Genomic DNA, 222,822 nt, shown 5'->3' on the forward strand with positions numbered 1-222,822 from the left:
GGGCGTGTAAATCGTGGCGCGTGCACAGAATACCGGTTCCCCTGACCTTGTCCTCTGACCACAAGGCAGCGCAATTAGAAAATTAACCATAAGGGGACACCCCGTCGTCTGGGCAGAGTGCCCAGCGCAGCACAGGAGGGCACTGATACCCCAAGTCCCTGTGACGGCAGGAAAACCACCCCCCCACCCCCGCCCATGCTTCCGAATGCAGAGCCCCTGGTGAGAACCACAGCCCTCAGCGCTCAGGATGAAGTCACATCCTGATGTGACCTCAGGCCCCACGTGACATGCCTGCGCGGCCACCGCCCTCGCCTCCCACTCGCCCCCACCGTGCACACGTCAGCCGCACACGTCGTCCCCACCTCGTCTTCCTTCGACCCGGGCGGCTCCTCCTTACGGATCAGATGTGAGAACCCGTCCCCCTGGAGCGCTCCCCTGACCCCCACCATCCGGGGCTCCACGCCCTTTGCCTCCGCTCCTCCAGCAGAACCCTTGCCCCCCGTGTGGCGGTGGCCTGTCCGCCGGCAGGTGCGTCCGACTTCACGTGACTCTCTAGTGGCCACGGCACGACCACGGCTACCCCGATGCCTCGCGCGAGATGCGGCGCCCGACTGGCGCTCAACGGATCTAGCCCTTGTGGAACTGCCTTGTGCGTTAGAGAGCGTGCCGCGTTCCCGGAGCCCAGTGCGGAGGGGAAGGTGGGACGGGACAGCCCCCGGAGGGTCTGGGACACTGAGAGAAAATGAAGTAGCCCCGCCAGAGGTGATTCACTCACCGATGCCCGTCTTCCGGGATCTGCCTCTTTCGCCTTGCACGACGCACAGGGCGGTTTTCCTTCTGTGCCCCCACCCACCCACCCCACCCCCGTTCCACTCACGGTGCTTCGGTCCTGCTTGAAGCCCACGTGGCCTCCCGCCTGAACCTGCAAGAGCCTCTCGAGCATCGGCCTCCCCACTTCCAGTCTTGAACCAGACACACAGGCGAGGACCTCACTCCCGGCTTAAAGGCCCCCCAGAGGCTACCGTTGCCTGTACTAATCTCAGCTGTGGCTCCTGCAGCCAAGGCCCTACTGGGCCAGCGGGAGTCACGCCCTCCCTGGGCGCCCAGCCCCCTCCTCAGGCGTCACACCTGCCCTCCTGGGCGCCCCGCTGCCAAGGCTGGCCGCTTTGTCCCCTGAAGACACCGAACTCGGGGCAGAAGCTCTCGTTTATTTTGTGTCCCTAGTTCTTCACATAAGAGACGCTCAGCAGAAGGCGGTCGGCCCGAGGACCAGCCAGGAGGAGGCCTGGGGCACTGGGGGGGACCTACACTTGCTCCCGCCAGTGTCTGGCTTCCTCCTGGATGTGCCCTAACAGCATCTCTCTATCTGTTGTCCGTCTCCCCTTGGCCCTCTGTCCACCCGGCCCTCCAATGCTCCCCTTGGAAGGTCCCGGTCACGGAGCCTCAGGCCCCCTCCCCTCCTGTCGGTCCTGCCCACCCCCTTCCCCCCCTGGCCGCCTCCTCTCACCCCTGCAGGCACTGCCCCCCAGGAATTCAACCTTCCTCAGGCGCCTCCTGCCTGCAGGCTCCCAAAGCAAGGCCCACTGAGGCTCCCCCTTAGCGCTAGCTCCAGATGGAGGCTGCGACAGGCCCTGCACAAGGACTCTACCTTGGGGGCACTCCCCTCCCGGCCCTGGGCTCAAATCCACACACCTCTTCCCCCTCCCCCCGCCCCGCCCAAGGCTCCAGTGTGTCTTTCCTCCCCCAGGGGTGCAGGCCTGCCCCACACTCCTTCTTAGTCCCCTCTGACAGGCCTTGCCCACCCTGTCCTGAGGCGGTCCCAGGGCACGGTGGCCCGACGTCCTCCCAGTGGCCCCTCATGGACCTCAGCACTGCCCACCGGCTGGCCCCACTCCCCACACCACCTCCACCTCCATCCGGCTCCCACAGGCGAACAGCAGCTGCTGCCTCGAGCACTTCCCAGGCCCTCACCCGCCTGGCCTGGCGCGGCACAGACTCCAAACCACCCTGCCCTGCCCCCTGCCTACACCCCTGTGCTCCCACCGCAGCCTCCCTCGCTGAGGGCGCCTCCTCATCCCTGCCCACACCGTCCAGCCCCACAGTCCTCTCCCAGTCCCTCCGTGTGCGGTGCTGCCTCCTGCCTCAGGACCTTTGCTCTGCTTCCTCATCCCCCGCCCTCGGAGGCAACACCGCCTCCGAGGCCCTATGGCCCACTCTGCCCATCTTTCCCCATCACCCCATTCCCCTGCACGACCCTCGCCCTCAGTGCCGGGCACCCCTCCAGTCTCGCCCACACGGTGTGCCTAGGGCTTCGAGCGCACGTGCACGCAGCTGGGACGCGTCGGACGCCGCTGCGAACGGACAGAGAAACAGCCCGGCCGGGGTGGGGGGGAGGGGGTGGCCGGAGCCAGACCACAGGGGACGAATCAGTGGCCTGGCGCGGTCACTGGCCGCCCCCAGTCCCCACCCTCAGCGACAGGGGGCAGAAGCCCAGGGAAGACGGTGTCCCTGCGCACGAGTGCGACCAGTGAGGACACACAGACACCCCCACGACCTACCGGGGTGTTTACTGGAAGGCCCGCCCGCGGTGGGGGCGCGGGGGGCGGGGCCTGCCGGTTATCGGGAAACCAGCTGGGAAGTTGCGACAGGCGGGGTCGGGCGTGGCCCGGCGGGTGTCTGGCACGCGTCTACGCGGCCGGGTCTGCTCGGCTGGGTGCAGCGTTTGCTTTCCACTTCCACCTAACGTTTCTGGTGGGCAAAATGCACGCCAACGAACGGGACCGGCCGCGTGTATGGGCCGCACGGAAACAGTGCACGTTTGCAATAAGCACCGAAGCAAAACCCTCCGTGTTTGTGTCGGGTTCGCTCTGAGGACGAGACACCCCCACTCCCCTGCGGCCGGAAACGTGTAGCGCACTATTCCCCAAACTGAGGCTCGGGGACCCAGACAGGCTGAAGGGGGGGTGGGGGCCCTAGGGCCCCCGTCTGAGGGACATGGGCCTCAGGCCCCTTCCTCCGGCAGCACTGGGGCGTGGGGACCCCGGAGGGAGCCTCCGAAGCCGTAATCGGGGCCAGGTGCCGGGCGCCACGTGCAAGCCTGACCTCGCAGTGACCTTCACATATCATCGAACCGGAAGACAAACTGGAGGGTGGGTGCGATCAGCCCAGCCTGCGGTGACCGCACATTCCCACGGCCACCGGCCAGCAGAAGGCGAGCTGGGCCTAAAACCAGGCCCTCTGTGGCTCACCACTTCCCTCTGTGTTCTTGGAGGTTCCTGATAAGAATTCCTTCGGAAAGGTCCGTTGCGAGTGTGCTGAGGGCTGGGCAGAGGCCGACTCCTCATCCCTCGCCCCTGCCGCCCCCACCAGGAGCAGGTCGGCCCTGGCTGCGGGGCCGGCAGAGGCACCACTCAGACCCCGGTCCTTTGCAGGGGAGGCTCATGTGGCACGTTGAGTGGACACAGCCCGCAGGAGGTGGGTGAGGGGTGGGGAAGCTCTGGGGGAGGGGCCTAAAGCCCAAGAGGTGCCGTGGGGGGTGCAGGCGGTGGAGGTGCCCCAGACGAGGGCTGGCGGAGAGGCTGGACTTCTGGAGGCCGAGAGGGTGGAGGACGCAGCAGAGACAGGCGGGGCCCGGGCTCGTGCCGCCTGAGGGTTCGTGAGAGAAAGTGCTGGTCGTGGACTCAGGGACACGATACAGGCTGCTGCACCTTGGGGCTCACCGGGGTCTCAGAAGGGCACTAGGGGGAAGAGAGGCATCGTTACCCCATTGGACAGATGGAGGAGGCGAGGCGCAGGGAGGAGACACAGTGAAGCCAGAGGCAGAGCCTGCAAGAGGGGGGCGGCTCGCAAGCCGAGGTCTGAAGAAGGAGGAAGAATCAAGGAGGGTCAGGGCTCGGGGGGGAGGCGGCTGGGAGGCCCACCCCTGGGGCCCAGGGTCCGGAACCCCGCCGCCCGCCTGCAGCAGCCCCGGCCCTGGGCGCCCCTAGCCTGCAGGCCGCCCGGGCTCTCCCCTCCTGGCGCCTTCCGAACAAAGCTCTTTGTAGCTAACGAGCTCCAGAGACCGACAGAGGCCTCCTGGTCTCCGCTGGCCCCTCGGCCCTTCCTGAGGAGCGACCGAATGGACCCGTGGGGTTGGTGACCAAGTGACACTCACAGAAGAAGACGCTGCCTCTAGCCAAGGCCTGGAGAGACCTTCCCCTGAGGCACCCCTTCCCAGCTCCGGCTGGTCGGGCCCTGCCTGGATGAGCGGGGCCATCGCAGTCCTAAGGGGACAACGTCAGGAGGGGACAACCGGTCCCTCAGAAACCTAGGGGCACATCCTCAGACACTCAGCAGGCCAGTTAGCGCCTGCCTTGTTTCTTCTGCCAGCATATCTTCTCCAGCTTCATGGGGAGAATGCTTCTAGGAAAAACAAAATTTAAGGGTTGAATAAAAACTGTATTCACACATTTGCTGAGCCCCTACCATGTGCCAGGGCCTGTGCTGGACTCTAGAATGCAGAGTGGAGACCGTACGGCGGGGCTTTTGTCCTCTCCTGGGACACCACCCTGGGTCTTCCCTCTGAACAGAGCCGAGGGCCAGTGGGGGGTCAGAAAGACCCCCTCCCCTGGCAGCTGTGGGAGACACACACGCGTACATACACACACACACACACACACACACACACACACGCTGCCTGAGCAGGGGTGAGGCTGGAGGCAGGAAGAGCAGGTCAAAGAGCAGGCTCCAAGACCTGCACCAAGCCCCAGCCCCAACCGCTGGGAAAGGTGGGAAGACCCGACTGGCCTTGGGGATCCGGGCGCCCCGGGGAAGGTCTGGACCAGGCACCGGACATGGAGGGCTGTGCACCGGTGTCCCCACCTGGAGGACGGAGACTGTTACAACACTGCCCGGCACACGGTAAGCACCCAAACCGAGCTGGCCACGGCCCTTTCACTGTTTGAAGTGAAGGAGAGGGAAAGGGAGGGAGGAGTCGCGGCTGGCATCCAGGAGGGCACTGCACTCGAGTGCCAGCTGGATCTGTGGGAGCACAGACTGGGCAGATTCCTCCCAGGAGCTCCTTGTGGGCCACAGGGTGGGACCCCAAGGCTGTAAGGGGCCCAGCAGGCAGCACGGAAATGATCACCCAGCCAGGATTGCTAGGACGCTAGGGCCACGGGCAGCACGGTTCCTTCCCTGGGACCGTCTCCCACAAGCCCAGAACGGCACGCCGCAGCTCGCAGCTCGCCCGCCCGTGGGGACGGAGGTGGGAGGGTGTGGACAGAGGGCTCAGGTTAAAGGTCCCTGTTCTGTAGCAACTTTTTGCCTTGAGAAGATGGCTTTTACGAGGAAACTGACAAAGAGTCCCAAGCCAAGAAGGGAGCAAAGATCCCCTGAGGCCTCGCCAAGCTGCTGTGCTGAGCGGAATCTCAGGAGGCAAATTTGAATGGGGACAAACTGTGCAAAGCCAGTGACCCGAGACCAGCAGTGGAGACGCCTGACTCAGCACCAGTGGGGACACTGGAGGTGTGTGTGAAGTGAATTCCTAATGCGCCGTGAGGGATGCAGAGCAAACCCCGCGGGAAGCCGGGAAGCCGGGAAGCCGGGAGCTTCCTGCCAGTCCTTCGGGAAGGGTCAGGGAGAAGGCGGGGAGGGCAGCCCACTCCCTCTCGCTCCCGTCACGCCATCCAAGTTGCTGTGGGTAAAGCTTTGGCCGAAGCCCTCGCTCTTTGCAGACTTTTGCTACTTCGTCCCAAACTCAAGCCGGCGAGGTTTGGGCACAGAAGGACAGTTGTACACAGGACAAAACAATGACAAGATAAGCGAACTGGAAGGAAGGGAGATAAGAGTGGAGGGACAGAGACCAGAGGGGGCCTGGGCTGTCCGCACGGGACGGGCCGCCGGCCGCGGCGCGGTGCCCGGAGACCCGGTGGGGGGGCGGCGGTCTGCCCCGGCCCCAGGCTGCACGGTGGGAAGGGGAAGGATAATAGAACAATCCCGGTGTTATTTTAGCTCCAGGGGTACAATATAGTGATTCACTAAACCCCCAAGTTCTAACACAATGCCCGCCACACAGTAGGTGCTCAATATACCGTTTTCGGAGGGAAAAAGCACTGTGTAAAGGAAAGTATCAGTCGGATTCCTCAGATGTTAAGAGATTTAAGGAATGGGCTCGTGCAGTTGTGGGGACTGGCAAGTCCCAAATCTGTAGAGGAGGCCAGCGGGCTGGAAACTGAGGCAGCCGTGTGGGAGAGCAGCGAGGCAGGATTCCTTCCTCCCTGGAAAACCTGGGCTCCTGAGGTTTCCTGCTCCTGAGGCCTTCGGCTGCTTAGATGAGGCCCACCCACATCAAATCAACTGATTGTAGGTGCCAGTCACTTTACAAGATATTTTCACAGCAATATCTACACCAGTGTTCGACCAGACACCTGGGCACCGTAGCTCAGCCCCACTGACCCGTCAACGGAACCGCCCCAGCTGCATCAACCCAAGGAGAGGCCAACAGCCAGGCAAGACTGGATGGTGGAAGGCGAGTGGGAAAGCCATGAGAAGCTCACTTCCCCACACTGTGAACAGCAGAGGCTGACGACACCCCTCCCCCCACCAGGTGAAAGGGGCCACAGTGACGCAGCCGCGATGACTGTCCAGGGTGTGGGAGGAGGGTGGGGGCAGGCCCCCATTGTGAGGCCCAGGTAGAATGCTCAACTCAGGCTGACTCCGAACCAGTCCTCACCCCCACCTCCGGCTTAGACCTGGGCCTCACTGCCCTCTCCGCCTGGGTGGACACCCCAGGACACCGCCTCACTTGACTCCCAAGGTCAGACCCCCCAAGATTTCTGAGCAGGCGGTTCTTAAAAAGGGAGCACGGGGGCGCCTGGGTGGCTCAGTCGGTTGGGCAGCCGACTTCGGCTCAGGTCACGATCTCGCGGTCCGTGAGTTCGAGCCCCGCGTCGGGCTCTGGGCTGATGGCTCAGAGCCTGGAGCCTGCTTCCATTCTGTGTCTCCCTCTCTCTCTGCCCCTCCCCCGTTCATGCTCTGTCTCTCTCTGTCTCAAAAATAAATAAACATTAAAAAAAATTTAAAAAAAAAAAAGAAAGGGAACATGACAGGGACTCCCAGGCCTGAATTCACGAAACCTGACGACCTGCCGAAGAACACAGTCTTGGGTCTTGAACTCACGCGGGTGCCGTGGGGGGAAGGGTGGGGCCCCTAGTCACCAGAAGCGGAGACTCCAAGCTATAGGGAGCCAGGAGCGTGGACAAGGGAGCCCCCGGGCCAGCAGTCAGAGACAGGCTTTGAGCACCTGGGTTGGAAGAAAGTATGGCCACTGTCCAGGGGCCCAAGGTACAATGTCCTGGAGAGAGGCCAACAGGCTAGCTCCAGGTGTGCCCAGCGTCCCAAGGAAAGGGTGCCCTAGCCAGGAAGACGGGTGATGAGTTTCCACTCCACAGAAGGTCACTGGTTACCCACCTGCAGTGCACCTAGGCCCTCTGCTGGGTGCTGGGGAGCTACAGCATGCCCACGTCACCGTAAAGTGAGCCCAACAGCACCAGCAGCCAAGTGCACAGAGCCAGGTAAGCGCTGTATTGGAGGCGCGGCTGCAGGGAAGCCTAGAGGGCAGAGATGAGCTCGCTGGGGTGACAGGACGCTTGAGGGAGCAGGCCCCTGCAGACACAGGAGGGGTCGGTGCATCCCAGCCGAGGCAGGACCTGTGCACAGGCCTGGAGCACGGAGGGCTGAGCCTGGCAGAGCGGAGAGGGCCGGGAGCGGGGCACAGCCTCTGACCTCACAATACCCAGGGCCCACTGGGCCAGCCTTGCCTCTGGCAAACCCTGGTGCCCTCCTCCCGCCCGGGCGAGGCCCGGGGCCCTGGGCAGTCTCCAGGTGCAGAGCCCCGACTCGGGCTGCACCCATCCCGTTGCCCCGGGGCATGTCTCTACTCGCCAATTATGAGGGGCTCCGGCATCAGATCGAGAGGCTGGTGAGGGAGAACGAGGAGCTAAAGAAGCTGGTGCGGCTCATTCGGGAGAATCACGAGCTCAAGTCGGCGATCAAGACGCAGGCGGGCGGCCTGGGCATCAGCGGCTTCAGCACCGGGTTCGGCCAGATGGCGGCCACTCCTCAACACCAGGGAAACTGTAAGAGACTGGGGCGGGGAGGGGGTCTCTGGGAGTGCTGGAGACAGGGCACGGAGAGTAACGAGCGGGTGGGACGGTGGCCCCACCAGGGGAGGACACGGGACCATCGGGACGGAGGGCAGAGCTGGGCACCAATTCCTGCACCCTGATGGGAGGAGGCCCCGCTCACCCCCCTCCTCTAGGCTGACCGTCCAAGCAGCCCCAAAGGCTGCGAATTTCCCAGCTGTGGGATCCAAATGTGCCGCGCTCCTGGGTCTAGTGTGTCGCTTGCCCTCCTTAGCACCCCCCAGGGCCCTGCGCCTAGAGATGGCCACTGACAGACAGCCCAGATCCAGGAGCCAGGGACAGAAACCAGGACCGAAGCTGAGGTCTGGGAGTCATTAGCGTGTGGCAGAGCCCTGGGGCTGGAGAAGATGTAGGGTGAGACGGAAGAGGCAAAGCACTAGCGGGCATTTGCAGAAAAAGTGGTGATCGGCAGGCTGGGGCCTCGGGAGCAGGGACTGAGCCAGGAGGGGGCTGGGAGGCCACGCGGCTGAGTGTGGTGATAGGGGCAGGGAGGGGCTGGGGACAGAAAGCTGTGGGCAGAAACTGGCTGGCACTGAAGATAACGGAGGGGGAATTTCTGGGGGTGGCAAGGCCCCAGGGTGAGGCAATAGGAGTCGGCGGCTGGCAGTGTGCTGTGAAGGTTACACAGGGCGAGCCGGCGATAAAACCCCGCGGCGGTCACACCGCAGCCGTGCCCTCCCGACAGGGTCCTCCCTGTGCCAGAGAAGGCCCTGCGCCCCGCCCTCCCGCTGGCCCCTTCGTCCCCAGTCGGGCCCAGAATGGTCTTCCTCCCCGAGAGGAGGACTCTGCCCATCCTGGGGCCCCTGCAGCTCGGCCGTGGGCCACAACACTCAGCCGCTCCGGGAAGGTCACAGGTGGCTTCCTAAGTGCCACATCCTTCTAAACCTCTGCATGCAATTTGGGACCGATGACCCCCCTCTTTCTGGGTTTACCCTGGGCAGCGTCACCCACCCCCTGCTCCGGGCGAGCCCGGGCCCCGCGCTCCACCGCCAGCCAGCCCAGCACGGGCCCCCATCCTCCACGGGGCTGGAGGCCCCTGCACACAGTCGTGCAGGCCCAGCAACTCCCTGGCACTCGGCTCACTCCCAACCACACGTTTCTGATTGAGAACTTGGCCTTTCCACTGGGATGCTAAGCCCTCCCAGGTCTGTGCTCCTGCCCTGAGGGTCCCACGCCAGGCCCTTACTCTTGGAAGCTGCCTCCCTCTGGTCCCCACACACCGGCTTCCCTGCTCTTGAACCACACTGTTCATCCGCGCGGCCTTCACCCCCCTCACTGGCCACAAGAGCACAGGCCTCTCCTCGGAAAGGCTTTATTGTAACGACTGAGACAATGCGTCGGCAAAAATAAAGACGCGGGGAGATACAAAATAAATCTCAAAGCTTCACAAAAGAAGTAAGTCTTCTCCTTTTGGGCTTGATTCTTAACAGAATCCTTGGGCCACGTTGGTTCCTCCCCCTCCTGAGGGGCCCGGCTTAGGGGGTTAGGAAAGGCTTTCTGGAGGGGGTGAGCCCACGGTGGTGGGAAGGCATTAGCGGGCGAGCAGCAGCTCCTGCAAACGCCAGGACCAGGGGGCAGCAGGGACGCGGGACCCGTCGGTGAGGCTGACGCCCAGGCTGTGTGTGGGTGAACGTACTGGGTGCGTGGGGGGGGGGGTGGGGGGGTGACTAAGTGTGTTTGTACTGTGTGAGAATCGTGTGATTATATCTGTGAGTGTCCTGTGAGTGTCCGTGTGGTTGTATCTGTGTGTGTGAAATCCGTGTGGTTGTATCCGTGACTGTGTGGGGTATTATCAGGGCCAGTGACACTGAGCGGTACGGCTAAAGAGGTCAGCAGAGGTCAGATCAGTGGGGACACAGGCTGGTTCCTAAGGGCAGAGAGCAGGGCCCGGTGGTTGTGGCGGAGTGAGCGAGCTCCTGCTGCGGAAGGGTCCCTCCAGCTGCTGTGGGGACGGGATTCGGAGGAGACGAGAGCGAGGCCAGGCCGCGCCGGCTGACGCTGAGGCCCTTGCAGCCCTGCGGGTGGCAGACCGCGGCCCGAACTAGGGGCGGAGAGAGACTGACTCAAGCTAACTGCTTGGATGTGCAGGACGGACAAGGGAGTCCAGAAGGTGTCTCCGTTCGGGCAGAGGTGGTGGGGTGCCTGGCAGCGTGACCTCCTGAGACTGCGGGACTCTCCGTCCCCGCACCCAGCCAAGGAGGATCCCTGTGGTGGCCTCGGAGGAACTTTCTCTTTCTCGGGCCACTTCCTGCTTCTGCCTGCTCCTTGTGACTCACCTTCCTCGTGGAGTCAGGCTTTCACTCTTGATTGCCTCTTGTGAACTCAACCTCCAGTTCCTCTTTCCGGGCTCGCCCTTGCACTCTGTGTACGCTCAGGCCCGCGGTGCGGGGCTCAGGCCCATCCCCGCGGGAGAGGCAGCCCGGGCTGTGCCTGTGCTCGAGCGGCGCAGGGCTACCCCCGGCTGGGAAGACGCCTGCGTGGAGCCACCAGTCCTGAAGCTCCGGCAGACGTCAGGGCTGGAGGGAGAAGGTTCAGGAGTATTGACCACTGAAGCCGCAGGAGGGCTGAGGCCACCTGAGAGGGGCGAGCGCAGCCAGTGCACGAGAGAAGCGGGGAGGCGAGGGAAACCTCAGAGTGTGATGTCACAGAAGCCAAGGCACGGCTTCGAGGGGGCAGAGTGTCAACAGAATAAAGGCCGAAGAGTCCAGGGCCTCCGCTGACCTGGTGTGAACGAGCTCGGTTAGACTCGACCTCCACCACAGGTGCTAGCGGCCCAGGCCGTGAGGTGAAGAGTGAGGAGTGACGGAGAAAGCGGCACAGTAGGCGGCTGACGCTCCGTTCCCGAAGCGCGGCTGGGGGCAGGCAGGAGCTGCTCGGAGGAAGCCAGGCTCCTCCAGATGGCCGAGACCTGACCTTGTCCCTCTGCGGCGGGAAGGAGCCAGGAGAGGCGCTGGGAGGTGCCCCTACGGAGGGGAGGGAGGGCAGGAGGCTGAGGAAACCGGAACCATGGCTTCCATTCTCCCTGGAAAAATGACACCGTGGGAGCCGAAGATGAGGAAGGTGTGACACCGTGGATGCGGCGGGAGCTGAGAGTGGGACCTGGGGGGGTCCGTCTGGCTGTGCAGGGAGCTCGGATGGTGCCACCCGCCTTGGACCCCTTGGACCCCTTGGACCGTAAAGGCGGCAAGCCACCAACTTGCTCAGCAGCGTTTGTTTGGGGCTCTGGAGGCGGGGGAGGCGGCAGGGACGCAGGCAGGCGGAGCAAGGCCGGGTTTGGGCACCTCACAGAGGGAAACGGAGGCCAGCTGAGCTGTGGGACGCGGAGGCAACGAAGACGCCCGTGTGCTGGAGATCCGAGAGGCTCCAAGCCGGGTGCCAAGAGTTCTGAGCGGGGCAGAAGGCACTCCTGCACGCTCAGTGTGGGTAACCAGAGCAGGTGGAATGAACTTCACAGGGAAGAACAGGTGCCACGAGGTTCAGGCCTTGGCCCTGGAAGCGCGGCAGGTGGGAGGTGGAGTCAGGATGGGATTTGGGCTCCAGGAGCCCTGCCCTGGGATGTCCCAGCAGATGGAAGACGGACGGGAAATCAGGCCTGTTGGAGTAGGGAGGAAACGAGGGCCAAACTGAGTGCACAAGGGACCACAACAGTGGCTGTCGGGACAGGCCAGCTGGGGGGCAGGGCTCCGCTGCTCTCCGGGCCGGGACCTCCCCCACCCGGACTCCTCTACCCAGGCCCACTCTGTTCCCAGCCCCTGCTGCCCTCTGTCCATCCTCGTGGGAGCTTCAGGCAGGTGGAAGTTTTCTGCCGCGGGGTGCGGCCTACTTCCTTTTTACCACCCCTGCTCCCCACCACCTCCCCCACCCCTTTGCTGCCCCCAAACCAGGGGCTTCCCTCCCCTCCAAGTCTGTCCATCCTCTCGGGGCCTTCTCCATACTCCCCACCTCCCCAGGACCCGTCCCTCCTGCATCAGAATCCCAGCCACCCTCCTCAAATCTTCTCACACCCCTCAGGATCAGGATCAACTCCCCCTCAGGACCATGGTCTCCGGGATACAAACTCCCACCTGGCTCCTAACCCTACCCTGACCCGCCCTCTACCTCCCATCCCAGGATCTGACTCTAAGCACCCTAGGCCTATCCTCCCGGGACCCACCCCCCCTGGGGACCGTCCTCCTCTTAGGATCCGTCCTCCTCCTGGACACCCCTCCCGGCCATCGAGACCCATCCCCCCACCAGGCCCCCAGGACTAGACCCCCACTCAGGGCCAGCCCTCTCTCCCAGGCCCTGTCATCATCCCCTTTGGCTCTTTCCCCCCTTCCTGTCGCCCCAGCACTCTTGGAACCCTCAGCTAAAGCCACTGACCACTCTCCCCTCTGTGGCCCAACTTCCCTCTCCATTTTCCCCGGGTCAAACACTGCAGCTGTGATGCTCTGGCCCCGCCTCCACGCAGATCCTCCTCCCAGGGATCTGGCCCCGCCCCGTGAGGGCCCCGCCGGTGCTCTGGACCCGCCTCGTGTCGGCCCCGCCCAGTGCCCTGGCCCCGCCTCGTGACGGCCCCGCCCCATGAGGGCTCCGCCCAGTGTTCTGGCTCCACCTCATGACGGCCCCGCCCCTTTCGGGTCCTGCCCGGTGAGGGCCTGCCCAGGGCTCTAGCCCCGCCTCATGACAGCCCCGCCCAGTGCTCTGGCCCCGCCTCGTGACTGCCCCGCCCCATGAGGGCCCTCGGGCCTCGCCTCGTTTTGGCCCCGTGAGGATCTCGCTCCTGTGAGGGCCTGCCCAGTGCTCTGAACCCCAGTGAGGGCCCCGTCCCCTGCCGTGGGAGAACCCGGTTTTTGTGGAGACCGGCGACTGCCTCCCTCAGGGGGGCGGGGTGGAGGCCAGAGGACCCTGGGCGGGATGCCCGGCCAGGGTCTACCCCTGGGCCTTGCTGACCTGGGGACCCCAATGGGGCCTCGGAGGGAAGCGAGGGACTGCCCTAGAGGAGCAGGTTGGGGGGATCAGAGTTCAGTCAAGCAATTTATTTATTTAAAAAAATTTTTGAGTTTATTTACTTTTGAGAAAGAAAGACAGTTTTTTGGGGGGGGGGGGGCACAGAGAGAGAATCTCCAGCAGACTCCTCACTTTAAGGCAGAGCCCAACTCAGGGCTCAAGCCCGTGAACTGTGAGGTCATGACCTGAGCTGAAATCAAGAGCCCAAAGCTTAACAGACTGAGCCACCCAGGTGTCCCAGTTAAGCACTTTAAAACGTTGTAAGCTGCATTTGCAAATCTAAGACATTTGCTTATCGTTTTAACATTAATCTTCCGATGTAACGAGCAAACCTTCTTAGACCCTAGATAATTCTTACGTATAAAATAAACTATAAACACGGTGAATCTAAAACTCTTTGAGGCTCTAATACTGTACCTAAGCCTAGGAAGATTTCAACTTGCAAATCTAAATCAATTAAATACAAATTAGGAAAAGATTAAAACAATCACAAGTACATTTTGCATTAGGATGCAAAGCTATGGGACTGAAATCTCCTAAATTTTTATGTAGATTCCAGGCAGCCCCTGCTGTGCGATCCGAGCGCCAGGTGTACGCCACGTGATCAACCCTCCCACGCACCACCTGGTGCTCACCCCACCTGCGACCCTTCACCCCCCACCCCTCCCCTCCCGCAGCGGTGGGTTCTCTGTACTGAAGAGTCTGTTTCTTGGTTTGCCTCTCGCTCCCTTGTTTTTTGAGGCTTTCATCTTTTTGTTTCTTAAATTCCATATGTGAGTGAAATCTTTCTCTGATTTATTTCGCTGACACTAATACCCTCCAGCTCCATCCGCGTCCTTGCAAACGGCAAGATTGCCTTCCTCTTCGTGGCTGAGTAACGTTCCCTTGTGTATTTACACTACATCTTTTTCCCTCAGATCCAGGATTAGGGTCTGGTTTAGGGCCACAATAAGGGGTAGGCTGTTTTGTTTGTTTGTTGTTTTAGGGCCAGGGTGAGGGTGTGGGCCTCTTTTCCTGCCGTTTAGAGACCTCTCCAGAGAATAAAACCGCAGACTTCGGTGGGGGTGAGAATAAACAAGGCAGTCATCCACCAAGCTGAGGCGAAGAGGGGATTTGTTGCTCTCTAAGTGGATTTTCTATTGGCCCTTCTCTTTTTATCTCTATCTTCACACCCATCTTCAGAAATACTATACATTCTTTTTTGTTGTTGGTTTTGGTTTTGATCTGCACTCCCGTTAGTTAACACAGCGGGTCGGATCAGCTTCAGGTGTAGGATATAATGACTCAGCACCTCCATACGCCGCCCAGTGCACCCAGAGCACCCAGTGCTGATCCCAAGTGCACTGCTTCACCCATCCCCCACCCCCCCACCCCCCGAGGCCAGCAATATAACAACTTTATTGAGATACAATTCGCATACCATACAATTTGCCCACTTAAAAGTGTGTGATCCAGCAGATTTTTGTATACTCAAGGTGTGTACAAAGCACCACAATTTGAGAACGCTTCCGTCAGCCCAAGAAGAAACCTGTCAGCTAGCTGTTACTGCCTACCCCTTCAAAACTCTCAGCAACCATTTATCTACTTTCTGTTTTTATGAATTTGCCTATTCTGGATCTTTTTAAAAAGTTTTTTTAATGTTTATTTATTTTTGAGACAGAGAGAGACAGAGCATGAGTGGGGGAGGGACAGAGAGAGAGGGAGACACAGAATCGGAAGCAGGCTCCAGGCTCCGAGCTGTCGGCACAGAGCCCGACGCGGGGCTTGAACCCACAGACCGCGAGATCGTGACCTGAGCCGAAGTCGGACGCTTAACCGACTGCGCCACCCAGGCACCCCTGGATATTTCTTATAAATGAATCACACATACGTGGCTTTTGGGTCAGGTTTCTCTCACTGAGCATAATGTTTTCAAGGTTTATCCATGTTGTGGCATAAATCAGTACTTTTAGTTGGGATTGTGGTTTTTTTGTTGTTTCAGGGATGAATAATATTCCATTAAGGCTACGCAACATTTTGTTTATTCGTCAGTTGATGGACTTTTGGATTGTTTCCTCTTTTGGGGTACCATGGATCACACTGCTGTAAACATCCATATATGAGTTTCTGTGTGGATTTATGTTTCCATTTCTCTGGGGTATATATCTAAGAGTAGCATTGCTCGGTCATATGGTAACTCTATGTTTAACTGTTCGAGAAACTGCCAGATCGTCTCCCAAAGTGGCTGCACTATTTTTCATTCGCACCAGCAATGTATGAGTGTTCCAATTTCTCTATATCCTTGCCAATACTTATTATCTGATTTTTTAATTATAGCCATCCTAGAGTGTGAAGTGGTTTTGATTTGCATTTCCCTGGTGCGTAATAATGCTGAACATCTTTTCTGTGCTTATTGGCCATTTGTATATCATCTTTGAGAAATGTCTGTTCATGTCCTTTGCCCGTTTTTAAGTTGGGCCATTTATCTTTTTATTACTGACTTGTAAGAGTTCTTTCTAAATCCAAGTCCCTTACCAAATATGTGACCTGCAAGTGTTTTCTCCCATTCCGTGGTTGTCTTTTTTACCTTCTCGAAGGTGTCTTTTGAAGCAGAAGCTTTTAATTTGGATGACGTCCATCTCATCTATTGCTTCTTTCGTTGCTCACGCTTTTGGGATCACTTTTAAGACTCCATGGCCAAATCCAAGGTCATGGAAATTTACCCCTGTGTCTTCTTTTTTTTTTTTAAGTGTATTTATTTTGTTTTGAGAGAGGGAGAGAGCACGAGTGGGGGAGGGTCAGAGAGAGAGAGGAGACAGCGAGAATCCCAAGCAGACTCTCCACTGAGAGTGCAGAACCCAATGTGGGGCTCGAACCCACAAACCATGAGGTCGTGACCTGAAGTTGGATGTTCAACCAACTGAGCCGCCCAAGCACTCCTGCCCCTGTGTTTCCTTCTAAGAATTTTACAGTTTTAGCTCTTACAGTGAAGCCTTGATCCATTTAACTTTTGTATATGATAGGAGGTAAGCGTCCAACTTCATTCTTTCACACGTGGGTTCCAGTTGTCCCAGCCCCATTTTTTGAAAAGATTATTCTTTCCCTATTGAATTGTCTTGGCCTCTTCATCAAAAACGAGACCACAGATACATGGGTTTATTTCTGGACTCCCTATTCTATTCCATTTATCTATATGTCCCTCCTTATGCCAGAGTCACAGAATCTTGATTACTGTACCAAGTTTTGAAATCTGAAACTGAGTCCTCAACTAACTTGCTTCCTTCCTTCGCTTCTTTCTTCTCTCTCTGTTTTTTTTTGTTTTGTTTTGTTTTGTTTTTTTAAGGTAGTGTAAAGAGAGTGAAGTGCAGGCTAAGCAGTGATTGTAACAATGAGTTCTCTTTTTTAAAATGTGGCTTTGGCCGTTCTGGGTCCCTTGCAATTCCTTGTGAATTTAAGGTTCAGCTCGGCCGTCTCTACAAAGAAGTCAGTTTGCATCCTGACGGAGATTGCACTGAATCTGAAGATAAACATGGAGAGCACTGCTAGCAACAATATTAATATTGTTACTTCCAATATAAATTAATATAAATTGGCTTCCAGTGTGTGAACGTGGGACGTTTTTCTGTGTATTTAGATCTTCTTTAATTTCTTTCAAAAATGCTTGTAGTTTGGGGCGTCTGGGGGGCTCAGTCAGTTAAGCGTCCGACTTCACCTCAGGTCATGATCTCACAGTTCACGGGTTCAAACCCTGCATCGGGCTCTGTGCCGACAGCTCGGAGCCTGGAGCCTGCTTCCGATTCTGTGTCTCCCTCTCTCTCTGCCCCTCCCCTACTTGTGCTCTCTCTCTCTCAAAAAAAAACAACAAACTTTTTTAAAAATGTAGTTTTCAGACAATATGCTTTGCGTTTCTTTTTTTTTTCCTTTATTCATTTTTGAGAAACAGAGACAGAGTGCGAGTGGCGGTGGGGGGGGGGGGGGGGGGAGCAGAGAGAGAGGGAGACACAGAATGCGAAGCAGGCGTCAGGCTCCGAGCTGTCAGCACAGAGCCTGATGCTGGGCTCGAACCCACAGACCGTGAGATCATGACCTGAGCCGAAGTCAGATGCTTAACCAACCGAGCCACCCAGGGGCCCTACATTTCTTTTGTTAAATTTATTTCTAAATATTTTATTCTTTTGATGCTGGTTTTTATTTTTGAAATATTCATTGCAAATGTTTGGAAATACAGTTGACTTTTGTAGACCCTGATGAATCTGGCTCTCTGTATCCTGAGGACCACACAACCCTCGTTCGGATAGTGACATGCTATCTGATTGAATTTTGGATCTTGTATGGCTCTCTCGGTGGCCACAGTTTCTCTGGTCATTCTGTGGACACTTCCTTCCGTGGTCCGATTAAGCTCTCGGTGGCTGAAGGCACAGATAGATCTCAGTTCCTATCCTGACCAATTTCTTTTTCATCACCCAGTTTCATCTCCACTCGCATACACATCATTTTCTTCTTCTTTATGGAACACTTGCTGTGGCCCACGCACTGTTCTAGGAGGAGGGACACAGTGGCCCACAGACCCACCCCTGCCCTTACGAGGCGTCCGTTCTAATGGGGGGAGACGGGTCAAACTGTAAGTCAATGTAGAGCATCCACAGCCTCTCAGGAGGAAATTGCGCAGGAGAAAGGAACGGGACGGCTGGGGTGAGGGGACTGGTGATTTCCGGTGGAGGACCTCACCGGGGAGGTCACGAATGACGAATGGCGAATGACGGCATGGGTGGAGCGCGGGGCCGCCACGCAGCGGGGCGAGCGCTCCAGGCCGAGGAAGCAGTCAGCGCACAGACGGAGGCCTGCGTGTGCCCGGAGCGCTCCCGGAGCAGAAAGGAGCCCCAGGGGCAGAAGCAGAGTGTGCAAGGGGGAGACGGGGAGAACTGAGGTCAGAGAGGTGACAGGCCAGATCATGGAGGGCCCCGCATGATCTAGCACTAAAAACAAGATGGTGAGCTGATGGGCACTTTAACTGGTACACACTGGCAGACGTTGGAGGGCGAAAGCTGGCATCAGGAGACCAGCCGGGAGGTTCCTGCGACAGTCTGGCCGGGCACCATTGGTATGGACCAGGGCGAGGCCGTGCAGGGGTGCGCGTGCACGACTCAGGGCCCACGAGCAGGTGCGGCAAGCAGGCCGGAGGCGGGGTGTGCCTGATGACGAGTGTTGGGGCTGACTGCACCGTCTGGGGTCCAGCCTGAGGAGCCAGCGGGGCATGGAGCCGGTCCCCGGTGCCCACGACACATGGGCTCGCCGAGGACGAGCGGACTCGGGGAGCCCGAGGCGCCCCCGGGAAGGCAGATGAGGCGGGGCCGGCAGCGCCTGGAGGAAACCAGGTCACCGGGAGCCTGATGCCAAACCAAGACGGGGTTTCACGGAGGAGGAGCGCTCCGCTGTGTGAGCACCACCCACGAGGAAGGTGGGGCCCGAGAACCGGCGGCGGGTTCTGCAGTGTGGGGCCGCCGCTGCCCTCAGTGAGTGTCCGGGTGGAAGGAGGGAGAAAGCCTGGCCGGAGAGGGTGTGGGAGGAAGAGGAGAAAATGGAGGGAGATGACGCGTGGGGACGTCTTAGAGGGACACGGAGGAGAGACGTGGGGGGCCAGCCACGTGGGAACCTGATCCCCAGGTCTGCGGGGGGGCCTGGTTGCGCTGGGGGGGCACCACTGGACGCTCCTGCGGTTCCCGACTGTGCGGTTCCTCTCTCACATCATCCGGACCCTCAGAGGAGACAGCCCAGCAGGACAGACGCCCCGGGTCCCGCCTGTGTCCCTGCTTCCTCCTGACGTCCTCGTCCTCGGCTCCTTGAGGCCCTCCCCTAACCTGCGCCCCGCTGCCCTTGCCTTTCGGGCTCTTCCTCCCCACGGCTCCTTCTCTTTGGCCCACGCTTTCATTGTCCCTTTGATCCTAAAGCAAAAATCCCCAAAAAGCCAAAACCAGAAATCATAAAAGAACCAGCCGACTGGTTGACCGGATTGTGCAATTTTAATGTATTCGTTTGGAAAACACAAGTAACAAAACTTGAAACAAAAGTAAAGTGACCGGACCTTCTGCCACACGGTCCCCGGGCAGACGTCTGAGCCACAGCCCAGGGACTTCCGGGGGGAATGCCACAATGTTTCTGAGGGGTCTTAAAGAAGGTAGATTTAGCAGTGTGCGTTAAGGACCTCTAGGATGTCTACTTTAAGGGGGAAGAATCGATAAGAAGGACTTTTGTAGTATAACCTCAGCATCACTCACCGTCAGGGAGATGCCCGAACCACAAGGAGCCAGCACCTCACAGTCAGAACGAAATCAACGACACCGGAAGCCACAGGCGTGGGCGAGGATGTGGAGGAAGCGGAATCCTTTCGCCCTGCTGGTGGGAATGCAAACCGGTGCGGCCGCTCTGGAGAGCAGCATGGGGGGGGGTCCTCAAAACGTTGAAAACAGAGCTACCCTTCAACCCAGCAATTGCACTACTAGGTATTTACCCAAAGGACACAAAAATACAGATTCGATGCCCCAGTGTTTGTGGCAGCACTTTCAACAATAGCCAAGTTATGGAAAAAGCCCAAGTGTCCGTCGACTGATGAATGGATGACGAAGACGTGTGTATACACACGACGGACTATTACTCAGCCAAGAACAGAACGAAATCTTGCCCATTTGCAGTAACACGGACGAAGCTAGAGAGTAGCGTTCTAAGCAAGATAAGTCTGTCAGAGAAAGACAATGTGATTTCACTGACATGCGGAATTGAAGAAAAAAACCGAACGAGCAAATGGGGGGGAAGAAAGAAAGAAAGAGAGAAACAGAGAGGCAAAGCGAGAAACAGACTGTGAACTCCAGAGAAGACACTGCAGGTCACCAGAGGGGAGGGGAGTGGGGGCGGGTGAGCTAGGTGGGGGGGGATAAAGGGGTGCACTTGTGATGTATGGAAGGGATGGTTTTCTATGTTATTTTCCAAAATCTAATATTACACTGTTTGTTAAGTGACTGGAATTGAAATTGAAAACTTAATAAACAAAAAAGATTTAGGTAGTAGAATTAGTTGTCATTGGGAAAATTGGAGTCAATTTGGTACCCATCGATCGAGGAGGCTCCACATGGTGGCAGGTGGGGGAGCTGGGAACCGCAGCGGCCACGGAGCAGCGTCCTCAGGGAAGGGTGCCGCTGGGAGGCCGCGTGGGGGCCCAGCCGGACGACAAGTGGACGGAAGGACACGGGCGACAGAGAAGGCCCAGGAGCAAAGAACGGACTTTACAGTTTTAAGTGATTGAAGGAGAATCAGAGGAATACTATTTCTGGACACGCGGAAAGCACCCAAAACTCAAACATCAGCGTCTCTGAATAAAGTTTTACTGGTACAGACCCACCGTATTTGTTTCCGTGACGTCTGGGGCCACGCTGGCACCACAGCCCCCAAGGTGATTGGTCACAAGAGAGACCGGACGCAAAACTGGCCGTATTCACCACCAGCCCTTAATAGACAAGGTCCGCCTACCCCTGATCTATAAACTCGCGGAGAGAGTCTTCAAGGCAACGCGGAGCTTTTCATCACGCCTAACGGCAGGATGACAGGACTGCGACGGTTTCTAATCTTTCTTTGGACTTTTCCGTAGCTCCATTCTTTCTCGGTAGTGAGCGAGCGCGTGACGCCTAACGACAACCGCCTAACTGGCAGTTTTCACACTGCGCCCTCCCCCAGCTTCCGTGCCCCCAGGGGTCTTCTCCCCCCAAGCAGTGGTCATTCAAGGGCTCGCTCCTCAGGAACCCAAGGGAAATGGGCTGTCTGCCCCCCCACCCCGCCCAGGGATCCAGGAGTATGAAGCAGCCGTGTCTGGGCCAGCCCGCCCTCTTGAACCTGCATTCGCTATTCCCGGGGACACTGCGGGCAGGCACGGACGAGCCACCGTCGGTGCCGCTGAGGCTCTGTGCCTGTCCCAGCTCTGGCCTCCCTGAGCGTCCCACACCTGGTGCAGCTCTGCTGTCCCCACAAGGACAGTGGTCAGGAGGCCCGGGCCCACTGCTCCCCACCAGGGAACGGATGGGTCCGCTTGGCCACCTGGGGGACCACCGCCAGGAGACCCTCCTCAGTGAGGGCTCAGTAGCTCAGTGCAGTGGGCACATGGAGGGCTGGGCGGCTGTGGAAGGGCCCTGTGACTTGGGGGGGGGGGGCAGGTGTGCAGAGAAGTGAGCCCAGAGGGACAAGGCTGCCTCAGAGGACGGAGAAGAAGCGGGCCAGACCCTCCGGTGGGATCTGCCGAGTCGCCCCACAGACCCCGTCGGCGGGGGAGGGTCATTGTCCGGCCACCCAAGAGACAGGTGCAGAGCTGGTCAGCTCGTCAGAGGCAGGCAGGCACCCGGGCCCTCCCCCAGTGGGCCCGCCGGGGTCTCAGTGCTTTCTCTGTGTCCCCTAGGTGTCTTCCTGCCCCCGTCCCCGGCAGCAGCACACGAGCCCGTCCTGGAAGAAGTGGGCGTTGTGGCTCTGGCACCCCTGGCCGACATGCTAAACAGCCCGCAGCCCGGCCCCACGGCAGGCCCCATCGTGAGCCCCCTGACGGGCCCCCTCAGCACCTTGCTGCCCGGTCTAGGGCCCATGTCACAGAGCGGCCTGTTCTCCAGCATCCTGACCGGCCCCCTGACTCCGAGCAGCCCCCTGGCCAGGCCCCTGGCAGTGGCCCCAGGAGGCACACTGGGCAGCTCCATGGGCACGGTCTCCACCGGCCCTCTGACTCCGAGCAGCACCCTGGCCGGCCTCATGGCAGTGTCCCCAAGAGGCACACTGGGAAGCTCCATGGGCCTGCCCTCCACCGGTCCCCCGACTCCGAGCAGCCCCCTGGCCGGGCCCCTGGCAGTGGCCCCAGGAGGCATACTGGGCAGCTCCATGGGCACGGCCTCCACCGGCCCCCTGACCCCGAGCAGCCCCCTGATGGCACCTACGACAGGCACAGTGGCCATCTCTCTGAGCAGCCCTCTGCTCACCTCCACAGCTGCCCCTCTAGGTGTTTCTCAGAACCTTGTGGCCAACCCCGTGAGCAATCTGGTGCTGCCGGAGGCCCAGAGGGTGCGGCTGACAGAGCCGTTCCGAGGATGCCCATCTGGACCCCCTCCCTCCGCTGGAGCAGGGCCTGCTGGCACCACCAAAGGTACCCGGTGCAGGGGGAGGGACAGGAGGGCACCCCCAGCCCCCGCCAGGCCGGTCCTGGGTCCTGACTTGCTCTGACCCTCCTTCTCTCCTCTCTGCCCCACAACGTCACTAGTCCCAATGTCCACTGAGCACCCACAGCCGACCCAGGACCCGGAGCCTCTCGGCGTGACATTTGTGGGCGTGCCCTTGCACACCTCTACCCCCATGGAGACCAAGGGCGCAGCTGGCCCCGGGACGGCCTTCTCCTTCAGCACCTCGGACGCCCGGGCCCAGCCCGGTGCCCCCCAGGGACAAGCAGTTCCTGCCCCTGTCCCCGTCGCCCCTACTGCTGCCCCCCAAGCTACCACCGGCTACGCCTCCCCCGGCACCACCCACGTTGCCCAGTGCCCACCCCCGTCCCCCACCCGGGCACACCACCCCCCCACCCAGCCCTCATCCACCCCCCACTCCCCTCCTCGAAATCCGCATTCCCCACCTCGCACCTCGTCCTCCCCGGCTTCAGTCAACGACCCCCGGGGTCCACGCGGCACAGAAACATCTCGGAAAAGCATGGCAGAGTTGGAACGGAAGCTGGCCCACAGGAAGATCAGCAGGTTTCCCGACAGCCCCCGAGGTCTGTGACACAAGTGCAGCAACACCAGTTGGGCGGGGCCTCCCCCGCTGCCCCTGTGGCCCTCCCTGGCCCCGGCCTGGGCTGGGCCGAGGACCACTCCCTCCACCCCCTGTTGTCCTCAGAGTCGAGGCAGCTGGCCTGGGAGCGGCTGGTGGGGGAGATCGCCTTCCAGCTGGACCGCAGGATCCTGTCCAGTATCTTCCCCGAGCGCGTGCGCCTGTACGGCTTCACCGTCTCCAACATCCCAGAGAAGATCATCCAGGTGCCCGGTGCCCGGTTCCCCCTCACCACCAGAGGCCCTGTCCCTGTCACCCGTTAGGGTTGGGGAGGGGGGGTGCGGGCCTTGGAGGAGCCGCTGGGGGGGCCCTGCGCGCCAGCCTGGCCAAGCCCATCAGAGTCCGCGGGCACCCTGTGGTGGAGGAGGCATGGCGTTCAGCCCCAGTGGCCAAAAGGTGTCCAGGGCGCCTGGCAGCGGGAGCCTGTGGGCCTAGCCACGTGGCCTCCCCAGGGGACAGTGCAGGGCAGGGTCCTGAGCACGGTCACGTCTGCACTGCCCCCCTTTGCCACTGCAGTGGCTTCCAGATGGCCAGCCCTCATTCCCAGGGGCCCTTCCCCCACTAACAGAGCTGATGCCTACCCCCCCCCCACCTCCCCACCGCTGCTGGTGCCCTCTAGGGTCACTGAGGTGGCACAGGGTAGACAGGTCCCAGAACCTCTGAGCAGCTGGTGGCCTCATGACCAGGGACCTCAGGCCCAGGCTCATTCCAGTACATTCTTAGCACGCCATCCACTGAGCCTGCTTCCTGTGAGGGACACGGCACACAGGGCTTCTCTGGGCACGCCTACCTTGCCACCGAGTGTGGGAAGCTTGGTGTTCAGCCCCAGTGGCCAAAAGGTGTCCAGGGCACTGGGAGCCTTGGAAGACACTGGGAGGGGAGCCGTCACGGGGTGTGGGCTGTGCCTGGCTGGATGCCCAGAGGAGGCTGTCCAGAACGATCGATCGCCTGTGCCTCCTCTCCCACCAGCGCACCAACTCTGGCTGGGCCCCCATGCCGGGGGACGGGAGAGGCGAGCCTTTGGGGCTTTCCTTGGGAAACAGGCCTCTGTTCCTGGCCACTTTCTCTCCAGCGTTTTTATCTGTAGACTATAGACCTGGTGTGTGATTGGCAGGAATAGCTCAGGGCTACCGTGGGCTCATCTGAGTCCCAGTTTGAGCTCGCCTTTTCCTTTGGTGTGTGTCTCCTTTGGTTTGGTTTTTAATTTTAATGTGGTCAGAATGATCTACCTTTCCCTTTGTTTGTACTTTTCACGACTCCCTTAAAGCTAGAGCGGTAGAGGGCTGGGCCCAGCCCTGAATCCATGTCGCTTACCCCCCCACCCCCCACCCAGCCCCAGGTGTGTGGGCTCTCCAACCGCCGCTCTGACTGTCCCCAGCCCATGCTGTCCTCCTTGGTGCAGTGACAGAGCCCGGCACCTGTCTTCTTCCAGATTGTTTCAGCTCCTCTGGGCCTCTCGCTCAGTGTGAATTTTAGGAGCACCCGTCAAGCTCCAGGAAAAACCTCATTCAAGTATTTGGTTCTGCATCACTTCCCAGATTGAACAGGGGGACGTTTCACATCTTTACGGTGTCGGTTGTTCGGATACCTCTGCCATTTCTGCTGCCCATGTCAGTGGGGCCCACCGTGGTCACGTTTGGTCTGAGGGTCCTTGATGCACAGCCAGGACCCCCGCCGCCAAGGCTGGGTCTCAAGTGCAGACTGGCCATGGCTAGTTAGAAACTGGCAAACGACACGGGCGTAAGCACAATATTTACGTCTCTACAGTGTTGCAGCTGATATCCAGTTGGCAAAGATGACATTGGATTACAATGTCTGGTTTAAAGTGTGGTAGAACTTTCCCACTGTTTGAAACCCACCTTTAGACGGAAGGTGATAAAGACGTATCACCGTTGACACGGGACTCTGCCCTGAGTCCGCTGTGCGAGCCCTCTGGTCCCCGGCCCCTCTCCACTTAGCGGGAGCCGGCATTTCTGCCCAGGACTCCACAGTCACAGCACCAGCTGGTAACTCCTAGAGGAGAGGCAGGAAGATGAGGGCGGGATGTACCGAAGGCACTTTTCTCCGGCGTCTGAGGAAGTCAAGGAGCTCGGTGCCCCCTGGGCCAGTGCTTGTGGGGGAGGGGCTGCGGCTGGCACCAAACACTCATTCCGTCCCCAGTCCCGGAGCCATTGGCCCCATTCACATTCCATCAGCAATGACCAGTGCTGCCAGGGTCCTACACTTGTGCCCAAGCTCCTGAGAAGCGCCCTGCCGAGCCCACCCGCACAGACGTTGTCTTCGGGGTCTGACACCCCCCCAGCTGGCCCGCCGCAGGGTGACCCTGTCTGGTTCCACCCGAGGAGCACGAACGCTCTCAAGGCCATCCATCCTGCCTGCTGGCCTGGCCCATTTGTTGATTCCTATCAGGATCCAATTCCACTTTGCCTAGACTTTTATTTCCTTTCCTGAAAACATCTTGTTTTTCTGCGCGTTGAACTCCAGTGTTGGTCGTTGTTAGAATCCCTAAATTCTATCCAGACCCACCACCCCTGGTCAAACCTGATGTCCGAACCTGGCTCGTTTGCTTCACGGATGCTGGATAGTTTGACGACTGACAAGTTTCAATAGAGCCCCGTTGCCGAATGAGGACTTGTTGACTGTTTTCAATGAATCTGGTCATCTGTTTTATAAGTTCACGGTCAGCTGTGCCATCTTTTAAACTCAACTAAAAGTTGTTCTGGTGCCCAGACCTGTCACCTCTTCTCCCCAGCTGCAAATATCTTCTGCTCCAGGTGGGGGTGGGGTGCTCCAAGTACCTTCCTTTCAGCTTGCAATCACAGCAGACCTGAGCCCAGCACCCGTTTGAGGGTCACGGAGGCACCTCATGGCTGTGTCCAGCCGGGTCCTGGGCCCCCTAGTGCTCTCTGGAGCCCCACGCACTGGCCTGCTGACAACAGTTGTGGTGTTTGCATAATGGTTTGTTTCCAGCTACCACGCCAAACTCTTGTTCTGGTTCTAATAGCCTGTATATCATCTTGGCTTTTCTATGTAGACGGTCATATTGTACAGTGTTTACAAGAAGCAGATAATACAGCAACCTCATCCTGTTTCTGGCTTGACTGCAAACACACACGTCAAGTCTGTCCATTAAGTACAATGTGTGTCCAGGCTTTTTGCCAAATCTTCTTCAGTCACAGTTCTTGGTTGCAGATAACAGAATCAACACTAGCTGATGTAAACAGAAAGAGGTTTATTATACATGTTTAGGTGAGGACACAAAACTGGGCACAGAAGTTGGTATGGCTGCCCCTGAAGAACCAGGGTCATAGCCACTGCACTCTCGGGGACCCCTGCTCCCCCTGGGCACCACCGTCTCCCAGCATCCACATCCGCCTGCAAGTTCCACTCACGGGCCCTGCTGGGCAGAAGCCCAGGTCGCAGAGGTCGCTAAGCCACAGGCGAGTCTGGAAAAGGCTTTCAGCTTCAGAAAAGCACTAGAAGCACTAGAACGGAAGCCTGATGAGGCAGCTTCAGCCCCTGCCACATCAGGTTAAGTTTTTCCTCTTCCTCATTCATTGACACCTTTGGGGGGTTTTCTTAATCATGAATACTTTTATGAATGTATTTTCTGCCTTTCATTGAAAAGATCACACGAGTTTTCCCTCCCTCCCTTTTAACATTTCGGAAGGACACATGAGAAGGTATTCTGATCATAAACCGCACTGTATCCTGGTGTTTTTGTTTTTGAGAGAGGGGGAGAAAGAGGGCGCGCGATCAGGTGTGGGAGGGGCAGCGGGGGGCGGGGGGGAGACACAGAATCCAAAACAGGATCCAGGCTCTGAGCTAACGTGGGGCTTGAACTCATGAGCCGTGAGATCAGGACCTGAGCCGAAGTCCCACGCTTAACCAGCTGAGCCCCCCAGGCGCCCCACCCTCGTGTTTTTAACGCCTCCAGATGCCGTCTGCGGTTATTTACGACTTCTGCAGCTTCGCTACTTATCTCGCGAACACGCCGAGCTGCCGTGACAGAAAGAAGGGGCGTCAGGAAGCCGCGTGTCCCTCTCCCCGTGGGGCCGCGGCCGCTGCCCACCCCCTGGCGCGCGTCTGGGCCCCGGGTCCCGGACTCCGCCCAGGGGGCGGGGCTGACGGTCCCAGTCTCACCCCATTGGCCCGGTCTCGGTGACGTCAGGCCTTGCGGCCGTCGCGGACGCGGGGTCGCAGGTGGGAGTTTCCCTCCGCAGGGGAGGGCGGGGCTTCGGTGCGCTCGCGGGGTTTTCTTGCTGATCCTCTGTTGATCCTTAGGATTCCTTTTCCTCGGTTCAGCTCTTTCTTTCCTTCTGCTTCCTTTTGGTTTGCTTTATTCCTCCTTCTGGGGCTGAGCACTTAAGTCATTTTATTTTACACAGCCTGTGTTTGGAAATACGTGTGGGGCAAGGCAGTTCGCTCTATATTTAACCAGTGGTGCAGCAGGTGGACCCGCCCGGCCCGGTGGCCTCCCACCCACGGGCGGGGGCTTCTCAGGTGTAAGGATTTCACAAGCTGCTTTGGATTTTCTCTCTAACCCAAGAGTCAGGATGCACGCTCCAGTCTCCGCCCTCTGAGGGACGTGCGGCCGCCTCTTGAGCGTTGCTTTCTAACGGGAACAAGGGCTGAACCTTTGCCGCCGTTTCCCTTAGCACTGAACACGTGTTCGGCGTCGTTTCCAGAATGGAAAGACTGGGTGGTGAACACATGTGCTCAGTTTCTTGCAGGTGCGTGCGTATTTGGTAGCACCTGTTCTCTCCTCCACATCTGGTCCGGCACCAGGTCCTCTGCTGAGTCTCCCTCTAAAGATGTTTCCCATGTATACGCCTGCGTCTACATTCACCTAGGCCCTGGACTAAACTGCTAGCACCTTACTATCCTTCCCCTCCATCTCTTCACTCCTATTATGGAGCATTCAGTGCATACCAAGTTTATATCAGACGGTCTCTGCGCTCCAGGAGCTCGCCCACTCCTGGGGAGGTCTTCAATAAATAAGAAAAGCCATAAATATGTATGCTACAGGTCCAGGGGGTGACACATGCTACGGGGGGGGGGGGGGCAGGAGAGTTGAGGCTGGGAGCTAGGCACTGAGATGGCTTTGCTGCCTCCTCCCCGCCTGTATATACCCTGGCCTCATCCTGGCCAACTATGTCACCCCTCCTCCATTCCTTTGAAACACAATTCTGCTCAACGTGAGAGCCCACTGATGTGTCCCCTGGAGCCGGGACCGCCTCAAGGGGGTGCACACCGGTACAGATGCTGTGCTCAGCACCCCCTAGAGACATTTCCTTTACTCTTCAAAGCAGCTGTCAGGTGGTTTGCTTTCCTCCGTGTCAGAGCAGGGGAGGCTCAGACCCAGTGTGGGGACAGAAGCGGTCCCTGAACCCGGCCCTCCCTGTGGGCCCCTCTCCTTGCTCTGTGCTCTGCCTCCTGGTACCTTCCAAGCCACGCATGCTGTTCCTTGTCCTGGAAGTTTCTTTCCTCCTGAGATCCTCGTCCCTCAGACCTCAGCCCAGCACCCTCTTCCCTCCAGAGTCCCCTCCCCGCGGCAACACTCACAGTAGCGTCCCTCTCCTTGGCGCTGTCATCACCATAAACTCAGAGGGCTTTGCTCACACTTGAATCCCATCACCTGGTATGGTGCCCTGCACAGGGGAGGGCTGCGAATTATCTGCAGGACAGAGCCCTCCCCCTCTCTTGCTTCGGTGCCCGCTGCTCCCTCGCTTCCGTGGAGTGCTTGTCCGCCCTCACTTGCCTCACCTGTGCTCCTCTCTCAAGAGGTCACCTCCTCGGGGCGGCCGCAGCCTTGCGTCTCAGTGTAAGTGTGCCCACACTGCTCTTCCCCGTCCAGTACCCTGGCAGGGTGGGCGCAGGGTGCCCACCCCTGACTTCTGCTCCTGTCTGGAGCTCCACGCGCCACATCTGGCACACAGCAGGAGCTCAGCCACAGCCCGGGAGTGAGCATATAATGGGTTCTGATGTCCTCGGGGGCTGGGGCTTAAAGCTACCCACTCACTGTGCTCTGCGCCGTCCAGCGGCCCCACTCGTCACCCACAGATGGTGGCTGAACTCCTGCAGCCTGCCTGACGGCACAGGAGCAGGTGAAAGGAGGGAGAAGGCTCAGGGGCCGGGAGGAGCCTAGAGGCAGGGAGATGAGCTTACTCCAGTGACCGTGCAGCGGGGGTGCTGAGCACAGGGCTCCAGGTACGTCTGCCAGCGGTCAGGCGTCACTTTGGCTGAGCCGAGCCAGGAGTCCCGTGCTCTATTCACAAGACCACCTGGGGAGGAAAGGACAGGGGACATTCTCGGAGAAAGTGACGCCTCAGCAGCTCGTCCCAGCAGGTTAGGAACCAGCAGGTGGGCATCCAGGAATGGTTGGAAGGGGATGAGCAGGGCCAGAGTGGGGACCTTGCAGGTCAGCCTGGCCCCAAGAGGTGGGACGTGTAGGAGGGCCTCAGGCAAGAGACCCCATCTACTTCAGACCTGACATTCTGTGGGCCTGGGGGCAGCTGCACGTGTGACAGAGACGTAATGCGCAGGACTCGGTGAAAATGAAAATACAGGGCTCTCTGTTCAAAACCTATCAAGAACTTCAAGATGGCTACAGCAGGACTCGAAGCTGAGCGTGGGCCCTTCTGAGCCGGGGCCCTGAGTGAATGTCCAGGTCACGTGCCCGAGGGGCAACGGCCGGAGTGGGGAGGAGGGGCCGCTCTCCTGGCGAGATGCCGCGGGATGCAGTCACTGCCCGGCAGGAAGGCACAGGCAGGGAAGAAGCGGGTGGAGACCCACCGGGTCGCTGCCAGTCCCCAGACCTCTCTCCCAGGGCCTCCAGGACACCTCCCTCCAGCACATCGCCACAGCCACACCCCTCAGCCGCACCTGCCCCTCTCTTGCCTTTGTGGCGGTGGGAGCAGGAGGGGCCCTGACGGCCGCTCTCCCCTCAGGCCTCCCTGAACCCCGGCGACCACAAGCTGGATGAAGAGCTGTGCCAGACGCTCACGCAGCGCTACGTGAGCATCATGAACCGGCTGCAGAGCCTGGGCTACGACGGGCGGGTGCACCCGGCGCTCACCGAGCAGCTGGTGAACGCCTACGGGATCCTGCGTGAGAGGCCAGAGCTGGCCGCGTCCGAGGGCGGCTCCTACACCGTGGACTTCCTGCAGCGCGTGCTGGTGGAGACCGTGCACCCCAGCATGCTCACCGACGCCCTGCTGCTGCTCTCCTGCCTCAACCAGCTGGCGCATGACGATGGCAAGCCTATGTTCATCTGGTGATGCCGGCTCCTGCCAGCCAGGCCCGCTCTGCCCCGCTCCTCGGTGCCAGGCCATTAAAGCTTCCCACACACGCTAGCCGCTGGGCCCCGGGCCAGAACTCCTGGGGGTGCTGCCTCCGCCGGGGTGGCCCACCAGCACCTCCTCCCCCCGCACCCCTTCAACCCCGCTTGCCCTGGGGCTCCAGGCCCACCCCGGGGTCCTCGGAGAGAGCCCCGAGACCAAAGCTTGGCAGCTGTCCGTTGAGGGGGGTGGTGTTCAAAGGTCCCCAGCCGCCGCCGGCCTGCGGGTGAGAGCAGCGGGAGCCCCTGAGACTCGGGGGGGGGGGGGGGGGAGAGCAGGAAGCAAGGAGGAGCCGACCCGGCAGGGAAGGGCCGTGGCTGTGCCAGCAGCATTAGCGCTGTACAGAGAGCTAAAGCCTGGGTGCAGAGTGGAAGGCAGAAGACAAGGATGCGGACGTGGGAACCCTTCCCTCTGTCCTAGGCCAGGAAGGGGGCGGTGGGAGAGGGGGCAGGGAGGGCTCCTGGACCCTCACTAAGGGCAAGAGGACATTAGATGCACGGGACCCCGGAGAAAGTAGACTCACCCGAATCCTAGCGAGGGGCAGCCCAGGGAGATGTGGCGATTCCTCAGGCTCCACAGGGTTCCGAGCCTCAGAGCCGGAGCCGGCAGAACCCACCTGCTGCAGGGGCAGGGGCAGGGGCAGGGGCAGAGCGCAGGCAGAATGGGAAAGCCCAAGGGAGCAGCAGAGGGCAGGGGGCGTGTAAAATGGAACTCCACCAGGGGTAACCTGCAGACTAAGGGGAGGGGCCTGTGGATAGTGCAGGAAACTGAGGACTGGAGGCCAGGATGGGGGTCCTTGCCAGGGTGTGCATGAGAGATGGGCAGTGGGGTAAAGCCCACAGAGTGGCCTCTGGCCCACGAGAGGTAAAGGAGAGGACCTGCCCGAGGAAGGGAAGGAGGCTGGAGCTGCGATAGGAGGCAAAGGGTGGGCTGAGGAGGTGGGAGTGAGGACCCCAGGCGAGGAGGCTCCTGGAACACCGGTGCTTGCCAGCCAGAGCGCTCTGAGGGAACAGAAGAGTCCCAAGGTTCAACCAGAGGCGTCGTATCAGCAACCAGCAAGGAAGGCAGGGAGGGAGAGGGTTGTGGGGTGTGCTAGGGCCTTCTGGCCCGGGAGCTCCCTGCCCTCTCCACTCCCAGGCCTGCTACTTCAGGGGATCCAGCCAGACCCCCGCGGAAAGGCAGGGAAGGACTCCACATAGAGAAGTGTGAGATCTAGAGACGGAAATCTCCTAGCTCTGTCTGCCGACAAGGCCTAGCAGCAAGACACAACTGTCGCGGTGAACACGCCCAGCACCAGATCTTCGTTTCTAAAGGGGATCAGGGATTCCTGGAGAATTGGGGGTGGGGGTGGGGGGCAGAAGTCCCTCCTCCTCCCTGGCAGCAGTCGTGAATGGCTGCCCAGATCCAAACTCCTGGGCAATTTAAGACCCAACCAGGAGAGCGGTGGGCTGTGGTTCACGGCTCAAATGATTCAGATGCGGGCCCAACCAGGGCCCGGCAGCACCTGACAGAGAGCGGGGCAGCAGGGTCCTGGGAACCAAGGAAGCAGGTACAAGAGGGCCCCCGGATGGGGAGCTGATTTCCATGTGGCTCACTTGTCCTGAGGTTGCGGCGGCGCAAATCCGCACCAAAGGCCCCTCACCTCCCGATTGGAAGCTCCTCGGGGTAGGGTCACGGAGCGGTCTGTCACCACGGGGGACAGGCCTCTTAGGGCAGCTCTGCGGGGCTCTCACTGGGTGGCAGATCAGGGCGTTCTGAGTCCGTCCCTCCTCTGGAGCTGTGTCTTTGAACTCACTTGCGGGACACCTGAACCCCGGGAGACGGGTGGGGCTGGGGTAGACCCCGAAGTCAGGGCCGCTGGAGGGCGCCGGCAATTCCGCGCGGACTTGCGGGCCGGCGGAGGGAGCTGGACGCAGCACGCACCGCACTGCCTCCACCGGCGCTGCGCCCGCCTGCACTAAAGAGGGTCGCTCTCCGTTTGCTGTAGGCTGCACCCCAATCCCCGCTCGCGTCGGGCAGGTCTGGGGGCTCTCCCGGTGGCGTACAGGGGAGGGCGGGGCAGAGTGGGGCGAGGAGGATCTGGGGGCGGGGCTGCGAAACCAGGGTCTCTTTCGCTTTCCCTTTTGTTCCCTCCAACGGCCGCCCAGACTCCGCGCGGGAGAGGAGAGCGCGGCTTCCCGGGCGCGCCGGTTGCCGCCTGCGCCCGCGCCCCGGCGATCCCGGGGCACAGCACCTACGCCGTTCCGCGCACAGGTGGCGCCACGTAACCTTGACCCCCGTGACACCCCCGCAGCTCCCGCGGACGCACGCTGGCCGCGACTGGGTCGCAGGGGCGCCGCGAGGCGGAGGAGCCCCGCACATCATGCAGACCCTTCCGGACTGGCCCCCAGCGTCCGGGGCCCCACGGCCCTCTCCCTTCCCGCACCCGGGACTGCACGCCCTCCACCGCCTGGCTCGAGCCCTGCTCTTCCCGGCTTACTGGGCCCTGGACCGGCTGCTGGGCTGCTGCGCGCCGACCGCGCGCCCGAGCGGCCTGCGGCGGCTGAAAGCCGCTGCCGGCGCTGGGGCCGCGCTGCTGCTGCTGCTGCTGGTCGGCCTGCCCCTGGCCCTGCTCGGGCTGCCGCTCTGGCTGCTCCTGCAGACCTGGCGCCGCCCCTTCTGCTACCAGCCCCCGCCGCAGTGCTGGGAGCCCCCAGCGCCCTGGCGCCCCCCGGCCGAGCCCGCGCGCTGCTTCAGCTTCCTCAGCGCCAACCTGTGCCTGCTCCCCGACGGGCTGGCGCGCTTCAGCAACTTGAAGCACAGCCAGCGGCGGGCCGAGGCTGTGGGCGCCGCGCTGCTCGCCGGCCTGCGGCCCTCGCGCTATGGGGCCACTGGCAGCAGTCCGCCGGGGCCGGGGGCGCCCTGCGGAGTGCTGACAGCCGAGGTGCCGGCAGGTCTGGAATTCGTGTGCCTGCAGGAGGTGTTCGACCTGCGCTCGGCGCACCGCCTCGTGAGCCGCCTAGCGCCCAGTCTGGGCCCGGTGCTGCACGACGTGGGCTCGTGTGGCCTGCAGCCCGGGCCGCACCTCAAGCTGCTCGGCAGCGGGCTGCTGCTGGCCTCGCGCTACCCGCTGCTGCGCGCCGCCTTCCGGTCCTTCCCCCACGCACGTCGCGAGGACGCGCTGGCCTCCAAGGGACTGCTTTCGGCACAGGTACCTGCCCAACCGCCGCGGCGCCTCCTGGCGGGGAGAGGGCTGGCGTGGGCTCGAACTGGCGACGGTTGCTGGGGCCCTCCGTGGTGTTGCAGGCGCAGGTGGGCATCCTGGACGGGCGCCGCGTCGTGGGCTTCCTGCACTGCACGCACTTGCATGCGCCGAGTGGTGAGCCCGAGGACGGGATCGTCGGCGCGTGGGCAGGCCGTCTGGCCTCTCCGCGCCCCCGACCGTTGGTTCACTGCCCGCGGCACCGCGAGCCCCGGGGAGGGGGGGGGGCGGGGAGCGCGACCCCGCTGAGCCTTCCGTTTCCCGCCCTCGCAGAGGACGGGCCCTTGCGCTGTAAACAGCTGACGCTCCTACTGGACTGGATCGAGCAGTTTGAAGCCGAGAGCCGCGAGAGTGGCGAGGCCGTGGCCTTCAGCGTGCTCCTGGGCGACCTAAACTTCGACAACTGCTCCTCAGGTGAGGGCAGGCTGCGGCGGGGCGGGGGCGGGGCGGCCTGGCCCCGCCCACCACGCGCTGATCTCGCCCCGCAGACCACGCGCAGGAGCAGGAGCACCAGCTCTTCAGCCACTTCCGGGACCCCTGCCGTCTGGGCACGCGCCGGGATCAGCCCTGGGCTCTGGGTACGGGGGCAACCGGGTGGGGAGCCCACCTGGGTGCGGTTCGAGGGCCGCGGCTGCCGCTGACACCGCCCTCCGCCCCACGTCCCCCAGGCACAATACTGAGCACCTCCACCCTCCGCCACTCGGTGGCCTGCTCCCCGGAGATGTTAAGGAGGTGAGTGGCGACCTGGGGGTCAGACGCCGCCCGGAACGCCGGGGAGTCCTGGCCTTGGTGACACCACCCCTCCTCAGGGCCCTGGAGCAGGAGGAAGGGCGCCGCCGCTACCTGGCGGGCCCTCTGGGCGGAGGCCGCCGGGCTGAGCCCTGGCGGGGCCGGCGCCTGGACTACATCATGTACCGGGGAGCGGTCGGAGGCCCGCTGAGCCCAGTAAGTGCCAGAATTCAGGGCGCTGGGCCGGCTGCAGCTAGGGCGACTCCTCAGTCTGACTCCCGCCCCCAGGAGGTGGAACAGGTGACGTTCAGCACCGCCCTGGCGGGGCTCACAGACCACCTGGCCGTGGGACTTCGCCTCCGAGTTTCCGTGCCCTCCTGACGCAGGCTCGCAGGCGACAGTTGGAAAGACGGACGCGGACGCAGAGCGTGAGCCTGGCCGGCTGCCGCGGGAACGCGGCGACTTCGCTGTTTATTGTGGGGGCCCTCCCTCACACCGCCTCCTGGGCTCTGCGGTACTCGTAGACGCTGCCGCGCTCAGAGAAGGCTGGGGGCTGCGGGGGCGACCCCGGCGGTGGGGCGGGGTCCTCCGGGTCCCCGTAGCCGCCCCCGCCTGGTGTGTGGAGGCAGAACACGTCCTGTGGAGCAGAGGGACAGGCTCACTGCGGGCGTGGACGCCCCCAACCCTGCCTCTCGCTGCAGTCCCATCCCCACCGGGGCAGCGCATTCATGGCGGCCGGCCTGGCCCACGGAGGCCCACTGCGCGCCCTCTCCTTCGGAAACCAAATTAAATTCAGACGCTGGTTATTTTTGCAACTCTGCTCACCCTCTGTGGAAAGGGGGCCGCTGGAGGGCGGACGGGAATGAGGAAGGACAGATGTCAATCCTTACCCCGGGGAACACGGGCACCGACGTCTTCCCGCCCAGATTCACCGTCCGGCCGTCCTTGCGAATCAGCAGGTTTAGGCCCCGGGCTCCGGGCTCGCCCCCTGCGGGAAGAGGCCAAGTGAGGCTGGCCCGGAAGGCAAGGAAGGGAGGGGCAGAGGCGGCGGGCGGGCAGAGGGAACGACTCCGTGCAAGAGGCAAGGAAGGGAGAGAGGAGGGGGGGGCAGAGGGGAGGACACCGTGCAGGAGTGGGTGGGTGGGGCGGGAGTCGGGGATCCAGGGACGCTGCCGCTCACCGTGGAGGCCGTATGGCCGGAAGGCGCGACGCTCGGTCAGCACGGACAGCAGCGCCTCCTCGCGGAAGAGCAGCTCGCGGACGACGCCGTCGCCGCCTCGGAAGCGCCCGCGGCCCCCGGACCCCTGCCTCAGCTCGAAGCGGCGCAGGATGACTGGGTACCTGCGCGGGCCAGGGGGTTCAGAACGGTCCACCCGGGCTCGGGCTCCTGCTCCCCGCCCCGGCCGCGCCCGCACCACTCACCTGCTCTCCAGGATCTCGGGGTCGGTGATGCGCGTGTTGGTCATGTGGCTGTGCACGCCGCTGCGCCCGTGCCAGCCGGGGCCCGCGCCCGCGCCGCCCGCCACCGTCTCGTAGTAGCCCATGTGGGCGTTGCCCAGGGTCACGTTGTTCATGCAGCCCTGGCAGGGGCGAACGGCATTTGCGCTAGGCTGGAGGCATCCGAGACCCTCCCCGACCGCGGCCCCAAGCGTGCCCACCCACCCGCCACACCTGGGAGGCGGCGCAGGCCCCAAAGGCCCCCAGGATGACGTCCACCACGCGCTGCGACGTGAGCACGTTGCCACCCACCACGGCCGCTTCGGGGGACGGATCCAGAATGCAGCCTCTGGGAATCACGACGCGCACTGGCGCCAGGCAGCCCTGAGGTGGGGGGCGGGGGAGGGCGGCTCTCAGGGCGATTGGGAAATAAACGTCGCCCTACCCCCGCGCTCCTAGACCAGTCCGGTGTTGGGCCGACCCCGCCCCCAGGCTCGCTCAGGGACACCGCACTCGCCGCGCACCTGGTTGAGCGGGATGTCGCGGCCCACCAGGCACCGCAGGCAGTAGATGAGGGCGGACAGCGTGATGGCCCGAGGAGCGTTGAGGTTGCCGATCACCTCAGGCCCCGTGCCGCTGAAGTCAAACACTGCGCTGCCCTGCCCACGGGGTGGGGGTGGGGGAGAGAGGTGGGTCAGCAGCAGCCCCGCGGCCACGCGTCGGGTGCCCACGGCCCCGTTGCTGCGGCCTGACCTGACTCAGGTTGATCTGCACGCGGAGCCGGATGGGGGAACCATCATCCATGTGGTCCTCTGCTGACACCTCCAGGGGCAGGCCTCGGGCCTGCCGGGAGGTTCCGAAGGCCCGCAGCATATCTCGCACAGCCAGCTCCGCGTTCGCCTGGCAGACAGGACGTTCAGCGGCAGCCACGCCGCCTTCCAGGTGGGCGGGGCCTGCCCACCTCCCCGCCTGGCCGCCAGGGGGCAGGTACAGAGCTGCCCCCTGCTCCTGCGCCCTAGGCCCACCTGAATGTGGCCCATGTAGGCCTGCACCACATCCAGGCCGTACTGCCCGATGAGCTCTCCCACCAGCTGGATGCCCTTCTGGTTGGCGGCCACCTGGGCGCGGAGGTCTGACAGGTTGTCGTGCAAGTTCCTCGTGCCGCTGCAGCCGGGAATCTTGCCTGGGGCCTGCAGGGCCTCAGTTACCGCTGCACGGATGGGGTCACCGCTGAGCCACCCTCCACCGGGTCGGATGGGGGGCTGCGCTGCCCAGTGCCCTGATCCATACCTACTCCTCCTCTGCTGGGCACTATGGGGAGTTCCCCATGTTGGCCCTTCCCTGGCCCCTCACAACCCTGCTGACACCCACCCCCGGCACCCCCAAACCCACAGCCTCCTGCCATCTGCTCAACCTTCTTCCCCAAACCCAGCCCCCCAGGGCACCCTAGGCTTTTCCTGTGACCTCACAGGAACTGGAGGTGCCTGAGGAGGAGCAGGGGGGTCCTCTTACCTTTAACTCCTTCTGCCCCACTCCCTCCTGCCTTTTCTGGGCTTCCCTCCCCACTCCCAGGAGAAGAAACACTTCCCCTGACCCGCCCCAACTCATACTGCCCTCAGTCCGATGGCCCTCACTGACCCCCTCTCAACCACTTTGCAAGAGCATCAGCTAGCTCTCTGGGCCTCCTGCCCCACCTCCAAACAAATTTGAACCAGGCCTCCGCCCCCTGGCGAGCCCCAGAGACCCAGGCAAGGACTCTCTCCCTAACTCTCTCCCTTACAGTATTCTCTGAGGCTCCCTGGCCACTGCGTCTTCTGTCACCTGCCTGCACATATCCCTCCCATGATCCCTGCCCCCTGCCCTCTGCTCCCACCACACACACTGACCAAGGGAATGACCAGGCCTGGGTCACTCTCTTTGTGTCCTCCACCCACGGCAGCCTGTGGCTCTGTCACCCCCCCCCCCCATGCTGCCTCCTCTCACTCCCAGATGCCTGCCTGGGCTCCTAGACACCTGCAGCCTCAGACCAGCTGTTTTCACTGCCCCTGTCCCTGGGCTTCTGTCCCAACTTCACTGCTCTGTGCCGACTCAGTGACACGGCCTCCCTCCACCTCTGGCTGTCTGAACTTGACTTCTCATCTTCATCCCTAGATCCCATCAAATACCAACCTTGATGTCCAAAACAGTTGTCCCTACCTACCTCCACTTCTGCCCTGCTTGAGGGTCAGTATCATTCAGCACAGCTGCAGCCGCCCCCTACCCCACTCCCCACTCCAAGCCTTCAACCCCCCATCTACTCTGCACATGGGCTGGGGGCTTTCATGGTGTAGGGCAGACCAGTGCAGGCCCAGGAAAGTTCTCCGCGAGTCTGCAGGCCCTGGCCCCCGTCCTCACTGCTCTGTAGCCCACAGACCCAGTGGAAACACAAGGCAGACACCACCGTGAGCAGCTGCTGACCTTGAAACAGCCCCTCTCCCTCCTGTGCCCAGTCCTGTGACTGTCCCGGCCAGCTCCCCACCCCCAAAACCATTGAGCCTTCCTGGGCCCAGAAGGAGTTCACCTCAGTGCCTCCGATCATCTCTGAAAGATGATCTGCTACCACTCTGGGGTCGCTACGCGGCTTCCCCAGCCTCAAGGCAGGCCTCCGCCACTCACTCGCTGCCACAGCGCCCCAATCGGCCTGGTCCACTGAACCCTCCCCCGACCTGGAGGTCACTCCAAGCCCACTCCCACTCACCCTCCTCTTGGAAGACTCCTCCCTGGACGAGTTTGAAAGACAGAAAGACGGCGCCCTCCTGCTGCAGTGTGGTGGAGTGGGGAGGCATGGAGCCCGGCGTGATGCCCCCAATGTCCGCATGGTGCCCACGGCTTGCCACGTAGAACACAGGCCGAGTCTGACCCGGCCAAAATACCTGGGGGTGGAGAGCGACCGTGAGCTGTGCTAGCAGCCCGCGCCACCCCCACCCCCGGAGACACCCAGGCAGCGGCCTTCACCGGGGTGATGACGGTCAGGTCTGGCAGGTGGCTGCCCCCAGCGCTCGGGTGGTTGCTCAGCAGCACGTCACCAGGGTGGAGGTCGGCCCCCAGGTGCTGGATCTGAGACCAGAAGACACTTGTGGAGGCGGCAGGGGCGGAGGCGAGGGGTGGGGTCAGGGAGGCCGAGAGGTGGGCCGCCGAACCTGGAACTGTACGGTCTCCTGCATGGCGCCCAGGTGCACGGGGATGTGGGGGGCGTTGGACACCAGCCCCCCATCGGGCCCGAAGAGGGCACAGGAGAAGTCCAGACGCTCCTTGATGTTGGTGGAGATGGCTGTGCGCTGCAGGATGCGGCCCATCTGCTCTGGGGGCACAGAATGAGCGGGCACCCGCTGGCCCCGCCCCGCCCGCGGCACGGCCCCGCCCCGCCCGCCCACCCGTGCGGCACAGCCCCGCCCCGCCCCGCCCCACCCGCGGCGCAGCCCCGCCCCGCCCGCCCGCCGGCGCGACACGCCCCTAGAGGACGAAGAGGCAGGACTGCTGCCTTCTGACACCCAGACCCAGGACCCGAAGGCGGTGGTGGCCCGGCGGACACAGCGAGACTGCAGGCGGGCCCCGTGTCTTGCCTGTGTGAGAGGTGCCCCCCCCTTCCTCTCCATCCCTGCTCAGGGCCTCACCAAGAACCCGGTTCCCCACGTCAACTCTCCACCTTGCCTAGCACAGCAGGAAATCGGTGCTGAGGCACAGGACTCGGGGCGAGCAAGCCCCAGCCGACCCTGCGTAGAAGGGCTCACCGGGCCGAGCCTCTTTCCGTCCACAGACAGGATGGCGATCTCAGGCCCCATGACTGCTGGCGGCAGTTAGGTGCTCCCACTGCCCAAGGCCGGCTGGTGCGGTGGGGCTGGCCGTCCCAGGGCGGCCCTGTCGCCGGCGGGGACTCCACTTCTGCCCCTTCCCCGGGTCACACTTTGTCTCTCTCTGCACGGCCTGCCAGCCACATGCCTGCACTACCTCTGCCCAGGGAGCAGGGCCGTGGGGACCCGGCAGCCACTCACCAGCAATGCTCATGAAGCGGTGAGAGAAGATGGACAGGTGGATGGGGTCAAGCTGGGCGCCCACCAGGCTCGGGACTTCAGCCCCCACAGAGATGCGGATGTCCCCGGTATCAGTCACCTCTGCCTGGCAGCCTGGCTCCACCAGGATGGTGCTGAAGGCAGGGGCGCAAGAGGCTGGGGGCGCCGAGCCAGACCCCCCTCCCGTCCCAAATAGGGACCCCACGTCCCCAGGCTGCGGGACACCCAACCATAATGGGACGCCAGAGTCCTTTCTGTTCCTGTAGCCTCGGGCCGGAGAGCCCCTGACAGGGCCCCTGAGCTCACCCAGGCCCCGGCAACTGTACCCACCATGGCCCCACCCTGGCCAGGCTTCAGCCCACCTGTTGCTGTCGATGATGAGGCAGGGCCCCTGAAGCTTGTGCCCATAGGCCAGCTCTCCCAGCAGGTACACAGGGGTCTCCTGGTAGCCCCCCTCAAAGTAGCACTGGGTCATCTGAGGAGGGCGTGGGATGAGTGAGGTTCCTAGGTGCAGCCCCTCCCTGCCTCTCCCCCTCCACACCCGTCCCCTTGTCCCTGCGGGTGCGGGTGGGCAGGCCGAGGCAGAGCCACCCACCTTGTCTATGCGGGGAGGCCCAGTCTGAGCTCTGGGAACATCCTCGAGGCGAAGGCCGCTGCGGCCAGTGCCCCTCACACGCACGTCGTCCACCACCACCGGCCGCTCGGGGATGACGAAGCCAAACTCTCTCATGTACCTGCACGTCCGCCGGCCCCGAGAAAACGATCAGGGCCGGGCCGGTAGGCCACCCGCCAGGGCTCCCGGGACGCAGAGCTCGCATACCTCTCCACAAAGGCGGCCCCAAAGTCGCCAGCACGGGGCGAGCGGGCAGCGGCCGGGTGCCGGTGGGCAGACACCATGAGGGCACAGTCTGTGCCCTGATAGCGCAGATGCAGGAAGCTCTCGGTGCTGATCTGGGACCTGCAGCAGCGGGGCGGGCGGGCCACTCACACACGGTGCCCCGGGGACTCCCGTCCCGCGTCCGCCAGCCCTCCCGGACCGCGCCACCCGGCACGTCGGGCAGGAAGGCCAACTAGGGGGTGGCTGGGATGCTGCCAGCCCCCTGCCTGGCCCAGCTCCCCCCTCCACTGCCCCCTGTGAGTCCCACCTGGGAAAGCCCTGGGCCCGCAGGGCGTCCACACACTGCTCCTCCAGGCGGCTCAGCCTCTGGTCCAGCTGCACAAAGGTCTCAGGTGCGTAGGGCAAGGAACACGGCTCCTGCGCCTCGTGCACCACGTCCGCCAGGGCCAGCCCCAGCGCTGACAGCAGCCCGCTGTGCCTACGTAGACGGGGGGCCTCGGCTACGTGGGGGTGCCTCCCAAAGCCAGCCCCCCACCCCCGGCAGGCGCACCACTCCCAGACGTACCTGTGAACGTGCACAGTGTCCATGCCCAGGGCTCGGGCAATGGCGCACGCGTGCTGCCCGCCAGCTCCCCCAAAGCAAGCCAGCACGTGGGCCGAGGGGTCGTGGCCTCTTGCCTGGGAAGCCAGAGGGGGTCGGTGGCGCGCCCTGCCCCTGTCTGGCCCCCCACCCCTCACCCTGATGGGGTTGCCTGAGTGGGAGGTGAGGGGGTGGGGGGCAGGGCAGGCGAAGGCGAGGGCAAAGGCGGGCATACCTGCGTGAGTGCGCGGATGGGCCGGCACATGGCCTCGTTGGCCACACGCACGAACCCCATGGCTACCTCCTCCAGGCTCAGCGGGGAGGCCGGGCAAGGCCCGTTGGTCAGGAAGCTGTTGACCTCAGCGGCCACAGCCTCCAGGGCCTTTCGGGAGGCCTCAGAGGACAGTGGCTGGTCCTCTCCCGGCCCAAAAATGCAGGGGAAGGAGGCAGGCAGTAGGCGACCCAGAACCAGATTGGCATCCGTCACCGTCACGGGGCCCCCTGGGAGGTGTGCAGGGTGTGGGGGTTGGGGGCTGGGCAGCAGGGTCAGGGCTGAAGGGCGGCGGGGTGGGGGCGGGGGGGCGGAGGTAGGCCTGGGCAGCGTGGGAAGGGGCCTGGCGGGGCAGGTACCAGCTCTTACCCTTGCGGTAGCAGGCAGGGCCAGGATGGGCTCCTGCAGACTCAGGCCCCACCACAAAGAGGCCGGACCTTTGGGGCAGGGAGGACGGGACTTAGAGGTGGGTTGGGAGGCTAGGGCTGGGGGCGGGGGGCAGGGGAGTGCCCAACCCAGGTGCAGGGGCTGACCTGAAGAAGAGGCGGGAGCCCCCACCAGCTGCCACTGTGTTGATGTCCAGCTGAGGGGCCTGGAGGGTGACACCAGCCGTGCTGGCCTCAAAGACATGCTCAAACTCCCCAGCGTAGCGGCTCACGTCGGTGGATGTGCCTGGAGGAGAGAGAGGTGGGAGGAGTCACCGCACAGACCTGGACGCCCAGCATTGCTCAGCCCCGGGGCTGGGGCCGCGGTGGAGACTCCTCCTGACCCCACCCGTCCGGCCTCCGTACCTCCCATGTCAAAGCCGATGACGGGCTGGCCGCCTTCCACCCGGTAGGTGGTGGCTGAGTAGCCAACCACACCCCCAGCAGGGCCAGAGAGCACAGCCCGGGAGCCGCTGAAGGACTCCATGGGCGCCAGGCCACCATCGGAGCGCATGAACAGCACCTGCACGTCCTGTGGGAGAGCGGCAGCCAGTAAGGGGCCGGGCAGGCAGGGGTGGGGCGGGCGGAGCGGGCCGGCAGGGGGCCTCACCTTGAGCTGGCCCTGGAAGCCACGGCGGAAACCCTGCACGTAACGCTGGATGGTGGGGGTAAGGTAGGCGTCGGCACAGGCCGTGTGCCCCCGAGGCACGATGCGCACCATGGGCATGGTGTCCGAGGACAGTGACACGTGGGTGAAGCCCAGCTCCCGGGCCAGTGCGCCCACCTGCTGCTCATGCTGGGCCCACCTGTAATGACGACCCCACGGCGCTTCGCCTCTTGCCCACGGCCTCCGGCCCACCGCCCAGAGCCCCGGCCAAGCCACGCTCACGTGTAGGAGTGCATGAGCACCACGGCCAGGCTGCGGACACCTCGGGACAGGAGTCCCTCCAGCTTCCCACGAAGAGCCCCAAGGTCCACAGGCTGCTGCACCTCCAACAGGTCCCCCGTGCGGCCTGCCAGGAGGCCCGTTACATCCGTCAAAGGCCCGCCCTGCTGCCCCCGTGCCCCCAGCCCTGAGGCACCCGCACCTTTGACAGGTGTCCCTGCACCTGGCTCCCCGCGATACAGCACCACGCGCTCGTCCACCTCCAGCACCTCTTCGTACAGCACCTCAGGCATGGGCACGGCCTGGGGACAGGCAGAGGCTCAGAGGACACCCAGGCCCGAGGGTCCTTGCTGGGGTCCTGCGCGGGTGGGGCAGTGCGGGCGAGGGGATGTGTCCCGGCAGTCCAGTCCACAGGCCCAGGAGACACAGACGGGGCCAGCCCCAGCAAGGCCCCCCCACCCCCAAGGAGTGGCTCTCCGCCCCCAGGCACCTGAGTGCAGCCGACTGCCACCCCCGCAAGGGCAGCTCCCTGGAGGAGCCCAGCAGTAGGGGTGGGGGTAGGGGAGTGGGAGAGTGGGGGTGGCTCCTACCCCTCATCCCGAACAGTATGTCTTGGGGTGCTCCACACCCAGGATCCAGGACAGGGCATGGTGACAGACAGGAGCAAGACATTGTGACCACTCTGAGGGCTTGGGGGACAGAGTGCCTGCTAGGAGTGTCTGGAACCTTCTCTCCGCCTATAAGCTGCCAGCCTGGGGCCAACACTGACCCTTCCAAGGGCTGCCCTCCCGAGGGGCCACGGCATCCCTGGGAAACCATGAGCTGCACGACGCAGCCACCAGCTGGAGTGGGTGCGCTCACCAGGTCAAAGAGGTCCTCTCGGGCCTGGGTGCCCACGTGCAGCAGGTCTCGGAAGCCACGCGTCACCAGCAGCGCCACCCGCTCCCCCCGCCGCTCCAGCAACGCGTTGGTGGCCACCGTGGTGCCCATGCGGATGCTGGCAATGCGGCTGGTGTCCAGCGGCTGGTCCCGCGGCAACAGCACGCCTCCTTCCTGGGAACCACAGGGTCAGTGTCAGGCCCCGGTCCCAGGTCCCTCCCCAGCCCGCCCCTCTGCCCTGCCCTGGCCACCTGCTCCAGGATGCGGCGGATGCCCTCAGTAGGGGCGTCTGCATAGTTGGCGGGGTCCTCTGAGAGCAGCTTCAAGACCCTCACTTGCCCCCCGGGGCACTGGGCAAAGACATCTGTGAAGGTGCCTCCACGGTCGATGGCGAAGTGGAAACGCCCCTCGGGGCTGCCCATGGTGACAGGGCTGGAGTCCAACACTGACTCTTCAGCCGGCAGTCCTGGGAGAACTGGACGGAGACAGCAGATCAGGCGACAGGCCGGGGGTCACCCGCGGCTTGGGAGCCTTGGGCAGAGCCGGGCTGAGGAAAGCAAGGGGGGGGGGGGGGGGTCGGAGGAGGCGCCCGGGGCCGAGCGCGGGGCTGCAGGCCCAGCTCAGAGCGCCGCCTGAGGCGCGGCCGCAGCCGGGCAGGTGGGGGCGCCAGACCTAACGCCCCTCGTTACCCGGTTCTCAGGGCCCCGGCTTGTGTCGCAAATCCCCGGACCCGCCAGAGGCGGAGGCGCCCCGGGGAGCCCACGGGCTGGTGGGTCTGGGCTCCTATAGCACGAGGAGGCACGGGGGCTGGGGGCAGGTGACTTCCCCAGTCGCTCGACCTTGGGGCCCAGGCCGAGTGGGACAGGGGGCACGGGGCGGGGCCGGCGCCGGGGAGGGGGCGGGGCTCGCGGCCGGGGGCGGGGAGGCGGGGAGAAGCGGGGCGCTGGAGGGTCCGGGTGCGGGGCCCACCTGGCGGGTCGGCTCCCAGGCGCTCCCGGTCCGCTCGGGCCGCGCTCCCTCCCGGCCCTGCCCGCCGCAACCCCCCCTCCCCCCGCCCGGAAGCGGGGCCCGCCCCCCGCCCGACCGGTCCCGCCGCCCACGGCCCTCCGGGTTGCGTCAGGCTCGGCTCGCCGGGAGCCGCCTCCCTCCTCCGCCGGGAGCCACGCCGGGGGACCGCGGGGCGCGGGGCCGAGCTGGGCCGAGGGCGGCTCCGTGCTGGCGCGTCCCCGGCCGCCGGCCACCTCGGTTCAGCCGGCCACTCGAGGTGCCCCGGGGAAGGCGGAGCAGGCCACCCTCCGAAGAAGTAAGAGCCCAGACGAGCTCGGACTGCACCCTGGCTCGGGGCAGTCACGCCGTGAGGGACGGGGCTGGGGAGGGGGGTCGTGGAGGGGCCGCGGGCAAGGGCCCCTCCGCAGCCGTCAACCCCGCTGCTGCCCGCCCAGGGCCAGCCTTGCCACAGCCCAGGCTGGGCGCCCCGGGACCCTCACAACATCAGGGCCGATGTCCCAGAAGCCGTGGCCGGTGCCCTGACGATGAGGCGAAGCGTGCCCCACCCTGGCCTGTCTCCCCACGGGCAGAAGGTGTCCAGGCTCGGAGTGGACACCAACCGTGCAGGGCCGGGAGCAGGCCGTTTAGAGCTCCCAGGGGGCAATAGTGGGGATGGGGCGAGGGGGGAGACCCAAGCAGAGGGAACAGCGGGTGAAGGGGGCTTCACCCAAGGTGCCAGGCCAGATGGCCAGACAGGCAGGGGCACCCACCCACGCGCCCCAGACTTCCCCCTCCCCTGGGAGCCTTATTGGCGCTGGAGGCCTGCTTGGTCCCTGGAGGTGAGAGCGAGGTGGGACGGCACCCCGGGCAGCAGCGGGGGCTCCCTTCTGACCAGCGCCTCTGCGGCCTCTGTGCACGTGGTGGGGGGTGAGGGGTTTGGAAAGAACTGCACCAAGAAAGACACAAGAGACTCAGCGACTCAGGGCAGTGGCAGTGTCTGTGGCCTCCGACCCCACCTCACGCCTTCTGACGGTGGCCCGTGGCCTCTCCCACCAGCGCAGGCTCCGTCGGTCTCTCCCCACCTCCAGCCCTGCTTGGACCTAGGACTTGAGCTGCCCTGCGCGCGCGCCGTGGAGGATGGGCTGTGACCGTGCCCAGATGACTGTGCCCCCGGCGGCAGGTGCCAGCCAAGGTACTGACCCCAGACCCCCACCCCCTTGACCTCCCTGTCACCTTCCCCATCCCTCACGTCCAGCTGGATGCCTAGACCGTCACTGTGGCCACCGCACAGGAACTTCTACCCTCACCGGCTCTGAGCTAACCACGAGATGGCGGTCGGCGGCCCCACTCCAGGCAGGACCCCCGCCTGCAGCCCCCACCGTGTCTCCATTCACTCCTCCACAGCAGGTGCATCCAGCCCACTCTCCCCCATCACTGGGTGACTGTCCCACCTGCCCGTCTCCGCCAACTCCCCCACGTGGCGTCTTCGTCCTGATGCTCAGCTGAGAGTCCATCTGGAGAGGCTTCCAACAACCCAGCCACACCACCACCCCTGGGGTGCGTACTCAGCCAGGCTGCCTGTGGTCTCAGCCAGGCCTCCTCACTGCATCAGCCTGGCCGCCCCCACGCCCGTCTTCAGCCCACGGCTGGTGACCCTCAGCGCCCAACCGTGTCTTGTAGAGGCCCCGCCCCACGCCCCTCCAGCAGCACCGCAAGCGCTCTGCTCCTCAGGGTGCACGTCCGTGGAAGGGCCCCCTGCCACCTCCACTAGCCTCCAGGCTCACAAATCACATCAGGCAAGACCAGAGAAGCCCCCTGAGCCGCCCCAGTGCCCAGGCCTCTGGCCTCCCTGTGCGTCCACCCGTTCCCCACTTCTGTCTCTGGGAAGCCCCTTCTGCATGGGGTCCTGACCCGCCTCACCGACTCCCTCCTGCCAGCCTCCTTTACCGCATCTTCTTGACGCGTGTGTCCTGAGACGTTCCCCTCTGCTCTGCCCTGAACTGTGTCCTGCCTAACTTCCTGTACTGAAGCCTACCGGACCTTAGGGGGGTGACAAAGTCATGAGGATGGGTCCCAATGATGGCATTAGTGCCCTTATAACAAGAGACGGAAGGGGTTGTCTCCAGAATGTGAGGACACAGCCGGACAGTGGCCAACTCTCAGCCAGCAATAGAGCCTCGCCAAGAATCGTGCCGGCGCCCTGATCTCCGACTTCCAGCCTCCAGAACTGTGGGAAGTGGATTGTTGAAGTCGTCAGCCTGTGGTGTTTTCATGGAGCAGCCCACACTCCCTGAACCGCCTCTCCAGAGACCATTCTCTGCCTGTTAACACCTCCGGGCCCTCAGAAGCAGGGACGGGACACTGTGCCAGGACTGACATGGCCCACACGCTCCCTGGCCACTTGTATCTCCCGGTGGATCTGCACAGCCAGAGGCTTCCGGGAAGCGTGGTGCCTGTCCCCATGAGAGCTGGGGTCCCCTCAGCCTGCCCGTGCCAGGGGGAGCGCCCCAGTTGCACTGCTCAAACCCTAGGAACTGCCTTCAAGTGCCAATTTCCCACCAGCACGCCCAACCCGCCCAAGTATATCCAGAGCCCCCGGCACTGTTCACTCCCCCTTCCAGCCAAGCCTGTGATTTCTCACCAGGAGAACGACCCCGACCTAGAAGACCCTCCTGGTCCTCATCTGCTCTCCACTCCACCAACGCTGGCCTCAGCACTGTGCCTCAACACACTCGACCCGCTGCCACCTCAGGGCCTTTGCACGGACCATTCCCTCAGCTCTACCCCAGCCTTGTGGCTCCTTCACTTTGGTCCAGTCCTGCTCCAATGTCACTTTCTCGGAGATGTTACTTTCTCCCCGCTGCCTTCCTAAAGAGGCCCCGGCCCCCGTATCACTCCTCAGCACCTTCCGCACCTGACGAGCCATCGCCCCACGGGAGCAGGGACCCCCCCGCCCCCCCACCCCTGCCGCTTTCCCCTGTCTTGGCATAAGCTTGAATGAGTGAAGCCTCGTGGGCATCTGAGAAGAGCCCCCGTGGGCCCTGGCGCTCCTCACCTCTTTCGGCATCCTTGAACTTGATGGTTCTGCGCCGGGGCAGCCGGGGGCTGGTGGCCACCTCGGCCAGGAGCCCGGAGCCGCAGAAGCCCAGGCCTCTGCCCCGGGTCTGGAGCACCAGCTTCAGCTCCTGGTTCTCCTGGATGAGCTGCACAAGCCGTCGCAACTCTTCATTCTCCTGGGCCAGCCGCTGGATCTCCCGCCGCAGACCCTCGTAGCTGCTGAGCGGGGACATGCCCGGCAGCAGGGGGGGCAGCTGCCAGCAGCTGTCGCCTGGCCAGGAGTAGCGGACCCCGTCATTGTGAGGTCAGCGGCCGCCCCTGCCCCCGGGCCTCAGCTGCATTCCGGGTGTCAGAGCCAAGGCCCCTTGAGCAGGGCACACCTGACCTCTGACCTCTGCTCCCTGAGGACCAAATGACTAGAGGAGCCCAGACCTGCCGAGAGCCTGGAGTCCTTCTGGGATGCCCCTCTTGGAGGACGGAAGCTTCTTTATGCCAGCCTGGCACGGAGGTGCTGCAGGGAGTGGGAGTAAAAGACCCAGGCCTCCCCATCCCCCATCTGGCTGCCCACTGGCCCCCAGCTGCAGCATCCCCCCCTGCCCGTGCCAGCTCACGGGGCTGGGCGACGGCTCGGTCCCCGAGGTGGCCACACAGCCAGCAGGACATCTCAAGGGGCCAGGACAGTGGCTGTTTGAGCTGCCCCGTGGGAGGGGCGCCTCTGGCCTAGAAATAGCAGGAGCTGCACAGCGAGGGGGTGGGGGTGGTGGGTCAGGGTCCGGGGGACGTGGCTAAGTCGGCAAGTGCATCGGGACGGGGCTGGAGGCACAGAGATGGGGCAGGGATGGCAGGGGGCAGCTGTGTCAGGTGGAGGGCAGGCCGCCCGGAAAGTATGCTATACCCCGCAGGCCCCATGGCACGCTCCCCCACCTGCAGGCCCCAAGGCACGCCCCCGCCGCAGGGGAACCACCCCAAAGAGTAACCACCCAGCTTACATTTTAGAGCACATGAAGGACTTCCTTCTTTCATGCGATGTGCCCTCTGCCGGCACAGCTCTCTGCCTCCGCTGTCATTGTCTGTCCTTTCCTTGTATTATGATTGGCGTTTACTTCGCCATCATCTCCTGCCTGCTGACCCCCTCAGCACAGTTGCCACTTGTAGACCCGAAGTCCTCCTGGGATTTGCACGCCCTTCCCCGGCTGCTTCAGTGTGGCCTGGCCAGCTCCGGGGGTCTTCACAGAGCAGACTGCAGGGGAGGCTGATAGCAGTGCCCCAGGGGACGGGGTGGGACCCGTGCTCAATCTCAAAGGAAATGGTGACAATTTTAATAGTTCCTATAACTAGGAAGTGTCCTGATTCTGACCATGATGGAGTAGAGTATTTCCGAAAGGACTAGAGATCTTACCTCAAGGGCGTGACAGGCTCAGGGCAGTCGCGGCCGGGACTGGTCCGTGAGCAGAATACTAAGGCCCCCAAGGTCACGGGCCCTGCATAATCCCGGAATAAAATGGATTTTACCCCATGATTCGGTTATTTATGTGGCACAGCTGAGGAATAAAGGGAGATTACCTTGGATGAGACTCACTGAATCAGGTGGGTCCTTAAAAGAATAGGTCTCTTCCTGGTGAAGGAGATTCCATGCCCGGGAGAGTCCCCACTGCTGAGGGGGCCCCGTGGCAAGGAGTGTGGGTGGCCTCTAGGAGCTGGCATATCACAGTCACAACACTAAAAGACCAAGAGAAAACCTCCAAAGTCACAGGATTAAAATGACTCCTCACAGATGAAAACAACAATAAGATGAACACCCAACTCCCCATCAGAAACAACAGAGGCAGGAAACCAGCTGACATACTCCAAGTTCCGGAAAGAATGACTCGAGCAAGAATCCTAGATTCTGGAAAATGATCTTTTGGAAATTAAGGTAAAATAGAAAGAGTCCAAGATAAACAAAGACCGAGAATTTGCTGCTAGAAGACCTATCTTACGAGGAATACTAAAGAAAGTTCTTCACAACATGGACACGTGGAAGATCCTGAAGTCATCTCCTTCCAAGGACACAACAAATTGACAACTACAAGTGGAGAAATGTCTTCTGAAAAAGCCCGGGAAGCTGGATGAACAAAGCCTCCACAACAAAGGATTAAATGGCAGCATTGAAACAGGTAGAGGAGGGGCACCTGGGTGGCTCAGTCAGTTAAGCATCTGACTCTTGATATTGGCTCAGGTCGTGATCTCGCGGTTCTTGGGTTTGAGTCCCCTGTTGGGCTCTGTGCTGACAGCTCAGAGCCTAGAGCCTGCTTCAGATTCTGTGTCTCCCTCTCTCTCAGCCCCTTCCCTACTCACACTTTGTCTCTCTGTGTCTCTCAAAAATAAACATTGAAAAAAATGAAAAAAAGAAAAGAAAACCTCACACACAGACTGACTCACCCCAGGACCCAGTGCAAAAACACCAGCTTGAAAAGCACGTAGACCATATATGAATGAGACCCATTTACTAATCCTAAATTTTTTTTTCAGAGAGGAAGGAACTTGTTTGTTGAGACTCTGTCCAGAGACAGAGCTACCACAGGCACCATTTTTGTGATCTGATTCTAACTCGTTAGCACCAGAGAGCACAGATCGCTGAGGGTCCTGCCCACCCACCACCACCATGACCACTCCACAGCGGGGCCAGGTGAGAGCCCCGCCCACCTCTAAGCCACAGTGTGACCCCACCATAGCAGGTGGGCTCCGGTCACTCACAGAGAGGACGCTGCTTGAGCACCTGGCTCTGGTGGCCAGAGGGGATAGTGTTTCTGAATCCCACAGGACATCTTCTACACAAAGCCACTCCTTCAAGACCGGGGAAGGCAGCTGATTTGCCTAATACGTGCAAACAAATACAGAGAGTCAAGTAAGATGAGGAGACAGAGGAATATGTTCCCAATGAGTGAACAAGGCAAAACGTTATCTGTTAAATGAAACAGATAAGCAACCTGATCTCAAAGTAATGGTCACAAAGATGCTCAGCAAACTCAGGAGAAGAATGGGTGAGACAGCGCAAACTTCAACACAAAGATAAAAAATACACCACAGTACAAAAGAGAAGTCACAGAAAGAAGAATACAACAACTAAACTGAAAAATATACTAGAGGGGCTCAACAGAAGACTGTATGAAGCAGAAGAATGGAACAGTGAGCCGGAAGATAAAACAATGGAACCCAGACACCGCAGCAAAAAGAAAAAAGATTTTTAAAAAGTGAAGATAACTTGAGGGAACTTGGGGACAACACCAAGCAAAATAACATTTGTGTTATGAGGATCCCAGAAGAAGAGAAAAAGAGATCCAGGAAACTTATCTGCAGAAATAAGAAATACTAATCTCAAACCTTCCCCAACCTGGGGAAGGAAACAGACATCCAGGCCTAGGAATCCCAGAAAGTTCCAAATAAGGTGAACCTGAAGAGATCCACACCAAGGCACACTATAATCAAAGGGGTAGAGGTTAAAGAGGGAATCTTAAAAGCAGCAAGAAAAAGCAACTTGTTACTTATAAGGGAAACCCCATAAGGCTCTCAGCAGATTTTTCAGCAAAAACATTGCAGGTCAGAAGGGAGTGACATGACATATTCAAAGTGCTGAAAGGAGAGAACGTCCAGCCAAGCATTCTCTCTCCAGCAAGGTTATCATTCAGAATTGAAGGGACGAGTAAGAGTTTTTCAGATAAGGGGCACCTGGGTGGCTCAGTCGGTTAAGCATCGGACTCTTGATTTGGGCTCCGGTCATGATCTCACAGTTTGTGAAACGGACCCCACATTGGCCTCTGAGCTGACAGCGTGGAGCCTGCTTGGGGTTCTCTCTGTTCCTCTCTCTCTCTCTGCCTCTCCCCTACTTGTGCTCTCTCTCTCTCTCTCTCTCTCAAAATAAATAAACTTTAAGAGTTTCCCAGATAAGGAAAAACTAAGGGAGTTCATCACCACTAAACTGGACTTATGATAATCTTTTTAAGTTTATTTATTTATTTTGAGAGAAAGAGAGGGGGAGGGGTGGAGAGAGAGAATCCCCAGCAGGCTCTGCACTGTCAGCACAGAGCCCGATATGGGGCTTGAACCCAGAACCATGAAATCATGACCTGAGTTGAAAACATGAGTCGGATGCTCAACTAACTGAGCCACCCGTGAGCCCCTAGACGTATGATAAATGTTAAAGGGAGTGCTTAAAACTGAAAAGAAATAGCACTAATTAATAATAAGAAAACATATGAAAGTAAAAATCTCACTGGAAATGTACATGTATAGTAAAGATACTGGATCAATCACTTATAAAGCAAGTATGAAGGTTAAAAGACGAAAGTAATCAGGAATAAAACTACAATAATTAGTTAAGGGATACAAAAAATAGAAAAGATGTAAAATGTGACATCAAAAATACAAAACATGGGGGCACCTGGCTGGTTCAGTCCATAGAGCATGTGACTCTTGACTTTGGGGTTGTAAGTTCAAGCCCCATGGTGGGTATAGAGATTACTTAAAAATAAAACTTGGGGACACTTGGGTGGCTCAGCTGGTTGAGCATCCAAGTTCGGCTCAGGCCATGATCTCATGGTTTGTGGGTTTGAGCCCCACATCTGGCTTTTTCCTGACAGCACAGAGTCTGCTTTAGATTCTCTGTCTTCCTCTCTCTCTGCCCCTTCGCCGCTCACATGTTCTCTCTCTGTGTCTCTCAAAAATAAAAATAAACATTAAAAATGTTTAAAAATAGGGACACCTGGGTGGCAACTCTCAATCTTGGGGTTATAAGTTTGAGCCCCACATTGGGTATAGAGATTACTGAAAATCTTTTTAAAAAATCAAACAACATGCAACTGAACAAACAATGGGTCATCAAATAAGTCAATGAAGATATAAAAAAAAAAACCACCTAGAGACAAATGAAAACAGAGATGTAACATGTCAGGGGCACATGGGTGGCTCAGTCAGTTAAGCATCTGACTTCGGCTCAGGTCATCATCTCACATTTCGTGGGTTCAAGCCCCGCATTGGGCTCCATGCTGACAGTGTGCAGCCTGCTTGGGATTCTCTCTCCCTCCCTCTCTCTCTCTGCCCCTCCCTAACTCGCACTTTCTCTCTCTCTCAAAATAAATAAACTTGAAAAAAAATGTAACATGCCAAAAATCTATGGATACAGCAAAATCAGTTCTAAGAGGGAAGTTCATAGCAGCACAGGGCTACCTCAAGAAGAAAAATCTCAAACAAACAATCTAACTTTACACCTAAAAGAACTAGAAAAAGAACAAGCAAAGCCTAAAGTTAGTGGAAGGAAGGAAATAATAAAGATAAGAGCAGAAATAAATAAAGACTAAAAAGAGAATAGAAAAGATTAATGGTTCTTTGAAAAGATAAAAACCTACAAACCTTTAGCTAGACTAACCAAGAAAAAAAAAAAGATAGAGGGATCAAATAAAGACAGGCAGAAAGAGAAGTTACAATTGATACCACAGAAATACAAAGAATCGTAAGAAACTACTATGAACAATTAAATGTCAACAAATTGGACAACCTAGAAGAAATAGGTAAACTCTTAGAAACATACAATTTTCTAAGACTGAATCAGGAAGAAACAGAAAATCTGGATATACTTATTTCTAGTAAGGAGATTGAATCAGTAATCAGAAACCTCCCAACAAACAAAAGTCCAAGACTAGATGTTTTTGCTGGTGAATTCTTCCACACCACGCCCCCAACTGGTGAATTCTATCAAACATACAAAAAAAATTTTAATACCTATCCTTCTCAAACTCTTCCAAAGAATTGAAGAAGAGAGAACATTTTGAAACTCCTTTTACAAGGCTAGCATTACCCTGATACCAAAAACAGACAAGGACACAACAACAAAAAAGAAAATTACAGGCCAGTATATTTTTATAATCATAGATACAATAATCCTCAACAAAATATCAACAAACTGAATTAAACACTACATTACAAGGATCATACACCATGATTAAGTAGGATTTATTTATTTGTTCAACATCCACAAATCAATCAACATGATAGACTACATTGACAAAAGGAAGAAGAAAATTCATATGATCATCTCAATAGATGTGAAAAATGCATTTGGCAAAATTCAACATCCACTTATGATCAAAATTCTCAACAAATTGGGTATAGTGGGAACATCAACATCATAAAGGCCATATATGAAAAGCCCATGGCTAACATCATACTCACCCGTGAAAAACTGAAAGCCTTCCCTCTAAGATCAGGAACAAGACAAGAATGTCCACTCTTACCACATTTATTCAATACAGTATTGGAAATCCCAGCCATAACAATAAGGCAGGATAAGTAAATAAAAAGCATCTAAATTGGAAATAAAGAGGTAAAAATGTCATTATTTGAACATGATGTAATACTATATAGAAAACTCTAAATTCTCCACCAAAAACCTATTAGAACTAATCAACACATTCAATAAGGTTGTAGGATACAAACTCAATTTACAGAAATCTGTGACATTTCTTTTTTGTGTGTGGTATTTCTATATACCAATAATTACCTATAAAAAATGTAAATTAAGAAAGCAATCCTACTTACAATTGCATCAAAAAGAATAAAATACCGGGGCGCCTGGGTGGCGCAGTCGGTTAAGCGTCCGACTTCAGCCAGGTCAAGATCTTGTGGTCCGTGAGTTCGAGCCCTGCGTCGGGCTCTGGGCTGATGGCTCGGAGCCTGGAGCCTGTTTCCAATTCTGTGTCTCCCTCTCTCTCTGCCCCTCCCCCGTTCATGCTCTGTCTCTCTCTGTCCCAAAAATAAATAAACGTTGAAAAAAAAATTTTTTTTTTAAAAAAAGAATAAAATACCTAGAAATAAGTTTAACCAAGGAAGTGAAATCTGAACACTGAAGACTATGAGACACTGATGACAGAAAATTGAAAACAGCACAAAGAAGTGGAAAGATATCCCATGATCATGGACTGGAAGAATTACTATTGTTAAAATGTCCATACCATCCAAAGCAATCTACAATTTCAATGTAATCTCTATCAAAATTCCAATGACATTTTTCACAGAACTAGAATAAATAATTCTAAAATTTGTAGGAACCACCAAAAAAATCCCAAATAGCCAAAACAATCCTGAAAAAGAACAAAGCCAAAGGTATCATGCTTTCTGACTTCAAACTATACTACAAAGCTATAGTAATCAAAACAGCATGGTATTGGAATAAAAACAGACACACAGATCAATGAAAAACTGAGAGCCCAGAAATAAACCCACACACATATAAACAATTAATATGAAGAAGCCAAGAACATACAATGGAGAAAGGACGATCTCTTCAATAAATGGTGCTGGGAAAACTGGACAGCTGCATGTAAAGGAATGAAACTTGACTACTATCTTACACTACACACAAAATTAACTCAAAATGAACTAAAGGCTTGAGTATAAGACCTGAAACCATAAAATTCCTAGGCGAAAACATAGGCAGTCAGCTCCTTGACACTGGTCTTAGCAATATATTTGTGGATCTGACTCCAAAGAAAGGGAAACAAAAAGCAAACATAAACAAATGGGAAACTAAAAATCTTCTGCACCGCAAAGGAAACCAGAACCAGAAAGAAAAGGTAGCGACTGAACAGAAGATACTTGCAGGTCCTACATCTAATAAGGGCTTAATATTCAAAATATAAAGAACTCATAAAAAGTAAGGAACTCATACAACTCAACAATTTAAAAAACAACCTGATTTAAAAATGGGCAGAGGATCTGAATAGATATTTTCCCAAAGACAAACAGGTGGCCGACGGACACATGAAAAGACGTCCAACATCGCTAATTATTAGGGAAGTGCAAACCAAAACCACGATGAGACGGACACCGCCTCTCACCTGTTAGAATGGCTAGAAATCACAAGTGTTGGCCAGGATGTGGGGAAAAAGACAACGCTCGCGCACTGTTGGTGGGAGTGGAAATTGGTGTAGACACTGTGGAAAACAGTATGGAAGTTCCTCAAAAAATTAAGAGTAGAATTGCCGCATGACCCAGCCATTCCACTTCTGGACGCTCTTCTGAAGAGAACAAAAACAATAATTCAAAAAAGATATCTGCACCCTTATGTGCATAGCAGCATTGCTTACAGTCATCAAGATATAGAAACAACCCAAGTGTCCATCAGTGGATGAATGGATAAAGAGGATGTTACACACACACACACACACACACACACACACACCTCATAGAATATTACTCAGCCAGAAAAAAAGAATAAAATCTTGCCATTTTTTGATAACATGGATGGACTTGAGGGTATTATGCCACAGGGCATAAGTTGGGCAGAGAAAGAAAAATATATGATTTTACTCCTGTGGAATCTGAACGAACAAAGCAAAACATAAATTCATAGATACAGAGAACAGACTGATGGTTGGGGGGGCGGGGCAAAATGTGTGAATGGATCGATTGTATGGTGATATTGGTCATCTTCTGGTGGTGGTCACTTTGTAGTGTATACAGATGTCGAATATAAGATCGTATGCCTGAAATTTCTGTATAATGTTATCTATCCATTTTACCTCAAACTTAACAAAAAGACAATTCTTCAAGCTGAAAGGAAGTCACATGAGATGGTCATTGAAGTCCAGTGCCTCGATGCGACCGCGGCGCCAAGACTCCTGGCTTGGAGAGCTATGAATTAACACACTGATGTTGTGCCCAGCCGTTGCACTTGAGGCAACGGCAAAGGCGCACGGCCTCTCTCGGTGGAGGGAATCCGGGACCTGTGGCCCAGGCGGGGCTGCCGCACACTCTCCTCCGACAGACGCGGGGCCCCGAGGCTGAATCTCGCGCGGCCCCTCTGGCGCAGAAGCAGCCCCTCCCACCTACCGAGGAGCCCGGGGGTGTCCGCACCCGGGGGTAGACGGCGGCGAAACACGGGCTGCCACGGGAGGTACACACACCGCCCTCCCTGGAAGAAACGAGACCCGGTTATCAGCCCCTGGAGTCTGGACTGGGCCTTGGGCCTTACTTTGCCCAGAAGAATGCGGTAGAAGTGACAGCACGCCTGCATCAGCCCTTGACCTTGAGAGGCCCGGCAGGGGCAGGACTTCCAGGAGGGCTGTGGGACCCGCTTACTCCGGATTTTGACCAAAGGGCCAACGGCATTAATCGTAGGAGGTCTGGTAAGTGTTGATGAGAGGAGCAGAATGCGTGGCATTTGAGCCAGAACCTCGTCCCTCCCAAGCCCTGTTCCCAACCATGAAAGTTCCATCCTGACAGGGTTTAGCCAAGAACGTGGGGACTCCCCTCCCCCCGGCGCCCAGCCCTGCGTGAGAGGGTCCACACTGGGCAGGACAAGCTGAGGCTACCATCCCCCTAACACACGCTCGTAGACCAGGGGCATTTCCTCTGTCCCGCCCCCAGTTCCCCCAGACCCCGCCCAGGACTGACTTTCTTTGGGTGCCGAGTGTGGTGCCGTAGGAGTCAATGTTGAGATCTTCGTGCTGAAAAGTTATGAAAAGGCTCCAGCAAATGACCACAAACTCTAAGGCTTAAAACGACACACATTTATTCTCTTACAGTTCTGGAGGCCAGAAGCTCCAGACGAGTGCTATGGGTTAAAATCGAGGTGCTTGCGGGAATGGTTCCTTCTGGAGGGCCCCGGGGGGGGGGGGGGGGGGGCATTCGTTCCATGCTGTGCGCTTGGGGCTACATCGCTCCAGTCTCTGTCTCCACACTTTGCCTTCTCTTCTTTGGTGACCAGACTAAAGGGGATGCTCGCGATGACACTGAGGGCCCGCCTGGATAATCCCCGACAATCTTGCCATCTCAAGATCCTCAACTTAATTTTACCTGCAAGATTCCTTTTGCCACATGAGGTAACACTCATAGCTTTGGGGGACTGGGGCCTCGGAGGGTATCCCTCAGCCTAGTACACCGGCTGGACACGAGGCGTCCTCCAGCCGCACGCTGATCCATCGGCCGTGGATGGCACCTCACTGGCGGGGGGTCGCTTAAGCGCAATCTTTGCCCGGTTGGTGGCTGAACCCCAAGCTGTCCTGACCCACATGTGACTTCTAGGAAGCCAGGCTTCAGTATAAGACCCGGGTGATGGGGATCTGAGTAGTGGCATCATAGGCTGCGCACTGTGGAGGAATAGACTTCACGGAACTGTCCAGACTAGACATGAAAACTAACAAAATAATAATAAACGAAGCCACTGGACAAATAAACTAACAAAACAGCAAGATCAACAATGATTAACCAATCATAATCCAGAGTCACTATAATGGCTCGTCTAAAATGTCCGGTTTTCAGGGCGCCTGGGTGGCTCGGTTGGTTAAGTATCTGATTCTTGATCCGGGCTCAGGTCATGATCTCACAATTCATGAGTTCGAGCCCCGCGTCAGGCTCCGTGCGGACAGCGCGGAAAGTGCTTAGAATTCTGTCTCTCTTTCCCTCTCTCTCTCTCTCTCTCTCTGCCCCTACCCCACATGTGCTCTCTGTCCCTCTCTCTCTCTCTCTCAAAATAAATAAATAAGCTTAAAAAAAATTTTAAGTGTCCAGTTTTCAACAGAAAATCATGAACTGTGCAAAGGAACAGGATAGTGTGGTAGTTGCCCGGGAGAGATAGGTAACACTAATTGCTTTTTGAAGCCCAGATTTTGCACTTAGAAAAAGACATCACAGCTTTGCTTAGGCAAATGTCCGTGAGTGGAGTGGCCGGGGGTCAGCGGGTGTTTCTGCACCGCTTTCACTGCTGCTGCTAAACACCCCACCCGTGCAGCAGTGACCCGTGACCCTGGAGCCTCCCACCCAGAGTCCCTCTGCTGGCACCTCCCTCCTGGCTCGCCCAGGCTCGCCCTACCTCCCACTGGCTGGCGCTGCACGCTAGGGACCCAAGTTAGAGCTGATGGCCTGGGGCAACGAGCTCACGACCCTGGACTCACCTGTCTCCCCAAGTTCCCCTTCAGTCTAATGGGAAAGTGACAGCCCGTTGAGGGTCCTGCACACTCCCGGCTGACTATTAGCCCCTCTGAGGGTGGGACACTGTCGGGACGCGTCTGTGCTGTCCTCGGTGTCAGGGTTTCTGGCTGTGCCTTTCCCCGCGGAGGCTGCTGTGCAATGGCGGCCAACAGCAGCCTCCCCGGTAGTGTGTGCAGCCTACTGACTGCACGGGTGGCCCTAAGGGACCGCGGAGACAGCGCTTCCAGTGGAGATTGATGTCTGATCACATGCTTTCTCCAATCTAGGCTGCAGACAGGTATGCGGGGTGTCTCTGGAAAGCCCCAGGGCACAGTGGCCGGCGGTGCGCACTGGCCAAGTCGTCGTGTCCATCCGTACCAAGCTGCGGAACAAGGGGCCTGTGACGGAGGCCCCGCGCAGGGCCAAGTTCAAGTTCCCTGGCCGCCAGGAGATCCACGTCTCCAAGAAGTGGGGCTTTACTGAGTTTAATGCGGACGAATCTGAAGACATGGTGGCTGAAAAGCCGTTCATCCCAGATGGCTATGGGGTCAAATACATCCCTCGTCACGGCCCCTTGGACAAATGGCGGGCTCTGAACTCACGAGAACTTCAGACTGCCTGTCCCCATTCATGCCCACCAATAAATCCTGCTTCCTGCCTGAATAAACAAAAAGCAAACCGAAAAAAAAACCCCAAAAAGCATAAGGGAAACGTGTTAGAGAAATATTTCGGGAAGACAATTCACGACATTATGTTGATCTTCTTTGTTTTGTGATGTTTGTGCTTTTGGTGAACTCTAAAAATTTACGTTACGTGTTAGGGTTTCTCTTGTCACTCTGTTCACTTAATTTCGCGTATATGATTTTGTCTTCTATTTGTTGAAAACAGCACTATGCAGGAAAGAGTTAACACGGCGGGGCTGAGACGGCTCTCCTTCGGAAGATGTGCTCACAGGGTTAGCTGGTGTCTGGGAGCTTCAGTTTCCGGAAGGTTCCTGCCGTTCCCTAAGAGTGGCCCATTGAGCCTAAACTCAACAAATAAATATGGCTTATGGGGAACTCCTGACTTCCTCCTAGGCATTAGGAATCGGGGTTTGTGCCAGGCAGAGGGCGCCAACATGACCAGCCCCCTGTGAACACCCTGGGTGCTGAGTCTCCGGTGAGCATCCCAGTGGACAGCCTTCCACACATGCTGTCACCGTCTGCTGCTGTGGAAATTGGGAGTGTGTCCTGCGGGGTCTCTGGGAGAGGGTTCTGGAAGCTGTGCTTGTTTCCCTGATTTTGCCACATGTTCCTTTGCTGATGCTGATTACCACCCGTTCTCTGGAATAAAGCTCAGCCACAAGTTCAACAGTCTGTGCCAAATTCTACAAGTCCTCCAAGCAAATCACTGAATCCAGGAGTGGTCCGGAATTCCCGACACAGCTCCCAAATTTGTACAAGTGTGAGGCCCCCCAAACCTGGATCTACCTGTGTTTACAACACAGGGTCAGAGAATCCAGGGGGGCAGGAATGGCCCCCTAAACTGGAGACGCTGCCAGGCTGGAAGCAGGGGTGGAGGGGAGGCTTCCACCGAAGGACAAGGGTTCCACTGATCTGGAGGGAAGAGCCATCACCCAGCCACTTTGAGCTCGGGGCTCTGCAGGCCAGGACCAACATTATTCTGATTGTCCTGGGTGTGCAACTGGGGCAGGACACATGCGGGGACCCCTGTAGGGTTTCCACCTGTGTCAATGGACAACTACTGCAATCTTGACTCTTGACCCAGCAAGGACGGGGACAATCCGAGCTCAAACCGCTGAGAGCAAAAGGCTGGATCAAACCACCAGTAACCAGCTGGACCCGGCCGAAGAACTGACGGCAGGGAGACTGTGGGTGGGGGGTTGCGGAGGACGGTGGCCATCATAGCCTTAGACCAGGGACAGTGGCAGGGCCGTGGCCGACTCACAGCTTTTGTGCTGTACTCAGCTCAGAGACCACCACCTCGGAGGGGACGCTGTGCTTGCAGGACTTGGGCTCCTGCTATTACACTGTGTCCATTCTGCCCGCTTTTCTCGGGACATGACGTTAATCCTGCTTCTATTGAGGGGCAGGGTCCGTGTCCCTCCCCTTGAGCCTGGGCAAGACCTTTGTGACCACCTTGACCCATGCAGTCTGGTGGGAATAACACTATGTGACTTCTGGGGCTAGGTCTTAAAACACCACGTGTCCACCTTGTCTTTTGAGGTCACCGTAGAACCCAGGCGCCATGCTTCCAGGAAGCATGGGGTGCATGGAGAGGCTGTGGGTAGGTATGCTGTCTCACAGGCCCAGATGAGGCCCTGGCCAACAGCCAGCAACAACCACGAGAGATGTGAGACAGGAAGCCCTCAAGACCACACCTGTCAGTGTCCACGGTGACCACAGGCAGGAAAGATCCCCAGTGCAAACCACCTAGATGAGCCCGGGCAATCCTCTGGATTGCAAGGTCTGATAATATAATTTTTTGTTATTTGAAGTCACTAAGGTTATGCAGCAAGAGATAAACAGACAGGCAAACTCCACGCAACCCCTTTTGGAAAGGGTGAGGGTATCTTCATCCTCAGAGGAAAAAGGTGGCCCGTTTTCCGGCTTTGCGGGAGCTGGATGTAAACGGAGGGCATGCTGGGAGCCGGGCCTGTGCACCTTCCTCCTAGCACCTCCTCTCAGTGTGTGGCAACCCTTTCGGCTCATCTTCCCACTTTCCAAGTTGGAGCACGGGCTCTGGCTTCCTAAGCACTGTAGAGGAGCTGAGTCATGCCGCTGGAAGGGGGGACACAAGCCTCCTGCTGGGGACCTTGACCACTGGGAAACAGAGACACCTGGAGCAGGAGGTACCTGGGGAGGAAAACCCCTCATATCTCCCCCCTATAGACACACTGGCAGTTCCCTCCTGTGGGATTGCCACCAGGTGCTGGAATACACCAAGTCAGGATAGGGGAAAGAGAGGTGAAGTCAGCAACACTCAGGACTGGCAAGGATTATGTAAAAATGTAACAGTTACTCTTGGTGGGAAGAGAGGGGGAAAAAGGAACGCTCACGTTTACTCTTCATTCAGAGAATCCGCATTGTGGGATTCTATCCCCATTGCCTAAGCCCCTCGACAGGCACCCACTGCCCACGTGGGGCAGTAGCGGGGATACATCCTGGCAATCAAAAATTAATGAGAGTTCCACAAGATTGCGTGGATTTCATAAGGTGTTGAGTGAAAAACAGACAAGTGCATATAAGATTCCCACTAAATAGTAATAACCACCATAGATCCAAATGCTACATGACTGTACAACGGCGCGTATCTGTGCTTGATTCACATGTGATCACATTTGAGTGTGGAGAAAAACCTGGAAAGAACTATTTATTACGGTAAGGAAGAGGGTGTGGGGGCAGAGGGGATGCGGACAGAAAGAACTCGGCCAACATGGGAAAGAAAATCTTAAACGCTCTATCAAAGGAGTATGAGCATGTGTGTGTACCGTACAGATTATGTGTCAATTTTTTTTAATGTACAAATGTAAACCCTAAACGGCAAGAAAACGCAAAGCGTGTCTCGGCTTGGGAGAACGCATGCCTTTACGGCTGCGGAAGAGCAAGAAAATCGGCGCTGGCGGGACGCCGCATCCTGCAGCAGGCGCTGCGCTCTCCCGCCCAACCCCCGCGGAGCCTCCGCGGCCAGGGACTAGCAGGCAGGGCGCAGGCGCGGTCCCCGAAGGTGGGGTGGAGGAGTGGCCGGGCGCGGCAGGTCCCGGCCCTCTGGGACCTGGTGTAGGCGCGTGCGGGAAAGTCCGGGGAGGTCGGGGGGGGAGGGTTAAAACCGCCCCCGCGACAAACCCGAAGGGGCGCGGCCGGGGGATCCTTCTCCCTGCCGGTCTCCACCTCTGGCAGCCGTGGGACAGCGCCCCAAAACGCCCGCGGGCGCAGCGCTCTTGCCCGCGGTCAGCACCGCCCAAGACTCCCGCGGCCGGAAGTAGGGCAAGCGGGGCCGCACGGCACCCTCGTACCCCGAGGCCGGAAGTGGGGCATTCGGCCGCCGGAAAGCGCAGGCCGCCGGGAGGTCGGAAGTGAGGGTCAGAGCCGCCGGGAACTGTAGTTTTGCGGGAGGCGGAAGCGTGGCTAGCGGCCGGGCGACATGGCGGGCCTGGAGCTGCTGTCGGATCAGGGCTACCGGGTAGACGGACGGCGCGCCGGGGAGCTGCGCAAGATCCAGGCGCGGATGGGCGTGTTCGCGCAGGCCGACGGCTCGGCCTACATCGAGCAAGGCAACACCAAGGCGCTGGCGGTGGTCTACGGGCCGCACGAGGCGAGTGGGCGTGCGCGAGCTGGGCGGGGTGCGCGGGGCCTCTAGGCTGAGCTGAAGATGCCGAGGCGACAGCCGGCGCGCGCCGCGTCCACCCAGCCCATCTTCAGGGCCGCCGCCGCTCGCTCGGCTCCAGAGCCAAAGTCCTGGCAGCGTGGTGCACCGTGGTCCCCGCCTTTCTCACCGGCCTCTCTCCCCTCCGCCCTGCCCTCCTCTTTGCTCTTCCTCAAAGCGCCCCGCGCTCTCCCGCGTTCGCGTCCTCTCTCTGCTCTCTACTCTGACGTCATCCCCCGGGTGACGCCTCCCCAGACCGCCTTCCTCACGTGGCAAGCCCCCTCCCCTACAACCACACACTTCCCTGCCTTTCGGTAATCGGTCACTTCAGACGGCAGTCTAACTCCGTGAGGACAGGGACTTTATTTTTATTTTTTAAAACATTTCTTTTAACGTTTATTTATTTTTGAGACAGAGAGACAGAGCATGGGGGGGAAGGGGCAGAGAGAGAGGGAGACAGAATGGGAAGCAGGCTCCAGGCTCTGAGCCATGAGCCCAGAGCCGGACGCGGGGCTCGAACTCACGGACCGCGAGATCGTGACCTGAGCTGAAGTCGGACGCTTAACCGACTGAGCCACCCAGGCGCCCCGAAGGGACTTTAAATAAAATCCTGATTTTTTATTGCCTTGTCTCCGTTGCTGGAGAAGGGAAGACCACTGGGGTGGAAACAAACACGGCACATCTGCAGAGTGGAAAGGCTGCTGGTGGGAGGTGGGGGATTGCTCAAAGTGAGATTGAGGGCTTTCTAGGAAGGTGAGAACTCACCGCTTCGCAGACCAGGGAAAGTATTTATGATTTTGTGTCACACGTGATGGGGAAGCTTTGGGAAGGCAGTACCATATGTGAGCGTGTAGAGGAGACAAAGTCAGACTTGATACTTGTGAATATACCGGCCCTGGCTACAAATGGAGAATGGGCTGGGAGGGGATGAGGTGAGGATGGAAACGGGGAGACCTGAGGGGGGGATGATGGCTTAGAGATGGGCCAAGTGGCCCTCCTGTGGGGCGTTTGAAGGTAAAGTAGCTGTGTTGTTGAGATGTTGGAAGAAGGAGGAGGGGTGGGAAGGAGCCTGAGGTCCGGGGCCTGAGCTAGAGGAAGGTGTAGTGCGAGCTGGCAGGAGTGAGGCTGGCTCATGTGTCCTTCCTCCCCCAGATCCGGGGCTCCCGGGCACGAGCCCTGCCTGACAGGGCCCTGGTGAACTGTCAGTATAGTTCCGCGACCTTCAGTACAGGCGAACGCAAGCGGCGACCACATGGGGACCGTAAGTCTTGTGAGATGGGCCTGCAGCTGCGTCAGACCTTCGAGGCGGCCATCCTTACACAGCTGCACCCACGCTCCCAGATCGATATCTATGTGCAGGTGAGCAGGCAGCAGCTATCCGCCTGGGGAGGGAGAGGGATGGGGTGGGGGTTGGGAGTCCGCGGTCAAGAGCCTGATACACTGATGCCGCTGGTGGGCGCGGTTCCTGCAGGTGCTGCAGGCCGACGGTGGGACCTACGCAGCTTGCGTGAATGCAGCCACGCTGGCAGTGCTGGACGCCGGGATACCCATGCGGGACTTCGTGTGCGCCTGCTCGGCTGGCTTTGTGGACAGCACGGCCCTGGCGGACCTCAGCCACGTGGAGGAGGCAGCTGGTGGCCCCCAGCTTGCCCTGGCCCTGCTGCCAGCCTCAGGCCAGCTTGCACTGCTTGAAATGGACGCCAGGCTGCACGAAGACCACCTGGAGCAGGTGCTGGAGGCTGCTGCCCGGGCTGCCCGTGACGTGCACACCCTGCTGGACCGTGTGGTTCGGCAGCATGTACGGGAGGCCTCCATTTTGCTAGGGGACTGAGCGTCTGGCCCCCCGGGCCCGGAATAAAACTCACACACAGTGCGCTGTACTTTGATCACCCCATAGCACTTCCACACCCTCCCAGCCTGGCTTGGTACTTGCTCCGGGGGTGGGGGGGTGGGGGGGAAAAGGGACCATCTCCCACACATGAAATACATACTTCCTGCAACCTCAAGATTCAAACCCTGAAGAAGAAGGTGGGGGGAGTGTGTCCGTGGATGAAGAGCAATTGTGCCAGGCAGGGTTCAAGGCAGCTGAGCATGGCCTGTAATGGCCAAGCCAATAGACTCTGGAGTCTGTTTTCACACCTGCACATCCGAGGCCCTGAGTTCAACAAGGGCTGAGGGAGAATTCAAACTGGCTCTGGGAACCCACCACGGAGATGTGGGGGCCGTGTCTCACATCGTCTTGACTATGGCTTGGACTGAATGGCCCCTTTCAACCTAGGAGCCCTTTGGGCCTACTTAGTCTCAGGCTCCAAAAGCACAATAGATACATGTTGTCTAACGGGGTCTTCTCTACACACACACACACACACACACACACACACACACGCATGTGCACACCTGCCTGAGCGCTGAACACCAGCCCCTGCAGCTCTCCCCCAGGGGCTGCTTCTCCCCTAATGTCTCTGGCATCTCTTGATCTGAACAGGAATGCCCCCCACTTTCTCCTCCACATGTCCCAACTCCTTTGAAACCCATTTTGGCCAACGGTACTATCTGCACCTTCCTCCCTGTGGTCATCTGGCCCTGATGACCTCGGTGCTGGACTCACGCTGATTTCACTTCTGCGTTCACCGCCATTTTTGACCGACATCCACAGAAACAAATCAGCCAATGCCTTGGCTTCGTGGTCCACGGAAGCCCTCTTCCTGTCTACCCACCCCAGACATTCGGACCTGTCAGTGCCAGCAGCCTCCGTGCTCTGCGGTTTTCCTCCCTCCCGCCCTATTCATCCCCTCTCTGGTTCTCCAAATCGGAGCTTTCTCGCTACCCCCGGCCAGCAGCCAGCGGTCTCCACTGCTTTGCTCTCCCGTGGTATACACCTGCTACTTCCCCTGGAGACCGCTCTCCGGCCCGCCCGAGTACCGCTTCCGTTCCGCGCATGCGCGGGGGCGCGTTGGCCTTCGGGAGCGGAAGTGCGTGCGGGCGCGCCGGTTCCCGTCGGGCAGGCGCGAGGCGCCGGGCCCCGGGGCTGTAGCCGGCCGGGGGAGCGCGGTCCCGGAGCCGCCCCTCCCCGCCATGGGCCTCCTGTCGGACCCGGTGCGCCGGCGCGCCCTCGCCCGCCTCGTGCTGCGCCTCAACGCGCCGCTCTGGTAAGGGCGGGGCCCTGGGAACCCGGCGCTGCGGCCGCCGGTGGCCCCTCCGGCTGCTAGCGCCAGTCGCGTCGTTCCCGCCGGCATCGCTCGGGGCAGCAGGCCCGGGGCTCAGCTCTCCCGTCCGATGTCCCGGGTCCCCGGACTCCAGGGCCAGGTCCCTCACACACGCCCCCGCCACCCCAGGTGCAGAGGTGGAGGTCACGGGCCGCGGTGTCAGAACCCCCTAACGCTCCGGCCGTCTCCTCCGTCCCCTCTCCCTGCAGCGTGCTGAGCTACGTGGCGGGGATCGCCTGGTTCCTGGCGCTGGCTTTTCCGCCCCTGACCCAGCGCACATACATGTCGGAGAACGCCATGGGCTCCACCATGGTGGAGGAGCAGTTTGCGGGCGGAGAGCGTGCCCGAGGCTTCGCCCGAGACTTCGCTGCCCACCGCAGGAAGACGGGGTGAGCGGTAGAGCTGTGGGTCTGGGGAAAACAGTGGTGGTCAAAGTCAGGGAGCTCTTAAAGGTTCTCTTTGTGCCTCCAGGGCTCTGCCAGTGGCCTGGCTGGAGCGGACGATGCGGTCAGTGGGGCTGGAGGTCTACACGCAGAGTTTCTCCCGGAAACTGCCCTTTCCTGATGAGACCCGCGAGCGCTATGTACTGTGGGGGAGAGGATGTGTCTGGGACCAAAAAAGACCTTGAGAGGGTGGCTTGGGACTGGGAAGCTCAGTGGTGCCAGGTCCTGGGGCCCAGGAAATTCCTAACGGGCATCCTAGGGCGAAAAGGGGAGAGGCTTCAGCACTCTAGGGTGGGGTGGTGCTGAGGCTTCCCCGCCAATACTGCATACAGATGGTGGCCGGTACCAACGTGTATGGCATCCTGCGGGCCCCACGCGCCGCCAGCACCGAATCCCTGGTGCTCACTGTACCCTGCGGCCCCGACTCTACCAACAGCCAGGCTGTGGGGCTGCTGCTGGCGCTTGCTGCCCACTTTCGGGGTGAGGCTCGGGCTACTGCTGGCAGGGGAGGGTTCGGCCTCTGTACCAGGCCTTGCTGACCAGCTTCTGGTCCTCAGGGCAGATTTACTGGGCCAAAGACATCATCTTCCTGGTGACAGAGCAAGACCTTCTGGGCACTGAGGCTTGGCTTGAGGCCTACCACGACACCAACGTCACCGGTGGGTGCTCTTGCCCTGCCCCGCCCCTCTCTCAGGGCCACTGTACGCACCAGCCCTCCGTTGGCACCTCACTCACCTGCTCCTACAGGCATGCAGTCGTCCCCTCTGCAGGGCCGGGCTGGGGCCATCCAGGCAGCCCTGGCCCTGGAGCTCAGTAGCGACGTGGTCACTAGCCTCGATGTGGCCGTGGAGGGGCTCAACGGGCAGCTGCCCAATCTCGATCTGCTCAACCTCTTCCAGACTTTCTGTCAGAAAGGGGGACTGCTGTGTACTCTGCAGGGCAAGGTAAGGGGGCCGCCTGCCTGGGCGGCCTGGGACCTGTGTGGGGGTCATCTGACCTCGTCCCCAAACCCTCTAAGCTGCAGCCCCAGGACTGGACATCGGTAGACGGGCCGCTGCAGGGTCTGCAGACACTCCTGCTCATGACTCTGCAGCAGGCCTCTGGCCGCCCCCATGGCGCTCACGGCCTCTTCCTGCGCTACCGTGTGGAGGCCCTGACCATACGTGGCATCAATAGCTTCCGACAGTATAAGTATGACTTAGCGGCAGTGGGCAAGTAAGTGGCTTCTGGTGCTCCCCCCTTCCTTGCTTAGGGGGGCGAGGGGGGGCTGGGGGGTCCGGCTGGCCCTGACGCTGCCCCACGCCGGCAGGGCCCTAGAGGGCATGTTCCGCAAGCTCAACCACCTTCTGGAGCGCCTGCACCAGTCCTTCTTCTTCTACGTGCTCCCCGCGCTCTCGCGCTTCGTCTCCATCGGCCTCTACATGCCCGCCGCTGGCTTTTTGCTCTCGGTCCTCGGTCTCAAGATATCCTCCGACGGGCGGCCAGCCTCGGGTCCCCTCCACTCTAGGCTGGGAGAGCCCGTGGTCCTTGGAGTGGGGGAGTGGGATGGGCCCTGGGGCCCCCGCCGGGCAGATCCCATCACAGCTCTTGTCAGGGTCCTTGACTAGACCACGCTCTGGAACTGTGGATGCAGTTGCACGAGGCCGGAGCGGGCCCTCAGGAGGCTGGGGGCGCCTCTGGACCTGGTCCTCCCCTCCCTCCAGCACAGGTGATGGCCCCCCACTCCTGCTGGGGAGGGCTCCTGGGGTTCCGGTGATTGGTACTGCTGCCACTCAGTCTCCACTGGTGGGGTGTTGGTGAGGATCCTTGGGGCCCCCCCGGCCCTAGGGCCCAGGTCCCAAGTGTCCATGTGCCCTTGCAGAGCGTGGGGCTGGCCTCGCTTGTGGCTCCCGTGCTGATCTCACAGGCCATGGGCCTGGCCCTCTACGTCCTGCCAGTGCTGGGCCAACACGTGGCTACCCAGCACTTCCCCGTGGCCGAGGCCGAGGCCGTGGTGCTGACGCTGCTGGCCATCTATGCGGCCGGCCTGGCCCTTCCACACAGCACCCACCGGTGAGCAGCCGGGCCGGCCGGGCGGGGACAGAGGGTACCCTGGACACACGGGCAGCTGCCTCTGAGCCCCTTGTCTTGCAGGGTGATGAGCGCACAGGCCCCAGACAGAGGCTGGATGGCACTGAAGCTAGTGGCTCTCATCTACCTGGCACTACAGTTGGCCTGCGTTGCCCTCACCAATTTCTCGCTGGGCTTCCTGCTGGCTGCCACCATGGTGCCCGCTGCCGCGCTCACCCACCCCTGCGGGCCCCGGTAGGTGCCGGTCAGCCCCCGTCCCAGAACTCCACACCAGGTGCCCTGCCCCCAACCCGGGGCCTGTGCTCCTCACCACAGAGCCCCGCCCGACCCTGCCTCTCCCCCCAGGCCGCTGTTTGCCGCCCTGCTGGTGCTGACGAGCCCCGCGGCCACTCTCCTGGGGTGCTTGTTCCTCTGGCGGGAGCTGCAGGAGGCCCCGCTGTCGCTGGCCGAAGGCTGGCAGCTCTTCCTGGCGGCGCTGGCGCAGGGCGTGCTGGACCACCACACCTACGGCGCCCTGCTCTTTCCGCTCTTGGCTCTGGGCCTCTATCCCTGCTGGCTGCTCTTCTGGAACGTGCTCTTCTGGAAGTGACGTCTGGCTGTCCTGTGGTACAGACCGGGGTGGGGACTCCCCAAGCACCCGGTGTTCTCTTTTCGGGAAATAAACAGGTGTTTTGTTTTCAGCTGCTGTTAGGGCTCGTGGCCCACTGTCTGCTGTCCTTTTGGAGCTCCTAGGCACGTGGATAAAAAGCTGTGTCTGAGGGCCTGGCATTCCCACATACCTCCTTCCTGGAGGGCACTGCCCTGGCCCACTTGCTGCTGGCAGGAATGAGGGCCCCAGCCGGCACATCAGCCTCCAAGGAGAGCCTCGGATGGACACTGGGCTTGGCATCTGGAAATGGCACGTGTAGACCCTGCCCTGGCCCCAGCCCCACGAGCATTATGGGAGCTCCCTGCGTATCACAGTGGGAGGCAGGGTGCCGGGTAGGAGGAAACGCTGTGGGGGGTATGGCTTGGGGCCTGATGGGATCTGAAGTGCCCAGAGACCACACTGCTCCGTCTTCAGCACTGGAGTTGAAAGCGCAAAAGGGCTTGAGCCGGAGCCCTGCAGAAAAGCCCTGGGGCATGGGGAATGGCACCCGCCAAGGCCCGGGAGTGGCCCCGCCCAGCTTCCCTGGAGCCAACTGGCCCAGGCCCGCCACCCGTGAGAGGCGGGGCCGAGGTGGAGCGGTAGAGCCCCACCCTGCATCGCCTAGGAGCAGGCGGGCCACATACCGAGACCCCTGAAAGGAACTGGAACGTCTAGTGTCCATTCTGGAGGGGAGAAAAGCAAAATATTGCTCTTCAGGGTCACATCAGGTCAAGGGGCAACTCCTCGAGGGCCAAGGCACCCCTGCCAGCACCTGATGTGGCGGCTAGACCCGTCAGCCTCCTACCGGCCTCAGTGTGGAAGGAAGGCAGAGCTGCCCCGCCTGGGGAGTCCGCTCAGGACCCGTGGCCCTTCGGTGTCACACCCAGAACGGTGGGTCTGGGAGGAAGCTCTAGCCCCCAGACCCAACCCTCTGTGGGTCACTGCTGGCTCTCTGCTGAGAGGGCCACGTGCTCTTTGTCCAGCATTGTTGGGGGTGGGGGTGCAGCATGGGCGTTGGAAACCCCACTGGGGCCAGCAGCCTGTCTTTGCCCACTGTTCCCAAGTCCGGCCGGAACCTCTGGTCCCTTCAATGTTGAACAAACTGTTCTGCCACGCCTCCCCCGGGGCTGGGAAGAGACTTGCAGCCCCCAGCCTCCCAGCGTGCCTCCCAGGCTGGCTTCTGTCAACCCTGTGCTCGGATAAGTCACAGGACAAGAGTCCTCCTGTCTTCTAAGATGCACAGAAACCTCTGTTTTGCCTTGGTCTGTTGTCTCTCTCTTTGTGAGCTAGTATCCCTTCCAAAGGATTCCAGAATCCCTCCCAAGCCTTTTCCCCAGGCTTTGGCCTTGATCAGTCACTTAAAGCACAAATCATGAAAATCTATTAAATCAGGGAACACACAAGTGGGGGCAGAAGCACAGAGATCATCTCAACTGTATTCTGAACTTGTGCAGAACTCTTTGTACAAAAACTTCTGAGACCATGGGAATGACAGAGTTGGTTTGTCAGGAAAGCAGGATTTCTATTCCGATTTTCAGCAATGTCACTTGTACAATACATTTCTTAAAACTAGCAAATGTTAGGCTGTGGAAATGTAGGTCAGGGGTATAGCGGTGAGTATAGGTCATACATAAACGCTCTACTTGATGGGGTGGTAGGGCCTGTACCTTGAACCCGGTATCTGTTCTCTGGAGTCCTACAGCCCAATTTTGAATCCTGTGCTTTGAGGTGTGGCCACGTGACTGTGCTGTGGCCAGCAGGATAAACACAAGCTTCCTGGGTGAACACCAAGCAAAGACCTCACCCAGAGAGACTGGCCCTCTGAGCCCCATCCTTTCTCTTGCCCACAGGGATGTGGAACTGATGGTTGGAACGTGAATTGTGTCTAGGACATGAGGTCCAGCCCGTGTTGAGAATGGATGGAGAGGAGCAGGGACTCCCTGGGCTTCACACAGCCCTGGGTTGCTAAACTGGGCTTCATCTACTAGAAAGGGAAACAGACTTGTACCGTGTGTAAGCCACTGTCATTTGGAGTTTTCTGACACTCAGATCTAGTTCCAACCAATACAAGAGGGACCATTGCTGAGCCCAGCTCACGTGAGGACTCAGAGTGGAGGGTGTCCGCTGGGTGAATTTGGGAGTATTTCACTATTGTGTTGATAATCACTACTTAATAGTATATACTCCTTTGTTGCTTGCTTTCTAGGCCCCAGAACAGAAGTGTCATGGGGGGCAGGAACACTGTCTTAATTTCCTGCTACTTTTCCAGCTCAGGGCCAGATACACAGTAGAATGTTCATCTGTATTTGTTGAATGAAGGGAAATCAGAGGGAGACGACCTGGAGGTCCAGAAGGAGGCTCCAGGGGGCAGACCTGACAGCTTCCGCAGGGGCTAGAGGATCGCCTGTGCTGGGAGGTGGGGTGAGCACAGGAAGGTGAGGTGAAGGCCCCAGCCGGCAGGCCACCCTCCACCCACTTAACACCCGGCAGCCTCCCCACAACCGGGCTCCGTGCGGATGCTCTACTTGGCCCTGGGACGCCTCTAGCAACTCACCTCGGTGTCCCAGACTTCCTGTGCTCTTCTCAAGCCATTTGCCTGGTTACCCCCACTCCCCCCGAGGCTCCAATGTAGACAACTTGGGGACCGCTCTGGACACCATTATCCAAAACTGCTTCTGCAAGCCCCAGCTGCCTTCATACCCCCACTCAGGTCCTGTCTCCTGCTTCCTGCCAGGCCCCAGTGTGTCACCTCTGCCTCCTGAATGTGTGATGGTCACCTCTAAGTCACAGTATTCAACCTGAACACCTCCCACCCCACATACACCTTCTCCCCTAGCACGCTCGCCCAGGCCTGGACCCAGGGTCAACCTAGTCTCTCTTCAGGGGATGCCCATCACCCCCAGGATAGAACCAAACTCCCCACCTTGGTCTCCAAGGCCTGTGCTTGCTCCTTTTCGACATTGTCCTTGCCCCCAAAAACAACCTGTACCCTACTTCTCTCCTTCCAGCCCCTGACACCATTAATCTACTTTCTAATTCCAGATTTGCCTAATCTGCACTTTAATATGAATGCCCTCATACATATGTGTCACCACTTCCTTTTTATGGCCAAATAATGTTCCACGTAATGGACATGCCACACTCTACCCATTTATCAGTTGATGGACATTTGGATTATTTCCTCTTTTTGGCTGTTATGAACAATGTGCCTATCAACAGTCATGAACAAGTTTTTGTGTGGACATATGTTTTCTCTTGGGCATACACCTAGAAGTGGAATTCGGAGCTCTAAATTTTCTTCTTAGCACTGCTTTTGATACATCCCGTATGTTTGGTTTTTATTCACCTCATTTTCTAATTTTTCCTGTGATTTCTTTAACTGGTTATTTAGCAGTATGTTAGGGGAGCTTGAGTGGCTCAGTTGGTTGAGTATTCGACTTTGGCTCAGGTCATGATCTCACAGTCTGTAGGTATGAGCCCCACATCAGGCTCACTGCTCTCAGTGCAGAGCCCTCTTTGGATCCTCTGTCCCCACCCCACCCCCTCAAAAATAAATAAAACATTAAAAGTAATATGTAACTTTCACATATTTATGAATTCCCCAAATTTCTGTTATTGACTTTTAATTTCATTCAGTTGTGGTGAGAAAACGTATTTTGTATGATTTTACTACTTTTAGATTTACTGGGTAGCTCAGTTGGTTAAGCGCCTGATCTTGATTTAGGCTCAGGTCATAATCTCAGGCTTCCTAACATGAAGTCCTGTGTCGGGCTCTGTGCTGACACAGGGGAGCCTGCTTGGGATTCTCTCTCTCCCTCCCTCTCTGCCCCTTCCCTGCTCATTCTCTCTCTCTCTCTCTCTCTCTCTCAAAATAAATAAACATTAAAGAATTAGTGAGACTGGTTTTATTTTCTAACATATGGTCTGTCCTGAAGAATGTTTCATATGCACTTGAGAAGAAGATGTACTCTTCTGCTGGAAGAGTGGTTCATTGATGTTTAAGTCTAGTCAGCATTGTTCAGTTTTTCAACTCTTCTTTCTTTGCTGAGCTTCTGTCTAGTTCTATCAATTACTGAAAGTGGAATATTGAAGTCTCCAATTATTATTGTTAAATTGCCTACTTCTCCTTTCCATTCTGTCAACTTTTGCTTCGTGTATTTCGGGGCGCTGTTAGGCAAACATATCTATACAATTGTTAGGTCTTCTTGGGGCGCCTGGGTGGCGCAGTCCGTTAAGCGTCCGACTTCACCTCAGGTCACGATCTCGCGGTCCGTGAGTTCGAGCCCCGCGTCGGGCTCTGGGCTGATGCCTCAGAGCCTGGAGCCTGTTTCCGATTCTGTGTCTCCCTCTCTCTCTGCCCCTCCCCCGTTCATGCTCTGTCTCTCTCTGTCTCAAAAATAAATAAACGTTAAAAAAAAATTAAAAAAAAAAACAATTGTTAGGTCTTCTTGAGGAGTTGGTCCTTTTTTCATTATGAAATGTCCTTCTTTAATTCTAGTATCAATTTTTGTCTTAAAGTCTATACTATTTGATATTAGTATAGCCACTCCAGGTCTCTTTTGATTACTGTTGGTATGGTATATCTTTTTCCACATTTTTACTTTCTACTTGTGTCTTTGATTCTAAAGTTTGTTTCTTGGGGTGCCTGGGTGGCTCAGTTGGTTAAGCATCTGACTCTTGATTTCAGCTCAGGTCTTGATCTCACAGTCATGAGTTCAAGCCCCGCACTGGGCTCTGTGCTGGGCACAAAGCCTACTTAAAATAATAATAACAATAAATAATAGAGTTTGTTTCTTACAGGGGTGCCTGGGTGGCTCAGTCAGTTAAGCATCCAACTCTTGATTTCAGCTCAGGACATGATTTCATGTTCATGAGATCGAGCCCCGAGTCCAGCTCCATGCTGACAGCATGGAGCCTGCTCAGGATTCTCTCTCTCCCTCTTTCTCTACCCCTCCTGCTCCAGTGCATGCGTATGTGCACACTCTCTCTTAAATTAAAAAGAAATAGGGGCGTCTGGGTGGCGCAGTCGGTTAAGCGTCCGACTTCAGCCAGGTCACGATCTTGCGCTCCGTGAGTTCGAGCCCCGCGTCGGGCTCTGGGCTGATGGCTCGGAGCCTGGAGCCTGTTTCCGATTCTGTGTCTCCCTCTCTCTCTGCCCCTCCCCCGTTCATGCTCTGTCTCTCTCTGTCCCAAAAATAAAAATAAACGTTGAAAAAAAAAAAGAAGAAAAAAAAAAGAAATAAAGGTTGTTTCTTACAGACACCATAGAGTTGTGTGTGTGTGTGTGTATAAAATCCATTATGACAATCTCTGCCTTGAAATTGGAGACTTTAATCCATTTACATTTATTATTTTTTTAAGATTGTATTTTTAGGTAAACTCTACACCCAGGGTGGGTCTCCAACCCTCAATCCCAAGATCAAGAGTCGCATACTGCCACCAACTGAGCCTCCCAGGTGCCCCTGGTAGGTTTACTCTTTCAGCACTTGGAATATGTCATTCTACTGCCTTTTGACCTCCATGGTTTCTGATGTGAAATAGGTAATTTTATTGGGGATCACTTGTATGTGATGAATCACTTCTCTTTTGCTGCTCTCAAGAGTCTTTTTCTTTGGCTTTCAACAATTTATGATGTGTCTAAGTATGGATCCTTTTTAGTTTATCCTACTTAGAGTTCACTGAACTTCCTAGATGTGCAGATTCATGTTTTTCATCAAATTTAGGAACTTTTCAGGCATTATTTTTTCAGATATTCTTTCTGCCCCTTTCTCTTCTCTGTTCCTGAGAATTATGCATAGGTTGGTATGCTTACTGGTGTCCTACGGGCCTTTCATTTTTAATGTTGTGATTTTAGAAATCAGATGCCAGGTTTTGTTGTTGCTGCTTGTAGTAGTTGAACTCGTGTAGTGGTTTTTCTGAACTTGTTCTGTCTAGTCTGTAATGTCACGTGTAGCCACTAAAGTTCCTATGCTCAGCTGATGATCGGACAGAGATTTTCTTAAATGCCTAAAATCCATAAACTTCCCAGTCTTTCCCAAATAGCTCTGTGTACTTGTTGGGGCATATGCCTTTCAGCACTAAAGCCCCCTGTTTGCAACTGTCTGAGGCTCCACTTCCCTTTGTGCAGAGCCTCAAGGCCAGCCAGAGGTAAGCATTTGATGCTTTTTCAGGTCTTTCATGAGCCTGTGCACACCCTATTTATGTTTGTGACCTTCTATATTCCAGAAATATGTAGGGCTTTTGAACATCCCTGTGGACACTGTATTCCCCAGCTCTTCCTTTTAAGCTTTTTGGTTACTCTATTATCAGGTGCAGCTGTTATCCATTGCCCCTTTGCAGCTTTGAAATTACAACGTGCCTGCAACTGCCTTCAGCAAACATCCTCAGGGCATAGACCATTGGCCCTAGGCAAGCTGAGCGAGCTTTGTAAGAGGGGTCTTCCAGGGAGCCCTCAGACAAGTTAAATCATGGCAATTATTTGCAAGGAAGGTGTTCTGCTCCCTCTACAGGATTATGTCTCCCTGCTCCATTCTACCAGGAATGTGGGCTGTAATTTCCAGGTTACCACTGGGCTGGAGAGTAGCCTTAACCAGAACACCGCAAAACTCACTGTTCTTACCGAGATTCAGTTTTCCTCAATAAACACTGTCGGGATGCTGCACTCCTTTGATTAACTTCCAGAGTTCTGAAAAAGTTGACTCCAACAACTTCTGCTAGTCTTTTCCTTGCTTTTATAGGGGGAAGGGGATGCAGATTTTCCGAGATCCTTACTCCTCCATTCTCAATGAAGGCCGACCGTAATTTTTTGAGGGACCCTTGGCTGTCATAGTCACGGCTCCTGCATCTGACAGTTTCTGGGTAATAATAAGTGCCTAATAAATCCTTGTCAAACCCCTGCTCAGCCTGGAGAACCGCCACCACAACCCACGCGTGTGGGCCGGGCCGGGTGGGGGACAGCAGCCCGGAGGCCCCAGCCTTCCGGCACTGCTCACGCTCCACCGGAGTGGGGACCCTGACCGGGGCGAAAGAGACCGCGGCAGTGGGCCGCGAGACCCCCACCCCACCTTGCTGATTGGCCCCGGCAGGCCGCCCCTTCGCTCTGGGGGTCTGTAGGCGCTGCGACACGGATGGCCACCGCGCCAGGTCTGGAAATATTGCTGGACGAAAGCGAGCGATGGCCTCGAAGATGCCGTGGACGCCGGACTGAGGGGCCCGAGCGTAAAGGACTAAGCACCGCCGAGGCCGGAAGAACCGCGTCCGGGCAGCGGACAGGCCGAGACAGCAGGTGCCGCCCGCAGGAAGACACCACGGGTTCCCACCCTACTTCCGGTTTCCACGACTACCTGACGGACAGGCCCCGGCCCGCCCCTGCCCTCCCAGGCTCTCGCGACGTTTGGGCTCCCGTGGCGCCGCAGGGGCCGACGGGAGCAGCGGCCGCGCTGAAGAGGGCCGACATGGCGGCGGCGGCGGCTTCGCTTCGCGGGGCGGTGCTGGGCCCGCGGGGCGCGGGGCTGCCGGGCGCGCGGGCCCGGAGTTTGCTGTGCGGCGCGCGGCCCTGCCAGCTCCCGCTGCGGACGCCACAGGTGAGCGCTGGCCGCGGCCCCGGCCGCCGTGTGGCCCCGCAGCCCCTGAAGGTCACGGCGGGGAGGCTCTGGGCGCGGGCCCGGCAGCGAGGGAGCGGCCTCCGCCACCCGGCGCCCCCGCCGGACCCCCGCCGCCTGCCGATATGGGGCGCCGCGAAGCAGGACCGGGCGCCCACTCCCCCGACCAGCGGAGGCGCCGGGTACCGAGCGTGGGGGGCGGCGGGGCGGGCTCGCTGCCGGCTCGGGGCCGGGGGCTTTCTCCGGGGGGCGCGCCCAGGCCCGCTCCCGCTCCGGCCTTCCAGACGGCCTGCGTCCTGAAGTGACCTCAGCCTGACCTCGGACCGCGGCTTGTGACCTTGGCCTGCCCCGGCACCCTTGCTTTACATCGACCTCATCCCCAGCCCCGGATCCAAAACCGTGCCTTGCGCCCCCTCCTCGGGGCCGAATCACGGTCGAGGAGCCGGCAGTGGGCTGGAGCGGGGTGGGCAGTGGTGCTCCGCAGGAGCTGGCGGGTGCGGGTGGATGGGTGGGGAGAGGCAGGCGCTGAGAGTCAGATCCCCAGGTAGGGCCGGGTGGTGTTCTGGCAGGCGCTGAGCGGGGCTCTTGCAGGCAGTGTCCTTGTCGTCGAAGGCCGGTCTGTCCCGGGGCCGGAAAGTGATGCTCTCAGCGTTGGGCATGCTGGCGGCAGGGGGTGCAGGGCTAGCCGTGGCTCTGCATTCGGCCGTGAGCGCCAGTGACCTGGAGCTGCACCCCCCCAGCTATCCGTGGTCCCACCGTGGCTTCCTGTCTTCCCTGGACCACACCAGGTGTGCTGCCGGCTGACTGGGGTGGTTTCTGGGCGGTCTGGTGGGGCGGAGGCCCTGGCGCCCCTAACCCTATCCCTTTCTTTAGTATCCGGAGGGGTTTCCAGGTGTATAAGCAGGTGTGCTCCTCCTGCCACAGCATGGACTACGTGGCCTACCGCCACCTGGTGGGTGTCTGCTACACAGAAGATGAAGCTAAGGCGCTCGCAGAAGAGGTGTGGGCCTGGGGATGAGGAGGACCCCGGGGATTGGGGCTCCGGCTGCGGTGGACGGCAGGGCTGTGACGGGGCTCTTGGTGGCAGGTGGAGGTTCAGGACGGCCCCAACGAGGATGGGGAGATGTTCATGCGGCCAGGGAAGCTGTCTGACTACTTCCCCAAGCCCTACCCCAACCCTGAGGCCGCTCGAGCAGCCAACAACGGAGCACTGCCCCCTGACCTCAGCTACATCGTGCGAGCTAGGTACGCTGGCTGCCTGCAGGGCGGTGTGGGGAGGGGGCAGGAAAGTCCACCTCGTGCCAGGGCTGAGGAGGCATGGATCTGGTCCCAGGCACGGTGGTGAGGACTACGTCTTCTCCCTGCTAACCGGCTACTGCGAGCCTCCCACCGGTGTGTCATTGCGAGAAGGTCTCTATTTCAACCCCTACTTTCCCGGCCAGGCCATCGGCATGGCTCCTCCCATCTACACTGAGGTCTTGGAGTATGACGATGGTGAGCAGCCCCCACCCTGGGGGCGGACAAGCCGGGTCTTCCTTTTCCCACTGCCAGGGATGCTTTCTGTGTCATGCACAGAAAGAGGTCGTGCACTCTTCTTGGCTCCAGCACCGAGCCAGCTTACGGGCAACCTTCGCAACCCCGTCTAGCCCAGGCCCCTGCGTGCTGGGGGGAGGGGGGGGGTCCCATTGGTTTTGAAGCCTTGGTCTGGACCCCATCTCAGCTGCATGGAGGAGATTGCTCTAGGGCTGTACCAGGTTGGGGAGGGACCCCCAAGGGCAGCCCTTAACACTTATTCTTGGCTCAGGCACCCCAGCTACCATGTCCCAGGTAGCCAAGGATGTGTGTACCTTCCTGCGCTGGGCATCCGAGCCAGAGCATGACCATCGCAAACGCATGGGGCTCAAGGTGAAATGGCCGGGCGTGGGAGAGGGGCTGGGAAATGGGCTGGGGTCCTTTCTGCCTCCTCCTTCTGAGCCTGCCTCATCCCCAGATGTTGATGATGATGGGCTTGCTATTGCCTCTGGTCTATGCCATGAAGCGGCATAAGTGGTCAGTCCTGAAGAGCCGGAAGCTGGCATATCGGCCACCCAAGTGACCCTGCCCAACGTCTGCTTGCCGTCTTGCCTGAACAGGCCCGCAAGCCAAGGAGCCACCCTGGACCTGTTCAGGCCTCAGCTGGCCCGCTTGGCCAAGCTCCTCTTTCCTTGGGACAAGAGGGAAAGGGGCAAGAGACCAGGTTCTAGCTCCAGATCCTTCAGCCCCCATCATGGAAATAAATTAAGTTTCTCAACACATGTTTGAGCTATTGTGTGATGGGAGCACACGTTTGCAGGGGACTCTGGGACTAAGACCTTTGCTCTCGAGCTGTCAGGGTTGTCCCATGCAGTGTAACCGACGCTGCCGTGTACAGGCTGGGGACTGGGAGGTGGCAGGCAGCACTGGAGGTGGGGAAGGGAGGCAGCCGGCGGCAGTGCTAAGGAGGCAGAGCTAGGCAGAGGCCACCCAGAGTGTGCTCCTGATCTCTTGGCCGGACAACCAGAGGGGGCAGGGTAGAGGTGTTCTGGGACAGCACCTCCTGGCAACCCACAGGGCGGCTGGGGTGAGTCTGGGTCAGGCAAAGGATTAGGCTGTGAGGGCGAGGGGAGGGTAGCGGTGGCAGCACTCGGGTCCTAGCTTCTGAGCTTTTCTTGTCCCCAGGAGGGAACGTGAGGGGCATCCTGGCTGGAATAGCCTAAGACTGGTGGCCACTGGGAAGGGCAAGAGCCAGGGGGAAGCAAGGAGAGGGTGTGCCTGAGGGTTTCCGGGTGGACAACAGGAGGCACGGCCAGGTGTCAGGGAGGGGGCTCTGTGTGCCCTTGGGTTCTGGGAAGAGATCTCAGCCCCATGTGTTTCCAGGATCTCTGGGATCTGGAGGCTAAGTATAGTCACCTGGGCCTGGTTGGGTTGTCCCACCAGCTGACGACCAGGCCCTGCCTCTGCCAAGTTGAGTCCCAAGGGGGCGATGCCCACGCTCCGTCCTCCCAGCAGATCGATCCGCACAAAGGCACAGGGAAGGGGTACTCAGCTGGCTCAGGAGTGCCTTTAATGACTCCAGATTGTGGCCCCTCCACAACCCTGGCTTGACCCCTAGCAAGCAGTCAGCAAAGGTCTCCTGAGAGTTTTAGGAGGGGGTCCAGGGACCTTGAGCCTGGAGGGACAGGGCCATCCTCTCTCCTTGTGACCTGGGGGTGAGGGAAAGATAAGTCATTCTGCTTGTCCTAGCCCCCTGCCCATCCCCCTCCCTTCCTCAGCCTCTGGTACCTTTGCCAGCGGGGTGGAAACTGCAGGAAGGGGGTCCCAAGTGCAGGGCTTCTGGGTGCTGCACATCTCACAGCCGGGTCGGCTGGGAGCATTGATGAACGTGCAGGAAGGGCAGGACCAGCCAGGCTGTGGAGGTGGGGAAATCGTTGCTGCTTACCCTTTCCTTCTGAAGCCCAGAGAATCCCCGGCCCAGGGTGCCCAGTCCCTCACCTACCTGAAGGGGGCTGGGGAGGCTGGAGGTGGCTGGCAGAGGAGCTCTGGGCTGCCCCAGTGACTGAGGAAACAGGCGACTTAGTTCCCCATCCATCTTCTGGGGACACGGAGGGCTGCGTCCTGTGGAAGAGGAGGTGGGGCTCAGGGGCGTGTCGGGCTGCGCCTCCCCTCCTCATCCCATCCACACCAAGGACTGACCTGGGGCTTCTCGCGGGGCTGAGAGCAGGTAGAGGAAAGCGGGGTCCCCATCCCGCTGGACCCCGTAGGAAGCGAGGCTGCACTCGGGCACACACAGGCGCCGCCCAATGACCCAGCGCTGCACAGCTGGTGGGAAGCCAAACTCTGAGAACACCTGGGGCCGGAGCATCGAGGCAGCGTCACTCGAAGGCCCCTTGCCCCGCACAGGGCTCCCCCCGACCCCATGCTTACCTGCTCCTGGAGGGTCGCAATGGTGCAGTGGGGGTGAACGTGCAGCGAGACGTGGGCAGAGGACGCGGCGTCCTCAACTGTCACCTGTAGCCTAGGCCAGAGTATAGGTCAGGAGGGAGGACGGGGACCCGGGAGGGCTAGGATGGCAGGGTAAAGAAGACCTCACCTGATGGGGCCAGGAGGGAAGCAGGCCTCCTGGAGCTGGACACTCAGAGCCACATGATGTCGGGCCAGGGTGGCCGCTGCTTGGGCTGCCCCCTTCTCGTCCCCACCCTCGATGGCTTGGGCCAGGCGCCCCACCAGCTCTTCTGCAGGGAGAGACAAAAAGCCATCAGGGCTGAGCACAGACTGCTGCTTCCAACCCCCTCCAGCCACCTGCCTTTACCTTTCTCCATCAAGTCTCCAGGGCTCCAGCAAAGATCCACCTTGGGTTGTGGGGCCCGGAGTGTGGGCACTCCAGGGGGACTGGGCGGGGAAACAGGGCACATTTCTAGGCCCAGGGCTTGGGGCAGGCTGCCTAGGAGGGAAGATGAGGGCTGGGCTGGGGTCTCCTGTGACTCGGCCCCCAAGCCTCGTTACTCACCCAGGCCTCTGCTGACCAGGTGTCCGGGACTTTGGCCACCTCCTAGCTCACAGCCCATTCCCTGGCGTTTGGCCACACATTAAGCCAGGCCTCCCCCCACCCGATCCTGGCCCTCAAAACCCCCTGAAAGGTTCCTACCAACTCCTCTCAGAGCTGAAGCTGCACTTGGCTTTTCCTTGCTCTGGAATGCTTCTGCATGCTTCTACTGTGTAGCCTCACCTATGCCCCTCCTCCAAAGAAGCCAGGCCACTTCCCTTGGCCTCTACATGCCCTCTAAGCCAGCCAGGGATGCTCCCTTGGCCTCACTGCGGAACCAAAACAGGTCCTCAGAAGCCTGCCCCTTCTTGCTCACCAGGAGGCCTGCAATCAGGTAGTCTCTTGGTGCCCTCAGGGACACCCCTCCTCTCAACTGGCTCTACCACCAGCACAGAACACCTCGGGCTGCTCCCATCCCCAACAAACCCCCTGGGCCACTGCCTGGCGGGGCACCTGTGTCTCCCCTTACCTTCCTCCTGAGGCCCAGCCTACCTGTCCTGCAGCTCCTGTGACGACCTCAGGCCCTCAGTGTTCTGAGCTATCTGCCCACTGTGGTGAACAGGACCCCTGAGCACCCAGGACCAGGCCTGGCCCAGCCCTGACCTAGTCCCAAAGATCACACACACATACACACACAATACACACACTTGCCTCAGGACTTTGGTGCCTGCTGCTTCCTGGCCACGTGCGTGTGATCACACGAGGACCTTCAAGTTTCATTCAACCATCACCTTAATGAGACTTTCCCTGCCACCCAATTTTAAATTGCAAACCCCTCCCGGGGCACCTGGGTGGCTCTGTTGGTTAAGCACCTGACTCTCGATTTCGGCTCAGGACACAATCTCACAGGTTCGCGAGTTTGATCCCTGTGTTGGGCTCTGTGCTAACAGTGTGGAGCCTGCTTGGGATTCTGTCTGTCTTTCTCTCTCTCAAATAAATAAACTTAAAAAAAAAAAAAAAGATGTGTGTAAATTGCAAACTCCTCTCTTCTATTCTTCCACCACCTGAGAATTTTACTTGTTTTCCAACTTAAATGTTTTGACGCACAAGGTTCCACTAGTACCAAGTATACATAGTGATTCCAGAAGCCTGTATGCTATGCTGTGTGCACCACAAGTCTATGCTTACTAATGTTATATGTTCTCCTCTCTGGAAATTCAAGTCCCAAGAGGGCAGGAAGTCCAAGTCTCATTCATGCTAAGTCTCCAAGGCCTAACATGCTCAGCACAGAGCGGTGCCAGGATACACATCTGATGAACGGACGGACGAAGGACGTCTTTCTCCTTCTGCAAGTGCTGTGTCGTCCGGGCCTCTCTTACGTTGCATAGTAAGGTTCTTCTTTTCCCTCTGGCAGATCTTCTGACACATCTGCGGGCCCTTTCCTTTCCTTTCCTTTTTCCTTTCCTTGCTGCATTATCTACCCGTCAGACCCTCTCTTGCTTCTCTCTCCTGGTGACCTGGGTTGAACTTTTCTACTGCCAATCTTTACCTCTCCAGAGCCCCACTCCAGCCCAGATCCACCTGGTTCTTCTCCCCACAGATGTGTAAGAACCTAGCCACCTCCATTCCCTTCCACGTAGGTCCTTTGTCCGGGAGTTCCATAGTACCTTGTTTCTCCAGCTTTCTTTCTCAACCATGAATTCTTCCATTTAAAAGCCATGAAATCCGGCCAATTCCATCTCCTAAGCATCTCTGAAAACACCCTTCTCTCCAGCCCTATCTGCTACACCACCCCCACACAAAGGGAGGTCTCAACCAGTCTTTTACTTTTTTTTTTCAATGTTTGTTTTTGAGAGCGAGAAAGAGAAAGTGCGCACGCACGCGGGGGGGGGGGGGGGGAGGGAGGGAGGGGGAGAGAGAGAGAGAGAGACGGACAGACAGACACAAAATCCAAAGCAGGCTCCAGGCTCCGAGCTGTCAGCACAGAGCCCAATGCAGGGCTGGAACCCACGGACGTTGAGATCAGACCTGAGCCGAAGTCAGACACTTAACCGACAGGCGCCCCTCAACCAGTCTTCAGTAGCTCGAATCTGAACCTGTCACTCTCCACTGAGTACATTTCCATGCTCCTGATGCACTCCTCACCCAGACCCTGAGGGCCTGCCTGCTGGGCCTCCACATCTGTCTGCTACTCCAGGCTCCAGCTTCTCAAGCTTTCCAGCCTGTTCTCCTTTTCTCCACCTTCTCCCTCCTGGGAGCCTTCCCAGGACCCAAAAGGGGGTACGGTGGGCCCCGCTTTCCCCACTCCTTCCCCCATCCAGGCCTGGGGGGCTTGGGCTACTTTCGTTCTCTCCCAGCACTCGCAGTGCCCGGCCAGCCGAAAGGAGTCTTCGCTCCAGAGCACTAACCATTCTGTCCCTCCATGGTGGCACCTCGGACTAGAGCTGCCCACCGCTGAGCTTCCTGAGGGTTGAGGAAGTGCAGGCTGAGGGTCCCAGGCCCTCCTGGTGGGGGCTGCAGCTCATGCTGGCTGGGACCTCGGACCGTGTAGGAAACTGACTCCAAGGGCCACTCCAAACTGACCTGAGGAAGGGGAGAGTGCGGGCTCAGTGCCTCCCGCCAGCACACCCTGCATGATGACCAAAGGAGCACGACGTAACATTTACAGGCCACGTGCCCCGTCCTAAGACCCTTACTCCTATCACCTTAGGAAGCCCTCACAGAACTCCTATAAAGATAGGTAGCGGAGCATTTACCCCCACTTTACAGGCGAGGAAACGGCAACAAGGGAAAGAGAACTGCTCAAGGGCACAAAGCTGTCTAGCGGAGGGGACTGGCCCAGGGCCCCGCGCCCCCGCCGCCCCCACTCACCGCGCCGGGTCCCGAGCCCAGCAGCTCCAGCCGGAAACGCCCGGGCCGCTCGGGGTCCGCGCTCAGCTGCAGCCTGCGCAGCTGTGCCTCGGCGTCCGGCCCCGCGCCCAGCGGCCTCACCGCGGCGTGCACAGCCAGGAGCACCGCGGCCGAGTCCGGGTCCGAGGCCGCCGCTGCGCCACCCGCAGGCGGCGCCATCTCCCGTCCGGCCCCGGCCCCGACCCCCAAGCCCGCTTCCGTGGGCTCGGGCCCCTGAGCGCCTCCGCCGACCGGAAACTGGGGCCGCGAGCCTGGGGTTCCGGCCGTGGCCAGAGCGTCGGGGCCCGGCTCTGACCCTCCTGTCTTACCCAGGATGGACACGACCTAGAGGCTCGGCGGGCGGGGGCTGCAGCCGAACGGTCCGCGTCTACCCCCCCGCGCCGGCCCGGCGCTAGACGCTATTCCCAGGCTCCTTCCGAGCCGCAGGTTGCCCGGCGGGCGGGCCCCGCGTTGGTCCGCCAGCCACTCCTGGGAAGGCGGGCTGACACCAGGGGCGGGATGAGCGAGGAGGCGCAGCCAATGAGCGCCAGGAAGGGAGGTGGGATCGCACGGCCTCGAAGAGTGACGGACAGGCAGGGCAGCCAGTAGACGTGGACGGTAGGAGTGAACGGCGGGAGACGCCCCCAATGGCTAGCCGAGCTCTCGATCCCGGCGGCTGGACCAGGCCATTCAGGGGCGGGGGGCCGGGCCTTGCGGACGCTTGTTGTTGTCCGGCCCGGGGAGGCAGAGGTCGCTCGCTCGGTCCTTTGCTCTCTCGGGCCTTCTGTGGCGGTCGGCGGGCAGGTCGGTCGCGATAGTCGGTCGCCTTCCAGGGGCGAGGCTATGTCGCGGTGGCAGCCCGGCAGGGCCGGCAGGGCCGGGAGTAACGGGACGTCGTCGCGGAGCTTCTTCCCCCGGATACAGTGCGGCCCGAACGGAGGCCGCGGCGCCGCCCTCCGGTCCTGAGGAGCCCGAGCTGCCCGGAGCCCGCACCGCCTCCTTACCCGCGCCGAAGTCAACCGGCCAGACCCGGCCCGGCCACACTGGGCGCTGCGCAAGCAGGTAGGTGTCCGCTCTGTGACCGGCGCCGTGTCGGGGCCTTCAGAACTCCAGCCCCCAGCGGTCTTCGCGCCGGCGAGCGTGCGCGCGTGCGCGAGTCCCGGGGCGCACTGCCTCCTGGGATTTGTAGTTCTCCGCGACTAGGCTGGGGTTTCCCTTAGCCCGGCGGAGAGGCGGGTGCGGCCAGGCTGACGCTGGAGCGCTAGCGGCCGGCCCACCGGCCCTTCGGGGGTCTTGGTGCCTGCCTCTGTTCCGTGGCGTCACTAATTTACGAAGAAATTAGGCGCGGGGAAGAACGGAGGAAGCCTATGGCTCTCCTCTTTACCTGGATAGAGAGCCTGTAGAACAGGGAAGAGCGCTGCGCCCAGGTGACCGCAGGGCCCCAGCCCCAGCCCCAGCCCCAGGTGTCCTGGATCCTAACCCGGTGCGGGTTATTAGCCTAGCTGAGGAGCTTGGCCGGAGGGGTGCTGCAGGAGTCCCGCACTTTTGGGCGCTCACAGTGACCCTCACCCCTAACGGGGGAGGAGGCTCTTCTGTCGCGGTGGGCAGTGTCCAGGGAGATAAACCAGAGGCCCCAGCATGAGCAAGATCCTTGGTGCGCCCCCAGGTATGGGGACGGGGAGAGGGTTGGCCGAGCCAGAGCCTCAGCTCACCACTCTCAGGTAACAGGATCTAGTCCGCCTCGCCTACCGGCGCGGAGGGCTTAGGAGTAAGCCGCAGGAGGGACCCGGCTTGTTTCCAGCGGCTCCACTTACCCGGTTGGGAGGCCAGAGGCTGAGCCCCAGGGGCCAGATACTCATGGACCGGTCTCCCACCCTCAGGCAGCACTAGCCCCTCTGAGCGCAGGACCCCCTCCCCAAGGACATGAAGCTGTTGGAGAACTCGAGCTTCGAAGCCATCAACTCGCAGCTGACAGTGGAGACTGGAGACGCCCACATCATTGGCAGGTGAGGTGGGGGGTTGTGTAGGCTGGTGTCTCAGAGACCCTTGAGTGGAACCTGACGGGTGGCATGCTCCGTGGTCCCACGTGCCCCTTGCAGGATCGAGAGCTACTCGTGTAAGATGGCGGGAGACGACAAGCACATGTTTAAGCAGTTCTGCCAGGAGGGCCAGCCCCACGTGCTGGAGGCGCTGTCTCCACCCCAGACGTCGGGCCTCAGCCCCAGCAGGTAAGCTGCCGCAGAGCGTGCCTGCTGTGGGCTGTGGGGTTCAGGGCAGTGCTGGGCTGATGCTTCTCTCCCCGCAGACTGAGCAAGAGCCAAGGTGGTGAGGATGAGGGCCCGCTGAGCGACAAGTGCAGCCGCAAGACGCTCTTCTACCTGATTGCCACGCTCAACGAGTCCTTCCGGCCTGACTATGACTTCAGCACAGCCCGAAGCCATGAGTTCAGCAGGGAACCCAGCCTCAGCTGGGTGAGGGTCAGGTGGGGGGAGGGACCCGCAGCCCCACAGCTGTCTCGACCGTCCTTCCGACTTATAGTGGCCCCCTGGGTTCTGCCCAGTTCATGCCTCCCGTTCTGCGTCCTAGCCAGTCCCAACCGTGACCATCCTAGGTGGTGAACGCAGTCAACTGCAGCCTGTTTTCGGCCGTACGGGAGGACTTCAAGGCCCTGAAGCCGCAGCTCTGGAACGCAGTAGATGAGGAGATCTGCCTGTCCGAGTGTGACATCTACAGGTGGGCCGGCATTCCTGCAGGAGGGCCGTGGGTGTGTGTGGCACTTGGGCCTTCATGCCACTTCTTGCCCCACGCTCTGCAGTTACAACCCGGATTTGGACTCAGACCCCTTTGGGGAGGATGGCAGCCTCTGGTCCTTCAACTACTTCTTCTACAACAAGCGGCTGAAGCGGGTCGTGTTCTTCAGCTGCCGGTCCATCAGGTGGGCGCCCGGCCGCCTCCTTTCCCTTAGCCCCTGCTTTCTCACACGCCACTTCCCCAGCTGTACCCACCCCGCTCCTGACTTTGTCCTCCCTGGGGTCAGCAACGGGTCAGGGACAGGCAGTCCTAAGACCCGTTCCCACACCTCCCCCAGCGGATCCACGTATACTCCCTCGGAGGCCGGCAACGAGCTAGACATGGAGCTGGGCGAGGAGGAGGAGGAAGAGGAGGAGGAGGAAGAAGAGAGCGGAAGTGGAGGCAGTGAGGGCGGACCCGAGGAGACCAGCGCCATGGAGGAGGACAGGTGTGTGACGGTGGCTGTGGCCTGGCTCTCTGTAGCCAGGGGTCGATAGCACAGAGTGGGTGCCTCTCTGCCTGACCTCCTGGGAGTTGGCTCTGGAAGCTCACTGTGTGCCGTCTTCTGCCCAGGGTCCCGGTGATCTGTATGTGAGGACGAGGAGCAGAGGCCCCAGCTTCGTTCAGCTTCAGCCAGTGCCTGGAACCCTCACCTGAGGGTGCCCCAAGGCCTCCCCAGCTGGTGGTCATCCCCGGGGCTTGCCAAGGCTGCAGCGCCGCCCGAGGCCACGCCCACCTAGCCCTTTGGCTCCCGCCTGCAGACGTCTGCTCACCCCCACGGGCTCCAGCTGCCCATGTTGTGGTCGGGCTGGACAGCACAGGGCCTGGTGGGAAGAGCCACTGCCCTGCCCCGACGAACTGACACAGGCAGGGACAGCTGGACTACAGAGTTTATTTTTGTATTTCGTGCCGGATCAGGCCTGGGCCTGCACACTCCAGCCCAAAGGGCCCGAGACCCAGTAAGCGGGCCCCTGCGGTCACCACGCCGGGCTTGGCCAGCCCCTGACGCCCACCTGTACCACCCTCCCCCCGTACCCTGCCCGTTGGGCAGCGTGCACTGAGTGTCACTTTGCTGCAGCTGGTTTGTTTCCAATAAAAAATTTCTGTGATTTAGTGGGGACCTGGGCTCCGTGCTGCGTGTGGGGCGGGGTCTGCGTCAAGGGCGGGGCTACTGCCTCCGGTATCCTAGCAACGGTCCTAGGGGCTGTTGAGCGGCCCGGACCTGCAGAGGCCAAAATGGAGACCGGAGTGTCAGATGTCAGCAACCCCTTTTCAGTAGAAGGTGACAGCCTGATCCTGGATCTCGACTTGTATGATGCCGACAGCTATGACGTCCCGGATCCAGGGCTGCTCAAGGAGAAGGATGGTGAGGTGGCCTGGCCTCGCCGCCCCAGACCCCCACGTGACAGGCCTCACTCAGGCACCGGTTCTGTCTGCCGCGACACAGCACTCCGTGGGGAGTCCCCTAACCTGGCGAGGCACTCGGGAGGGCCCCTGGCTGCCTACAGCCTCCAGAGTTTGGGGCCCAAGACCACACACCGACAGTGTTTCCACTGCTGACCCTCAGAGTCGTTTTCGGAGCCAGTCCCGGGGCTTTTTACCGGCAGCTTGCGGTGGCAGAACACGACCCCGCGCGTCCGTGCCCGCCAGCTATGGCTGCTCCTGCGTACAGGCCTCCGTGACTTCGTGGAAAAGGTGGGGCTTGCCTGTGGCACCTGCCTCGAGGCCTCTTTTCTGGCCCATTTCTTCCCCCCGCCGTCCCTAGGACGCCCCCAGCCCGGATCCCCTTGGCTCCCCTAGGCAGGGGCACTACCTCTCCTCCAGCACCCCCCCTCCCCCAGCTGAATGCAGGCCTGCTCGCCCCGGCCCGCAGGAAAAGAGAGCCGAGCTGTGCGTGGGCCGCTTGACACACGGGCTGGAGCCGCTGCGCCACCTGACGGTGGCAGCTGGGCTGCGCTCAGTGGCGCAGGACCCAGCGGGCAGACGCTTCGTGGTGCTGGATGGTGCGGGCCGCCTGCACCTGCACAGAGAAGACGGCTGGGCTTACGAGAAGCTGTGTGCCCCAGCAGTGCTCACGGGGCTGGTGGTGGTGCCGGGCCCTCTGGGTGCTGTGGGCCGCTTCGTGGGCTGGGGCCCCGAGGGGCTGGCCATACTAAGGGCTGACCTCAGCCTGCTGTGGCTGAGCAAGCCAGGGGTGGGCAGGGTGCCGGGCCACCAGCCCGTCTGCTGTCTGCCGGTGCCCAGCCTGGGGCTGTTGCTGGTGGCAGAGGAAGGCGGCAGCCTGGTGCTCTGGAAGTTCCGTTCGGGAGGCCGCTGTCTGGTGCCGTGTGGGTCACCTCTGCAGCTGCCACCAAGCCCTGCAGGTGCAGTCACCCGTTTGGTTCTCGGGCCCTTGCCCTCCCACCAAGCCCCATGCTGCTTCGCGGCCTGTGGCTCGGCTGTGCTCACCTTTGCTCTGGACAGCTGGGCTCTCGTAGACGTGCGCCGGGACCTGCATAAAACGTGAGGGGTGCCTAGGGACCGGGAGGAAGGTGGGGTGAGAGAGGACGGGTGAATCCAGGAGGGAAAACAAGTCATGGAGGGGCGCCGGGGCTCACACGCCAGGGGGTGCTGAGTCTGCGGAGGCCTCTCTTCCCCTTCAGCACCATCTCGGACCTGGCCTACTGCAAGGAGGTAGAGGCCATGGTGACGGCTTCTCGAGACAGCACAGTGAAGGTGTGGGAGGCCGACTGGCAGGTCCGGATGGTGTTCGTGGGCCACACAGGTGCGCCATACCACTTAGGCTCTTGAGGCCCGTTCTCTCTCCACCCTGTGTAAGAGCTCCAGCGGTCGGGAGTCTCCGTCAGGCCTTCCCCGAGCTTCTCTGCACCGGCTGCATCCCGGGCCGCCTGCTCCCCTTCCCTGATCCCCTGGTGCCCCTCCCACAGGCCCAGTGACAGCTGTGGCCGTGCTGCCAAACACCGCCCTAGTCCTGTCAGCCTCGCAGGATGGGACGCTGCGCACGTGGGACCTGCAGGCGTCAGCACAGGTGGGCGAGGTGGCGCTGAGCAGCCGGGGCCGAGGGGTGCCATCTGGGCACGTGAACCGCCTGCTGGCGCCCGCTGGCCCCGGCTGGCCAGTGCTCTCTTTGAGCGCGAGCAGCGTGGAGCTGTGGCTCCTTCGCGAGCTCTACTCGCCGTTGGCGCAGCTGTCAGCGCCGGTGCTCCACCTGCAGAGCGCGCCCGCGCTGCCCGCGCCCGCGCACCCGCCGCTGCCCATGCGCCTTGTGTGCGCATGCGCCGATGGCTCGGTCTACCTCGTGTCGGTCGCCACCGGGCTCACGGTGAGCGCGCTGCTGCTCGAACCGGAGGACGGCGCAGCCTCGCTGCTTTATTGCCTACCGCGCGAAGCACTGTGGCTGCTGACACGCGCCGGACACCTGGTGTGTGCCAACGCTGCACGATGCCCCATGCGCGTGCTAAACCGGGTGTGCCCGCCCCCTGCCCCTGCGCCCAGGCCCTGCTGCCTGCACCTATACAGCCACCTCACAGACCCCAGCAGCGCATTCGCCAGCTGGCAGATCGTACGCCAGCACGGGGGCGAGCTGTGCCTCAGTGACCTGGCCCGACCCCGGAAGGACAAAAACCGGTGGGTGCCGGAGCCGCCCACGTGGGGCAAGGTGACGGTGCCCGCGCCGACTGGCTAATGTCATGCGTAGGTACCTGCCCGTGGTGGGGCACACGGATGGCACCCTATCGGTCCTTGAGTGGCGCTGGTCGAAGCCCGTCTTCCAAACCGAGGCACACAGCCCGGGCCCCGTCACCGCCATTGCATCTACTTGGAACTGCATTGTGTCCTCTGGTCAGCATCTCTCCTCCCCCCAGGGGGCTGGCCTGGGAACCCCTTCCCTCCCCAGACAAAGGCGAAGTCCTGCCTCCCACCTGAGCAGGCGGAGACTTGACCGTGAAGATGTGGCGTGTCTTCCCCTATGCTGAGGAGAGCCTCTGCCTGCTGCGAACCTTCTCTTGCTGCCACCCGGCGACGGTGCTCTGCGCTCTGGGGAAGCGGGTGACTGTGGGCTTTGAGGACCCAGACAGCGCCACCTACGGCCTGGTGCAGTTTGGCCTGGGCAACAGCCTCCGCTACGATCACCGGCCCCAGGACGACCCCACGGACCACATCACTGGTGAGGGGCCAGGCCAAAAATAAAGCCCAGGCCATCCTCTGGCCCTGGTCCCTCACGCTGAGCCCTGGTCCCTCAGGCCTGTGTTGCTGTCCCACACTCAAGCTGTATGCCTGTTCCAGCCTGGACTGCACCATCCGCATCTGGACAGCCGAGAATCGCCTGCTGAGGTGGGTTGGGGCTGGGAAGGGGGGGGGGGCGGGTTGGGGAGCCTGTCGGCAGCCAGCAGGGCTCCCCTACCTCTGCCCCCAGCAGAGCCCAGAGGCTGGACAGGGGAAAGGGGGCTTGCCCCTGCTAGTGTCTCAGTTTCCTCCTCTGGAGCAGGGCTGGATTCTCACCCTGGCCACTCCCTCCAGGCTCCTGCGGCTGAATGGCGCCCCTCAGGCCCTGACCTTCTGCAGCGACAGTGGGGACCTGGTGCTGGCTCTGGGCTCCCGACTCTGCCTGGTGTCCCATAGGCTCTACCTGCCCACATCTTACCTGGTTAAGGTATGCAGTGGGCACAGGATTCCTGGGCAGAGTGAGGCTGTTGTGGGCAGACAGGCCCCCCCAGGCCAGAGCTGTAGGTTTCTTTCTCCTGTTCAGAAGCTATGCCGGAAGGTCCCTGATGTGGTGGATGACCCTCCCCTGCCACTGACCACCCAGGAGTCGCTGACCTCAGCCCAGCTGCAGAGGCTCGCCAGCCTACGTGGGGTGGCCAGTCTTAGGTCTGCTGGCCCAGCTGAACTGTTCTAGAGGCCCCTGCCTAGCTCCCCCGAGTCAGGGCCTGGCTGCCTGCACCCAGCTCGGGGACCCAGAGCTCCCAGGCCACTTAGACTACCCCAACCTGTCCCAGCCCTGGCATCCCCACTCCTGGCTGTTGGGCTGTGTTCTGACAGAGGCCTGGCCAGGCCCACCCCCAGGTGCTGGTCCCAGCCTCTGCCCAGTCCCCCTGGTGATGACAGCTAGTGTCCCACCTGTGCCCATCCCTGTCTGCAGCACGGACTTGTCTTTCATCCATCACCAGACGGCCACACCTCAGCAGCCAGTGTTGGAGGAGGTGGGGTGGGTCCCAACCCCCAACCCCCAACCCTCAACCCCCAACCCCCAACCCCCAACCCCCTCACTGTCCCAAAGCCCCAGCCCTGCAACCTTCCCTGGGCTCAGGCCACTCTCCTTCAGTCCCTGGGGCAGGCGTGGGATCCCGTGGCTGTCTGGAAAGCAGATGGCAAGACTGAAGGAGGAATGGGCTGACCCCTACCCCCCACCCAGGACCTAGAAGCCCTAGTTTCCCGGGATGAAGACCTTCAGATGCTGAGACTGGGGCTGGTGGTCCCGGCAGCCCAGCCCCCACCCTCCTGGCAACAGCGGCAGGAGGCCTTTGACAACTATCTGCGTCTCATCTATGGCCCTGGCTTGCTGGTGGGTATAGAGCCTCCCCAGCCTCAGCCCAGACTCCAGCCCCTCCCTTCACCCCGGGGCCTCACCCCTCACCCCTGCCTATCCCTTTTGCACCCCTTCCAGGGCATGCGTTCTGGAAGAGAGTCCCAGCAATGCAGTACTGTGACCCTCACACTGGAGAGAGAGACCTGCGATGTGTGTGCCTCGCCCACAGCTGCCCTCAGTCTTAGGCAGGCTGAGGTCTGCACCGAAGCCCTAAGGGGGCCGGCAGCCGGCCCCTTGCAGGACCTGGGGACCGGGGGCCAGCGGTTCGCCCCCCCTCCCCGAGTCCCCTTGCCCACCCCCCACCCCCACCAGGGGGTGCACAGCAGGGCCTCCCAGGTAAGGCCTCCCGCCCCTCCCACCTCCACCCTGCCCCCATCACCCTGCCCCCCACCCTGCGACTCCTCCTCCCTCACCTCAGCTGCTGGCCCGCTCCTCTCTGAGCGGCAGCCTGGGCCTCAGTCTGGACCTGCAGCTGCAGTTGGAGTGGCTCCGAGGGGAGAAGCCTGTGGTCCCGGGCCTACCATCCCCCCACATACAGTACAGGGTGAGGCGCCCAGGCGGGTGGGTGCTGCCCACCCAGGAGCAGAGCTGCAGGGGCACTGGGGGCCCACGCTTGGCTCTGAGCCCCTCTGCCGTCCCAGATCCCCCTCCTGATGAAGAGGCGGCCCGAGGAGCTCCTCTCCAACCTCCGAGGCTTCTTTCCTGCCACCATTCAGCCCTATGAGGTAAGGGTCCCTTGCTCTCTCTGGTGGCAGCCTTCTCACGCACCCCATCGTCCCTCTGCTGCAGACCTCCTGGTCCAATCCGACCTACGAGCCGCCTGTCGCCCTCCCCCCACCTCCTGGCCAGCCCAGCCGTGGTGCTATTGTCTGTGGGCCCTGACTCCTTGCTTTCTGGGGGCCAGCGGCCAGAGGGCCAGAGACTCCCAGAGAAGACACTAGGCACAGCCAAGGCCTCTGCCAGCTCATTGTGCCAGCACACCTCCTCCCCAGTGAAAGTGCTGGGTGAGCAGGTGCCATACGGACTGTCTGGAAGACCAGAGTCCTCTCCCTTTAAAGGAGCAGAGGCCACAGGAGCTGGCCCCTTGCACTCTGCCAGCTTCCCAACGTCTCCATCCCAGACTCCCTGCACACGCTGGCACTGTCATCTGCCCGGGGCGGGGGGGTGGGGCGGTGTCGCCGATCCTTCCTGCAGCCGTGCCATCTACCCAAACCCTCAGCCCACCTCTCCAGGCTCCTAGCACCAATTCTTATGGACATCCCGGTTCCAGGGCTGGGGGCCAAGTCCCGTGGAGAGGGTGTGGGGGTGTCAGGGCTCCCCAGAGGCTGTCCAGATTTCCTCCTCAGTCGTCACAGCTGATGCCTCCCTTGACTGTCCTTCCACCTGGTTTCTAAAGGTTCTCTTTGCCTGTCTGAGCGTTTTGGGTGTTGACTGAGAAAACGGGGAGTCACGATCTGGGTAGCACAGATTTGGTAGCAACCCAGATTGAGTCCTGTTGACGAGCAAAAGCCAGGGGTCTTCACTCACAAATTGCAGAGGCATTAGGGAACTCACACAGGTTGCTTTCTAAAAGTTGTGGTTAGAAGATGTAATCACATTGTACACGTCACTGCTTTTCTGGGCACTTTAGTCTGGTTACCGGAAACCAGTTTTTACAGAGTGTCCTTTTTTCGCAAGATTTTATTTTCAAGCCCAGTGTGGGGCTTGAACTCACAACCCTAAGATCAAGAGTTGCACGTTCTACCCACCCAGCAGCTAGAGTGTCCACTTGCGCCCGAGAGCTCAGGGCCGCAGTCCACTGTTGAGCCTCTGCCCAGCTCCATGCAGTTCCTCTTTCAAAAGGAGGATGAAGTTTTAGTTCCCAGTCTGTACGGTCCGGGGGTGTTACACAGGTGCACGTGGACGGGGGCACGAGCCCGGTTCAGCTCCCGGAGACCCGGCCGCGGAGCTGGACTGGCCACTGAGGGGGGTGGGAGGGCGGGTGGAGTTCGGGTTCTCAGCCCACCCCGCCGTGTCCACCTGCAGCCCTCGCGCAGGCCCGTCCACTTCCCCGGCAGCGTGCCCAACTCCGTGGTGCTGCAGCAGATGTGGCCGCACAGGGAGGTCAGCGGCCTCGGAGCCCCCGCCCTGCTCACCAGCCACGGCAGACACCAGGCAAGGGAGGACCGGGGGGCTCGCTCCTGGGCTCTGTGGAAGGGGGCCCGAGTTCCCGCGGCATGCCAGCGGCCACCCGTGCTCTCCCCTCTGCAGCCAGGTGGGAGCCAGGACATGTGGCTGCCACGACGACGCGGGAGGCAGTGGCACGCCAAGTGGCAGCAGAAGCTGATCCGGTGGTTGGGGGAAGAGGAGGCGGAGGAGGAGGAGGAGGAGGAGGAGGAGGAGGAGGAGGAGGACGACGACGACGACGACGAGCTGTATCTGGACTGGGCCTCCGACTCCCTGAGCCCACGCGGGCACCTCTCCGAGTTGGAGGAGGCCAAGGTAGGCACCCACTAGGCCCCGGGGCTGCCAAGGTCAGGAGCGGAGAGGGGGGCCTGCAGCTGCTGCCGCTGCCCCGCAGAGCCCCGAGGATTGGACCCCGAAGCCCTTGCACTCTCGTGACGCCTCCGCCGGGACCCGGGCCTCGCGCGGCCCCTCCTACCCCTTCAGGCGCTCGCTCTGGGAAGAGCGCTACGGCCATCTGCCCAGGTTTCTGCAATTTTTCGTCTGCCAGAACTGGTTCAAAAAGCTGTTCCCCATCTTCAACCTGAAGGTTCGGGGGTCTCGGGCACCTGGGAAGCACAGGCTGGCGGGGAGGTGGGCAGTGCAGGGAACAGGGCCTCGGCGCTGGGTATCACAGGTGTATCCCGAAGTGGGCACGGTGGAGGGCCTGGCCTCGCTGCTCATGGACCTGCTGGACGAGGCCTCCTGGGCAGACCGCGTGCACATCCTGGGAGCGCTGCTGCGGCTGGTGCCTGACGTGAGCAGAGACCTCTGTAACCGGCTGCGGGGCATCCTGGAGCGCTTGCTCAACCTGGACCAGCCCCCCAGCCTCGAGGTGCGCCCCTGGCCCCGCCCCCAGCCCCGCCCACCGGCCCGCCCCGGGCCTCCAGCACCTACCCGGCTGCTTCGCCCCTCTGCGCTCAGGACCAGACGCAGAAGCAGTTCGTGATGCTGGCGTTGCAGCTCCTTCTGGCCTGCTCCCTGGAGTCCCACGAGGTGGTGCTGGAGCTCATGTCCTACTTCCTCTACTCGCCAGCCTCCTGCCGGTGAGTTTTGCTCCCTACTCATCCTCACCACCAGCTGAGGAAGGCTTCTGGATAAGCTAGCTGCTCACCACTGTCCCAGGCCCTGGCTCAAGAAGCTGCTGGAAGGGCTAGGCCTTCAGGATCCGCAGGGCTTCCTGTTCAAGGAGATGACGACCTGGGTCCAGGGCCCGGACGCCAACTGCAAGGCTGCACTGCGCCAACGCTGCTGCCAGAAGCTGGAGGAAATGATGGAGCGGCTACAGGTCCCGGCGGATGGGGGGGGGGGGGGGGGGAGGGGGGGCAGGCCACTTGCCAGTGGAGCCTCTTGTCTTTTCCCTAGGCTTTTCCCAAGTCGGGGTGGGGGGGATCCAGGTACGGCTGGCTGGCTCTTCGGCTTGCTCTGTGCCTGTGCTCATTGGTCCTCTCCTGTTGTCCCCCAAACCCCCATCTCTGGGGATCTTCCTGCTCCTCCCCAGGAAGCAGTCTGCAGCCAGGTCTGAAGCTTGGGGCCAGGGGCAGCACCACTCAGGCCTCCCTGCTGGGGGAGGGAGAGCCTCTGCCTTGGGCTTGGCGGCATCTCCAACTGGCTGTTTCCCCCACAGATGGAATCCTTGCAGCCTTCTGTGGTAGCCGAGTTGTCAGAGGTGCTGCCCAAGGTCTCCAGGACCTCGGCACTTTACCCTCCTCCCAAGGAGGCCCCGTCTCAGATTTCCGTGCTTTCTGGGTCACCTTTTCATGTCTCAGTGACACCCTCAGCCCATTCCTGGGCCCCCTCACTGGTGGTCTCACCTGGGGAGCTGGACGTGGCCACCCTTGAGTCCCAGGCCCAGCAAATGCTTCCACCGATGTGCTTCTGGCGGACCAGATGCACGCTGTCAGAGACACTGCGACACTTCTGCCCCTCGTCCGAGGTCCATTTGCACCCCTCAGTACCCACTGCGCTGCCGGATAAGCCACTGCCACTGGAGCAGACGGACTGGTCACAGTCGCAGATGCTGGACCTGAGGCCGATCGATGCGCTCAACTTCTTCTGTGAGCAGCAGCGGGCCCGGCAGCAGAGTCCCCTGCAGGAGGAGCCCGAGAGCCCATGCCTGAGCTTGCGCCCACCTGTGCCCAACACAGTGCTACCACAGCCCTGGGATCGCTGGTGAGGGGGCCACCAGGCCGGGACAGGGCCTGTGTGGGGCAGCTGAGGGGCTGACGGGGCCAAACCCACTTTCTTACCCCTCCAGGCACTATCCTATCCTCCGGCTTCAGGAGGCCAAGGTCCAGAGGTCTCCGATGAGATTGAGAGGTGAGTAGGGACAGGGGGAGAACCAGACCTTGACTTCCACCTCAGCCTGAGACCTCACTGTCCTGCTGGCCCACAGGCCGGATGCCGTCCCGGCTCCGGGTGGGCAGTGCCCTCCATGGCTCCATCCGCATGCTGAAACTGCCCCTGCCGAGGGTGGAAATTCGTCCCTTCCCCCCGGCCTGGCCCAGGCCTGCCCGTCCGCTGCCCCCACTGCTCCTGCAGCCTGCTTTACAGCGCTACTTTCTGCCAGATGACACGAACCCCGACAGCTACAGTTGACCAGGCTGGTGGCCCCAGTCTCTTCTTCCCTCCAGCCTGGAGTCAGGAAGCCGCTTTCCAGCCAACTGTTCTCCCCCTAGAAATAAAGTCCGGAGGTCGTGGCCAGAAAACTGGGTGCCACCTTCATCTCTGGGGGCTGCGAGGGTGCACGGGGGGGGGGGGTCCTGCTTGTGTCTTGTGAATCTCCCAGTGGCCAGCTGCATGTGCAAGGCAGGAGCCAGGGCCACGCTGGAGTCTGGCATGGTCAGCACTTGGGGGGGGGGGGCGGGGGCTGTCTGCCTGGAGAGGGGCCTATCCCATGCGGGCATGTCCCTGCTCAGGCACTCAGCCAGCGTTTGTCAGTAAATTACTGAGGTCAAGATGGGAGTGGGAACTTGTGGGCCAGCAAGTGGCCAGGCATGGAGGGAGTGGGAGGGTCTAGGTGGCCACAGGGGTGTGTGTGTGTGTGTGTGTGTGTGTGTGTGCGTAAGTGTAAGGGAGGGGAGCCTGCAGTTGTTTGCCGGAGGTGAGACCAGAATCTGTTGGTGCCTTGGTTACCCTTGGGTTGGAAGGGAGAGGAATTGACGGAGTCCCATGTGCTTTATTCAAGAAGCAATAGAGGGACAGCAACACTTTGGACCTTTCTACCTGAAAATTGTCAGGAGACATACCTTGTATGTGAAGTCTCAGAGGGCTCAGAGGGCCTTGGCTTCCTTCTGAGCTGTCGAAAGCTCCCAGGACACTGGTCAGACAACTCGTAGGGCCCAGGTGTGCACTGGCTGTGGGGTGTGCCTTTGCGAAGGGCCAGTCTAGCTTTTACAGCCTTCTTTTGGGCCGTCAAGCAGCGGTTTGTTTCCTGTGAATGTTTTCAGCCTCCGACTTTAGAAGTTTCTTCTCCGTGGCTTTCTGGTTAGAATTTGTCCGCCACCCGCCCGCCCCAGGCCCTGAACTGTGCAGGGGCTCTTGTTCTGGGGCTGCCAAGAGGGTGGCCCTTTCCTCGCAGAGTAGGCCAAGAAGCCCCAGGACCTTTGTATAAAAGGACCCGTGCCAGCTAAGACAAGGACCAGGAGGCCTAGGGCGGTCTGCTGCTACAGGTGTTTCATGCTTTAAGTTATAAAGCCATTAAATTCTTTTTAAAATACCAACATGAGAGGGGCACCTGGCTGGCTCAGTCGGCAGAGTGTGTGACTCTTGAACTCAGGAGTTCAAGCCCCACATTGGGCATAGAGCTTGAGAAAATAAGTAAAAATAGATATATTTGTAAAAATACCAACATGAGAGGGTCGTCTAGGTGGCTCAGTCACTTAAGCCTCTGACTCTTGGTTTGGGCTCAGGTCACGATTTCAGTCAGGAGATCAGTGCAAAGTAGCACAGAGCCTGTTTGGGACTCTCTCTCCCCCTCTCCCCCTCCCCCCCTCCCCTGCCTTCCCACGAACTCTTTTTTTAATGCTTATTTTTGAGAGAGAGAGAGAAGGAGATACCGAATTTGAAGCAGGCTCCAGGCTTTTCCATATCAGCACAGAGCCTGACCTGGGGCTCCAAACCCACAAACCACCAGATCATGGCCTGAGCCGCAGTCCGACGATTAACCGACTGAGCCACCCAGGCGCCCCTCAAAATAAACATTTAAAAAATGAAAATATATCATGACCAGGTGGAGGTTACGTCAGGAAATACAGGCTGGTCTAACATTAGAAAGTCAACCAGGGGCGCCTTCCTGGCTCAGTCTAAGGAACATGCGACTCTTGGTGCCGGGGTGTGAGTTCGAGCCCCACACTGGGGGTAGAAATTACTTAAAAAAAAAAAGTCAAAGTAATGGACCATGTGACTCTTCCAGGGAGGATAGAGCTCTGCCCCACCCACGATGGAAGAGGGGCCACGTAATCCGTCAGCTACCACTGGCTGGTTGGTCCCCCTAGGACCGGGGTCACACCACATGCGACGATTCCTTGCGGGCGCCTCCAGGGCCACCCTCGGCCGCGGCGTGGGGCTGGGGGCGGAGCACGCAGTCCACAACGCGCAGGCCCTCGGTGTGGCTCCGCCTCCGGGCGCCGGCCCCGCCTCCGCACGCCGACCCAGCCCCGCGCGCGGAGTGGGCAGCCTCCCGACTGGTGGTTGCGGCTTCCGTTCCTCTGACGGGCCGGGTCTCAGCCCGGGTGGCGGCTGGGGTGATCCGCGCGGGCATGGGGGAGGCCAGGACTGGCGCGGGCGCGTTGGCTAGTGGGCTAGCTTCCGCAGGGTCGCCGATGCCGGAGGCCGGCCTGGAGGCGGAGGTGGCGAAGCTGCTGCCCTTCCTGGCGCCCGGGGCGCGGGCGGACCTGCAGGCGGAGGCGGCGCGGCACGTGCTGGAGCTGACCGGCTCCGAGCCCGGTCGGACGCTGCTGGCCGGCCAGGCGGCTCTGCTGCGGGCGCTGGTCGAGCTGGCCGCGGCCCCGGCCCCGGCCCCGGCGCGCGACGCCGCTCGCGCCCTCGTCAACCTCGCTGCCGAGCCCGGCCTGCACGAGCCGTTGCTGCAGGCCGAGCCCGAGCTGCCTGCCCGCCTGCTGGGCCGCGCGTTGGATCCACAGTGGCCCTGGGCCGAGGAGGCGGCCGCCGTGCTGGCCAACCTCAGCCGAGAGCCGGCGCCGTGTGCCGCGCTGATGGCAGCGCTGGAGGTCGCGGAGCCGGGGGAGTCAGGCCTGGGGCGGCTGGTGCGCGCGCTGTGCACGCCTGGCTACAACGCCCGCGCGCCCCTGCATTACCTGGGGCCAATGCTCTCCAACCTCAGCCAGCGTCCCGCGGCGCGCGCCTTCCTGCTGGACCCCGACAGGTGAAGCCCGGGGCTCCCGCGGGGAGGGGGTGGAGGTGAACAGGGATGGCACTGAGCGATCCCTTCCTTCAGGTGCGTGGTCCAGCGGCTGCTGCCCCTTACCCAATTCCCAGACTCCTCCGTGCGGAGGGGCGGGGTGGTGGGGACTCTCCGAAACTGCTGCTTCGAGCATCGTGAGTAGGGGTGGGGGTGTGGCGTTTGGGGGGATGGGACGGAGAGATGGCTTTGGGGCCCCGCTAGACTGACCCCCGTTCCTGTTCCCCCTCCCCCCCAGGACACCACGAGTGGTTGCTTGGGCCCGAGGTGGACATTCTCCCTTTCTTGCTGCTGCCCCTGGCTGGCCCCGAGGACTTCTCCGAGGAGGAGATGGAGCGTGAGTGGCTTGGGTGGAGCCTCAGGGTTCGCTGGGCAGAAGGGGACGCCAGGGGGGCGGGGGGGGGGGGGGAGGGGGGGCGGGGAGGGAGAAGATGCCCAGGGCTTGACCTGGCTGAAACCTTCCAGCCAGAGAGTTGCTGAGCACGAATGGGGCTAACCCAGGTTGGGTCTGGCCTGATGCCCGGTGCTGGCACCCAGTGGCTCGCACACACACCCCTAGGGCTGCCTGTTGACCTGCAGTACCTGCCGCCAGACAAGCAGAGGGAGCCTGATGCCGACATCCGAAAGATGCTCATTGAAGCCATCATGCTGGTGAGCAGAGGCCCTGCTGTGTTCATGCCGGCTCCTAACATGCCACACACGCGCGGCACGCTCATATCTGGATAACTTTTGCCCTCTCTCAGCTGACAGCCACAGCACCTGGTCGGCAGCAGGTGAGGAACCAGGGAGCCTACCTGATCCTGCGTGAGCTACACAGCTGGGAGCCGGAGCCCGACGTGCGGGTGGCCTGCGAGAAACTCATTCAGGTGGGTGCGGGGTTGGTGGGGAAGGGGGCGGGATGTCCGCGGTGCGCCAGCCCCAGCTGCTCACCTGCCTCCCCTGCTGGCAGGTGCTCATTGGGGATGAGCCAGAGCAGGGCATGGAAAACCTGCTGGAGGTGCAGGTGCCTGAAGACGTGGAGCAGCAGCTGCGGCGGCTGGACCGCGAGGAGCAGGAACAGCACACCCGGGAGCGGTCAGAGGAGCTGGCTCCGGAGCCACGAGCTGGAGGGGCTACACCCACCTGAGCTCCAGGCCTTCCCGCAGCCAGCTGTGGGCCTCTGGGTCTCCTTGCTCAGAGGTTGTTCCCTGCCGAGAGGTCTCTAGGGTGAATGTCCAATACGCCTGGGAGGGCGAGGGGACCTCTTTGTGCCCCGTGACTTCCAGCAACTCCGGTTGCTTGGAGCAGCGCCGGTCAGTCAGAGCTAGCCGTGCTCCAGGACTCTCAGGTGCCTCCAGGAAGATGGCTCACGGGCGGGACGGATAAACAGTGCAAGCCTGAGCAGCCCCGGAGGGCACTGTCGAGGTCTGTGCATCGGTGGGCGTCCAGGTATAAGCAGTGCCCTTTGCTGCCAGGCCCACCCCAAGTCCTCTATTGTGGGGTCCTCAACGTGCCCTGCCTGAGACCCAGCCTCAAAGGACTGACCTCGTGAGACTTTCAGCATCAGCCTGTCCTGGGATCTCCTAGGGCTGTGACCCCCTGGCCTGTCCTTGGAGTGCTTGCTGGGCACTGTGTGCCCATCATTCTCTCCACCTTCCTGCTTGACCTGTGCCCCAGGACGGCCCTCAGCCCCTTGCTGTCTTCTCTGGCCCGCCCTGCTGTGACGTACTTGCTGTCCGCTCTGACCGGGCCCTGTCCTTGGAAGGCTTCCTTGAGTGTCCGAGCCCTTTGCCTGACACACTCAGAGCGTCTCTGTGATGTGCCTGCATCCTCGCTCTTAAGCAGACCTCCCCCCTTCCCGCCCTTTGTCACCTTGGAGCCTCCTATGGGCCCAAGAACCTTGTCCTTCCCCAGCTCCTTGTGTGGTCCCTCAGTTCTAAAGCTGCCACACCAGGCCTGGTAGAGGGTCAGTGTGGCCCTCCCCCTGCCGCGCTCCTTTCCCAGGGCCATCTTTGGCACAGGATTCCAGAGTCCTGGCCTTCCCAGGCCCCTTGCACTCTGGCACTGGAGTGCTGCTGCCGCGAGAGCTCCCAGCACCCCCACTCCGCGTGTCCTCAGTCCTGGCACTGCCTGCAAAGCTGGGGGTCCACTCCGGTTCCTCCCGTTGAGGCCGGTCGCTTCGCGGGTACGAGGTATCTCTTTCCTCTCTGGTACTCTCTGTAGTTTTCCTCTCCTCCCAACTAAAAACGTGGCACGGAGGTGTGTTCTCCCGGGATGGTTCCCCGTGGCTGGTTGCCCTTCCTGCACAGAGACATCCACATCCCCTCCACAAAATAAACGCTTTATCTGGCCTCGCCTCTGCCCACCCATGGCAGGTAGTGCCCAGGCGTGGTCCTGATGGCAGATGTGGAGCTCCGCGATAGGAGCTACCTGGAGGCGCCTACCCCCAGGCTGGCTGTCCTCACGCTCCAGAGCCCCAGCTGGGCAGAGCCTGCGCCTCTTCTTGGGTCGGCCTCTGCGGCCCAGGCGGAGGCCCAGAAGCAGTGCCGGGGGCGCCGCCTCGGAGGCTCTGAGTCTCTGCCGGGCTCCGAGTGCTCAAGCTTAGCTGGCTTCTCTGCAACCGACAGCAGCGGGGGATCAGGAGGGGCGCCGAGGGGCCAGCCACCTGCCCACACCCCCCTCCCAGGGCCCCCACCCTACCTGGCGGCATCCTGAGCGTGGTGCCAGAGAGCGCGTGTGTGGCAGTGCGCGGCCACCTGCTGCAGGCCCAGGCGCGCACACGGGCGAAGCTGCAGCAGGCCCCGGATCGGGTCCCGGCACTCTGTGGGTGAGGGCTCACAGCTGTGGCCTCCCACTGCCCACTCTCTTCCCCCCCAGCTGCGTCCATCACCATCAACAACGCTGGCAGCGTAGAGGGGTCAGCCCATTCGGACCCCCCAAATGCCCGGAGGGAGTCAGTGCTTCACCATCGTGAGATCAGGGCACGGAGAGGGAGGGCAGCGTGCCCTGGGCTGGTGCAGAGCTCGGTGGGGCCGCTGCCTTTCCAGGCAAGGAGTCTGAATCGGGGCGTCCTCTAGCCCAGCTTCCCTGTCCCCTGGTTGCTGTGGTCCACTTACCAGCCTGGGTTGGGGGTGGGGTGCCAGGTCAGTCTCCCATGCCACTCCCTCCACGCAGCATGACCCTTCTCTGGAGCCAGGTCTCTCTTGCCTACTTTCCAGGCCCGAGCTGGGGCTCGGAAGGGACACAGGGTGTCCTCACTCACCTGGGGACATGCCCGGCCTGAAGGTGGGGCCATGGTGCATCAGGTGCAGCATGCGGTGGGCCTGGTGCTCCTTGAAGGGCAGCTTCCCGGTCACCGTGGCATAAAGGACGATGCCCCTGGGGGCACAGGCTCCTCAGGGCGGGCCCCCTCCCCTGCCCTCCCGCGGGTCCTGCCTACGATGGGGTGCCTGCGGGCGCCACTCACAGGCTCCACGGGTCAGCCTGCTCCCCATTGTACTTCTTGCTCACGAGGATCTCCGGGGCTGTATAGGCCACGGAGCCACGGAAGGTGCTCGGCAGCAAGCTCTTGAGGCCCAAATGGCCGGCGAAGCCAAAGTCTTTGCAGTGGGGAAGGGGCGGGGTGGGGGTTGGGCACAGGGCAGGCAGTCCCCCAGGTGAGGAGCAGGAGGGCGAGAGAGCGAGGGCTCGGGCGGGATGACTGGGGGGCAGACGTGGCGTGTGTAGGTTTCTGCAAGTGCAGCTGTGGGCAGGGGTGGGGCCGGGCCTCCTGGGAGGGCGGAGGGTCCAGCTGGGTCACGAGTCAGGATAATCTAGGGAAGAGGGTAGGGGCTGGGCCAAAGGCTCACCGGTCAGCTTTAGGAGGCCTCGGTCACCTAGGAGGGTATTCTCGCACTTTAGATCCCTGCATGGGGAAGGGGAAGGGGAAGAGGTGCTGGCCCTGGGCTCAGATGGGTGGCCTCTTGATGCGGGTGTGCGAGCAGGCTGCAGAGGCGGCAGCGCCCTCAGCGATGCACAATGCCAGAGCTGCGGCGGTGGGCCACGGTGCTGACAAGCTGCCAGAACAGTCTGCGGGCCTCCTCCTCATCCAGCCCCGGGCTGCAGCGGCGTTCCGACACCCAGTTGATGTGTTCCAACAGGTCGCCGCGGGCTGCCAGCTCCAGCACCAAGGAGGAGCGCTGGCTGTTCTGGTAGGTCTCGAACAGCTGCACCTGCCGGGCCCCCACCCACCTGCTGTCACCCAAGGAGGGGCTGTCCGGTGCATTGGATCAGGGTCTCGGGATGGGGCTGAGCCCCAAGCAGAGGGGTCCTGGGTGGAAGAGGGGGTGGGCCTGGGCAGCTGGAATGGTGACGGCTGGCAGCGGGGGATGGGCAGGACGGGCACAGGCTGGGTCGGGGCCTCTGCCTACCACATTCGGGTGCCTATAGGTAGCATTGAGTGATGATCTTTCACGAGGCAGGAACTTTTGGGAGAACTCCACAGGGGCCTCGGCAGTGGAGATGATCTTGACAGCCACCTGCAGGGGTGGGGGGCGGCCGTTGTGTGTAGACCACAGCCCCTGGAGGGGGACACGGACAGGCCCCATGTCCTTTGTGCACATTGCCAAGCTTGGCTGGGGTGAGGTTGGTAAGCAGCACCCTCGGGGGGCAGTGTTGGCCTTCCCCTTCTTTCCTGGCACTGATGTGCTCAAGGGGTTCTGGAACTGGGAGTAGCCAGCTTGCAGGAGCCTTGGCCTCCAGAGAGGATGCCAGATCAGCAGGAAGGTGCCTCAGCGGGGTTAGGACAGGGCCCACTGGGGCTGGGCTAGAGGGCGGTGGCCGAGCCTGCTGCCCACCTCACCATGGCATGGTGCTTGCCCCGCAGGTCGGAGGCCAGCTTGGCGTTGTCCTGCATGCGCTCACGTGTGGCACAGGCCAGGTAGACTTTGGAGAAGGCCCCAGAGCCAATCTTCCTGGAAGAGGGCAGGTAGCCATTGTCCCTGCATTCACGCACCTGCTCCATGAAGTTTCGCTGGCCCAGCTTTCGCCTGGCACTGCCCTTCACGGAGGGCAGGGTGCCATGGAAGGGGGCAGGGCGGTCCAGCTCACTGCAGGGAGTTGGGGGCAGGGAGCAGGGCTGAGGCCTGACTTGTGTCAGATGGGCTAGGGCGACAGGGCTGGAGGAGGCTGATGGGACCGGGGCAGAGGCCAGGCAGTGACCAGGGCTGAGAGCTCGGGGTGGGAGGCTAACACAGCCGTGGACTGGTGTGGGGCAGGGCAGACTCTGGGAAAGCAGGGGCAGATTCTAGAATGGAGGGTTCTAGAGCTGCCCCTGCATTGTGCCCTCGAAGAGGGGTGTCCTTCTCTCCCCCAGGACCTGCCTTCCCGGAGAACGTCTTGCTGGAACCGACCTCGTCCCCTGTAGGGCCCACTCTTTGTGGGGTGAGAACCCTCGAGGCAGGGTGAGGCCTCTGTGGGCCATCTGAAATGTGACTGGCCACAGGGACCTTTAAAGAAGCTTGTGGGGAGCATGTGGGGAGGGTAGCCACAGGAAGGTAAGCAGGGTCTCTAAGGACATCAAGAAAGAAAAGGAAGCACAACACATACTAGCAACTGTTTCAGCGAAGCCCCCTCATGCTTTGAGAGGGTACCAAGGTGGCAGCCAGGCGGGCTGCCGGAGAGGCTGAACCAGAAGGGCGTTGGGTGGGAGCCCTCTGGCTTTCTTCTGCTGTGGCCTAGAAGCTTCTCTCACCCAGGCCAAGGTCTACTGCAAGAGGCCTTGCCCCAGAGCTCTCTGGAGACTTGGACACATCCCCAAGGCAAGCAACAGTCCTGGTCTGAGCCCCCACCTCAAACCCTCCAGCTCTAGGAGACGGTAGCCAACGTGGTCGGCCCTTCTTCCCCTGGCCTCCAGAGTCTTCTCTGGGCACCGTTGCCCTGGGCAGTAGCAGCTAATGTTCCTGAGCACCTGCCTTGTGCCAGGCACTGCCCTAAGGAGTCACAGGAGCTGTGGCTGCCACCTCCCTCAGCCCTGCTTACTGTTCACAGGCCGTGCCCAACATGCCCATCCCATGGTAGGCGTTCACATCCGGGGGCTCAAACCGGATCACCACCGAGTGATTCCTGTTTTACAGGTGACAGTTTGGGCAGTGGAGGTTCAAACATGCAGCCTTTCTGCTGTGAGCTAGAGGGCACAGTGCTATGGGCTGCTGTCCTGGAGACAGCAGGAGAGCCTGGGTCTTGGTGGAGGGCTTGGTGAATCTGTGGACTTGACTTGTTCCCCACCGGGATCCGCAGCGGTCACAGTGTGCCTGTTGCAGTGAAGGCCTGGGGACGTCCTGGTAGGACGGGCCCATTTTCTTATCCCTGTTGGACCAGAGCCGCTTTAGAGTAGGCTTCTCCTTAATATTCCCTTGCCCACCCACCGCCCTTGTTTGGCAACTTGCCTGGGACGTGGAAAATGGGCAGACTAACAGGTTCCTTGCTGACTGAGGGGGTAGGAAAGAGAAATGGCTCCTGGTTTCAAGCAGAGGGGCTGTTATTCAGGCGTTAGGTGTTAGCAAAAGGGAAAACCATGTGGCTCTGGCCAGGGGCGTCTGTGCCTCTGAGTTGCTGCTGTGGAGCCGGGGAACCATGCCCCTCTTAGCTTCCCAACTCCCATCAGTGCCAGAACACAACTGGAAGCCAGTGAGAATTGTGAGGAGACAGGCAGGACCCCGCTCTGTCCACCCTCCCTTTGCAAAGTCTTTCCTGCCCTCCCCTCTCTGTACCCTCCGTCATTCATCAATTCTATGAAATTCATTGAGCACCCATCATGTGCCTGGCTTGGTGCTCAGCACTTGGGAGCAAGTCACAGACATGGGCGTTTCTCTCATAGAACTTCCAGTCGTAGAAAGGACATTGGCATTAATGTAGGAAAGCTGGGGTGCCTGGGTGGCTCCTTCCGTTAAGCATCTGACTTCAGCTCAGGTCATGATCCACGGCTGGTAGGTTCGAGCCCTGCTTCAGGCTGTGTGCTGACAGCTCGGAGCCCGGAGCCTGCTTCGGATTCTGCGTCTCCCTCTCTCTCTGCCCATTCCCTGCTCGCACTCTGTCTCTCTCAAAAATAAACATTAAAAATATATGTAACGCGGGGCGCCTGGGTGGCTCAGTCGGTTAAGCGTCCGACTTCAGCTCAGGTCATGATCTCACAGTTACTGAGTTCGAGGCCTGTGTCGGTCTATGTGCTGACAGCTCAGAGCCTGGACCCTGCTTTGGATTCTGTGTCTCCCTCTCCTCTCTCTGTCCCTCCCCCACTAGTGCTCTGTCTCTCTCTCTCTCTCAAAAATAAACATTAAAAAAAAACTTTAAATATATATATGTAACGTAATAAAGTCAAATGACAGCTGTGATGTGTGCTGGGACAGCCTGTGCCCTTGGGGCGTGAAGTCTGGCTGAGGCTGGGGAGGGGGGCAGAGCCAGAGGGCCATGCTGGGCACTGGCCATGGGGTGCTGAGGCAGGGCTTGGTAAGGAAAGCGAGTCCTCCAGATGTGAGCTTCCAAAAGGCCTGCCTCCTGCACTGCCCTAGCAACTTCTAGATGCTGTGGTCAGCCCCTCCCCCTTTCACCCAGTGACGGGCTGGAGTGGTTAGTGCTCTTCCTGAGGAGCCAGCCCCCCTCTGCAGAGCACCTCACCTCACCATCAGCCTTCTGGATTCTGTCCCTGTCTTTTGGGTTCCATCCCTGCAACAGAGCAAACTGAATGCCTTCTCTCTTTGGACAAAGAATGTCCCTCCCTGCACTGTTCAGCAGCCACCCTGCCCCAGTGTGTGCAGCAGGGCCCCTACTTTGCACCCCACACCATCACCCACAGCTGTCTGCAGACACAACCTGCTGCAAGATGAAGACATTTGTTGGGTCCTGGATGTTGTGCTGTTGGCCACTTCCTTCACAAGTCGTTCTTCTCACTTTCTGAGCTTCTGGAACGGCACTCTTTTTTTTTTTTTTTTTTTTTTTTTTTTTTGGTTAGACATGTCTACATGATTTCAGCCTTTGAGGGTGTGCAGGTGCCAGTGTCCCTGCCTGGGGTGCAGCTCTTTCCCAGCTTCTTCCCTTCTGAGTCCGAACACACCTCCTTCCACCTGCCAGCTGCGCCGCCTCACAGTGCTTGGTGTGTCTTGTTTGCTTATCACCTATCTGCTCTTCTCTCCAGAGCCCCGGGTCCCCAATGCAGAGACCTGCTCATCTCGTTGGCCGACTAAACGTGTATCTATCTGTTCGCGGAGGAGTCGGCGGCCCCGGGGTCTCTGGATATTTGTTGCGTGTTCAGTGGGTGCATTCCTGTGTGAGAGATAATAGGGCACGATACTGCTCGTGTGTGTCCAGGTTGGGTCCACCTGGCGTGTGCGCCTGGACAGGTGTGTGTTTGCGAGGGGACTGGCTTGGAGCACCGTGACGCGCCAAGCCCGAGTCCCCGGTGCGGCCCCCGGTGCGTTCCCCGGTGCGTGGAGCCGCGTGCAGACATCTTTGAGGTGTCAGTGCCCAAGGAGGACAGGAACAGACTGGGGGAGGAGGCCAGGTCCCGGGCGGAGGAAGAGGGAAGTGCACGCCCCGCGCCTGCGCAGTGACCGGCCGCACCCCTAGCGGCCAGCTCGACCGCGCTCGGGCCCAACTGTCAGCAGCTGCGGGCTCTGGGCGACCGGGGGCGGGGCGGAGCACGAGGCGGAGTTTGCGCACTCCTGCTCTCTGGGGCCTGGCGGGCGGGGTGGAGAGAGGGGGAGAGGGACGCGACTCCGGCCAATGAGCGCAGAGATCGTGTGGGGGCGGGGCCGGACTGCCGCGCGCCGGGCCGCGGTTGGCAGAGGGCGGCGGGGGCGGGCTCGGCGTGCGGCCCCGCCCACTCCGGTCCGGGGCTTGGCGGGAGGGCGGCGCCCGGGCCGCCGCGGCCGCAGCTTCTCAGGTAAACGGCGACCGGGAGCCGGGGACCGGCGGCGCTCGCTCGCAGAGGCGCCCCTCGGGGGAGCCTGGGCCCGAGAGTCTGGGGGCCACCCCCTCGGCCGGGCCGCGCGGGAATCCAAGTCGGGAGGCGCCTCTCCAAGGTCAGCGGACGAGCGCGAGGAGGGTCCCGGGCGTCGCGGGGCCGAGCCCGTCCCCTTCCCTGGGCTCAGGTGCGTCCAGTCCCCGGAGGAGCCGGATTTGCCGCGTCACAAGCCGGAAGAGGCCCGGCTGCCTGGCCCCTCACCTTCCTCACGCAGACTCGGGATGCCGAGTCCGGTGCCCGTGCCCTCCCTGGGAGGTGTGAGGTCCGCGCCCCTGCTCCCCGCCGCGAGGACACCGGGGTGTCCAATGGAGCAAGCCAAGCCTGAACTCTGAGAGCCCCAAAGCTCAGGGGGCATTGCATTTCCGATTTCTCCGACATTCAGGGAGGCGGTCCGGAGCGGGGAAGTAATTTGGCCAAAGTCACGAGGATTATTGGTCACAGAGTGTAGGTCGCAAAGCTGGAAGGGCCGCAGGAAACCCAGCTCTCAAGTCCAGGGGAGAGCTGGGTGGTGCGCGGCCGGGGCTGGCCCCCAGGCCCGGATGCTGGGCTCCGACCTTCCTGCAGTGCAGCGGTAGGCCCCCAGGAGAGGGTTCTGTCGGAGCGAGCAGGGCTGGACTGAACACACTTGCACACTCTCCCCTTCGCCAGCCTAGCCGAGGTGGGGGCGGGGCTGACCCGCTCAAGCGAGCTGAGTACCGAGGGGTGGGGGGGGGGCACAGAGGCGTGGCTGTGTGGCGTTGGGGAGGGGCAGGTGGGGCTGCGGTGGAGGCTGGCTTTGGGGCAACAGTCTTGGAGGCAGCGACCACCTTGGAAAGGGATGGTGGTAGGGGTGAGAAGAAGAGGGTCAGTGAGCGGACCATAGAGTGCCGGGCGAGGTGGAGAAACAGGAAGGGGTGGTGCTGGTTCCTGGCCCAGATATCTGAGCGCCTGGTGACAGGAAGACATGGCAGGTGGGTTGGGGGCCATGGACAGGTCAGGGGTAAAGGTGGTGAGTTGAGTGCTAGAGCTGTCGGGGTTGAGTGGTGGCGCCTGGTCCAGATGGGGATGCCCAGCGGGCACTGGGCCCCAGGAGACCCCCGTGGGAAGCGCCAGTCATGCGAAACTTCAGCAGCGGCTTGACTGTGATGTGGTTCCATCTCACGCCTGTAGTCCTGGCAGCCCAGGGGCCTGAGCATGCTGCTCTCCGCAGCGTCCTCCTTTCCAGGCCTCTGGCCGTTGTGGTTCAAGCGGGCCGGGGTCTCCCATCTCTCCGTGGTATCACAGAGGAGTGACCGGAGTTGAGCTCACTTGGTTACCTTGAAACCAATATGCAGGCTGCCGGCTTGTTCAGACCTGCACCTCAGTTTCTCATCCCCCCCGCCCCGGGGCTGTTAGCTGCCTGCAAACATGGTTGGATCAGAGGTGGCACCTGCATTCGTCGCTAGTCCCGTGTGCTTGGAAGCAGGTGTTTGCGCTTAGTTTTCAGGCCTACGGTCCGCTGAGGCCCAGGTGAGCAGTCGGGTTGAGGCTGGTCTGCAGCCGCAGATCTCGTGAGTCCCATGAGCCAAGTTATTTGATCTCCTTGGGGTGGGGGCTCCAGGAAAGCCCCTGTGGCTCCTGGCCGGTGCTTAGGGGATACCGGCTGCCGGAGTTACAAGGACTGTGGTTTCTTTGCCGAGCTGGAGGGCTACCTGGCTTTGGGGGTTTGCATGTGAACCCAGTGACACAGCTTGGCATGACTAACGTTGAGAAATAGCGTAATCAAGTGACTGTGAGCAATGAGCCGTGGACTGCCTCTCCCAGGTCATCAGCCCACGTCCTTGTCGGTAACTCTGGAAGTCTGTTCTTCCTCTGGCTCCTGTGCCAGAGGGGAAGTCCTGGGGCCTGCTGCGGGGGTGGGGGACATTCCTGTGACCCCACAGGGTGTCCTGACTTCCCAGTCTCCCACACGCCTGTCAGGTGGACTCATGGCTGCCTCTGGGCAGTGGTGCCCATGGCCTCCTCACCTCCCATGCCCCCTTCTGACACTTCGCTGCAGTTGGCCCAGCATCTCTGTGCCCTCCGCGTGCGACGTGGCAACCATAATACACCTGGGTGCCCTTCAAGCCAGGGGCTTGGACTCTGGGCTTGGACGGCACCTGGTCGGCTTACTAAATGCGGTTCAGTGACTGTTTAGTTGAGGTGAATGAGGAGGAAGCCGCTTCTCCGCTTCGCTACAGGGTGTAGGATGCAGACAGGGAAGACCCTGTGAACCCTGCCCTCGTGACCTCTGCGGGCGCTTCAGGGCGTGGGTCCCGGCTGGGTCCCGCCCTGCTGTTACCTAGCGATGTGTCTCTCTCTCTGTGTGCGTTAAAAGAGATGGCGCCTCTAAGGTACCGCCCGGGCGGTCAGTGCTCGGCACACGCTGCCCGTGAGATGCAGGGTGCCTTCCAGACCCTTCCTTGTCTCTGCACCCTCTTCCCCTGCAGAGCCTTCGCCTTGGTTTGCCATCAGCAGTCTGCTCGCCGTTGGCTTGTCTTCATAGAGAGCAGGGTCTGTGCTGCTGTCCCTGTGGGTCCAGTGTCAGCACACGGGCCACCCGGCCTGGGGCAGGGGCAGCGGACGGGACCCTACAAAACTGGTCTTGCTCAGCTGGGCACACTTTCCTTTTCCGTTTGATGGTCAAGCTCCGCTCCTTGCACTGTGGTTCATACGAATGTACCTGCCCACCACTTTCTCTCATTGGTTGTTTTTGTTTTTTTATACAAATCTGACCAGATCTCTGATTGGTGTTTGGGTTTCTTCTAACATCTCTGTGCACTTGTGTGAGGGTTTCTGTAGACAGAAGGTGGGTGTCAGAAGATGGGTGACGCGATCGCACGGTGTGACCCTTAGGGCTCTCGGCAGATGTCCCACAGGCTCTGCTGCCTGTCCCCGCTGTGCAGTGACTACGGCACCGATGACGTCCGATGCTGGTGGAGCAGCAGGCCTCCCTGCAAGCCTTTCCCTTGTGACACAAATGGAGCCCGTGCCCGAGTCCTGAGCTAAGCTGCCTGCCAGTGCGGGGGAGGCCAGGGCTTGCCCCTCTGCCGGCTGTCTCTTCTGGAATTGTGTACCCTCTTTGTCCATTTTCCTGCTTGTCGTCCTGATGTAGGTGAGCTCCTTCGCATGTTAATGTGGGACACGTTTTCCTCTTGTTACACCTGTTGTGAGTTGTCCTTTCTCTTTTGTTTACCTTCTGCTCTGGTGGTTGGATGAGTTGTGTGCGCACGGAGGCTTGTGTGCTTAGGTATAAGTGTACGTATATGGTTTTCAAGTCTTATGTATGCTTTTGACCTTCAGAAACTTTAAACTTTTATATTGTCAAACTGAGCGGTGTTCATTAAGCTGTCTGTGTTTTTGTGTGGGGCTTAGAACGTCCTTTTCTACTTCAAGATGATAAAATATTTACCTATATTTTCTCTCTTTTTTAAACTGTATTTATTTAAGCAATCTCTGTATTCAGTGTGGCGCTCAAACTCATGCCCCCAAGGTCAAGAGCCACACACTCCATGGGCTGAGCCAGCCAGGTGCCCCTGCCTGTATTTTCTGCCAGGACTTTTACATTTCATTTTTCCATTTAACTCTTATGTGCATCTAGAATTCGTGTTGGAATAAAGAAGGATGTGGGGAGGCTAACGTTTTCCCTAGTGTTTAGCTATTTCAATGCTATGTATTGTTGACTAATCTGTCTGTAGGATGTAAAACCCTTTCTTGTATAATACGTTTACCTCCTTATTGGTGTTCATTTCTGGACTTTCTATATAGTTCTGTTGATTTAATACACTTTAATATAAATCCTCCTCTTCCTATACTTTAAAGAGTTTAATTGGCTATTCGTGTATGTTCATTCTTTTTTTAAGTTTATTTATTTATATTAGAGAGAGAGAGAGAGCCAGCGAGCATGTGAGTGGGGGAGGGGCAGAGAGAGAAGGAGAGAAAGAATCCCAAGCAGGCTCTGCACTGACAGTACAGAGCCCGATGTGGAGCTTGAACTCACAAACCGTGAGATCATGACCTGAGCTGAAACCGAGTCAGCTCTTCAACCGACTGAGCCACCTAGGCGCCCCCGTGTTAATTCTTCTCTATGAATTTTGGAACCATTGCATCAAGTACCCTCCAGTATCCTGAATCATATATTTACACATTCAGAAAGTTGACAGTTTTACAATATTGAATCATACGGAAGGATTTTGCTTCTATTCCTTCAATGAGCAGTATTTAAAAAAATTCTGTGCACACTCAGGGTAAAAACCAAAACTTTTCCCCTTGCAGTGCAGTGGAGAAGACAGGGAAACTGGAACATACAACTGATCTTATATTCATCGTGTGAACAGAGGGTTGTGGGAACATCCCATCACTTGCCGGAAGGTTGGGTGAGCAGGAGTCCCGTGGTAGAGGCCAGGCAGGACGTCCTTGCAGAGGTGCCGAGAGTCCAGGCCGTGGCCAGGACACCTAGAACGTAAAGGACGGAGAAAGAAGCAGAGAGGGGTTAGGGCCTGGGTCTGGGTCACGACAGCCCATGGTGAAGGCGTTAGGTTCTGTGGGCAGCAGGAGGACTGGGAAGTCGCGGTGAGGCCTGCTGGGGTCAGCGTTTGTAGAGGTCAGCACTCTGGGCACGGAGGAGGCGTGTGGGGGGTGGCCCAGGCAGGACGGCCCATGAGACAGGCGGGGTACAGGACCTCGGTGGGGCAGTAGGGCATCGACCGCCTGAGTGAAGGGCAGAAGGAGGGGAAGGAAGGCAGTGGGGGGTGCTGACGTTTATTACACTGTGTCTGTCACCGAGGGGTGTGACTTGGTGCCATTAATTTCATTCCCTTAACGGTGTATTCGAAGAGGAGAAGTTTTTCGATGAATTTAAGTTTATCAAGTCTTTTTTTTTTTTTGGCGTAGATTTTGCCTTTGGTGTCAGTCATGGAGATTTTCTTCTTTTTTTTTTTTTTTCCTCCCTCAGAAGTTTTTACAGTTTTAACTTTTACATTTAGGTCTGTAAATCATTTTGAGTTTTTATACGTGGTGTGAAGTTTAGACTGAAGTTTGTTTTATTGGATGCAGATGCCCAGCTGTGCAGCACTATTTGTTGACGAGACTATCCCTTCTCCCCCGAATAGACTTTGTACCTTTGTTAAAAATCAATTGGCCATATAAGTCTTGATGTCAGGTAGGGTACGTCCCCCAATTTTTTTTTTTCCAGAAGTGTTCTGGCAATTCTAAGTCTTCGCACTTTCAGATGAATTTTAGAATTAGTTCGTCCATTTCTACAAAAAGCCTGCTAGGATTTTGACTGGAATGCATCTGTAGATCCATTTAGGAACAACTGACATCTTCGCACAGTATATCTCTCCATTTATTTAAGTTTTCTTTAACTTTTTAAAAATTTTATTTTAGCGCGTGAGCGGGAGAGAGGGGCTGAAGGAGAGAGAGAGAATCTTAAGCAGGCCGCACGTTCAGTGTGGAGCCCAATGCAGGGCCCGATCCCATGACCCTGGGATCATGACCTGAGTCGAAATCAAGAGTCAGATACTCAACAGACTGAGCCACCCAGGAGCCCCAATTTTTCTTTTTTTAATGTTGTGTATAATTTATTCATAGTGAAAATATTATATACATATATATCTTTTAGCTTACCTCTAAGTTAGTTAGCATATAGTGCAGCCTGATTTCAGGAGTAGATTCCTTAATGCCCCTCCCCCGTTTAGCCCATCCCCCTCCCACAACCCCTCCAGTCACCCTCTGTTCTCCAGATTTATGAGTCTCTTATGCTTTGTCCCCTTCCCTGTTTTTATATTATTTTTATTCCCTTCCCTTATGTTCATCTGTTTTGTCTCTGCTGTCAGCACAGAGCCTGACATGGGGCTTGAACTGATGAACCACGAGATGATGCCCTGAGCTGAAACCGAGAGTTGGATGCTTAACCAACGGAGTCCCCCAGGCGCCCCTGATGTACTATTCTTCTTATATGTTATTGGGTGATTTGATAAAATATCGTTAAGAATTTTTACATTTGTGCCTGTGAGGGATATTGGCCTATGATTTTCATTATTTGTAATAACTTTGCCTGCTTTTGTTATCAGAGTAACGCTGGCCTCATAGAATCAGTTGGGAAGTATTCCCTTGTTTTCAATTTTCTTGGAAGAATTTGTGTAGAGTTGGTATTATTTCTTCCTTAAATGTTTGGTAGAATTCCCCCAGGGAAGTCATTTAGGCCTTTCATCTAGAACTTTCTCTTTGGGAGGATTTATTTTTTTAAGTGTATTTATTTTGAGACAGAGGGAGCAGACGGGGAAGGGACAGAGAGAGGGAGAGAGAGAATCTCGAGCAGGCTCCGCACCACCAGTGCAGAGCCCGATGCGGGACTCTAACTCATGAACGGCGAGATCACGACCTGAGCCGAAACTGGACGCTTAACTGACTGAGCCACCCAGGTGCCCCTCTACGGGAAGATTTTTGACTTTTTAAATTTGCCGAGATTTGTTTTAATGCCCAGAATGTAGTCAGTCTTGGTTAGCATTCCGTGTGCTTTTGGAAGGAATATACTACTTGTGATGAATGGATGGTTCTATACATACTACTTAGGTCAAGTCGGTTGACAGTATTGTTCAGGTCTTCTGTACCCTTACTGATTATCTGTACAATTGTTTTGTCAGTTATAGAGAAATCTCTACTGTAATTTCTATTTTTCTATTTCATTTTGCATTCCTATTCGTTTTGGCTTTGTGATTTTTGAAGTTCTGCTATTAGGCACATAAACGTTTAGGGTTGTTATGCCTCTGAAACCTACTCTGCCTATTCGTATCGTTACTCCCGCTTCCTTGCGACTGGTGTCAGCCTCATTTTTCTTTACCCACCCTTTTAACCTCTTTTTTTTTTTTTTTAATTTTTTTTTTCAACGTTTATTTATTTTTGGGACAGAGAGAGACAGAGCATGAACGGGGGAGGGGCAGAGAGAGAGGGAGACACAGAATCGGAAACAGGCTCCAGGCTCTGAGCCATCAGCCCAGAGCCCGACGCGGGGCTCAAACTCACGGACCGCGAGATCGTGACCTGGCTGAAGTCGGACGCTTAACCGACTGCGCCACCCAGGCACCCCTACTTTTTAACCTCTTTATGCTAACATGTGTGGTCTTTCCTGTGGTTTCTTGTGAAATACAGTTATAACTGTCTAGCTGTCCTTGTCTATGAATTCTTCTGCATCGTTTCTGGATCAGTTTATATTGACTGATTCATTCTCATTGTGGGTTGTTTTTGTTTTGTTTCGTTTTATGTTTTTTGGTTTTTTTTTTTTTTTGTTTGTTTTTTATTTTTTGCTGCTTTGCATGCCGAGTAATTTTTTGCTGGATGTCAGACATGTTATTTTACCTTGCTGGTGCTAGGTATTTTTGTGTTGCTATTATTCTTGAACTTTGCTGGGATGTAGCTAAGTTACTTGGGAACAATTTGATCTTTTCAGGTCTTTTTTTGTTTTTATTTATTTAAAAAAATTTAAGCTTTATTTATTTTTGAGAGCGAGATGGACAGAGCGTGAGTGGGGGAGGAGCAGAGAGGGAGACCCCGAATCCGAAGCAGGCTCCAGGCTCTGAGCTGTCCGCACAGGGCCCAACACGGGGCTCGAACCCACGAACCATGAGATCATGACCTGAGCCAAAGTCGGCCGCTTAACCGACTGAGCCATCCAGGTGCCCCACTTTATTTGTTTTTAAATGTTTATTTATTTTTGAGAGAGATATAGAGAGAGAGAAAGAGAAAGTGTGAGTGGGGGGGGGGGGGAGCGCAGAGAGAGAGGGAGACAGAGGATCTGAAGTGGGCCGCGAGCTGACAGCAGAGAACCCGATGTGGGGCTTGAACTCACGAACCATGAGATCCCGACCTGAGCTGAAGTCAAACCCTTAACTGACTGAGCCACCCAGGCGCCCCTTCAGGTCTTACTGTTAGCTTTGTTAGGTGAGAGCAGACAGCGTTTAGCCTATGGCTGATTTTATTTTTTTACCAAGGCAAAACCCTTTTGAGTGCTCTTCCCAATACTCTGAATTTTGACGTTTTCCCCTTGGGCTGCTGGGAACAGCCCCGTTCCTGGTCTGTTGTGAGTTCTGGCGATGTTTCTGCTGGGTTTTTTGGGTAGTTCTTTCCCTGGCTTTGGTAGTTTTTTCTCAGATGTGGTGCTTGAATCAGTTTTCTGTTGCTGCTATGATAAGTTACCACGGACTTAGTGCCTTAAATGACGTATATGTATTTTCCTAGAGTCCCTGAGAACTTTCGGCTGGAGGCGGTAGGGCCGTGCTCCTTGCTGGGGTCTCTGGGGAGAATCTCTCCTGCTCTTTCACGTTGTTGGCACAATTTGGTTCGTTGTGGCTGTAGGACCGAAGTCCCTGTTTCCTTGCTGGCTGTAAACTAAGGGACACGTCCGGCTTTTAGAGGCCACCCAAATTATGTGGTCCAGAGCCTCCTTCCTCTGTCTTTAAAGCCAGCCAGGGGGCGTTGAATCCTTCTCACGCTTCAAATTTCTCCTCCTCCTCCTTCCATCTCCTCTCTTTGCCCCGCTGGGAGGGGTTCTCTGCAGTTTAAGGATTTACATCCACCCTTCCGCTAGTCTCACCCGCATAAGCCAGGGGAGTCCCCCCACCTCAGGGTCTGTACCCTTAATCCCATCTGCTGAGTCCCTTTTGACATGTAACATATTCACAGGTTCTGGGGGTGAGGACGTAGGCATCTTTGGGGACATTACTCTGCTGCCCAGCACTGACCAGTAAGTCCGCCAGGACCCTCTGCAGATCTCTGGAGTTCTCTGTGGTGCTAGCGTCTATAGACTGGCGGGACCTAGGTCTCCCAAGATGCTCCCAGTTGTCTCAAGCCGGGGGTATTGCCGGGTCCCGGTGATTCCTCCTCAGCCTGGATGCACCCTCCGGGCCGTGAGCTGGAGTGGCTACAGGGCTCCCGTCCTTCATTTCCTGACGTCCGTCACCCTGAGAACTGCAGGTCCATGTGTTTCGTCCAGCTTTTTAGTGGTTTGGGTCAGGAGGGCACTTGGTCCGTTACTCCCGTCTGGGCTGGGAGCTGAAGCCTCTTACACTTGTCCCTTACTCTTCGCTCCTGCTTGAGTTGGGTGCACGTGGCCTTTTGCACTTGTCGGAAGAGCGTTTCGAACTTGGAATTTGAGTTGGTTTAACCTGTTTCTTCCTGGGTAGTGGAGACAGGCAGCCGTGTCCCCTCTGGGGACAGCCGCTTGTCTCGTAGATGCAGACCAGGTCTAGGCATCGGGATTTGGGTTCTGTCTGAGCATGTGTCGCCACTGCCTTTGAGAAGGTCTTCGGATTCTTTCTGGAACCCGCTGCCAGCATACTTCATACCCTGCCTGATGGCTGCGACCTTTCAGCCCTTCATCCTTTGTGGGTTTGGGCTTTTTGGCCGCCTTCTTGCTCTGCCACAAGTGAAATGTGTGTTTCTATTTCTTGTTTTCCTTGTTACTTTTGGATGCTTTCCAGGAAGAAAGGGGAAGCACCTGGCTGATGCCAGCGTCTTTGAACCAGTGTCTTCTCCTTCTGCTTTCTCTCTGCCTGGGATTCCTGGAGATTCCTGGTTCGCTAATTTTATCTTGTTTTCTAGTGTTCTTGTGGGTTTATTCTTTTAAAACTTGCATCTTCGGGGCACCTGGCTGGCTCAGTCGTGGAGCGCGGGACTCTTGATCTCGGGGCTGTGAGCTTGAGCCCCATGTTGGATGTAGAGATGCCTTGAAAGTAAAATCTTTTTAAAAATTGAAAAAAAGTACTTGCATCTGCTCTGGTCATCTCATTGAGGTTTTGGTGGGGCACGTGTGTGTGCTTGGGCCGGTCTGCCTTCCTGGGCATGTGTGGTGTTGTCACTCTCTTATAACTCTGCCACCACTCGCCCCGGGATTTCTCACTTCCTTCCTTCCTGTGTCCGTAGCCAGACGAGTGTCCTCTTGCTTGGTTAGGGCCAGGTCATGGCACCTCCTCTCTCGTCTCTGTCCTTTTATGGATGAGAGGTGATCAGGGGAGGGTCCAAGATGGAGGCGACCCATCGAGGGGCGGTGGGATTGCCAGCCCACGGAAGCCACCAGTGTTAGAAAGCCGTCAGCTACAGCGCCGAGGGCCTGAGGTCCCTCTGACCTTATAGGACCTCGGAGAGCGTCACGTAGGTCCGAGCGTGGCCCTGCGCTGAAGAGGCAGGGGCATTTGCCTCCTGGTGGGTTTTACTCTCGGGGCCCATCTGCTGCACGGGCTGCCTCGAGGCGCGTAGTGCCTGAAAGCCACATCTCTCAAATGCCAGGGGCGGTTTGGATGGTCGGTCTCCTCTGCCAGTGAACCCGCCAGACCCCATGCTGCCCTCCCAGCGTCTCTCGTTGTGCTAGAATTCTCGGGCACGGGGTGTCAAGCCTGCGGTGATCCGCCTTGTCCTTGGCTCTCGGGGACAGGTTTCCCTGCTGTGCACAGACTGCGGGTGACGGGTGACGTCAGCCTCGTGCGCGCCCTCTCTCGTTTACAGAGTGACTGAAGCTGCTGTAGGTGGAGTCGGGGGCCACGTCTGCCCCTCTCACCGTGCGGGCTCACATCACCCTGGCCGGGCTGCCGGGTGCGGCAGAGGGGAGCTGGGAACCGTGGGGGGAGGGCGCCTTCCGCCCTGCGTGACCGCCATCCGCCGTGTGCCAGATGGCTCCCTCGCGAGAAGGCACTGATGTCCTGTTTCACGCCTGTTTTTTTAAGCTTACGTATTTACTTATTTTTGAGACAGAGAGGGAGAGAGTGTGTGAGCAGGGGAGGGTCAGAGAGAGAGGGAATCCCAAGCAGGCTCTGCGCTGTCAGCACAGAGCCCGATGTGGGGCTCCGTCCCATAAATCGTGAGATCATAACCTGAGCTGACATCAAGAGTCGGCCGCTTACCCGAGCCCCCAGGCGCCCCTGAAATCATGGTTTATACAAACACGGTGACGGCCTGTAAACCGAGGACTCTTACGGTTTAAATGTGTTTTCGGTTACTCCAGGTTTGAGAAGAAGCTGCCCGAGCCGACGCCGGTGAGGCGGCCGAGATGGCAGAGCCCTACGTGAAGAGTGAGTGAGTGGGCTGGGCAGGGACACGGGGCAGTGGAGCGCCTGCCAGCTTGGAGTCTGGGACCCGGCCGAGCGTGGCGTTGAGTGAACGGGCTTTGAGGGAGGCACTGTCGTGTGGCGTGAACAGGCTCTCTCCGAGCTCTCGGTAAAGAAAACGAGGTGGTTGTCTGCGTAGCTGCTGAATCAGAGGGGGCCGATTGGGCTGCAGGCTCCGTGTGGTGTGGGGAGTGACGTTTGCCGGGTGAAGGGGGCTTTGTGCTCCGAGTAGGGGGGCCCTGTGCCTCTGCCCCTTTCTGCACAAGACCTGGGTCCCGCAGCCACCCTGGCTGTCCACCCTGTCCCTGCCCCCAGGGCCAGCGGTTTGCTGAGGCGAGGGGAGAGACGTCCTCGCCCCACAGAACGCCTCCCCCAGGAGTGAGGATCCATAAGCGCCGTTCGCAGGCCCCGGGCCCTGGGCTCTGGGGACACTTGAGGATGGCAGGGTCCTGTCCGGGGGCACCGAGCCGGAGAGGTCTGGCTCTGAGTGTGGAGCATTGACCAGCAGGGATGGGACGGTGGAGAGTTGTCTCTGGGGGCAGGTGGCAGACCTCGGGTGCTGCCCGGTGTGGGGTAGATGGCCACCTAGCCCTGAGTCTATAACACCTGCCTTTTACAGCAGCCACGGTCGGGGGGGCGGGGGGCACGAAGCAAACACAGCCTGGGACGGAAGGTCAGGGGTTAGCCAGGGTGGCCTCGGAGCAGCCGGCCGGCGGGTCCCAGACAGAGACCCTGGCGAGCAGGCCGGAGGGAGGCAGTGTGCGTGCAAGAGTGCCTCGGGTGTGTGCGGGCGAGGTGTGCAAGGTGGCCAGGCGGTGGGGCCTGGGGGAGGTTGCTGGGGCAACGGGAAAGTACAGGGGTCGGGGAAGGGGTAGGCGTCCTCCAACTCACAGGCCGAGGCGCTGGCTGGCGGGGTCGGCCGGGCCTGAGCACGCACGCCGGGCTTTGTCTCTGTAGAGCTGTCCACCGTCCTGCTGGAGGCCATCACCGACAAGGACCCTCTGGTGCAGGAGCAGGTCTGTGGCGCCCTGTGCGCCCTCGGAGAGGCGCAGCCAGCGGAGGTGCTCCGAGCCTGTGAGGAGTACCTGTGGCAGCACGAGAAGGTATTCCCTGCCCGTGGCTGGCGGGTGTCAGGGGGGTGAGCCGCTCCCCTAGGCGCTCCGGGGCCCTTGGGCCGGGGTCTGTAGGGGAGGGGTGGCTGCAAAGCCGGGGTCCCGGTTGCTGTGAGTAGAAAGCCGCCCCTTCCGGTCCCAGTTCCCCCGACACGGGGCATTTCCAGGACACGCGAGCCGCCTCAACTTGTGGCCTGTGGGTCCGTCCCGTCGCGGGGGCACCGGGTGGGCACGTCAGGCGGTCAGCCGCACAGCATCCAGCTGCTCACAAGCCCAGGCTGTGTTGGCGCCCCCGCTCACTCGCTGGCTCGAGGACGGACAGCTCTCCTCGCCGGGGTCTGTGCTGTGCCCCAAGGGAGAGAGAGCAGGCCACTCGCCGTCAGGGACCGCCAGAGGAACGGGTGGACGAGCGTGTGAGGGAGGGTGGAAGGCGTTCGAAGCGGGGCCGCCCGCGGAGCCCGGGCCCTCTCCCTCGCCGCCCTCCCTCGGACCGCGGGCCCCCGTGCTGGCCGTGCCCAGGGCAGCCCTGCAGGGACGCGGGCGTGCCCGTCGGTGCCGCACAGGAGGCTGGGAGCCAGCTCTCTGTTCCGGAGTCGCCGCCGGCCCCGGGTCTGAAGTGGTTGTGTGCCGGCTCTAGTTGTTTTCGGTGTGCTTTGGGCCCTTCCTCGGAGGGAGAGGCACTTTCACAGCCTTAAAAGACCAGTTTTCCTTGTGTTTGATCTAATACTTTGAGCTGGGAAAGGGGATCTCTGTACGGCGGGAGCTACTTCTCTCTCATGTGGGACCGCCATCTCCTAGGCAGTAGGTCAGTCCCACCGGGTGGCCACTGAGCTGCTCATATGGCAGCTTAGGGCCACCTCCCCCCCCATCCCAGTTTTGGCTCTCTTAGCCTTTCTGGCCTTTTATGTGCGCGTAGGCACACTAGGGCCGCCCGTGGGGACTGTGCATAGAGCGAGTGGGGAGAGTGCACGCTCGTGCTCGGGCGCTGTGCGTGTCCACCGCGGCTCTTCCGTGGCTTCGTGGAGCTTCGCGCTGCTCACGTGCCGGGCGCTGGCCCTCCCGTGTGTGGCTGAGAGCCTCTGTGATTGTTAGCGACCCATATGCAGCAAGACGTCGTGGGCTTCCTTCTGGCCGTTTTCTAGCTCGTCTAGGATTTTGCACTTCTTCCAGCCTTTTTGGTTTCTTTCAGCACTTTAAGAAGAAAGCTCTCCCTTTCACGTTTGCGTGTTTGCAGTAAAAGTATATGAAGTGGGAAGTTCTGTCCTCTCGACTGAGCTCCTCGCCAGGCACCTCTCTCTGCCCCTACGCCGCCCCCTCCTGCCCCCAGGTCTTGCCACCTGCCTGGCATCCTCACACCGTGCGTTATGGGGTTTCACCTCCCACTGACTCTCCCTGGACGCGTGGGCGGGGCGCACACGGGGACAGACCGTCCCTGCACGGTGGCTCTCAGGCCCATGGGCGGGAAGTGGCTGGCGGAACAGAGGCAGAAGTAGTCGTCTGGGTCGGTCAGGGTCACTCCAGCACGAGCAGGCTTGGGTCTCTCACAGTTCTGGAGGCCGGGAGTCCGAGATCACGGTGCCGGCAGGTTCTGTGTGCGGTGGGGACCCGCTTCTTACTTCATAGGCGGCCTTCTCCTCACCCTGTCCTCACACGGCAGAAGGGAGGAGGGAGCTCTCTGGAGCCTCTTTAGAAGGCACTAATCCCACCCCTGAGGCTGCACCCTCCTGACCTGCTCGCTTCCTGAAGACCCTCCTCCCAATACTGTCACCTTGGGGTTAGGTTTCAGCACAGGCATTTTGGGGAGACGGTTTGTAGCAATAGCAAAATCAAACTTTGAACTGGTAACTAAAGGTTTTCTTCTGTTTGTTCTCTTTTTTTTGGCTGGTTTCAACTTCATGCATTCGTGTCTGGTTTTCTGTAGAATCTCATCCTAACACAAGGGAGGTCTTTCGTTTGTTTTTTACATGTTTGTTTGTTTATTCCGAGAGAGAGACGTGTGTGAGAGTTTACTTGGCGCTGAGTTATTCTGCTAGGGGTTAAAATCCCAGCGTGCTCGGCAGTGAGTCGACTCCTCCACTGACCCAGGTCAGGACCTCAGACGGGTGCTGGTAGTCACCTCACGCACCGGGACCATGTGGTGACTGTCCGACCTTTGCGTCCCGTGGCGAAGGTCCTTCCTGCAGATGACCCGGCGCAGGTTCTCGAGCAGCTCTTGAGCAGAACCGGTCAGCGCTGGGGGGAAGGCGGGACGATGGGCTCGCTGGCAGCACGTGAGAGTGTGGAGCCGGAAATCTCCCACGCCCGCTCTGGGCCGGCCGGTCCCTGGGCCACCCCAGCGCGGTTCCCGCCCTGCTCGGGTGACAGGCCCGTGGCTTTATCGCCGCGTGCCGCGGAGCACTACATCTTGTTCTGATGGGGCTAGTGTTCTGCCCGTTGAACTTTAAGAGCAATGTAAAATGGAAACAGAAAACCTTTTTCTTTAAAAATAGGCGACTGTTGCGATCCCTATCAAAATCCCAGGGATGGTTTTTGCAGAAATAGAAAAAGCCATCCTAAAAGTCAGACGAAACCTCAAGGGATCCTGAACAGCCAAAACAGTCTTGAAAAAGAACAAAGCTGGGGACTCACACTCGTTGACTTCAAGGCTTACTACAGGGCCGCTAGAGCCGAACACCACGGTGGAGACCGGCCGAGAGATGGGCAGAGAGACGGGGCAGAGAGACGGGGCAGAGAGACGGGGCAGAGAGACGGGCAGAGAGACGGGCAGAGAGACGGGGCAGAGAGACGGGCAGAGAGACGGGGCAGAGAGACGGGCAGAGAGACGGGCAGAGAGACGGGGCAGAGAGACGGGCAGAGAGACGGGGCAGAGAGACGGGGCAGAGAGACGGGCGTAGAGACGGGGCAGAGAGACGGGCAGAGAGACAGGGCAGAGAGACATGGCAGAGAGACATGGCAGAGAGACGGGGCAGAGAGACGGGCAGAGAGACGGGGCAGAGAGACGGGCAGAGAGACGGGGCAGAGAGACGGGCAGAGAGACGGGGCAGAGAGACGGGCAGAGAGACGGGCAGAGAGACGGGGCAGAGAGACGGGCAGAGAGACGGGGCAGAGAGACGGGGCAGAGAGACGGGCGTAGAGACGGGGCAGAGAGACGGGCAGAGAGACAGGGCAGAGAGACATGGCAGAGAGACATGGCAGAGAGACGGGGCAGAGAGACGGGCAGAGAGACGGGGCAGAGAGACGGGCAGAGAGACGGGGCAGAGAGGCGGGGCAGAGAGATGGGCGGAGAGACGGGGCAGAGAGACAGGGCAGAGAGATGGGTGTAGAGACGGGGCAGAGAGACGGGCAGAGAGACGGGCAGAGAGACGGGCAGAGAGACGGGCAGAGAGACATGGCAGAGAGACGGGGCAGAGAGACGGGCAGAGAGACGGGGCAGAGAGACGGGCAGAGAGACGGGGCAGAGAGACGGGGCAGAGAGACGGGCGTAGAGACGGGGCAGAGAGACGGGCAGAGAGACGGGCAGAGAGACGGGCAGAGAGACATGGCAGAGAGACGGGGCAGAGAGACGGGGCAGAGAGACGGGGCAGAGAGACGGGCAGAGAGACGGGGCAGAGAGACGGGCAGAGAGACGGGCAGAGAGACGGGCAGAGAGACATGGCAGAGAGACGGGGCAGAGAGACGGGGCAGAGAGACGGGCAGAGAGACGGGCAGAGAGACGGGGCAGAGAGACGGGGCAGAGAGATGGGCGGAGAGATGGGGCAGAGAGACAGGGCAGAGAGATGGGTGTAGAGACGGGGCAGAGAGACGGGCAGAGAGACAGGGCAGAGAGACGGGCAGAGAGACGGGGCAGAGAGACGGGCAGAGAGATGGGCAGAGAGACATGGCAGAGAGACGGGGCAGAGAGACGGGCGTAGAGACGAATGCAATAGAGTCGAGAGCCCGGGAAAAACCTTTGTGTATGTGGTCAAATGAATTTTGACGCAGTTTATCACCCAGAGAACAAAACCTAACACTGGAGCTTTCCCCCGGGAATCTGAGGCAGGTTTCGTGGGATCTGCTCGTCCATCTAGAGGTGTTTACCATCTGCGTTGGCTCTTTTCGGGAACAAAAATCGTGCCCATGGGTGGGCCCCACAGTGCAGGAGGCTGCTGGTGGCCTCCGTGGGAGGGAACCCCTGCTTTTACAGAGCGCCCTCCACCGGCCCAAGTCGCCTGTCTTTCTGGCCCCCTTTCCTCTGGTCGCCCAGGCTCAGTCCTGTCCCGGCACGGACCAGGGCACCGCGTGCTGCCGTGTGTGCCGGACCCCCCTCCACCCGGATGCCCCGCTCCTGGGGGCGGGAGGTCCTCGCGGGAGGGCCGGTCTTGGTCTTTCCTGCCCCCTGCCTGTTTCTTGCCCTCCCCTCCGGTCTCTGTGAGCGCCCCGGGCTCCCGGCCCCGTGGAGCCTCTCCCTTGGCTGCGCCCTGCTCTGTTCACCTCTCCTCTGCTGCCGTCCGTCCTTGCAGCGAGGCACCTTGGCTTCCTGGCCCCGGGCCCCGCTCCCAGCCGTCAGCACACGTCCTCAGTTGAGGCGAGGATGAGTGCCGGGTGGGGCCACGGCTGCCGGGTGCCGACGAGGACTGTGTCTGGGCGGGTGGGGGGCCCACCCGGAGCAGGGGAGGACCCCTAGGACAGGGCCGGCAGTGCCGCCCTTTCACCGTCCAGCCGCAGCCCTTGGGGCGAGGTCGGAAGCCGGGGGAGGGGTGTGACAGACAAGGCCCCCTCGGGGCGGGGCGCGCCCGAGCGAGGAGAGGGCCTGTCAAGCGGTCTCCTCTGACCGGTCTCCCCGGGGAGCCCCAAAACTTCCTGGTGGCAGCAAACTCTGTTGTGCTAGGACCTCTCGGGGCAGGAGAGCTTCTGGCCCGGAGACCCCGGCCACAGCACGAGGGCCACCATCTGTTCACTGCGGGTGTTGCACAGAACACTCCTGGCACCTGCTGACGACCTCGTGCCCTCACCCGCTTCTCACGGTCCTTTCCTGTGCGAGGCCCCGAGGGTCTGGGGGCATGAGGAGTGGCCAGGCGTGCCCTGACCTCCCGCGTTGGGGCAGCCAGGGGTGACTGTGAGTTGAGTCACCCCTATAGAGAGAGCAGGTGTCAGCAGGCTGCCTGGGTGCGAGCTCCCCTTCCAGGACCTTCCTCGATGGTTTCTCTGGTCAGTTGGCACATCCTTACCGGACGATGATCCTGAGGGCCATGGAGACGGTCGTGAGCAGTCACATCAGTGACCTGGACAAGGACATGGCCAGGGCTGTCATCTTCCTGGCCTCCAGCGAGATGACCAGGGTGAAGGTATGGGGGGCACCTGCCTGCTCGGGGAGGGGAGCTTCTTTCCTAGGACTTTGCCCCGAGCGCATTGGGAACGTGGGCTCGCATCTGGCTGCCTTGGGCCGGCCGCCCCTTCCTGCACACTGAGTGCCCTGCTGGGATGGGGAGGCCCGCCCGTAAGTGTAGAGGTGGAGCTGGAGCAGAGACAAACTTCTGGAGGTCTCAGGGCAGATGCAAGGGCACCGGTGCCGGCCCCCCAGCGTGAGGAGGACGTTGCCAGGCTCTGCGCGGGGCCGGCTCCCGGTGGCGGCACTTTCCTCTCCCTGCAGGTGGAGGGGGCAGCTGCTCGGCTCCTGGGGGGAGGGGGGAGCAGGGGATACTGGGGGAGGGGGCTTGGGAGAGTTCTCTAGCAGGTGCTCACGGGGAGCCTGAGAACAGGGCACGACGTCCCATTGTTGCTTCTTGGGCAATTTCAGGGTGAGGTCCTGTGTCCCTTGCTTGATCGGGGCATCAGTGCACGTTTTCGGGGCGGGGGGTACAGGACTTGGTGTGTGACTGGCAGCAGGCTGCCAGCAACGTCCTGGTGGCTGTTGGGAAGCAGTTCATCGGCCTGGTGATGGAGGAGGTGCTGAGCAAGTTCCAGCCTGGGGCCCTGCCGCACTACTTCGTCGTGCAGACCCTCGCCAACCTGGCGGCTTCCAACGGTAGGTTCCGCCTGGCCTGCCCCCACCGGCATTCGGAGCGATTGGGGGGGGGGGACCTCTCCACCACCCGCCCCGGGCCGTGTGGCCTGGGGGCCCGGGGCGGGCGCACGGCGGCCAGGCCAGGTGAGGCGGGGGTTCCCTGACGCCCCCCGCCCCCCCATTTTGCAGTGTTCGGCATGGTGCCCTTCCTGACGTCCATCCTGAGCACCATGCTCCCCATGCTGGGCATGGCCAAGCACGATACGATGAGGGTGGCGTTTTGCTGTGGTAAGATGGGGTCTCCGGGGCGGGGGCTGGGAGCCGCCTGCCCACCCCTTGGGTCTGGGGAGGGTCATGAGCCCTCTGGGCGGCGGAGGAGGGCTGAGCGGCCCTGGGTGGCTGCGGACGTGTGGGCGGGTGGGCACTGCTGCAGGCGGGGTCTCGGCCCGGGCGTCCGGCTGCTTCTGTCCGCTGGCAGGGGCCCCTGTACCTCACAGTGCGGTTCCCCGAGGCCGGGACACCTGCGGGGGTGCGGGAAGAAACCTCCCCAGAGCCGCAGAGACTTCCCACATCTCTCCCTGCTCAGTACTGGGCATCTCCGAAAGGGGTCCTTACTCCCCTCCCTCCCGGGTCTGCTGCCCTCTGTGCACTCAGCAGGGACGGCTTCTCAGGGCGGGGTCCGTGCACGGTGTGGAGGGGGTGTGGGGGGGATGGCTCCTCACGGCGGGCCCTTCGAGGCAAGGGAGGCGTTCCTGTTGGGAGGAGGGCAGAGGGTCCTGAAGCGTGGAAGGTGCCGTGGCGGCTGCGCCCACATTGCGTGGCTTCCTCCGGAACGCCCGCAGCCCTGGCACTGAGTGGGGAGCAGGGCTCCGGTTAGGAGGGTCCTCGGTAAGGGAAGGGTGTGGTGACTGGACAGGGTCAGGGCACCTGGAGCTCAGCTGAGGGCTTGTCGGGTACTTGCCGGCCGGCCTGCTGCTCCCACTCCCTGCCGTGTACTTGGGGGCGCCTGGGGCCTTTCACAGCAGCATACTGGAGACCGGGGCCCTCGTCCGCCCCGCTCGCGGGGGCTTCGGATCCTGGGGCCCCGGGGAGGGGCTCCAGCTCCTGCCGGCCGTCCTTACGGCCCCTCGCTCCCATGTCCCTTGTCCCTGCCACGGCCTCCTTCCTGTCTTCTTCTCACGCGCTCCTCCCACCGCGGGTGATGGCAGACTCCCCGGGTTAAACTGTAGGAACCCTCCTTGACCTGGTTTCGGGTAACGAGAATTTTCGTCAGGGTCCTGGGACAGCTGAGCCGGGGATTCCCACCGGGCTGGATGGCAGAGCAGGACCCAGAAGGTGGGGCGTGGGGATGTGTTTGCAGGTGCTGGAAGCAAGGGGGGGGTGGGGAGCTGGGAGGTCACCTAGGACGGCGCATCCAGGCTGGAGGGGGAGTAAGGAGACCCCGCGTCGCAGCCGAGGGCTCCTCGGGAAGGACGCAGCTCCATCCCTGCAGCTGCCGAGGCCGCGAGCGGGGGGGGGGGGGGCCGGCCCCAGGTGCCGAAGAACCGACCCTTCTAATGCCACTGACGGTTTTTACCGCGTCCGCGTCCGTCGCGTGTGAGCAGCATTCGCTCTGCGCCGGACGTGCTGTCTGCGGGGCACGCGGTGCTCTCCGCTGACCGACGCTCCCCCGCCTGCCGTTGGAGGAGAGAGCGGCCCTTCCCGCTGGCATGGTGGGCCGTGAGTGGGCCGAGGCCTCCCGTGTCTGCTGGCCCGGGGCCACGAACAGAAGTTGGTGCCCCAGGGTCCTTCCCGGTTGCGTCTGCTGACGCTGTGGCTGGAGGGAGAAGAGCCAGAACGCCCGGGGGTGGAGACGGCGTCCCCCGGACAGCCGGTGCGCGGCCAGCCTGACCACACCGTGTGGCACCGAAGGCGGCCCCGGATTGCTGCCCGCGACCAGCGTCTCCCAGAGCGACGGCGGCAGCGGCGTAAACAGAGCTCCAAGACCTGGGCGAGCAGACAGTCCAGGGAGAAGAAAGCGGGCACAAAAGACCAGGCATGATGACTCCCTCGGGGGGTGAGGCGAGAGCAGGGTGTGTTGCCGGGAAGTAGCCGCATTCAGGGAGTACAGCTGAGCTTCTCGGGGTCAGAGAAGCGACGACAGATGGCAGCGAGAATGGAAGAGAAGGTCGAGGAATGCCCCAGAAAATAGAGCAAAAATGCGAACCTGGAAAACGGGAGACAGAGGGGGAGGGGGTGGCAGGCCAGGCCATGAGGCCTCATTCAAGTAACAGATGCCCCGGAGCTGCAGCTTCCAGAAGAAAGGGACCTCCCAGCATCCACACCAAGACGCTTTGGTGGGGAAAGTGATCCGAGAGGACACAGAGGAATGGGACGGCCTTCTCCCCCACCGGCACCTTGCCCGCGGCTGTCTGAGCGGCGCGGCCCTGTCGGGCGTGGCCGGGGGAGACCCGGGGTGCCGGCAGGAGGTAGAGGTTGGTCGGTGACCCCTGCCTGGAGAAGCGGAAGGCCCCGAGGGAAACGAAGCTGGTATGAAGTGAGCTGGCCGCCCCGGCGTTGTTAGCAGGGGGAAGGCCAGCCGAGCGCGCTTCCGGAGGGGAGGGGCCGGCGTGCGAGAACTGCCCTCCCGCCCCGGGTGTGTGTGTGCAAAACGGATTAAAAAGTAAAACCTAGTAACAACCTGGGGGGCTCGCTTCCTGCTTCCGGCCACTCCGGCAATAGAGCGGCCCGTTTTCCTGAAACGCCTCTCTACAAGGTGCCGAGAGACTACAGAGCTCAAGGAGGCCAGAGCGTCGGGTGGACAGGGAGGAAGAGGGCCGGGGCTGCGTCCCTCCTCCAAGCAACGGGGGCCGTGCGGCAGGTGGGGACGCGAGGCCTCCTCGTGCTCTGGTGGGGCCGGAGTCTGCCTGGGCTGGACCCTCCGAGAGCCCCTCCTAAGCAGAAGGGCGGCCGGTGGCACAGGAGTGCTCCCTCCGGGAGGCGATTTTCTCCTAAAAGTTGTTGGGGCGCCTGGGTGGCTCAGTCGGCTGAGTGTCCGACTGTGATTTTGGCTCAGGTGCCGATCCCCGGGTCATGGGATCGAGCCCCACATCTGACTCCGCAGTGAGTGTGGGGCCTGCCTGGGATTCTCTCTCCCCGTCTCTCTCTGCCCCTCCCCTGCTCGCACAAGCACTTGTACACATGTGAACTCTCTCTTCCTCAGAAAATTTTTTCTTTAGCTTCTGTGTCTTGGTAACTTGTGGCTGTGATTGCCGTCACATACACACAGGGATCAGGCTTGTTCTCTCTGTCGGACTGGGGAGCCCCGGCTGAGAAGTTAGCTGTGTAAGTGGCCCGGGTGAGAGCCCTGAGAGCCGTGCTGGGCAGGGGCTGGTGCAGTGCCCCGCCCACCCCCCCAGCTCCTCCGCTACCCTGCCCTTCTCAGGGCTGCGTGACAGGGGCCTGGCCTCGCCTCTCTCCTCTTATCCCTGTCCTTTCCTTTGGCCCCGGGTTCAGCCCTTGCTGACCACTCGTAGGTCTTCATCTGCGCACAGACTTGCCCACCTGGATGTCCCCCAGCACAGCCACTTTCGTAGACACCACTGTCTCGGCCCGCCCTGCCTCAGCCCGACACTCTGCACCTTCAGTGCCCTCCCACGCCCCCTGCACCCGGGACTTCCGGGCACAGCGACCCTTGCAAACTGGGCGTTATTTGTGTCTGTCTGTGAGGGGTGAGGTGGGCACAGCACCTCCTCTTTTTGCCTCGCGGTGGGCGCTGTGAACCGAGGCCGTTTGGGGACGTCGGTGTCTGTGCCAGGTCTGTATGGCTGCTGTCACACAGTGCCACTTAGAAATGCAGGGCGCCTGGCCAGCTTGGTCGGTGGAGCGAATGACTCTCGATCTCAGGGTTGTAAGTTCGAGCCCCACGTTGGATGCAGAGATTACTTCAAAATAAAATCTTTGAAAAAAAAAAAGAAAAAGAGAAACGTATTCTTACGGTTCTGGAGGCCAGAAGCCTGAGATCAAAGTGTTACTCGGAGCCCTTCCTGGGGGCTCAGTGGGAGACTCTGTTCCTTGTCCCTCCCCCAGCATCTAGAGGTGGGCCCCAGACTGTGCCCTGCTGTCACTCTGCCGTCTTCTTTGTGGTCTGTGTGCTCTCTTCCCGAGACACGGTTGTGTTGGATTTGTGGCCCACCCTACCCGACACGGTTACATCTTATGTAGTTATCCCTGCAGAGATCCTCGTTCCCAGAAAAGGTCCCTTCCTGAGATTCTGGGACGGACGTGGATGTGGAGGGACCCTCATGCCGGCATAGTCCCGGAGCCCCGCACTTAGCCCCGGTCTCGGGAAGGTGTCCTGTGGCGGGGGGGGGGGGGGGGTGGGGAGGGCGTTAGAAGGGGCGGCGGTGCAGGCGTATTACAGCCACCCGCCCTGTGGTAGCTCTGCAGCACTTCAGCGAGAGCACCCTGGAGTACCTGGCCAACCTGGACCAAGCCCCAGACCCCACGGTCAGGAAGGACACCTTTGCCACTGACATCTTCAGCGCCTACGACATCCTCTTTAACCACTGGCTACAGAGCCGTGAGGCCAAGGTACAACCTCTGCAGTCTGTCGGAACCCGTGGCCTCACCCTGCCGGCTGCCGTCTCCCACCCCTGAGCTCGGCCCACCTCCACGAGGCCTGAGCCTCGTGTGCCGTTTTGCAGGCTTTGGGGGAGGGGACTGCGGGGAGCGGGGTGGAGACAGCTATGGACACATGCTTCCCGGTGCCCGATCCGTGTCCCCTCCCCCACCCCCCACCCCGGCTCGGGAGGTGGGAGCCTCTTCAGGGAGTGGAGGTGTCCTGTGTGAGGTCTTCCCAGAATATGGCTTGTTTCCTGCCCTCCGACCCCACTCTGCCCGGAGGCTCCCGGACCGCCCGGGTAGCGGGCTGAGCTGAGGCGTGACGAGTCCCCTGTGGGTGTTGCCTTCACGGCCTCCCCGGCCTGGCCACCGTCCAGACCCTGGCCGTGGTCACTCTGACCTCTCTGCCTTCGGACCCCTTTCGGACCCCCTGGTCACAGGGTACCGGGGTTTCCTCGTTCCGACCCTGGGTTCTTGGTGAAGGCCTCTTGCCTTTCCGCTCGGGGCACCTCCCAGCATTGCCGTGCTGGTTTGGACGTGAGCATCATTTGCTGTTTCCTCGCAGCTCCGGCTCGCCGTGGTGGAGGCTCTGGGGCCCATGAGCCACCTGCTGCCCAGTGAGAAGCTGGAGGAGCAGCTCCCCAAGCTGCTGCCGGGGGTCCTGGCCCTCTACAGGAAGCACGCCGAGACCTTCCACGTGTCCAAGGTGCGCGCCTGCACGCCGCGGCCCGTGCAGAGCTCTGTCCACCGACCGGTGCCCACCTGGCTCAGGTGGGAGGGTGTGGACACCCGGGAGGGGAAGCGCAGAGAGCGCTGTTGGACTCAGTGGTGGGTGGGGCCCAGGCACGTTTCTCCTCACTGCCCTGCCCTGCCCTGCCCAGGGCACCTTCGCCTTGGCCTTACCCCAAATCCGTGCCGCCGTTCTGAGCCTTCTCCTCCTGTCTTTGTTCTTGACGTGGAGGTAGGGATTCCTTATTTGAGCCCTGAGGTGGGGTCTTTGTGGCCAGGAGGTGGGGCTGGGGGGTTTGACATAGGCCCGATGGCCTCTCTCCTCCCCGTCTTGGGCAGAGCCTGGGCCAGATCCTTGAGGCTGCGGTGAGCGTGGGCAGCCGCACGCTGGAGGCCCAGCTGGACGCGCTCCTGGCTGCTCTACACGCTCAGGTAGGATGCGCAGGGGGCAGGACCAGGGGACACCGTGGGACAGGACGTGGAGGGGCCGGGGGGCAGGACCGGGGCGGGGCGGGGGGGGGTCGCACCTGAGACGGGGCAGGCCGGGGCTCCTGGGGCGGGTACAGGAGGGCATGCTGGGGGGAGGGGCGCTGGGGGCAGGGACCCTGGGACAGGGGCCCTGGGGACGCACTGTGGATGGGGCTGGTATGGCAGGGACGGGGGTTCTGGTCTGCTGAGGCTTGCAGGCAGCAAGAGTGGGATGGGTGGTCCAGCCCAGTCGTGCGGAAGCCAGGGTGTTCTCTGAGTCGTGGGTGTGGGCCTAGCTGAGAAGAGAGCCTGTGGGGAAGAAGGAGTGATGGTCTGTGGAGAAGGGGTTGAAAGGGAAACACAAGTAGACCACAGCTGAGAAGGGAGATACTCGCCTTTCTTAGGGCTGTCCCTTCGTGTCTGTCTTTCTGTTGGGTTTTGGCTTTTCCCACATTGACCTGTAGCAGTTACTGACGGTCTTTTATTGTTCACGTAAAATTCTTGTTCCTACTTTGTCCTTCATCATTTGACTCCATTTATGATATCTTCTGCCGTGCGAAATTATTTCATTTTTACATCATTACATGTCTGTCTGTTACGTTCTAACGTAGGTTTTCTTACAGTTAGAAAAGCCTTTTGAATTCTGCAAACTATTTTTCAGATTCTCCCATTTTCCAATGTACTTGTATAGTTTAATCCATTTGGGATTTATTTTAGGGAAACAGTGAGAGTCCAGTTTTATCTTTTTTCCAGATGACTACCCTTTGCACCTCTTCTGTTGTGTGACCAAGTGTTCTAAAACTTAGCATCTTAAGGCAGCAACCGTTGTTATCCATGGTCACTACCGGCCAGGGGCCCAGGCCCAGCTCCTCTGCTCGGTTCTGGCTTGGGGCCTCCCGTGGTCACAGCTTGAAGGCTCGACCGGGGCCAGGGGGTCTGTTTCCATGATGGTGCCCTCACCTGGCCGTGCGCTGGAGGCCTCCTTCCTGGCTGGTGGCTCTCTCCCTGGGCCGCTTGAGTGTTCTGGCCGCTCGGCAGCTGGCTTTCCCTGGAGGGAGAGCTCCCGGGGAGCAGGTGGGAGGCTGCTGCCGTGCCTTCTGGGACCCCCTGAGTCTCCACAATGGGAATAACGAGGAGGTGCCCGGGAGCCTGGGGCCGAGCCCTGGGGCCAGCGCCTGCACCCACCTTCCCCGCCGTTCTCTGAGAGCTAGCAGGGTCCAGCTTGGGGTGGGGCCTGTGGCTCTGGGGACATGCTCTGCACTGTTGGTCACCTCTTTGTAAGATGGGCTGTCCCGAAGAATTGCCATTGAGCCTTTTGTGCAGAGGCCCTGCTGTCATGACTGTGACCGGGGGGACTGGGATGCTGGGGGTGGGGGAGGGGGGGGACCTTCCATGTCACCCGCTGGGACGCAGGGGACCCCAAAGACACATCTGCCCACAGCTTCTTCAGTTTTTGTTTTTGTTTTGTGTGGGTTTTTTTTTTCTTTTTTCTTTTTTTTAATAATTTTGGATGAACCAACGCTAGGTGTTTTGGTTTCTAGTACTTGCTATATTCTGGAGATTAATGTTTTCCAGTCTGTGCCCAAAGGAAGTGGGAGGCTGTGTCCTGGCTGCTGGTGGGAAAAGGCGGTTTGAAGGGGCCAAGACTCTCTTCCCTGGAGACCCGAGGGCCTCTGACCACGGGGGCAAGTGCATGCCTGTAGCCCCATGAGAAAGAGCCGGAGCGAGCCGACCGGCCGTGGGGGAGGTAGAGGCCATGAGGCCTGGGTACCGTAGGAGGGACCTTCCCTCCCGGCCAGCTGGGCCCTTGGGAGACGGCAGCATCCCCTGTAACTGCTGCCGTCTGTCCCTTGGAGCAGATCTGTGTGCCCGTGGAGTCGTCCAGCCCTCTGGTGGCGAGCAACCGAAAGGAGGTGTTACGCTGCTTCACTGTGCTGGGTAAGCCGGCAGCCCACGCGGGGCCATCTGCGGACACGAACGTCTGCTCACGTGGGGGCCGGTGGACCGCTGGTGTGCAGGGGGTGGTGGCAGCTTTGGGCGTGGGTTGGAGGTGAGGAGGCTTCGGTGTGTGGGCTGCAGCCCCCGGGAGGACCCCGGGGCTTGCAGGTGCCAACGGTGAGCAGGGAGCAAAGATTATTACAAATGATTATTTGGCTCTGTGCTTGCCCGGCAGCGTGCTGTTCGCCTGACCGCCTGCTGGCCTTCCTGCTGCCCAAGCTCGATGCCAACAACGAGAGGACCCGCGTGGGCACCCTGCAGGTCGTGAGGCACGTCATCAACTCAGCTGGTGAGTGGCCAGTGTGGGGCAGGGCCTGAAAGAGGCAGATAGTGACCGTCTTTTGGGTGAAAGGATCTTGCTCCGATCTGTGGACGTTGGCCTTTGATAGGTGGCCGTGGACGCCGGGGCTGGGCCAGGCGCTGGCCGCTCACCCCCAGGCCCGATGTCGTTGTCTGTCACGACTGCCCCTGGGGGGGCGGGTGCCGGTCAGGGACACGCACTGGTGATCCGTGTCCTGGGTGCGGGGCTCTGTGAAGGGTGCGGGCCGGCTGTCCTGCAGAGTGCCTTGCGATCTGTGTGTGTCTGGCTCCCTCACAGTCGCATGGAAGGGTTCAGCCTTCTGCTTCTAAGGTTAATCTAACCAGCAACAGCCTGGACATTTTTCACACCCGAGCTTGTGTTTTTTCATAAGTTTTGGTCAGTAAACACTGGCCATGGGCCACGGTAGGCCTGCAGCCTGCGTTCAGACAGCCCAAGCTGTGAGTGGGTTTTTCATGTTAACAGGTCGTAAGAGCAAAGAAGGATATGACAGAGGTCACATATGTTCCTTGAAGCCTAAGATAGTTTTGTTTCTTTTTTTTTAATGTTTACTCATTTTTGAGGGAGGGAGGGAGGGAGGGAGAGTGTGAGTGGGGGAGGGGCAGAGGAGCCAAAGCAGACTCCGAGCCGTCAGCACAGAGCCTGACGCCGGGCTCGAACTCAAGAACCGTGAGATCATGACCGGAACCGAGGTCAGACACTCAACAGACTGAGCCCCCCAGGCGCCCTGGCCTAAAGTAGCTTCTGCTTGGCCCTCTAGGGAACACGTATGCTGACCCCTGTCCCACGAGGTTCACTGTGGGTCGGTGCTGGGTCACACCCAGTGCCTGTGGACCCGGGGCACATCTTATGGAACTTGGAACGATGCCCCTTGGGAAGAGGCAGGGACACGGGAGGACGGTGGCAGCCGGGGCTGCGGCCCAGAGTGTGCCGCGGAGCCAGCAGCGCGCCGACTCGTGGGGGAGGGCTCCTGACCTCGGAGGACGGTGGCGGCCACACAGAAAGTGCAGTGCACCCTCGCCTGGTTCCCGCGGCCCCCACACGAGCCTGGTTTCACTGATCAGGAAGCTGAGGGTGAGGGAGGTGGAGGGACTTGCCTGCCGCCCGGGCCGTGGCCACCGCGTTGGTGGCGGGACTGGGCGCAGGCGCAACGGCTGCTGTGCGTTCAGATGCTTGGACTTCCCCGCGACTGAGGGCGCTGCCCATCCTTTGCCGATCGCTCCGCGGCCTTCGTGCTCTCAGACTCTCTTGCGCTCATGGGTTTTATTTGTGGGTTCCCTCTCTGGGCATTTATGTGCGTGTGTGTGTAAAGAAATAGACTTTCTAAGTCTCAAATGACACCGTTCAAAAGCACGCTTTCTCACTCTGTACTATACCTTAGAGAGTTACTAGCGTCAGTGTGCTTTATTACTTGTATTTTGAAGTGCAAGCCCCGTACCAAACAGCACACGCTTCTGCCGTTCAGCTTAACGAGCCTGTGAGGCCCCGGCCCGGCCCCGCAGGCCTGGAGCCCCGGCTCGACTTCTGACATGTGGTGCAGATAGGATCCTAGCACATGAATTTCTTCGTCCCTGGCTTCCGGCCCTCGACACTCTGTCTGTGGGACGTGTTCGTGTGGTGTGGCCCACTCCTTCCCTTTCCGGGAAGTGTTCCAGGGGGTCAGTCTATGCTCCACCGCCCCACTGCAGGCGGGTGATGGGCTGTGTCCCGTGGCATCTGTTGTCATGCACGATGCTACCAGTGACGTTTGTCCTGCGCACGTTCAGCTGAGTGCGCACCTAGGAGTGGAGTCTCGTGTTGTAAGCTTCGCATGTGTTCAACTTAGTGGATGAAGCCATTCTGTTTAGGGGCGCCTGGGGGCTCAGTCGGTTGAGCGTCCGACTTCGGCTCAGGTCATGATCTCACAGTTCAAGAGCTTGAGCCTGCATTGGGCTCCTCTGTCCCCCCCTCTCTCTGCACCTCCCCACTCGTTCTCTGTCTCTCTCTCTCTCTCTCTCTCAAAAGTAAATAAACATTTAAAAAATTAAAGAAGCAAAACGCTGTAATATGACTAAAAAGTTGGGGCCATAGTTGGATTCCCAGGCACTGTGGTCTGGGAAGCCGTGTCCCTCGTGGGTGGGCTCTGCCGTCCCGTCGGACTGGCCGCACGTGAGGTTCCTGCCTCTCGCTTTCTTTCCTTGCTGCGTTGTCCCTTAGCCTCGGTTACTGTCACTGAGAAATCTGGTACTCATTTTCCTCGCAAGCGATTTGGTTTGTTTTGCCTGGATGTCCAAAGGATTTTTATTTTTTTATTCTAAATCCAGAAATTTTGGGGCGCCTGGGTGGCGCAGTCGGTTAAGCGTCCGACTTCAGCCAGGTCACGATCTCACGGTTCGTGAGTTCGAGCCCCACGTCGGGCTCTGGGCTGATGGCTCAGAGCCTGGAGCCTGTTTCCGATTCTGTGTCTCCCTCTCTCTCTGCCCCTCGCCCGTTCATGCTCTGTATCTCTCTGTCCCAAAAATAAATAAACGTTGAAAAAAAAAAATTAAAAAAAAAAAAAAAATAAATCCAGAAATTTTATTGACTGTGTTGGCCGTTCTGGGGCGATATCCTGCCCACATCTGTGAAGTGCCCTCTCGGTACGTAGTTTCCGATCTTATTTTGTCTTGGGATTTTTTTAACAGGCTTTCGATACTCAGCTGTTTCCAGACTCCTCTTTAGCGCCCTGTCAGGTGTGCTGTGTTCTCTTTGCCTCTTTGCCTGCCTTCTGTACTTTTTACATCAAATGCTTTAAAGTATTTTGGCCTCTAGTTCCTGTTTTGTTTTTTTCTTCAGAATTTCACTTTCTAGGGGCGCCTGGGTGGCTCGGTTGGTTGAGCGCCCAGCTTCGGCTGGAGTCATGATCTCGTGGTTCGTGGGTTCAAGCCCCGTGTCGGGCTCTGTGCTGACAGCTCAGTGCCTGGACCCTGCTTCGGATTCTGTGTCTCCCCCTCTCTTTCCCTCCCCCGCTCGCACTCTGTCTCTCTCTCTCTCTCAAAAGTAACTAACATTCAAAAAAAGATTAAAAAAAAAAAGAACTTCACTTTCTAATATTGAGAACAAATTGCATTCAGTAAAATGCACAAATCTCGGGGCGCCTGGGTGGCTCAGTCGGTTGAGCGTCTGACTTCGGCTCAGGTCATGATCTCACGGTCTGTGAGTTCGAGCCCCATGTGGGGCTCTGTGCTGACAGCTCGGGGCCTGGAGCCTGCGTGGGATTCTGTGTCTCCCTCCCTCTCTGACCCTCCCCCACTCATGCTCTGTCTCTGTATCAAAAATAAATAAACATTAAAAAAAAATTTTTTTTTAATGCACAGATCTCAAGTGTACAACTTGGTGACATTTTATATGTTGTTCAAGCACGTGACCGTTACTCAAACTATGGAATGTTTCCGGAACCCAGACTCTCCTCGTGGTTGTTTTCAGACAGCAGCACCTCTACCCTAAATTGATTCTGCCTGTACTGGGATTTCATGTAAATGAGTTCACTACAGCAGGTGACCTTTGTGTCTGTCTTCTCTCACCAAGCATGATATTTTTGAGATATATTCCATCATGTCTTGTGAGTAAAACATGTCATTTTGTTAGTGGGTGTGGATCGTTCCCGGTTTGGGGAGATTAGGAAGAAGGCTGGTGTGAACATTCTTGGACGGACCAGTGTGTGGGCGTGTGTGCTCACACCTCCAGGTGTGGAATTTCGGGGCCGTGGGACAAGTGCATGTTTAATATTCCCGGAAAGGCCGTATGGTTTTACCCGATAGTCACGCTCAGCCCTGCGCAGTACATGGGGCGGGGGGGGGGGGGGGGGCAGGCTGCGGCAACCCCGGCTTCCCGGCCCGCTCCGGCCGTGGCCCGGAGTCTTCATTTTCACCGTATTGGTGTCTGTGTGATAGCGGTGCCTCTCCACGGCTCGAACTGGAATTTTCTAAGAGTAGAGTGGGTAAGCATCTTTTCGTGTGCCTGTTGGCCTTCAGATATCTTTTTGGTCCAAGTCTTCTGCCCATTTTAAAACTGGGGTTTTTTTTTCTTATGGTCATGTCTACGAGCCGTTTGTCAGATCCTGGGGTCGGCACCTTTGTGTCTAAGAAGACTCTGCCCTTCCAGAGGACGTGAAGATTCTCTCTTTTCTTCTAGGAGCTTTATTGTTTGAACTTGCACATTCGGTTCTTTGATTCATTTCTAATTAATTTTGGGGATGGTGTGAGCTGCAGGGAGCGAAGACTTATCTTCACATGGGCACCCTATGGCCCCAGCACTGCTTGTGGTGCAGACTTTCCTTTCCCCGTCGTTCTAGTGCTTTCTGGACGTACTGGTCTTCTGGGGCTGCCTTAGCGAAGTACCGCCACCTGGGTGCCTGAGCCACAGTGTATTACGGTGTCACTGTCACCGCGAGTCTCGGTGTCAGAGGTCCGAGGGCCAGCAGGGTGAGGGAGGACCTGTCCCAGGACCCCGCCCAGCTTCCGGAGCTCCCGGGGGCCCTTGGCATCGCCCGGCTTGTGGCGGCGCCGCCCTGGCCTCCGTTTGCGTCTTCATCCCTGCGGGCACCTCCCTGTGTGCCTGTGTCCCAGATTCCCCTTTTGTGAGGGCACAGTGGTACTGGAGCAAAGGCCCACCCTACTCCAGTGTGGCCTCATCCTGACCTAACGAATCGTACCCCCAGGGACCCTATTCCAAGCAAAATCACATTCCGAGGTACTAAGAGTAGGGACTCGACATTACGGGTTAGCAGGTGTCTTTCGGGGACTCTTCTGTCCCACGGACCTCCCCACACCAACAGCATGCGCCCTGAATCGTTGTGCCTTCGTAGGAGGTCTTCTGGTCTGGGAGCGCACTGCCTTCAACTCTGTTCAAGACTGCTCGTCTCCATTAAAAGAAATCTTTTCAGTATAAGATGGATCACAGGCAGAAACCACAGAATATAAACATATGACTTAACGGCTCGTTTGTTTTTTTTTAATTTTTAATTTTAAAAAAAATTTTTTTTAACTTTTATTTATTTTTGAGACAGAGACAGAGCATGAACGGGGGAGGGGCAGAGAGAGAGGGAGACACAGAATCTGAAACAGGCTCCAGGCTCTGAGCCATCAGCCCAGAGCCCGACGCGGGGCTCGAACTCGGACCGCGAGATCGTGACCTGGGCTGAAGTCGGCCGCTTAACCGACTGAGCCACCCAGGCGCCCCAATAGCTCGTTTTAACCCGACACCCCTGGGGCACCTGGTGGCTCAGTCGGTTGAGTGTCCTACACCTGATTTAGGCTCAGCTCATGATCTCACGGTTTGTGGGTTTGAGCCCCACGTCGGGCTCTGTGCTGACAGCGCAGAGCCTGCTTGGGATTCTCTCTCTCTCTCTCTCTCTCTCTCTCTCTCTCTCTCTCTGTCACTCCCCCACTCATTCTCTCTCAAAATAAATAAACTTAAAAAAAATACAAACACTTCTGTGTTTATAATCCGGGCTCTTGAACTGAACTCGTCACTGTGGAAGCCCTTCCCTACACCCTCCTGTTCCAGTAAGAACCTCTTCACCCACCTGATAAGTAAGTTCTCCTGATTGTATAGTAACCACTTCCTTGTAGTTTTGATGATCTATCAGTGACGTGTACACCCGAGGTTTAGTCATTAAAAAAGTTGATATGTACATTTATGTCTCTTTTTGGACTGTGGCCATTTTGTTTATAATTGTTATAAAACACCCCAAATTTACCACCCAACCATCTTCAAGTGTATTCTTCAGCAGCGTTAATCCCGTTCCCACTGGGAAGCTCATCTCCTAAACTCTCTTCATCCTGCAAAATGGAAACGGTCCCCATTAAACAACAAGCCCCCCATTCAAGCCTTTTTGAAAAATGTTTATTTATTTTTCAGAGAGAGAGTGCAGGGTAGAGGCAGAGAGAGAGGGAGACAGAGAATCCTAAGCCAGTTCTGTGCCGAGAGCAGCGAGCCTGATGGCGGGGCTTGAACCCCGGAACTGGGAGATCATGACCTGAGCCGAAGTCAGACGCTCAACCCACAGAGCCACCCAGGCGGCCCTTTTAAAAAAATCTTACACATTCATGGATTTTAACACATTTAATGGGTTTCGGTTCAGTGCGATCCATACCAGTGATGCTCACATTGTGTCACCTTTGGATCACGTCAGCCTCTTCCGAGTCGAGTCCTTGGGCATGACCTCAGGGTCTTGGGCGGCTGGTGTTCCAGGCTCATCTTAGATATTTCTTGCCCCAGACCTGGAATCAGCCATTTCTCCAAAAAGCCCTATGTCCTCAGTGAGAAACTGCCCTCAAAGACAGTAGTCGGGTGCTTGATACTTCTGGGTGGTCACCGTTCCAGGCCTTTTCAGGAGATGGGACCAAATAGCGCGACCAGTAGAGACAGAAGGTAGAAAAGCCCGGAGTTCGTACTGATGTTTCCGGTTCCGCAGCCAGACGAGCGAGTCTTTCCATTTACTCTTTTCTCTTACATCTGCATCTCCTTCCTCCCGTGAATCTGGTTCTCAAGCTGCGCAGAATTAGAACATCCCAGACGCCCTCGTCTTCCCTCGTGTTACACACGTAACTAACCCTAGAGGCCGATGCTGTCACCACTGATGTGGGTGAGCGCACGGCGGGTATTTTGCATGTACTTTCCTCGCCCTCCCTGTGCCACGGCTTTGTGCCGCAGCCGCGTCCGCGCTGTCCCGGCGGGCGGCCAGCCCGTGCCGTCCTCTCCCCTGCTCGGCCCTTGTTTGTCATTGTCCTCCTGGCAGCTGCAGAGAGGATGCTTCTCCTTGCCCGAGGCCTATTCTCTGGCGGAGTCCACAGGGAAGGCTCGTGTTGATGAAGTCTTATTTGTGCTTTTTGTACGTGACACTTAGTTTTGATGATGATAAAATCCTTTGTTCACATTTCCTTGTCATTACTCTGTTTTCTTGTGACGTAGAGTTGCCAGGTTTATAAAAACAAGATGCACCAAATGTTACATGGGACAGTCTTGCACTAAGAGATGATTTGTTGTTTATCTGAGATTCAGATTCACCTGGGCACCGTATTCCTCTCACAGTCTATTCTGGCGCAAACACTTCTTGTTCAAGGCCAACGTTAACCTCATTTTCTTTCCTCTTGTGTGACGTGTGTGGGGTTTTTTTATTGTTTTGTTTCGTTTTCAGACATCCAGAGGGTTTCTTCTTTATTTCTAAAGTCTAGTCATTTTACTCGAATGCCCTGATGTTGGTCACTCAGGGTCAAGCACCGTGGAGAGAGCAGGGCGCCTCCTCTTGACCACGGCCTCCCCTCCGCTGCTGCCCCAGCAGCCCCTGCTCGGACTGTAGTGAGCTCTCTGCTCAGCCACCCCGGGCGTCCTGGAGCGGGGGGCTCCCTCCCCTGCACCCTGCCGGGCTCTTAGCTCACATGTGCCTCCTTCAGAAGGGCCCCCGGACCCTGACTGCCTGTCCAGACCGGGTACCCCGTTGACGCTCTGCTTCTCTGCCTCTCATCAGTACCTTGCGTGACATTAATACAGCTTGTGACGGTCTCATTCATTATGTGCTTGTGTCTCTTGTCCCCCCTGTTAGGACACACACTATTCGGGGGCAGGGCCACGTCCGCCTTGCTCTGTGCTGCCCTCTCAGCATGTTGCAAGGGCCCGGCTCACGGCTGGCCTCCACGTAAACTCGAGCCGCGCGTCGAAGCTGCGGGTGACAGCACTGTGTCAAGGGTCGTCATCTGCGTGGCAGGAAGTTGGGGGGGACATCGTGTTTGCTCGCGCTTTGATACTCGTCTGTTGTTCTGAGCCTCAGGGACGTGGCACCGGATTGATGTCAGTCCTTGGCCGTGTCCCCACGCCCTTGAGCCCTGGTCTGTTGTCCCCCCCACCCCGATCCCTTTTCCTGCCACAATCTGTGCGATTTTCTATGGAGTGGTTTGCATTTTTTGCTCTTTTGTAACCTTTTCCTGAGAATGTAAAATGTGAACGAAAGCTCCCAGAGCACATGCACGGTCAGGGACATCTGGCCCCTCTGCGAGCCCCGAGCCCCGTAGTGGCACCCCACCCCTGCTGTGCGCTCCCGCGGTGCGAGGATATGTCACGCCCGTCGGGAGCATCACGTGGGGGAACCAAGAAGCTTCGTCTCGCGCCCTCACCCAGTAGGATGTTTCTGGTGTCCCCTGGCTGCCGTCGGTGCTGTGACCTAGCTCGTAGCCTGGACCGAGCCAGGCTTGCCGTCCCGCGCGGACGTCCTGGCTCCAGCGGACTTGTGCGGACCCTCAGCGTTCGCGACGGCACCCGGCCGGCTCCGGGCCTCACACGGGGGTCTGCGGTGCCTGGCCCTCTCTGTCTTTGCCCCCTGGGCTGCCGTCCCCCACCTCCCCGGCCAGCAGGTGGTGGGTCCGGTGGCATCACACGTCGGTGGTGGGGGCTTGGTCAGCTCTCTTGCCCACTTTTCTGTTGCTCTGCCTGTGTTTTCGTCATCGATCGCCTGGGCTTCTCTTGCGCATTGAGGGCACGAGGACTCTGCTCGCGTGTTGTGTTTCCCTTCTCTGCCCCGGTGGCCACTTCGCAGGCCGCCTCCTGCCCTCCCGAGCGTCTGCGTAACCTTCCTCCGCCCTCCTGTGGCTCCGGCTCTGCTGTCCCGCTGGGCGTGCACGAGGGTCCTTTGCAGCCTCTTACCAAAGGGGCGGCTTGTCTCGCAGTTGGGTCTGGAGTCGTGTTTTCCCAGCATGTGTGGTGCGCGTCTCCTGCTGTTACTGCGTCGCGGGAGCCCACTCTCGCCGTCTCACAGCCGGCTGGTGCCATGCTCGGTGCTGGACGCGGGCGTGTGCGACAGGCGCCCGGGCCAGAAGCGGCCCGGGAGCCCCAGGTTCGTGGTGCGAGAGGGGTCGGAGTGGAGCGACCTCTCTCCCGGGGTCGTCATGTGGGAGAAGAGTGCCGTCGCTGGGTCGCCCGGCTGGCTCAGTTAACAGCGCGTGCAGCTCTTGATCTTGGAGTTTGTGGGTTCAGGGCCCGCATTGGGTGTGAAGATTATTTAAAAAGAAAACCTTTAGGGGCGCCTGGGTGGCTCAGTCGGTCGAGCGTCCGACTTCGGCTCAGGTCACGATCTCGCGGTTCGGGAGTTCGAGCCCCGCGTCGGGCTCTGTGCTGACAGCTCGGAGCCTGGGGCCCGCTTCCGATTCTGTGTCTCCCTCTCTCTCTGCCCCTCCCCTGCACACGCTGTCTCTCTCTTTCTCTCTCAAAAATAAACATAAATAAACAAACAAACAAACATACATACATTTAAAAAATGTATATCAGGAAACAGAGGGTTATGTTGCTGCTTCTCAAGGTGGGGTCCTCAGACCAGCAGTGTGAGCAAAACTGGAAGTGTGTGCACCTGCAGGTTTTACCAGGCCTGCTGGGACTGGGGTGCTGTTGGAGGCCCCACCCTTGAACCTGGCTTGACCTGACTCGGTACGCTCTTTCGCCTGCTGCCCTAAATTACCAATCCTCTAGCTTTTTATTGGCCAAAATAGTGTTATTTGGGAAGAAGGTCATTTGTCCCCCAGAAAGTGGGCGGGCTGTGCTTAGGCGCCGTCCCTTCCCCGTGCTGAGGGCCATGCTGAGCCGGACCCTGGTGATGAGGTCTTGGGCCTTGTGGGGGTGGGCGGGCTGGCCAGCCCCATCGTGCTGGGGAGACCGAGCCCTCTGCTGGTTTCTTGCAGCTTCTCAGATGGAAGTGAAGAAGCCCTTTATTCTCTCCTCCATGAGGCTTCCTCTTCTGGACACCAACAGCAAGGTAGACGGGGCGCTGCCTGAGCTCCACCGCAAGAAGCTGCAGGAAGTGTGGCCGGGCTGGGCTGGGAGGAGTCACTGACCAGGCAGCAGCCCCTCAGCCACACCCAGACACCAGAGGGAGGGCGCACCACTGAGCGGTCAGTCCTTGACTCGCCACATCCTAACCCTTACACAGTTAACCAGACACGGAGTGGGGCAGTGGTCCCCGGACCCCCTCGGGTTGGGTCGTCCTCCAGGAGGACTGCCAGCACCCCCGGGGGGCGTCACGCTCGCAGTCAGGTTTATCACGGGGAAAGGACACACACCACCATCGGCCAGGGGTTGGGGCGCACCGGGCAGGGCCCAGGAGGGTGCGAACCGCCCTCTCCCCGCGGGGCCGTGGGCAGCGACGTGATGGCACGCACCAGCGTCGCCAACCGGGGAAGCCCCCAGCCCCGGCGTGCGAGGCCTTTATCTGGCTTCCGTCGCGTAGACCCGGTTCACTGCCCGCGTGGCTGACCTCAGTGTCCGGCCCCTCGGGAGGCCGAGCCGATCCCGTGTGGCCCAGAGCCCCGGGGAAACAAGGACGCTGGACTCTGGATGTCCCCGGGCTTGGCGGTGACCTCCCAGCAGCCGAGGGCAGGGGCGACCCTTCCTGCACACCAGGTTAACCAGGCTCCATCGTCAGGCCTGCTCTTTGGGACCTTCCGTGAGGATTTTAGAAACTACCCAAATGGAGCCCAAACCACTGAGGCCACACGTGTCCCAGACTCCCATGCACAGTCCCTGGAATCCCTTCCTGCTCTCTGATGCTGCTCCGGGACACCCCTGAGAGGGCCACACCGTGTGCCACCAACAGTGCCCGTGGCCAGATGCACTCATCCCGAACGCTCATTATACGACCGGATCGTTTGCTCGCCCACATCTGCCCCTTCCCACAGTCACTCGGGGCACACGTGTAACGGGGGATGACACACAGCTGTGAGTGGCCAAGGAGGCCCAGGGCAGTGACATTTGACCTGACGTGCAAAGGAGAGGTGTCATGAGGACCTGAGGACCCCAGGGAGGGGGCATTAGAGCAGGGTCTGTGCCCCAGGGCTCCGGAAGAAGCAGGAGGGCCGGGGAGAGTGCCGGCTCTGGGGAAGAGGGTTTTCGGCCACAGTGACCTGGCTGTGCCTTTGAGCCACCAGGCAGGGCCTCTGAGGGGGGCTGGGCAGCGGGCTCAATCCCAGGAACGTTTGGGAAACAGCTGCAGATTCGGGGTCCTCGCCCCGAAGCACCAGAGAGGTGTCCGCCCTGAGGGACAGCAGTCCTGCGCCGGGGCGGGGGCGGGGGGCAGAGGGGAGACATGTCTAGAGCCAGAGTAGCAGCATGTCCAGTGCCCAGGAAAAGGGGGAGGTGGGGGGGACGGGAGGCCCTCCCCTGAGGACGTGAGCGTGTGCACAGGCTGGCCGGAGGGCCGCTTGTGCAGCTGTGGGGCAGGGAGGACGAGGCCCCGAGGCGGATCCGGTGTGGGCGTGGGTGCTGGTACAGGTGCACGTTTAGCTGTGGCACAGGTGTGGCTGCAGAGGCGGGCACAGGCAGAGGAGAGGGAGAGCTTCCCCCCTCCCGGCTGGACTGCTGTGGTGCTCGCCAGGGCTCCCTTCGGGGCGCCTCCCTGACCCCCCTCCGGTCCGGGCAGGTGAAGCGGGCAGTGGTGCAGGTGATCAGTGCCATGGCACACCACGGCTACCTGGAACAGCCTGGAGGAGAGGCCATGGTCGCGTACATCGTGCAGCAGTGCGCGCTGCCCCCCGAGGCCGAGGTAAGGGCAGGCCCCTCACCCACCCTCCCTGGGGCTCCCGAGCTGGCGGCCTCTTGGGAGCAGGCCTGGCCAGAGGACAGGCGGGTGGGTCCGTGCACGGGGCCTCGGTCCGCGTGCCGAGCACCTGTCTCCCGTGTCTGAGGTGGGGCCTCCAAGCCGCAGCGCCCCGCTTCCTTAGCTCCCAGCACTCAGAAGAGAGGCAGAACAGACGCCTGGTCCTCCCTGGGGCTTTTGTGTTAAAAGCGTTACCGAGCAAATCCAAGTTTCTTCTCGAGGGAGAGCAAGGTTGACGGCAGGAACACGCAGGCATGACGGGGTGGTCTCAGTGTCACGGCCTTGAGCCCGCCCTGGCCTGGGCTCTCGTGCCCACAGAGCCACCTGCCTGCCCAGGTCAGCTCAGAGGGGACACGTACGTCCCCACATGGGCCTCTGTGGTTAGGTTGAAATGCCGGGGTGTAACCTGCGCCAGTGGATGCTGCCGGCCCTCGGGAAGGGGGTCCCGCTGGGCGCTGCTCCCGCAGGCCTGTGGGGGGCCAGGTCCACTGCTGCTTTGGCTGATTCTGGCCTCTGCATTTTCACCGCCGCTTTGGGGCTGTGGGGCCTAAGCTGGAGAGAATCAAGTCCTCTGGTGTAGCCTATTAGTTCCCAGTGTTTTGGGGATTTGAAGGTTTCTATTAGGATATTAAAATCTGTCCAGGTGAGTAGCTTTCTGCGGCCACTGTGGACTTGTACTTTTATTGTACTGTCTCTTGTGAATCTAACCAGGTTTATTCCTGCTTTTGAGACTCTGTTGGGAGGGCCACCTGGCGGGTTCTGTCGGGAGGAGCGAGCTGCCCTTGATCTCGGGGTCGTGAGTCCAAGCCCCACACTGGGCACGGAGGTTACTTAAAAAAGCAAAATCATTAAAAAAAGAAAAAAAAAAAAAAAGATTGTTGAGAGATTGTCCTTTTGATCTGGCAGATGATCAGACCTCCAAAGTGGTTCATGTTTGTTGAGTATGAAGTTCTATCTACATTTATACAACATGCTTTAAAAATTGTCATTCGAGGCCTAAGCACCCCTATTTTTTCTGCTTTTGGCCTTTGACGTCTGCGTGAGGACTGTAGGTCTGCTACAGTCATCGAAGTTCTGCTGTCTCTTGGTTGTTCGGTGTTTGCTTCTTGGTATTTGAAAGCACAGACGGAAGGCTCGGACAAAACATTTAGAGAACAGGAGTCATTTTCCTGCCTGGAACCTGCCCAGGGAGCTGGGCTCTGGGGCGCCATCTCACCAGAGAGGACAGCAGGCGTCTCTGGCCGAACCGTCAGCCACGTCAGGCTGCGCAAGTTGCAGCCTATTCTTGGTAGAAAATGGGAGTCTTCTCAGGTGGTTGTCATTTCCACAAAGGCCCTCCCGTTTCTACGCATGTCAGTGTTGCCGAAGTCCGTGGCTGGCAGGGAACGTGCAAGGTTTCCTCTATTCTGGGGACGAGAGCTCAGCCAGGTGAGCCCGCGTCCTTGGGCAGTTTCAGCGCAGTGTGTGTTACCTGTCCCCGGCAGGTGCCGGACGGGTCTGCCCTGTTCGCACACGGGCCGTGTCCTCACGGCCCAGAGCCCACAGCCGCGTAGAGCGGTGGTGGCCCCATGCGCGCGCCTGCCTTTGCCCCCCCCCCCCCCCACGCCAGCCTCAGAAGCCGGGTCCCGACAGCGAGGACCCCGCCACGGACAGTGTGCGGGACGTCAGCATCAGCACCCTGTACCTGGTCAGCACCACCGTGGACAGGATGAGCCACGTGAGTGTGCAGACCCCCCTCTGTGAGTGACCGCTCCCCCCTCCTGACCTTCTGGCCCTGCGACCGCTGAACCCTGCAGTGGGCAGCTGCGGGGGCAGGGGCGCTCGCCGCCCGCCCCCCCACGACCTTGCCGAGCCCCCGCGGCGCCTGGTGGGAGCTCCTGCGGCCGCGCCGCCGACAGACCCCGGCTCTGCCCCCAGGTCCTCTGGCCGCACCTGCTCGAGTTTCTCACCCCCGTGCGATTCACCGGGGCGCTGACCCCGCTCTGCAGGAGCCTCGTGCACCTGGCCCAGAAGAGGGAGGAGGTGGGGGCCGATGCCTTCCCCATCCAGTACGACAGCAACGGTGCGCCCCTGCTCTCCCCGTGCCACCCCTGATGCCTGACCCCACCCTCGCAGCCGCCCCCAAGTCCGCCCCGCCCCAGGTGCGGTCAGGGGCCGGGGCTCTGTGGGCAGGCGGCCCCCTGAGCGTTTCTCCCCCGTGCTTTCCAGTGACCCTCCCTTCACCCTACGCCATCACCACGAGACTCCTGGTAAGCGTTGCGCTTCGGCGCTCTGTGCCGGTGGCGCCGCGTCCCCTGACCACGGCACAGCGAGGGGGTCTGGGAAGGCCTGGGCGCTCCCCTCGGTCCCCCTGTCCCCTGACTCCTGCTGTCTCGCAGGTGCTCCCCATGGGGTTGGGGGGACCTGCGTCTCAGAGCCGTCTCTGCCTCCACCTCCCCGGGAGGGCGGCTCTGCGGGGCACGGTGGCCCCTCGGGTCTAGAGCTCCCACCTTTACTTCCCTCAGACCGTGTCTTCCAACCCCTACCTGGGGGACGGCCGCGGGGCCGCCTCGCTGCGTCTCTTGAGCGTCCTGCATCGTAACATCCACCCTCTGCTGGGTCAGCGGTGGGCCACCACCGTCCCCCTGCTGCTGGAACACCTGGATGGTGAGGCTCCGGGCGCGGGTGGTGTTCCTCTGCCGGTTTGCATCCGGGTCGGAGAGACCACGTTTTCTGAGGTGGAAGAAACGGCCCCCACGGAGGTTCAGGACACGAGGCGGGAAAGGCGTTCCCTGCAGGGTGTCCCCTGGGAGCATCTGGGGTGTGGGAGCGCCTTGGTCCTCCTGAACACAGGGCGAGGCCAGCCCGGAAGGCTCTGGGTGAACTCTGCTTCTGTCGATGGGCGCGGGCCGGGCTGACAACATGACTGGTCGTTTCAGAACATACTGAAGAGACCCTGTCCCAGAAGGAATGGGAGGAAAGGCTGCTGGCGGTGAGGATGGGGGCGGGGGGGGAGGGGGCAAGGCCGTGGCCTGTCTTGGGGGTGGAGGCCTCTCCAGCCTGGGTCAGGACAGCTCAGGGAGCTCAGTAGGCGCTAGTGGGGGGGGGGGGAGGATGGGGGAGCTACGGGGGGGGCTGGGGGAACCACCTGCTGCTGCCCTCACAGGTCGCTCACCCTGCTGTGACAGAGCCAGATTTCAGGGGCTTTGAGCTTCTGTGGCCCGGGAATCCTCTCTCCTGTCCCCTGCCAGGCCCACCGCATGTCTGACCACCCAGGGTTTGCTCTGCCTGGGCTTGAAGGTCATCAACAGACCATTCAGAGCCACAGCACAGGACCACCCTGAGGTCACTGCACGTGACGTCACGGGGCCTCAGTGTCTTCCCCGGCCCCGTGAAGGGCTGCATTCCTGGCCCCTCACTGCTTTGGCCCCTGCCCACAGTTCCTTCGGGACACTCTGGCTGTCGTGTCTGACAACACGTGGATTTGCCAGCTGAGCCTAGAGATGTGCAGACAGCTGCCCTGCTACAACGGGACGCCCCAGGAGAAGGTGCACGGAGGAGGGGGTGCCCCGGGGGGGGGGTTCTGGGCAGCATCCTTAGGCTACTGTTCTTTTGCCTTGATTCCATGTGATCTTCTGCACGAACCTGTCTCCAGTGGCCTGTGGCCCTGGCAGAGCCAGAGAGGGAGGGCCCGTGAGCCTCCTCCCAGAGGCCCACGGCTGGGGGTGCAGGAGCCCGTCGCCCCCACTCCTCGCGGTGGCCACCGTCGTGGGTGCCCGGCAGCCCCTCCCACGTCTGCTTGGCGCTCCCGCACTCAGGCGTCGGGCGCGGCTGTGCTCCTTGGCCCCGTTGCAGAACTTCCTGTATAAATGCATTGGAACCACGCTGGGTGCCGCTTCGAGCAAGGAGGTGGTGAGGAAGCATCTGCAAGAGCTTCTGGAGACGGCCAGACACCAGGAGGAGGCCGAGCGCGAGGTGGTGCCCTCCCCAGAGCCTCTCTCTCCCTTCAGGCACTCAGCGTGTGCGTGTGTGCGTGCGTGTGTGACTGCGCCTCTCTGGAGCGTGTGCGTGTGCAGGGTGCTCCTTCCCACCCCTGTCCTTGCCCAGGTGTGAGTGCATCTGTGCGTCTCCCAGGGCCTCGCCTGTTGCTTTGGGATCTGTGCCACCTCTCACCTGGATGATGTCCTGGCCCAGCTGGAGGACTTCATGAGGTCAGATGTGTTCAGAAGATCCACCGGCATTTTCAACATTTTTAAGGTACAGGGGTCAGGGTGACCGCTGGGGCGGTGGTGGGGGGCATCTGGGTGGGACCAGCCGTGCTTCTGTCTTGGCTGTGCTGCTGTGATTTGGGGTCCTGCGGCTGCGGGTTCTGGAGCTTCCTGGGCTCGGGCACCCTGCCGGTTGGGGGCAGGGCAGGGAGGTGGCATCCGGTCCGTGCTTCTTTGTGGGTGGGGCTGGTGGGTATGACAAGGGGCAGTCCTGTGCTGGCCATGGGCTCTGAGGGGCTCCCAGGGGCCAGGATGGGACCGCCCGCCTGCTGTCTGCGTGTCCTCTGCCCCCTGGTGGCCAGCGAAGGCTGCATTCTTGGGGAAGCCTGATGCAAGGGGCATGGACCACTGCCCCGTCCGCCACCCCAGTCCTCGTCTCCGGGTGCCTGTTGCAGTTACAGAATCTCAAGTCCGGGCCGGGTGGGAGGGCTCCAGAGCAGCCACTGAGAGGGCAGGGGCCCCTGCCCCCCCGCCCCGGCCCCCGAGTTGGCTCTCAGCTCCCAGCCCTCCCTTCTGCCCACCTCTCCCATTGCGGTCCACTGCTCAGTGCTTTCCCTTCTGCTGCTTTGTCCCCAGCGGGCCCGTGGCTGGCCTGCCTGTCCCGTTCTGTCCCCGGTGGAGGGACTCTCCGATGGCGCCCTCCGCTCCTTCGGTTATGCCTCTGACATTGCTGGCCAGCTCAGCCCTTCTTCCAGAGGGACCTGGGGGTTCTGAGCGCAAGGCTTCCTATTGGGGGCAGGTAATGGCCTGTAACTGAGGCCCTGCCGACCCCTCTGGCCTCTCAGGACCGAAGTGAGAATGAGGTGGAAAAGGTGAAGTCAACTCTGATCCTGTGTTACGGCCACGTGGCAGCACGGGCCCCCCGCGAGCTGGTGCTGGCCAAGGTCGAGTCGGACATCCTCCGGAACATATTCCAGTACTTCAGCACCAAGGTGGGCGCCTCGGCAGACTGCTTGCGTGGGGGGGCGCCATGCAGGCGGGGCAGGGACATCACTGCCAGAGCTTCGCGTTTTAATTCCCTTCACTTTTGTTGTTCAGGTTCTGGGAATAAAGGTAGAGACCAAGGTACAGTGTGTAGGAGTTAAGTGTGAACTATGCCTTTTCTCTTTTCTCTGGGCTGGCCTGGTCATGAGCTTCAGGGGCAGAAGCCAGGGGGACGCCCCCTGGGGCTCCCCGGTCCCAGTCCCCAGGGATAGCATCTGGGAGCATCGCGCCAGGACGGTGGCCACTCACCTTGGAGCAGCTTCCCCTCTTACAGCCACAGTAGGGGCCCAGGAGCTAGTGTCCCGGCCTGGGTGCTGGGTGGTGGGTGGACAGAAGATGGCCAGAGGGCTTCTGAGCGGCTGGCTGGCAGGCCCGCAGGCTGGGGCTCTGCTCCCCGATGCTCACGACGCCCACCTCCTGCTGAGCCTCACTAACGTGTTTCCTCTCTGGGATCTCTGGCACTAACTGGGCACTAACGCCTCTCTAGGAGTGGCTGGGCCTTCCCCTTGAAGAGCAGACCCTCTGGGGTCTCCTGGGGTTGGCTGGAGGGGAGGGTATTCTGAGACTTGTCTCTTCCTGGACTTCGTGTCCCCAGGACAGCTCCCCGCACCCCCTTTCCTGACTCCCCAGAGGCCGAGTCGGTGGGACAGGCAGGGGACAGTCCCGCTCTGCCGGGGCTCTTCTTGGGCGTGTTCCCTTCTCCTCCGACCTTGAGATGCCCTTCCAGCCACCCCCCAGGGTGCAGGGGACACAGCGTGCTGTCTGCCCGAGCCAGGCGGAGAGCTGAGTGCCGCAGGGGCTCCAGGCCCCCTGGTCTGCGTGGCAAGAGCTGGAGGAGGACAGGCTGAGAGCCCCTCAGGGAGGAACGTGTGTGGCTGCGGGGCCTGAGGGCTGTCACTCTGGGTGGCCTCCTGTTCTGGATTCCACGCCAAGGGCCGAGAGGCAGCGGCCTCCCACCTCGGGGCAGAGCTGTGCTGTGGGGGCGGGCGTTGGTGGCCCCCCCCCCTGCAGTCCTGTGTCCTTCCAGGACCCGGCTCTGAAGCTGTGTCTCATCCAGAGTGTGTGCATGGCCAGCCAGGCCATCTGCAGCAGTGCCCAAGCTGGCTCTTTCCACTTCTCGAGGAAAGCGGAGCTGGTGGCACAGATGATGGTGAGCTCTGGGCGGGGCCCGGCCGGTGCTAGGGTGGCTCCCAGGGCGCGGCCCTAGACGGGGGAGTTGGGCCTGGAGACGACTGGGGGGGGGGGGGGGTGGTGCGTGCAGCCAGGGGCCCGGCACCCACCTGGGTTGGGGGACAGAGTTGGCCAGAAGCCAGCGCCGGGCAGATGGGTGACCAGGAGGAAGGCTGGTGCTTGGGCCGAGGGCTGAGTCGCGGGGCTGGTTCCCCTAGGAGTTCATCAAGGCAGAGCCCCCAGACTCCCTGAGAACGCCCATTCGGAAGAAGGCCATGCTTGCCTGCACTTACCTGGTGTATCCTTTCCTCTGGGTGTGAGGGGGGCTGTGGGGGGCCCTCTGTGCACGTGCCCTCTGGTCAAGGGGTGTGGCACGGGGCCTTGACTGCGGTTCAGCTCCCTGGAGCCAGCGCTGGAAGAGCGAGTGCAGGCGGACTTGATCCGCGGCTGTCTACACAGCGTCATGGCTGTGCTGCCTGAGCCCGAGGGGGAGGAGGAGCGCCAGGAGGTATCACCCTGCATCCACGGCGGGCAGCGGGCAGGCCGCTGCAGGCACCGGGGTCACTGGTGGCCTCATCTCTTTCTAGTCCCTGTACCTGGACACCATGCACGCCCTTGAGGATTTGCTGACAAGCCTCCTTCGGCGGAACATGACCCCGCAGGGCCTGCAGATCATGGTGGAGGTGTGCGGTGGGTGTGCCCTGCCCCGGGGGTGCCCCCCCGACCCCGGCAGCCGGCCCCATGCCTGGTTTTCCTGGCGCTGCCTGCTCCGGGGGCGCTGGGGAGTTTGGTGCTCTCTGCCAGCGTATGGGAGGGGCGTCTGTGAACAGGAGGGCTGCCCTGCCTGGACGGGTGGGCGGATGGGGGTGGGCCCACACAGGAGCCTATCCTCGCCTCCCCTCCACTGCGTGGCACGGGGATGGAGAGACCACTCAGGCACCAGATGTGAGCTCCTGGCCGTCTAGGGCTGTCGGCATGGCGGAGCGGGCACGTGGTAGCCAAGCCGCACCCCTCCCTGCCGTTTCCGGCACTGCCGTTGCAGGGGCGAGACTGACCTGCTTGCAAAAGCGGCCCGTCCCCTGGTAGGCCTGGTTCGCTCTCGGTCCGCCTGGGGCGGCCGCGTCTGTGGGCCGGGCCAACAGGACGGGGACAGAGCCCCAGCTGTAGCAGGCGACCTGCCGTGACCTGGCCCGCCGGCCGGGGATGGGTGGCCCGGCAGGGATGCCGAGCCGCCCGCAGTGCGCAGGCTGCTGCTTCCCGGGCTCACCCCTGCCCCGACACCCATGCGAAGCCCCCTCTCCCCCAGCACCTGAGCCCGTGGATCAGGTCCCCACGGGGCCACGAGAGGGTGCGGGCGCTGGGCCTGAGCGCCTGCCTGCTGCAGCACTTCTTGGAGCACCTGCACGTCAGCGTGAGTACCAGGCGACTCCCCTGCCCCGGCCTCGGTCCTGGGTCCCCTGGCCTGGGGGCTGCTGTGTGTGGCCCCCACGTCCCACAGCACCCTCGCAGCTCCCTGGTGCTCCTCCCTGGTGCTCCTCTGGCGGTTCCACATTCCGGGGGCCCCACCATCCTCTTTCCGGAGACGTGCACAGAGGGCCGTTCAGGGCCAGGAGTCGTCCTCAGGGCTGGCCACTCAGAGTAAAACCTGACGGGCACCCCTCTCCTCCGGAGCCCCCGCGTCAGCTGCGGGGAAGGGGAGGTGGGGGCGGGGTAAAAGAAAGCGAGGACGTTTGGGCAGAGGCAGGGGGTCTGGAGTGGTAGGGGTGGGCTGCGAAGGGGCTCAGTCCAGGAAGCGCGTGGTTGTCTGGCACTTCGGTGTCTGCGGGGGGGGGGGGGGGGGGGCGGGCTCGGGGCCACGCTGTCGGGGCTTCGCGGCTGTGCGCACAAGGCCGTTGGTCTAGGTGATCCTCGGATAAATTTCGCATCGTCCTGAAACATCCCTGTTGTGATTTTGGTAGGGATTGCGTGGGACCGATGGATTAACTTGTTGAGCATCCGTCAGTAATGGGTCTTTCCACCCAGGCCGCTCGGAAACGCGGGGCGGCATCTTCACGCGGCTCTGCTGTGAGAGATTTTGGTGCCTTTGCCAGTGAAGCGCTTTCTGCAAGCGCTGTCAGTAACTGTCTGACTAGTTAGTGCCCACGGAAAGCGTGAATTTGTGGACTCTGAGACGCGAGGCGGTTCGTAAGACCTCGTCGTCGTTTCTAATGAGCGTTGGTTAGTTCTCTTGTGCTTCCGGAAGCACAGTCGTGTCGCTTACAGATGCTGATAATTTGGCCTTTCCCCCCAACCCCTGTGCCTCTCGGCCTCTCGTGTTGCCTGGTGTTTCCAGAACAAAGTGGGGACTGACAGCAGCCCCCAGCCTCTAGACAGTTGCACTGCTAGGCATTCTCTATCCTGTTCCAGCTGCGTCTTTCTTTTTTTAAGTTTATCTGTTACTTTGTGTGAGAGAGAACGCACACGGGTGGGAGAGGAGAGGAGGGGCACGGAGAGAGAATCCCAAGCAGGGTGTGCAACCATCCACACGAAACCCATCGTGGGGCTCAAGCTCACGGACAGTGAGATCATGACCTGAGCCAAAGTCGGCCTAACCGACCGAGCGACCTGGGCACCCCTGGTCTGTCTTAATGAGGATGTTTATCAGGAGTAGATGCTCGTGGTCTTTTCTCTTGGTTTTTTTGTTTGTTTGTTTTTTGTCTGTTTTGCTTTGGTTTTTTTACCTACCCAGACCCTGATTGTTTGTCTCGCTGGACCTGCTGCATGTGTCTGGATGGTTTTCGCTTCTGAGCGAGCTTAGGCGGCCTTTTCCCACAAATTCTTTCCTGGCCTGCTTTTCACATAAGCCCAGGCTAAGTAGAGTTCACCTTTGTGTGTGAGGTGACAGATGTCTGGCCTCGCTGGGAGGAACGGTGGCTACCCCCAAGGTCCTCCCTGCAGCCTACGGCTGGGGTGAGGGCCTTCAGCCGAGCCCTCAGAACAGCGGAGCCTGACTCTCCCTTAAAGGCGCCTGTGCACGGACAGGGTGCGGGCGCTTCCCCAGGAGGCCTCATGCGTGGCGGGCCGATGGGGGCAGGTGGAGGCAGGAGACCGAGGGGTGTGCGACTGATGTCGCGAGGCCGTTTGTTCAGTGTGGGGCAGGCAGGGCTCTGTATCTGGCCAGGAAGACTAGGCCCCGGAAGACGGGCCCGGGACCCGGCTAGGGCGAAAGGAGATCTCGCGCAGCCCTTCACCTGACGGGACCTGTGTTCTAGGGGAGGGAACGTCCCACACCTCCTGGCCAGGATCAGCAGAGCCCTGCCCCCCTCTGCTGCCCGTGGGGACTCCCTCTTTATCTCCTGATCGCCCCTCTGCCTGCACACACCTGCTACCGGACCCTCCTCCTCTTAGGGGTCCTGGCAGGGCAGCAGCTCACCGAGGAGCTGTACTGGTCACACCCCTGCCTGTGTCTGGGTCCAGCTGGTGCAGGAACACCTGCCCACTCCTGGCATCTTGGGGGGCCTGGCCCTCCTCTCTGCCCCCCCCCCCCCAGTGTTGCACGAGGGCCCCCTCCTTCTGCCTCTCCAGGCCCTGGTGCCCTTCCACAACCTGGGCCTCCTCATTGGCCTCTTCTCCCCACGGTGCGCGGACTTGTGGCCTGCCACCCGCCAGGAGGCTGTGAGCTGCGTCCACGCCCTGCTGTACCTCCAGCTGGGCTATGAGGGTGAGCCCCTGGCTGGACAGAGCTGCTGGAGGGAGGAGGGGTGGAGCCTGGGCCTTGGGGGCCAGGGAAGCACCTGCCCGGCCTCCCTCTGCCTTGCCTCTGAAGGCTTCTCCCGTGACTACCGGGACGATGTGGCCGAGCAGCTCCTCGCCCTCAAAGAAGGCCTCGTGCACCCCGACCCCGCCGTCCTCTTCCACACCTGCCACAGCATAGCCCAGGTACCCGCCGGGGTGGCGCCGTCACAGCAGCCAGCTCCGAGCACGCCACGGGCTCTGCAGGGCGCCGGGTGGGTGTGCCACGGGGCCAGCGGGCTGGCCCTGCTTCCACCTTCCTGGGGTCAGCCCTCCGAGGCCCAGCAGCAGGGGCGTCAGGAGCTCAGCTGCCGGCTCCAGAGAGCCGAGGAAGCTTCCCCAGCCTGCGCTGTGAGCCCCCACGCCGGGACGGCCCTCCTACTCCATCTGGTGTCTGGACCTGGCCCTCGGGTCCCGAGGCGGCGTGCTCTCCTGCGGAAGAAGGAAGGGAGGGGGTGAACGGGGCCCTTCCTGGGTGGGGAGGGAGGACTCCGCGGGAGGAAAAGACGCAGCCCTGGGGGACTCCGGGCGGAGTGGGAGGTGTGCGGCTGGGGCCAGGCGTGGCGCGGCTGCCGTCTGTGGTTTTGTGTCCCTTCCATTCTGTGTGCTGTCTGTCTGCTTTAATGAGTGGCTCGCTCTGCTGTGCTGACCAGACGAGGAGGGGGCTCCGGTCCGTGGCTGGGCTGCTCAGGGTGGATGTGCCACCCCCCACCCTTGACACCTGCAGGCCACCCCACGGGTCAGGAGGGCAGCCGCCCCCAGACCGCCTTCCAGGGGCCTGGGTCAGGCGGGTCCTTGAGGCACCCCGTGTCCCGGCAGGGCCAGGCTTCGGCCCCGGCGCGCCTCCTGTGCGTGAGCCGCCACCTCGCCCCCGCACCCACGAGGGGGCGAGGGCGGCTGGAGGAGGCACCCGGCAGCCCCCGACCCCGGGATGCTGGGTCTGTGTCCCCACCGGCTCAGTTCTTCTGACACAGCCGTCGTCCTAGATTATTGCCAAGCGCCTCCCGCCAGAGCAGCTCATCAGCCTCCTGCTGACCTTGTTTGAGAGTCTGGGAGACCCGGACAAGAACTGTTCGAGGGCGGCTACCATCATGGTCAACTGCCTGCTGAGGGAGCGAGGGAGCATGCTCCAGGAGAAGGTGAGGGGGGCGGGGCGGGGAGGGGCCGGGCTGGGGCCCGGAAAAAGGAAGGGGAAGGGGAAGGAAAATGCGGGGGACGCGGAGCCCCGCGGCGGGTGGGCACTGGCTGGGCCCTCTGCTCCGGGCCCTTCGGAGAGTCCCACAGCTGGCTGGCCCACGGGGGCCCTGCCCGGGGCGCTCACGTGCCGCCTGCTCCTTGTGGCCTTCCCGTTCACCCTGTCACCTCTGTGTGCCCTTGGGAGCTCAGGTGGCCGTCTGCGTAGTTGTTCCCAGTCGTGCGTCAGCAGCGGCCCTGCGTCAGCGCGTGTGCAGCGACAGCTGACACGCACGTTCCGCGCTCGGGTGCCCGCGGGTGCGAGGCGGGCTCCAGGGGTCGGGTGGCTGCTACAACGCCTGCCCTGTGAATCCCCGAGAGGCGGACCTGTTGGCCGGGAGGGGTTTGAGGCTCCCTCTGGAAGTGGAGCGTCCCAGCAGAGCACGGACTTGTCCTGGGGGTCCCCACGGATGTGCACGCACAGGCGTCCGCCCGCTCCGGAGTCCCCGGTCCCCCAAGCCGACACCCCGCAGGCTGCCCCTGCCTCCCTGCAGTGCGGAGCACCGGCTGGTTCGTACCCCGTAGAGACGGACTCGCGCCCTTCGTGCCCTCGTGTGCCGCCCCTGCCGGCGTGAGGTCACGCACACCGTCGCCCGCGCCTGCGCACCGCCTGGCTGCCGCCTCAGGGGGCACGCGTGCAGTTCCCAGGAGGGGCCGCGTTGCCGTGGGCCGCATGAGGGTGTGTTTCTGTCGGGGACACGCCGGGAGAGGCCGCGCCGTTGCCGGCACCGGTCCGCGTCGTCCTGGGGGTGAGTGGCGGCTCCATATTGAGCGGGATTCGCGTTTCTCTGGTGGCTTGTGAAGCTGAACGCTTTTGTACGCGTGTGCCGTGCGCAGCTGGAGACGCCCGCGTCTTGCCCATTCTTTTTCTGGGTTGTCTGTGTTTCTCCTGTTGATTTGTGCCAGTACTTTATATATTCCGGATACGAGTTCTCTGTCAGAGATACGCACGCACACGTGGGCACACGGACATGTGTGTGTCACCAGTACCTTCTCAGGGAGGGACGAACAGGAGTTTGCTGATGGAGAAGGTGGAAGAGCATCAGAAAGGGCCACGTGGCAGGAGAGCTGTGCGTGGTGATTCCTGGAGAGAGAGAGTGTCCCCTCAGGAGACACTTGTCAACGGGCCGCAGGTGCGACGGGAGGGCACGGCCACGGTAGGGTTTGCTGGGGGAAGGCTTGGATTTTATTCTGCACTCAGCGGGGCCCCCCCGCTTGGACCTGAGTGGTAGAAAGGGGCCCCGGAGGCCCCATGCGCGTGGAGGGGACGGGCCAGTTTGGAGGCCGGGGCCGCTGGCGTTCCTGGTGCGTGGGTACACGGGCCGCACTCCGTGTTGTCCATCCGGCTGTGAGTGCGGCTGTAACGGGTGTGCGGACGGCTGGCCCTTGGGTGAATTGCCCACGGCGGGGGCGCTGGGTCGTTCAGGCCTCTTTGAACGTTTGGAGGAGCCTCCTCTGTTCCCACGGCGGCTGCACCGGTTCGCGTTCCCGCCAGCCGTGCAGAGGGCTCCCTTTCCCCGCATCCTCACCCACACTTGTTTTTTGTTTTGTTGGTCGCAGCCCTCCTGCTGGGCGTGAGGTGGCACCTCAGAGTGGTTTTGACTTCATTTCCCTCAGGATTGCTGACGATGCACTTGGCCATTTGTCTGTCTTCTGGGAGACCTGTCTGTGACCTTCGCCCATTTTGAGATGACGTTGTTTGGTCTGTTGTTGTTGGCTGTGCGGTTCTCTGTATGGCCTGGCCACCGGCACAGTATCGGGTGTGTGACCCGGGAGTGTTTTCCCATTCTGCAGCCCTCGATGGTGTCCTCGGACACCTAAAAGTCGTCGTTTTGTAAGAGGCTCCATGCCTGGGGCGGGGGGTGGGGGGTGCGTTGAACCTGGGCCCTGAGATCGGGAGTTGCCAGGTGCTCCTCGCGCACAAAAGGTTTTCGATCCGACGCAGGCCTAGGTTTTTGCCTTCGTTGCCTGTTCCTTGGGTGTCACGGCCAAGAAATCACCACCAAGTCCGTTGTCGTGAAGCTTCTGCCTGGTTTGTTTTTTTGGAGCCCCCGTTCCCGACAGAGGGAGGCTCCTTTCATGGGCCCGGCGTGCCGCCCCAGCCGGCGGGGGCTCAGGGTGCTGCCGCCTGCACGGTACCCTTCCCGGCTTCGGCCCACAGACACGACACGCACCCCCCTCGCCCCGCGGAGCGGGACTGCCGACGGCCGGGCTCGTGCTTCGGCGCGTCCGTGACACGCACCTCCGTCTTCCGCGTGACGGGCACGCTCGCGTCCTGCACCCGCGGAGGTCACGCGGCCACCGCTTTCCTCCCTGCCCTGAGAGGCCTTGGCAGGGGGCCCTCTTAGGGACACCAGGACACTGTTGAATGTCTCCGACACGGAATCGGAAAGCGTGGTCTTGGCGGGCGGCGTGACCGGACCGAGGGCCCCCGGCCCCGGCGTGCGGCGATGGTGAAACAGAGCGTGTCGTAGCGTGAGCGCAGAGGGCAAGACGGGAGGGCGCCGGCTCCTGACCTGGGTCGTCTCGGGAGGGAGGGGAACGGCCTTCTCTGGGTTGGAGGGACGTGTGCTGGCGAAGCCAAGGGGAACAGGTGAGAGGAGACCCTCTGCAAACGAAACGGGGCTGCTGCTGTGGAGGCCTCCCGGCAGCTCCGGCCCGGCGGCCCCCGGCTCGGGCGCGTGCCCGAGAGACGTGGAGACAGACGTCCCCGCGAAGACCGGCTCGTAGACGCTCACGGCAGCGTCGTGCTTAATGGCCAAATGAAGGAACCTGAATGTCTGTCGGTTAATAAACATAAATAAAACACATCCCACCCGTACGCTGAAATGCTACTCGGCAACCCGGAGGAGTGAAGTATGAAACACGCTCCGCGTGGATGAGCCTTGAAAACGTCGTGCCCCATGAAAGACAGCAGCCACCAGAGGCCACCTAGTGTGTGAGTCCGCAGGGCCGGGAGGGGGTCAGGGGCCGGGGCCGGGTGGTTAACGCACACGCAGCTTCTCTGGGGTGATGGCAGTGTCCTCGCGGGGCACGACCCTGTGTCCGTACGAGAGACCGCCGAGGGCTGGACCGCGTGGCGCGTCCTGGCTCGGCGGAGCCGTGAAGAGAGCGCACGGCGGGAGACCATGCCGTGAGGGGTGGACGCCAGCGTGGGGCACGGGCGCAGGGCCGGTGAAGGTGAGCCCTGGAGCTGCCCGGAAGGTGGAGGGCGCACGGGCCGTCGGAACGCAGACCCCCGGGCTGAGACCGGACGGAGCCGGCTCACCGGCACAGACCCCCAGCCCGCGGGCCCCCCGCGGCCGAGCACCGGGGCCTGCTGCCACGCTCACGAGTCGCACGGATCGGAGCCGTTCACGCGCCCCAGTGGGTTCCGGCCGCCGAGCAAAATCCGCAAGAGCAAGGAAAACGCTAGAGAGGACAGATAAACCCACGGAGACGATTAGAAACACCTCTGAGGAGACAAGTCGGGAAAAGAGCCAACATGCCGGAGAGGAGGCAGCGAAGTGAAGGAAGGAGGAGAAGCCGCCACGGTCCGGCTCGAAAACCCGCCCTGGGACGGACGCACGTGGGGAAGATCCACGGTTACGTTAGTGCCGGAGGGCGGGAACGTTACGTGCACGAGCGAGGCGTGTGTCCAGGCCGGGAGCCCAGGGGAAGGGGGAGCGCCGCTGGCCTTGGCCGCTTCAGCAGTGAACGCGGACGGGAAGGGCCCACAGATGTTCCTGCATCGGTGGGAGCCAGGCCCCGGCCCAGCCGGTGTGGAAAACACCTCCTTCCTGCCAGAGCCCTGGGGCCGGGGTTAGGGACACTCTCTACCCTGGCAGCTGGGGGGGGGGGGAGGGGGGAGAGGGCGGGCAGTGGGAGCAGGATCCACTTGCTGCACCCACAGTTGTGAAGCGAGTGTCATCGTGCTGACAAGCCTTTTGAGAAACGGTAGTAAGGACACCGGTCCCCATGGCCGGGTAGGGACCGCTGGCCTGCCCCACTCCAGGCACGTGGCCTCCCACATTTCCTAACATCCGAGTTACGCATCTCTTGTGCCCCGCACGCTTGCAAGACTCTACCACACGAGCAGGCGTGGGCCTGGCCTGGAAGGTTCCAGGTCGGAGCCAAGACCTGTACCTCTCTGCTCCTCCTGCTGCCCGGCCGTCGGGTGGGCTCCTCGGCCGGCTCCGCCCGGGCACCTGGGAGGTGGCCGAGTGCACAGGCGGCTGGCTGTCCCTGTCCAGGGACTGTGTCCCTGCCGCCGTCTGTCTGCTGTCGTCTTGGACTCTGGTGTCTTCCCGCTGCGCAGCCGGGGCAGTAGGCGATCCCCGTGGTGGGGCCTGGCACCCCTTTCCCAAGAGCCCTGGGCACCCGCAGTGACAAGCCCGTGCCCAGAAGAGGGCCCGCTTGCCGCGTCGGGGCCTGGGCTGTGCTCTGGCTGCCCCTTCTTGCGCTGGATGGCCCCTCTCACTTCTGGGATGACAGCAGCCTGCCAGCCGCGGTCCAAGAGCGAGCGTCCCCTTCCTGGTCCTCGCTGTCGCAGCCCACCGCTTACCTTGCCTTTGCTGGGCGAGGGCGGCCGCGCGCTGCCTCCAGGGGCCCGGGGCGTGCGTCCCCACGTGGGGGGCGTGCGGGGCCATCGCAGCTGCCGGCCTCTGTGCTCTGTGTGTCACGCGAACGCTGCCCGTGCGCACCCTGGCACGCGCTCCGCTCTGGTGGCCTCCCACGTGGAATCTGGGTCCCCGCACCGGGACGTGGCATCTCTCTCCGTGGTGGCCGGCGGTGATCCCGTGGGATTCCCGCCCCCACCCCCCCCACCCCCCCCCCCCCGTGACCCTGGCTGGGGGGCTCACAGCTGGCGGCTCTGATGGCACCGGAACGCCTCCTGGGGTGGGTGTGCCCAGGGCCTGACCCCCGCCCCCCCCCGCCCCACAGGTGCCCGAGATCGTGAGTGTTCTGCGCTCGAAGCTGCAGGAGACCCGAGAGGAGCACGTCCTGCAGGCCGCACAGCACAGCGTGTACCTCCTGGCGTCCCAGCACTGCGCGGCCGTGGTGTCCAGCCTCCTGGGCGGCCCCCTGCCCTTTGACAGGTACCCTGCGCCTGCCGGCCCTTGGGCTGGATGGGGTCCCGGCCGCCTGGGCCGCAAGCCGAGGTCAGCCCAGACTCGGCACTCGAGGGTCCCGTCTGCCCCGCGTGGCGCCCCGGCACCCCTGGCCCCTTCCCGCGTTCTCTGTCCCCGCTTCTCTTCTGCAGGGCGCCTGTCGCCATCCCCAGCCCCCCACCCCGTGCACCCCCACTCACACCCCCAGCGCCCGAGTTTCCGCCCACGAGCCTCACAGGAGAGCGTCTCTCCCGGCCGAGGACCATGCCCTGGTCCTGCCTTTGCCGTGCGCAGGGCTGGGAGTGGTCTCGGACCCCGGCGCGGTGGGTACCGTCTGCCCGCCGTCGGGCGCCGCCATTCTCCCTGACGCGTGTCCGCTCTGGGGGTGTGCCGCTGGGCGGGGGTGAGCGCACGGTCACGGCCCCTCCTCCCCCGGGAGTGCCTTCTGCATTTCCATCCCGTCCCCGCCAACCTTTCCTCGTCCATCTGTCCTTACAGCGTAAGTGGCCGCATCTCCCCACCGACGCGGTGGGACGGGACGGCAGCCTCAGCGGGGACCCCTCTTTGCCGCTCCTCTTCTGTCCTGATCGTCTTTCTTGTGTCTTGTGGCCGACGGGCTCTTTTTATAGATTGGTCTTCCCCTGAATTAGTTTGGAAGTTGTCAGCCCTCTTTCTGTTCTAGTGGTTGCCCTGAGAGTGACCCCGTGTGCGCAGAGCCTGGCTCACGACTGCCTCCCTTCGGGCAGCCCGGGCCTTTGCCCCCCCCCACCCCCCCACCCCCCCCCCCCGCACGTCCTCACCTACAGGACAGGGTAGGGTCGCGTGTTGCCCGCCGTCAGTGCCCCTGCTGGGTCTGCTCACGCACCTGCCACCTGCTTCTCGCTGAAGAGCACACAGTGTCCACACCACTGGCTGCAGCGTCCCGTGCCCGCAGGCGGCCATCCCCCAGGCGGCCCCCGCCCGGCCCTTCTCGAAACCCGAAGGTCGCCGCTGTCTGACTGCTATCGTCAGACAGGCATTTTGCCTGATCTTGAACTCAAGCAGAATCAGTGTAAGCAGAGTCGTATGGAATTTTCTCCTGGCTTCCTCGGGGTAGCGCGCCGCTGCTCGTTGTCACGCTGCGCTGCGGCCGCGGGCGACACGCCGGCCGCGTCCAGGAGCCGGACGGTCCTGGCGCGGGGGGCCAAATGTGACCCGCCGCCTGTTTTTGTACGGCTGGCGAGCCAAGAATGAATTTTAAACTTACAAACGGTTAGAAACAAATTTTTTTAAAGAGTATCTCACGATGTGTGAAAATCACACGGGATTAAAATTTGCCCACACGCGAAGTATTCTCGGAACGTGGCACACCCATTCGCCTCCGCGTTGGTGTCTGTGTCGGAAGCGTGCCGTGCCCTGCCCTGGATGCAGGTGGACGGGGCTGCCCAGCGGCGAAGCCCCGTGCCTCCCCGGTGTCCCTCTCTCCTGGTGGCATCTTGGCCCCTCGCTTTCCTTCACCTGAAGTAGGTCCTCCAGACTGCGGGGGGCGAGCTCTTTACTGGCCATCGGAAGACACGTTCCTCCGGCCGCCCTCCGGGGATATTACTTTGGTCGGGTCGGCGTTTGGGTTGGGCCGGTCTCCCGTGCCGAGAGGGGGCGCGTGGCTGTTCTCTGGCTCCCACGGGACTCACTAGTGCTGTCGTTCTGAAGGGAGCCCGCCGGCTTTTCTCCGCTGCGCACGGGCCGGGCACTTGTCACTGGTGTCCTGCCTGTTGCCGGCAGGGGCCCGCGGCCTGCTTTCCTTCATCCTCGTGCGTTCTGAACACTTGCCAGCCTCTCTCCACCCTGTGCTTCTGGGACAGCCTGTCACCCCACCCCTCACGTCTCTGGTTCTGGTCTCTGAATTTCCACTGTGGTCTTTCTTGTGCTGACTTCGGGTGACTTCTTCCCGTGACCTTCCGCTTGTCCCACGTCACCCCTGCTCTGCTCAGGCTGGCGCCAGTTGCCTCTGCAGGGCGCAGCGTCCCGTGTGTCGTTTCCGAAGGGCCGTGGGTTCTCTTTCAGAGTTGCTTATCGAGGGGCACCTCGGGGCGGAGGGGGGGGCCTCCGTGGGTCAAGTGACCGACTCTTGGTTTTGGCTCAGGTCGTGAACTCACGGTTTGTGAGTTCGAGTCTCGCGTTGGGCTCTGCTGACGCTGCAGAGCCTGCCGGGGGTTCTGTCCGCCCCTCTGCCCTGCTCTCTCTCCAAATAAGTTTTAAAAGTTGCTTATCGAGTTTTGGAGTTTCCGGTTCCCATTCGGTGCTTGAGGTCTGTCGTTTCGGTCTGTGAGCGTATTAAGAGCTGTAGCTTCTGCGGGGTCTCGCCCCCGAGGCCGAATGAGGCTGTCTCCTGCAGGAAAGCCTCCTGTTTGCTTCTGGCGGCTCCCAGGGGACTTCAGGGCCTCTGTTCAGGCCGAGACTTTTCTCCCTGCCCTTTATTGCCAGTGCTGCTCACCGGGGTCGGGGGACGGGGTGGGTTCGTTTGGATGCGAGGTCAGGGCACCGCCTGCCCGGAGCGGAGCCCTTGGAGTCTTGTGGGTGCATCTGGGGTGTGGAGCCGAGCCGGCGGTGGCCTGGAGGTGACTGTCCTTCTGCCCTGCGGCAGCCACACCTGCACCCTGTGGCGGGCGCTGGCCCTGGAGCCCAGCCTCACCACACAGGTCCTGGGGCTGCTCCTGGAGAAGATGAGCAGGGACGTCCCGTTCAAGGAGACCCGGGCCTTCCTGCTAAGCAGCTCTCCTGGCCGCGAGGCCACGCTGCTGCCCCTTGCGGTGAGTGGGGCCCCGGGGCTGATGCGCATTGCCCCCTTCTGCCTGCTCCCTGCGTGGTGAGGGGGCCGGGTGAGGGGCCGCGCTGCCCCTGGCGGGAGGAGGACCCCACAGGGGGCCTGGGTGCCACCCCTCAGGCACCTGGCAGCTAATGGGGGCGCCGGAGCCAGGCCAGCTCGGAGCCCAGGCTCGTAAAGGCCCCACAGGTGTTGGTCCCCGAGGGAAACCGCTCCGTTTCATCCTGCGGAAAAAAGCAAGCCTGGCTTGGCAACATTTCCAGCAGCAAAAGCAGCTGTGAGAATTTCCTCCTCCTCCCGCTATGGAAGCAAGGGCAGATGGTCGGAGGCCTGTCCCCAAGGGGGTCACGCTGCCCCCGTGCCTGCCTCCTGCCCCGGGGGCCTCCCGCTCCACCCCCCCCACCCCCCCCCCCGCCCGCCCCAGGACCGAGACCTCTCAGCCCGGCGGGGGCTTCGGGCTGGTGTGGTTCTGGGGTGCAGAGCCCAGCCTTCACCGTCGCCAGCCCCGTTAGAAAGGGCTCCGGCGGGAGGGCTGAGCCTGAAGCGGCCCCTGTCCGCAGGCCACGTGTGCCCTGCACGAGGTCCTGAGCGCCCTGGAGTCTGGGCCCGCGGTGCTCGAGCTGTACCCACAGCTGTTTGCCGCGCTCCTGCTGCGGGTCAGCTGCACCCTGGGCGTCCTGCTGCCCCGGAGCCTGCAGGCCAAGGAGAGGAGGAGCGTGGGCTCGGCCGTGGCCCCCAGGAGCCTCGAGCCCTGCAGGTAACCGGCTCCTCCTCTGCCGCCACAGCACCACTGTGTGCCTGGCGTCTGGCGGGGGCATATGGGATGGGAAGGGCGGGCACCACACTGGGGCCCCGACTCAGACTCAGGAGCTTCAGACTCAGGAGCTAGTGTGTGCCTGGGGAGCTGGGACCCCCCCCCCCCCCCCCGCCGCCCGCCGCCCCCCGCCCCAGGGATGATGTTCCAGGCTACGCTGTCCACCCTGGCGGTGCGGTTTCCTCGGGCTGCGTCTGGGACAGGCACCGTGGGAGAGGCGGCCCCAAGTCTGTGGGGTGGTGCCGTCCTCAGGGTGGCCCCGCAGGGGCTGTGTGGGGACACTCAGGTGGGCCCAGAGTAGCACCGCCTTTCGGGAGGTGGGGCTACAGGGAGTATTCGGGGTGCACGTGGGGCCTGGGCTGAGCCCCCACCCCCACCCCCGTGTCTGCAGCCTCGGTGCTCAGCCCTGGGTCCCTGCTCCTTCTGCGCCAGAGCCGCTTCTTCAGGCAGAAAGCGTGCAGTGGCCTCGCCGCCTCTCCCCAGGGCCCCTTACAGGGGTCAGATCCCCAGCCCCGCGGGGAGGGCTCAGCACCAGCCCCCACACCACTGGCCTGTGCAGGCACCTTCCCTGTCTGCTCTTTTCGGGGGTACGGGCCCTGGTGGTCTGCCAAGTGGGCCCTGGGGCGGGAGAGCGGGACAGGCAGGGTGGAGCTGCTTGAGGGAGGTGGTGGGCGGAGGGCTTCAACAGCTCCGGCGTCGGTCCCTGGGCCCACCATAGTGGCACTTCGGAGCCCAATCGACGGCCCCGGGGCCACGGGGCAAAGGGAGGAAGCTGATACGCCAGGGCCTGCAGACCTCCCCACCCGTTCCAGGCACGTTCCAGTGCCCCATGGTGGGGACAGACGGGGGCAGCGTCAGTACGCCCCGCCCTGCTGCCGGAGCTCTGGGAGGGGCCGCATGCCGGAGCCCGGAGCCCAGAGCCCGGAGCCCGGAGCCCGCCCGGCTCTGCGCAGACCCAGCAGAAAATGCAAATGCGCTGGCAGACACCGCCGGGACTGCACGCCACGGCTCGCGAGCCCTCAGCGGGGTCCCTGGGCTGCCACCCCCTGAGCTGAGACGTGCGCAGAGCCAGGCGCAGGTAGAGGAGGCCCGTCAGGCCACGGGACGGGCCGCATCCGTAAGAGCTCCGGGCAGCGGGGTGGACGAGCCAGGGAGGCGCCTTCTCAGCCAAACCTGCATCTCCCCACTTTAGATTGGCCGTAGCCAAAAATCGCCCTAAACGAGCCGTCTTGGTCAAAGGCAGGCCACCTGGTGGATGCCCCTACCTCGGTTGCTGGCCGTGTCAGGTCAAGCGTCCACCCTGGGCCGGGAAGCTCCCAGGGCCGGCGGTGCGGGGCCACACGCATCTGCAGGCCGGTGTGAGGCCTGGAGCGAGAGGTGGCCACTCGCAGGGGCGAGGTCAACACCGGGCCGGGGCTGCTATGGCCTGAAGGCTCCCCACGTGGGGTTCCGAGAGCCCCGACGAGCTCTCTTCGGGCCTCGGCCTTTGGTGTGAGGTTCTCCCGGGTGCCAGACCGATGCTGCTCCCCACCCCCCAACCCCCCACCCCCGACCCGGGACCATGGGCCGTGCCCCTGCGGCCTGCCCGCCGCCAGCCCCGCGTGCCCCAGCTGGGCCCCGTGGGCGCAGCCCCCACCAACCGGGGAGACAGGAGAGCCAAGTGCCTGCAGGGCTGTGGGGGCAGGCACAGCAGCAGGCTCAGCCCGGCCCAGCCCCGCCCTGGCCGAGTTTCTAGAGGGAGCCGGGCACATCCTGGCTCCCAGGTGGGAGGCCCCTCCTCACTGGCACAGAGCCCCATCTGTGGCCCCCTCCTTGGGCTCCGGGGTGTCCCAGGGTGGGTGTGGCTGTGCGCACGCGAAAGCAGGGGACTTAGGTGCAGGAACAGAGCCTGATTCTCAGGGTGTCTGGCATGTCTGAGGCCAGACACGTCTGTGGTGCAGCCACAGCCCCAGGCCTTTGGAGACCCTGCTCCGCCCTGCCCACCGACACTGGGTTTCCCAGGCACTCATCCGAAGGCTCCGTGCTGCCCAGGCAAGAAGAGTCAGACGCCGATCTGTCTTTTGGGTTCATTTTTGTTAACGATTTTTCTTTTTCTTCTTGTCTTAGTTTAATTAATGAGGGTCTTTAAAGCAAGGGACAAAAGCTGTTGGTTGTTACCCTAAAAGTGCCGGAGGGCCCTGCCTGCTTCCAGAGGGTCTTGGGGAAGCTGCTCATCGTGGGGGATGGGTGGCCAGATGTCTCAGCAGCTTGAGACCAGAGAGGAGGGGAGGCTGCTCCCCAAGAGCACAGGTCTGTGCGTATGGTACGGAGCAAAGGGACACACGGGGCCTCTGCCGCCCTCACCCCGCCCCCCAAACCCACCCCCGCGTGTCCCGCAGCTGCGCGGTGGATGCTCTGCAGGCTATGCTGCTCCGGGGGGGTAATGAGGACGTGGTGCGGCGTGTGGAGCTGGAGGGGGGCTGGCAGCTGCTCAGGACCTCGGCAGGACACGAGGAGGGGGTCACCCGGCTGGCCAGGTAAGGGGGCCGTGCCCCTGCACACAGGCTCCAGCACCGCTGAGGCACAGTAGGCCAGGCTCTCTGACAGCAGATATTTAGGGGCATCTGGGAGCCAGTGAGCCCAGCTTGGGGCCTCTGCCACGTGTGTGGAAGCGGAGAGGCCACCAACGCAGCTCTGAGCTTCTGGCCACGTTGACAGTCTCGGGGTGGGGGGCAGCGGGAAGGCCCCTCTACGGAGGCCTGGTGAGGTGGGCTAGGATACTAGGGAGGGAGGATATTCAGGGTTCAGCACCTGGGGCGAGGGCCTTAAGGGCCGGGGCCCTTGACCAAGCGGGCTGGGAGGTGGGGGCAACCCCTTGGGTCCACGTTGGCTTGGGTGGCTTCGGAGCAGCCCGAGGTCCCAGCACCTGTGCTATGTGGCCTCCTTCCACAGCGCCATGGCCAAGTGTGCAGGCCCCCGGCTGCCCCTGGTGATGAAGGCGCTCGTGTGCACACAGAGCAGTGTGTATGAGATCCAGAGGGTCACCTCCACAGCGTTCCTGGCCGAGGTACTTGTCACTTGTTCCGATCTGCCGAGGGCCTGGGAGGGTGGGGAAGGAAGCCCCCTCCACACAGGCAGGCACCGGCCTCCCCAGCCAGGGCCATCGCCCAGTTCCCGCTTGGCGCTGCTGGGTCCAGAGGCCGCCGGGCCAGGCCTGGTGACAATCCCACTCTGTTCAGTGGAGGCCTCGGCTGTGCGGTCTGTGCTGGGCCCTCAGGGGGGACGCACCAGCAGCCACAAGGCCCGAGGCTCCCTTGGATGCCCCCTTGTGGCCGACAATGCCAAGACTTGCCCAAAGGCCACGGCATTGGGAGCTGGGGTGTGGCCGGGGTCAGGAACTGGAGAGAACCAAGGGAGGCCCTGAGTCGGCCTCTGCCACGTCCACTCCTCGTGCGTGTGAGCTGCCCGGTGGCGGGGAGCAGGCGCCGCTGCGGAGGCAGCCCGGACCGGCCGGGGTGGGGCGAGCCCTGGGGGTGGGGGAGGGGGCTTGGGGAGGGTCAGTGGCAGGTGGTCACAGCACCTCTGCCTTCAGCTGCTCAACAGCAACGTGGTGAACGACCTGATGCTTCTGGAGTCGCTGCTGGACAACCTGGCGGCGCGGCAGAAGGACACGAGCGCCAGCGTGCGGCGGCTGGTGCTGCGAGGCCTGGCCAACATCGCCTCCAGCTCCCCGGAGAAGGTGAGTGGGCAGGGCAGTCACCGCCCCCCCCCCTCCCCCCAGTCCCCGCTGCCCTGCCTGTGGCTTAGGGACAGAAGAGCTGCGGTGGGCAGGGAGACCCAGACAGACACCGTGTGGGCAGCGGGGACCTTCAGGGAGGTGGCCCACTGAGCAGCACAGTGGGGGCGAGCCTGCGGGGTGGGGAGCCGGGTCCCCCTGGCCCCGTGACAGCGGAGCGTGGGGCACCCCCAGGTGCAGGCCCACGGCCCCCAGCTCCTGACAGCCATGATCGGCGGGCTGGACGACAGGGACGACCCTCACAGCCTGGTGGCCCTGGAGGCCATGGTGGGCCTGGCAAGGCTCCTGGAGCTGGTGAAGCGCCAGGACCTGCGCTCCGTGCTGCTGCACGTTGCCATCCGGATCCGGCCCTTCTTCGACAGCGTAGGCCGGGCAGGGTGCAGGGGCTCCGACAGGCCGGTCGGCCTCCCCCCACCCCTGCCAGGCGGCCTGGAGCCTGCTCCCCGGGCCCCCGTGGGCCGTGGCACCCCCACCTCCACCCCACCCCTAGAGCTCAGGGCTGGTCTCAGCCTGGAGCTGCTCCCCATGCCAGCCTGTCTCGGTCAGTCCCCAGGCGCCCGTGCCACAGGGACACGGAGGGTGGCCCAGGGAGGGGGCCCGAAGCCCGGCGCTGGCTGACACCTGCCCTCCCGCCCCGCCCCACCCCACCCCCCACCAGGAGAAGACGGAGCTCCGCTCTGCGTCCATCCGCCTCTTCGGGCACCTCAACCAGGTGTGCCACGGGGGCTGTGAAGACGTCTTCCTGGAGCAGGTTGTTGCTGGGCTGGTGCCCCTGCTGCTGCACCTGCAGGATCCCCAAGCCCCTGTGACCAACGTGAGTCACCGGCGGGGACGAGCGAGCCGGGCCCCACTCACGGGTCAGGGACTCAAGTTCACGCCCTGCAGGCCTGCAGGTTCGCCCTGCGCCTGTGCGGCCCCAACCTGCAGCATGAAGAGCTGGCGGCCGTCTTCCAGAAGCACCTACAGGAGGGCCGGGGCCTGCACTTCGGGGAGTTCCTCAACGCCACCTGCAAGCTCCTGGTGAGGGTGGGGCGCACTGGGTACCGGGGAGGGGGCCGGGGGCCCGGGACCGAGACCGAAGGCCTTCTGTGCAGATGTACCACTTCCCGGAACTGCTGGGCCGCCTGGCGGCCACCAGCCTCTTCTACTTCAAGAGCAGCTGGGAGGACGTCCGTGCTGCCGCCCCCATGCTCATGGGTGAGCCCTGCCCCACCGTCCCCTTCTACCTGTGTGAGCCCCTGCCCTACCCTGACCCTGCCCTGCCCTTGCCGCAGGGTTCCTGGTGCTGCACGCGGAGCCGGAGCACCAGCCACAGGTGGACCTGGAGCAGATCACGGCAGGTGAGCCCCGCCCCCCCAACCTGTTGGCTGCTGAGCCCCGACCCGGCCCCGCCCCCCCCAACCTGCCGCCTGGAAGGGGCCTCCCTGACCTGTGGGCACCAGGGGACTAAGTGATTTTCCTGGATTTCAAGGATTTTTCCCCTGTCACTGGTGACCTCATCGTCTCTAGTAATTCACGGAAACTTCTTAACTGTTCCAAAAGAGCTTAAAAAACACTAAAAAAGGAAAAACTATCTTTCCGTTGGCTCCCAGGCGCTCCCGGCAGAGGCCTGTCTTAGGAGGGCGGTGGGCGGGTGGCCCCCCGCACAGGGCGGGGGTGCACCATGGGGTCCTGGCCCCCCAGGCTCCAGGCACCGGGAAGGGGGCGGGGCCGGGACACCCTGATAGTGGCTCCCCGTCCCCCAGCGCTGCAGCTTCTGCTCAAGGACCCAGCCCCCCTGGTGCGCGCGAAGGCTGCCGAGACCCTGGGACGCCTGGTCAAGTTCGCCTGAGGCTCCCGCGGCAGTGCCAGCCCGGGTCTGCGCCTGAACCCCCCACGATGGGGCCCTGAGGAGCTCCCTGCTACCAAGGGTCCAACCCCTGCCATTCCAGACAAGGCCCCTGGAGGCCGGGAGGGCAGGCAAGCTGCTGTAACCCCTGGTTTCCAATAAAGCCATCCGCTCCTCAGCAGCTGGCGTAGGCGTGCCAGGACGTAGCCTGCCCTTGTGGGGTGGGTCAGTGGGGTGCCCCTGCGCACCAGGCGAAAAAGGCCCCAAGCTATGGGGTGGGGGGGTGGGAGCTGGTCAGGAAGCCCAAGTCAAGGTCACACCACTGGTCAGCAGGGAGAACACCTCTATTAAGGGTCCCGAACACACGTGCGCCTGGGGACGCAGGGTGGCCTAGGTGAAGAGGCGGACAGTGCCGTCGGCCCCGGAGGAGAAGACCCACGGCTGGGTGGGGTGGAAGGCCACGTCCAGAACGCCCAGGTCTCGGGTCAGCGTGTGCCCCCGCAGCACCTTCACAGGCACCAGCAGTGGGTTCTGCAGCAGATCACTGTGGGGGAGGGGAGAGGGACTCGGGTCAGGGAAGCGCAGCCCCCAGGCCGGGGGGGGGGGTTTGGGGGGGGGGGGGGGCAGGTCCAGCACTCACTTGTACACCATCCCATGGCAGACGATGATGCTCCCGTCGTCGGAGCCAGATGCGAAGAGCGGGTACCGGGCATGGAAGGCCACAGCCCTCAGGGCCTTCTTGTGGTGCCTGCAGGGCGGGGGCTGGGTGAGGGCAAGCTAGGGCAGGGGAGGGACAGGCCAGCACCCACATCCGCATAGGCGCCTCACCTCAGTACCCTGTACGGCTCGCTGGAAAGGTCCAGGTCGAACCACACCAGCTTGCTGTCATAGCTGCCACAGATGACGTTGTCCCCTGGGAGCAGATGGGGTCGTGAGGACCTGCGGGGTGCACGCTCCCCCCCAACACCCCCCCCCCCAACAACGCCCTCACCTGCGGGGTGCACCGCCAGGCTGGACACCCATTTGCAGTTCGGTCTCAGCTTCTTGGTGAGCTCCTGGCGCAGCAGGTGGTAAAGGCGGACGCCACGCTGGGAAGCCACCAGCAGGAAGGGGCGGACAGGGTGGAAGGCCACCCGCTGCACCTGTCCGTGGCTGCGGCGGAAGGGGCTCTGGCTGCGGCGCCGGCTCAGCTGATGGATCAGCACCTGTGTGTGGCCGGCGGCGGCCAGCACCACGGCCATGTAGTCCCCACGCCCGTGCCACGTCACCTGCGTCACTGGCTGCAGGAAGCGACACTGGCTGAGCTGGGTCCCCCGGCCACCACCGCTTCCCCACCCCCCACCCCCCCCCCCCGCCCTGCCCATCCTGACCCTGCAGCCCCCACACCTTGCCGTGGGAGACGCGCAGCCGCAGGCCCCTCTGGCGCTCCTCCTCCGAGGCCTCCAGCCAGCTGGCAGGCTGCACGGCGGGCTCCTGGGGCGGGACGAAGGTGCTCAGCAGCTGGTCCGTGCCGCCCACCACTAGCCGGTCCCCCAGGGCCGGATTCAGTAGCAACACCGAGTCCTCTCTGCAGGCCAGAGTGACACACAGCCCCTGAGGCTCGGGCCCGTGCCCGCCGCCCCCCCCCCCCCCCGGCGCCCCCCGGGGCTTCGCACTTACACTGCCACGGCCACCAGGCAGAGGGTAGGGTGAGGGTTCCAGGCGATGCTCCTCACCACGCCCCCCACGGGCACGGTCCTCATGCAGCGGGCGGTAGCCACCTCCCAGAGCCGCACGGAGCCATCGTCGGAGCCTGGACGCAGCAAACAAGGCCTTCGCCACCTGGTCCTCCCACCCCGGCCCCCCAAGCTGGGAGTGCCCCCACCTCAGGCTCACCTGAAGCCAGCCACTGGCCCTCCGGGGATACGCTAAGGCAGCGGACAAGGTCGCTGTGGCCCCTGTAGACCTACAGAGGAGGAGGAGTAAGGAGACGGACGCACCCACGCACGCACTCCCCCACCCGCCCGACAGCCTACCAGGGCCTGGCACGTGGGGAAAGGCTGCAGGTCCCGCGGCCTCGGCAGTTTAGGGATGAGGTCTTCTGGGTCCACGTTCACCTGGATAGGAGAGCGAACAGTCACCCCATCCCCACGTCCTGTGCCCCTGCCCGGGCGCACCTTCCCCCCCCCCCCCCCCCCCCCCCCGCCCACATACCCTCATCTTGCGCTGCCGTGGGCACAGGTAGAGGTCAAGGCAGCGCTCGAACCGTTCCTGGATGAAGCGGCCGTACGCGGGTACAGCCCGCAGGCTCGGGAACCTGTATGGCAGGAAGTTGAGCCTCCTCTCGCCCGGCTCCTGCTGCTCCCACGCCAGACGCTGCGGAGACAGGGGTGAGCTGGGAGCTCGGGGCCAGGGACGGGGCCCGGTGCCCCCCACCCCCACCCCCCGTGGCGCGAGGCCCACCTCGTCTTCACTGAGCAGGTACTCTGGAGGCGGGTTGTAGGACTCCGCGTGGCCGGGTAGGGCCAGCTTCGGAGCGGGCACGTGCATCTTGTGCCGGCCCAGCACGGCGTCGGGGTCTTCCTGCGCCCACAGGTCATAGAAGCTGGGCGTGGGGTCCTGGGGCCGGCGAGGCTGGATCCAGCCCATCTTGATGGCGTGCACCATGCGAGACACCTGCAAGGGCAGACCGGGTCGGCTCGGGGCACGGGGGGCGTAGGGGCGCACAGCCCCGGATGCAGCGCTGGACCCACCTTCTCCTTCTCCACCAGGGACGGGATGAAGCTGCGCTTGTCAGCGGGACGGTTGGTCACTGGGTGGACCATCAGGTCCCCGCTGAAGAAGTCCACGGCAGGCTGGAGGAACAGACACAGATGTGTGGGCCGGGGCCCTGCAGCCGCCCCGGACACCCAGGGCGAGCTGCCGCCACCTACCTCATACGGGTCGAAGCTCACGTCCCCAAACTGGCCGCTCTGCAGCCGCCGCACCAGGGCCACCTGCTCGTCCGTCAGCCGCACATCGTGACCCGTCGTCCGGTCCTGCACCGTGCGCCTGGGGAGCCACCTGTCAGAGCCAAGCTCCGGGCCCCCCTGCCCTGACCCCACAGGCCCTGCCCCGAGCCTGCTCACCAGTAATCCGGGTCGTCCATTTTGTCCAGGAACTGGTCCAGCTCGTCACGGGTACGCAGGGGCTTGTAGATGCGCCTGCCGTCCAGGTCATAGCCCACGTGGGGGAAGCCCCCGTACCACTCCAGGGGCACATTGCCCACCGTGTTCCGGATGTCCTGGGGGCAGCAGGCCAGCGCGTCGGCACCGGGCACCCACCGTGCCCACCCCTCCCTTCAAGCTCCCCGAGTCTCAGGCAAGGGTGGGTCCCTAAGGAGGCCGGGGGGACAGTCCCCAGGCGCCCTGACACAGGCCCTCTCCCTGGGGTGTGACGTGGCACGGCGGCCAGTGCTGTCCCCCACCGCCCCCCTGACTGGCCCTCAGAGGCGCCGGAGCTGTACCTTCACATTTTCCACTGAAGTGGTGCCAACCCCAGAGCCTCCCCCCTGGATTCCTTGGCCAGGACTCTGGGCAGCCACAGACAAGGGTGACCTCATCGCCCATGGGCTCCCTCCCCTGGTGGGGGCCTTAGGCAAAAACGGGTAGCCACGGGCAGGGACTCAGGGAAGACCCCACAACCCACTCCAAGGGGAGGGAGAAACCACTGCCTTCTGCCCTGCAGACATTCAGGGACCCCCCCCCCTGCAACCCTCCCCGGTGCTGCCCGCCGCCCCCCCCCCCCCCCATCCCAGAGCAGCCACATTCCTGGACACACATTCCTGGTCGAGGCCCCTGCCAGCCACCACCCTCCCTCCGCCCAGCACGGAGACTGCTGCCCAGGCGGCCGCTTCCTGAACAGTGGCCACAGGGGGAGGGGCCCAGATGAGACTGAGCACAGCAGGGAGCCCAAAGGCCCCTTGCAAGGGGCACAGGACCCCCCCCCCCCCCCGCCCCGGGCTCTCCCCATCTGCACCTGCCCAGCCCAGCCCTGCCGACTTGTGTACTCCCCTCCCAGCAAGCCCATCTTCCAGGCACACCCCCGTGCCCCTGTCCTCCTCTGCACAGGAGGGGGGGGCTCCCACTCTACACAGGCCCAATTCCAGTCCATGCGGCCATCCCTGTATTGAACACACCCCGGAGCATGCAAAACGGCAATGGCGGGGTGGGGGTGGGGGTGGGGGTGGGGGTGTTCCCAGAGCAGGGATACAGGCAGGAGCTGGGAAAGAGGAGGGTCCCGGGCAGAGAGTAGAGCTGACGCCACAATGTGTGCCACTGGGTGACCCCACACACGACTCCACCCCTCAGGGCTCCTCTGTACCCCCTCCCCACTCTGCCTGGCACAAAAGGCTCAAGCGTACACAGGAGGGAGAGACAAACAGGGTGTGGCCAGGCACCAGGGCCAGGGCATCTGAGTTAACTTGATCGTGCCAGGGGAGAAGACCAGCCTGGGTCATGGGTCCCACTTGTGACCCACTCCTGCCCACCTCCCCACCCCCCCCCCCCCACCCCCGGCTGAGGGAGAGGGAGGGAGCTGCAGGGCCCTGGTACCACCCATCAGGGGATTCCCGCTTCCCCGCGTCCCCAGAGGAAGCGAGATGCTCCAGGCTTCTTCAGCGTGGCGCGAGAAGGCAGAGGGACGAGGGCCCCTGCTCCGTGCGGCCTCCGGGGGCTGGGAGGCGGGGAGGAGGGCGGGCCGGCGCGGGGGAGGGGCCGCCGCCACTATAAAGGCCCGGCCCGCGGCCCAGCTCCAGCCCGGGACGCACACGTGCGCGCGGCGCCGCAGCCGCCACCGCGGGCCACCGAGACCCGCGCCTCCCCGGCCCCCCGGGCGGCCGCGCGGCTGGCGGCATGCGCTGCGCAAGGCGGAGCTGACGGCGCGCCCGCCGGCCCCATGTCCTTCGCCATGCTGCGCTCGGCGCCGCCCGGCCGCTACCTGTACCCCGAGGTGAGCCCGCTGTCGGAGGACGAGGACCGTGGCAGCGAGAGCTCGGGCTCCGACGAGAAGCCCTGCCGCGTGCACGCGGCGCGCTGCGGCCTCCAGGGCACCCGGAGGCGGGCCGGGGGCAGGCGGGCGGGGGGCGGCGCCCCGGGGCCCGGGGGGCGGCCGGGCCGCGAGCCCCGGCAGCGGCACACGGCGAACGCGCGCGAGCGGGACCGCACCAACAGCGTGAACACGGCCTTCACGGCTCTGCGCACGCTCATCCCCACGGAGCCGGCCGACCGCAAGCTCTCCAAGATCGAGACGCTGCGCCTGGCCTCCAGCTACATCTCGCACCTGGGCAACGTGCTGCTGGTGGGCGAGGCCTGCGGCGACGGGCAGCCGTGCCACTCGGGGCCTGCCTTCTTCCACGCTGCGCGCCCCGGCAGCCCCCCGCCGCCGCCCCCACCACCCCCCACCCGCGACGGCGAGAACGCCCAGCCCAAACAGATCTGTACCTTCTGCCTCAGCAACCAGAGAAAGTTGGTGAGTGTCGCCCACCGGGCATCCGTGGGAAGAGAGGCGAGGAGGATGTGGTGGCCCCTGCTTCTGTAGGACCCTACCTACTACCCACACCTGTTGGGCAGAGAGTGGGGCCAGAGGCAGGCAGAGCGCCCCCCCCCCCTCCATCCCCACCCACCCCCGGCCACACCTGTGACCTACTGTGCCCCAGGGCCCCGGGGAGGGAGGAGCACAGCAAGGGCCCAGCTGGAGCAGGCAGGGCTGGACCTTCTTGGGCCTTCCCCGCCCCCCCCCCCAGGGCCACAGGTTCCCACGGGGACCGAAGAGGGCCACCCAGGGTCAGGTGGGGGGATGGGGGGGAAGCGGCAGTCTACGAAGCAGGGAGGCCACTAAAACTGGAAGAGGCTGGGACCAGAGCAGAGTTCAAGCGACTCTGGCCACCCACCCTGTCCCCGAAGGAAGGGGACATCACCCCCCTAATCCGTTGGCCCTGCCACAGCCCCTGGCGCCGGCCTAAGGCTTATCGGGCACCTGCTGCCTCTCCTCCGGCCCTGGCCCACGCCCCTGGGGCTGCCCACTCAGACCTCCCTGTGGCTGTGGGGTCTGCAGACAGGCTGGGGGAGAGGGGCACGTTGCGGGAGCGCTGGCCGGCTGTGATTTACAGCTGCTGCTGCTGCGCTCGGTGGCACCGGAAAAGCAGGGTGAGCAGGGAGAAAACGCGGCGCGGCTTTTCCCGATCCCCATTTCCTCTCCAGACGGCACGCGTGAGCTCCTGGGGCCTGAACATCTGGGAAACTTAATTTTACAGTTTCGGCTGTGCAGCACCGTGCTCTCTTCCCCAAAGTGCACGGGGACGCCGGGGTGAGCGCGGAAGGGGGTGCAGCACCCGCCACCCGAGACAGCACCCAGCGGGGAAGCCCGGGCGCGGGCTGGCACTGGGTCTCCACCCGGGCCCTGACACCACCCCCTCCCCTCTGCAGAGCAAGGACCGAGACAGAAAGACTACAATTCGGAGTTAGAGGCGACGCCGCTGGGCTCTCCACAGAGAGCCCCCCCGTGGACCCGACTCAGGCACAGGCCTCCTGTGAGGGCGCCTCAGGCTCCTCTGGGGCCAATGGACGGACAAGCGGCGGCAGGACTCTGCACTGGCCCAGCTGGCCCAGGTCCACCGGAACCTTCTGTGCTGGCTTCCTACCTGGGTTTTCTTCTGGTCACTACGTGCTGGTATTTTGTGTCTTTGATATGATAATATAAAGTCTGGAAACTTTGTATAATTAAAAACAAAACAATATCGTCCAACCGTGGAAGCACTGTTTTCTGGAAGGTTCAGAATCCAGCCTGAGCCCAGCCCAAGACCACACTCCCAGCTCTCAGGGCGGTCTCTTCATGCCCCATCCTCCCTGGGCCCAGAGGCACCAGCTCCCAGGGAAGGCGTCCACCTTCCAGGGGCTGGGCCGTCCCTCCCAGGCCTGAGCACAGCGAGGTACCTCCTCCCGGCCTGGTGGCTGAAGGAGACGGGTGGGGGAGAGCAAGGCTAGGAAAGGAGAGAGGGAGCCCACTGCCCCACGGCAAGGGACCAAGCAGTCCGGCCTCCACTCCCAGGGCCTGCCTGGTGCCCACACCTCCCCTGCAGGGGTGAGGAATCCAGGGCCGGCAGCACAACCATGCCAAGCCTTGGAGCCTCACCCTTTGCCACGGAGACCCAAAAAGTGGACACTCAGCCAAGAGGCTGAGTGAGGGGCACTGCCGTTGGAGCGGGTCTCCGAGCCCCGGCGGGCCTAAGGGTGCGGGCCAGATGGCACCCATCTGCAGGCACCCCGGGGTGCCCACCCCTGCGGGGGCTGCCCTGGCTCCCCCAGCCCTACACCCAGCCACTTGCAGCGCTGCTCACACGGAAAGGAACCCTGGCCGCCCACCACCCTGCTCCGCCGAGCTCCTCCAAAGGCCCCACCTGCCTGTGAGGAGGGCGATTTCAGGCCCCCTCCCCGAGCTGTGCACAGCTGGCTGACCATTAAAATCCTGCAGGTGACAATTACGGTTTAGTGGCTCCAGCTCTGCTGGCACAGCACAGAAGAAAGGCAGGGGGCGGCCTTCCACGAGCCACCTCCCCCACGCTGGCCAGGCGGGCCAGCAGCCTGACTTCCGGCCAGACGGGGTAGGGAATGGCCGAGGGCGCCAGGTGTCGGCCCTGGGCCCTCCCAGCCCTCAGCACAGGCTCAGGGGCCCCCACTGACACACTCCCCCGGGCCCCGGGGAGAGGCCAGGTGCTAAGGCCCACGTGGGCACCCCAACAGGGCAGGCCCAGAGCTGGCCCCCTCCTCTGCACAGAGGGGCTCCGGGGACCTGCAAAGCAGGAAGTGGTGGAGTAATTCTGGAGGAAATTCTCAAAGCCAGAGCCATTAAGGGCTAGAGGGGAGCTCTGTCCAACGTGATAGAAATATAACAGGATAAAAAGTCACCACGGCAGGTTCCACTCGGAGAGAAACCCAACCCCAAATTTCCTTTCCTTAATCCTGCAGGAGCCTACAGCTGGCCAGAGGAAGGAGGGAGAGGGCAAGCCGGGTCACTGCAGAAGCCCCCACCCCACCCGCCTGCCTGGGGAGCCAGGACCCAGGCCGGAGACACGGGGGTCCAGATGGGGGGCTGAGAGAGGCATCCCCTCTCCTCCCAGGCGGGACCTGGGGGAGGTGTCCAGGGAGGCAGGTGCACCCCAGGATCTTTGTGCTCACCCCCCTGCTTCACCGGGCACCGGGTGCGGTTCTGTGGGGGTGGGGGGAGGGGGCATGGCCCACCTGCCCCTCCCCTGCTAGAATCACATCTCCACACCCGAGCCTGGATGGGGGCCGCAGACCCCCCTCATGAAGCCCCCCAAGATGACGAGTACCCGAGCGGGCGCCCACCTTGCGACCACAGCGCAGTGCCGCACCCACACACGAGGCCGAGAGCACAAACGGAGGGGACCCCGAGCCCCAGAGCTGACGGGGTGTCAGGAGGACCCTGCGGGGGGTCTTCCGAATCCGGAAAACGGGTGGGAGAAGACAGAAGGATGGTCCCCAGAGACCCAGCCCGTCAGGGCCCAGGGCGCACAGGCCCAGCTCTCCACGGCAGGCCCTGTGACTCCAACAGTGGCTGCAGCTTGGCCGACTCGGGCCTGGGCAGTGGGCCCGGCGCTCCCCGAGCTGCACCGGTAGCAGCGGCGGCGGCGGCGAGGGCCTGGCCCGCCAGCCAACAGGAGAGAGCGGAGGGGCGGGGGAGGAGCGCTCCGTCACCCTTCACTGCTCCAGAAATTCAAACCAGACGGGGGGGGCGGGTGGCGGGGGTGGCGGGCCAGCCAGGGCCCGAGCCCAGCAGCCCCACCGGAGTCCGCTCAGCTACTACGGCGGCTGGGCTGGGGCGGCAGGTGCTCTGTGCCCGCTGCAGGCCCTGCCTCCCTCCCAGAAGGCCAGCCTCGTCGTCGTCCACTGAGAGGGACAAAGACCCCGGGTTCCCTGCGTGCGCGCCCCAGAGACAGCTGGAAAGGAGGGGCCGAGCCCGCGCCCTGGGCCAGCAGCCGCCTCTGTGGGCCAAGCTGGGCTGGAAACACTCTGATCGGCCCCGGCTGTCAGCTCCCTGTCCCCGGCCGGGGGAATGAGCTGCTGGCGGCACCACATGATTCATCACCAGGCCTCAGCCCGCAGGCCAGCCGGCCCCCACCCTGCTCAGCACCTGTGGGCTGCCAGGAAGCACATGTGACCCCGCGGGGGCAAGCACCTACCAACCCCTCCAGGTCAGGCACCGAGCTCGGAGTACAGGCTGAGGACACAGACACCCCCGTGCTCTCCTGGGGGGGGGGGGGGAGCCTCTGTGCCCCAAGCACAAAAGCCTGTGGGATGAGGCCAGCGGGGGACCCCACCCCCCAGACTGCACCGGACACAAGCGGCAAGCAACAACTGGCTGATGTGTCGGCTGGGATTTTTCCGCTCTCGAGGAGCCCCTCCCCTCCCCCTCCCCAAAGTGGCTGCAGCTGTCAGGACCGCAGATTGGAACTGCAGGTAGGGCGCTGGCCGGCTGCCCACCTCCCTCCCGTGTCTGTCTGCGAGAGAGGAAGCCGGCCCACCTCTGGAATCCTTCACTCTCTCCTCGTTCTGCCTCTCCCACCTGTCCCCTGGGAGCGTGGGGTCAGCCGCCCTCGCTCAGGCTCTCTCTTTTCCCTTGCCCCTCTCCGATTACAATGCCGGCAGTGTTCGCTCCGCTCCCCCTGCACGAAGCTCCCGCCTGTCTCTGAGCACCACTCAGCCTTCCTGAGCCTCGGCCTCTCCTCGCTCCTCCATGGTGTTTAATCTCTGTCAGAGCACCGGGCAGAGGAGGCCGGGCTGTGTGCCCCAGGCTCACCTGCTGCCTCGGAACCCATCGAAGGTTCCAGCAGGATGAGTCCTGGTTCACGAGCCAAAGGGAAGAAAGCCAGGTCCTACTTGGCCTCTTCCCGCCCCAAAGGCCAAAGCCAGGTGAGGAGACCCCAGCAGGGAGCTCGGAGCCACCTTCCCAAACCTCCTCCATCAGACCGCCACTCACATTTGCTAACCCAGGTAGCAGGGCGCCTCCGCAGAAGCCGACCCCAGACACCATCACCCCCATCTGCCCGTCCCTCTCGAAAGTGCTGCCGGCCAGGCCCGCCCGAGCCATCACGTGCTAGCACAGAGGCCTCCGGCCCACTGCCTGGCCCCCACGGGGTCCACGCGATGGGCAGAGGGTGCCGAAGCTGCCCCAGCTCCCAGGTCCTGGGCTACCCCAGACCCCCACCCACCTGCCCCTCTCCTGGGGCTGATCAAGGTGCAGTGAGCAGTCCCACCTGGGGCCCTCGGACTCTTGACTACCTGCAGGCAAGCGCTCCCAGAAACCCCTCTGGAGTGCTGCGTGTGGGCCCAGGCTCGGGGCCCCCGGCTGAGTGGTGGAGACCCCGTTCCAAGACCCACTATTCAAAGAGCTGCTGCTGCTTCAGGATGGTCCCCAGAGCTCCACACCTACCCCCGTCCCATCTCCAGCGAGCTCCAGAATCTTACCCCGGAGGACTCACCTCAGCCCCAAGCACTGCCTGCACACAGCCAGCCCCTACCTGTGGCCCCTGTCCCCAGCCCCCTCTGCAGTCACTACCCCCCCCCACCACCACCTTTCCCTCCACAAGCCAGCAGCCACACCTCCAGCCCCAGGGCAAACCCTCAGGTCCCTCCAGGCACTCTCCCACCCACCTGCCCCGCTGGGTTCCTGCTGCCAAGGAAACTGGCTCCAAGTGGGCACGAGCAACAGGCCGGGGCCTCCACCACCCACGTGTCGTGGCTCTGAATCAGCCCCCCCTTCACCTGCCAGCGGCCACACGGGCCCCGCACTGAGAGACCCCGGGGCTATCCCTGGACACGTACCACATCCCTCTTAAGGGACAGCTACTTCAGCCACTGCGTGCTCCTCACTGCCCCCGCCCCCGCCCCCACCCCCGGGAGGGAATCCTCTCTCCTGAGGAAGGAGGCAGCACGGAGGAGGGGGGGAAGGGGGGGCAGCACTGGGGAGAGGAGGGCGTGCCTCCGACCGGGCACCGCAGGCCTGGCTCAGAGGCGGAGCCGGGCAGAGGCACCGAGGGGCACTCTGCGGTCACAGCCGTCACACCCAGTGCACCCTGTGGCCACCACCTGCAAGGCCGTGGGTCAGACCGGCGGGAAGGGACAGACCAGAGCCTGGCCGGCGGCCCCGCTTGCGGGCCGGCTGTGGGGGTGTCAGGCCGACACGAGCAGGCTGAGCGCCGGGCGCTCTCCACAAACAGCCCGAAACCTGAGCCGACAGGCTCCCGCTGCCAGCAGCGACGCAAGCGCTCGGAGCGCGCGGGCGGCCAGGATGGGCGGGGCGGCGGCCCCGGGAGGAGCGGGAGGCCGCCAGCGCTGGAGGCAGCTGCCGGTTCAGTAGCTGGGAGAAGCCATTAACGGCCGTTTGGCGAGAGAGCAGAGGGGATCGCGGGCTCTGGATGCAGACAGGCCTGGGCTCGTCCCCGCGGGATCCCAAGTTACTTGGAGGCCAGGGCGCCGCGGAGCCGGCCAGGGCTGCAGCCCGGCCCCCGCCCGCCGCGGAGGTCTCTCCGGGCACAGGAGGGTCCCACGGTGGACAGGAGGGGGTCAGGCCCTGGGGCTCAGGGACTGGGATGAGGTGGATGCCTCCCGGTCTCCCTGGCCAGAGTTCAACAGCCACCCCTCACTTCTCACCTCTTGCCGGCCTCAGTTTCTCCCAGCTGCTCGGAACAAAGAGGGGCCCCGATGCCGCGAAGGCCGCCGGCCCCCTCCCCCCACCCCGCCCCACCTCCCCCGGGTCCGGCGGCTGGATGAGATCACGTCTGTGAGGTGCGGTGCCGTGGGAGAGGAGTGAGGTGGACGTGTGGGGGTGGGGTGGACACAGCCCGCGGCTGCTCCGGGCTCCCCCCACTCCAGGCCCCCCGCCAGACCCAGCGGCACGTCCAGGGGACTTGGGCCCCAACGTGGCTTGGGATGTGAGTCTGGGGGACCGAGGAGGGCAAACGTACGGAAACAGGACTCAGACCATCCCACGAGGGTAGACTGCCACTCATCAGTGAGCATCTGGGGTGGGGGGCTCCCCAAAGCCGAGGCCAGCAGTCAGAGGGTCCAGAAGCCCCAGCACACACCAGCTCAGGTCTCAGATCCAGACCCAGGGGTGGGGCGGGGCGGGGCCCAGGGGAAGGGACTCCAGGTGTGGCCACCGCACAGCAGCATCCAAGAAGATTCTCTCTCCCAGGAGCACGAAACCCGTGAGGATGCCTCTGCCGCCGGCCAGAGCCCGAGTGGGGTCCACCCGGTGCCGACCACCTCTAAGCACGCTGCAGGGAGAAGGTGTAGCTCTGACACCAGGAACGTGCCCGGACGGCGGCCCCCGAGCCCTATGCTCTGCGCCGGGTCTGTTCAGGTGCCCGACGGGACCCCTCGCCGCCTGGCCCCCAGGCCTGTTCCCTGAAGCCCACCCCGCTTTGCCAGGATGGCAGAGACACCCACAAAGCCAGCACGGAAGGACCCGGAGCACCCCAGGCACACGTGCTGCTCAGGGAAGCGTCCGCCGGGCCTGGCGCGGCTCCTGAAGGCTGGGCTCTGCCGCCCCCTCGAGCCGCAGGCCGGCTGTGCTGGCAGAGCTCAGGAAGGCGGGCATCGGGCCCCCTCCTGTCACTCACACATATGGGATAGTCATCGCCAGAGGAAGCGGCCCCCGCAGGCCGGGCCGGGAGGAGCGCCTCCCTGTGGGCAGGCCGAGGCCCCTCCCCCGCCTCTGCACTCCATTTACAACCATCATCGATTTCTCAAAATACCAAATATAAAAAAGTAGCCGACAGGATGTGGCTGCCGACAGCCAGAGCCCCTGGGAGGGGGGAGACAGGCAGGGAGCCGCACTGCGCTGGCCCCCCCTCACCGTGTGCGCCCGCTGCTCCGGCCAGGAAACCAATTTATTTTGTTTTGTCTCTGTTCTCTAAACGCACAGAGGCCAGATCGGGCGGGCAGCCAAGGCTCCTGCAGCCGCTGCCAAGAGAGCGTGAGGGTGGGGGTGGAGGCCGAACAGGGGAGGGGGCGCGTGCCTCCCCAGGCCCCGGGACAGCCCCTGACAGGCAGCTCTGGAGGGCCGCTGTCCCTGCAAGCCATGCGCCAAAGCCATCCCCCTGCAGCTCCAAAGAGGCACACACCTGGGCGCCCACCGGGGCCCTGGGAGGCGCGGGGCCACAGCCCTGCCGGTGACTGGGACACACGTGGGAGGGGACAGGCAGGAGGAGATGGCCACCTCCGGGCTCAGAGCTCCTCAGCCTCCAGCCCTCCCACGTCAGGCAGGTCCAGGGAGCTGAGCCTCTGGCCCACACACCGGGGCCTCCGGACGCCAGACTGGGCACCACTTGCCCACCGCCACGCTTGTCCCTTCAGACGACAAACGTGAAGGAGCGACCGGATTCACTGGAGCCACATCAGGCCACTCCTCGAGGACACCGAGGAGAGCGGGGGCGGAACACCCAAAGGCCACCCACCTCCTGCCCTCAGCACCCAGACCCGTCACCCCCCGAGGCCCAGCACAGGCCAGCTGGTGCGACAGAAGCCACCCTTGCCCCAACCCTCTCCGTGCCCACCGAGAGCACAAGCACAGCCTCCGCAGAGCGCACGGGGGACCCCAGCATCAGGGGCCGCCCCACAGACACACCTGGGGGTCCACCGCATCACATCCACCCTTCCTCCTTTCCTAGTGATCCCACACACACTCACCCTCCTGCAGACAGGTGTCCTGACCCCAAAATCGCTCTCCCAAACCACGAGTGGGGCCCCTCACTGTGGCCTGACTCCTCTGTACCCAGCACAGCACAGCCCCCCTGGGGAGGAGGCAAGCCCAGCCCGCACCTCCTCATCAGAGCTGTCTTCCGCGTACTCTTCGAAGCCCTTCGCGCTCGCCACCTCTGTCCTTGGGGAAGGGATGCCAGCCTGTAGAGAGAAGGGACAATTGTTATGTCAGGATGTGATGCCCTCTGACCTCGGACAGAGCCCAGGCCTGAAGTCCCTTGGCCCCTCCTTGGGACTGGAGGCTCGGGAACAAACCATCCCTCTTGCTGATGCTGAGGCTGAGGTTCCCGCCGCCCCCAATCTCTAGGCAGTTCCAACCTGGCCCTGGGCCTCAAGACAAGATCAGGGTCACCCCAGGTCTAAGCAGGCCTCACGGGCCTCACCTGGGGTCCTGTCAAGGGCCAGCCCCGTCACTACATTCAAGTTCCTCCAAGGAAGGACCCCAGGGAAGGGCTGACACCTGGTGCCAGACCGGAAAAGGAACAGTCAGCAACAAAGCCACCAGCTGAGGGCCTGGCCACCCCCGCACCAGTTAACGAAAAAACCGGCTGCAGGGCTCCTGGCCCGACAGCCCCTACCCGGGCCTGCCAGGTTCAGGAGAGCCCAGGGTCCAGGGGCAAGGTGGGAGAGGCCACTCGGGGGCAGCAAGTGAGGGCAGGGCAGGGGGGTTACCCACACCCAGGCCAGCCGCTCTGGAGGCAGGCCTGTGGCACCTGCTGCTGGTGGTCACGAGGCCACAGCCGGCTCACTCCTAGGGCAAGACCCTTCTCCCAAGGCGGCCTCCGGTCTGCAGCAGCTGAGAGAGAGGCGCCCCCTAACCTGCAGAACGCTGCGGGGGACACAGCCCTCTGGCACCCACCCCACCCACGTGTCCACGGCCCCAGGCTGACCCCGGTCCACCAGGTCAGTGAGTGGGCGCCACTGAACGTTCACACCCTAACCTGGAAAACAGATCCTTCCCTCACGGGGTGGGGGGATCGGGTGTACCGGAACCAGGACTGATGGGGAAAACAGCCCTACCTCTCACTCCTGGGCGCAGTAAAGTACTCTGGAGCAGGAGCCCCCGAGCGCGGCACCCCCGCCAGAGCCCCGCTCCCCCTGACCGGGCAAGAGCCAAGGGCCTGCGAGGCGGCTCTTCCTCTCGCCTGTTTTTTCCCTCAGTATAAGGAGGGTGGGAGACTAAGTTTTTCTCCAGGCCAGGAACAAGGCGGGATTCGGTTTCCATGTCTCCCCCACCCCGCTCCCCATGCTGCACGCGCTGTGGGAGCCGTGCCCGCTAAAAGTGGGTCAGCGCCGCCTGATGGGTGCGGGCCGTGGGTGGGGGGCAGGGAGGGCCCAGAGCTCTCCTCCCATCCTTGCCCAAAGGGAGCTCCACCTGCAGCAGCGGCCCGGGGGCACACCTGCCCCAGGCTCAGGGCCGGGCACCAGGCCTCCTCAGCAAGTGCCCCCAATGCCAGGCCACGGCCAGCAGGTCCACGGTGGCGGCCCCGGCCAGGCTCCACGGCCGCCCACAGCACCAGGCCTGCTGATGCTCTCCAGCAGCACTGAACCCTGCAGAGCCCTACATCGCCTGCGCCTCAGGCCATGGTCATGGGGTCCCCTTGTCCTCCAGCGCACCCCACATCGTCCTGTGCTGGGTGTGGCCAGCGCCCCGGGCAAGCGTGCAGGCACAGGGAGCCAGAGACAGGCCGGTCCCCGGCAAGGAGGGGGCGCAGGGAGCCAGAGACAGGCCGGACCCGGCAAGGAGGGGCACCCCAGCAGCGGGCAGCAAGTTCCCACACAAAAGAGCTGGACCCCCAGCCCTCCTTGGTCTCTCTCCAGAAGTGGTGCTGCAGGCAGCACGGTGGCCACCAGGGGGCAGCAGAGGCGCGGGCGCAGCCCAGCTCCAGGATCCAGGGGCGGCTCCGGGAGCGACCCCTTCACAGCCTGGAGACCCTTTGCTGGGCATTCAGGAAAAGGAAAATTTTAAAAGACAACTTAAAAGGAACGTGAAACACGAAAGGACGCGAACCCAAGAACGGGGGCCCCACCACCCTTGCCTCCTGTCTCTCACTCGGCGCAGCCCTGACTGCCAGCGTCGGAGACCCCTGGTCCTCAGGCACAGAATCCAGGAGGTCGGGGTCTGCCCAGACCCACACCGTCTGCAGGACACGAGCACCCACCTCAAGACAGGCTCAGCCCTGCGTGGCACTGCCCCCTCAATGTGCCCACATTGGACACACTGGTGGAGACAGAGAGAGGCAGCCTTCTGTCGACGAGCGCCCCCCCGACCAGGGCACAGCAGGAGCGAAGGGCAGACCCGTGTACAGTGGCGCGAGGAACTGTGGGGCATCAGCAAAGAGGCCAGCAGCAGGCAGGCAGTCCGGGGGCCAGTGTCCAGGCAGGGCCAGAGGCACGCAAGGGCACGCCGAGCACTAGGGAGAGGGAGGCCGTGTCGACAGCTGGGCAGCAGGCCGGGACCACCTCGGAGCAGAACAAGCGGCGGGCACCCCTGGGTGAAGGGCCACGGGGCAGACAGCACTGGGAGCCCGGGTCAGGCCGTGTCCCCGAATCCTGGGCGGCCTCTGGACCTGGTCCTCAGGGGAACTCGCTCCTGCTTCTCTACCCACCCCCAAGACTGTAACACACCGTGAAGACCGAGGCAGGGGCCCCGAAGGGGTTCTGGCAGCCCAAATGGCATCTCATTGCAGCTGCAACAGACCCAGCCCGGCCACACCCCACTGCCACCGCCAAGCACGCAGGTGACAACACAGGCTCCCCGACCTCCCGACGCGGGCTGCGCTGGCTCAGACTAGGTCAGCCAAGCTGAAACTTTGCTCCCTGCACGGCCCTCCCTGCGGGGTCCCGGGCAGGACTGCTCACAAGAGGGTGCTGTCAAGAGACTCAGAAGAAAGGAAACAGCAGCCACCACACCCTGAAGGTCCACAGGAGGTGTGCCAGGCTCGGGAGTGTCCCTGAAACCTCGGAGCAGGGGTCACATCCAGAGCGCTACTGGTAACACATGTTCTCAGCGACCCAGGGGAGGAGCAAAGACCCCGTGCACAAAGGAGCCTCCAAGAACCTGATCCGCAGACCCTCCGGACTGGCCCTCGCTGCTGTGGAGCCTCCTCAGGGCCCAGCTCAGGGAAGGGCCAGGGTCGAAGAGCTCCGTGCACACGCCCGTCTGCGCACATGCCAGTCTGACCAGGAGCACGGACTGACGCCAAGGAGGTACACATGTTAGAGAACATGCACCACCAGGGCCCGCCAAGGCCAGAGAGAACGTGAGATAAGAACACCCCTCATTTCTCAGAGAAAAAGGAGGGAGACTCGGGGCCAGGGTCATGTCCCGGAGCAGGACCCAGCCCAGCACAAGGCGATGGTTGCCCTTGCCTGGCCAACATCAGGACACCAGAGACCGCTGACCACGCAGGGCGACCCGCTTCCCCATTTACAACAGAAAAACTGAGTGGGACTCGAAGCCACCGCTGCACGTGGCCGCAGGGGAGGAGGCCAAGGACCTGCCGGCACCTAGACCTGATTCACACGAGACCCTCGGGCCGAGGCCACGGCCAACACGGCCACGAGGTAAGGGTCCGAGAGGGATGGCGGGGGTGGACGCTGTAGCTGTTCCAAACCATAGCTGTAAATCTTTGACTTTCCTCCCACCAAGGGGCAGTCTACGTGCCCCCTCCCCAAATCTGAGTGGGCTTGTGGCCGGCTCACCTGTCCGAGGAGAGCAGCCCCGACTGACAATGCATGAGTTCTGGATCCACACCATGAAGCTCCTGCACATCTGCCCCATATAACAGACAGCCTGTCTTCAGAGCCCCGACGGTGGGGACGTCCCAGACGGGCAGGCAGACTTGCCCAGTGAGTGCCCATCATGCAGGTTGCCCCAGCCTGGACACGAGTGGAGAGGCCCCAGATTTCTTCCTCAGGACCCTCATCTGAGCCCCCCAAACGAGGGGTGTGATGACTGATGGTCCTGCTAGACAGAACATACCAGAACCCTGGAGGGACACGGCTGAGGGAGGCTGTGGGACCCCCCCAATCCCACTGACGATGTCACCCGGACACGACAGCTCCTCACCCTGCCTGAACTCTGATCCCCAGAAATGAGAGTGCCACAGAATGTGTCATGCCTGGAGGTGGCAGGGCAGGTGGAGGAACCACTGCCTCCCCTCCCCCACGGGGCCGCATCCTCGCTCCTATGGTAGGCGCTCCATTAACTAGCTGGTGACAGTCATCGGATGTGCCCCCAGCTGCCTCCCACAAGCCACAGCTCCACCGGTGCCAAGACCCAGGCGGGCCCCTTCTGCCCGCAGGTCTGCAGCACACAACAGGCAGAACTCTTCCTGAAATACCTACAGAACACTACTCACAGGCACGATCACTTGTATGGTCACATTCTTGAATGCGGTGAGCAGACTAATGAGCCAACAATGGGAACTTCTGAACAAAAGAAAACAAAGTAGGAAAACCCCACGTAAATAAGGACCCAAGTAAACACAACAAGGAGGAAAAATGGGTCCTAAACAAGCACAAAAGGGTAAGACGACTTTCAATACACAAATCCACTCAACACAAGTAGTCCAGAAGCAGCACGAAGACCTCACCTTTCCCAGGGGACCGCAGAGAGCTGCTGGGGAGGACGCCGGCAAGGGAGCACGCTCCTGCCTGCCAAGCAGGAAGCCAGGGATCCGGGAACAGGGAGGGCAGGGGTCGGCGTGCTGGGGATGGGGGGAGCCTGAGGAAGCTCCCCATGCCTGAGAGTGGACACAGGAGGGACGCAGGCAGGCGGCCGAGAGCCAGGGAGAAGCTGGGCGGGGGGGGGGTGGGGCAGAGGTGACACCCGGCACACAGGGAACACGCAGCACGGGGCCCCTCTACAGCCTCCTTCAGTGACGTGTGTGCCGAGGACTGTCCGGCTGGGGCAGGCTTGCAGACGCGCCGTGCACAGAGTGAGGGGCAGGGGCTGGGCCCCACCTCGGCCTTGAGCTGGAGCCCGTGGGGAGCAGAGGGCGGGGCTCGGGGAGGGGATGCAAGGCCCCCAACGCCAGGGGTCCGCGTGGCACTCCCTGACCCACGTGAAGGGGAACAGAAGTGGGGCCTGCAGAGCCTGACCTTCGAGAAATAGGACAGTGATGGAAACTGTGTCTTGGGGGGCACACAGCCGGAACCATGCTCCCAGAAACACAGGAAAAGATGCCTCGTTCCCAACTTAAGAAAAAAAATCACAGTGCAACACGAGGCCACTTTCCACGTATTAGAGTAAGAAAACACTGAGGTTTCACCACGCACGGTCTCAGCGGGATGGGAAACAGGTGCCTCGGGGGGTGTGGCGAGTTCAAATAGCACACTTTCCTTCCGCTAAAAACGCATCGGCCTTTGCCCCAGAGATGCTTCCCGGAACGTATCCGAAAACCTGCTTGCACGTGCAAGCAAATGAGGGAAGCATCGCAAGACCACCGGGACAGCACAAGGTCACAAGTGCCCACCCACCGGCGGCCCGTGCACGCTGCAGGCACCGCGCGCGAGGGTGGTCCTGAGACAGAGAGAAGAGCAGGCCAGAAGACGGCGGTTAGGAAGCCATCAGACACGACACCAACGGGCGCCTGGATGTGCGAAGAACACCCTGGAGAGACCCAGGGACCGGAAACAGTCCTCACCCTCGTGCAGGAGCAGAAGGCAGGGCAGGGCGGGAGGAACGACCCTCAGGAGCTCCCGAGCGAGCGCTCTGCTGTGTCCCTTCCATGCACGTCACATATTCCACGCAACCCTAACAAAGTAGTGGACACATCTGCACGGCCACCAAACCCCCAGGAGGAAGTGGAGGAGGAGCTCGCCGATGGTGGCACCCAGGGCAGCCAGACACCGAAGTGGGTGACCCTGAGCACCTGGGCCACGTAACCCCATCTCTCCCCATGGGAAAGGAAGGTGGACACTCAGGGCAGTCTCCAGAGAACATGCCTGTGACCACTTGGCCATCCACGATCACGTGTGGAGGGTCCCAGCAGGATGTGCGTGGCCTGCCCGGGATGGCCTGTGGCAGCCACACGTGGAACCCGTGGACGGACTTATGGGGCAGGGTCCCCGGACAATGACCTATCAGCCCCATACCTCCCAGAACCATTAGGCAAATACGGCAGCCCCCGCCTGCACAGGTACTCGGCAGCCTGCGTCACTTGATCGGTGTGTCTGGGCCAGGGGGCATCAGAGACAGTCGGAAAAGCCCAGAGGACCGTACCCACAATTAGCACCTATTTCCTGCTGGCCTCTGCCCCAGGATGTGTGTCCTTGATGTGACATCAGAACGCAGCCTGACAATGAGGCAGGATGCCCTTCAGACACGTGAAGCAGTGTGGCCACCTGCTTCCTTGGAAGTGGGGGGAGCCTGGAGACAGCTTGTGTACAGGAAGCGGAAGAAACGGCGACGGGAGCCAAGTCACAGACGGGAGCACGCAGCGGGCAGAGAAGTTACTGCAAAGCCTCACGGCACAGTGGCCGTCAGCACCTAGGAAGAACCAAGCCCCAGGGAGGAGGCACCGGAGCGGGAGGGAGAGCGGAAGAACATTGTGCTTGGTCGTACAAGCTGGAGTGGGTCCCTGGGAAAACGCCACTTCGACCTGGCAAGCAGCTCACCTACAGCCACTGTTTGCAAGACCACAGAGGCGGCCACGGCCAGAAGCCAGAGAACACTGGGGCTTCCTGTTAAAAAGCTGGGACACCCGGCAAAGACACGAGCAGAAGCTGGCGTCACTGCTGGCAGGGGCCCATAGAGCTGACAGTGGTAGGGACACCGATTCTAGAAGCTGCTCAACGGAAGTGGGTCTTGGGTTGATGGCCCGTGCGGGTGGCAGGAACACCTTGTCAAGACAGGTGGACATCTTGACAAAAGCCTCCATGGTGTGACAGGTAGCAGGCCCCTAGCTACAGCAGGTGAAACCCCGAGAGGACCTTGACCCAGCCACCATCATAGGGCTTCAGACGGTGGAGTGCAGGCCTGACCGGGGCTGTCATGGGGGCCACTCTGGATGCCCCATACGGCCACGTTCGGGCAGATAGGAACACACGGGAAGCGGTGATTGGCTGCTGGCTCAGTTTCTGGCCACGAGGCTACGTGCTGCAGACGGGGCTCAGACCATCCAAAGAGGGGGTGTGGGCAGAAAACGCGGAGGGGGAACCAGCTCAACCAGGTGGATGGGTGTGAAAGGCTTGAGGAACAGGTGGAAAAAAGGAGAGACAGAGAGATTTCCACTAAGCGAGAGAACACTCCCCCCACACCTCAATCCCCTCTCTCTGCCTCGAGGAGTTCAAACCTAAGCGTGACAACTGTGATTAGAACAGGAAGTGCTCCAATACAGGCCACCTGTACCCCTCAATGAAAGCATAAAAAAGCCAGAGATGTGAACACTGACTGGCACAGGGCAGGGCAGGACCCTGAGGTGGCCATCCAGGGTGTGTGTGGGACTCAGAACTGCTCATGGCTCGTGGGTCTCGTGTCCAGGACTGCCCACAAGAGACAGGGATGGCCTTATGGCCTGGGCGTGAGCAGGAAGGAGGGACACCTCCCAGGCAGGAGACGAGGAGGGTGAAGTCCTGAAGCCGCCCCTGCACGGCACACACTGGAGGGGCCCCGGTCCCGGCTTCAAGTGGGGGGCAGGCCAGGCTGCCGCAGAGCCAGCTCCCCCGGACGGAGGGCTGCGCCCCACCTTCTGACAAGGGAAGGCATCTGCTCTCTCCTGGGCTGTGGCCTCAGTCCCTGCTGGATGGCCCGGCAAGCAGACCGAGAAGGCGGCCCTGCAGGGAACACCCGGCCACATTGGCACAGAAACCTGAGAAGGACCCATGTGGACAAGCACGTGCCCAGCAGCTCAGAAGGGACGGAGCGTGGGCACACGCAGAATGCGCCCCTTCCATCAGACCCCCTGGACATCCTCTTGAGGTACCTGCACTGTTACCTCATTTAGAGAACTTAAAAAAAAATTTCCATTAAAGGGGCGCCCGGGCAGTTCAGTCATTTGAGTGTCTGACTTCATTTGCCTGACCTGACTTCAGGTCATCAACTCGCTTTCATGGGCTCGAGCCCCACGTCGGGCTCTGTGCTGACAGCTCAGAGCCCAGAGCCTGCTTCAGATTCTGTGTCTCCCTCTCTCTGCCCCCGCCAACCCCCGCTCACATTCTCTCTCAAAAATTAATAAAGGTTAAAAAAAAAAAAGAAAAAGAAAGAAATGTTTATTAAAAAAGTTACTTAATTTTTTTTAGGCAGGCTCCACACCCAACACAGGGCTTGAACTCAGGACCTAGATCAAGACTGTGTGCTCTCTATTGACTGAGTCAGCCAAGTGCCCCAAAAGTTATTTAACTTTTTTTTTTTTTAATTTTTTTTTTCAACGTTTATTTATTTTTGGGACAGAGAGAGACAGAGCATGAACAGGGGAGGGGCAGAGAGAGAGGGAGACACAGAATCGGAAACAGGCTCCAGGCTCTGAGCCATCAGCCCAGAGCCTGACGCGGGGCTCGAACTCCCGGACCGCGAGATCGTGACCCGGCTGAAGTCGGACGCTTAACCGACTGCGCCACCCAGGCGCCCCAGTTATTTAACTTTTAAAAATTACTTTTGAAATTCTGTTTATAAACAAAGACAAAAAACCCTTTGTAAAAAAAAAAAAAAAAAAAAAAAAAAAATGGGGGGACGCCCGGGTGGCTCCGTCGGTTAATCATCTGACTTCAGCTTAGTTGATGATCTCACGGTTGAGTTCGAGCCCTGCGTCAGGCTCTGTGCTGTAAGCACGGAGCCTAATTTGGATCCTCTTTCCTTCTCTCTCTGCCCCTCCCCAACTTGCATGCGCATGGGCTCCCTCTCTCTCTCTCTTTCCCTCCCTCCCTCAAGTAAAAATACACTTTAAAAAATTTTTTTTCAAAAAAAAAAAATTGGGGTACCTAGCTGGCTCTATCTGTAGAGCATGTGACTTGATCTCAGGGTCATGAGTTCAAGCCCCACGTTGGGTGTGTAACCTGCTTAAAAAATACGTTAATTAATTAAATTAAATAAATATGTCAGTGTGTGAACCCTTAATTTTAAAAGGAGGAGAAAAGACACGGGAAGGTGATGAAACTGTTAGCTGTGGTCACGAACCACAGCAAAGGCAGGGAATGAGAACTCCTGCTCTGTACCGAACAGTGCTGAGAAAACATTCAATTTTTGTCAAGAAAGTGTATCTTGTAATATTTTCAAATGTTTATATATCTTTGAGAGAGGACATGCACAATGCTCAAACAGGGGAGGGGCAGGGAGAGAGGGGACAGGGGATCTGGGGCAGGCTCCACGCTGTCAGCACAGAGCCCCAAACTGGGCTTGAACTCACGAACCATGAGATCATGACCCGAGCAAAAGTCAGATGCTTAACGGACGGAGCCACCCAGGCGCCCCTATTTTATAATTTTATAAAGTTAAAAAGAGGGAAAAATCGTTGGCCATCACCCTACAAACCATGGTCAGTACAGTAAACACATCTCTCCCTGCACACCAGCATTACAACTAAGGCTTGAGCGAGTGGAAGGTTGAAATGTGACTTTAAATCTTTTCTTCCCAGGAAACAGGACAAGCACGGCTTTTTGGTTTCTATTATGGGGGTGGACTTCTGTATGACTCAAAGTTGTAACTTCCAGAACACCAGACCCACTGGAAATATAGTTCTAAACTACTTTCTACAACATTCCAGGGGCGCCAGGGTGGCTGTCCGTTGAGTGTCTGACTCTTGATTTCGGCTCAGGTCCTGATCTCAGGGTCGTGAGTTCGAGCCCCACCTGGGGCTCAGTGCTGACAGCAGGGAGCCCACTTGTGATAGTCGCTCTCTCAAAATAAATAAATAAACTTTTAAAACCAGTAACTAAAACACTCCAAACAGCTAATGTTATATTTTAGTTTAAGCTTTTCTCTCATTTTTCTCGCTTGAGACAAGAGCTGAAGTACCCCTTCCCCATCACCACATGGGTGGGCACGATGCCGAAGCGTCAACCGGCAAGGCCCTCTGGGGCCAGGCTCGAGTGGAACGGCGCTCCTGTCGGGCCGGCTCCCTCATGTGTGTCCTGGGAGCTCCCCGCCAGACAGTCTCTTGCGCATGAATCCCCACCTCAGGCTTTGCCCCTGGGAAACCCAGGCTACGACTGAGTCTAGCAGAGAGGGCTGAGTCCTATGGAAAGGTGACGTCAGAATCATCTGAGGGGGAGGCCCAGGGAGGTGGACTTTTCGAGTTCCTGAGAACAGAGCGCATAACTGTGAAAAACAGCACCCGACTCAGAGCGCTCCAGCTCCAACCAGGAAGCTCGAAAACAGCAGTGAGGACGCTGAGAGCCCGAGGCCTGGGGGTCGCTTTCTTTCCTGGCCACCTTCATGCCAGAAGGGCCCACCAGGAGGCTCCTCACTCACCCACCTGCACTTGCTGCCCAGAGGTCTCCTCCATCCTGCTGTGGCTGTCATCACCGCTGGCCCCATCCTCTCCCTCGGCTGGGTCATCCTCACTGCTGTCGCTGCCGGAATCCTGCAGGCCTGAGAACACGCTCTCCTCGCTCTCAGACAGGCCAGAATCACTGCCATCCCGGAGGCTGGCAGCCGACGCGGAGACGAGGGCGGTCTGCAAGAAGCAGTGTTGGTGACAGCCAGGTGTCCAACCCACCCTCCGCCCACCAGGCGCCCTGCTTGCTGACCGCTGGCTCTGTGTGGCCAGCCTCCAAGGCCACAGCCCTCAGGCTTCTTCAGCAGAGCTCTGCTCATCAGACAGCATCTCATCCCTAACTCTGCAGGACACGGCATACAGTTCGTGACCTGGTCACTGCCTTTACCAGAAAAGGTTGAACAAACAGGAAATCGTACACCTTGAGGAAGCACTTAAGCACAGAGTCGCGGACTCGCTATTTCTTAACAGTTTGCAACTCCCTCACCTTCTTGGACACATAAAAGTTACCCCACGGAACGCGACCTAGTTACCACGGACACGACCCTGCTACAGCTCACCGCACCGTCTACCTCTGGCGTTTACTCAGGTGCACAGTGATGACAGCAAACAAATACCGCAAAGGCAAACAGCTCCTCGAAGTACGGACCAGGCGGTGGAAGCAACCAAGTCTGGTGCCCACAGCTACGTCCTGGTAGGGCAGGAGGGCACCCGACCAGGTGATGGGGGAGCCTGATGACACAGCTAAGTGGGGTCGGTTGAGAAAGGCTGACCTGTACATGCCTCCTAACACTTTCTACAACCCAGATGTAATGACATCACGCAACCGACCTGGGGTTAGCTGGACAGCAGGCGTGGCCGTGAGTCCACTTAAAATCATGTCCAATGCAGTAAACCCTGGGTTCCAGGCAGGCTCTTTCAATCCCGTCTCTTACCTTCAGAATACGCCTATCGCATTAAGCGCCGTGTAGATGTGTAGATATTTACACAACGGCAGGACGCATAATTCAAAGGGTCTGAGAGGCTGCTGCACAGATGCCACCTCTACTCCGCCTCCCACTCCAGCCACCCCCTGCGCAGGTGCTTGCTGCCCAAGGACGCTCGCCACGAGGCCACCTCCAGCAGGGGACAGACGGCCCCTTCTTTCTCGCATCCCCGGGCCCGCAGCGCGCCGGGCGGCCTCGCCGTGTGCCGAAGAGCCACCACGTGCGGCCACAGGCCCCGCCGCCCGACCCCGCCGCCCGACCCGCCGCCCGGCCCCGTCCCCGTCCCCGCTGTCACCTCCTCCGGCTCCAACTCCGGCTCGGGCTCCGACGGCCGCTTCCCAGGCCGCGTCCCAGTGGCCGCCGCACGCCCCGCGCCCCGAGCACCCGCCATGCTACCCGGCTCGTCCGGACCCGCGCCGCCACTTCCGGCAGCGCCGGCAGCGTGGGGACTGGGGGCGGGGCCTGCGGGGTCAGGGGGCGCGGCCGGTCCCGCCCCGCCCGGGCCGATTGGTGGGGCGGGGCGGGGCCAGCGGGCGCAGGCGCGCGGCGGCAGGAACGCGCGGGCCTGGGGCGGGGCCGGCGTGCGCGCGCCGGGGTGACGCGAGCGGGCGGCGCCGGCGGGAACGCGCCCGTCGCAAGATGGCGGCGGCCATGCTAGGCCGCGGGGCCGTGTGTGCGCAGCGGACGGCGGCGGTGGCGCTGCCCCGGCGGCAGGCGCGGCGGCGGCGCTAGCCCGGCCCTCGGCCCCATTTCGCGGTCGTCACCACCGCCTCTCCCCGCCTTGCACGGTATGGACCTGCCCGTGGGCCCCGGCGCGGCGGGGCCCAGCAACGTCCCGGCCTTCCTGACCAAGCTGTGGACCCTCGTGAGCGACCCAGACACCGACGCGCTCATCTGCTGGAGCCCGGTGAGGGGGTGGGGCGAGCCCCCGTGAGGGGTGGGATGTGGGGGCGGGAGCTCAGGGTCAGGGTTCGGAGGAAAACGTGCGGGGCCCGCTCCTTGTCGGCCCCTGCCGCGCCAAGTGTCCCTGGGCTGGGGAGGAAGGGCCTCTTCTTTGGTCTTTCGCTAAGTGTTGAACAATCGCGGAAGTGTGTCTGTCCTTAGAACAGTACCCAATCTCGCTGGCGAACAGTCAGCCTAGGTGATCCTCTGAATCTTCTCAAATGAGTTTCCAGGGTGGTGTGGTCGGCAGCTATTTGGAGAAAATTAGGACGTGGCGCGTGAATTGGAGGGCGTTGCTCTAGTGCGAAAGGAAAGGGAGCGAAAACAGAAAGTAAAACGTCATAAAGTTCAGATTGATCTTGAACCCATGTCCAGAGATAGTAGAGTTGGGCTTTCCTAGAGCGGCTTTGGTTTTCATTCTTCACAGGACGAGTTTATTCAAGTCCTTGTCTCCAGTTGCCTGGCAGCAGGCTTGTTTACATGGTTTGACCCTGCAAGACCGGACGACTCCGGTTTTGCAGAGGTAAATCAGAGAGTGTGTATGGAGTTGAAGCTCAGAATCTGCTGTTCCCATTCGAGCTGTGATGTCGTGTCTGGGGAAGGCCAGAGCCATACCCCAGGCTGGCAAATGGGTGACCTGAAGAAAGGCCACTCTGGTCATGCAGAGCCTATGGGTGCCCCCAAATACGCTTTGACCTCCTGAGGGCCAAAACGCTGGGTTTCCCAGACTTTGTTAAGTACTTCTCCTTCATGCTCTTAGGCCATTAGGAATGAAGAAATGTTTAGCTTGAAGCTAGCCCCCAGCTGGAGGCCAAGTTCTCTCTTGGGCGGTCTGTTTGCTCAAATTTGCTGCCTGAAGACTGGGAATAAAGAAACTAGATATCATGCAGCATTCTTTTGGGAGACGCTTTGTGTTGGTTTCAGTGACATGCCTGTGTGGGCACTCTCCATTTCTCAGTGCACTGCCTGTTTACTCTGATGACAGACTGGAGTCCCCGAAGAGGGGCAGCATGCTTTCCCAAAGGCTGCCGTGTTAGTGCCATCCACTCGTTCCAGAACTTGCACTTCTCTGACCCAAGGGAGTGGGCTCATATTTCTGGCTTCTTTTATCTTCCTTCTTCCTCTTTTTCCTTCCCCTAACTCCCAGGACACACTCTTAACCCAGACCAGGGAGGGGCATCAGAAATGCTCTGGAATATTCCAAGCCTAATCCTACTAGGGTGATCCACCCCACCTGCTAGGGTGCCCCTTAATCTGCTCTCTTTTTCTGCTTAGAGATTGTGAGGCGAGTGGGTGAAGTGTCACCAGCGTACTCTCCAGGACCCACAGCCTGTGTTCTGGGCAAGGCCTTTGAACAGGAATGGTCAGGCCTGTGACAGCCTTCACTTAGAGTGGCTGCAGCACCCATGAACCCCAGGCAGGGGGATGGGGAACCAGCTGGAGCACAAGTATTTGATCCTTCCTGGTTTGTATGCAGGTCAAGCAGGACATAGTGGTAAGGGCTGGCACCAGCAGTGAATAGAGAAATCACAACAGTAGCCCAGCAGTGGAAGGAAGCCCTTTTCCAGGCTGTTGGGCTGCCTGGCTCAGAGACAGGAGACGGTCCTATACCTGTGGCCTCTGTCAAAAAAGTTCACACAGGGCCTTCTGCAGACTTATGGCCCGGAGTCTGGCTCTCAGAGGCCTTGGAAAGCTCTGATGTCTTTGCTTTTGGTGTTTTTTCCTTTGTGTTGGAAGTTTTCTCTCAGTTCTACCAAGAGAGACTCACCACGTTTGACCTAAGGGACAAGGGGCAGTCAGAGGATTGGTGCTTGACTCTCAAAGGTGAATAAGGTGGGGGAAGCGGTTCATCCCCAGAAACCCTGGCCAGTGGGGCCAGGTCCGAAGAGCGTTGGGCTTTTTTATTATTATTTTTTTTTTAAATTAACATCCAAATTAGTTAGCATATAGTGCAACAATGATTTCAGGGGTTAGGTTCCTTAATGCCCCTTACCCATTTAGCCCATCCCCCCTCCACAACCCCTCCAGTCACCCTCAGTTTGTTCACCATATTTATGAGTCTTCTGTTTTGTCCTCCTTCCTGTTTTAATGTTATTTTTGTTTCCCTTCCCTTATGTTCATCTGTTTTGTCTCTTAAACTCTTCATGAGTGAAGTCACATGATATTTGCCTTTCTCTGACTAATTTCACTTAGCATAATAACTTCCAGTTCCATCCACATAGTTGCAAATGGCAAGATGTCATTCTTTTTGATTGCCGAGTAATACTCCATTGTATATATATACCACGTCTTTATCCGTTTATCCATCGATGGACATTTGGGCTCATTCCATACTTTGGCTATTGGTGATAGTGCTGCTGTAAACATGGGGGTGCATGTGTCCCTTCGAAACAGCACACCTGTATCCCTTGGATAAATGCCTAGTAGTACAATTGCTGGGTCGGAAGGTAGTTCTATTTTTAGTTTTTTGAGGAACCTCCGTACTGTTTTCCAGAGTGGCTGCACAAGCTTGCATTCCCAGAGCGTTGGGCTTCTTGTGCCCAGCCTGAAGGACAGACCAACAGGTCACTGCCCCCAGACAGTCGTGTTGGCTTACTCACTCTCAGATCCTCATACAGTTAAAGATACCCTGGGCACGGCATCTCAGCAGGTCCTTAGAGGTCCCACAAGACCCTGCAGCTCCTGCTGCTGTAGGGACGGAACTCGGTGAGCATGAGCGTAGCCTGTGGGTGTGCCCCAGCGCTTCTGACCAGCAGCCTGTGCTGTTCCCCTTACCACCCACACCCACTGGGACTCTCTGTGAATTGGGCCTGTCTGGCCTAGGGATCAGGCCTGGGTGAGGCTGGGAGGTGCTTGACGGCACAGTTTAAGGAGGCACTTTTTCTTAGGGCCACGTGGAGGAGGCCCTGGTGGGGGGGGCTCCTTAAATTTTGGCCTTGGGCGCCTCTCTGGCCCCACCCCGGTACCGGTCTGCTCTGTGCAATTCTCTTTTCTTTGGGAGCAGGAATGAACCTAATAGGATTGTGTGGAAGTGGAGGCCTAGGAACTGGAGGTCGCCAAGGCCAGGGCCTGTCCCAGATGGCCCTTGAAGTGCCAGCGGTCGGAGGCTCACTCTGGAGGGGCTGGGTCTCTGGGTGGAGAGTCCCAGGCACAGCACTTCCTGTAGTTAGGTCATCAGCTCCCTGTGAGACTACTCGAACGGGTCTGCGTGCAACCCGTACACTCAGAGCTGGCCATGGAACATTTCCAGAGCTCCCATGACTGGCAGGAACACTCCTCCTCTCCTGGCATTGAGAGCCAGGTGAGGCCTGCTGAGCTCGTTCTCAGACAGCCGGCAGGACCGGGCAGGCCCTCTGGATCTTGCCCTTGGGGATCTGTCAGTTGAGCCAAAATGCTGCAGGAGCAGCCCGGGTTAGTGCTCCCCAGTGGCAGGCTGGGAGGCACATGGCAGGGCCCGGAGGCTCCCAGGGCCTCCCTGAACCCAGACGGCTGCAGGACCAGCTGCCAAAAGCAGCACAGGTGTGCTTGTCCAGACCTTGCCTGCAGCGTGAGGCTAAACTGAGCCTTTTTGTATCTGTTCTCCATCCACAGCCATGCAAGAAGGTGACAAATGGCTATTTCGTAGAGAAGAAAACTGAGTCTCAAAGACATTAGGAAACTTAGCAAAGAAAGCTGGGGATTGGTTAAACTGGACCTGAAGGCCACCGTCTTCCCGGTGATGGCCAGCTCTTGCTCTCTGACTGCCTTCTCCTGGCGCTCCACACTTCAAGACGTTGGCCCCACCCTCACCTGCTTTCTTAGTTAGACCCTAGCTACGCTTGGACTGCCCTGTGCTGCAGGTGTTCACAGGCAGAATTGTATTTCGGATTTTTACCTGAGAGTTCCCCTTGCTTCTTCTGTAGACATAAACATATACATGGACAGACAGATGGACGAGACCGGCAGAGACCTATAAACGACAGGCTCTACGTGGTGGCCTCCTGCGTCTGTTTCCTCCTCCCCACACCCCCTCCCCCCCCCCCCCCCGGCCCGGGGGGCGGGGCGGGGGGAGGGGGGAGGGGCCCAGGGCGGGGCTTCTCAGAAGGGGGCTGGAAGTCTGGGCCATTGACGGTCTCCTTGAGGAGAAGGTAGATGTCCAGGGCGTAGCCGTGTGCGCCTGACTCCTCAGGACCCGTGTGTGCTCAGAACTCTTTATTAAAGGACCAGGGAGGGGGCAGTGGAACCTGCAGGACCCACCCTGGGAGGTGCAAAGAGCTCCCGTCGTGTATCACCGGGGACTGAGCCAGGGTCCTCACGCTCCATGCACCCCGGGGCTTCCAGCTCTGGCTGCGGGATTCTCTCCAGCTCTGGAAGGAGGCTGTGAAACGAGGAAAGCTGCCCTCAAATGCTTCCCAGTCCTGGTAGCACAGCAGCCAGCACCACCGACTCTTCCTTTCTTGACCCTGAAAGCTGTCAGAGTGAGCAGAGTCACTAACCTGCACGTGCTCCATGGTCTGGAGGTGTGAGTCCAGGGGCCAGTGGCCAGAGGGCCAAGGATTAGGAGGGATGTATTGGTGCCTGTGTTGCAGGAAATAATAAAGTGAACTTGAGCAGAAACCAGAAAAGGACGTGATGGTGCAGATGCTCTCACACTCAGATAAGGACACAGCCAGGGTAGAGGACGGGTCCTCAGTGGCTCTCCCTTTCTGGACCAGCCTCACGCCCCCTGACACCTCACTCTACACCCGGATTTCTCTGCTTCTGTGGCCACGTTGGCTCCAGCCATGCTCTCACTGCCTCTAATGCCCGTGTTCCTGGAACCCAGAGAGTAGTCGGCCAGCCACATTCAGAACAGAGCACATCGTGCAGACTGGTCTTTGGATTGACTTTTGAGGAACAAAAACGGGGGACTAAGGTGTCCTGGGGCAGATACTTGAAAAATGCAGTGGTATTCCCTCATGGAATACAGTGGTTGTTAACCCTTTGGGGTCATGGAGCCCTTGGAGAAAATACTCAAAGACAGAGACCCTGTCTGTAAAAACATACATCCCTGCAGAATTTTGCATTCATTTTAGGTTATTCCCAGGGCCATCAAAAATAAGACCAGAGGCTCCAAATTTAGTCAGACTTGGCAGTTACCAAGAAGTGCATCTTGGGGCACCCGACCTGCTCAGTGCATGGAGCATGCAACTGTTGGATCTTGAGGTTGTGAATTCAAGCCCCATGCTGGGTGTAGAGTTTTGTGGGTTGTTGTTATTTATTTACTTATTTACTTATTTATTTATTTATTTATCTATCAGGAGCACGTGAATGCTGAGGAGAGGGGCAGAGGGGGAGAAAGAATCCTAAGCAGGCTCCACACTCAGTGTGGAGCCCAACATGGGGCTCAATCCCACGACCATGGGATCACGACCTGAGTCAAAACCAAGAGTCAGATGCTCAACCAACTGGCTATCCAGGAGTCCCCAGAGTTTACTTTTTTTAAAAAAAATGCATTTCAGGGTGAGGGCATTGGTTACCAGCAAGCAGATGGGCACTCACTTCTCCCTGTTCCTTCCATATTTCTAATCAGAGGCCTTTTTAGGAAAAGCTAAGATCACCTCCAGGATTCCCTGGAGGCAGCAGAGAAGGCGGGGCCTTGAACCACGAGGCAGGGAGAGAGAACATCGGGTTCTGTGATGGATTCACCAGGAGACATCTGAAACTCCTGGTGGCCCTTCAGGTAGGGCTTATAGGACACGTGTAATGTGGGCTTAACCCTTGAACAGTGTTCAGGATTGGAAAACAAGGACAGGTGAGCCACACAGGTTCCAGTCTTTCTACCTAGAGGCAGTTTTCAAACTCCAGCACAGAAAGGGGAAACTTAACAGCCCAGACTTTGGAGAAACTGAGGCATCTAGAATTTGCAAGGTGTGGTACCAGAGAAGGGAGCTGGACTAAGAAAGAGCTCCAGGAGTCTGCACATGAGCCCCTTCAGGTCTTCAGCAGAGTTCTGGTTCACCCATCCACAGGAGGAGACCTATGAAGCCAGCCTGAGAACCTTCTAGGGAAGGAACAGTCACTGAGGAGAGCTCAGACAGGGCCATGAGTTACCTGAATTCTCACAGCCAGAGCAGAGGAACCATGTTGAACACGTAGAGCGTTCAACAAGGACCAGAAGACCTACAAGTTGGAGGTGGGACTGAATTAAGAAAGGCTGCCCCAAATGCAATGTAATCGAGTGTAAAGACAAGCCTTGAAAGGATCAGGCTGATCCACACGAAACAGTCTCAGGAGGAATACCACAAAACCCAGATGCAACGTAAAGACCCCCGTGTCCAGGGCCCAGTCAGAACTAACAGATGAGCCAATGGGCGTGAGAGTGCATCCTGTGACAAAGAAGGGGAGTCATAGCTGTGTTCCCAGGGGTGATGGGAACTAGCCAACAAAGACCTTAAAGCAATTGTAAAAATATTGAGTGCTCAAAGAAGCAAAGCAAAACCATGAAGACAGTGGAAGAGAGAGAGAGAGAGAGAGAGAGGGAGAGAGAGAGAGAGGAAGGAGCAAATAAAATGGCAATGGAAAAGTCTATCGTGCAGAATTCCACATTATTTGTGTAGACACTCCCTCCAGGGAGGTGACACATATCTCCCCACCTGTACCTGTGGCCTACACATAGTGACTTCCAAGAAGCACCGAGTGGGAAAGGGTGGGGGGTAAACTACAGTGGAGACCCCCGACAGACATGGCCTCATGTAAGTGTCCAGCCGTGGTGTGATGACAAAGGCACTTAACCTCTATGGTCTTCCTCTCCAGAACCTTCTGTAACCCCAACTAACCTCATAACTGTGAGGAAAAGACACAGGACAAATCCAAATTGAGGGAAATTCTACAAAATACTGGACCGGTACTCCTCAAAACTGTCAAGGTCATGAGAAACCAGAAAAGTCAAACAGACTGTCATAGCCAAGAGGAACGTAAGGAGACGTAACAACAAAGTGTGGTGTAATCTCTTAGGTGAAGTTCTGGGACAGAAGGATAGTAGGTAAAAACTAAGGAGATCTGAATAAGATAGAGACTTTATTTAGTAAATAATAAAGTGCAGGTATCCCACTTTTTTTTTTTTTCAACGTTTATTTATTTTTGGGACAGAGAGAGACAGAGCATGAACGGGGGAGGGGCAGAGAGAGAGGGAGACACAGAATCGGAAACAGGCTCCAGGCTCTGAGCCATCAGCCCAGAGCCTGACGCGGGGCTCGAACTCCCAGACCGCGAGATCGTGACCTGGCTGAAGTCGGACGCTTAACCGACTGCGCCACCCAGGCGCCCCAATATCCCACTTTTTTTTGAGAGAGAGTTCATTTTACGCTATTACACTTTTATAACAAAAGACCTACATTACTATCTGTTTTCACTAACTGAAAGAAATCCGAAGAGGAGTTTCATTTTTACAAAAAAAGGCAAAAGCAAAAATAGCATCCAGCATTGATTTTGCAGCGAGCTGTTACAGAGGCAGCGTGCGCTCCGAGCAGCAGGGGTGGCCGCGCCAAGCTCCTTGCTCAGGAACTGCGTTCAGATCTCGCATCAAGCTGCTAGAGCTAGTGCTCTGTGTCCGTGAGCATTTGTGAGTGCATCTGTTTGCAAGATGTGTTCTTAGGTATCAGAAAAGCTGACGAGAGGTGATTTTTTGGGTCTGGGAATACTCTAAATTTTTCCATGTCAATTAACAGTAATTCTTGGCTTTGTGAATGTTGGCATAGGAACGCCGTACTTCCGGGCAGCAGGGGAAACCTGCATATTGATTCTTTCCTTGTGACAACAACGGCGTGAGGGCTATGTGAGAGCTCTGTACTGTCTTCCCAACTTTTCTGTAAATCTCAAGTTACTCTTAAAAAAACGAAAATAAAAAAAATAAAGCTATTCTAAAATTCAAAGCTTTTTTTTTAGACGTCACTACTGGGGGTTAATAGCAGATCAGATTCTGCAGAAGAAAAGATCACTGAACGAGAGTAAGCATAGATGCTGTCTATGCATACTGTAAGTAAGCATAGTGAGCAGAAGCAGAGCCTCACGGGGATGATATCGCATAGCCTGACACACAAGTGGAGTTCCAGAGTAACGGGAGAGGGAATGCTTAGACATAGTTGTCCAAATCTTTGGAAAGCTGTGAACCCACAGATCCAAAACTTATAAGAATTCCTAAGGAGGATAAGCACACACAAAAAAACAAACGAACAAAAAGACCCAGGGCATATCACTAACAAATTACTGAAAACCGATGAAGAAAAAATCGTAAAAGCAGCCAGAAAAAGAAAGAATTGCACAGAGAGGGACCCAGACCAGAACAACACTGACTCAGCACCTGTGAGATGCGAGGCCAGAAGGGAGCTCTGTGGATGAAGTCTGGTCGGCATTCAGAACCCACTGTAACTCACCGCATCAGCGGACAAAGAGAAGAAAACCCGCACGACGCCTTAATGGTGGCAGGGGAAACATTGGACAAACTCAACACTCACTTTGTGATAAAAGCTCAGCAAACTGGGAAAGGGCATTTCCACAGCCTAATAGGAAGCGGCTATGAAAACCTACAGCTGACATTGTACTTAACCCTGAAAAAGCAGGTGCTTCTGCCACTCCTCTTCAACGATGTGTGTGACACCCTGGTCGGGTAGTCTGGCAGATATAAGTAAATAAAAGACCGAAAAATTGGAAGGTAGGACAGAACTGGCTCTGTTTATAGAAAACATTGTAATTTACTTAGAAAATCCCAAGAAATCTACAAAAAAAAAGAAAATACCAAAGTGATTAGAACTAGTAAATGAGTTTGGTGAGGTCACAGGATTCAAGGTTGATGTAAAAAAAACAATTCTATTTCTGTATACTAGCAATGAACCCTTGAAAATGGAAATATTTAACAATAGCATTGAAAAAACACAAAATACTTACTGGCCGTATTATCTCTTGCTGTGTAACCAGTTGTCTCCAAACCTAACTGCTTTAAACAGCAAACGTTTCACAGTTTCTGAGAGTCACGAGCTGATTCTGACGCGAGGTCTCTCACGAGACTGCAGGCACTTCGAGGCTCAGCTGCAAAGAGAGACCCACTTCTAAGTTCGCTCAAGTGCATGGTGGCAAGTGGCTTCCATTCCTCACCACAGGAGCCCCTCAGCCTGTTCCCTCGGCCTGTCAGCCTGCTGCTCCCGGAGCAAGGGATCCAGTGTGGCCTCTGTAATGTGTTCTCGGATACATGTCACCTGTTAAGTGCTGGTGGTCACCAAGAACAACCCAGCCACAGCACAGGAGAAGGCAGCACAAGGTGTGAGCCCCCAGAGGCAGGGATCATTGGGGGCTGCCTGTAGACCAGTTACCACGGGTGTGGACCTTGTAAACCATGTATAAAATTTGTGCACGGAAAGCTATAGAACACTGCTGAGAAAAATTAAAGAGGATCTAAGTAAATGGAGAGAAATGCCATGGTCATAAACAGAAGACCCGGTGTTGGTAAGATGAAAACAGATTTCACACAATCCCAGTAAAATCTCGGCAGACATTTTTGTAAATGTTGGTAAAGTGATCCCTACTAGAGTTTATATGAAAAAGCAAAGCCAAACATTCTCAACAGAGAATAGACAGACAGTTTTTTTAAGTTTATTTATTCACTTTGGTGGGGGGGGGGGGAGAACAAACAAAAATGAGGGAGGGACAGGGAGAGACAGGGAGAGGGAATCCCAAGCAGGCTCTGCACTGTCAGCACAAAGCCCAATGTGGGGCTCGAACCCTCGAACGGTGAGAGATCATGACCCGAGCCAAAGTTGGCCACTTAACCAAATGAACCACCCGGGCACCCCTTCAGACATTTTTTTAAAGGAGAACAATTGGAATGCTCACACAAATTGATTTCACAATTTACTATAAAGCTGTAATAATCGGCACTGAGTGAAATTGGCATAACTGTAAACATATAAACAGAACAGACTAGAGAATCCAGAAAGAAACCCACCCATTTAAAGTTCATTGATTTTTGACAAAGGTGCCGTTGCAATTCTATAGGAATAGTCTTTTCCACACGTGGTGCTGGAATAATTGGGCGCCTGTAAACACAGATGTGAGCTCGCCATGTGCCTCACACCGTGTACAAACACTGACTGAAATGAATCAGACTGAAATGTAAAAGCTAAGACTAGAAAACTTCTAGAAGGAAAAAACCTGAATGACTCAGTTGGTTAAGCATCCAACTTCAGCTTAGGTCATGTCATAATCTCCTGGTTGGTGAGTTCGAGCCCCACGTCCAGCTCTGTGCTAACAACTCGAAGCCTGGAGCCTGCTCCAGATTCCGTGTCCCCCTTGCTCTCTGCCCCTCCCCTGTCCGAACTGTCTCTCTCTCTCTCTCTCAAAAGTAAATAAACATTAAAAAAAAAAGAAAAGACCCGAATGCAAATGTTTATAGCACTTTTATTCACAAGAGCCAAAAATAGGACACGACCCACAGGTCAGCCTGCTGGGGAGTGGCCGGACAAGCGGCGGCGCCCCCCCCCCCCCCCCCCGCAGGGAGCTCCACTCAGCACTGAAGAGGAGTGAACAGCTTTCCGGGAGACTCTGTGGCCGAACCTTGAAAGCATTCTGTTGTGCTAAGTGCAAGGTACCAGACACAAAAGGCTGCATACTCTGTGATTTCATTTATGTGATATTCTGGCAAAGGCAAATCCGGGGGAGCAAAGATGAGGTCAGTGGTTGCCTGGGGTGGGGGTTGACCACAGAGGGGCATAAGGATAATTTCGGGGGTGATGGAAATGTCTTCGGTTCTCGCATGTGGTGGTAAACAATTGTATGTCAAAAGTGGACCAAGCTATGCATTTTAAATTATAAACTTGATGTGATTGTATCTTCCCATTTGAGAAATGTGGGGTGGGGGGGTGTCCCTGGTGGCCAGTTATGTAGAGATACCTAGTCAGCAAGAGTGTAACTCAGCAAACACTTTGTCCCGGGGACGAGACAAGACACGGTCTACGTCATGCGCATGGATGACAGATGCAGCCTGGGAGCGCCTCCGTCAAGACTGAGAGAGAGTGTGCAGCCCCAGAAGGAGCAGTCTTTTCTTCCATCTTCCATCCGAGGGGGACTCCATCTCCTGTCCCACGGATGTCCCCCAGCAGTCCACCAAATGCCCGCTCCCTGAAAATGTGAGAGCACCTAACGCAGTGCTCAGAGGCAAGTTATACAATTAAGTGATCCCATTAGAAAATAAGAATGGCTTCTAAGCTTCCACCTTAAGAAAGTAGAAAAAAAAGCAAAGTAAACCCAAAGCAAGCATAAGGAAGGAAATGATAAAGACAACAGAAGAAGTCACTGAAACCGAAGATGGTAAAACAGTAAAATAAATTAATTCAAAAACCGATCCTCTGAAAAGATAAAAATTGGTAACTTGTAGCATGACTGACAGACAAGACCTGAATTGCCAATATCAGGAACAAAGAGGGTATGTGTCACGGCAGACCCCTCTGACGGTATGGGGGTAATAAGGAAGTGCTTTGAGCAGCTGTATGCATGTGCATTTGGCAGCGTGGATAAAAATGGACCAATTCCCTTAAAACCATAAAGTGTCAAAACTTGCCCAAGGTGAAATGGATAACCTTAATGGTCCTAACTCTATTAAAGAAGTTGAATTCCTAGTCATAAACCTCCTAAAAAGAAAAGTCCAGGCCCAAATGATTTTACTGCCAAATTTAAACATTGGAAGAAGAAATAACACCAATTATACACAACTTTCTCCAGAAAACCAGAGGAGGGAACACTCTGCAGCTCATTTTGTGAGGCAAGCATTACCTTGGTATCAAACACAGGGGCACCTGGGGGCACCGGTGGCTCATTTGGTTAAGCAACGGACTTCAGCTCAGGTCATGATTTCATGGTCCGTGGATTCAAGCCCCACAACTTTGGCTCAGGTCATGATCTCACAGTTTGTGGGTCGGAGCCACCCCACCCCCCACCCCCGGCTGGCTCTGACGACAGCTCAGAGCCTGGTGCCTGCTAAGGATTCTGTGTCTCCCTCTCTCTCTGCCCCTTCCCTGCTCATACTCTGTCTCTCTCTGTCTCAAAAATACATAAACCTTAAAACACACACAGGGGTACCTGCTGGCTCAGTTGGAAGATCACGTGACTTTTGATATCAGGGTTATGAGTTTGAGCCCCATGTTTGGTATAGAAGTTATTTAAAAATAAACTTTTTTAAAACTTAGACAAAAATGGTCTAAGAAAACTAAGAACCAGCATTTTTCATAATGTTTTCTGTAAAATGTAAGCAAATCTAGCAATATATAAAAAGAGTGATGTCACAACACAAGGAACTTATTCCAGAAATGGAAGGGTGGTCCAGGATTTCAAAATTAAGTCAGTGTAATCCACTGTGTTAACAACGTAAAGAAGAAAAGCCACATGATCCTATTGTTTGCAGAAAAAATATTTGACAAATTTGATGTTCATTTATAAAAAAAAAACCAAAAACAAAAAACTCAGGAAACTGAGAATAGTGGGGAACATAACTCAGCCCGATAACAAAAAAAGGATCTACACCTAACATCATACTTAATGTTAGGAGAGACTGAATGCTTTTCCCCTAGGATAGAACAAGGTACAATTCTATTTTCACCAATTCTAATTAGCATTGTACTGGAAGTCCTATCTAGTAATTGAAGACCAGAAAAAGAAGTTAAAAGAATATATATTGGAGAGCAAGAAATAAAACTGACCTTATTTATAGATGGCATGATTGTCCACACAGAAAAATCTCAAGAAATCTATAAAAATACTCCTAAAACTAAAGAATTGAGTTTTGCAGGGTCACTAGATACAAGGTCAACATACAAAAATCAATTGGATTTCTAACGAACAATAGGAAATTGATGTGTTTTGTTTTTTAATATCATTTACAGTTGCTCCAAAAGACTACTGGGGAGCCTGGGTGGCTCAGTCGGTTAAGCAGATGATTTTGGCTCTGGTCATGATCTCATGGCTCAGGAGTTCAAGCCCCACATCAGGCTGTGTGCTGACAGCTTGGAGCCTGGAGCCTGCTTCGGATTCTGTGTCTGCCTCCGTCTCTCTGCCTCTCACACTGCCCCCCCTCAAAAATAAGCATTTTTAAATTTTTTTAAAAGACGAGAACTTAAATACAAGCATAGTAAAACATGCAGGGATCTGTATACCAAAACTATAGGATTATAAAAACACTTATTTTTGTTTTTACAGTTATTTACTTTCGAGAGAGAGAGACAAAGTGAGAGTGGGGGAGGGGCAGAGAGAGAGGGAGACACAGGATCCGAAGCAGGCTCCAGACTGAGCTGTCAGCACTGAGCCCAATGCGGGGCTCGAACCCACAGACCGTGAGATCATGACCTGAGCTGAAGTCGGCCGCTCAACTGACTGAGCCACCCAGGCGCCCCTATAAAAACGCTCACGAAACAAAGCAGAGTTGACCTCAGGAATGGCATACCACGTCTATTGATTTTTGGGAGCAAATTTGGGAAGTTTTCAGGCCTTATTTCTTTTAGTATTTGTTCCGGTCCTTCTTTCCTGTAACGAAATGTACTCCATTTACACGTACGCTGAGGCAGTTAAAGGTTTTGGGTTGGGTTTGGTTTGGTTCTTTCGAGACTCCTTTCATTTTTCTTTACTCCGTTTTCTCTCTGTCCTTCTGCTTTCGTCATCTCTATCAATCCATTTTCAAATTTGTTGATTTCTTTGTTCTGCCAGTTCACATCTGCTGTTGAGTCTTTCTAGTAAATTCCTCATTTTGGTTATTGTACTGTTGGGCTCTGGAATTTTCATCTGACTCTGCTTTACAAGTCCTGTCTCTTTGTTGCGATTCTCTCTTTGGCAAGGCACTGTCACCTCGTCTTTAAACACACAGGTGATGTTTGCTTCGGAGTCTTGAGGAAACTCTACAGCTTGTCCCTCTCACGCTCGTTTCTGTTGGCTTTTTCTTCTTTCCCTTGTGCACAGGTCACACTTTGCTGCTTCTTTTCGTGTCTCATAATTTTGTTGAAAAAGTATATTTTAGGTAATGTAGTACTTCTGGATGACCACCCCACCCACCACCCACCTGCCCCCCACGCTTGTTTTTGTTTTGTGCTGGTTTGTTTTGTGACTTAGCTGGGTTCTTTTAGTGAAGTCTGTATTCTCTTTGACCTCAGTGTTAACTCTACTGCCTCCCAGGGTATCACACCCAGACTTTAGGCTCTAATTACTGCCTGATTGTGGTGGTGTTTTTTGACGGTGCCCCAGGGCACAAATTGTTGAGCGGTCTAACCCAATTAAATTCAACCAGTGGTTGTGTTGAAGGCCCGTCTTTGAGGTTTGTTCTGACTCTGGGAGGGCTGTGAGCTGCCTCTCTCCTGTAAAACAGGCTGGGCCTGGTTGAGCCGGTTACTCTGAACCAAGAGGTGCCGTTGTTTTCAAGAGCAGCCTTACGCTTGAACTTCCTTACGTTTTGTTTCAAATAAAGTGAGTTCCCTTGGGGAGCCCCTTCAGAGCTCTCTTTCCTTCTGACTGCCTCTCTCCCGAGAAAATCTCACAGTTCATGGGATTGAGCCCCGTGTCAGGCTCTGTGCTGGCAGTGCAGGGCGTGCTTGGGGTTCTCTGTCTCCCTCTCTCTGCCCCTCCACCACTTGCACAAGCACACTGTCTCAAAAATAAGTAAACTTTTAAAAAGAAAAAAATAGGGGTGCCTGGGTGGCCCAGTTGGTTAAGCATCCGACTTCAGCTCAGGTCATGATCTCACAGTTTGTGAGTTCAAGCCCCGCATCGGGCTCTGTGCTGACAGCTCAGACCCTGGAGCCTACTTCGGATTCTGTGTCTCTCTCTCTCTCTGTCTCAAAAATAAATTTAAAAACATTAAAAATTTAAAAAAAGAAAAGAAAAAAAACAAAGCTTTGTTTCACTTTGGAGTGGTTCAGTAGATCTCACACTTGAATCCCAGAAATGGAAATTGCTGCTTCCTTTTCTTTTTTTTAAACTTTTTTTATGTTTGTTTATTTTTCAGACACCCCCCCCCCCCACACACACACACAGCATGAGTGGGGCAGGGGCAGAAAGAGGAGACAGAATCCGAAGCAGGCTCTGAGCCTGGAGCTGAGTCAGATGCTTAACTGACTGAGCCACCCAGGCGCCCCTGCTCCTTACTTTTCAAAGTGAGGCTTTGCTGGATATACAATTCTTGGTTGACCGGTTTTTTTCCTTTCAGCCCCTTTACTTTTTTTTTTTAAGTTTACTTATTTTGAGAGAGAGAGCAAGAGCAGGGCAGGAGTAGAGAAAGAAAGACTCCCAAGCAGGCTCTGCACTGCCAGCATGGGGCCCGATGCAGGGCTTGATCCCATGAACCATGAGGTGATGATCCGAGCTGAAACCAAGAGTTAGACATGTAACTGACAGAGCCCCCCCCCCCCAGGTGCCCCTCCTTTTGGCCCCTTTAAATGTAATCCTATTGCCTTGTGGTCTCCGTGGATTCTGATGAGAAATCAGTTTTAATCTTTTTTTTTTTTTTTTTTAATGGAGTTTGTTTAGCTTCCTGGACGTTTTTTATCAAACTTAGGAAATTTGGGGCCATTATTCCTTCACCTATTCTTTCTGTCCTTTTCTCTCCTGGGACTTCCATTGGGCATAAGTTGGTGCAATTATATTTTTTAATTCAGATTTGGTTCATTTTTATCTTTATTGGTATTCTTCATTCCGCAAGATGTTCTCATGGTTTCCTTTATTTCTTTAGCTGCCATTTCATTTCATTCTTTGAACAAATTTGAAATTGTTGACTTAAAGTCCTTGTCTAGTAAATCCAACTCACAAGTTTCATTAGGGATGGTTTCAATTGATTGCTTTTTTTTCCCTAGTGTATAGGCCATGTCTTGTTTCTTTGCAGGTTTCATACTTTTTCATTGGAAACTGGACTTTGAATTAATATAATGTGGTATGTGTTAGGTTCTGAATATCAGATTCTCTCTCCTCCCCAGATTTGTTGCTGTTGCTATTTCTTGTAGTTGCTGGTATTCGTTTGTTTAGTGACTTTTCTGAACGAATTCTGGATGACTTATGGTCTTTGTTGTTCGTGACCACTGAAGTCTGCTTGGCTAGCTTAGTAGTGAGCTAGTCAAGGGAACAGAAATTTCCCTTGTCTCCTGGAACCAATAAATGTCCTGTTCTTTGCCGGGGGACCCCGTGTAGGTGTTGGGGGATTTATTGCATTCGGCACACAGCCCAGGTAGGTGGCGCCTCTGCTTTGTCCTCTGCTTCCTGCTTGTGCAGAGCCTCCCAAGTCAGCCAGAGGTGCGCGCCTAGGGCCACGTCAGGTCTCCCCTGATTGCCCACACAGCCCTACACATGCATGTGACTTCCGGATGCCCAGGAATGTTTTGGAGCTTTTCAAAACGCCTCTCGAGGTCTCATTCCCTAGCTCTTCCTTTTGAGGTTTTCTAGCTAGCCTGTTTTTTGCCCTGTTATCCTCTGCCTGAAACAACCACAAAGTTTTGAAATCCTCTTTTGATGTCATCAACAAACATCCCTAAGGAAAAGGCTTTTTGTACTGGGAGAGCTTTGGGTCAAATCAAGCAAAGACAGCTTTACAAGTGGAAGCCCCCAGGGAGCTGACTGGTCCGAGAGTGATTCTCTGGGAATGGGGCTACAGGAGGGGAAGCAGGAACAGGGCAAGTCAAAATACCACAAAGCTCACTGATCTTGCTGCAGGAGAATCATTTTTCTTGAATAAAGGCTTCCCATGTTGCTGTTGATTTTCAGAGTTCTGAAAAAGCGCACTGTAACGTTTTGGTCGGTTTTCTTACTGCTTCTTTGAAGGAGAAGACTTTTCAGAGGCCCTTTCTCCACCTTCTCCACCCCTTCACGTGCTTGTATCTGGGTTCATTTTCACATGCACGCACGTGTGTGGACACACAAGGCTTTCACCTACCACCAGGGTTCCTCTGGCTTCTCTCTCTCCTTACCTTCAGCCCCTTCTTCGATGGGGGAAGCCATGCCCAGTGTCCCTGGCGGACTCAAGGGTAGCCTGTCCTGTCACCCCCCACCCCCTCCTCCCCTCACCACTCGCTGGCCCTGTTCCAGGACCCTGCCCCACACCCCAAGGCCCTTCCAGCAGAGGCTGGCCTTGCCAACCTTCCTGGTAGCTTCTGGATTGAGGTCAGAAAGAAGACGGGGGTGACTGGTGCCTCAGCCGATTGAGCATCTGACTCATGGCTTCGGCTCAGGTTCGTGGGTTCGAGGCCCGTGTCAGGCCCTGCGCTGACAGTGCGGAGCCTGCTTGGGATTCTCTCTCTTCCCCTCCCCCACTCACCCCCTTTTTTCTCTCTCTCTCAAAAATAAATAAAAATTTTAAAAATGTGTGTTTTTAAAAAATGAGGGGATGGAAGATGAGTAATGCAGTGACTGTTTCACAACCTCTTCTTCCCGCCTCAGATGCCGAAAGAAGAACGAGGTTGCATTTCTGAATACAACTGTGTGTTTTCCTCCCATTTTCTTGGCTGCCTCACCTTGGGGTCTTGGTTGTTCCTGGGGGAAATCTGATTAAAGCAAAAACAAGGTCCCCTAAAGACTGGGCGTGAGGTGCCGCGTGTTTCAGGCAACTTCTGGAGCCCCGGGGCAGGGCTTCCTGGCTGCGATGAGGTCCCCTCATCTCTCTGGCCGTGTGGCTTCTGTCACCCAGTCCCGGGCCTCCAGCAGGGCACACGCAGGAGCGGAGGGACCGGGCACATCTGGGGACTTGTGCCTCGTGGGCTGCGTGTGACTCTGCCGCGTGCCTCCCAGCAGAGCGGGAACAGCTTCCACGTGTTCGACCAGGGCCAGTTTGCCAAGGAGGTGCTGCCCAAGTACTTCAAGCACAACAATATGGCCAGCTTCGTGCGGCAGCTCAACATGTGTGAGTACCCTGCTATCTGGGCGTGTGGGGCGGGGCATGATGCAGAGCCTGGAGCATCTGGGGGGCCTGCGGCCAGGGCGCCTCTTCCCAGGGGAGCAGAGTCTCAGGGAAGAGTCTCTGAAGTCCCAGCCAGACACAGGCACACATGCTGGTGAGGGCTTGTCGTCTGGGGTATGGGGTCTCCCTTAGACCAAGACCACCCAGCTGCCGCAGGCAGTGGTGTGACCAGAGCCGTGCCAGGCATAGCCCTCCTCCCGGACCCCTCCCTTTGTCCTTCCGTGGGGCGGTGCCCGGCCCTGAGGCAGAGCTGCTCCACCCCGTCATGTGCAGACGGCTTCCGGAAGGTGGTCCACATTGAGCAGGGTGGCCTGGTCAAGCCAGAGAGGGACGACACTGAGTTCCAGCACCCGTGCTTCCTGCGTGGCCAGGAGCAGCTCCTTGAGAACATCAAGAGGAAAGTGACCAGCGTGAGTAGTCCGCCTCCCTTTCTCTGCCTCCTCAGACCTTCCTCCAGACTATGAGAGGGAGCAGCGGCTACTTGCTGTCCTGCTGGACCTACGACTCCTAAGGGCAGTCAGCTGCTGGCCTGGCCGCCCTGAGCCCTCCTCCTGATGGGCCCTCTCCTCCCTGCTTGTCCATCTGGGACTCCCCTTGGCCATTCCCCCATCAGCCACCACATTGAAGGCCCCTCTCCAGACTGCCAGCCCAGCCCCTTGGCCCTTCTGCGGCATCCCAGGCCCTCCCCTCTTCCCCCGGGGGGGGGGGGCATCTCAGTAACTGTTTTCCCGTCCCCCCCCCGCCCCCACCGGGGTCCCAGGTATCCACCCTGAAGAATGAGGACATAAAGATCCGCCAAGACAGTGTCACCAAGTTGCTGACTGATGTCCAGCTCATGAAGGGGAAGCAGGAGAGCATGGACTCCAAACTCCTGGCCATGAAGCAGTAGGTTCCACGCGGCGCCTGGCAGGGGATGTGGCGGGACAAGGGGACCCGTGGGAGGCAGCCTGAGGAAAGAGCAGACAGGAGAGGTGCGGGCCTGGGAACTGGCCACCCCCTCCTGGGGCCCCTTCCCACCAGCCCTGCCTCCTACAGTCTGAGACAGGGACGCTCCAGGCTTCTCCCAAGCGCAGAATTACATTTGGACTTGTGCGCGCGCCCTGGGAGACAGGGTCTAACCCAGTTCCCGCCCCAACGGGCAGAGCTGGGCTCCTGGCACCTGCCTCCCCTTTCGGCTCCTCACACTGCGTCCCGAGTGTGCACTCCACAGGCCGGGGTGGCTGGTCTTCACCGACCCCACAGCGCCAACGCTCCCGCTGGCCCCCACTGCCGCTGAGGCACGTTCGGCCACCAGTAACCGGCCCTGTGCTCCCCTCCTCAACCAGGACCCCTAACAGGGCTGGCCTGGGCCGCCTCCTATGCACTTGGGGGCCCCGGGGACCTCAGGAACCGCAGCCTAGGGTGGCTGTCCTCAGCTTGGTGTGGCCCGAAAGCCTCTCAGGGGGCAGGTCCTCATGACCCCCAAGTCCTGGAAGAGGCTCCTGGGCTCTCTCCACATTTGGGGCTGGCAGAAGCCTCTGGCTATAGGACATCTGGGTGTGGGGCCAGGTGAACTTGGCCTGCCGGGACATGGGTGCCTTAAAGGCCAAGGCCAAGAGGGGCAATTCCATGTCAGTAAGACACTTGGGGGCCCATCAGAAGGGCCAGGCTGCTCACAGCCCTGCTCACCCAGACCTAGTGACATAGGACGGGTATAGGACAGCTGCCATATGCTGCTCTGTACCCCTGGCCTTCCCTCCTCTCCTCAGGTTCAGGTGGGGCAGAGATGGCTCAGAGGGACCGGGGGGGGGGGGGGGGGGGGGGGAGGGGGGGGCAACACTCAAGCGTGTCCAGGAGGTCTCAGCCAGGACCCTGGGGTCCACCCAACACACCCAGTCCTGTGCTCTGCCCCTGCCCCCACAACTGACACACCCCTGCGTGTCCTCCCTGGCGGTCTGCCCCCAGCCCTGTTACCGCCGCACCCCAGACCCCACGCCTGCCCAGGGCGGGACGGGGCGGGGGGGGGGGGTTCTGTGGAGGGCCCCCAGCACTGCTGACCACGCCCACTGTGTTACAGCGAGAACGAGGCCCTGTGGCGGGAAGTGGCCAGCCTGCGGCAGAAGCACGCCCAGCAGCAGAAAGTCGTCAACAAGGTGTGCGGCGGGCCTAGGGGGAGCCTGGCGGGCCCCTCGCAGGACCAGGCTAACTGTGCCCTTCTGCCCGCAGCTCATCCAGTTCCTCATCTCACTGGTGCAGTCCAACCGGATCCTGGGGGTGAAGAGAAAGATGTGAGGCACAGGGGGTGCCCGTCCCCAGCACGGGGCCCAGGGCCACCCTGTCTCCCCCTGGCTGAGGCCCGGGGTGGCCCTGAGGTCTCAGGGAGGCACCTAAGCCCACCCCTTACCGCCCCCCCCCCCCCCCCTCCCCGCAGCCCCCTGATGCTGAACGACAGCAGTGCGGCACATTCCATGCCCAAGTACGGCCGCCAATACTCCCTGGAGCACATCCATGGCTCGGGCCCCTACTCGGTGAGCGCCGGGCGCGGCAGGACTGGCCTGGGCGGGGGCAGGCACGTGCTGCAGCGCCTGCCACACAGGTCACCTCCCTTTGATGGCAGGCTCCCTCCCCGGCCTACAGCAGCTCCAGCCTCTACTCCCCAGACACCGTCGCCAACTCCGGACCCATCATCTCCGACATCACCGAGCTGGCCCCCGGCAGCCCTTTGGCCTCCCCAGGCGGAAGCGTAGATGAGAGGTGGGGGCCACGTCACCCAACCGTCAGGAGAAGGGTGGGCCCACAGAGGCGGCAGCTGCTGACGTGTGTGTCCCCCGACGTGCAGGCCAGTGTCCAGCAGCCCCCTGGTACGCGTCAAGGAGGAGCCCCCGAGTCCTCCTCGGAGCCCCCGGGTGGAGGAGGCCAGTCCTGGACACCCGTCCTCTGTTGTGGAGATACCCCTGTCCCCGACCGCCCTCATTGACTCCATCCTGCGGGAAAGCGAGCCTGCCCCTGCCGCCCCGGCCACACCCCTCACGGATGCGGGGGGCCGTCGCCCCTCACCCTCGCCCCCACCTGCCTCGGCCCCTGAGAAGTGCCTCAGCGTAGCCTGCCTGGACAAGTGAGTGCCGCCCCACCCGCCTCCGCCGCAGCCTCAGGAAGCACGTCTGGGCCTCTAGCTAGCGCTGTCCCGGAGGGCTGGTGTGGGGCGGTCGTCAGGCTGTGGGCGCAGGGGCGCCGGGGGGTGAGCCAGCAGACCCGGCCCTGAGCTCAGAGCCCGTTGTCCCACATCCCCAGGGCCTCAGGAGCCAAGGGTGTGCAGCCTTGCAGGTCTGTCGCACCTGCTTTCTGAGCCGCTCTGGCCGCTGCTGTCACCCCTTCCTGCGACAGGCCACTGCATCTGTCCTGCCCAGCAGAGGGCTTGCCCCAGAGGCCAGGCAAGCAAGGGCGGGGGGCACGGAGTCCACCTGGCCCCCACCTGCAATCGGGGGGCTCTTGTCTTTGTATCTTGCAGTTTGGCTCGCGCTCCACAGATGTCTGGGGTCGCCCGCCTCTTCCCCTGCCCCTCCTCTCTGCATGGCCGAGTCCAGCCAGGGTTAGCGCCGTCCCCACTGGGGAGGGAGGAGGGCTCCGCCAGAGCTCAGGCCCCTCCCCAGCTTCGGACCAGACCCTGGCCTGGCCATGAGCACTTGGCCCTGCCTGGTGAACGGGCGTCCCGGGCCCTGTGCAGCAGGGAGCAGCCCCCCCCACCCCAGGCTCTGGGGCCCAAGCCGGTGCCCCAGCTCACTGACCGACAGAGATGGGCCTCCCCGCCTGGCACTGCCACTGGTGCAGCCAGGCTCCTGGCTGCCGTGCTGACTGGCTTCCTCTCAGGTTGGGGCAGGGCCCTGTGGACACCTCCCAGAGCCAGCCTGGCCACCTGTCCAACGGCACAGGTCCACCAGGTGGCCCGGGGCCTTCTCGGCCACAGCCTCCAGACCCAGGTCTCTTTCCCGGCATGCACCAGAGTAGAGACCAGCCCTCCATACCCTGCCCGCAGCTCCCTCTCCCCATCCCTGCTGTCTTCCAACGTACAGACAAGACCTTGCCGGGCCTGAACACCGCCCCCAGCCCATCCTGAGCCCCCCTGTCATTTTGGCTCAGCCATTTAGTGCTGTCAGAGGCCTTACTGGGCCTCACAGCGACAGGACCGGCTGGCACAGCCTGAGCCGCTCTCGCCCCAGTGACCAAGCACCCTGGCCCTTTCCCACACACGTTCCCCCCAGGCCCACACCAGGTGTGCGATGGGGCCCCGCCTCGGAGGGCTTCCCGTGAGCCCAAGCGGGGTGGGGGTATAGCTGAGGACAGCCCCTCTCTGTCTGGTGGGTGTGATCACCAGCAGGAGGGCACTGGCTGGGGGTGCCTAGGGCTCCACTTTACCTGCCCTCCTCACTCTGGCTAGGACCGAGCTCAGTGACCACTTGGACGCCATGGACTCCAATCTGGACAACCTGCAGACCATGCTGACAAGCCACGGCTTCAGTGTGGACACGAGCGCCCTGCTGGACGTGAGTGCCTCCCTACCCCCACCCTGCTCACAGCTCACGGGCGCAGCCTGACCGCCCTCCCTTCCCTGCAGCTGTTCAGCCCCTCAGTGACAGTGCCCGACATGAGCCTGCCCGACCTTGACAGCAGCCTGGCCAGCGTGCGTAGGCGGGGCGGGGGTGGGGGGGTGGGGGGGGGTGGGGGGGAGGGGGGCGGGTAGGGAGCAGGAACCTTCACTCTGCCCCCTCCTGCCCTGGCAGATCCAGGAGCTCCTCTCTCCCCAGGAGCCCCCCAGGCCCCTTGAGGCAGAGAACAGCAGCCCTGACTCAGGTGAGCCAAGCCCTGAGCCCCTGCCCTGCCCCAGCCCAGTGTCCCCACCCGCCAGTGCCCTGACCCAGCCCCCACCCTCAGGGAAGCAGCTGGTGCACTACACGGCGCAACCCCTGTTCTTGGTGGACCCGGGCTCCGTGGATATGGGAAGCAGCGACCTGCCCGTGCTCTTCGAGCTGGGGGAGGGTTCCTACTTCTCGGAGGGGGACGACTACGCAGATGACCCCACCATCTCCCTGCTGACGGGCTCTGAACCCCCCAAAGCCAAGGACCCCACCGTCTCCTAGAGGCTCCAGGGCGAAGGCTGGGCGTGGAGCCTGCTCAGCAGCGAGGGCCCCAGCCCTGTGTGCCGTGGCAGCTCGAGGCCTTACAGCCACGCTTGGACTGCCCCTCGCTGTGGCCGTTCCCAGGCAGGATTGTATTTTGGATTTTTACATGAGAGTTCCCCTTGCCCCTTCAGTAGAGAGAAACACATACATGGACAGACAGACGGATGAGACCGGCAGAGACCTATAAACGACAGGCTCTACATGGTGGCCTCCTGCGTCTGTTTCCTCCTGCCACCCCACCCCCCCGGGGAGGGGGGGGGGGGAGGACCCCAGGGCGGGGGTTCTCAGAAGGGGGCTGGAAGTTTGAGCCATGATGGTCTCCTCGGAGAGAAGGTAGATGTCCAGGGCGTAGCCGTGTGCGCCTGACTCCACAGGACCCGTGTGTGCTCAGAATTCTTTATTAAAGGACGAGGGAGGGGGTGGTGGGACAGACCCACAGGAATGCCCTGCCCAAGGCCTCTCCACATGGGACCAGGTGGGGCATGGACAGACAGGCAGGCTGTGCACATCTTCTCGGCAGAGGCACCCCGTTTTTCATGCATTCACAAGGCACTGGGCTGGTTTGGGGGGGAAGGGTTGGGTGCCGAGGGGTGGGGAGGTGACAGGCCAGAGCAGCCTGCCTGA

The 222,822-nt window shown here is 60.2% G+C and overlaps 14 protein-coding genes, 1 long non-coding RNA gene and 2 pseudogenes across 48 annotated transcripts; 13 read left to right on the plus strand and 4 right to left on the minus strand.

The window, feature by feature from the left end:
• The first annotated feature begins 2,941 nt into the window (after positions 1–2,941).
• SPATC1 (spermatogenesis and centriole associated 1) lies at positions 2,942–30,343 on the plus strand. 8 transcript variants are annotated; one of them, XM_047842080.1, is made up of 9 exons: positions 2,942–3,474; positions 4,044–4,899; positions 5,295–5,505; positions 6,378–6,796; positions 7,431–8,117; positions 21,589–22,317; positions 22,432–22,932; positions 23,055–23,194; positions 29,939–30,343. In XM_047842080.1, the coding sequence occupies exons 5-9, from the start codon at positions 7,910–7,912 to the stop codon at positions 30,266–30,268; spliced, it is 1,908 nt and encodes a 635-aa protein (XP_047698036.1). In that variant the 5' UTR covers positions 2,942–3,474; positions 4,044–4,899; positions 5,295–5,505; positions 6,378–6,796; positions 7,431–7,909; the 3' UTR covers positions 30,269–30,343. The 8 variants fall into 8 exon arrangements, with proteins under 8 accessions (XP_047698036.1, XP_047698032.1, XP_047698034.1 ...); XM_047842076.1 differs by having other exon boundaries at positions 2,942–4,899; XM_047842078.1 differs by having other exon boundaries at positions 2,942–4,899; positions 6,378–6,586.
• A 2,197-nt stretch (positions 30,344–32,540) lies between these two features.
• LOC125156272 (sphingomyelin phosphodiesterase 5-like) lies at positions 32,541–35,113 on the plus strand. The gene is made up of 7 exons (XM_047842086.1): positions 32,541–33,518; positions 33,614–33,686; positions 33,843–33,983; positions 34,058–34,147; positions 34,238–34,301; positions 34,379–34,514; positions 34,587–35,113. The coding sequence occupies exons 1-7, from the start codon at positions 32,691–32,693 to the stop codon at positions 34,677–34,679; spliced, it is 1,425 nt and encodes a 474-aa protein (XP_047698042.1). The 5' UTR covers positions 32,541–32,690; the 3' UTR covers positions 34,680–35,113.
• On the minus strand, positions 34,728–47,807 carry OPLAH (5-oxoprolinase, ATP-hydrolysing). Of its 4 annotated transcripts, none has more exons than XM_047842072.1 (27): positions 47,706–47,807; positions 43,915–44,138; positions 43,646–43,837; positions 42,987–43,086; positions 42,788–42,911; positions 42,509–42,704; positions 42,265–42,430; positions 42,007–42,145; positions 41,843–41,910; positions 41,438–41,703; positions 41,188–41,300; positions 40,930–41,100; positions 40,605–40,742; positions 40,380–40,518; positions 40,147–40,259; positions 39,767–39,918; positions 38,915–39,075; positions 38,730–38,831; positions 38,473–38,647; positions 36,761–36,945; positions 36,489–36,635; positions 36,260–36,394; positions 35,970–36,119; positions 35,721–35,878; positions 35,479–35,639; positions 35,189–35,286; positions 34,728–34,935 (listed from the first exon to the last, which is right to left on the minus strand). In XM_047842072.1, exons 2-27 carry the CDS (start codon positions 44,083–44,085, stop codon positions 34,789–34,791), a joined length of 3,867 nt encoding a protein of 1,288 aa, XP_047698028.1. In that variant the 5' UTR covers positions 44,086–44,138; positions 47,706–47,807; the 3' UTR covers positions 34,728–34,788. The 4 variants fall into 4 exon arrangements, with proteins under 4 accessions (XP_047698028.1, XP_047698029.1, XP_047698030.1 ...); XM_047842073.1 differs by lacking the exon at positions 47,706–47,807 and adding an exon at positions 44,633–44,702; XM_047842074.1 differs by lacking the exon at positions 47,706–47,807 and adding an exon at positions 44,353–44,480.
• Positions 47,808–57,559: 9,752 nt separating this feature from the next.
• On the plus strand, positions 57,560–62,636 carry LOC125156230 (60S ribosomal protein L10-like; annotated as a pseudogene).
• LOC125156789 (uncharacterized) lies at positions 58,801–58,892 on the plus strand (annotated as a pseudogene).
• Positions 62,486–64,896, plus strand: EXOSC4 (exosome component 4). Its single transcript, XM_047841688.1, has 3 exons — positions 62,486–62,965; positions 64,169–64,375; positions 64,488–64,896. The coding sequence occupies exons 1-3, from the start codon at positions 62,795–62,797 to the stop codon at positions 64,845–64,847; spliced, it is 738 nt and encodes a 245-aa protein (XP_047697644.1). The 5' UTR covers positions 62,486–62,794; the 3' UTR covers positions 64,848–64,896.
• Positions 64,897–65,975: 1,079 nt separating this feature from the next.
• On the plus strand, positions 65,976–70,613 carry GPAA1 (glycosylphosphatidylinositol anchor attachment 1). Of its 2 annotated transcripts, XM_047841680.1 has the most exons (13): positions 65,976–66,165; positions 66,432–66,611; positions 66,694–66,805; positions 66,998–67,145; positions 67,223–67,324; positions 67,413–67,609; positions 67,684–67,880; positions 67,975–68,128; positions 68,278–68,373; positions 68,527–68,717; positions 68,799–68,969; positions 69,081–69,341; positions 69,417–70,613. In XM_047841680.1, the coding sequence occupies exons 1-12, from the start codon at positions 66,092–66,094 to the stop codon at positions 69,322–69,324; spliced, it is 1,866 nt and encodes a 621-aa protein (XP_047697636.1). In that variant the 5' UTR covers positions 65,976–66,091; the 3' UTR covers positions 69,325–69,341; positions 69,417–70,613. The 2 variants fall into 2 exon arrangements, with proteins under 2 accessions (XP_047697636.1, XP_047697635.1); XM_047841679.1 differs by lacking the exon at positions 69,417–70,613 and having other exon boundaries at positions 69,081–69,415.
• A 6,162-nt stretch (positions 70,614–76,775) lies between these two features.
• Positions 76,776–82,779, plus strand: LOC125156049 (cytochrome c1, heme protein, mitochondrial). 2 transcript variants are annotated; one of them, XR_007148450.1, is made up of 8 exons: positions 76,776–76,946; positions 77,556–77,752; positions 77,838–77,964; positions 78,052–78,209; positions 78,298–78,458; positions 78,769–78,869; positions 78,955–79,126; positions 82,767–82,779. XR_007148450.1 is itself a non-coding variant. In XM_047841686.1 (7 exons), exons 1-7 carry the CDS (start codon positions 76,818–76,820, stop codon positions 79,057–79,059), a joined length of 978 nt encoding a protein of 325 aa, XP_047697642.1. In that variant the 5' UTR covers positions 76,776–76,817; the 3' UTR covers positions 79,060–79,258. The 2 variants fall into 2 exon arrangements, 1 of the variants encoding a protein (XP_047697642.1); XM_047841686.1 differs by lacking the exon at positions 82,767–82,779 and having other exon boundaries at positions 78,955–79,258.
• On the minus strand, positions 80,030–84,540 carry SHARPIN (SHANK associated RH domain interactor). Of its 3 annotated transcripts, XM_047841681.1 has the most exons (9): positions 84,337–84,540; positions 83,874–84,048; positions 81,292–81,423; positions 81,073–81,214; positions 80,907–80,997; positions 80,676–80,829; positions 80,479–80,597; positions 80,265–80,390; positions 80,030–80,185 (listed from the first exon to the last, which is right to left on the minus strand). In XM_047841681.1, exons 1-9 carry the CDS (start codon positions 84,532–84,534, stop codon positions 80,102–80,104), a joined length of 1,221 nt encoding a protein of 406 aa, XP_047697637.1. In that variant the 5' UTR covers positions 84,535–84,540; the 3' UTR covers positions 80,030–80,101. The 3 variants fall into 3 exon arrangements, with proteins under 3 accessions (XP_047697637.1, XP_047697640.1, XP_047697638.1); XM_047841684.1 differs by lacking the exon at positions 83,874–84,048 and having other exon boundaries at positions 80,907–80,990; positions 81,292–81,419; XM_047841682.1 differs by lacking the exon at positions 81,292–81,423.
• Positions 84,541–85,274: 734 nt separating this feature from the next.
• Positions 85,275–88,257, plus strand: MAF1 (MAF1 homolog, negative regulator of RNA polymerase III). Its single transcript, XM_047841687.1, has 8 exons — positions 85,275–85,416; positions 86,235–86,360; positions 86,454–86,582; positions 86,660–86,825; positions 86,966–87,087; positions 87,170–87,289; positions 87,443–87,592; positions 87,718–88,257. Exons 2-8 carry the CDS (start codon positions 86,278–86,280, stop codon positions 87,737–87,739), a joined length of 792 nt encoding a protein of 263 aa, XP_047697643.1. The 5' UTR covers positions 85,275–85,416; positions 86,235–86,277; the 3' UTR covers positions 87,740–88,257.
• Positions 88,258–88,373: 116 nt separating this feature from the next.
• WDR97 (WD repeat domain 97) lies at positions 88,374–97,641 on the plus strand. 3 transcript variants are annotated; one of them, XM_047841676.1, is made up of 23 exons: positions 88,381–88,510; positions 88,712–88,839; positions 89,018–89,646; positions 89,787–89,908; positions 90,072–90,771; positions 90,842–90,984; positions 91,073–91,309; positions 91,386–91,476; positions 91,663–91,795; positions 91,892–92,013; positions 92,285–92,345; positions 92,558–92,707; positions 92,810–93,067; positions 93,150–93,275; positions 93,373–93,456; positions 94,757–95,212; positions 95,292–95,483; positions 95,571–95,768; positions 95,858–95,979; positions 96,059–96,221; positions 96,561–97,105; positions 97,191–97,252; positions 97,329–97,641. In XM_047841676.1, the coding sequence occupies exons 1-23, from the start codon at positions 88,381–88,383 to the stop codon at positions 97,529–97,531; spliced, it is 5,055 nt and encodes a 1,684-aa protein (XP_047697632.1). In that variant the 3' UTR covers positions 97,532–97,641. The 3 variants fall into 3 exon arrangements, with proteins under 3 accessions (XP_047697634.1, XP_047697632.1, XP_047697633.1); XM_047841677.1 differs by having other exon boundaries at positions 94,757–94,885; positions 94,982–95,212; positions 95,292–95,768; XM_047841678.1 differs by lacking the exon at positions 89,018–89,646 and having other exon boundaries at positions 88,374–88,839.
• A 1,407-nt stretch (positions 97,642–99,048) lies between these two features.
• HGH1 (HGH1 homolog) lies at positions 99,049–102,684 on the plus strand. The gene is made up of 6 exons (XM_047841685.1): positions 99,049–100,319; positions 100,392–100,492; positions 100,594–100,692; positions 100,915–101,006; positions 101,099–101,221; positions 101,305–102,684. The coding sequence occupies exons 1-6, from the start codon at positions 99,694–99,696 to the stop codon at positions 101,479–101,481; spliced, it is 1,218 nt and encodes a 405-aa protein (XP_047697641.1). The 5' UTR covers positions 99,049–99,693; the 3' UTR covers positions 101,482–102,684.
• A 944-nt stretch (positions 102,685–103,628) lies between these two features.
• On the minus strand, positions 103,629–105,263 carry LOC125156052 (uncharacterized). The gene is made up of 4 exons (XR_007148451.1): positions 105,175–105,263; positions 104,744–104,851; positions 103,801–104,238; positions 103,629–103,712 (listed from the first exon to the last, which is right to left on the minus strand). It is a non-coding gene; the product is annotated as an uncharacterized LOC125156052 (long non-coding RNA).
• Positions 105,264–109,159: 3,896 nt separating this feature from the next.
• Positions 109,160–173,128, plus strand: MROH1 (maestro heat like repeat family member 1). 10 transcript variants are annotated; one of them, XM_047842500.1, is made up of 44 exons: positions 109,259–109,459; positions 120,326–120,392; positions 121,386–121,531; positions 126,733–126,864; positions 127,382–127,544; positions 127,713–127,811; positions 131,944–132,095; positions 132,691–132,831; positions 133,194–133,286; positions 135,182–135,260; positions 135,496–135,609; positions 145,326–145,399; positions 147,059–147,181; positions 148,568–148,663; positions 148,845–148,952; positions 149,153–149,297; positions 149,444–149,484; positions 149,740–149,881; positions 150,154–150,206; positions 150,655–150,762; positions 151,070–151,189; positions 151,349–151,471; positions 152,268–152,414; positions 152,521–152,547; positions 153,494–153,616; positions 153,855–153,934; positions 154,033–154,144; positions 154,224–154,319; positions 154,943–155,047; positions 157,201–157,336; positions 157,442–157,554; positions 158,394–158,546; positions 163,564–163,718; positions 166,354–166,519; positions 167,094–167,290; positions 169,726–169,863; positions 170,279–170,393; positions 170,919–171,065; positions 171,297–171,485; positions 171,781–171,936; positions 172,008–172,142; positions 172,217–172,319; positions 172,397–172,462; positions 172,850–173,128. In XM_047842500.1, exons 2-44 carry the CDS (start codon positions 120,371–120,373, stop codon positions 172,951–172,953), a joined length of 5,037 nt encoding a protein of 1,678 aa, XP_047698456.1. In that variant the 5' UTR covers positions 109,259–109,459; positions 120,326–120,370; the 3' UTR covers positions 172,954–173,128. The 10 variants fall into 10 exon arrangements, with proteins under 10 accessions (XP_047698451.1, XP_047698452.1, XP_047698450.1 ...); XM_047842501.1 differs by lacking the exon at positions 148,568–148,663; XM_047842502.1 differs by lacking the exon at positions 148,568–148,663 and having other exon boundaries at positions 172,868–173,128.
• Positions 173,129–173,276: 148 nt separating this feature from the next.
• Positions 173,277–198,626, minus strand: BOP1 (BOP1 ribosomal biogenesis factor). Of its 2 annotated transcripts, XM_047842505.1 has the most exons (16): positions 198,470–198,626; positions 197,168–197,368; positions 186,810–186,890; positions 176,058–176,212; positions 175,863–175,980; positions 175,683–175,784; positions 175,393–175,605; positions 175,144–175,305; positions 174,966–175,046; positions 174,826–174,895; positions 174,610–174,742; positions 174,337–174,517; positions 173,942–174,230; positions 173,779–173,863; positions 173,591–173,698; positions 173,277–173,494 (listed from the first exon to the last, which is right to left on the minus strand). In XM_047842505.1, exons 1-16 carry the CDS (start codon positions 198,563–198,565, stop codon positions 173,341–173,343), a joined length of 2,229 nt encoding a protein of 742 aa, XP_047698461.1. In that variant the 5' UTR covers positions 198,566–198,626; the 3' UTR covers positions 173,277–173,340. The 2 variants fall into 2 exon arrangements, with proteins under 2 accessions (XP_047698461.1, XP_047698460.1); XM_047842504.1 differs by having other exon boundaries at positions 175,683–175,980.
• Positions 176,208–179,712, plus strand: SCX (scleraxis bHLH transcription factor). 4 transcript variants are annotated; one of them, XR_007148612.1, is made up of 3 exons: positions 176,208–178,437; positions 179,169–179,274; positions 179,394–179,489. XR_007148612.1 is itself a non-coding variant. In XM_047842506.1 (3 exons), the coding sequence occupies exons 1-3, from the start codon at positions 177,865–177,867 to the stop codon at positions 179,665–179,667; spliced, it is 900 nt and encodes a 299-aa protein (XP_047698462.1). In that variant the 5' UTR covers positions 176,208–177,864; the 3' UTR covers positions 179,668–179,712. The 4 variants fall into 4 exon arrangements, 3 of the variants coding, with proteins under 3 accessions (XP_047698462.1, XP_047698465.1, XP_047698464.1); XM_047842506.1 differs by having other exon boundaries at positions 179,222–179,274; positions 179,394–179,712; XM_047842509.1 differs by lacking the exon at positions 179,169–179,274 and having other exon boundaries at positions 179,394–179,578.
• A 147-nt stretch (positions 198,627–198,773) lies between the features above and the next one.
• Positions 198,774–222,400, plus strand: HSF1 (heat shock transcription factor 1). Of its 5 annotated transcripts, none has more exons than XM_047842290.1 (14): positions 198,774–199,081; positions 216,874–216,985; positions 217,316–217,452; positions 217,803–217,927; positions 219,099–219,174; positions 219,248–219,309; positions 219,453–219,549; positions 219,639–219,775; positions 219,861–220,136; positions 220,530–220,610; positions 221,457–221,562; positions 221,634–221,699; positions 221,800–221,869; positions 221,951–222,400. In XM_047842290.1, the coding sequence occupies exons 1-14, from the start codon at positions 198,965–198,967 to the stop codon at positions 222,154–222,156; spliced, it is 1,668 nt and encodes a 555-aa protein (XP_047698246.1). In that variant the 5' UTR covers positions 198,774–198,964; the 3' UTR covers positions 222,157–222,400. The 5 variants fall into 5 exon arrangements, with proteins under 5 accessions (XP_047698246.1, XP_047698247.1, XP_047698248.1 ...); XM_047842291.1 differs by having other exon boundaries at positions 216,877–216,985; XM_047842292.1 differs by lacking the exon at positions 220,530–220,610 and having other exon boundaries at positions 198,775–199,081.
• Positions 222,401–222,822: the final 422 nt, after the last annotated feature.

This window comes from Prionailurus viverrinus, chromosome F2 (assembly GCF_022837055.1).
Source record: "Prionailurus viverrinus isolate Anna chromosome F2, UM_Priviv_1.0, whole genome shotgun sequence".
Taxonomy (NCBI): domain Eukaryota; kingdom Metazoa; phylum Chordata; class Mammalia; order Carnivora; family Felidae; genus Prionailurus; species Prionailurus viverrinus.

Coding starts and splice junctions, on each gene's coding strand:
- OPLAH (XM_047842072.1), bottom strand. CDS start 44,085: ATGGGCAGCCCCGAGGGGCGTTTCCACTTCGCCATCGACCGTGGAGGC. Junction 42,705..42,787: donor GTGCTCATGCACTCCTACAC/GTGAGCGTGGCT, acceptor TCGTCATTACAG/GTGGGCCCAGCATGAGCAGC. Junction 40,743..40,929: donor CGGGCCCAGGGCTTTCCCAG/GTGGGACTCACA, acceptor CCGCTGCTGCAG/GTCCCAGATCAGCACCGAGA.
- WDR97 (XM_047841676.1), top strand. CDS start 88,381: ATGGAGACCGGAGTGTCAGATGTCAGCAACCCCTTTTCAGTAGAAGGT. Junction 91,310..91,385: donor CCCCACGGACCACATCACTG/GTGAGGGGCCAG, acceptor CTGGTCCCTCAG/GCCTGTGTTGCTGTCCCACA. Junction 97,106..97,190: donor CCACAGCCCTGGGATCGCTG/GTGAGGGGGCCA, acceptor TTACCCCTCCAG/GCACTATCCTATCCTCCGGC.
- EXOSC4 (XM_047841688.1), top strand. CDS start 62,795: ATGGCGGGCCTGGAGCTGCTGTCGGATCAGGGCTACCGGGTAGACGGA. Junction 62,966..64,168: donor TGGTCTACGGGCCGCACGAG/GCGAGTGGGCGT, acceptor TTCCTCCCCCAG/ATCCGGGGCTCCCGGGCACG. Junction 64,376..64,487: donor AGATCGATATCTATGTGCAG/GTGAGCAGGCAG, acceptor CGGTTCCTGCAG/GTGCTGCAGGCCGACGGTGG.
- MROH1 (XM_047842495.1), top strand. CDS start 120,371: ATGGCAGAGCCCTACGTGAAGA. Junction 150,207..150,654: donor GGGAGGAAAGGCTGCTGGCG/GTGAGGATGGGG, acceptor CCCTGCCCACAG/TTCCTTCGGGACACTCTGGC. Junction 157,337..157,441: donor CCTCCAGCTGGGCTATGAGG/GTGAGCCCCTGG, acceptor TTGCCTCTGAAG/GCTTCTCCCGTGACTACCGG.
- HSF1 (XM_047842290.1), top strand. CDS start 198,965: ATGGACCTGCCCGTGGGCCCCGGCGCGGCGGGGCCCAGCAACGTCCCG. Junction 219,310..219,452: donor CTGGGGGTGAAGAGAAAGAT/GTGAGGCACAGG, acceptor CCCTCCCCGCAG/CCCCCTGATGCTGAACGACA. Junction 221,700..221,799: donor TTGACAGCAGCCTGGCCAGC/GTGCGTAGGCGG, acceptor CTGCCCTGGCAG/ATCCAGGAGCTCCTCTCTCC.
- HGH1 (XM_047841685.1), top strand. CDS start 99,694: ATGGGGGAGGCCAGGACTGGCGCGGGCGCGTTGGCTAGTGGGCTAGCT. Junction 100,693..100,914: donor CTCCGAGGAGGAGATGGAGC/GTGAGTGGCTTG, acceptor ACACACCCCTAG/GGCTGCCTGTTGACCTGCAG. Junction 101,222..101,304: donor CCTGCGAGAAACTCATTCAG/GTGGGTGCGGGG, acceptor CCCTGCTGGCAG/GTGCTCATTGGGGATGAGCC.
- MAF1 (XM_047841687.1), top strand. CDS start 86,278: ATGAAGCTGTTGGAGAACTCGAGCTTCGAAGCCATCAACTCGCAGCTG. Junction 86,361..86,453: donor GACGCCCACATCATTGGCAG/GTGAGGTGGGGG, acceptor TGCCCCTTGCAG/GATCGAGAGCTACTCGTGTA. Junction 86,583..86,659: donor TCGGGCCTCAGCCCCAGCAG/GTAAGCTGCCGC, acceptor CTCTCCCCGCAG/ACTGAGCAAGAGCCAAGGTG.
- BOP1 (XM_047842504.1), bottom strand. CDS start 198,565: ATGGCGGGTGCTCGGGGCGCGGGGCGTGCGGCGGCCACTGGGACGCGG. Junction 176,213..186,809: donor AAGACAGCTCTGATGAGGAG/GTGCGGGCTGGG, acceptor TGCTGCCCCCAG/GACATCCGGAACACGGTGGG. Junction 175,981..176,057: donor ATGGACGACCCGGATTACTG/GTGAGCAGGCTC, acceptor GTGGCTCCCCAG/GCGCACGGTGCAGGACCGGA.
- SCX (XM_047842506.1), top strand. CDS start 177,865: ATGTCCTTCGCCATGCTGCGCTCGGCGCCGCCCGGCCGCTACCTGTAC. Junction 178,438..179,221: donor TCAGCAACCAGAGAAAGTTG/GTGAGTGTCGCC, acceptor TTAATTTTACAG/TTTCGGCTGTGCAGCACCGT. Junction 179,275..179,393: donor AAGTGCACGGGGACGCCGGG/GTGAGCGCGGAA, acceptor TCCCCTCTGCAG/AGCAAGGACCGAGACAGAAA.
- LOC125156272 (XM_047842086.1), top strand. CDS start 32,691: ATGCAGACCCTTCCGGACTGGCCCCCAGCGTCCGGGGCCCCACGGCCC. Junction 33,687..33,842: donor GCACTTGCATGCGCCGAGTG/GTGAGCCCGAGG, acceptor CCGCCCTCGCAG/AGGACGGGCCCTTGCGCTGT. Junction 34,302..34,378: donor TCCCCGGAGATGTTAAGGAG/GTGAGTGGCGAC, acceptor ACCCCTCCTCAG/GGCCCTGGAGCAGGAGGAAG.
- GPAA1 (XM_047841680.1), top strand. CDS start 66,092: ATGGGCCTCCTGTCGGACCCGGTGCGCCGGCGCGCCCTCGCCCGCCTC. Junction 67,325..67,412: donor CCACGACACCAACGTCACCG/GTGGGTGCTCTT, acceptor CTGCTCCTACAG/GCATGCAGTCGTCCCCTCTG. Junction 68,374..68,526: donor CTCCCCTCCCTCCAGCACAG/GTGATGGCCCCC, acceptor GTGCCCTTGCAG/AGCGTGGGGCTGGCCTCGCT.
- SPATC1 (XM_047842077.1), top strand. CDS start 7,910: ATGTCTCTACTCGCCAATTATGAGGGGCTCCGGCATCAGATCGAGAGG. Junction 22,318..22,431: donor GCCTGCTGGCACCACCAAAG/GTACCCGGTGCA, acceptor CAACGTCACTAG/TCCCAATGTCCACTGAGCAC. Junction 23,195..29,938: donor TCCCAGAGAAGATCATCCAG/GTGCCCGGTGCC, acceptor CTCTCCCCTCAG/GCCTCCCTGAACCCCGGCGA.
- LOC125156049 (XM_047841686.1), top strand. CDS start 76,818: ATGGCGGCGGCGGCGGCTTCGCTTCGCGGGGCGGTGCTGGGCCCGCGG. Junction 76,947..77,555: donor TCCCGCTGCGGACGCCACAG/GTGAGCGCTGGC, acceptor GGGCTCTTGCAG/GCAGTGTCCTTGTCGTCGAA. Junction 78,459..78,768: donor GGTCTTGGAGTATGACGATG/GTGAGCAGCCCC, acceptor TTCTTGGCTCAG/GCACCCCAGCTACCATGTCC.
- SHARPIN (XM_047841681.1), bottom strand. CDS start 84,534: ATGGCGCCGCCTGCGGGTGGCGCAGCGGCGGCCTCGGACCCGGACTCG. Junction 84,049..84,336: donor TGGGCTCGGGACCCGGCGCG/GTGAGTGGGGGC, acceptor CCCCTTCCTCAG/GTCAGTTTGGAGTGGCCCTT. Junction 80,998..81,072: donor TTCCCTCCTGGCCCCATCAG/GTGAGGTCTTCT, acceptor ACTCTGGCCTAG/GCTACAGGTGACAGTTGAGG.